The sequence below is a fragment of the Gavia stellata genome, chromosome 6 (assembly GCF_030936135.1).
Source record: "Gavia stellata isolate bGavSte3 chromosome 6, bGavSte3.hap2, whole genome shotgun sequence".
Lineage (NCBI taxonomy): Eukaryota > Metazoa > Chordata > Aves > Gaviiformes > Gaviidae > Gavia > Gavia stellata.
Genome location: NC_082599.1, coordinates 23,589,331 through 23,849,683, shown reverse-complemented (window position 1 = coordinate 23,849,683; position 260,353 = coordinate 23,589,331). Strand labels below are relative to the sequence as shown.

The 260,353-nt window shown below is 39.4% G+C and overlaps 2 protein-coding genes across 3 annotated transcripts; both read right to left on the bottom strand.

Moving 5' to 3' along the window:
* Positions 1 to 68,226: 68,226 nt before the first annotated feature.
* Positions 68,227 to 184,245, bottom strand: ITGA8 (integrin subunit alpha 8). The gene is made up of 30 exons (XM_059818393.1): positions 184,043 to 184,245; positions 183,597 to 183,721; positions 172,144 to 172,244; positions 169,303 to 169,426; positions 166,953 to 167,014; positions 165,887 to 165,932; positions 164,766 to 164,891; positions 163,587 to 163,631; positions 160,501 to 160,544; positions 159,525 to 159,581; positions 159,285 to 159,337; positions 153,402 to 153,607; positions 151,033 to 151,224; positions 136,649 to 136,694; positions 134,491 to 134,598; positions 127,775 to 127,830; positions 127,100 to 127,254; positions 125,830 to 125,967; positions 125,296 to 125,363; positions 124,167 to 124,314; positions 117,536 to 117,628; positions 111,993 to 112,072; positions 108,265 to 108,345; positions 103,347 to 103,452; positions 100,875 to 101,033; positions 94,858 to 94,983; positions 91,405 to 91,518; positions 78,571 to 78,672; positions 69,993 to 70,115; positions 68,227 to 68,759 (listed from the first exon to the last, which is right to left on the bottom strand). Exons 1-30 carry the CDS (start codon positions 184,243 to 184,245, stop codon positions 68,673 to 68,675), a joined length of 3,174 nt encoding a protein of 1,057 aa, XP_059674376.1. The 3' UTR covers positions 68,227 to 68,672.
* Positions 184,246 to 190,790: 6,545 nt separating this feature from the next.
* Positions 190,791 to 254,299, bottom strand: MINDY3 (MINDY lysine 48 deubiquitinase 3). Of its 2 annotated transcripts, none has more exons than XM_059818811.1 (15): positions 254,200 to 254,299; positions 244,957 to 245,036; positions 242,741 to 242,798; positions 242,105 to 242,278; positions 238,276 to 238,327; positions 236,229 to 236,343; positions 235,730 to 235,803; positions 235,194 to 235,273; positions 228,371 to 228,441; positions 227,093 to 227,173; positions 202,834 to 202,906; positions 201,932 to 202,004; positions 196,339 to 196,426; positions 193,048 to 193,119; positions 190,791 to 191,829 (listed from the first exon to the last, which is right to left on the bottom strand). In XM_059818811.1, the coding sequence occupies exons 1-15, from the start codon at positions 254,294 to 254,296 to the stop codon at positions 191,680 to 191,682; spliced, it is 1,338 nt and encodes a 445-aa protein (XP_059674794.1). In that variant the 5' UTR covers positions 254,297 to 254,299; the 3' UTR covers positions 190,791 to 191,679. The 2 variants fall into 2 exon arrangements, with proteins under 2 accessions (XP_059674794.1, XP_059674795.1); XM_059818812.1 differs by lacking the exon at positions 254,200 to 254,299 and adding an exon at positions 246,765 to 246,829.
* Between the last annotated feature and the right edge of the window lie 6,054 nt (positions 254,300 to 260,353).

Genomic DNA, 260,353 nt, shown 5'->3' with positions numbered 1-260,353 from the left:
CACCACAAAAGCCGATTAGACATGAAGAAAGGATAAAAGCTTTTCTGGAAGTGGTTATTCACAAATGCCTTATTTTCAAATTATGTGTAAGTTAATATCTAGATCTTGATATTACAATATCCCATCTAACAATAACATGGCAGAGGATGAAAAGAAAACCCATATTTTTTCATCCTATTCCCATAAATATTTTGATCAACTGAAGTGAGATGTGGATACCTGATCGTAAATAGGCTATGCAGATTATGAAAACACAAGCTATATATAATACCATACACTCCCTGCATTAGCCCTCTTTATTGCAGTCCAGATATACTTATAGACTATGCTGGGCACACAGGGCTTGCCTCCTTCCTGAATAAGCTAAATTTATATATACAATTATATGGCAGCATTCTCATAAATCCACCCATTCATGTCATGAAACTGAGCTATTCCTCCACATAGCTTCTTTTGAAATGATCTTTTCTCCCTTGCTTCAATGAGCACTGAAGTATCTAACACTGACATATTGGTAATGCCATTGATTCCTGGATAAACACTCCCTGTGACACATGGGATAGTTCCTGTCTTAGAGCTTGATTCAGATCCTCTTAAAACTTAAGCAAAATATCAGTTATACTCCAGTCACGTTTTCATGCCTTGTTTGCTGATACCCATTGGTTAGGCACCTTTAAAGAAAAAAAAGGTGCCAATTTACTGCAGCCTCAGTAAACACCACAGGAGATGTGTCGGTAAATAAGATTAATACAATAATATGACCTAAGTCAGGCTCTAGTGAGAACTCAGCTCCAACTCTGGTCATACATGAGCCAGCAGTGTGCCCTTGCAGCAAAGAAGGTGAATGGTATCCTTAGCTGCATTAGACAAAGTATTGCCCGCAGGTCAAGGAAGGCGATCCTTCCCCTCTACTCAGCACTGGTGAGGCCACACCTGGAGTGCTGTGTCCAGTCCTGGGCTCCCCAGTACGAAACAGACAGAGACATACTGGAGAGAGTCCAACGAAGGGTCATGAAGATGATGAAGGGAGTGGAGCATCTCTCCTATGAGTAAAGGCTGAGAGAGCTGGGGCTGTTCAGCCTGGAGAAGAGACGGCTCAGGGGGGATCTTATTAATGCATATACATACCTGAAAAGAGCCAGGCTCTTTTCGGTGGTGCCCAGTGACAGGACCAGAGGCAGTGGGCACAAGCGGAAACACAGGAGGTTCCCTCTGAACATCCGGAAATACTTTTTCACTGTGATGGTGACTGAGCACTGGCACAGGATACCCAAAGAGGTTGTGGAATCTCCATCCATGGAGATACTCAAAAGCCATCTGTACACAATCCTGGGCCACTGGCTCTAGGTGGCCCTGCTTGAGCAGGGGGGTTGGACCAAATGACCTGCCAACCTCAGCCCTTCTGTGATTTTGTGATTTCTATTCAGAAAGAATACTTGGGCCCTAGCACTTGAGGTGCAGTGGGAACTAGATGGCTAGACCTATTTCTACCCCAAGGCGGGAAAGGAAATTTTTCCTTTCTACAGCATTTCCTACTTGTCCAGTCCATGCTGAGGCTACATATTGTACATTTTCACTTTGCACAAACAATGTAAATTACATTTTAAATTGTACAAACAAACACATTTCCAAATAGTTCACCATTCCAGTCATGCATACTAATGTACTTACAACATGATTAGCTATTAATGAGGCTCTCTGTATCAATCATTAGTAGACAGACATGTTCAAAGAGTGCCTTGAAGAGTATATGGCTTACTTTGAGGTTAGGCTTATAGTTAAAATTTTCAATTTTCTATGATGAGTAGTTTCACAGACACTTTTGAATGGTTTGCTGAATATGCTTAAGCAAAAATTTAGACTAATTAGTTCTTTTCTATTCTCTCACAACTTCTAGTACAGGTTTTTTTTTGGTATTATTTCCATGTACTCTAATGTAAATTATGAAAGCAGTGCTCAGACAGCCAATCACAAATCTGTAATGGATTAGCAGTTAAATATTTTCTATATAGCAAGTGAATTCAGTGAACCAAGAGGTGCAAATATTTGTTATCTGCCCTTTCTGGTTAGTAGTACCTGTCTGCGCCTTTGAGAATGGCTTTGAAGTACTTTTATAATTTCTAGCAGAGTCCTTGTTTACCAGTGCACAGGTTACTTTACATATGGAAGATCACACAAAACTAAATAAAAAGAGAAAAGTGAATGTCAAGAGTACAAAGCCCTGAAGATTATTTTGCAATGCTCCTGGTAAGCTCAGCCAGCTACTGATTATGTGGTATTCAACATTTCACATGAAAACTATAAAAGCTATTTAGTCCTGGATCTTTCAAAGAGAAGAGCAAAGTTTTGTGGCCAGGACAACAATAACTTCCTATCCTTACCAGAAATCTAGCTGTGTTTGCTACCAGAATAGGGGTAGGCTGAAACTAAAAGAAAGATCTGTAAGCATTGCCTAAAGGTTGCAGAGGAGAGGCTAGTAGGGAAGCTTGAACTCAAAATGAGGGTTTTAGGAGGCTGGGCTCCAGCAGCTGAGAAAAGACTGGGACACAGCGGTAGATCTGAAGCTGGGGTGAAAGGATGACCGAGGAGTCAGTGATCTTTGGGACAGGGGAAGGAAGGATGAAGGAAAGGCTGTGTGGGGTCTGTGGAGCTTTTGGAAGCTATGGGAGATACCAGCATCTGTGAGTTTGTGCCTCTCACTCCAGCATGATCTGCTCAGAAGATGAGCAGATCCCTGCTGTCTTCCTTCCCAGATTCCTTCTCCCTCTTAGCAGAAAGAGCAGCCGCTGCTCCTGCCAAGGCAGATGACACATGAAGGTGAAGAGCAGGCTCAGGGCCAAGAGCAATAGAAGGGGAGAGCGGCACTAGGGAAGAAGCGAGAGAGTAGTGACTGCCACTACCAGCGGATGACAGACTCCCCTTCAAAGTGGCCATTGTCCCTCCCACCCCGGCCCTTCCCTTAGCAGGAACAGCAGCAAGTCTGGCCCTGTGTGTAGCTACAAAACCCAAAGTCCACTTCTGGGAGCAGTGAACTCTGCTTAACCCTGTTGGCAGGTGAGCTGTGAGGAAACATCTGTCCTTTACTGGGGTGAATGGCAGCTCCTGTAGATTGCTGCCCTAGGCAGCTGCCTACATCAAAACCTAGTTTTCTCTGTTGACACTGTTGGTGCAAAGCTGAGGCACAGTGTTTGTATTTCCCTGAAGACTGAAACAACTAGCTGAACTGACCCCAAGGACTCTAAGGAGTCTAGGGCAGAGGTTTTTTAAAAAAAAAAAATTTCCATATACTGCTGTTCAGCATTTCCCAGAGGGGAAAATGCAAGTTCAGAAATACTGTACAATAACCTATTACTTTTTTGAAGCAACCCATACTTCTGCTGGAAAAATATTTGGTGGAAGCATATGATGAAAAAGGCTTCCAGACATTAGTCTGCCAGTCCAATGTAGAAATGCCAGTCCTGGTACCTAGATATTTCCCAGTGATAATACATGTCTTGGCAAGCCAGGCGTGGGTACTTCAGTTTGCAGCCACTGAGTTAGGGCAGAATATATTCGAGTGTGCAGCAGCTGGAAGTCTTTTTGTAAAACATGGGGAGATGCTAAAATCCACACATGGGGATACAATTAAATCATTATTTTAGAAACTAAGAAGTTTTATAAGAGCAGAGGACAGGCTAGAGAGGCCATATAGCCTTGTGGACAGCTTGCTTACAACAAACAAGCAAGAACCCACTAGTGCTAGGCTGAAGGATTTCATTTTGTTGAAAGACAAAACATTAAGATAATCCAAAATTAGAATACTGACAAGCAAATCAAGGTCTCAGTATCTGACCACAGATGCTCTAAAACAGAACTGTAGTTATGACTCTTTTTAACCTCTGCCAGTTCCTGCTCCAGTTCTCATACAAACATAGTCTTGCTTAATGCTGAGAGGCTAAGCATGTCTTGGTCTTAAGATTGAGTTCTTGTATACCTGAAAATGTAGCACCATGTATAATGCACCAGATGCACACACACACACAGAGCTGTTTTCCTCACTGTTTACTGCATTAATTTCAGATTTTCAGTATCACTAATCCTAAATGTCCAATTAAAAACCAGATACTTCATCTCCTCCCATCCGCAAATGGGATTATTTTGCACATTTTGTGACTGGCAAGGTGGGTTTTTTTAACCTCTAGGGTAGTTATGTTTTTCAGCTTTTTCCTGCATTTCTGAAAGCTGAATTTAAAACAAACAACAAATATCTGAGAGTCCCACATGAGCCCCTGACTCTGACAGCTAAGTATTTAGTAAGAACAACAACATAACAAACTTCTCAATAACATAAGAAAAGGTGACAACATTCATACTAATGATTGTTATAAGGTTAACACAGACTATAATTAAGAGGAAGTTGTTACTCAGCTCAAAAATTCTTCTTTTCACTTTTCTGTTATTTATGGCTCCATTTAGCTGGAGGGATGACTCCATCATTCACATATGAGCTAGAAGAACTTAAAACTTTCACTGGAGAAGGCTTGACTTAAACTCTGCTGGACACTACTTGCATGATTGTCTGAACTGCCACAAAGCTCTTATGACACAATAAAAAACCAAACTATCTTTGTGCTCCATCAAAGGATGGCAAAAGCATGTGAGCAAATTAGAAGCTTTCTGAAGTGTCATTTTGGTGTAATGCCTTACTAAAACCACTGTCTTCCCTAAAGCTCTTAATGGCTTTTGACTAAATTTAAGAGCCTCCACTCTCTGTTTAATCGCCTTGATGAAATACACTCAAAGCAGTTTAGATCTGAGTTCCTCACCACTGAGTCATGCCATTGCTCTCAGTTGTCTCCCCCAGTGCCACCACAGCAGTACAGCTCTTCTGGAACTTGATGGAGATACAAACACCCATCCAGGCATAGGTCTGTTCGGGGAGTTTGTGAGTGCCTGTGCTTCCCTGTGCCTCCTGATGACAGTTCCTTCTGTTCTTTCCCTTTGAGTCAGCAAAAATAAAATGCAAGAGAGTCTTGCTTAATGGCCTGAGCTGTCATTAAGAAGTTCTGTACAGATCTTAGTCTTTTTGCAAAAAAAAAAAAAAAGAAACCACTTTATAAATCAATACAAAACTGGCAAACATTGTTCTCAGAAGCCATAATCTTAGCAAGATTTTAAAAACTGAATTTCACTAAAGTTCTCCAGTCTGTTGTGCCAGTCATCTTCTTCCTGTGGCTCCCCTTCCTCCCATCTCCCTGTTACCTCTGCTCTCAGATTTCCTCTCACCCAGGACACTTCACTTATTCTCATTTATTATTTAAATCGTCTCACCTATACTTCTAAACAGCACTTCCATTTTTTTTCTTTCTCTTTCTTCCCATCTATCTCATACATTTATCCCAGTTTATCTTTCTAAACTTTACTTTATCCTAAACATGTCTACTGCCACAGTCTTTTTCAAACAGTTTCACCTAATCTCGATTAGTACAGGTCCTTCCCCATCCACTCCCACCTTCCTACTTCAACCTCTTTCCTTCTTTAATCTAAATTGAGGAATGGTTGGTTTTGGCTGATCAGAATTCACCCCTTATATTTGTTTGATGTCAATATGCCTGCTGATTCAAACAGACAATGCTGCATCAGTTTGAGTCATTGTTTCTTCATAAGAACTACAGACTTACCATTTTTAAAGTTAAAGCTCAGTTTTTTTTCAAATGTAATTATGCAGTAGCTTAAAAGTAATTCACAGTTATTGGTAATTTAGAAAGACAGATATTGTAATCCTGGAACCTCTGTAAAGTATAACCTTCCAGGATCCATCTCAGCTTGACTTTTAAAATATTTCAGGTATTCATTTCACCATATTATGCCACCAGTCCTTAATGGAAATAATTTTTGGAATATTTTAATTTTATCTACCTAGTTAAAAACAAAATATTGAAGCAATTATTGATATAATTTTTCTCAAATGACTGGTCTGCTGCCTCTGATTGCCACACACATCCCATCACAGCTTAGTAATCTCTTAGACAGCTGCAGCTGTGCCAGCAAATGCAACTAGTTTCTTAGCTCCCAAGGGCCCAGTTTTGAATTAGCTAGTGCTAAACAATGTCCCTCCCATCATAATTAACATGATGCACATTGCAACATTATTTTTTTTTTCCTTCTGTCACTAAACTCAAGCTCATTATTAATGTCTTCAAGCTCACATAGAGTTTTCTACCAAGTTGTTTCATGTGACACATAAGTATTAAATTCTACAATATTAATATGTGGAAACTGCTTGTTTTTTCACACGTATTTATGCTTATAAATGGTTCTGATAGTTTACTTGCTATTATTCTGAGTCTTATGATTTCCAGAGCCTTCTTGTGCCTTTTCCTTGTCCTGCCATCTCCCATTATTTTGGAAGTAACCAAAAGCCAAACCCATCACCCTTAAGATTTTGCCATTCCCTGCAACCTTTATTCATGGAAGTAAAGATAGTCACAGTCATGCTGTTCTCAGGTTGCCCCTGAAGACCCCGAGTGCACCCGTTCTCTGTGCATAGCACAGAGGGAGGAAGCAATGGAAATGAGAGAGTACACGTGAAGCAAAGGGTCGAAGGTGCATCTGGCAGGGAAGGAAGGCAATGTCAGAAACTTTTTGGAGGAAGGAGACTAAAGGGCTGATAAGCGATATAAGTGTTTTTGTCAGCTAGGGACGAAGAGGTGACAGTGTTCTCTATGCCAGAGTTTAGGAGACAATTAACTTAGTCCCCACTTTAGTGAAAAGGAGATAGCAGCTCTTTCACTATGTATTTAAAATACAAATGATAGAATTGAAAATGAAGGGGGTTCACCTGAAGACTAAAAGATTAAAAGGCAATTCATTATTATACTTAAATACTCTTCCTTTTTTTGTGGTCCACTGCTTTTCTTTCCTGAGTGCACTGAGACTGAACATTTTATGTAATCTAGACTCAGCCAAGGAGTTAATTAACCATACTGGCAAATATTTACACATTTGTGCCAGGACTTTTCCAGGTCAGGTTTTGCATATCTTCCCTTGTATTTCCCTGTATACTTATTAGAAATGCACAGAACTCTATCTGCACTGTTCTCTCCTTTTCATTTTATCCCTGTATTTGCCCAGAGCATGCAGATATGGCTGAACAGTCTGTTCATTTGAACTGTGATACTTTTAACTGTAAGTTTGCATTATACTTGATATACAGTAGATCATATTGACTGAGACACTAATACAGAACCTGTCACTGACTGCTAATTAAACCTGACATCTGTGCTGTTGATTACAAATGTAGCAGAATTAAACATTTGCTGAACTTTTTATTAAATGACATTAAAAAGATAGGAGAGCGGTTATTGTCTCAGTTGCTATCTCAGAATCAGCTCTTCCCATTCCTTTGGAGGACTGTCTGTCTGAAACAGATGCTGCCACAGATTTCCAAGGGAGGGGAGCATGAATGAGAGAAGGAGCATCTGCAGGTGGTTTTGCCTGAATTACTCATCATCTGGAAAAGACAGAGCTTAAGTAGCGTGCAAGATAAACACAGTGAAATGTGAAATACTGAAATGATGGGCAGGACTCTGCTATTTGTCTCATGGGTGAATAAGACCAGGCATCATAATTCATCATAAATGTAACTGGCTGGGAGGGACTTGTTTCATGATTACTTAGGAAAACATTGAGGCTTCTCAAGAGACACAAGCCTCAGGAGATGAGGGCTGAAGTGTTGTGAAATTGCTTTTGCGTCTGGCATTCTGAACCCTTTGAAGGCTGATGTGGGCAGGACTGGCTTTAAGAGAGGCGAAGTGGATAGTTGCCTATCGGAGCAGACTCCTGGGAGAAACAAAATGCTGCTGTCACTGAAGCAGGGAACAACTGATTCTAGGAAAGGCAGCCAACTTCTTGCTTTCCCAGACCCTTCCCCTTAGCTCTGCTCACAGCCTCTGACTGATCTGTTGGTGTTTCCCACCATGCTGACACACCATGTGGCTGCTCTGGTTATGGATTACCCAGTTTAATCTTACACCAAACCTTGTGCTGCTTCCTGAGGAATATTCACAGCCCCTCACTGAGCACTCCTACACCCCATGCTGCTCCAGGAACAGTCCTCCAGCTGAACGTATGCCTTCTGTAAAGGAAAAAAAAAAGGTGTTATTATTAGCCCTTGTGTCCAACGCAGAGAAAACTACAGAAGGCAAGACAGTTTGTGGCCATACATTGGGAAGACAGGGTAGAGACTAATAAGAAATCTAAAAATCTGGTTTTTTTCGTCCGGAGGGAAGAACCTTATGGGACTGCTGAGCGTGGGATTGTGGAATGATGTCCATAGAGAAAAGCCAGGCTATCCCTGCAGTGCAGGGCTCAGGGACACAAGGACTACTCAGTTTCTCTTACAAGCCCTGTACACTGCAAAAGAACAATATGGGAGACAGGAACTGGGAAAATATATTGAGCTCACTCATTGACAGAGATGGTATGGCCATCAGAGTATAGAACCAGTGTGCCACAAAAACTGAGATGCAGGCTGTTTCTGCTTTCAACTGAGAACATTATGCCAACTAAAAGACATCCATTGCAACATGTTTTCCAGAGCATGATGAATGTAACTTTCCTGGGGAAACCCAGAAAATGAGTTGTGAACTCATTACATGTATCTTCTGATGCTGTGATTTTATCTAGCTTGAGAAAATGAAGATGAAAGTAAGTGGGTTTGGCCCAAGAAAAGTAGCTGGGCCCAAAACTGGATCACATACTTGCAGAGAGTGAAAGGTGCTCTGGGAGCCCTGTATTTGGCCTGGTTGTGGGGACATCATTTCAGCGTGAGAGTGACTCAGACTAGTCCCAAAAGCTATGCTGTCTAAATGTGCACTGAATTTGTCTGCCTCTGTTTCAGACTGGCTTAGCACATGCCAGCCTGCTTTTGAGCTTCAACCCTGGCTTTGAGTTGAAGGACTTCAGTATCCCTGACTGTCAGGCACAGTGTTCTCAGGAATGTTTAGACACACAATTCCTATTAAAATTAAGGACTCAGGGTGGTCATAACTGTATTGGGTTTGCGTGGCAGCGCTTTGGTAGCAGGGGGGGCTACAGGGGTGGCTTCTGCGAGAAGCTGCTAGAAGCTTCTCCTATGTCTGATAGAGCCAATGCCAGCTGACTCCAAGACGGATCTGCCACTGGCTAAGGCTGAGCTAATCAGCAACAGTGGTAGCGCCTCTGTGATAACATATTTAAGAAGGGCTGAAAAACCAGGAAGAGGCAGCCGGAGAAGAGAGGAGTGAGAATATGTGAGAGAAACAACCCTGCAGACCCCAAGGTCAGTGAAGAAGGAGGGGGAGGAGGTGCTCCAGGCGCCGGAGCAGAGATTCCCCTGCAGCCCGTGGTGAAGACCATGGTGAGGCAGGCTGTGCCCCTGCAGCCCATGGAGGTCCACGGTGGAGCAGATATCCACCTGCAGCCCGTGGAGGACCCCACGCTGGAGCAGGTGGATGCCTGAAGGAGGCTGTGATCCTGTGGGAAGCCCATGCTGGAGCAGGCTCCTGGCAGAACCTGTGGAGCCGTGGAGAGAGGAGCCCACGCTGGAGCAGGTTTGCTGGCAGGACTTGCGATCCCGAGGGGGGCCCACGCTGGAGCAGTCTGTTCCTGAAGGACTGCACCCCGTGGAACGGACCCATGCTGGAGCAGTTCGTGAAGAACTGCAGCCCGTGGGAAGAACCCACGTTGGAGAAGTTCGTGGAGAACTGTCTCCTGTGGGAGGGACCCCACGCTGGAGCAGGGGAAGAGTGTGAGGAGGAAGGAGCGGCAGAAACAACGTGTGATGAACTGACCGCAACCCCCATTCCCCGTCCCCCTGCGCCGCTCGGGGGGGGAAGAGGTTCAGGAGTGAAGTTGAGCCCGGGAAGAAGGGAGGGGTGGGGGGAAGGTGTTGTTTTTTTAAGATTTGGTTTTACTTCTCATTATCCTACTCTGATTTTGATTGGTAATAAATTAAACTAATTTCCCCAAGTTAAGTCTGTTTTGCCCATGATGGTAATTGGTGAGGGATCTCCCTATGTCCTTATCTCGACCTACGAGCCTTTTCTTCATATTTTCTCTCTCCTGTCCAGCTGAGGAAGGGGAGTGAGTGAGCAGCTGTGTGGTGATTAGTCCGGCTGGGCTTAAACCACGACAATAACCTACATAAACACTACTGAAATGTTGACTGTAGGAAACTGGAACTCTTCAAATGTTAGGCTTAACCATGTATGCATGCACGTGCATGTGGATACACACAAACTATTGAAAATGGCAATCAACCAACATGGAAGTTGTGCAATTCAAGCATGCTTTTCTCGTATTTCCCCTCCATGAAAAGCATTTGTTGATGTGTTTGCAATGTCACTGTGGAATACTGTCCTTTTTCAATCTTTATGTATGCATTGTTAATGTATACATCGATATATATCAAGACACATAAATACATATATGTATGCATACAACTATATCTGTGCATGCCACTGGTAGGCCTATATATATATACAAGAAAAGTATTAACTGAGTAAACGGCTTTCATTCCTTGTTCACTTTAAAGTCTGTGGAGTTAGTATGAGTAGAGTTTAAAAATGACTGTACTGTGTAAAGGCACAGAAACATTACGCATTCAGCAAAAACATCTTGACAAAACAAAAGCACATAGGTAAAATCTTACAGCTCATGTTCTTACTTCCCAGTCACTAAGGTGTGCTTCAGAATAGAGTCATGACATTATAGGCAAAGCAAGGCAGTGACTGGAGTCCAGGCTAATAAACCCCTGATGTGCTAATTACCATGAACTCCCTGCTATTGCTGTTAAGAAACATTAAATGGAGGGAAAGCACAAGAAGGAAAACAGAAGTGGAAAGGACCAGACAGACAAAGATGAAGTCTAGGGACTGGGAAAGTGGAGAAGGTGGCTGCAGGGAGTTCTGGCTACAAACAAGTAGGGAACAACGGATTCATATTCTGTAAGATGATCTAATGGTCCCAGCTAGCCTTAACCCTGATGGAGAGGCTTTGCTTAAGAACTATAAAAATCTTCATTTTTCATAAGCTATGAGTGTAATCTAGGAAGAGGGAGAATTTGTCTGGTCTGAGTTATGTGGTCTTTGTTCACATTGTATTCCTTACTGAATCTAGAGAACAATATGAGAGCCCTCCTGTGGCCAGCTGAACACCTGTAAATTCCCTCGGTTGCAGTCAAAGACAAGACAGCCCACTACGTAATGTGTCTGATTTCTTGTTCAATGGGAGTAAGTTGTTGTTATCACACTATTTATTGTGTCTACAGTGACAGAGGTGTGCGTGGCACTCTCAACAGTAAATCAAAGGTGACTGGTTTCAAACACCTAGTGTTTGAAACACAGCAAAGTGAAACACAGAGGGAACACCAGTACAGAACATAATGCCTTATTATCTATTGCTGTAAGTTGGCACAATTCCATCAACACAGACAAAAGAAGATAAGTGGATTGAAGAGGTAGCCATATGGAGCACTTCAGCAAAAGGTGGTGGACCTGAAGTGGAAAGGATGTCTCTGAGCACCAGTCTATGTCTTCATACACAATGCACAGATATTTACACCAGCACAGAATAGATGTGAAAATTTGTGCTCTGACTAGGTATTTTTGATAGATCCCTTTGCAGAGGTGTACAAACTACCCAGCAGGATTCTTGTTCATAGTCTCCCACTTCTACACAACTTTGACTCCACCAGGCTAATCCTCACTCACATCAATTTGGTTTAAAGCAGTGTCAGACCAAAAGGATTCAATAACATAAGAAAAGCTGAGAAATCTCACTTTCAATATCAGTAACCTTTCCAGTAAAAATTTTCCATTTGCAGAGGCACACAAAGATTCTACGCAGCCTCTTAAAAAAGGGAATAGCTGGTCTAAGTACATAGAGACCTTAGGTTAGAAAAAGAACAGCTGATATTATAAAGAATACAAACCAAAAGAATACAAACAAAAACCTTTTTAAGCTAAGAAATTTGACATCAGTTCATAACTATGAAAATGCCTTGCCATGAAAGAATTTTTAATATATACAGTCAAATTCAAGAAGACATACTGAGAAGCGACAGCTTAGCTCCTCCTAACAAATGTGCTCTGAGCTTAGCACGAAGAACCAAGTGTGTGTCCTTTGCAACGTAATGCATTACATTACTGAGCTCTTTAAATGGATGTAGATAGCTGAATACCTTGAAGAGCTGTCAAAGATAATTTACACAATATTTCTGATGATTTTCGTTAACATGGGTAAAAGTGCAGGAAGAGAAAGCAGTTTTTAATCCTTCCAGTGCAACACTCATCAGTGTTGCCTACCCTGCTGTCACCAGTTTTTCATGATTTGTAAGTCAAAGAAAAATGCTATTTGAATAACCTGTATCTGTAGTTTTTCCAGCAGTAGCTCAACATTATCCAAAAAACCAAAATAGCTGCTCCCTGAAATTTTTCAGTTTCATGATTCTTCTAGACTCTTGCATTTAGCTGTCCTTCCTCCCCTTTTCAGGCATATGCAACATGTAACAAACTCTGGCTCAGTACAAGAAGTTTAATGTGTGAATTAAAATCTCTGCAAATCCAAATCGGTCTGAGTGGGGGCCTCTGTTGGTAGTACAGTCAGTTGATCAGTAGATGGTAGTGGTGCACTGTCACCTGATGCAGTTGGCCAAGGACGGTACCTATCTGTTAAACCATTTTTATTTTAGAGCAGGCCAGTAACAGTCTTGGAGATGACTGGGTTTTTAATATATCACAACATTAAGAAATGAGAAATGCTAAAGATCTGCCTCTTTTGAATGATGGAAAAGTAGTATTTTCTTTTTATTTTTTTTTCCTATCATTCCAGGAAACTTCTAAAATTCCTTTTCCAACATCCTGTATTTTTATTCTGTGGGAAGAGAGTCCTTTAGCTTTTGCTGTTTTCACGTACTAATCAAAATGAAAGAAGCAAGGAGAAATATTAAAAAGAGTGGGAAGATACATAACGCAATCATCAAACTGCAGAAATCCTGCCAACGTGGTTATTTGCCACTTCCTCTCCCACATTGACTTTGTCACAGTGGCATCTATCTGGACGTGAAGAAAGGAGCAAAGGACCTGGTTTCAGTCTCCTCCTCCCAGGCAGGTAGGATGGAGAGGAGGAGCACTGAGAACATCCTTCACCTGTTTTATAGCAGCTGGTTCTTGTACGGGATTCTGGTGTGCCTTTATCTCAGAAGCTTGACCTGTTTTTACTGCTGCGGATATTTTAAAGGTTCCTCCTAGGGATATATACGGCATTATGCATCTGGAGCCAGTGTGTTTGTCATGATGATGGACTGTATTGATCTTGGGGCCTCTACTGAGAGTGGAAGAAGTGAGGTCTTGGACCAGCACCACAAAGGAGTGGATTAGAGATGCCTTTCTGAGCAGTACAGGCGCTGAAGCTTTGTAGCAGGACCTCTGATTGGAGCGACATAGTGAAAGCGCTATCTAAAATATTGTAGACTAGAGGCCAGCCACACAGCAGCAGCAGATGAGATTTCCAGTTATACATGTTTGCCACTCACTGGCCAAGCTGCAGATTTGCCTGTTGCTGCAATGGGAATCTGCAGCTTGTAGTTACAAGTGTATATATGATGGATGATTAGGATGTAGAAAGCATAGTTTAACAGTAGAGTATATTTGAATATTTCTAGGCTTTTGTATACTATTTTAAATGTAATGACTCCAGACTGGGCAGTGACAGGACCATACTAATACCTTTAATTTGGGGCTCACGTATGCTACCAAAAGCAATACTTTTTCAGGTCCTAGGTTGCACTGACTAAGAAGAGGGGGAGAGAGAGGGGCTGCCTAAATCACAGATTATGTGCATAAACAAGCAAAGCTAAAAGAGCAATTTCATTTGGGCTGTGCATAAAACCTATTATGGAGGCAAAACCAGGTGTAAGTCAAAGTTGAACTAGTAGTTGAGAACAGGGTGAGGAAGCTGATCCAAGCTGTTCCTTTTCCTCAATCATCTGGTGTCAGAAGAAGAATCTGGTGTCAGAAAAGAGAATTAAAGGGGGAAGTCCAGAGGACTTGGCTGAAAGCATCTTCCCACAGTATTTGTTCCTATTCAGTTTTGTCCTTGGTCCTATCTTCACTGAGAAACAGAACTGCATCGTGAAGGTGGATGAGTCTTCACCTCATCTCAAAAGCACTAGTAAAAGTTGGGCAGTGAAACAGAGAAAAATGTGCCTCACGGCTAGCAGGCCAGAAACAAGAAATGACCTTTCCAAATTTTCCCACCATGAGTCAGATTATTGTTTTTCCCCTTTCCTCCCTCCCTACTTCACTGTAATTTTTCTATTACCTAGAAAATACAAGAAATGCTTGTTTAAAGATGTAATATAAAGAGTAATTCCCATGCTGCCCCTTTTGGATTTGAAAGATGGTAAGAATTTATTACTCAGTAAGTTAAACTTGATACTATGACATTTCGGAGGGCAATGGCTATGTAAAGGCATCCTTATACTGTCTCTGGGGTGCCACTGCAAACAAAAACCACAATCCCCACAGGGTAATGATATCACCTTTATATGACTGAATACAGAAAATGGAAAAACATAAAAATAATCTTTTAGGAACAGTTTCTCCTTTATTAGGTCCTGGAAAAATGTGTATTGCTTCAAAAGGAAACAAAGCAGTGAAAGAGCGAGAAATTTACATAATTTTTCATGGTACCTTCAAATATTAAAAAGGGAATACAATAAAATACAAAGGAATTCAGCAACTCATCTCTGGTTTCCCAGAGGTAATTAATTTTGCACTATGAAGATGTCAGTGCAGAAACATTATCCGTGTCAGAAAAAAATCAAGTCTTAAGATAAAATTAATATCTTAAAGAAAAATCATATCACAGCTTGTACTGTAAGGCTTAGTCATTAGTAACATTATTTAATATAGCTTTTTCATCATGCAGTATAATTAAAATGATAAGTTAACCATAGTCACGACAGTTCTTCCATGATTAATGTATATTATTCATATAGTCTGGTGGTTTTCAACCTTAGAGTCATGAACTCTTGGTAAATTGGGCCTAGAACCTCCATATGGATTCACAAGGTTTTTCATGCAAATGGAAGTTCTAACCCTACAAAGACTGAAGAAAATTTACCTGTCTAAATTTAAATATCTCCAGTAACTGGATGGAGCAAATAGTCCTCTAAGGACTATGAAAGCCATGAATATTGCGGAAGGAGAATAAATATATATTTGATGTGTGTATATATATATTTGATGTAGTCTGAACGTTAGTTATCGCACCTATCCATTTAACATGAAATCTATTTTTCTTGGGCAGATGCATGACAAAGGATTCAGGGAGAAGGCACCACCTAAAGAAAAATATCATTGTCAAAGTTGCAATAAAAAAATACCAAGGTCCCTCTGTTCCTTACCGTATTATAAGGCACAGTACTGCACTCCCTGTTCCTGTAGATGATGCTTATCTTTAAAGAAAGGCAGACAACAAAAGCCAAAATTTGGTCTTTAACTTTGACTTGAATTTAGTAATTTATTTTGTGTCTTCTTGTATTTATATCTCCCTAACTGAAAATGTTTCAAAGAAAGCAACATGGAGTATTAAAGGTAAGTTTTGTACTTTCCATGACACGCTATGGGAACTTTCCTGTTGCCTGAAGAGCTAATGAATTTTTCAAGACAATACTTCAAAATGGCCACTCAGCTGATGATTACCACTTTCTGCTGCTGTTGATAGACTTACAAACAGTACTGGGAAGATTTCCAGTTCTGGTAAGGACTCTGCAAGGTTGCTCTCACCATTCTTTTGCCTTAGGCTACGCTCAGTCTCTATAGCCCACCCTCAGCCATCGGGACGGATTCACTCCCCAGGCAATCTGATTTCAATGCTTCACTGCCCTGCCTGTTCAGAAGCACTTTCTAACATCTAACCTAGATCTCCCTCAGTGACATATAAGCCTCTTACTTTTTGTCCTATCCAACATGAACATGGCAAACAGATTACTTCCTTCCTCTTTGCAGCAGCAACTTTTTACGTGTTTCAAGCTTATTGCTGTCTCCCCCCTCAGTCTTCTCTTCTTTTGGTTGTCAATCTTTCCAGGCACCTAATCATTCTTACTGCCCTCCTTTGGACCCCTTCCAGATCATCCACATTTTTCTCGAAGTAACTGGAGTTGCCAGACATCCCTTATAATGTGGGATTTCCCATGTTTAAGCCTCAAATCTCACATGGCTTATTAAAAACACATGATATATTGCCTGCTCTTGTACTTCCTCTTTATTTTAATAGGGGACATGGGTTTTGAGGTTGAAACACAGAAAAACCTGCAGCTGCTTTCCTGCCCCATTCTTCAGAGCTGCCTTTGGCAGCATAGAACCATGACTTGGATGTGGCTGTGACAGAAGTGAAAGCAGAGCATCCCTAAAGGATTTGGGGAGGCCTGAAGGGCAATGCACACCCTGAAACACCATGAAGGCATATCGGTGTTTTAAAACTTGGCACCCAGCAACTCTCATATGCTGACCCTCACCAGACTTAATCCTCCTGCCAAGGAGTCACCAACATAAGAGAAGAAATATTCCTACGTTTTGTAGGCAATGCTTTTGTTCATGCTGCTCAGGAGATGACATTTTAGGTCCATGACTTATGTTTGACTTGGGATTCTCTATGCTCTCTCCTCTGCAAAGTGCTTTCCAGGCAGTCATGCTCCATCCTGCATTTATCGGTCACTTATACCTGATTACCTAAGTACCTTGTCATTAATGAACTTCATCTTTTTCATATCAGAACACTTTTTTAATTTGTCAAGATCATTCTGACTTTTAGTCCTGCCCTCCATTACTCTTGCTGTTTCTCCCAGCCTGGTGTCATCTGTGAATTTAATAAGCCTACTCTCCTTTCAAGCATACAAATTATTAAAAAAACCCAACCTAGAACCAGATCTTGGACAGACCTTTGAACTGTATCTGATGTATCTTTAATTTCAACAGAGAAGCATCTGCTCTGTTATTTGGAGTATGTCAGGAGCAGAACAAACTCTCCTCCACAGACACCATTTCCATGGATACGATGTGACACAGAAGTATGAGTTTGCTTCTTCCACTTCCAGATGTATGGAATTACTGTGTTGCTTGTAGAAGCCAGTATCAGCTGTTGTCTCTGGAAAGAAAGACTGGAGAGGCAGCCTGAGTGTCCTCAGCCCTCTTCGCTGCAGCAGAAGCACTGTTTCATAGACATGAGTGCAGATCTAGCCAGAGCAGAAGATCAGATCAACCCAAAGGAAGAACTGTCTCCTTGCAGAGCTGAGAATGCCCTAGCGCTAAGACTGTCCTCTGCAAAATTTCTACTACAGCAAATAGGAATGGTTTGTCTGGGCATCCCTAGGCACCCTGATAATGCAAGAGAGAAATTATAATTGCCTTTTGCAGCCTGTAAGATCTGTGACATTCAACTACAGCAGTGTCCAACACTTCTGAAAATTTAAACTGTTTTTTTTTCTTACTGGCAGACCCCAACTGCATGAGAAGTATTTCCTTCGACATCATCAAAAGGCCTGGGATCTCTCACTTTATGAACAGTTTTAGCAGAATCTTTTAATAACTTTCTATGAATATGTATCAATCTTTCCAATCTGGGGCCTATCAGAGGAGTGGGACTTGGCATTTGGGAAAGATTTGAGCCTAACTCACCTGATTTTTTTTTCCTCCCCGTACTCAGACCGATGACATTTCAGTGTAAAAGGAGGCTTTGCAGCTGGTGCAGCTCTCCTTTCTATTGTTGTCAAGGAGACCTTGCAGGCAGCAGCAAATTCTGCCATTCCACAAGGTGAAAAAGATACTGGTTGTCCTTATCCAGTCTGGACGTCTTGACAGGACTAGGAATATACTTCTAGGTCATTCAGTCCCAATGCAAAGCTTCCGATGACCAAAGTGGGTGGAAGGGAGAGAAGAAAAGCAACCCAAACTAAGTTTTAAAGTTAATTTCACTCACTTAGGCTATTTCTAACTTATTTCTAACTTTTAAACCAATCGCCGTTATTTGCCAGACCATTAAAAAAAAAAAAAATCCTGTTGAAAAAGGAGAGGGTGGTTTATACCATCCACCAGCCAATAGTGAGAACAGAGGTGGCTGGAAAGATATGAAATGTATAGCCTGTGCTGATAGAACATGGGCTCTCAGGATTTATATGCATTCAGGGACCACTTACAGGACTGTTTTGTGCTTGTGTGGCCAGACACGGGAACATTATGGGGTAGTTTTTCTTTGCAATGATGCAAGGAGGTAATAATTCCCACATTTTTCTCTCAGTGTCAGAGGGAAGGTAGCTTGAAGAGCAGGAAGGTTGAGGATTGGGACCTCCAGTTTCTCTAAGGTGATATTAAAAGATTCTTTAACTCCAGACGCTTTGTATTACTAAGCTTCTTAAAGATTTATGACCTTTATGACAATCATTTTCCCCTGTGAAATTTCCCTTCTGCTTAAGTATTTACAGGAAGAAAAAGTTTTCCTTTTTTTTCCCTTCACGTCAGCAAAGCTTATCCATTTCTGAATGAAAGGGGGAGATTAGTGTTTCAGGAACATACCTTAACTTGCTTTAGAAGCATTTACTGGACTTCCCGCCGTGTCTCCTGTCCAGCTGGCTGGGCAGGCACTGCCCTGCCTGCCTTTGTGCATGGATCTTTGGCTTTATTTTGTGGGAAGGGATTGGGAAAAAAATCCACAAACAAGCTTTGAGATGCTTTACATCAGAAAATCCCACTTGGGATGTCATTGTTTTTGACTAAGGGAGGGAGCTTCACTTAACAGGATTAAGGAAATTTCCAGCTGCTTAGAGCCTCCTGTTCTCTGCCTCTCATTGACAGGCAAAAAAGTTTAACCATAGTAATTGTATCGCAGGATAATGCATCCAGTGGCTATTGACTCAGTGCCCAAGGGTAGCCTTACGGCTACCGCTGCCTGAGCTGTGCAGAAGGGAGACAGTTGCCCTCAGGGGTTTTTACCAAGATCTATTTCTCACCGATAGAATATTTATTTTGGTCCTTAGATGCACCTTGACATTTCCTTTAAATTAACAGCTCCTTTTTAATAAAATACTGTCCTGCTGCGGACATTTGTAAAAAAATGCAAATCATCTTATTTTGTTGAATATTAGCTTTTCACAGAAAACCACTTCAAACTAATTTCCTTTCCTACTTAGTGGCTGAGGGAACTGGGGTTGTTCAGCCTGGAGAAGAGGAGGCTGAGGGGAGACCTCATCGCTCTCTACAATTACCTGAAAGGAGGTTGCAGAGAGGTGGGTGTTGGTCTCTTCTCCCAAGTGACAAATGATAGGACATGAAGAAATGGCCTCAAGTTGCGCCAGGGGAGGTTCAGGTTGGATATTAGGAAAAATTTCTTTACTGAGAGAGTGGTGAAGCATTGGAACAGGCTGCCCAGGGAGGTGGTGGAGTCACCATCACTGGAGGTGTTCAAGGAACGTGTGGACGAGGCATTGTGGGACATGGTTTAATGGGCATGGTGGTGTTGGGTTGATAGTTGGACTTGATGATCTGACAGGTGAAAAGACCTGGAAAAGCAACCTTAGTGATTCTGTGATTCTGTGATTCTTTTAGTTTTGGAGTACATTTCACTGTGATAGTGATGGATCTGCATAATGGGATCACAAAACTATTTTGTTAGTACAATGTAAGCTGTAGAAAGACGGGGAAACACAGCAATCCAGCTTAAAAATAAAAAAAAAAAAACCCACACCACTGCACAAATTACTTACATTATGTTTTTGAGATTAGTACAGTATGTTCCAGCGAGTCAGGCATCTTTACCTTTTCACCCCACCCTCCAAGTTTATCTGCCTTCATAGTTTTGTTTTCCTGAAATATTTAGAGGGGGTATTAAAAAAGGGCTATTATGCTGCTTTGAGATTGAGAACTACATGATCAGTATGCTGTTATTACGCTTTTTCAACATAAGTAATCTATAGATGTACTGTTGGCATATATGTATTGTTGGTATAATTGTATCTGTCAGTAAGCTCATTGTTAAAAAAACAGCCCTATCCATAATGGTTTCTAAACTGGAACAGGTCATAGAGAAATGATGTACTATTTTAAAAAGCAGATCAGTACTTAGTTATCTGCCAATATATGTGTATTTATTTAAGGTTATTTGCTGTTTAACACTATCATTGGAGTTTTATGACAGGAAATTAAAGACATTCTGTGCCCAAAGGAGCTTGTGAAATGTTGCATCAAAAGAAAAAGATGCAAGTGTTCATTAGTATGCCATATTCTAGTTTGAGGCAGAGAAAATATGTATGTTGCTCTACATACTTAGAACTTTTCTACTTTATATTCTACTGTCCAAAATGTTTTACCTTTTCATTTGTCTATCAGAGACTGTAGTGCAGGCCTATCTAAATGACAGTCTGTTCTCATGGAGGAGTAGAACTGGTAAAGCCGATCCTCCACCAGGATGCTAAACACATGGCATGGGTGGGCACTGGGGTCCTCACCAGAGCAGCTCACCCTGTGTTTGAACCATCTCCACCATGGAGTCCTCTGTGCCCTCTCACCTCTCCTTCATTTATGTCCCTCTATATAAATACTCATGATTTCTGTGTATGTGTGTTTAATCTTTGATGTTTAATTCAATTTATGAAAAGATTAAAGAAATACAGTGTTTTTATTGAGTAGGTCAGATTTTTTTTTCTAGGTGGACTTGCAGAAAACTGGATAAATTGTGCTTTTACTTTACACATTTTTAGTGGAAACTTTTATATTTTCAAAGGAAACATAAAACTTTCACATAAACTGTTTTCAACGAAGTGAGGCATTTTCTTCTAGGTAAGTTTTCCATTTTTCCTAAAGAGTCCAAAATGTTTGTCTTAGAAAGATCAAGAAAGTTGAAATTAATATTCATCAATTTTGCTGCAAGACTTGCAGAAAGCCTCAGGGATTTTTATTAGGAGCTCTGGCACCTTGATTCCATCATTTTTACGTAAATGAAGCTCTTGTTAAATGTTAAGTAAGGTTAAATCATGCTCTGCAGAGATTGCTAAGCAGCTTGACTTAAAATTGCTCTCTCCTCTTAATGACCTGATTTTCTTATGAATTTATCATTTCACTACCTCTCCAGTTGCCATAGACCTTAAACTGCTTATTGAAATGAGCCAAAATTCCCAAATAAAACAAAAACTGCAGGAAAATAGAACAGTAACATGTGGAGAAAAGGTCCTGACAGGGTAGGTAGAAACAAAAATTTTGTGGTGTATTCTTTAGTGTGTCCCACTCACACATCATTCTTTGAGTTAACCAATGCCATATTAATAACAAGAAAAATTACCCAACCTCCATACATCTTAAAAAAGAAATATATAATATCATGTTATGTTTCATTAATTTCATTAATATGTTACATTTCACCACTGTCTCTTTACTGTTTGTTTCACCATTTTCTCTAGCTTTCACCCATAAGCCTGCTAGAGGGGCCACAGGGCTCCAAAGTACAGCTTGAATGCTGTATCAGTGAATGAATCACTGTTGGAGACTTAGAGACTTCATCTTCATGCTGGCCTGGTTCCTTGGTGCCTACATCACTTAAGCACATTTTTAATACAAGTATCTCCCAAATGTTTTGATACAAGACTTGGAAAAATCCCATTTTTGATCTCTCTGAAGCCCTCCACAGATTATATGCTTCCCAAAGGAGGAGTTTTGTCATTTACTTCTTGCTAAGGACTCTTGGCCAACAGGAAAATGTATATCTGAAAAACTTATATCTGAAAGACATGGTCAGGTTGACAATTTCATTAGACGTTGGACAATACCATATCCAAAATATTCAGTTTCCATGCTGCAGCAAGCTCATGCCCAGTCTCCCCAGAACATAAGGAGAGAAGAGATGCAGCAGTAGCCTTTCATGTAGAAATACATTTGGCAAATGTATAAGCCTGCTGCAGCATCCCTTGAGAAGCTAAACAAATTTAACTTGGGAAGTCTCACAGCTCCTTTAAGATGTTGTTTTCTCCCCTAAATACTATGTTGAAATTCTACTTTTAGCAAGTTTAAAAATGTAAGTTACATTACATTTTCAAAACTGAAAAAGAAATCTCTGTGAATAAATAAATCTGGAGAAGTATAGCTACAGGGCAACAGACACAGGCATTGAACCACTCAAAAGTTTCAAAAAATACAGTGTTTGAGCTTCATAAACCTAGCATCACCTGCAAGCCAGATTAGTAAGAGGGTATGCTCTCTGCCAAACTTGAGGGAAAGCTCATATTTTCAAGAGTTCATAACTCAGTTGTAAAATGTTAACAACTGTTTCCAGACTTCTCTTTGGTATACAAGATTCAGCCCAGAAATCCTCCCATTTCAATCAAGTATGGTTCAGGTTAAGGGCAAAAATACCTTTAAATATATTTGCGGTGTTTTCTTAATAACACTGAAGTTCTACCAGCCATAGAATACAAATAGTTATTTTTATTTGTACAAATTGACTAAGCAATGTTAATTATATGAGCACCCAGTTTTGTGTAATACTTTTCACCAGTAGATTTCAGGAAGTCAGATATCATACCCCATGTTAATTAGATGAACACCTAGTTATGTGTAGTACTTTTTACCAGCAGTTGTCAAGAAGTCAGGTTTGAGGCCCCTGATCTACAATCAAAGAAATGAAGAAACAAGTTAAAAGTGACATATAAGCTCATCTACTAGAACCAAGCTAGGAAAAAACCCCAAGGGATCTTTAGTCCCAGCTGGACCTGCTCAGCAGAAAGCAAGTTACATGTGCAGTTTAAAAGTATGACACACTGTCTACACACACAATCAGTGTATTACAGAGTCAGGTCTGTAACACAGCCTGCTCACTTACACAGGTCCAGTTGTGGGCATAGCTATGGGTTGCTCTGGCAGAGTGTGATCAACAGTCCTACGCAGACCCAGGGAGGGTTTCATTTGCCTGTCAGGGGAACTGAGCGTCTGTCATCCATGTGCTTTGGAGCATGCCATGGTGGTATTTTTCTTTAACAGTAACAGGAGATAATTATTATACAGTTACAGTATCCCAAGAAACAAGTATTAGACAGAGCTTTTGCAATTGTCCTAAATACCCAGACCTCTGGATATTAAATCTACAGTTTTTAGTGGTACAGAAATTCAGCTCCTGCTTGTCCTCCCTGAAAAACAAAGCAGGGGACAAAATCAACCAGTATTATCCTTCTGCTGAACACCTCTAATGGTAATAGCTTTGTAAAACTTTATTGTACAATATCTATTGAGTATAAGCACTGTGCACTTCATACAGCAATGTGTCATGTGTGAAATTGTCTTTTGTTGCAATTTGTATTTCTTAGCCTATGAATAACTTACAAAAAAAGAATTAAGTTCCTAAAAAGAGAAATAAATAGTAGTGGTCTGATTCCTTGCTGCAATATAAAGCTGAAACTTCAGTCTTCAGTCACCTTCATGAGCTTATTCATATCCCAGCTCAGGTGCGCCTGTGACAGTACCATAGGAACATCTATCTGTACAGAGCATACAACTATTACCCATTATGAAGACAGCACTGGAACAGAGATATAATTAATTACAGTGAATTTAGCACCATGAATTGAAGGACTTGACTCCCATTAGCAAAGAGGGGAGGGAAGCTCAGCAGGCAGATAACATCTTTTGCAGACAGGGATCATATAAATGCCTATTTCATACTTATTTAATCTTGCAAAAGCACTATTAGGAAAAAAAAAGTTGTTCCTGAAAAGCAGATGAGCTATTTGAAGGCATTCAGACACCCCCCTGTGGAGTCTGTGTTCAAGAGAGGCCTGAGCAGTCAGGATTGCCCATGATCCAAGCTGGCAGACCTGCTGGGACAGGTTGCAGCCCTGCGTCCCCATGGACAGATGCACAGCAGTGCTGCTGAGGGTGCCCGCCTCACCCCTTTGGCTGTGCGTCAGGTAAGGATGCATCAGCATCTGTGCTCTGCACCACAACCGGCATGCAGTGCACACAATGGTGGGTTGAAGGGTGCCAGGCAGGGCAAGGAAAGGGGTGCAGGACCACACAGGCACCCTGCCCAGGGTTTAAAACCTTCAGTAAGGCTCTGCAGTGAAAAACACTACAGCGTGTCATTATTGGCATGTTGCTATCCCCTGGAGATACCAGCAGCTACCAGAGTGGATATGCTTTTGTGAAGATACCTGAAAATGAGACCACTGTTTTTGGGGCCTACAGTGTTATAACATCGTCCTCTTAATTTCCCAAGTATGCAGCAAGACTAAGCAGAAAACAAGTTACTGGGAAAACAGCAATGGCTTTGAGATGGAAGTGTAATAAACAAAAATCAGAATAAAGTCCACCCTACCGTAACTAAAACCCCAACCATATGAAAATTCATCTGTGAAAAGATCTAAGAATTAATGTATGCACCGACCATCGACTGCTCCAGCTAGGTTGGAAGCTAGATGTTTAGGTTTAAACGCTGGGAATACAGCTAGAAAATATTACAAATGCAGTCTTTACCCAGGACTCTCTCTGAACCAAAGGCTGTATCAGAGAATGCAGAGCAGGAAATATTCTGCGGATGGAAAGGTCTGTTACATTCCTTAAAATATTGGCATCTAGTGCTGGAGCCTTTTTCCTCTAATAAGCTACAGGTGATGAGAACAGCACAGCCATGAGGCAGGTCCCCTGCTCCCTCTCTGCAACACTACTGTCAGGGAAGAACTGACAAATGTGTAACTGCTGAGTCTTTGGTCCAAGACTGAGTGATTGATACTGAGGATACTGGTAATGTCTGGAGTAGGCAGCAGTACTCTGGTTTCATATAGTAATTTCTTTCATAGCCTGCAGGGGAGAAAACTTTAGTTTAAATCTTACTGATAATATAAAATAGAAAAAAGCTATTGACTTTATTGATTTTTTTAGCATGCAATGTATTTTTACAAAAGATTTGGAAACTCTCCTTTACCTTCACAGATAGCTATATTTCTATAAATATAAAGAAAAAAAATTAGGTGCAAAATGTTTCAGTTAATTCCTCTCTGATACTATTAACTTTTTTTTACTTAAATCTGTAATGTAAACTGATGATAAGCACCATCAGCTGCAGAATTCTGCAATGTACTCTTTAGTTACTGGAAATACAGCAACAGTTCTCCAAATTATTGCAAGTCATATAAGTGTCCAGGTTAGCTGCTACCCCTGTGTGAAACTTGAGCACCGGGGATTTTGTCACAGGGTCTAAGTGTTTGTTAAAAATGACAGAAGGAAACAACACATGGAAAAAAAGGTGTAAGTTCAGAAAACTGAAATCTAAATCCAACACTTGATATTAGTCCGCTGAGACTTTAAAACCATTGCTTGATTTGGTAGTTTTCCCAGGATATATGTTAAAAGTCAGTATGAATGTGCACTAACAAAGCACACGTCTTGAAATACCTCTATGTCAGAGTCTCAGCTCTTACCCCAGGCAGTGCCAGGGTAAGCATATTAAACAGTTGTGGCTTTAGAGATGACACTGTCCTCCTGATCTTTCAGCCATGACCTCCTTGCACAACCAGAAGGACTGCCAGCAATACCAATGCCTGGCCTGGGAAGTGCATTGTCTAGACCAAAACTTCTAAAAACCAATGCTGGTGATTAGAGGGAAACAGCTTTCCCATGGTGGCATCCACGGAACCAGCTTTCACGCTTTTCTGTATCTTCAAAGGGCTAAACAATGATCAGTGTCTGACTCTACAACTATTTTCATGGATGTTTTGTAATTCCAAGAGACTGTCATATGGTGGTCATGGAAATGAGAAGTTGTATCTAAAAGCCTGTTTCTTTATGAAGCACTTAAAATCATGTCCTGTGCCCTATAGCTGCTTTCAAATACTTTCAGGTCAAGTAAAACACATGTAGCAAAACCAAACTGGGTATGCAGAATCACCTGTAGTTTCTTCAGCCAAGACCACCTCAGGGAAGCAAGAATAATAGTCTAGAAAACATTTAAGAGACTTTTTTCCAGCCAACATACACAAATCTACAGTTACTTTGTTCCCAGGGGCCAATTTTCCTGTACCACATCATTAACATTGTTGCTTAATTTGGCCTGGATTTTGGCATACATTTAACACTGCTTCCCTAATGTCACTGTTCATCTGAGGCTATTATAAAACATCACTTCTAGCTTGTTTCACACCCTGATTACATTCACATATTCTTCATAGCACAGTTTTCTACAACTATCCAGGAGCCACCATCCTGCTAAACTAGGCTGACAATCCAGTACAATCCTTCCCATCCTAATTGAATTTCTTTCTGCAGGGTTTCATCATCAGTTGTAGCCTTTGCAAATCTTATCTAACGCTGTCTCATCTCGGGAGTGTCCTAAAATCAGATTCATGCACATATAATCTAGGTTTTTTACTTGGCTTTGCTGCAATTTCTGTCCTGTAGCAGAGATAGCATTTGTACTTTTGACAGCTCTCAGAAGTTTGTACTTTGTTTGAAAGCCATGCATTTGCAGATGGATAAAAAGTATCTCAGTATTTTAATTATAGTGTTTGCAATGCTCCTTGTGGCAATGGCAGCAGTTAGTTTCATCTAATAATACTTTCCTATAACGACATGAAATTTTTATACCCATAGACCAACCTCTATTTATTTGAGTTAATTTCTGATAGCACCTCTGGCATACGTACTGTTAATGTGCAGTTTTTACCCTACTGCTGTAGGAGGTCTGTATTAATGCAGTTTATTGGAGGCTACTTCAGACAATCCGGGTTTGCCCTTACCATTGCTGGTGAATACCAACAATTTTGTCAAGAACCAGCACCAGATTTTTCACAGTTATTGTCATTTTGCCACTTTGTATCACCCTGCTTTTTTAACGGACCCACCTTGAGTTTAAATTTCAAATTCATTGGCAAAGCTACCTTCACGAGCTCGGTATTAGGACCTAAATGATTCAATTAATCAGGCAGCTAATACCAAGCAAGTGTCTAGGTAAGGGTGAATAGATGGGACTCCAGGGGGACAGCTGCGCAGGAAAGACTACAGCAGAGGCCACACTGGGCTGGAGAAAGAGCTTCTGGTTGTAGGCTGTCTGCAGCTCCCAGAGCCCCAGCTTTTTGTGCTTGTTGAAGAATCGCAGCTGCTGATACTTTCAATAATCCAGAAAAAGGAGCAGCTGCAAGAGAGGGAGGAAGGGAAAAGGACTGTGAAGGACCTCCTGACTTGACCCCACACTTCTGTAGTGTAAATTTTCCCTCCCTCTCCCTTGCCATACTTCACCCATAAAAAACTTGATTACTATGATTTCATGCAGGTGAAGTGAATTTCACTTTTAAGGCTTGAGAGTTGTTTCATTTTCAAACTCTAAGGTTTTACAGTGAGGGAGTGGGAAATGAGCTCCGAGAGATTACGGGTGTGACTTTACATGTGTGGGTTTTTTGGGCTCAGGAGGTTCAGGAGCTGGGTTTTTAACACTGCTGAAAGAACTTCAAACTGAGGATTGCAAACTGTCAGGTGAATGCCATAAAATGAAAAGCAATCTTTGCAGGAGGTGGTTTGTCTGTGTTAAATTCCACATCTGCCAGTTGCAATAGCATCCTTGTAAATCTAAAAAGTCAATGTTCATGTTATTTTGTGTTTAAATACAAAACATTAATTAAAAACATTTTTAAAGCCTGTTGTTTATTGATTCATGTCTTATGGAATAAGCTATGAATCATCAGCATATAGAGTGACTATAAAAGAGAAACTGTAATTTCTGACGTAGTTAAAATTTTTCCTGAGACCTTATTGCTTATCTAATATAGTTCAGTCATCTAATTATTACATTTCCAAAAGAATGTCTTGTTTCAATAACTGAGATCTTTACTGGATATTTCTTTTGCAAAGCAATTCAGAGCTTTCTGTTCTATTTTTCTCCCTACAACATACAACTGCATCGATTGGGCATATAATCAGACATATTCATGTTTTAGCAGATAAAAAACTTGGATTGCAGTTTTTTCTTCAAGAAATGAGTGATTCTTTTTATTATTTAAAATATGTTAAACATATTTTGTAGACAACTTCACAGCTGATTTAGAAAGGCCTATAAAAAACCTGTAGCCCTTCATGTAGCCCTTCATTATGCTTTGGTGACCCTGTGGGAGGCTGGGGAACAAGAAGACCTGGTTGGCCTCAAGACCATGGGCTACTGCGACCACAGGGCTGCTCAGACAGACCTTGCTCCCAGCTGGGCCAAAGTTCTGCCAAGTCTGTGAATTGCTCTTTGACATAGGAAGCCTACAAGCAGTATGAGAAGAGCTTGGTTTTGGTAGCTATTGTATGATCCAAGGCTAGACCAGGAGAGATGGATGTGTGGGGAATATTGATCCCTGACTGTGGAATTGGCTGGCGTGCTCCAACATGGGCTTCAGTTTTCCTTCTTGCAAAAAAAATGGTGTGTGGCAGGAAAAAGCGGACTGGTAGGACATATACCCATGGCTCACACTGCTAAGAGACTTACCAGTCTGGATGCAGGAACTTTTTCAAGTCTGATTCTTCAGATGTTGCATAAGGACTATAGAGCCCTGCTGTTCCTTCCAGATTCCTCATTTTCCCCTACATCAGCAAATTTCAATCAGTCCTTGAAAAAACATGCTGGAGACTTTCACCCCAAGCCCTCCCGGCTGCAGCTCACAAGGGACGGCTACTGCTCTCTGGCTTACCAATTCCTTATCTAGAGGGAAGCTGTCCTGAAAGCTCTCTGCGTAATAAAAACATGCCATCTCTCACACATCATAAAAATGAAATAGAGGGATGTCAGACAGCAAATATAAACACGCCCACAGACCTCCTGCCACTGTAAAATAATTTATGGGGTTGGAGCTAGACTGGCATACTGCCCCTGATAATGTTGCCACTGGCTTACCAGCACCTATAGTTTCCTTGCCTGTTTGCAGAACAATCCCAGCTCTAGTTCCAGTTCAATAAGTAACTTTATTTGGGCCCTGCTCTTAAGAAAGTCTCAGATGTGGCCAGCTCTCCCTCACTGAGTGGAAAACTGTGTTCAGCTGTATCAGAATAGCCATAGTTAACCACACTTTAAGCATTGTGGCTTTTTATAGAATAGCCCCAAAAGAAAAAGTCTAATTGCCACCACCTCATTTTTTCCCTCCTGGAATGTCTCACACAAATTACTGTGAAAGGTCTAGGCAACAAAAATCCTTCTTAGGCAAATAAGCCAAAACAGGACAACTAAAAATGGGCTACATACAAAATTTAACATACAACCCAATACTCTTCCACCCTAAAACCTGTAATTTTGTGAGATCATGTGTGAAACTACCAAAATTTCCATCTTTTCTCCTACAGGTGGCATGTAATAGTACAGTTTTCAGTGGGTGCCGCATTTTTTTTGCCATATGAGATCTTAATAACATTCTTATGGATCTCCCATTCACAAGAATTTTTGTGTTAAGAATGCTAATAATAGGTCCCTAAGAAAGTCAAGTCTATAGGAGAAAACCTGAATGGAAAGAGCAAAGAAGAGGGTCTTTCATTACCGTAAAAACTTCTTCTGAAGAACAGCTCTGAGTCCAAATGAGAAAGCCTCATGCAGTAAGTAGAGTGAGTTTGCATATATGGAGTCCTGTGAAAGATACAGCTAGATGCAGTGCCAAAGAAATGTCTATTATTTTCTACCAGACATGGAAAAATTGATGACAAAGAATAAAAGGGAGAAGAATGATACAGAAAGAAGGTGCTGGTGGCAGACTGGGCCACCAGCAGAATAATACTGGTATTGCAGTCAGGGATTCAAAGTCAAACAGCGGGATAACTACAAAGTATACCAAATGTTTATGCTGAATGTCTTCTCTGTTGTTTTTTGAGACCATCATTGCAATAGCCTTTTTACTCCCATACGGACACAAAATCCGTCAAAGGATGTGAGAGCAAAAGGTCAACAGAAAGCACTTTTATACTTGAGTGATAAGTGCTTTATGCTAAGACACAACTTGAAAGGTAGTTCTCATATATAGCATAACATTGGGCTTTTATGAACATAAATCTGATGGATACACAATGCAATGCTCATTACAAAATCTACATCACATGAATGGGCTGCTTTTACTTGAATGCTCTTTCCTAGCTGTGCATTTCTCTTTATTTCTCTATTAAAACAAAGTGTGTGGCTGCTCTGAGAAGCCATCCTGCTGAAATGAACTGCGGTGTGCATAATACCCACTGCTGTATCTTTGGACATTTTTCCAGCACTAGCAAGAGAATGCTAGAATATGAGTCTGAAAGGAATTTTGTTCCATTATAAACTCATAAACTTAGAAGGTAAATTGGTTCTTCACTGATTGAACTCGGTTGCAAAAATAGGGCTGGATCCAGTGTGCTTTGGACGGAGGGGGAAATGCTTTGGAAACACATCATTGCAGAGAGCAGTTGCTGCACCAGAACAGCCTAAAGTAGGAGGTGAGAGCCACACTATGTAAAGGATCTAGGGAGAGGGAAGGATTTTATAGAAATCATGGAAGTTACGACCAGCAATCTGGATCGAAATCATAAAGGAGCTAGCTTCTCAGTAAAATCTCCTGTAATTAAAATCACCTAAGTTCAAAAGGAAAAAAGAATGTCTTACTACATTACTGCTAGAATATTTCAGTGTAGTTACCTGAAAAAAGCAGGCTGAAATTTTGAAAGCCTCTGGTGCTAAATATAAAAGTCAGCTTGCAGTAAGCCAAGACCAGACTTTCTTGCTGATAATACAGTTAAACAAAGTAATACTTACTTGATTAAGTGTGGCCTGGAATTTTTTCTGTTTGCATCTCGAGTCACACAAAAATACACTGTAAGTTAAAAATCATAATAATTACAGTAATGGCTTTATTTATAAAAGCTGCCACTTCTTTTGCCAGGTCATTTGGAGTGTTCTGCAGCAAAATAAACATATGTTGACAATATAAACACACTAATATGAAAACAGCCTCTTAACATTTAAACAAGGGTCATTTGAGAAAAATGCAAAAAATAAAATAAAATAAAATAAAATAAAATAAAATAAAATAAAATAAAATAAACCATCAGAAAAAGAGAGAAGACAGAGGATAGAGGCAAAAAATGATAAATCATAGATCAAATGTGACATAACTAAAACATCTCTGATGCAGAATGCAAGGACAGCCAGAAATGCCCTCTAAGATGCTGTCTTATGACAATGTGTAAGAGAGAGGGAAAGCAGTTACTGGGGCCAATGCAGAAGCCATCCAGTGCTAAAACTCATCAGAAAGAAACACCACAGACACCTCCTTAGGGTGTTCCACCTCTGTCATTCTGAAAAGAAAGAAAAGAGAAAAGATGGATGTTTTCTCCCTTGCAAAGTAAGCCCTGGCACCCACTCCGCCCCCAGCCCGCTAGCCTGCTCTCCAGAGATGTGTCACTGCCACAGCACACGGAGAAGCAATCTTCACAGGACAAACCAGCCCCATCGATGCCCTATCTCCAAAAGAAAGAGGCGTCCTCAAGAAAGGCATCACCACCTGAAGGGGACTGTCATGTCCCTTAGCCCCATCCTACTCTCTGTTCCTTTCCCTGCCTTAACCTGTAAGCTGCAAAGCCGTAAAAGGGATAGTCTGATCCAGAAAATGTCTGATAAAAATTCAAGACTACAAGGGATTGGGACCAGGTGGCAACAGATCATAGTACCCTCAGCAGGTAGGAATTCTCCACAGCTCCTAAGGCTGCTGAGGTTCCTAAGACAAGGGTGAGCTACCAAACTGCTTAGCATTGTAAACTGCATGCAGAAAACCTCCCGTGACAGACAGCTCCCAGCATCATGGGTCTACCGCCAGTCATGATGGTGCACAGGACCTACCTCTGAACTATTCAAGAAACTGCCTGAAATTTCCAGCTTCAGATGTCAGAGTTAAAACAAGAAAAGAAAAAAACCCCACCCAAACCTAACATGTATTTTCTCCTCTTATATAATTCTTTGTTTTTTCCTCCATAACTTTAAGTCTTCAAAATTAACCACAGAAAGTTCCTGTCCAGGAATAAGCCCTAAGCTCTTTCATGACATTAAACACCCTCAGCATCTCTCATTCACCTTTCTTTAGAAGAGAAACAACCCCTATATGTTTTTTCAGTAGTTCTGTGAGGCCTCAGGCTCCCACCTCACAAAAATATTTAAGCACTTGCTTAACTTTAAGCATTTAAACTCAGATGGGCCCCAGAGCAGTAACACAAAAATGAGTGTGCAGAGTGAAATGTAACCCTTTGTGCAATATATAAAACCAATGTATTGTTTTGGTACACACTCTGGCAAAGAACAAATTTTTAAAAGAAAAGGAAAGAAAGACCAATATTTTGAAATTAAATTAAATGCAAATCTGAGCTTGATTCTTTGTTCAGACACACACATAAAACTCTAATGATGTGAATAAATGTCGTTAATGTGAATGTAACACTGAAATTAAGAGACTGAGTGGAGATCATTTAACTGCCTCAGAAGAGAAATTGAGCAAGTGCTTTCTGGCTTTGCTTGTCAATGTGAGCATTGACTAATCATGGGTATAAAGTTATCCTCATCATTGGTAATACCAAAGCACAACAGGGTGTTGAAAGACATGTCTGAGCTATGGATAGAAAAGCCTGATCAACAGTATTTTTATAGAAGCCGTTCGAGCTCTCATTAGAAGGAATGCCAGGTCCTGAGTGTACAGAGCCCTGTACTGAGTGCAGAGTTTCTGGCTTCAGAAATTCAACTCTTCATAAAAAGTTAGCAGCATTCTTTTCATTGGCAAGTACCTGAATGAAACCTTGGGTAGCCTGAGGATACTCAGAATAGTGTGCAGTGTCAGAGATATCATTGTACTTTTAAAAAGCCTTGCTAGTCTGGACACACAAATTAGGTTTTCTTCCATTTATACAATGCCTGAAAGATATGCTATTTAAATGTAACACAGTAAACTATCAATAAGGAGAATTCTTGGAACATTTGGTGCTCCATATTCTTGACCTTCCTCATGATAGTTCTGCTTCAAAATAATTTCTACATCTTAATCCCTCTCCCCCTCTTAGGATCACCTATTTGATCTCTCTACCCCTTCTATATAACTATGGTTGCCACATATGAAATTGAGAAATAGTGAATTATCACACAATCTGAGTGGGCTTTAGCGATGCATTAGTCCTGAGGGAGGGATGGGGGGACACAGCTATGGGGTTGTACAGCCTCCTCCCAGCTACATGCCAGCTTTATCTGTCCCTGGCTCACACTGTACCAGGAAAAGTACTCTCGGCTGTGGAGCTCCTGGTCACTGGAGCAATACGTGGCTTTGAACTGTTTAGTTTTAAATAAAAAGTCTCCTGAAGAACACTTCGGTGACTCCAAGAGATTGTCCTTTTCATGGTTTGACACAAATAGTGACATAGACTATAGAAGAGTCCCCTCATACAGAGACCCTAAAATCATGGGGCCAAATTTATTTTCAGTGTAGCTGTATTGGCACTAATGAAGTTACATCTGGGATGAATTTGGCCCTTAGCCTGTGAAAATGGAAACCTTATGAAAATCTATTGCTGAGTTAATGACAATGCTGAGCAGTAAGTAATTTTCCAGTAGGTTCCAATACACAGTGGTAATAAATTTCAATGAGGAAATTGTTTTCCTTCTTTATTGGCAGCCAGCCCTGTTTAATCAGACTGCTAGAAGGTGGGAAGTGTCCAGAAATCCTAGTTGCTCTTTGCTCCTCGAACACAGTATCTTTTAGGGCTACAAAATCTGACTGTGTGTGCACCTGTGATGCACCAGAACATCAGCCTCCCCTGACAGGTCTGCTTTGCACAGCAGCATCCTGCCTCTCCCTCTGCTGTTTCCAAAAGTTTGGGGTTGGTGGAGGAAGCAAAACTGATGTCCTGACAGAAGAGTGGAAAGGGATAGCTCCCTAATGCAGTATTACTTGAATGAGATATGGCTGGAGGACAACTCTCAGGAGAGAAGGGGAAAAGTCTGTAAGAAGAGAGTCCCACTGAAACATCGCCTCTGCCTGAGATGGCAAAGCCTGGCAGAAAACCTCACCTCAGCAAGCAGGACAGGTGGAAAAATGCCTGTTCCTGGTGCAGCTCTATTTTACCCCGCAGTCTTGAGAGCAACAACAAATGCAGAACTGGCTTTGCAGAAGGTCTGCATGGGGCACAGGTGTGTTCACTATGTATTCACCTCCAAATTCTCAGTTCTGGTTGGAAGGGGATGCGTTGCCATGTCAGGAGACTTTGCCACTGAAATTAATTTTGCTCTGACTGCAAGATACTAGGATTCATTGTGTTGCTGTAAAAAATAACAAGGGAAGAATAAAATACTTATTTTAAAAATGATTTAACATAATGATCCCAAATGTTCATGAAAACAGAATTTAAAAAAGAGAATGTAAAAAAATCCATAGAAAAAAGGTACTCTAATAGCCTTTGGTTTTTAATCTCTTTCCTACCACTGAAAACAGCGGCCTCTGTCTAGCATTTAACCTTTCTTGCACCTCCATAGAAACTTTAGCTGGAGCATAGAAAAGCTATAGTATGTGCTGTTGCTTCACACTAACCATACTCACATTATTATGATACAAATGAATATATCTGATTCACAGCAGTCATCATACCTATAAAGAACTCCAGTGGCAGCAATATCTCTAAAGATCTCAAACGATATAATAAATTCTAAACCATTCTAGCTTTCCTTAATCAGAGTGAACCTTTCCAGATGTTCTTTAGCCAAATCACTTAAGCAGTGCCCAGGTTTCTCTACAAACAATGTTCCATTTGCTAGTTTATAGTTTCCTGTCCTTTGCCCTCTTTAAAAGGTGGGATTCAAATCTGCTACTTCTTAATCTTCAGGAATCTCTTCCTGACCCTTGTGAACTTCTAGAAAATGTCAGTGAAAGGATTGCAGATGTCCCTCTCCTAAAAACTTATGGATTTACATTATTTGGACTTTAGGCTCTGCCTGCTTTTAGTGCATCTAGAATTTTTATAGCTGATGCTGCTGTTATCTCTAACACGTGGGCAGACTCTCACCCTCCCTTTCCTTTCTGCAGACAGCTACAAATGAGCTGTTTAACAAATGTGCTGTTTCCTATCACCCAATATCTATTCCTCACTATCATTTTTCATTGAGCCTATGATTATCCTTTGTCTGCTGTGTATATATAAGTTCATTTAACATTTATCACACTAACCACATATAAATTCCAGAACTGGACAGTTGTAAGAGATTATTTTATGTGGAACCAAAGTCATTTATCCGAATGATTTGCAGATGTGATCTCAGAGCTGCCTCCTAGCGCAGCGGGAGGAATGGTTACTGTGACCAACAGCTTTCCACTGTATGCTGGAGAGTGACCACTGTTTGCAGTATTAGAGTCAGCCTCGGCCTCAGCTCCTAAGTAGTACAATAAACAACTTATGTGAAGTGGGCAAAAGGATCTTTTGATGAAGTAAACAGGAACACCTAATTTTCAATCCCTTTAGGAAAAACAAAGGAACTAACTAAAGCTTATTCTTGGATGACTATACTCAAAAGTACATGGTGGGTTTGAGAAACTTCCATTGATGACTCCTCTGTCATTTCATGTTGTGGTTCTCCATAGGATTTCTGGAGCACTTTGGAAGATCTGGCAGTGCCCTAATTCCTCAATAACTGACTCCAAAGATGTCAGTGGGAATGGTGTTATTGTTTCTTTGCTTTTGAAAATACCTGATATATTTTACTTTCCTCAACAGCTTGCTGGAATTCTACAGCCTGGGTTTCTACACAAAATACAGTGTATTTTATATTTACTAGTACCTTTTTGTGTTTATTCTCAACATTTTGCCTGCTCCATAACTATAATAACCTGTGATGTACAATGAAAATGGAGAATGCAAAAAGTGATCAATAAGCCTACTGCCACTTAAGGTATTCCTTATGTTGCTTAACAAGTCACATATGCTGAAAGCTTGCTAAAATTTTGTCATTTTTTTTAAAGGTATCTTGAGATACAGTACATATATTTAGTAGATGCTATAGGAACTAATTTAAAAATCATGACCGACAAGCAAAATCATTTCAGCTCATTGTGACATCCCTCTTTGTAATAACCAGCCCAAAAGCATCCCCTGTAGTAGAACTACAATTCATTATTTTCAGGTAGGAATAAGCACCAAAACCCAACACCTTTGATTTAAATAAATTTAATGAATACGTATTTATTACTATATCTTAAGAAATGGATGTTAATTTGTGCAGTTACGAAGTAGAGATTGCCAGTATGAAATGGACCAATTGCTGCAGCTGGTGTACAGCTAAGCAGCAGGCACTAAGTAAATCATGGGGGTAATGCTATTCTCCTGAAATGACTGACATTTAGAAGGAGAATTTAGCCTTTAAATGTTCAGTAGGTGTAAGATGGGATGTCATCACACCTCTTCATTTTTCCAATTTTTTTCTGCACGGTTTTCCTTTGAGCTGCCCCTTGTAATAATTTTTTTGCATAATAATTACAGAAGTGTTACCATCTGCTAAGTGACCTGTTCTACAGACTAAGGGGAAGTTTATTTTACAGAGATTAAAACGTAGTAAAGTCAAGAGATTTTAAAAGAAGTTGTCCACAAGTTTCTCGTTATTTGATTTTCTGCAGCTCACCAAATTTTATATTCATGAAGTAAGCCATGACTTTTTTCTGTAGTAAAACAGAGAGGAAACTGGTCATAGCCAGTTTCAGATAAATGTATTTTCCACCAGAAATGCTCATCAGTGACTTTGCTTCAAGATAGCTATTTTTCCCTGACAAATGTCATGTTAAGTTTTCAACCTCTCAGAAACCCGCAGTTTATTTATAATGACAAACATGAACTGTGTTTTATAGCAAATACTTAAGAACGAGTATTTGATGTTATGGACTTGATGATCTTACAGGTCTTTTCCAACCATAGTGATTCTGTGATTCTTTGGATCAGCTGGACACCTGCTAGTTGCACTGCAGGGTCGGTGCACTATTATTTTCATTATTTAAAATTACTGTGATCGCCTCCAGAGATAGGAGGACAGACATGCAGGGGCGTTGAGAGCCTCTGACCCTTGCGTCCCCTCACGCTCGGCACTGAAGAACCGTGCGGGACCCGACAGGCCTCAGCCAGGAGAGGTTATGGTGGGTGTGGTGGCTCTGGTGCCACCGACCGACAGCGGTGGCAGCGGGGCCTCCCCAGGCGGGAGGGTGGCTGCAGGCGAGGCAGTCCTTAGGGTGATCTAAGCCAGAAAATTGCAAAGGTTCATTAAGTACCTCCACAGAACGACTACATTACGAAACTTACAATTCAAAGCAACTGCTCCCACTTCAGTACCCCACACGCAAGCGGCCTGTGAGCGCAGCCTGGGAGGCAGCAGGGATAAGACCGTTATTCCTCACAGAGGAAAAGCAGAGGCGGGAGTTCCGTCGAGGGGCCGCCGCGGCGCAGAGGGCGAGCCCCGGGACCGCCCGCCAGGCCGCGACAGCGCCGCGGCCGCTGGGGAGCGCTGCGCCACAGGCTACGACGCCTCCGCCGCCCGAGCGCCTGAGGGCGGGGAGGGCGCCACGCCCGGCCGCAGCCCCGTCCCGCCCCGAGGCCGCGGGAGGCGTTTGTTCGGCTGGGCTGGGGCTGTGCAGGGGAAAGCGCCCGGGGGCAGCAGCGCGGCTCCCTCCTCTCCCCTTTCACTGGGAGGAGACGGCCGTGTTCCCACGCAGCTTCCCCGAGTGCAGCCCTGGCTCTCGCCTCATCCCCTCCCCGGCGCCCTCAGGCGCTGCGTGCTCGGGGCCTCCTTGAGGGCCCGGGGCAGCCCCGCAGCCGCTGGCTGTCACCCGGTGGTTATGGACCTCTTTGTGGTTCCCCCACCCTTTGTGAACACCCGGCCTTTCCCCTTGAAGCCCCAGGCTGGAGGCATGCCCGTGGCCCGCCCAGGGACCCACGGGGTGCCAGCTGCGTGTGGCCTTGGCCGTGTCGCTGAGCGGCTCCCAAGGGCAGAGGGGCCACCAGCCGCGGAGGAGCCAGGGTGCCTCCGGCTCCCCCGCTGGCCCTGGGCCCGCCATGCTCTTCACCGGCCCACCCTGTGGGTGGGCACAGCGCAGGTCTGGTGGCAAAATGTAGGCGAGGGCGGGGGCCCCGGAGGTCACGACGGACAGCTCTTGGCCTCAGGGCAGGCGTCCATTTTGTTAGTTACGGTTTGAAGAAAAAAGCAAATTCTTTGGTCTCACTGAATCCATTTAAAAATTATTTTAACATCTGAGTTGGTTTTTTTCCCCTCTGCATTTTTATATAGTACTCCAAGCGTTTTGCATTTTTATTTCTACTCTCAAAGCAAACAGAAAAAGTGCTTTCTTCTGGTCTGTGTGTAAGCATAGGCACCCTGTAGATATAATTCTAAATATTTTTATTTATTTTTTTTTTACTTCAGCATCTTTCATCTGTGAAAACAAATACTTGACTATTATGACAGCTATTCTCAACTCTGCTGCTTGACTGCGATTACACAGCACTACCCGAAACATCCTTGAGCCAGTGAAGTGGCTCAGAAGTGCTGTTTACTGAGGCCCTGTTCCTCTTCCAGCTCCATCTCCACAGCTGATTAAAGCAAGTGTGGTATAAAATGGAGGTTGGGATTGTTTGTGCTACCACATCCTATTCATCCTGGCCAAACTGTATTTGGTCCAGAATTAGGGAATTCTGACTTTCTGGATACTATAGGCACCTCTGAGAGTGAGTTGAGAGACCCACCAGTCATGGGCAGCTGGCTACAGCTGTCAGCCTGACTTTCGGCCAAAGCTGTTGCCTAGCTTTCTATTTTAAAAGTAACATTTAAATTACTTACATAAACATTTAATGATTTTTTTCCTGAGACTTCTTGAAATATTGTAAGCAGGTAGAAATGAGACTATATGTTTGGTATTTCTAATCTTTAGACAGTTCTGCTGAGTCTTTATTTTCAGCGGTGCTGAAGAAGCACTGACTGGCACATCCTACCTGAGGCTGTGCTAACATCGTGGAAGACAATGTCACCCAAAGGGGGGACCTGTAAACTTCCTGTAATTGTGATTACCTATGTGTGGACTAAAATATATTTATTCATATTATGTATCTGCCTTGAATTACACTGTCAAGTGAGGACATACTAAATCAGAGAAAACATTTAGAAATACTAAGTTCTGTGATTCAGTTCTGATTTTTTTCATTCTTGCACACAGTCGTAGTATAAAATAGAGACTTGTGAGAGCTGTCCCTTGAAAGAAATCTGAAATGTCCTACAGCCACAGAAAGTTTTCTTTTCTACTTTTTTTACATCAGAACACCAAGTTATATTTGCTGTCTTTTTATGGGAAGACTGTACAGGTGACTGGAGAGTGAGTAGGACTAAGCCTTAAGAGGCAAGTCAAGAGAAGGTGAGTCAAAAGGCTAGCCTAGAAGAGAATAAATTTTTATTTAAAAATATTAAGACCTTTTTTCCTTTTCCTAACCTAATATTGGCATGCAATTAACCCCATGATGTGTGATGCTCATGTATTTGATGGCCTCTCAAAGAAGTTGTATCCATTTCCCACATTTGACTGGAGTCGTGGGGCCGTATAGTGAACCGTATGTTGAATAACAGGCCTATAAGAAGGACCAAGTACTGAGAGGCGGTGTACATTAGGTTTGGCACAGTGCCAAGCTAATGCGATGGTACAGCTTCCAGAAGGGAGCTGGCTCCTTTCCTGCCAGCTCAGAGTGCCAACAGAACAAATGCGTGTCTGCCTGCACCCATATGCCCTAAGTCCCTCCACTTTCCCAGAAGGTAAGAAAATGCATTATCACACAGAACACACAGATTGCCCTATGTGTCCTGTTTCACATTTGTGCAAATGATGCTGATTTCCATATATTGCTGATTCATCTTTAAAACAACAAATCTTCTTCAGAGTTTACTAGCTGAAGATAAGCTTCTAAAATAAACTGGCTTGCTGCTGATAATGCTAGAGTTCACTTGTAATTTCCTTCTCATGTAGAGTCTGGGGAACTGGTACTTCAGTTGGTTTGAGGAGGCTATTTAGGAACTGAGCAACAGTGCTATGACGATATGAAGCCATTTGTTTCTTTCATGCTGGGTGCTTGGGCAATGCAGCACATGGATTATGCCATCTTGTGCAATGAACAATCACATATTAATTTACACAGAAACAATCTGAACTGGAAATCCACTTCCCCACACTCCCATCTGAGAAACACAAATGATGCCCAACAGAACAGGATTTTGCCCTCCTGACTATACCAATAACAATCCCACATCCTCTAGAGTGTTCTTTCTTTGTGAAGTTATGGGATAAAGTTTTCCCACTAAAAATTGCTGCAGGAACATTCTCTGTTCATCAAAACATGAAACCAAGTGGCTGCTGCTTCTTGAAAAACATGGAGGCGGTATTGTGAACATTGCTCTAGTATTTACAGGAGAATGGAAAAAATAGCAGCCTTTTAGAGAGATTTAACTCAAATCCCCGTGTGCAGCAGCATTGCCTCCAGCTTAAAGCTGATGTAGTTTTTGATCCTAAGCCTTGCAATCTGAAACTATGCTGTGGTTCTGCAGTTGTGTTTGTTTTGGAAGATGCACAACAAATAACAAGAGGAAGGATATATGAGATATCACAGAGAGCTATAGGGAAAGGGGTTGCAGCTCCAAGGGGGGAGGGAGCTTTGTGCATGTGGCCTCTGAAAACCAAAAAAATGTCTGTAGATAATATTTGCTTTTTCTGCACTCCCTTGGGCAAACAAAAATAAAGGGCAGGGGGAAGTAATGTTTTTTTTTTAAGCTATAGCCTTTGGTTACTAAGGATCAGATACTGTTTTAATCAGTTGATCTACTGAGGAGGGGAGCAGAAAGTTTTAGCCTCAAACTCCTAGAGAAGGTTGTAGAGCAGACAGGAAATCTGCGCTGTAAATGGGAATTTGCTGTGAGCTGGTTGAAATGCTGAAGTTCTGTTCTGGGAAAAAAAAATCAGCCATCTGATTTGCATTCATCTCCTGTTGGAATGAAAAGTCAAAACTCATACTCCCCCATATACTAAGTATTCCCCGAAGTTGAATTTTGGGAATACCGAAGTGGACTTATCAGAATGTTTCATTTGAGTGAACTCAGAGCATTTTGTCTTGATAAAGTCAAAGGACTTCATTTCATCTTTTGATTTGGAAGCTCTTTGACACAGAAAATGATGGAAGCCTGTTCTCTGGAGGATGCGTTGCTCCCTGAAAAATCTCATAGATTGTTTTTTCAAGCAAGCTGAGGCAGAAGTTCATTGGAATCTAACACTGCAATGATGGTTAGCTTCATAGTAAGGCAAAAGCCACTAAAACATTCTAGTAAGGAGCAGTTTAAAAATTCTCAGTACCTGCAAGGGTACTGGAATGCATCTTTGCTCTGAAGTTCAGCGAAAAAGATAATCTCATGTACTTGTAACAGAGGTAGAAGAGGATAGCCCCTCCATCTTACATGCATCAGGCACTATGTGCAACCTGCCCAGTCTTTATTAGCTTAAGACAGAGGTGTATTAAAAACATTTTGACCAAGCCAAAATAAGTGGCCTGAGTATATTCAAATTTTCTTATGTCCTTGGGAAATTGAAAACGCAGTAAAGGCACTGCAAAATACTGAGAGTTCCTTGGCTTTTGCACAGATTTATGTTTTTACATGGCTGGTTGAATAGCCAGCTTATGAAGGTGAGAAAATGACTCGTCTTTACTGTGGTTTCTCCTGCTTCAGGAACTGGAGTACTCACAAAGATACCTTGGCAATCAATTATAACCTGATAATTGCACATTAGACTACTAATGGAGCTGGTAATGGCATTTTTTTATATATATATTTTGTGCTACGGTATAATGAAATCCATTGAAAAACTGCTGTAATTTTCAGTAACATTTTAAATGAGCATAATTAAGAAGATAAGGTCAAAAAAAGAGTTGTTAGTAACTGGGCAGTTAATTGTGACTGGTCATTAGTTTTCAGTTGTAACTAGCAGTTGTTATTCTGAGGTCAGCTTCCTTTAGAAAACGTCAGGACAGCCTTGCCAAGCAGCCAATAACCCAGGCTTTGGGGTGAAAATAGAAGTGTTACAAGAAATAATGATGGAAGCGTTACAAGTAGATTAAACATTCATCAGTGGGAACAAGGAAAGAAAGAGCAAGAGAAAATATTGTTGTTGGCCTCAAGGGAATTATAAAGGAAGCAAGCTAACAAACCTGTAAGCAAGGAAGAGCAGGATTCAGACTAAGAACAAGTGAAAACAGATATATTATGTTGGCCCAAGAAGTCCATCAGTTCTGGCTTTCATGAAAACAAAATCAGATGCAGATCCTAATATGCACTAATCATTAAAGATACGATTAAAAAAAAGTTATGTGACTAAAGGCAAGAGAAATTTCACAGGTGAGTGAGTAACGGAGAGCAGGACTATTGGCCACAGCTGACAAAAAGCAAAGTGCACAGAACAAGCAAAAATGAAGAGATGGGGACAATAGTGATTAACTGCAATTGAGCTCTTAATGGAAACAGATTAATTTCAGGTTCTACAAGAGAAAGACATGAAATGTGTACTCTATTATCTGATCTGATACTGAGGAGGAGGGCAGTTATTTTAAAGGAGATTCATATGGTTGATAAAGAGGAAGGAAATAAGGACAAGTTTAAATTAAGACATGGGAAACCAGGGAGGAACAAAACAACAAACACTGTCAAGGAGATGAACTAGATAACCTTACAGGTCTTCTCTATCTCATGCCTCTTTGACTCTTTGTGAAGACAGCAGGGTCTCAGTAGCAGATATTTAGGATATCATGTTAATAGCCAAATTCAGCAGACTTGTCCAGCTACAAAGAGTCTGCTTTTCTGCAACGTCTTTGTAATTTTAGAATAATGAAGTTACTAAAATGCAGCTCTGAGTTTCATCAGATCATATCTTTAAAATACTGGCAATGAGTAGAGGTGCAGCTTTTCTCTGTGGTGGTATCTGAGTTGTGAATTATTTTGGTGTTTTTTCAGCTGCTTTGTACTCTGCTGAGAATAACCAGGATATTCTCATAGAAGCCACCCCATTCACATGCTGGCATGCATCCAGCTTGCATTTGTGGGTCACGCTCCAGTAGTTTGCTGTAGCCTTATACTGGGCCATATCGTTGCACGCCATTTCATAGAATCATAGAATCATAGAATCATAGAATCTTATGCTGGGGGCCCTAGAGCTGAATGCAGTACTCCAGGTGGGGTCTCACAAGAGCGGAGTAGAGGGGGAGAATCACCTTCCTCGACCTGCTGGTCACACTTCTTTAGATGCAGCTCAGGATGTGACTGGCTTTCTGGGCTGCAAGTGCACATTGGTGGCTCATATTCAGTTTTTCATCCACCGATACCCACAAGTCCTTCTCCGCAGGGCTGCTCTCAATCTACTCATCATCCAGCCTGTATTTGTGCTTGGGATTGCCGTGACCCAGGTGCAGGACCTTGCACTTGGCCTTGTTGAACTTCATGAGGTTCACACAGGCTCTCTAGCCTGTCAAGGTCTCTCTGGATGGCATCCCTTCCCTCTAGAGTATCAACCGCACCACTCAGCTTGGTGTCATCTGCAAACTTGCTGAGGGTGCACTCGATCTCACTGTTCATGTCCCCAGCAAAGATGTTAAATAATACTGGTCCCAGTACGGACCCGTGAGGGACAACACTCATCACTGGCCTCCACCTGGACATTGAGGCATTGACTGAAAGTCTTTGAGTGCAATCATCCAGCCAATTCCTTACTCATTGAGTGATCCATCCGTCAAATCCATGTTTCTCCATTTTAGAGACAAGGATGTTGTGTGGGACAGTATCAAATGCTTTGCACAAGTTCAGGTAGATTTTAACTGGGCTGTCCTGGATGTCCCAGATCTCTGGGGAAAAAGAATGAGAAAATAGCAGTCTTTGCACCCGGACCCATGGAAATGTTGCAGAGAATTGCTAAAGGAACGGTCAGCCAGTCACAGGAATGCCATGCAGTGTTGAATTAAATCAAAGGGTGCTAAGATGATAAACCCATATTTCCAGTGGTGCCCCCAATGTTTTCTGTGTTTAGGTGAGTTTGACAGGATTTTTGCACTGGATACCAATATCTTGGATTTGATTCTTGCAGAAGAACTGGGTACTGTCTGGTACTGGACAGATGCATATGGGAAAACAGCTGAGAACTAGTGATGCTGGGTCTAGCCAGCCTGGTGGGGTGCTCCTCACCCCAGCCCTCACTGGCAGTCTTCTCTCTCTGAGGACACGCAAGCTGGAAGAACCACTGCATCAGACATAATTCTCTAGTCATCAGTCACAGAATTACAGGTTATAATACATGTCTGGTGCTCATCTAAGTCCTTTTTTTGGGCAGGTGCAAGGTAGCTGCTTTCTGAGCTCTCCTTCCCAGCTAAACAAGAATGACCACAACTGCAGAGGTGGTGGTAATGTACTTTCTAACAGTCCATCTGCCAGTCAGTTCCTTCCTAAGCACTTATTTTTTTCCTGCTTGCCCATACTATTCTTTTTTTATTTGCAGCCATGCTCTGACTGTTAAAAAAGACAAGCAGCTGCAGGGTGGTGTAACAGGCATGACTGCTGGAAAACATCTTCTCCAGAGCTGCACTTCACCCTCTATTTTCCTTCTCTCCTGGGCAACTCTCTCACTCATACCTAGCCCCTAACCCCTGCACAAGAACATTTGAGAATCCCCCTTCAGGGGTGGTAGATGGCCAGAAAGACTCTTAGCCAACTCTTTCTGGCCCTGGTATCTTTTGGGAGTCAAAGTCCCTTCTTCCTCCATCTCTGTCCTACATTATGGTCAGGCCATTTTAGCCTCCAAGAGTTACTGTGGTAGCAAAGGATTTGTGTGAGCAGAACCAGATGTCCAAAGCTTTTCCACTGGAACATCCCATGTAATTTCATTCAAGTCTGCTCTGCTCAAACAACATCTCTGTGTTCTAGGAAAATCATGGTACCTTTTCTTCATTTTTTTTGTCTTTTATTTTCACGCAAAGGCCAAGGTGCTTCAGTACAGTGGGAAATAATCACAGTCTTATTAAAATTCATGTCCAGCTCTGCACACGTGTGGATTAATCAATAGTAAAGAAAATGTTTGTTCTCTCTCATCTGCATTAGCACGAGCCAGAGCAATGGGTGATTCCATCTCCTGGGACACGGTCTCCCCCATTTAGAGGGGAGATCAGCTGTTACAAATAGATAGATTGCATCAAAGAGTTTCAACAGCCCATATAGCCCAACAGAAAGTGCAGCTACCAGATTGTCTGAAATCCACTGACATGCAGAAGTATGCAAAGTAAACCCTGCACTTCTTGGACTATGTTCTCAGAAAGCCATGCTCTTAGTGGTATAAGGTCTATGCTAGCACCAACATGTCTTGCACGGTGAAAGCATACATATGACATCAGTTGACATCAGCACTGCTGTGTGTTATTAATGATACAGCACCTGTAGTTACTGAAACCATCCACAGCAAGTCTCTCTAGTTCTACTAGCATCAACATCATCATCGGATGACCAAGTACCATAGATGTCTCTTAATGAAGGAAATCCAGGGAGTGGCTGACCACTGAAGGCCAACAGATCTGTAGTGACAGTTTCCCGGGGAAGCCTGTCCCTGTTTTGGTTTAAACAACAGACCTTGATGTTTTGGAAGTTGCTTTTTCTGAACCCTTTGGAGAGGGAGGTTCTGTACTAACAAACTCCAGACACTGACTCCAGACAGTGTTTACTAGTCATGAGAAAACTGAGCTTTCATTACTACTAGTGGCTTCTTCGTGGTGCATTGACATGCTGCTCAGTGTTTGTAAACTTCTCAGTCAGCTCCTCCTGGGTCTGTGAAAGATGCGGAGCTGCTACAGCTCCTCCAAGGCAGTGGGGTAGTTGACACCCACCTCCTCCAGTCTGTCCCTTGCTTGGGCAAATCTCAGTAGTAAACTAATTGGAAATGCCAAGATCAACTATCAGAGAATTTGTGAAAAGGGTGGAGGCTCAGGCTAATCAGGCTATCTGTTGCAGACAGTTTGTCCAGCTTTAACTGTATAAATAGTATGTACTCTGCTTCCTACCTCTGTGTGAGGGTGTGGGAGACAGTGTGTACAAACACAACTGGAAAAGCCCCTGATAGATACTGTCTTTTAATCAAGTATGTCCTAGAGAGGGAAAGAATAAACATTAGCAAACAATTCTGACTTTCCCCTAACCTTTGCAATGAAATCATCCTATAATTTACTGTTTGATTTTTTAAAATGACTTTTTATTGGATGACCAAGCTCATGTATGCATAAAAGAGTTCATCAGTCAAGAACATATATACACAACTCCTAAAGACTAGGGTCCTTTTTTTTTCCCCACAAAAAAAGGAGAGAGTAATGAAGAATGTGTTGAGAATGAGTTGGAATCCAGACACAAGTGGAAAAAACCTGTCCCTTTTGTGTTTTATGGCACTCCATTATCTTTTTAAAGTTATGTTTTTTTGTGTCAGCACTCAGCAGATTTAAGGTGAGATAAAGTGTCCATTCTTTTATCTTTTTTTTTTTCTTTTTCCCCATAGCATTTGGGATCTTAAAACCAAAAAACCCCTTATGATTTATCAGCCCTAATTGTCTTGCAGTGGAGTTTCAGAGAAGAGATCATTAGGACATCCAGACATAACACAGATGTTCCAGTGATGACACGTCAGCAGAAGGAGTGTATTTCTCTTTTGCCTCCTCCCTCTTTCTTATTCCTTATCTAATCTCATTCCCCTCAACACATTTGTCATTTATATCGGCGTGATGTTTTTTAGTGGGAGTGAAGGAGGAAGGGGAAGGAGCAGCTCTCGCAGCATGGTGGGGCTGTGCTGCCGGTGGTGGGGAGCACCGCTGGGCTGAGCTGGTGTTTCAGCTGCCAGGGCAGGGAGGTCTCAGAGGTGGGGTGGCCCGTGCGTCCCTGTGCACTTTGAAGTCAGCTCATTTACTGTGAGGTGTCCACTGCTGCACATGGCCATGGCATATCAGGACACAGAGTAGTGTGTATCAGGGTATTAGTAGGATTAGCAGGCATTAGAAGGACTGCCTTGGATACACAGGCAGCTAAGCCGCTGTGTTTGTGTGTCACACCTGAGAAAACCATCCCACCAACATTACCTGACTAAAACATCTCAACTGCTATCCTGACTTCATGCCCCAGTGATGAGGCCCTTTCCATGAGGCTGTGCATTTGCAGGCCACCTGGGTGAAAAAGGCGCACAACAATTAAGCTTCTGCAGCACACTTATTTAAGCAAAGTATTATTTATGAAGGTTTTCCTTTAAAAAATAAATGTCCTCTGGCCTGAGGGAAAGCAACAAATGCTCTAAATTATGTTCTCAATCCAGAATTAATCTTGATGACTGGACAAGGGAGTAAAGAAGTGATGGAACAAGAGCTTAATTTATAAAGAAGCAGTTTTCCTTCCAGCTGCCTGGCAGTCTATGTTGTGGAGCACAGAACCTAGGGCACCTCTGAGTCTGAAAAGGTAAAGAGTAAAGATTGCATTTATATCTATGTAGAATTTTAAAACATTTTGTTTATGGAAAACCCCTAAGGAACAGAAAAGATGAGAAGGATCCCAGATAACCATCTTGATAAGAAACATTTTCCAAAGAAAAACCAGTGGAAGCCCTGCCAAATCAGGATCCTTTGTGCATGGTTATACACAAAGTCCTTCCCTTTTTCCCCTCAAACCTGTGCTGCATGCAAGATTTATTTTATTCTTGTTGTGGCAAATAATTCCATGGCTGCTTTCTGTTTTAGGAGTACAGGCCAATCTGTTTAAATACAGTTGCACCCATTTTAAGTTTCAGTATATCTGCACGCATAGTTATAACTCTTAACACATTTACAACAGAAATGTCATACAGAGGGATCATATGTCCTGCTATATTTTGTGTCGTTCTAACATGAGGAAGCCAGAAATGGGGTAAGCTAGACTGCTCATCAGCTTGCAGATTCGGATTTCCCTTTCCTCCTTCATTAAGAAAGCTGTGAAAGACCTTGAGAAGAGCCGAAGAGCTCACAGCTGCTGCTCTCCCACCCCAGCCAGGATATCCACAAAGACACGATCCCCTTCCTCCTTCCCACACACCATCGCTCTCCATCTGCAGAGAAGAAGGGAGGTTTTGGTAGCAGCTCTGACTTAGTGATGGCAAAGGGATGCAATTTGGGCTTCAGTGCTCCTGAGTCGTTAATAGCTGAGATTTATTACCATTAAAATTAGTGCCTCCAAACTGGAATTCTCTTCTACAATTGACTAACAAGTCCAGAATTAACTTTTTATGGCACAGATGCTCCCATGCTTTTCCTGCTCTGTCTGCATATCACACTGCTTCCCTGAATTATGCTCCTCAGAACACACTCAGCATTGGTTTCAGAACAACGCATTTCCCATCTAAATTCATTTATTTAAAGCAGAAAAGACACCTACAAACCCAGGGCCCAGAGATGACTGATTTGGGCACAGGAACCCATAGTCTACCAGAGAAGGAAACAGGGTTGTCTTTGTCATTGGGACTGACTAAAACCATCCCTGGCAGCAATAGTACGCATTTTCTAAGTGTGTCTAAAACATTAATGATTTGTCCCTTCCTTGCTGGATGTCACCTCAGTAGGTCAAGAAAAGATCCTGCATTAACTGTTAGGGTTAAGTTAGTCCCTCAAAAGGAGGTTGCCATGAAACACTTCCATCTGGAGTAAGTCCTGTATTTTCCTGAGTAACCCTGTGTTCTACACGGCTAATTGCTCTGGCTTCTAAGCTTGCTCCTGAAGAGCTCATTATTGTGTTAATAGTACAGTGGAGGTAACAGATTTTTTTGCCAGTCAAGATGCATTGATGGGAAACCTGTTCTTGTCTACCTGTATCTTAAAAATGAGACTATAAATTTGTTTCATAAAAGCTGCAGCACTGACAGAAGGCAGACTTCTTTAAAACATTTGATATTGTAGGATACTTTGATTGCAAAGTAGCTTCAATCAGAATCAGCGTGGCCCACATTGAGTGGATTACCAATTAAAAAGACAATATGCGTCAAAATATAATTTGGAAGCAGGAGAACATTGGCAATGGAGTGTCATCACTGGGCAGGTATATTTCTAGGAGGAATGCAGTTTTGCTCCCATGTTATTTAATGTTTTATCAATAATCCCATAGGAAACATAAGCACTACTACAATATTAACATATATAAAATGTTGATACAACATATTGATACCAAACTCCCCGTCCAAAGGACAAGTGTAAGAAGATGTAGCAATTGTGTGCTGAGGTTAAACAAATTTGGACTGCAAATGAGACACAGACTTTCAATAGTGTGGACAGCTAAATAGCTGTCAAATCACCTGATCTGAATATGTGTCAGATGAATTTAACATAGTGTGTCATTAATTCCTGCGTAATTGGATGTTCAGGAGATGCAATAAGCACTCAAGCATGAAGAATGGCAAAATCTGAGGCACACTATAGTCTTTAGTTTCATGATGATGGACTGTCAGGCTAGTGCTTTCATAGCTGTCATGTTGGGACCAGTGGATTTGTTTCAAGAGTGAGCAAGATCTCAATGTCTCTGTCCTAGCTTTTCCATAGTGGTTTTCACCATTTTTAAACACAACTGCTCCTCCACATCCATTCTGGTGACACATATGACTACCAGGAATAGTTACTGGAGATGGTGCAGGAACAACTTTCTGACACCGGTATTGGAAGGCAGAAGCGAGCACACCTGTGGGAGGTGCATCCAGGTAGAGGAGCTCCTCTGCTTAGTGGCAGAGCTCTGGGAGGAGATAAGTACATTGAAGAGTATCAAGGAGTGCAAGAGGGAGATAGACCACTGGAATTGCACCCTACCTTCCCTGGGACAGACCCAACAGGCAGACAGGGCACGGGATGTGAAAGACTCCCTTTCCTCTCTCCACCCAGCAGAATGAGCTGACTTAAGGGATAGGGGACAATGGCAACAAGTTCCTGCCTGGCGCAGCAGGGGAGCCTCCTCTGTTACTACCCCACCTTCTCAGGTCCTCTTGCATAATAGGTACAAGGCTCTGCAAGGGGAACCAAACACCGACGAGGATGAGGGCTCACCTAGCTTGGAGGTGTCACCAAGGTTAAGCTGGCCTACGCCCTGCGTAAAAATGGCTTCCATAAAGAAAAAAAGAAGATGGGTCATTGTCATAGGGGACTCTCTCCTGAGGGGAACAGAAGGCCTGATATGCAGACTGGAACCCCTTCTTAGGGAAGTCTGCTGCCTCCTTGGGGCCCGTGTTAAAGACATGACAAGAAAACTTCCTACCCTGGTACAGCCCTCATGTTACTATCCATTATTGATTCTTCAGGTAGGCAGCAATGAAGTTGTGACAAGAAGCTTGAGGACGATCAAGAGAGACTTCAGGGCCTTGGGATGACTGGTTGGGGGATCGGGAGCACAAGTGGTGTTCTCCTCCATCCTTCCACTGGCAGGGAATGACGAGGGAAGAAACAGGAAGAGCCAGCTGATCAATACCTGGCTCCGAGACTGGTGTCACCGCCAGAATTTTGGGTTCTTTGATCATGGGTCGCTCTGTACAGCATCAGGCCTGCTGGTGACAGGCAGGGAACACCTGTCTGTGAGGGGGAGAGGGATCCTGGCACAGGAGTTAGCAGGCCTCATTGGAAGAGCTTTAAACTAGATTTGAAGGGGGAAAGGGATAAAACCAGGCTCGCTGAAGATAAGCCAGGGGGTGGCACACCAGTGTTTGAGGGGCGGTGTGCTGGCAAGGACCTTTGGACTGCTGTCTCAGCGGAGGTAGGGGATGGGGACCCATGCAGCAGCACAGACAGAGGAGTTGTTGGTGTGCTAGAAACCAGGGAAGTGCCTGAGGTTAGTCACATAGGAGTTAGGGCTTCTCCCTCCAAAAAGATGGCAGGTGGCATCTATACCAATGCACGCAGCATGGCTGACAAACAGGAGGAGCTGGAAGCCATTGTCCAGCAGGAAAACTATGATATAGTGACCATCATGGAAATGTGGTGGGATGACTCACACAACTGGAGTGCTCCACTGGATGGCTACAAACTCTTCAGAAGGGACAGACAAGGGAGGAGAGGCAGTGGGGTAGCCCTGTATGTCAAGGAATGTTTCGATTGTCTAGAGGTTAATGATGGTGGTGATAGGGTTGAGGGTTTGTGGGTAAGAATCAGGGGGAAGGCCAACAAGGCAGATATCATGGTGGGAATCTGTTATAGACCACCCAACCAGGATTAAGAGGCAGCTGAAATATTCTCTAAGCAACAGGGAGAAGTCTCACAATCGCTAGCCCTTGTTCTCATGGGGGACTTCGACTTATCAGATGTCTGCTGGAAATACAATACAGCAGGGAGGAAAAAGTCCAGAAGGTTCCTGGAGTGTGTGGAAGAGAACTTCCTGACACAGCTGGTGAGTGAGCCAACTAGGGAAGGTGCCCCACTGGACCTGTTGTTTGTGAACAGGGAAGGTCTTGTGGGGGATGTGACAGTGGGAAGCCATCTCAGGCACAGTGATCATGAAATGACAGAGTTTTCTATTCTCAGAGAAATAAGGAGGGGCGTCAGCAGAACTGCTACCTCAGACTTCCAGAGGGCTGACTTTGGCCTGTTTAAGGAGCCTGGTGGACAGAGTCCCTTGGGAGGCAGTCCTGAAAGGCAAAGGAGTCCAGGAAGGCTGGACACTCTTCAAGAAGGAAGTCTTAAAGGCACAGGAGCAGGCCATCCCCATGTGCCAGAAGACGAGCCAGCGGGGAAGAAGACCGGCCTGACTGAACAGAGATCTTTGGGTGGAACTCAGGAAAAAGAAGAGAGTCTATGACCTTTGGAAGAAGGGGCAGGCAACTCAGGAGGACTACAAGGATGTCATGAGGCTTTGCAGGGAGGAAATTGGAAGGGCCAAAGCCCAACAAGAACTTAACCTGGCAACAGCCATAAAAGACAACAAAAAATGTTTCTATAAATACATTAGCAACAAAAGGAGGGCTAAGGAGAATGTTCATCCTTTACTGGACGCGGGGGGAAATATAGTGACAAAGGCTGAGGAAAAGTCTGAGGTACTTAATTCCTTCTTTGCCTCAGTCTTTAATAGTAAGACCACTTGTTCTTGGGGTACCCAGCCCCCTGAGCTGGAAGATAGGGACAGGGAGCAGAATGAAGCCCCCACAATCCAAGGGGAAATGGTTAGTGACCTGCTACACCACTTAGACACCCACAAGTCTATGGGACCGGATGGGATCCGCCCAAGGGTACTGAGGGAGCTGGTGGAAGTGCTCACCAAGCCACTTCCCATCATCTACCAGCAGTCCTGGCTAACGGGGGAGGTCCCAGTGGACTGGAGGTGAGCAAATGTAATGCCCGTCTTCAAGAAGGGCTGGAAGGAGGATTTGGGGAACTACAGGCCTGTCAGCCTGACCTCAGTGCCAGGGAAGATTATGGAGCAGATCATGAGTGCCATCACGTGGCATGTACAGGACAGCCAGACAATCAAGCCCAGTCAGCATGGGTTTGTGAAAGGCAGGTCCTGCTTGACCAACCTGATCTCCTTCTATGACAAGGTGACCTGCTTAGTGGATGAGGGAAAGGCTGTGGATGTTGTCTACCTGGACTTTAGTAAAGCCTTTGACACCATTTCCCACAGCATTCTTCTGGAGAAAATGACTGCTCATGGCTTGGATGGGTGTACTCTTTGCTGGGTAAAAAGCTGACTGGACAACCAGGCCCAAAGGGTTGTGGTGAATGGAGTTAAATCGAGTTGGCAGCTGGTCACAAATGGTGTTCCCCAGGGCTCAGTACTGGGACCGGTCTTGTTTAATATCTTTATCAATGATCTGCATGAGGGGATTGAGTCCACCCTCAGTAAGTTTGCAGACAACACCAAGTTGGGTGGGTGTGTTGATCTGCTGGAGGGTAGGAAGGCTCTGCAGAGGGATCTGGACAGGCTGGATCCATGGGCCGAGGCCAATTGTATGAGGTTCAATAAAGCCAAGTGCCGAGTCCTGCACTTAGGTCACAATAACCCCATGCAGCGCTAGAGGCTTGGGGAAGAGTGGCTGGAAAGCTGCCTGGCAGAAAAGGACCTGGGGGTGTTGATTGACAGCCGGCTGAATATGAGCCAGCAGTGTGCCCAGGTGGCCAAGAAAGGCAATGGCATCCTGGCCTGTATCAGAAATGGTGTGGCCAGCAGGAGCAGGGAGGTGATCGTGCCCCTGTACTCAGTGCTGGTGAGGCCGCACCTCAAATCCTGTGTTCAGTTTTGGGCCCCTCACTACAAGAAGGACATTGAGGTGCTGGAGTGTGTCCAGAGAATGGCGACGAAGCTGGTGAGGGGTCTGGAGCACAAGTCTTATGAGGAGCGGTTGAGAAAGCTGGCGTTGTTTAGCCTGGAGAAGAGGAGGCTGAGGGGAGACCTTACTGCTCTCTACAATTACCTGAAAGGAGGTTGTAGCGAGAGGTGGGTGTTGGTCTCTTCTCCCAAGTGACAAGCAATAGGACAAGAGGAAATGACCTCAAGTTGTGCCAGGGGAGGTTTAGATTTGATATTAGGAAAAAATTCTTCATTGAAAGGGTTGTCAGGCATTGGAACAGGCTGCCCAGGGAGGTGGTTGAGTCACCATCCCTGGATGTGTTTAAAAGATGTGTGGATGAGGCGCTTAGGGACATGGTTTAGTGGTGGACATAGCAGTGTTAAGTTAATGGTTGGACCTGGTGATGTTTAAGGTCTTTTCCAACCTAAACGATTCTATGATTCTAAGTCAAGCACGCATGAGAATGTTTGAAAAGCCAGTTGCTAGATGCACTGCAGATGTTGGTTATTTGGAATACTGGTAGCTGTTCTGCTCACAATTATTTCCAAAAATACACTAAACACTGATGTGAATAGCAAATTCTTTTTTTAATCGATGCTTTCAATTTGGAATAGTTTTGTTCTATGTTAGACAATTTAGAAATGAAAGAAAAAGTGACTGCAAATAGAAGCTAGAATATCTCAGACAAAAAAGAAGATCCACAATGGGGAAAGGTAGTTTCCATTCTCCACTGAATGGCATTTTAAAAACCAAGTAGAGTTCAATATTTCTTCGTAGAACCTTGCCCTGATTCTGGCATGCTTGTGGGAATAGCAAAACAAATACAGTATGCAGGGTATTGTATATTACAAATACTCCAGGCATTATGAATGTAAAAAAAAAATATCTGTCACTGTAGATGTTATTGCCTCGTCGATTGTTTTTTTCTCTTCTCTGACTTTCATTATTCCAAAATTAGATTGTTTATAAACTAACAAACTTATAAACTGTGTGCAAAAAATTCAGAGATAATGGTTTTACACATACCACATTAAACTAAAATAACTTTGTGACTTTTGCTTAAATAAATATTAATGGCTTCAAATACTGACCCTTCTTTTCAGAAACTGAGTTGTTTTTAAGCGGTTAAGTATCTGGGCAAGTTTCTTCTTTTTAAAGAAGGATTTAAAAATAAAAACAGATGCAAATAAACACTTGAATGTCAGGATCAGAAATCAAGCTTTTGTTTAAAAAATATTTAATGACTCGCTTGAGAAGCGAGTAGTTTTGAACTGCATATCGTTCACCCTCACGAAACAAAAAAACCCCAACCCTTGAGAACTGTGGTCAGACAGATACCCTAGACATTCAAGAGATGCAGGCTGGATCCTCTGTATGTATATTTCCCCAGCCTTCACATCACTAATTTACGCCAAAGAAAAGTATTTTCCCTTTCTGTCTCTTCATCCCATATGCTCCTCCACATTCAAGGTTGAGCCTGAAGGTGGAAGATGTCACCCTCCAACATAATACCTGTAACAGGTGAATGAAGCTGTGAGGCTGATCTCCAAGTCACCGTCTATGCAAAGGGTCTTTTTCTCTGCCAAACATCCCTGATGCCGGCTGACTTCAGTGAGGTCTGCAAGTACTCAGCTTGTCAGAAATAACACCCCAAAAAGTAGCACAATTAGTTAATTATAACATTTGCTGCTACTGTTATGGCTGTGGCTTCTTATTATTAGCTTCAAGATAGGTAAAGTTTCTGATGCTGAGATGCTCCTGATGGTGTGCATGAGGCTGAGTGGGTACCACTGATGTAAAACACCACCCATGCTCTCAGCAGGGATGCTGTTGCAGTCCCCCACTGGAATTTGCACTGGGGCTGCGCTCTGTGAACAGCAGCATGTATCTGTACTTCCCAAGAAGAGGAGAAAAATGGCTGCGTGGAAGGAACTTCCGCATTACAGACATTCCAGTTGTTCCTTTGAGCCACAGCCATAACTCCGTCCAGATGTAACCCTTCACTTCTCCCTCTTTACAAGTTTATTTTCCTTGTAAGGAAGAAAAACATGGAAGAGATTTTTGGTGGGTGTAAACCAAACTGAGAAGTACTGAATGTAAAGAATGAAGAAGGCTTTATACAACATCTGACTACAGCCAGTGAGTTGAGTCACACACAGAAAGCCATGGAAGTGCTAAACCCTATCAGATGCCTCTGTCTAGGTGAAATTCATCTTCTTGCCTAACATTGCATGGGAGAGGAGTATGTGTGTGCTGGTGCATACACAGGAAAGGAAATCTTTGCCTCAATTTATGGCTTGAGCAAGGAGCTCTGTGGCCTCTCTAGCTCCTGCTGCAAACTCTGGGCCAGATCAAAATCTGAAAGTACTGCACACATCCTGCCTGGGAGGTCACAGCCAATATGTACATGCAAGCCTGTGGCAGGTCCACAGCTCTCATGCTTCTCTGCAGATGCTCTCTGGAGCTGGGACAAGGTATACAGTAAAAGCACTCAATTTTCACACTTCTTAAGTGTTCTTCTGGTATGAGTACAGTGATAATTTTGGATTTCAATTTAAGTTTTGGGCAGAGCACATGCTTTTCTAGTCTTTGTGTGCAGAAGAACAAGGCTTCCCACTTCCCATGGCTGGAGGGTCACTGCAGCTAAACCTCTGCCTGGGCCTGACAAAACAGGAAAACACGTTTAGCTCCCCAGTCTGGGAGCCCTATCTGACCCTGCGGCTAAGGGCAGTGGTGAGGGGACCACAATCGGGTGTGCTGTTTTTGCTGTTTTGGCCTTGTGGTGAGTAACAGCATCGTGGTAAAAGCTGAAGTGCTGATAGAGGTACACTGTCTTTTAACTGAAATCACCATCCCCTGCTCTCCACCTGGAGGAGCTGTGGATGGACCTGCCCAAGTGCTTTCACAGCTGTGCCCTTCCCCAGAGAACCAACTGAGCAGAGAGAGAAGTTGCAAAAAGGAAATGTAATCCTTTTTTTTTTTTTTTTTTAGATTTTAGTCTGCTGGATGGAGAAATCACATCAACAGTCTTAAAATACTTAAAATATTCAGATAGTGTTTTACCACTCCATTTTATAACACTGCTGATGTATTGTGCTGTGTAGTGAAAGAAAAACCTTGGGTTTATTTTCTCTGAACACAGGGGTAAAGCACAGCTTGTCAAGGGACCTTCAGGCAGATATCTAGCTTTTCCCAAGGTTGCAGGTAAGTCGATGAGCCTATCATATTTGTAAATTTAAAACCAAACCCCACTGAAATGAAGTAGCTGAACCAAGTAATTTCTGCTGCTGTCAACATTGGGCATCACCTACATGTCACCAAATGTGGCATCATACCATTGACTTTTTCTTTACCCAGAAGCCCTCCTGAGGCTGTCAGTTCGCAGAGTGCGCCTGATGTCCAGAGCTCACCTCTGTCCTTGGGCTGCTGCTGCTTCACCCTTTTGGTAAAATGGGCCCCAAAAGGAAGCTTTAGAAGATGTGGACACACTGAGTTTCATTCTCTCATCCAGGAATAATTACCACTAAGACAATAGCATAAGAACAGAAAACGTGAAAACCTTTACCCATCAATGACATTTTTGAGAAGGCCCAGGAATAGAAGGACATGGGAGTAAGTGAAGACCTTCTGCTGAGGTGTGATGGGCACTTGAATCGCCACTGCAAAACGTCTCAGTGTGGAGCTGGCTGTTTGGTAGGTGTGAGATACAGTAGTTCTCATCCAAGGACAGTCTGAACTACTGATTCGATAATTCACATTTGAAAGAAAAATCTGCATACACAGATGCAATAGGCAGGGATTATTCCATATTTTATGTCAACACATAGATATCCTACAGAGTATTGTTTTTCTTTCTTTCTCCCCTCCCCTTCTCTTTTTCTTTGGTCTGGTTTATGTTTAGATTCTTATTAAAAACATGTGAAAGTATCACAAACATGAATTTGGCTCCCAAAAGTTAGGTCCCTAAAACCATATGTAGGTATCTAGAGTGGCTGATTTTCAGAGATGGAGGCGCTCAGAGTGTGGCAGAGCAAGGTATTGATTTAGGTGCGTACCTACAAATACAGGTGCTTGTTTTGAGCAATCAAATTGGAAAAAATTTGGCCAGTATGTTCAGGGAAGAAGCATGAAAATGGTGAACTTCTGAGCATCTGAGAAGTTAAATGCTTAAATGGTTAGCAGAACATGTCAAGGCTGAAACTTTCCAAGACATTCACCGGGAATCTAAAACGAAATAGTTGGAATTCCAGGCTTCTTCAAGTTCATTTGTTATTGGCAAGGGACCACATTTAGACTGACTGTTAGCAAATCTAAGGCTGATTTAAGAGAAATTTAGACACCTTAGTTCAACAGAGCAATTTGTACCACAAACTAGTTGGGGCTTCCAGCCCATGTAGGTATCCAACCTTAACAGTGCTGCTTCTACTGTAGCTTTCTCTAGATGCTCACACTTTACTGCACATACTCAGAAGTGTATCAGCCTGAGCACTTCATTGTGAGAGTTTTTGCAACTGGTGCAGAATAACTTAAAGTCTGTGAGAGGCCCGAAGCCTGCTCATATTGTGCTGAACACTTGACAGGCTCAAGAAAGGACCAAAGGAGAAAGGGGCACTGCATGTATGACAGCTTCTTGGCTACTGCACTCAACCACAAAGCGGAGGAAGTGGATGCTAGACTTTATTCAACCTGTCAGGATCTGAGTAACTATTTATTTTTCAGGAGAAGAGCATAACCGGGTGATAGGCATGTCTGTGAGGAGACACACACTTCATCCCTGCCACGGCATCAGCACCTTTGGTGCAGAAAAGGATGCTGGACACCCCGGACCCTCAGGAGAACGAGCATCCTTCTGGCCCTCAGTGAGAGGGGACCAGCCTGGGGTAGGGAAAAGCCTATGCTTTGGGCCTGCTTGTGCATTATGTAATAAAAAAGATGCAAAATGCTCACTCTGATGAGCACACACCGTAACTTTCCAGTTCTAGAAGATCAGTCTGATCGGTGGACTGCAGCCAAACCCTCCCACTCCCTCTCCCTGCAGCTCTATGGTTCCACTGCACTGTGGGCTGCTGCGAACCTTCAGGAAACGCAGGGCTGAGACGAGCTACTAGGCACAGCCTCTGGCCACTCGCCTTCCCCATTCCCCACTGTGCACACCAGTGCTCTTCTGAAGACATGGGCTGGAGACAGCTCATCCCAGTGGCACCCAGTGCCTCAGCCCTCAGCGAGGCAGGAAAAAAAGCCCAAGTTGGCGCTTGCAGTTTCCTCCTTGGCAACAGACTCGAGTGTTGCTGGATGGGCTCAAGGGAGTTGCTGGAGAGCAAACCCACAGCTGTCGCTTCTACTGGCTGTATAAGGCATTGGAGTAACTAGGAGAGATGCTCTGGATTGCCTTGATGGGCCAGATGACTGCTATTTAGGTATTAAGATGCCCAATTTAGGCATCCAGAATAGGAAGTCTGCTTATGGCCCTAGTGTGCTATGACCGTTGCTTATTATGCTGTTCATAATCGTGTCATTGTTTCCGTATGCTTCCTGTTTTATTATATCCATCTGCTGCTCCATATTTTTTATATTTGAAGTGCAGGCTTTCTGTGCCACAAATTTGCTCTGTGCTTAGCACATACTACAGGCATGCCAACAGCCAAATTCTGCACTTCTCCCGCAGCCCCTGGTGGAAGCACTTAACAGTTAAATGAAACAGTTGAGACAGTAGATAGTTCAGAAAAATGCTTCATTTCCACTTTGAGCACCAACATTTGAGTTGTTTGCCTGCTGGTGCCTGCTATCTATGGTAGCAAAAATTCAGGACTTGGAGGGCAAATGAAGAGATTGATTCTCCTATCAGTCTTTTTAAGCTGTAGACATCATTGTTAGTATGCTGAGAAGAAAAGACAGTTTTCATGAAAGCGTTAGACGTCATCTTTACATCTGTGACACAAACCAGCTAAAACAAGGAAATACAACGTTAACGCACAGGCTCCACTGCCACCCTCTTCTACTCATGGTGGTTTCACAGAGGCTTTCAATGCCAATATGAAGTGTTCCTGCTAGGTTTAACAAAAGGCGATACCTGGGCCAAGATTTTCAAGTGTTACAATATTTCTGACTGTTCAGCTTCAGGCAGGTCTGATTCCTCAGAGAGCATCCAGGGATTCAATGCCCCAGTCACTTCACCTTCAACCACTACTTAACTGAGTCAACACCACAGCGTGGATGTTGCTCAGGGACTCACATTTTCCTTTCTCAAAATGGTCTTTGATGATCTCATTCATGGTTGTTTGTGTATCTGTACTCCCATTCTGGGCTGTGCATCCCTTCTGTTACAGAGACAAAAAAGGTAATACTCTGGTGTGCAGTAGAGCAAAGGCAAGGCTCTGCATTTCTAACTTGTTGCTGAAAAGCTCCAGAGTAATTTGTTGATAAGCTCTAGAAAGTACATGTAATTCCCAGATAATTCCATGTTCATAAGAAAAGCAAGCCTGATCCCTTTGGTATCCATGGATCCAAAGTTGAAGAGAAGTGTTTAATATTAATAGTTCTTCCCACCTGAATTGTTCTACACAACAGCTTGGAAAACTATTATTTGTATGACATTTCAGTAGTTTTATATGTGACTGGATTGATGATAATGGAATAAGCAGACTTTTTCAGCAGGCCTGAGATGAATAAATAGCGTAAATCACAGTACCCACAAGTACTTTCCTCATCAGTTTGGTTTTACTTTATTTCACCAGTTATAACTGGTGCCCCTGCTTTATTAAGCAGGAATAAGCAGCTAAAAAATAACCCTATATGGTTTCACGGGTCTGTGGGGAAAGAAAGTGAGCAGTCACATTCTTCTCCAATACAGGCACTTGAACTTGCAGTAACTGCTCCCAGGAGGCTGACGTTATTCAGCATGGATACAGCATTGTAAGTTTGCTCCAGCCTTAGAGAAATAGGAGAGGCTTGTCTTCCGCCTGAAGAGTTTAATATCTGCAAGGCATACCAGACAGTGTTCTACAGTGGCCCCACTGCAGATGAGGACATGAGGGACGTTTTGCCCAAAATTATATGAAGTTTGTGGCCAAGCCAACAAACAGACAGTGTTTGCTCAAGTTCAGCCCTGCACTGAAGCAGAAGCCCATCCCTTCCCTCCCATGTTGTCAGTGTACACTGGCAACAGCAGCTGCCCCAGAGGAAGCTGTAGGGCCTGGGGTGGTGGTGGGGAAGCTGTTAATAAAGCACCAGGGTACATATTACATGGGCAGCTTTGGAGATTGGGCCTGCCTTAGCAGCCAAGAGGAACAGGCAGAGCTCAGCAAGGGGGAGATCACAGGAGAGGTTGTTTTGAGGGGCAGTCTGTAAGGAACGGGCCGGGATATTCTGAGACAGGGAGGATGAGCCCAAAAAGAAAAACAGGGCAAGAGACATTACATGGAGCAACAAGAGAAGACCAGAGAGATGGTTTATCATCGAGAAGGCGTATGTGTGTGTGAAACAGCAGGATATGAGTGATTTGGGGGATGCCATCCCTGAAGTGCACTCAGGTATCTGTGATGACATAGCCATTGCAAGCCGCTCCTCATGAAACCACTCAGCAGCCCTGTGAGAACTACATGGTTGCTGTACCCTTTCTGACAGGACTGGGCTCTGCCCAAGCCTCCCTGGGGAGGTGGCAGGCTGTAGCCATGGGGTGAGACCAGCCTTTGGGAGATCTGTGGTGCCCCGCTGGGACCCCATCACATCACACGGCCAGGAAACAACTGGTGAACTCAGGAGTGGGGGGAGAGAGCTGGGGAGCTGCTGCTGCTGTGGTGTGGGGAGGCTGGAGGGATTTATGGCTGGAAGCACAGGCAAGGAGCTGTGAGGTGGCCTGGAAGGCCACCTGCCTGCAGGAAGGACCGAGGGCACATGGACCGAGCCAGAGGCAGAGAATGCAGGGAGGAAACAGGGAGACCAAGCACAGAGCCTCTGAGTCCTCCAGCAGCCAAGTAAGCAGCTCTCCATGCCAGGTCTGGGGCAATGCGGTGCACTGGAGCCAATCCACATCTTTCCAGGCACTGCTCCTCCTCGGTGGTGCTCACAACACTTGCTGCCACTTCCCCTTCTCCTGCAGACCTGCTTAGGATGTCCCTTTGAGGGACTAATTGAGAAGGTAGTAGTTAAAAGCCCACCAGCCCTTTCTGAGCGTGCTTGAAAAAGACAACTCACATTTTTTCCTCACACTTCATTCCCACTGTCCAGAAAAAACATTTCTGAGATAATAAAACCAGCTAAACATGATCTGCATAAGATCAGTATATGCTTGACACAGCATACCAACTGCAGTGATGACACTGAAAAGTCCATGTTTTTCAAGAAGATTTGCTCTTAAAGACATTGCAGTAAGTCAATGTATTAGAAACCTAATGGCTTTACACAGATGTCGTTTGCTTAAAATGGCTGGAGGGTCAAGTTCAAGCTTACTTTGTTCTACTAAATTACAGAACAAAGACTTGGCTGGTTCCTTAGTGAAATAATGTGTAATAGATACCATAGGACTGACTTTTTGTGTATATATGGGCATTAGAAAAGTGGGGTGGAGACTAAACATCCCTTCCTCTCAAAATCAAGCAGAATATATTCTCATCCATAATATGGGAATTACTGAAAAGTTGCAGACATGTTCATGAGACAGGAGATATCCTAGGCTTTTTAAACAAGAAACAGATGGAAAAGAGATGGCATTGATTCTCTGCGATCCAAACCAGTTGAGTGTGGAGGAGCCAGGGGAGCAGATAATATTAAACAAGCAGCACCCAGCAGAGCAGAGCAAGATGCTCCAGAAATCTTCAAGACAAATGGAATATATCTGAAGGACTGAGACCCGTTACGCTGTCAGGATTTTCCCCTCTTGTGAGGGTGGCTGTTTGTTGCAGAGCATGGAGCATTTGCAGTCAGCCACAGCTGTGGTTGGAGCAGCCCAACGGAGGGAAGCACATGGTCCTTCCCCCTCACTCTATGTTTCTGCCTCATCTATCTGTTAGTGAGTTTCCTGTTACATTAAACACCAATATCACTGTTATTAATGTCTAAGTCCTTCATTAGTACCATAATCTATTAAATATAGAATTAAAGAAATAGTAAACCTTAAAAATACCAAGCAAAACATTCATTACAGCCAAACTTAAACAGGATCACTATCATCTTCACTACATCAATTAACTTTGCAATTCCATTGCTGATTTAGTTGTGCCTCCTTCATCTGTTAGCAAAGAATTACTTCAGTTCAACTACTTAAAACTGTATATAAGGAGTGAAGCTATCTACATATATAGAGAAGCTTCTTAATGTATGTAACAACACTTGATAAATAAATTAAAAAAAATAAAAAATCCCACTTAAATCCCGCTTTACTTCTCAGGTCTTCTGGGTAAGCCAGGCATAGACAGAAAGTTTTCACAAAGATTTAGTTTTTACTGGTTCAAAAAAAATGTCTTCTATTACGTTTGGATAGCACAGTCTGTACTACTCCAGTAAAAGGTATCGTACAGCCTCAGCGAATGCTGAAACAGTCACTTTGAAACAGCAGTGAAGCCAGAAGCTTTTAGCAGATGCTGGAACAAATTCAAGTCTCATGTCTTTGCCACCTCCTTCCTTCTCTCTAAGTCAATGAAGTGAATACAGCCCTTCATTTAAGAATGAGAGGGATTCACAGATAACTCAATAGTCCTGTCACAGCTGCAGAGATATTTTTTCCTTTCGTTATCTAATTACTAGGGAAATGGTCTTCCTCAAACTTTGCATGAGCAATGAATCAGTTGGTCATTGTGAAAAAAAAATCACTGTAGTAGATCATTAGTCTTGTTATCTTCTGGGGTCACAACTTCTCATCTGCTATAGCTGAGCCTTATTTCCAATCCATCCATCTTACTAATCAACCTTCTTGTTGTTCCTGATCTACTCTGTGGTAACATCTGTGTGTTTAAAGGTTTGATTTCTCCTCTAGAGCCTCCTAGCCCTGCCCTCTAAGTAATTTATAATTAATGTAGTGTCCTGCAGCCTCATTAACTGCTTAATATTAAGTCGCTTTCCCCAGCCACCTTGCCTTTATGCTTGTACCCATTATGCTTGAAGGGCAGGGCTTCCATGCTGTCATGTTCTCCTCTAGAAAAATAAATCTTTCCTAATTTTAGGCACTGAGAAAATTCAGTCCTTGTCTTTCTCCACAGGAAAGGTTCTTTCTAGAGTACTGACTCAAATTATGAATGTCTCATTGTACTGCCTAGTTTAATGGTGCCATTTACCTATGCTCTGCCTGTTCTCATATACAGGGCATATAGCAGGGGATGCTGGATCTTTAAAAATAAAATCTTCTGGTTTTCACGTTAGTTGGCATGGGAGTGTTTGTTGTAACAAAACTGTAACAACCTTGGAAGTCTCAGCAGACACCCAAGATATCTCCTGATGCCTCTTCCATGCCTAAAAATGGAAAAGATAAGTCCAGATCTAAGCCTGGGTCTCCTGTGAGACTTCACTGTTAAGTTTAAATGTATTTTCTTTTTCAGCTTTTACTATGCTGACCTAACTTTTCCTAAATGCTATTAAAATATTCAAAAGTAACAAAAAAAATCAGTAAGGCTATTTGAAGAGCCAAGAGCTATCATATATACTTCAAAATGTAAAATTTCTACAAAGGATATGAGATTCACAGGAACTTTTCGCAACTTCAGAGATTATTTTCTGGTGCTGCTGGTCTAATGGGATAAATGGGTAGATTGCTTTTGCTGGGAAAATGTTAACCTTTATGACCAGGAGAGCATCAGAAGACAGATGTTGCTTGTGCTTTTGCCATACACTTGATTTTGTTGCCTTTTATTTTTCTTGCGCAGGTATAAAATGTGCCCTCCCTTCCCCAGCTTTGCTGTGAGGATTGCTTGGTATTTGGTCTTTAAGTGATGATAAAAGAGGGCGCACCCTGGCCCTCCTAGACAGGAGAAATGGGGAATCTAAGGTTGATGTTTTGTTAATATGACTCTGAATACGAATTTGGGTAAACTGCTGAAAAGTATGCTAGCCCCTGCAATGCACTGACCATTTCACATAGCATCCTGAATTCTGTTCTGCTGCTGTTATCCTGAGCTTGCTTCTGAAAAAGCAATACTGCCTGATGCAGTCCAGTTTTGGAAAGAGTTGCTGAAGTCTGCTTTACAAACCATTACTGAAACAAAGAACAATACACAACCAAATCAAACGTGGTGCATCAGTTAAGTAGAGCAACATGATGAAAACAAATGAAACCACCTGAAAAGTGAGTTGAACAATTACTTCCATTCTTCTTTTCTAAAAATCACTGTGTACAGTAGGGTAGCATCTTGAATAGTTAAGTGCTCCTCAAATACAACATACAGGCAAAACAAGAACAGTCCTTCAATATTAAAAGCATTCCTGCTGTGTCACATCATGGCGCCTGCATAAGCTAAATTCAAGACTTTTTACTGTCAAGAGGCACTAACATTACACTACATTTTAATATGGATCTTTGCCAACAATCATAAATAAAACACTCACTCATAAACAATTCCTAAAGGCAGTGTGTCAGATGGTATTTCATTAAAAAAAAGTTTGCTACAATGTAGTGAAATACCATAGGCCACAGCCAGCTGGGACTCTCTTTCCCCTGCATATCACTAGGTGTTTTGTGGGTTCCCAAAAGGCTTTTTAGTTAATGTAAGCCATGCCTACCAGAAGATCCTTCTTGCTAAGGGATGAAAAAATCACAGCTAAAAGGTAGAGAAAATCAGTGCCATTTTCAAGAGATGTCTAATGTGGGAAACCTGTAAAAGCTGTCAGGGCAAAAAAAGTTGGAGAAGACAGAAAAAATTGTAAATGAGTTACAGAACGGTGACAAGAAAAAATCCTTGTTAACAACCTGGTGGTTAAATGAAAATTGTATTATTTGCTAAATACCTTTAAAAATTAAATCCGTAAGTGACAACATATTCAAATGTACTGGTCCCCGTTATGTAAATTCTGAGGTTTTCATAAACCAGAAAATGTCGCTTGACACTTGTTACTCTTAAAAAGTCTGCTGCATGGATGAAATAACTGGACGGCCTTTCTCAAACTCGTCAAGAAGCATGTGAAATAAAAGATGAATGTCTCTGTTTACTAGACCACTGTGGTGGTCATAGCAATAAACAGTTTTAAAAGGCTTTAATATATAAAGTAACCTCCTGTTTTTTCCGCTCTCTGGACTGCTCCTGTATTCTCAGCAATTAGTAGCTCACCGCATACATATGGAAGCGTAAGGCTGAATTACTTTTACAGAAAGCTGCATTTAGTAACTCATTACAAGGCTGACATCACTGAAACAAAAGTTCAGTCATGTAGGGATGTGGCAGAGGTTATCGTGCAGCACATTACTAATATACTAGCAGGAAAGATTATGTTAACTGCCTGCTAGTGTCCTCATCCAGGATGCAATCTCCTCAGGGGATAAACACTCTTGGCAAGCACTGAAACCCAGAAATCTCCTTTGCAAAGCTGTTTGCAATTTACAGCCAAAGCTATCCACAAACGCTGGGACCCAAGACTACAGTCCTTGACAGCACACGGCTCCAGACATTTCCATGGGGGAAGTTTAATCTACAAAGATGTAGAAATACAAAACAAAGTTTTGCTCAAAGTAACTGTTTGTCAGATCATGTGCCTCTAATTTGGTTTCCAGTGACATTACACAGCTGCAGCCAATGGATTCCAGCCAGGCCCAGCAGTCACTGAGGTTCTTTTTGGTTTAAATTTAGTATCTGAACATGTTTTGTCCATCGTTAAAATGAAGAGTAATTGCTCAAAAGTGAACCATAGATGTTACAACTGCAAAGAACTTATTAGGTCACCTAGTCCCATCCTCAGAGCAATGCAGGATTGAAAACACATTGCAATAAATACTTAACAGAGCTGTGTTTGTTTTTGGGTTTTTTTCCTATTTTTTTTTTTATTGTAATCGTTAATCAGTATATTCAAAAGTTTAAAAAACAACCACAAATGCCAGTGTAAACATGCTTCAGGTATATAAGTAATATAAAGTATTGCACATACAAAAGTCCTATGTTCTGTATCTCCTTATGGTGCTATTTCATCAGCGTAAGAGTTGTGCTGATGATGTGACTGTAATGAGCTAGCTGATCTTATTTCACAAGCTGCTACACACAACAATTTGGTATTTACAAAAGCCAGAAGCTCACTGTCTTTTTCATGGGAGGATGATTTTGCCTGGCATGTATGGGATACAGAGGTGTGCAAATATGGGACAGGCTTGCTTTGTGGTGGTATTTATCAGCTGATCTCTCTAATCCACAAGGAGTCAGCTCAAACCCATTTGGGGGATGGGGTCTGTTAACAGTTTTCTGGGTGACCGGGAAGTGCTCAGGCCTCCCCATCCTCATTAAGTCTTATGGGCATCCTGCATCTGATAAGCTGAAGACTCCATAAAGGTAATTTTGCAAATTTGGCTTAGATATGAAGATGGAACACAACCTGCTCAGGTTTCCTAGCTCCTGCTTGGATTTCACAGGTCAGCCTGTGTGCAGGAAGTGGTAAAACTGTAAAATCTCCTGTCAGACTGACAGAAGTGACAATGTCTCATGGCTAGTCCTGTCCTGAAGTCTTAGGAAGCAGAAGGGCACTTACCTAAAAGGAGCCAAGCAGCATCAAAATGGATGAGGCCATTTGGTGATTAAGAAGCTGAGATGGATTGGAAAGAAAAGGAGCTCAGGAGAAGGAAAGTGTGGCATATATTTCAGAAAATGAACAATCCCTCCTGAAGTTTACACAATACAGCTAATTTCACACTCACTGGCAGCACTGGAAGACTCAAGCTTTCAGGCACAAGTTTGCACAGATCAGAGCTTAGAGCCCCTGCTGAGATAAGGACCATTTGCTGATAGAAGAGAAAGAATGAAGCCTCTCTTCTTCAGAAACCTCGATCCAGAAAAAAAAAAAATCCTAAATATGCATTTTTATTATTTACCTCAAAATATCTTTCCTTCTTTTTGTTCGTGCTTGTCTGGCTGGCATCCTATTTTTCTGCATAAATACAAATCCCGCCCACCATCCCTGCAAGACTTTGCCTAAGAAATAATTATATTCAGCCCTGAACTTTGCTGAAATCAACACTTTAAATATGCTGCCAGCTTGTAGTCTGAAAAAAAAAACAGGCAGATTTCTTTAGGTGAACGAAGTGTTAGTGTCTATGACACAAATTAAACAGAAGATACAATGGCAGTAGCCATTCCATTTTCAGAGGCCATTTCAAGGAAGCAACAGGGCAATGGCAAAGAAAATTTATCCTAGCCCAAAACCCTCAAGCCTTCTCAATATCACGAGTGTGGCTGTGATAATTTAAACCAGTGTTTCACAAATGACTCTGTCCTGTGTCAGCTGTACAGGTGTCAGCCATCAGTAATGCAATGAGAGGGTAACTCATCCCTTGCTCTATACTGTGCATGGATTTAGTTATCTGGGTGTGACACTGCCAGCTCTGGGTTGAAAGAGCTACAACATGTACTTGTTTATCATATGTCTTATCTTGTAAAATGTTGCATAAACCTTCTGCTTTGCAAAACACCTTGTAGCCAAGAAAGATGTGTTCTGTGTGTACAATGGGTTTACTTTTCTATTTACATGCAAGGTAAGTACATGATTTCTATTTTTTTTTCTTTCTTCTCTCAAAATCTAAGTTGATGATTATATCAGATACTTATCCTGAAAAGGTGGAAAAATAAATAAATGTGCCCCATCTATAAAGTTCTTCATAGACTACCTTTGTTTTTCGGAAGTACTTTCACAGTACTGATATATTGCTTGTCTCCCTGAGGCATAATTTCATAAAAGTTCTTATTAGGGAGGCATCAAAGGTATTCTGCATGATACAGTAGTGTTCAGAAGTTTTGTCCTGGTCCATCTTCTAGACAATACAGCAATGCAGGCGTTCTCTCCTTGGGAGATTTGGGCTTGTTCTGGAAGCATCTCAGTATACCACACGTGTTCAAAAGTATCTGCTAAAATGTAGACTGACTGGAATATGGGATAAACATTCTGTTCAGTGGTGAGTATGTTTGTAAGGCAGTGATAAAGCTCGTTTCTTTGGCAAGGATGGCCATCATGTGGCATGTTCTCAGAACACTGCATAGATCAGATTACGACACCATGTCACTTGCAGGTACAAAGGAAGACTGGTGGAAGGAATCCCTCATTTAATCCTCGTGTTTCTAGTCTCAGGCAGGATTCTGACTTGAACTGTCAGTCTCTTCCTCTATGCATCAGTAGTCTTGTTATTTGTCAGTTGTTCCCTGTCAGCCATGTCATCTTGAGGAGGTCTAGCTCTGTCAAAGAAGCCACACTGCAGAAAACAATCAACAGAAACAAAGGTAAGACAACCACAGGAGGACTCAGCTGCAGTTTGATTCTTCACTCAGTCAACCTGAAAGGTCAGGTAGAATCTATGGCAGGCTGGTAGGCTGTGAAGCTTTTTTGTTTCTATTCAAATTGTTCCCTATGAAAAATTAAAGTTTTAGGTGCAAGGCATTGAGTTCCAAAGTATAGCTTTAAAAATTCAAATGAAAGCTGTTTTTGCAGGAGATGTAAAGTTGGTCTGAATGCTGATACTGACTGACTCTAATGAGAAAACTGCTAATTTCAGTTCAGCAAGACACTCATTCAGAAAAGATATTTAGATTGACAGATAGTAATAATCACAGAGGTAGAATATGTGTTGGGAAATGTGCACAGGACAGTGTTCTGACCTAGACTAAAGATCACTAAAGATGAGATTCCTCTCACCTAACTTTAACTGCCTAAAAGTTACCCTTTTGGTCAAAAGGTTGAAAGTTATGTAGGCTTCACAAGAGGTCAAAGGAGAGTACCACCAAAAGGTAATTCCTCTTATCCTTCCATGTTTTAGATACAGCTTTTTGCTGTTGTTGTTAACTGACTAGGTGAATCTGGAAAGTTAGCATAGGCTGGACACCTAACCCACAACCTTTAGGCAGCTAAAGGAGATAAGCCATATCCTAACTTAAGAAATTATTTTTTTTTTTTTAATGGGATCTGAGAGGATGTCCAAAAGCTACATTGGCTCCCTGTAATATACCAGTTTCCAGTAAATAATTGTCTTAAAACTTGTGAAAGACCAACACAGAACTAGAGAACTTTAAAAACAGAAGGTATGACATACTAATATAAAAGGAAATCTTCTCAAAGCTGGGAGTGTTGTTACATTCTGACAAAAACTGGAAATTCCTGAAGTATTCGGAGAAAACAGAGTTAGAGTCACTTCTTTTTGAACCTAAACATCCTGAAAAAGAGGATCATAGGTCTTGGGAAACAGAGCCAAACTCTGTATGCCCATTTATAACCAGACTTTAATAATAAAGGAGGACTTTGAAAACAAGTTCCCTGCATAAAGGTCAGTGACACTAGCATGTCAGAAATGCCAAAACAAAAAAGACACGTGTATTTGCTCCAAACTGTAAAAGAACACAAAATTCCAGCCTCTCTTTTTCTTATCTGTTAGCATCTTCCAGTACCTTTCAGGGTTTTTTAAGGCAACAGTAACAGTAATAATGCAACATACCTTCCATAAAGCTAGGGTCAACATAGCTAGTACCAGTAGTCCCAGAAGTATTGCTAGTATTATAACCCATAAAGGGATTACAAAGGAGACATTTGGAGTGGACCAAATGACAGATGTTCTGATCTGAAATGAAAAGAATACATTAAATGAATAAAAATTAAACAAGTAAAGCAAATCTGACAGTAGACTAGAGCGTTTATAAGCATTCACTTCAATAGCATTTTGCAAATTAGAAATACACATTGCTTGGAATTCTCCCATGTTGGCTTCATTTACTGCAAGTCCCTTTCTACTTGTTCATGACAATTACTAGAAATGGGATTCGCACATATACAAAAGTCTTGTATCAGACATACAAATCATTTTCACTTAATACAGAGTAGCAAAAAATACCCTTCTGTGCAGATGCTTCAAGAAGATTCAAGGAGCAAAGTTCTACTCACATGTATGCTGGTACATCTTAGGCCAGTATAACTGACTTACACTGAATTACTCTGAAACAGTGATTTACTTCAGCCCAAACTCATAATTCAAACCACAATAGATACCAGCTACATTATTCTTACTTTAATTTCTGCTGACACACGAGTATACAGTTTTTTCTATGACTTGCGTTTCAGCTAAGCAGTCCAAAAATGAAACTCAAGCAGAGTGCATTGTCCTTGTGATAAAGCCTAATACACAGTATGATGTTACGCTCCTTAAAAGAAGCTGAGCATGCAGACTGTTACCTCAACGGGAAATAAGCATGAAACACTCTCTCTCATTGTCTGAGGCTCTGGAAAGCAGCAGGCGTGTATAACATGAGTTATCAAAGGTTTTAATTGACTTGGCAAACTTCTTTCTTTAGACCTTCATCTTGACAAAGAGTAATAATAACCCTTCAGTATTTCTCCTCCTGGGGCCATTCACATAAGTAACCTGTTCCTCACTCTCCCTTCCATACCTTGTACCAAATTTATTCTACGCTCTCAGACTCCGCTTGGAAGGCTTCTCGTCAATCTCATTGAATATTTGCTCTCTCCCTCCTGCTCCCCAGTGGGAAGGAATGAGTTTGAGATTTCCTTAGCTCCTCAGCCACAATTACGTCCCTTCAGTTTTAGTTTATTTTGTCAAACTTTCCTCTTTCTTGTTAGCCTAGGAAGTTATTTCTCTCTGGGGTTTTCTGTTGGACCTCTCTCATTTACTCCTAGTCTCCCTTAAACGGGGTAAGTGTGATAGATGGAAGTTATTTTCTTCATGACAAGATTAAAACAGTTTGCAAAGCAAACTGATTACACAAATTCTCAAATGATCTTCCTCTTCAGTGCTCAAGGTACAGCTAGGAAATCCACTCTTCTTAATAAGTTTCTTGGCTCTTGCCCAGTCCCTGATCTGCACTCATTGCAAATTCTCTTTCTACTTTTTTTTTTTGCTATTAACTCACTGGTCAATGCACCTGAAATTTAGCACAATGCTAATTTGTTCATTCATGGAACAGCATCCTAAATTTGAAGAATGGGCACAACTCTGTAGTCCAGTTCAAAATTAATTCAATTTCTGTGTCTCTCACTTTTCTCCTTGAAGATGGCAGATTTCAGCCTTCCTGCAACATCTAGCCCTTTCCTCTCTCACTCTTTCTCATGATCAGTGTACTTTCCTAAACTTGTCATTCTGCAAGCACCAGCAGATCTGTCTCCCAGGTACTGTCACGCTTAATTGGCAGACACTTTGAAATAGTCCTTTCCACTTTATCTGTGCAGCCAACTGTCCCCTACTCTGACACAGCGCTTAGGAAGATGGCAGTCTGGTGAGGTCTACTGATGCATATATTTTTTATAGTATCCCTCACTACTATGGGACACAGATCATAGATGAAATTAGGGGCAAACTTCCTATGTGGGATAACACTTGCCTTCTACCAAAGCTTACACTGAGGGTTACACAGAAAATTCCAAGACACTGCCCAGTCCTTCTGGGGTTAGCACTTTAACATTGACCTGTAACCTGAAGATTAAGTGCTTGCAGTGCTGGCCATACTATCATTGATCTAACAAACACATTCAGCTAATATATTTCTCTAGTGCAGCGGTAAATAGTTATTACTCTGAAAGACTTCAAAAAGGTAGCATATACAAAGAATAAATATGTTAGCCAATTAAAGCAAGAAAAAATTATTTCAAGGCAAACAGAATTAGTAGAAAACCCCATGAAATCCCACTCCTGTGTCCCAACAGATATCTTGCTGGTGTACTAAAGTGATGAGCTATGCTACTGCAGGGATAACATTCCCTCCCCCAGCCTCCTCTTTGGGTTGCTTCTTAACACTGCAGAACTTCATAGGCTCTCTGTATCACTAGATTCACCAAGAGCAGTGGTCATTTAGTAAGGACAAAATGTTTTTGAATGGCTCTCCTTGTGTCTCAGAGGGTACTGTATCTGACATCAAAATGGAAGGGCAGAGAAAATGAGATAAAGGTCATCTGAACTGTCTGCAGAGATTCCTCTCAGAGAAAAGCCAGTTAAGAAAAAAGATTAATGCAAGTAAAAGGCTTATCTGGCCAGTGAAATCAGAAGGGATGCAGATGTGATGGGCTGCATGAAGCCTGTAGCAAGCAATGAGCTCAGCTGTCCAAGAAAGAAAGCATCTGCCTTCTACTGCTTGAAAATCTTCATGATTTTCAAGGCAAGGCTTGAAGACCTCATCACATATAGCACAAGAGTTGGGAAATGCTGATGAAAATTCAACAGGCTGCAAGACAGCAAAAATTGAGATTGATTAAAAAACCTCAACTCATCCATACTGTGTGCTTCCTCTGCTGGCAAAGGCTGTGGTACCACAAGCAAGAAGTTATCGTTTTTCAAATTATTATTTGAAAAGGATCTGAAACTATCAACATACAGTGTATGTACCTTACTTAGGTAAGGTTTGAGCTTCACTACAGTTTCTGTTCTAACACTATCACTTGTCTGAGCATGTTGCTGTGGAGCTGGAGCAGTAAAGTGATAGATCACTTACTACATCCATCTTAAAAATATTTGTAAACAAAATCAAAAAGCAAATCCAAGCAGGGCTTTCTGTCCTCTCAAGTTTGACAAACTGACGGACTCCCTTTTACAGTAAGATCAAACCCAAGGGAAGACCCATTTGCTTGCAAAATCTGATTTAGCCATTTCTGGTATTGGTAGCTTGAGCCAAATTCCTAGGTGGCATAATGTGACTGAGATAAATGCAAGAGGAAATGGAGTCAGCAGCACTGCTCTGGGACAGACTGTACAACATCAGCAATCCAGAACAAAAGGACTCTGGCAAGCTGCTGGCCAGCTATGGATGGGTTGGTAGAGGGACAGTCTACTGAAATTGTACATCCTGAATATGGAAATTATCAGAGTGGGCAGGTACTTCTGTAGGAAGGATTTTTTGTTTAAAGATTTCTTAAGATAGTATGTGACTGAACCACCGCTGTCTCCTTGGGCACCAAGTCCACTTTCATCCAATCTAAGGCAACAATTTCAGCAACACAGGTGCTCTCAGACAGGGGTGAGCTAAGCTGCTGCCTGGTGTTGTCTAGGATCTGAATAGCTCATAGGGCTGCCTACTGATTGCACAGGAGCACAACTAGAGTCTTAACTAATGTGCTTCAGTTCATTGTTCAAAATTAGGTGGGGTCAATCCAGACCTCAAAGCATGTTTGAGATGCTGTGGAAATCAGTGGAAACAGTGTATTTCATTAGGGACGGTGGATTTCATTAGGCTTTGGATAAAGCTGATAGTAGTGTTTGCAACTACAAGTACTTATGTAAGTATTCCATGTCTTCTTTTATGCACCATTTCCTAGATGTTTGCTGCATTTGCGTGTTGTGTTTTCTTTCCTCTTAGACTTTGAAAACAATAGGACAACCTAGCACTTCTTGTGATACCTACAGAGCAGCTATCAGCATGGATCCAGATAAGGACATCTGGGTTTTCCTGAGGACACCCTGTAACCAGTTACGAGTGGTGTAGCAGTGCTCAGCCTTGCTTGTACCGCATGGGTTCATAATCCTCTCTCCCTTCCTCCTTCTGTCGTTCTGCCTTTGCAGAGAGTAGAGTGCAATTTACAGTGTAATTTCAGTAGCTCAGCTGGAGCATGACAAACATTGAGATAAAAACAAGGATCCATAATCTTACCTAAGTGCAGAGCATCATGCTTATAATCCTTGAATTATCAGCAACGAGTAAAACAGACAGCAGAAATTAGGTCTATCCTGTATCGAGCAGAATGCTGCTGTAAAACTACTGCATCTCTCTCCTCTTGTAGCAGGAGTGAGGCAATGGCTAATGAAATATTTGCCTGCTAAAGTCACCACCGCACCCACACTCTTTTCCCATGAATCCTTCTTTGTCTTAGGTTTTTGAAAGCAAGGGAAGGGTTGTGCTAAGTGCTTGGCATTTACTTCCTGAGCAGAGGATTATATGTAGTCATCAGTCTCACTCCTGTCTGTGTGCACTACCAGCAGAATGTAATGCCCCTGGGCTGCCTCCTTTTATACCCTGTACACAGACTTGCAGGGCTACTAATGCAATTCCTGGTGAACAGTTTGACACTGCAAGTCCTGAACACCCACAGAGTTGAGGCAGAAGCTGGAGGGGAAGAAAGAAACAAAGCAGTCCTTCAGTTTTGCCTGCCTCTTTTCACCATTTCCACAGAAGACTGTCCCTCCTCCACCCCATGTTGTCCACAATAGTTTTTTTTACATGTGATTCTGATTTCAGACAAGTTCGCATTATTCAGCTTGGTTTTCTGTTCTCCATGTGGTAGGTTTAGTACTGCAGGATCAGAGCCAGGGAACGTTTTGGGAGAGATTTATCTGTTTTCATCTAAGGTGGCCAATATGAAGAAGTGGAATTTTTACACAAGTGTTGCATGTTGGCACTGTACTTTAGATGCATGTTGGCTTTCCTCTCTGTTCAGGGCTAGAAGACTTTCTTATACTGAACACTGAAAACAGTGGTTGCTTCTCTGTCAGGCTGGTGAAAAGCACACCTCACAGACTTGAGAGAAGCCATCTGACTTTTGGCCTTTCACACTGCTGAACAGTCTCACACCTTTTGTATGTAAAGGGATGACAAGGAATGCCATCTGACTCAAGCACCAAGATGAGGACGAAGACAACTTGAGAGTAAACAGACAGAGCCTTTGTCTGCTATTGGAAATAAAATCCAAGCTCGTCTTAGCACAGACGCTGTCTGATAGTCTTAACTTCAGAATCACCATTGTTGTTCCATGAAATTCACTTGTTGCAAATTCTATAGTGGGGATTTTATTTTCCTTTTTTTTAATGATGTGTCACAGTTAAGCACAATGCAAGTAGAGAAAAAGTATTACATTTTTTGCCACTGATTTTTGTACAGTTTGGATTTTGTTCCTGATTTTGGTGCTATTCAATGTAGCTTCAAAATTGTCTTTGATTCCACTGGAAGGCAGCACAAAACCAGAGAGAAGCATGTGTGGTAAGCTGCCAGTTCATCGGCAGGACCTTGTGGATAGATGAGCATTAGATTTTACTGGTTCAAACATCCAGCATCAATGGTCAGAATGCAGTGCCTGCTAGTGAGATTCTCACAAAGCTATTTTTCCCCTCTTGTTCTTTAAAAGACACACTTAAAAAAAAAAATTAGCTTCTCCATTGTTTGATCTGCTACTTTAAGAAACAGTAGCTACATTATTATTCCAATGCTAACCCTTTTACTGCCCATGATGACCTTCCTCGAATCTTTACTCCTTTTGCTCACAGAGATTGAGAAACAGGAACTCTTTAGTACTCCTACAGGTTCCTATCCAACCTTTGCAGCATGATGTTCTTGTATGTTCTGAAAAAATGCTCAAAATAGAATGTAAAAGTTCCCTTGAGCTTGGAGTCATAATTAATATTGACATTTATGTTTACACTTTACAAATGTTCATGCAAATATATTTCATAAGCAACTTAAGCACGTTTAAAATCAAAGTACTCATCACCATGTAATAGCTAAAAAAGAGCTAAAAGCCTTAGTCTGAAATCAATTTTACTCAATGTAGGACACTGGTTAAACAGTTTATCCTAAAGACATCCCCTCTGAAGATCCCATCAAGCATTTAAGAAAAGCAATCATATTTTATTAAACTCCAAAACTGTCTCAAGAATCATAAATTAAAATGGAACAAATTACTGCTTATTCTAAGTCTGTAGTTTTTATAATAAAAAGTACTATTTCACCTTGCACATGAAATCATCAAGTAGGATAATACCTCTAAGAAAAAATGACAATTTTCTCTTGAATGATACAGCTGTTAGCAAGGAAATCCAACCACTTGTACAATATATAGTTGCAATTCCAAGCCTATGAAAATCAATAGAAATACTTTTATTGATTTCAGTGGATTTTGGTTTAAGCTCCACTAAGTTCCAAGTTAATTTCCTGTTTGATGTCATTTTCACTCTAATGTTTTACTATAAAAGATTTAGATTTTTTTACATCTACATAACCTTTCACACGTCTATGTATAATGAACCTCTGCTCAAGATATAGACCTATAGTCAATGATGATGGAAATAAAGACCTCAGTACTGAAAATATGCAAGCACATACATACGTGACTGTGTAGGTTACTGATGTGTACGGGATTATTTATACCATTGAAATTAAATATACATATCAGCCTGCAAAATTGGAACCCAGTGCTGTATGAGTTAAATGAAGGACATATGCTCTGTTCTTTTAGAATATATTCTCTTCACTATATAAACTTAAGGTATTAGCTGATTATTAAATATATACTTTTGACAATTAATTTTAAAATATTAAAATCCTTATTCCACTTCCACCCTTGCATTGTCTGAAAGAAAACCATAAACTTCCAAATAAATCTTTGGAAACTTTTAAAACACAACCAGTGATCTTTTTCAGAAGGAGCAAAAATATTAAGCATTGCCCAACTTCAAGCAAATATTTCTTCTTGCAAGTGGAACTTCAAAAGAACTTGTACATATAACACATCAAGCTGTAGAGCTGGCAAGTATCCACTGCCATGTCCAGATATGAAACGACATAAAAGCGCTATAATTTTTCAAGATTTTACAGTTGCCATTACAGGCATTTTGCTGTAAATCAACTGCAGCAAACAACAAGCATTATACTGGCTGGAGTAAGAGAATAAAATGCTTATCTGATCATTTGGTAGATCATCTGACACTTGTTGAGAACAGCAGGCTATCACCTGGGGTAAAGCACTTCAGTCCAGATGAAGGCACCACTATCAACAGAGTTCTGCACAACATGTGTTTCTGGTATGGAACACATGCTGCAAGAAAATAAAAAGAGCCTGAGTATATCTGTCAACTTGGAGCCTTTGAACCTTTCTGGATGAATACTGCATTAGTATCAAATCTCTCTGGTGAAATCACGGTTGTCCTGATGTTAGAGGTTGGAGTCACTGAGCATATAGGACCAAGATTTCACCTTGTGTCTTCCCAGAGCAAGTATCAATCAACCATTCAACCTGTGCTTGTTCAAAACAAAACTTTATAGCCTGTATTCTCTAAATTATATTCAGTGTAAGCTGTAAAGTGTTTTATCATGTTGGTTTTCCATATAAGAAAATATTCTGTCCCCTACTACTACATCTCAACAGACTGATGTGTGGTATTTGCACCAGGATTTAACTGGGAAAAGTTTCTACTGAGCTTACCTTTTAAAAGAAGAACTGTAAATGATAAATCTTTATAAAGATGAGAACAATAAGCCTTCAAATTCCATATTACTCTATACTAGAATCAAATTTTGCACTCATATTATACTTATTTCCATCAGTAAGTTTTAACCACGGTATTAGACATTGTAAGATGCAAATTCCTTTAAATTGCTCCCCAAACTCAATGCTTTAGCACCAGCAAACAATTCAACCAAATTTAGGCCTCCAAGATTAATTTTTCATATAATAATCCAAGGCCATACAAATCTCACTCTGCAAATAAGGCAAGTACTTTAGTATCTATCTATCACATCTGTAGGGATTACCAGGTAATTTCGTATCTTGCACCTGATGTACTGTGAAGTGGAAACCCGAGAGAGGCATGCAGACCTTTCTGAAAATCAGGGTATCAAAGAAGCTTAATACAGATGAGAGCGAAGTTGCCATAGGTAATCCAGAAGCTTGTGTGAGAGAACTGCTGAGTGGGAGAAGAGTGAGATCTCTAAGCCTGACAAAAACAAGATTTTGGATTTTGCACAAAAATTTCCTTCATATTTTTTTTACCCAAAACAACGTAATTAGACACTTGCTTTCACAGTTTTATTGTTTTCTTCTGGGTGAAAAACCCATCCTGATTGCAATAAAGTAGGCTGCACATTAATGCAGCAAAAAATTATTTAAAAATTGAGTTAGTATCATACATATATCAGCAACTTCCACAGAAAGCAATAAAGGTATTTCCTTTAGGTATTATTTCAGGAATTTACACTAGAAACACAGAAAAGACTGATCTCAATATTTTAATCTACAAAAACTTCCACAGCTGTGATCAGAATGACAAAATACATGTGCTTCTCACAAAGATATAATTTTCAGTTACTTACTGCTATGCTTCCCTCGGGGAGCTTTGCTGGTTGCACTTTATATGGCATGCTCTTAACTTCGAAAGACACATTGGAAGAAAGAGTATAGAGATCATTCTTTCTCTAAAATTACATAGAAAAAAAGAAATTATTAAAAACCATGTTTATACTTAAAAGCATTATGAGAAATAAGCAGAGAGAAAAAAAAAGAACAATCTTTCATTTTGGCACCAGCTGCTTACAGTCCAGTGTATTTGGAATGCCACTGTCACTTCCTAAATACTCTTCTGCAAAACTCTTTCTCCTTGGCTCTGCTTCTGGCACATTTAGGAGTTCTGCTCCATTGACAAGACTTGCTTCCTATGTAATTACTCACCATCTTTTCCTCCCTGCTAGGTGGTGTTTTTTTCTGGAATTTCCTGTTGCATCAAATTTCCCGGTGGAAAAGGACCTGGGGGTGCTGGTTGACAGCCGGCTGAAGATGAGCCAGCAGTGTGCCCAGGTGGCCAAGAAGGCCAACGGCATCCTGGCCTGTATCAGAAACAGTGTGGCCAGCAGGAGTAGGGAAGTGATCGTGCCCCTGTACTCGGCAGTGGTGAGGCCGCACCTCAAATCCTGTGTTCAGTTTTGGGCCCCTCACTACAAGAAGGACATTGAGGTGCTGGAGCGTGTCCAGAGAAGGGTGACGAAGCTGGTGAGGGGTCTGGAGCACAAGTCTTATGAGGAGCGGCTGAGGGAACTGGGGTTGTTCAGTCTGGTGAAGAGGAGGCTGAGGGGAGACCTCATCGCTCTCTACAATTACCTGAAAGGGGGTTGCAGAGAGGTGGGTGTTGGTCTCTTCTCCCAAGTGACTAGCGGCAGGACAAGAGGAAATGGCCTCAGGTTGTGCCAGGGGAGGTTTAGACTGGATATTAGGAAAAAATTCTCTACTGAGAGAGTGGTGAAGCATTGGAACAGGCTGCCCAGGGAGGTGGTGGAGTCACCATCAGTGGAGGTGTTAAAAAAACGTGTAGACGTGGCATTGCGGGACATGGTTTAGTGAGCATGGTGGTGTTGCGTTGATGGTGGGACTTGATGATCTTACAGGCATTTTCCAACCTTAATGATTCTGTGATTCTGTGATTCTGTAAAGGCATAAACCCTCTCTAAGAAATGCTTCTCCCCTTTTAGCTGTTTTGTGGAGCAAAGACTGAGGTAAGAAAATAATTTGGGCTACTGTTTTTTTCCTTCACTGATGGAGAAAGGTTTGTTTGTGAGTATGACCTGAAATAAGCATAACCTAAACCTGGGAGCCAGCATGGATGCGGTTGGATGACCATGGCCCAACTAAAGTTTTCACAGAACTGCTGGGGTTGGAAGGCATTTCTGGAGATCGTCTACTCCAATGACATGCTCAGAGCAGAGTCAACTAGAGCAGTATGCTCAGGACCATGTCCAGCTGGGTTTTGAATATCTCCAGGAATGGAGATCTCACAAAATCTAGGAGCAACCTATTCCAATGTTTGGCTACCCTCACAGTAAAAGGTTTTTTCTTATGTTTAAATGGAATTTCTTGTGTTTCAATTTGTGCTTCTTCTCTCTTGTCCTGTTACTGGATATCATTGAGAAGTGCCTGCCTCTGTCTTCTTTACACCCTCCTATCAGATGTTTATACACACCGATAAGATCCCGCCTGAGCCTTCTCTTCTCCAGACTGAACAGACCCAGCTCTCTCAGCCTCTCCTTGTATATCAGATGCTCCAAGCACTTAATCATCATTGCGGCCCTTGGCTGGACTTGCTCCAGTATGTCCTTGTCTCACTTGTCCCAGGGAGATCAGGACTGGACACCACTCCAGATCTGTCTCACCAGCACTCCAGATCTGTCTCACCAGTACTGCATAGAAAGGAAGAGTCACCTCCCTCGACCTGCTGGCAATGCTTTTCCTAATGCAGCCCAAGCGACTGTTGGCTTTTGGCTTTCTTTGCTGCAAGGGGACACACAGTGAGCTCATGTTCAACTTGGTGTCCACCAAGACCCCCAGGTCCTTTGCTAGAACACTGTCTTCCAGCTGTTTGGCCCCCAGCCTGTACTGGTGCATAGGGTTATTCCTCCTGTGGTACATAACTTTGCATTTCCCTTTGTCACACTTCATGAAATTCCTGCCAACCCACTTCTCCAGCCTGTTGAGGTCCCTCTGAAGGGCAGTACAACCATCTGGTGTATCAAACACTCCTTCCACTTTTCTATCATCTGTAAACTTGCTGAGAGTGTACTCTGTCGCATTATCCAAGTCATTAATGACGTTAAACAGTACTGGCCCCAGTATTGACCCCTGGGGTATGTGATTAGTCATGGACCTCCAGCTGGACTTCATGCTGCTGATCACAACACTTCAAGCCTGGCAGTTCAGTCTGCTTTGAATCCACCTCTCTGTCCACCTATCTTCATGCATTTTGACAGTGTCAAAAACCTTGCTAAAGTCAAGAAAAAAAAATGACTGCTCTCCCCTCATCCACCAAAATGAACCTCATTTATCTCATTGCAGGCGGCTATCAGGTTGGTCAAGCATGATTTTCCCCTTCGTAAATCCACACTGACAACTCCCAACCACTTTCTCATCCTTCAGATGTTTGCAAATGGCTTCCAGATTTTTTTTTATCCACCGCCTTCTCAGGGATGAGATGAGGCTGACTGGCATGTAGTTCTCTGGATCCTCCTTCCTGAAGATAGGTGAGACATTTGCTTTCTTCCAGTCCTCAGGAACTTCCCCCAGTCACCATGACCTTTCAAAGATAATTGAGAGTGGTCTTGCATTGACATTGGCCAGCTCCCTCAGCACTTGTAGGTGTATTCCATCAGGTCCTTTGGACTTTTGTATGTCCAATTTGGTTAAATGTTCCCCTAACCTCATATTCCTCCACTGAAGGTAAATGTTCATTGCTGCAGGTTTTCTCTCTAGTTGCAGAGTCCTCAGATTACTGTATGCAGATTTTACCAGTAAAGACCAAAGTGAAGGAGGCATTGACTAACTCAGCCTGTTCCATGTCCCATTCAGTAGAAGACCCATATTTTCCTTAGCCTTCCTTTTGCTGCTGATATATTTATAGAAGCTTCCTTAATGCCCTTTAAGTCCCTTGCTAGGCTCAGCTCCTGGTGGGCTTTTGCTTTCCTAATTCTGTTCCTGCATGCTTGGACAGTGTCTCTATATTCCCCATCCAGTCCCTGCCCTGGATCAACTGACTCTGCTTCTACCTCTTTTATGTTTCCTTTCTATGTTTGAATTTTACCAGGAGCTCCTTGTTCATCCATGCAGGCCTCCTGCCACCTTTGCTTTACTTCCTGCATGTCAGGGTGGACTGTTCTTGAGCTTAAAGGAGGTGATCCTGGAGAATCAACTAGTTCTCCTGGAACCCTCTTTTCTCCAGGATCATCTCCCATGGAGTTCTTCCAAGCAGATCCCTGAAAAGACTGAAGCCTGCTCTCCTGAGGTCCAGGGTTGTAGTTCTGGTATTTGCCTTGTCCATTCTGTCTTCTTTTTAAACAGCTAGTCTTCTCTTCAAATATGTGAGTGTTTACTGGTGACATGAAGCCAGCATATTTATTGCCTTCTGGAACTCATTTGGCTATGCCATAATTTTGTTCTTTTAAAATATTGAGAGCAGCCAAATGTTTATTATCAGAACATTTAACTTCTCCTTAGGGCTTATATTAGAAATGAGCAATATGAAGAAAACTGCCTCATGTGACTACACAGGGATAGTAAAATCAGCCCCTTAACACAGATGGCATCTAATGAAAGGGAACTACCTTTTCTATTAACAGTGTTTGAAATGAAAAGTTGGACCAATTTAATATTAGACTTGGCAAATAAGTATTTTTTATACACTTTCATGGTGCTAAACATCTATGAGATGTTCTTCAGAAAAATAATTTTTCCTTATCACACTAATGATTTTCCATTTTCAGATGCAAGCCATTCTTCATCTTTTATTCTACAGCACTAGACTTCTTACACAAAATCCCAGCGTGTTTCTGTAATTGTGCAATGATTTGCATTCAGAAAAAAGCCTGAAAAAAGCCTTATGTTTTCAATTCTAAGCAATTCATATTGAGCAGGATTCTGAATATCATTTATATGATTTATAAAAGTAATCTGTAATGGAGAGGGCAGGGTATATTATTAAAGAACTAGACATTAGACACACAGCCTGATGGCTAAGGTACAGTAAAGGCATTAACTCTCTTGAAACATCATATAAAGGAGGCACAGCACTCATGGAAAAATAAATCCTTTCACCTACTATACATGGCTTAATTCATTTTCAGCTTATATCAGCAATAAGAACATCAGGGGAGGGTACTTCCTGTGGATTAATGCTTGGCTGGGGTTAATAACCTTGGGTTGTGCCAACAGCTATCGACTCTCCTTGAGCCTTCATTAGGCTCCTGGCAATGCTGCACATCTCCATTGCTTTACAGGAATGGAGAATATAAAAGACTAGAGTATTTTCCTGCATTCACAGAATTATGCGTTTGTGGCAAAGGGCTTTAAAATAATGACTGCGGTCAGCATGAGCTGCAAACAGGATTTTTACTTGTACCAACACCTTGGAGATACAGGCAGCTGTGTCTCCTACAGCCTTGTTTATAATTCTCAAGTAATTTGTGAGAAACAGCATTTCTTTACCATATCATTTTTTTATATAGCATATGTTTAAATATTCAGTGTTTACTGGAAGCAGCAGGACCTGTGGTTTGCAATTCAAGCTGACTTCATTATGGCTCGGAGGAAGGGGAAGAAGGTGTTTGGTATTTATGAATGTCAATGCCTAATGACCAGCAGTAGGGATCCCAGCCCTAGCTACACTGGCCTTTTGAGGTTCCCCCTGTGGTAGAACAAGTAGACCCAGCTCTTGTGTGTTTTGCTGAGACAGTAGTTTGCCAATATGGTAGTAAGTAGGCAAAACATGGCCATCCCCTGTGTTGCTTGGGTGGTGGATCCCTGCTGGTGTATTTATTAAGGCTTCTGTCTCTCTACACACTTTTGTTTTACAAACAGATTTTTGAACTGAAGCCTTTGTTTTCTTTAACAGTTGCGAGACACAGAAGCATCCAGAAATGAAGGGAAGTCTTCCCAAAAAATGTTCAGTGCAGTGTTTCCCTAAGTACAATGGAGACAAACAGAAATAATGTGGGAAGTGCTGGAAAATCTTGGACAATTTGAAGGAGAGTTCTCCAGGCTCCAGTGGAATGCTGGTGGTTTCTGCAGGAAGCTCAGGCAAGTCTCCCCAAAGTGTCTTTAAGGCACATGGAGGCCTCTTAGTCAAAGAGCAGACTAAAATGCAGGGACGAATCTGGCCCACAGGGAGATAGACTGAGGATAGGAGGAACAAAACTTTTAGCAGCTTAAAGAAGCCTGACAGATCATTGTTATTCTGTAGGTTTGAAAAGTTTAACTACTGGAGAGACTCCCCAGAATGACTTTGTTCTACTGCCTCTATGGAGCATTGTTCAACTTCTCCGAAATACTTTTTTTCTGGTTAGATGCAGCCCAGTGAAGTCACCCTAACTGAAGGGCACGTACCTTCTCCATTGCAAGCTGCATGCTATGGTGGAATTTTCCACCCAAAACTTAACGCCTGTTGCATATAGAGTTCAGTGCTGTTATAACAATATTGGCCCTGCTTGATTAAAACTTGTTTCCCTTTGTGTCTGCTGGAGTCTGGCACATTTTAGAGACAAGAGGGTAAGCAATACGGTGTTACCTTTTAAATATATACTTTGGGAATTCATTAGCTTGCTTTCTTTGACCCATACCTCCAAAAACCTGAACTACTGCCAATAAATAGAGTAGCTTACATAAATGCTGAGAATAGAGGTCATACAACTATTTGTTCTTGGATTAATTTGTTAAAAAGATGTATATATGACTCTGTGCATGGTCAAAAAGTACTTGTGCTATTTGTAACAAGAAGGTATGTCCACCCAAATGTATATGTGACCAAAGACAACACAACTCCTCTGAAAATTCAACACATCCTAATCTCTATCACTAACTTCTTACACTTCACGTATTATACCTTTTACATTCATTTAAACAGACTATTTTAAATTGTAACAGAGGCAGATATTTTGTTGTGATTTCAGAACAATTTAATATACAGATTTTAATGGTTATCGATTTAAGATGTTTATTTCTTCATATACCTAACGTTACCTATACTTTAGCACATCTAGCAAGAGTCTCATGTTCTGCTCTTGTTAACATTTTGGCATTATTTTAAATAACAATGAATGAAAACAAAACTAGCCCACACCCAAAAAACCTCCAGCTAGTTCAGCCTAGTGCCAAGGTCTCTTTCTTTCTAGCTGTCATTCCACATAAACAATCAAATCCAGCATAATACAGTATTTTTGGCCACACACAGTTTTCTTTTTTACTTATTTTGTTTTTTTCAAATAACAACAGTTTTTTTGACGTAAAGGCAAATTTCTTTGACGACTTCCTCCTTTTGTTATTATATGTGGCTTGAAGGGCAGTGCATCAAATTTATGGCTTTTAATTCTCAGTCTGAATTAAAATAATCTACTTAAACTTCCATATATGGCTTACATATGGCAATTGGTGAGAGACCAAGATCTCTCTCTCACTAATTTTTCTGGTGCTTCCCTACTTCCATCCACAGATGGGGAATTTAGGCTGGCTGCAGATTTATGCTTTGAAAACACTAAGCAAGATTCCCTTCCCTGAGATGTTTTCTAGCGGGCACAGAAAAAGGTTCTGTGCTGAGGATAGAAACTATTGTTCCTTGGGGTCATATCCCACTTACAGATGGAATAGTTGCTCCCATAGGAAAGAGGAGAGAGAGAAAAGTGATTCAATAAAGGAGCCTCTACAAGAGCTAGATCTCTCACCTGTCTTGGACCACCTCCACCAGTTCACCTCTGCTCTGACTTCCAAGCCTCTGCAAACATACACGTGCTGCACAGAGGATGGTCTGTGTGTCCCCACTGCACTGGCTATCTGCATTCTGCCTCCAATGGCCTTCGTGCAGCTAAACTGAATTCCAGACCCAAAAGCATTACCTGGCCTAGAGGATTTCTACCACACCAAAGAGTCTCTGAGTTCACCAGTAGTAAAATATGGAGATTCTCAACAAATTTTCTCATCAAGGAAGTACAATTAGAGCATGTACTCTAACAGTGATGATAGCTCCAGGTGCCAGGCAATGAAGGCAAAGGGAGATGAGAGGACTGGGAGGACTTCCAGCTGATGGCGCAAAATAACAAGGTATTACATCAGGCTCTTTCTCATTTTCTATACCCTGCCAGACCTCTCTATTTCTTTTTATATCCTTGTAGAGGTGCAGCTTCAGCAGAAGGGAACACCATCATTCTATAAAGCAGGGACGTGGGGTTTCTCAAGCTGAGGAGGGAACTGAATTCATGTCTTCCAGTCATGAATTCTCTAATCACTAGACTGCCAGCTCTAGCTTCTGCCACTGAATATTGAATAAACAAAGTCCTCTTTCAGTCTTTCAACTAATGCTGTAGGTACCTCCTGAGTAATTTTTGGATTCTGCCTTCTGAAAGGGTGGAAATATTCCCGCTTAATCCTGATTGGGGTGCCTATCCTCCTGATGAGGGATAGCCCTCGTGCACCACCCTGATGGTTAGTGCAAGTCAATTTGTCTGAGGTACCTCATTGTCTCCATATGCTGTATAGGGAGACTAGGTATTTAGTTTCAGGTTTTGGATTCCAGTCTGGGACCAGGCACTTAAGATGTGGGTGTTGCAGCACTCATCACCTTTATTATGTCAAGCATATATTTCCATATTTAGGCATCTAAAACAAAACAGGAGCAGCGCATGTTCAGAAACACTGAAATAATAAGTATTTAACAGAGAAGCCAAAACATGGCTTTGTATACTAAGGCAGCACCTGATTACAGTGTGTCTGCCATGTTTCTGTTGCTTTTCAGCTTTCTCAGATTAAAACTAGATTTTTCTCCCTTCTAGCTATTAAAGTTCATGCAGTCAGGAGTGCCAAATTCAAGTATCTGGAACTGCCTAAATTCAAGAGAGAAACAATACAATTATATTCAATAAAATTAAAAGGTAAGATAAGAAAATAAACTTCAAACCTCTTGGGAACCTCGCACACCCTCTGCGGTTTTTTTACATTACTGCCTCCCCAAGCTCTCCCAAAAGGAGATTTTTACCATTGTGAGGAACTTTCAATACAGGCTGAAATAATAGTAAAGGATGAGCTGAGTTCCACTTCCCACAGCGCTATAAGTGTCCAAAGAGCTTGGAGCCTGGAAGGATGTCGCAGATCAGACACATGGTACAGATTCATCATTTAGAAATACATTTTCAAAACAGATGTTTTAATAGCCAACTCCTGAGTCTTACATTAAAAAGTACTCATCAGAGTTCAAAGAACGCTGGGCAAGATCCCCTTGGATCTCCCTCTGATGACTCAGAAATACCATGATTAGACAAATGGGGACATAATAGAGCCCTGACACAACACAACGTAACATAACCATGTAAGGTTGTTTCTCTTTTGCATGAATCGGGCTATTACTTGCTCGATCAGCAGGTCTGAATCCAAATGTCAGCTTTACTAGAGGGTTCATATTTACAGCCAGGCTTTGAAGTTAATCCAAAAAAGTCCGTGATTCTTCTTGGCCTTTGCACAATGTCTGTCTCTATCTTTGTTGGCTGGTTGGGAAATCTGGGCTGCTTTATTTACTCAAAATGTCTAATCGTTGCATGTCATTTAACTGTTATTTGTTATGGGAGTTTGGGTTTTAAGGTGACAGATTACAACTGTCAAGAGGCAAAGGGGTCAGCTGTTGTCAGTTAAACTAAGCGGAAGAGGAAGGAGTCACTCAATATATGACTGATCTTTTGTGGCAACAAAATATACAGGCTGATCCATATAACTTCAATGAGAAACCTCAATTATTTCATCCTAGCATTAATCAATCACTTTCAACCGATTCTTATCAGGTTTGCATTGGCATATCTATGAGAAGAAAATGCATAATGACACTGTGTTCTCAGCTTTAATAAACACAAACAATTTCTTCTGCAGATCATCATATTTTCATTTAGATTACAACACAGTTGAGGAATGTTGTATGTCACCATTATCCTGCTTTCTTTGGCATATGAAAATTTTGTACATGTGCAAAAGAGTTTGGGATGTTGCTGTAGAGACAGCAAGTTTTCCTCTAAGTTTCTTTACAAAACCTTGACTGTGGGGTTCAGTCTGGCCCTTGAACAGTCCTTCCTGGTTCAGAATCACCACGTCCTGATTATTTTGACTGTATTTTAATCCTCAGTTTGAATCTGCAGATTTCAGCCTAGCTAACAGCAACTGTTTTTTAGAGATACTTTAGTTTACTTCTGGAATAATCTTAGAAACTAGAAGTTTACAGGCTTACTAAGAGCAGATTATGTCCTTTTTAGGAAACTAATCATGCTCTGCAGTCTTTAATGGTGATGGCTGTATAACTGTTAATTTTAAAAGGGGCTGTGAAAAAGGGTCTTGTTTTGAGGCAAGTGGGAGGAAGGCAACCAGATCCTATCACAGTATTTGCTCATCCTTTTTTCTCAATATATAAGTTTGCATGTGAAGCAGGGGTTGTGTTACTTTGACAGCTTTTTGGATATAAATAGGAGGATGCAACAGTTCTCTGAGGACTACCTTTTTATACTTAGAAAAAAATCCTGTTGCTTTAAGTGGGGTTTTCTGAGCCTTTACAAGGCTTGTAAGTTACTATCTGAAGGAAACAGAAATGCTTCCTAAGGATACAGATAAAAGGTAAAATTACCACAGCCCATAAAAAGCCTTGTTTGAGAGCAAGGGTGTGTAAGGACAGTGGATTAAGCAAAATATGTACTTGTAGGATTGTTTGCCATGAGGTCTCTACACCCAGGGAGCCTATAAGATGCCTCATTCTTGCCCCTGTCTGCAGGTTGGTGTGAGGTTCCACCTCTGCCTTGAGCTCACTGAGTGAAGGGAGGTACAGGAAGAGCAAGCAGGATTTATTCAGGAGCAAGGAGGAGCTAAAGGGACTGCAGCACTGGCATTGCCTGGTGTGTTTGCACACACCTGTGTCCCAAGGCACATGTGTGACCCTTCTCCACCATCCAGATCAGGAGGGCAGAGAATCGTGTTTCAAATCAGCTGGATAAAGCATCCTCTGAAGAAGACAGGCTTACTAAGCCTTACTCTGTCTTGCCACTGGCTAAAGAGTTAGGCAACCAGCTTTGGCATCTAACTTTCAGATGACTAAAATTAGGTAAGAAGAGTCCCACTGCTCCTGCATTAAACATGCCACTGAATTTTATGCAGTTATCCTTCTGAACCTAAGTCAGGCTAACTAAACTTATATTCTAGAAAAAGATTCTGTCTTTATTAAGAGACACTAAGAAAAGGAGATTTCATGTCTTCTGTAGCTAGTCTGTTCCAACTGTTACACATCCTCTGTCACAACCAAAAACTCAGAGAAACACTCTCTGTTTCTCATTAAATTTGTTTAGCTTTAATCTCTTGTAGTTATTTCTTGTTACATAGTGAACTGGACTTAGAAAACACTTTTATGAGGCTAATTCCCACTGAAATAGCTGTAAATAGCCTAGAAAATTGGCATCTAAGTATTTGTGCAAGTGGTTTCATTTATGTGTTTGTTTTTTCACAATACCTTGGTTTTGGCCCTTACAGAGTTAATTAGATTTCACCAGCAGAATGATGAACAGAAAGACTTGATTAGATTTGGAATATGTCAGGTCCAGTTCCCAGTAAGGTAGCTAGCTAAGGGAGCTAAGCTTTATCTTTTGCTTGGTGAAAAAGATGGGGAAGGTTCACTGTGGTATTGCTTGGACACTGCAGTGGTCAAAATTACCACAGATTGTTCCAGCCAAGGATAATATCTCTGCCCCTCTGTCTGTCTCTATGTGTTAGAAGCAGTGAACTAGTGCAGTTAAGTTCTTAACTGAACCTAACAGGGCCTAGCCAGTGTGTGAAGGTCAAAGTGCCTCTTACTGGAATTAGAAAAAATTGGAATAAAATTCCCATCATATTTTCCAATACATATGTTTTTCCTATGAGTGCAGAGATGTTTACATACTGATATTTTCTGTGCAAAATTTTGTAAGATCTTTGCAAAAGCTTACACCAGAAGATGTCCATCCCAGTTACCCAGATTTGGAAGGACAGAGAGACATCCAAACTGTCAAGCTTTTGGGCTTAAATTTGAACCAGGGCCTGCCCTTTTTTCCCACTAGAAGGTGACTCACTGAGCAAACCTAAATGAAGTACCTCCAGTCTAGCCTTTCAAACACATTTGCTAAATATGCCTCCTCTTAAAAGCATTGCATTTGTGTTAAGGGAACTGAAGAGACCTTATGAAAGTTTCTTGGGATTGATTGTTAATAGAAAGAAAATGTACTGACAAATCAGGAATTAATTCACCTAGTATCTGAAAGGATATTTTTTATTACTGAGCTAGACAGAAATCACTTTCTCTCAAGCAAGGTTAGATAGTTCTATGCTCTTTTCATAATGGTGCTAATAGCTATTGCAGAAGAAACACAGAATGTGACCTTAAGTCCTCACAGATAGGTAGAAAAGACCTTTTAAGTCATCCTTTCGGGTAACCACTGCCATAGTCCAGTACACTAAGAGCCATGACCTCCAAAGTATGCACCCGTTGTGGATTTGGAGCCATGATGGTTAGCTATTGAACTGGCATTCAACTTGCTGTAAATACCGTCCCATCTGCTCTTTTGTTTCTCCAGGAAAGCAAGTTAAGTGAGGAAGAATTTCTTTTATCTACTTTCACATTTGAGGAAAGGAAGAAATTAACTTAAAAGGTGGGAGGAGCATAATTTAAAGCTCCTGTTGTAAGCTGAAGGTCCTCAATTCTTCTCTTGCTAGAGTAAGAGGTATTGTGGGGATAAATCATTCTTCTCCCACAGCTATAGGGACCAAAGGAAGGTTCTTGCATTCCAGGTAGAAAGACTGGGGAATTCTAAAGTCCTTGAAGAAGGAAGGTGATAATCAATTAGTTTGATCAAGATAGGATCTGCAGTTATTTCCTAGTAACAGCAAACTAAATTATAAATTTCTCAAGGTACTGCCCAGTGTTAAAGATATGACAACCACACAGTACTAGACACATAGCCAGCTGTGAGGTAACAGCTCACAGTGCAATCCCTCTGCCTTACACAGTGCAAATATACAATTCTGAGAGCAGATGAAGTTGGAAATGCAAGAATTTGCAAAGAGAAGTTCAATTTTTCCATGGTCTGTACCATCCCTTCTTTTTAGTGGTAAGTCACAGATTGTCACTACATGAGTGTTGTATGTCATATGAGCTTGATATATATTACTCTTCCCTAAATTAACAGAGAATGAATAACAATGAATTTTTAAGCTGGACACAGTGTACAACATCTACTGTTTGTAGCTGGAAACAGTGTACAACATCTACTCCAAGAAAAACCTTTCATCAGGAAAGACGTGATGAATGCAGAGCATATCATGGAGACCTAAGAGATTTGGGCAAGTCCAGGAAAGCAGAAACAAAACCAGGAAAGGTGTTTCAAAATAATCTTGGAATTTTCAGGTAAGATTCAGGACATGCATTTGAGAGGGAGTGAGAGTGAGAAAAAGAAAAGTAAGCAGCATGTATGTGACCTGAACAGGAACTAGTGAGATGTTATCTTCAAAGAAAGTGATAACAAAAAGGATATGAATTTGGCCCATTTAATTTCATCATTTATATTCTTAAATATCTGGTCAAATAAAAAATGCAGGGGTCTTTGTGTATAGAGAGAGATTTTTGTGTCCATTACCTCCAGGAATGTTTGGGCCCATAGCCGGGACCTGATTTTTAGCGCTGCACTCTTCCCTCTTTCCAGTTGTCCCACAGTGCAGGAAATTAGGATACACTTCACATTTGTACAGTTCTGTGTAGAAAATAAAGGGAAGTTATACCTATGTTTTAAAAATGTATATAATCACTTTCAAATGCTATAAATTAGCAAAACAAATCAGCTTTCCCTTAAAGCATTAAGTAGTCTGAAATCAGTAATCATCTCATCTAATATACATGAGATACCCCACGAGTCATTGTGAGACCTATAAACCAAGGGGGAGATTCTTTTTGCACCACCAATGAATATAAGCACCTACTTGTAGTAACGAAAATAAAAGTAATAATTTTCAACAATATCTAGTCTGAAGAACTCTTAAAATGTCCAGGTACTTATCAATCCTTTAAGGCATATGCTTTGTCTTTATCTATCAGTCATTTTGGGATTTCAACATGGTTTTTTTTCTGTTCTCTGTGCCTGAAGTCTTTATTTATGTTCCTAAATCTCTCCCCTTTTCTAACTCTCCTGGTTTTCTTACTCATATTTACATTATAGCAGCCAGAATGTTTGTTGAGATTCATTAGTTGCTCTACTTGAAACTTGTTGTCCATGAAATGTTCCTTATGAGCAGTGATTCTGGCTCATACACGGGGTTGAAGACAAAAAGCCAAGCAATGCAACTCAAAACTATATACGCTGTTGAAGTCTGCCAGAAGAATGTCACAAAAAAGGTTAAAAGCTGACTGGAAGCCACTGAAGGGAATGAGCAGAGTCTCATGGGGTAACCACAGAAATGATATGGTTGTTTGGGGTGTAGAAAGGAAGAAAGATCTCATAGAAAAATGATTAAAAGTGTGTATAAAAAAATTTATCGCTTTATATATACAAATGGGGTTTACCTGAAAAGTTTTGGTTTGATTCAGGAGGAAGGCTGAGGTTTTAATTTATTCATATTTTTATAATAAAGCAGAGAACCCTTCCCTTACAGATGCTTTATTAACATCATGACAGAAGGTCTTGTAACCTTGAAAGCAAAGCTAAGTTTTCACAAGTACATTCCCTCAGAAGAGTGAGAATGGCTGCAAGACCAAAGCCCATACTTCAGAAAATGAGATGATGATGTATGTAACAGACCTGAACGCGCCCTTAAGGAATCCTTTATCATTATAGACAGCTTTCCCCACAAATATCTGTCTTATTACAAGTTAAATAGAAGCTGTATGCTTAATCACTGTTTTCTAAATCTGCCTGAAAATGAAACTGTAAACCCTGGAACTTGCAACTGTAAACCTTTTTTTAAAATTAATATTTCAAAGTATCTGTTTATTTGGCTTTTCATATTTAAACATCCTCCAACCAGATTTATTTATCTTGCAGGAAGGAGGAGAGCTATCTTCATTAATCATAGTGGCTAAAACCACATATTAACAAAATAAATCATTAGTATGAAAAAAAGTCTACTTTTGGATGACACTTTAGGACCTGAACACATCTTTCTATTTTTCTTAGTAATGCATTTAGCCTGTAGTGATTTTCAGAACACTGTAACATTAGAACTAATGGAAGAGAAACCAAATGTTTAATACACAGTGTAAATACAAGAGGTTCTCAGAACATTTTTGTTCTCTGTGAAAATGCTTTGATGAAAATGAAATTAACTTAAATTTTCTGACAAAAAAATACAAATTTTGACATAGAATTACCTTTGGCTAATCAGTCATTTTCCAGAGCAACATTCGCTTCCCATGTATACTTCAAATGTGTCCAAAAAAAAGATTAATTTTTCTGGATCTGTAGTATGCAGTGCTGAAGGTACATACAATTGGGACACCTTTCTAACTGAACAAATGATGTATTGCTTTTCTATGTACATCCTGAAAAAGTCCTGCTATATATCCAGTGGTAAGCACTGTACCCAATCCTGTCCTAATTTGTGCTTATCAAAAGCAAATTGTACTAGAAGACTGCTCATCAGTGCCAATTTTATATTACTACGTACTCAGCTAAATACTATCTGTCTACATCAAGCAGCTGAAAAATCTCTGCTCCATATTTTAAGATGCAAACACAGTACATACTTAAGAACTTTGTTAACCACTTTCAGTTGCTGCAGTAATTTTTATGTTGGCAGCATATAAGACTAATCACTGAGAAAGATAACTGATAATTAAGGTATTACTGAAGAATGGATTAAGTGTTCCGTGGTATTGACTTGTACGTCTTTGAAAGCCCAGGCATTTTTCCTCCAGCCCCAGTGGAATCAGATTCTTCCCAGGGTATTAGGTTGATGAAAGAATTACATAGGAATCAACAGTGATTATTGTTTAAAATGGGTTCATCTGTGATTTTGTTCTTAGTAACATTATGGTATTCATTACTCTCAGATTCTATCTTCTTCCTGTTATGAAAATTGCCAAATTAACTTTCAGAAGCAGCATAATTTTTCTATTACTCCAGAATACTTAGGTCTGTGAGGTTGTTTTCTTCCTACCAAATTCTAGTGATGTCAAGGAATTCAAACATGAGCCTGCACTAACCACCTTAATAAGAGACTGGACAGCATGAAAGAAACTCTGCCCGAGGTTGATAAAAATAAATGGAAAGTACTGACTGCATGAATCCCACGACTGACCTCAAGGTCACCAAGTCTGAACACAGCCTCTAGGCAAGGGGAGCTGATACCTACAACGCTGGAGTACGCTAAGGATGGGACATTGAACGCAGGAATGGAAAAAGACCCGACCTTTTGAAAATATTGCCAAGTCCAAATACTCAGGTAAGAATGACTAATCAGAACTATTTTCCTAGGAGAGAGATCTTTGCTCTTGGCTCCAGCATTGTCTGGAATGTTAAAAATCCAGTGACCTGTCCCTCGTTTGCGGTACTGTAAAGGGAAAGAGTCTTACGTTTCCATGTGTAGATAAGTACTTACTGGGGGGAACAAATATGCTCCAAGGTATTTGTATGTCAGAACTGTTACTTTACATGAAAATATTAATTTTAAGTGTAAGCTACTCTTTACGAAAGAGACAGAATGATAGGAGTCAAGTTAACAAGAAGAGACCTACATTTCAAAAGTCAGAATCTGAAATTTAATTCGTGGAAGAGGGATCCATTCTCTAAATCTGTGCTGAAATTCCCTGTGATAAATGTACCATTGCATGACCACAGAACTTCGTCTGCAAACAGCCAGGAGTAAGACAGCCAGGAATTTGGCATGCATGATCTTTAATGTAAAAATCTGGCAAACAAAATTGCTAACCTGTGGCATGGTGATAGGTAATAAACAATATTCTAAACTGAAAGGTTAAAAATCACTTAGAACAAGATTTAAAAGTCTTTTTATTTGATTTAAATAATTTGCAGTCAAGCCAACAGCCACCTTGATATATTGCATGCATGGTCCCAGTTTATAGTTTTTAGATATCTCACCAATATTTTTGCAGAGTTTTTCCTGTGAGGTTCTGCCACTGTGACATCCCTTCTCCTGACGTAATGAGAAATTGTGGAATTATAGAAAAAAGCAGCAAGTTCAGGAGTGTCTTGTGGAATAGCAAACTGCAAAGAGAAAAAACATGAATGGTAATGACATACTCATACAATGATTCTAACAGATTTGTTCCCTTCTCAGAGGTCTTGAATTTTGGATTAACACTGTTTTTTCAATTTAACAGCAGAGCTATGAGAATATACTGTCTTCAACTAGGAGCATGATCAGTCATAGCACAGCAAGATACTGCCCAGTTATAGGAATTACAGTAGATAAGATTTTTTTTCTACTTGTTACTGGTGTCAATTTCATTGTTGTACTTAATTTTGTTAAGACTCTTGGGGCCAGATTCTGATCTCTATAACAGGATAAATTCAAAGTTGCTGCACTGAAATCTGGTCATTAGTTCAGATCAAAATCGGCCTGCTGAAATGTAATAACTTCACCAGCTTTAGAAAGTAAAAGAAAAAAAAAGGAAATCTGAATTCTAGCAACACAACTTTTGTTCATTATTTGTTACAGATTTCTTTTGGTAACAACTCAACTTTGTACAATGCACCAGTTTGTTAATTTCTAATCTCATATTAAAATGCATTCTCTTCAGCTTTATCTTCACAGATTTTTATTCTCTGATTAAAACCTATTTTTATTGTTGTTTTTAGTTTTTACACAGAGCATTTATGGCTTCTTTCAAGAAGCCTCAGAGAATGCCTGGGAACCCAATTGCTGCGGAGGGAAAGATAACTTCTAGTTTATGACAATCCAATCCTGTAAAATCGCAATAAAATATACATGGAAGTTTGTAACAAGATCTCAACAGGCATTCACCTAAACATAGACAAGACTATTCTTTAAGCGTCTCACATTATAAAAAGCTACATCAGATCCATCTTATCAGTTCTTTTAATCTCCACAAAATATCTTAAACAAATTCCTAAAGAAAACATTTGTAATTGTAAGAAATGTTGTAGCACTAAAGGGAAGAGAATAGCTATAAGCACACAAAACCTTCCACACACTAATGCTGTGTAGTACTAGATTTGGAAAATTTGCACCATTCATCTGATTAAAATTACGAGGCTAAAGAAGGAACTATTTTGACATTGTCTGAGATCTTCAGTCAAAAGCATCCCGCAAAGTGAAAGAAACTATAATTTATTAACTGTTGAAAACTCCTTAAGCAAAAATAATAATTTTTTTTCCTGTTGCTTAATTAGGTTAACATTGTCTTTTTGCAATAAGGGAACAGTTAGATAGCTAGTAAATCTCTCCCTTTCAATGTGATAACATGGGGAAATTCTCTTTCCAGGATTCTTTCACCAGCATATATAGGCTTCTTTAATGATGACAAATTAAAAGAACCACAATATAATAACATGTAATGACTGTCTGTGTGTAACTCCACCCAAAATGTTCTGGAAGAGGACTTTGTGTAAAAGGTGTTTTACAAGAGGTGTCAGTGACCATTCAAGAGCCAATGCATTGGATGGTATTATTTTGTCTCCAGACCAGGACTTACACACAGTAACAACGGCTCTGCAGCATGAGGAGACACTGCCTCTGGAGGAGTTTAGCTCCTGCCTGTCATGTCAGTGGATTCACCTTACACTTGTGGTGGATTTTAGCTGCTATTTCACTGCCCCCCCGACAGATGCCTCACTCATGCTACTACAGTGCTTGGCTATTGACAATATGCCATGTGTGTCACCCTGTATCGTCTACCATAGTCGGAAACCATTTCTTATACTTCTGGTATTTATAGCCACTGGCTCCATAAAACTATTTTTTGCCAGTAGTGTGGGGAAAAAACCAAACCAACTCATCAGGAATACTGGCTCGGTCCAAAGGTCCATCTAGCTGAGCCCTCTTCTCATCAACACTGTCTTTAAGCAGATGTGGAAGGAAGAGTAAGAACAGGGCATGCATACACAATGCGCTCTCCTTTCAGCTTCCAAATGTTTTCAGCTCAGGGACTTCCTGATCTGCATGAAGTTTTTATTCATTTATTAATCTTCACTGGACTTCTCTTTTGTGAATTTGTCCAGTTTCACCTTAAAACCATGTAAACTTTTAACCCTGACTACTTCCTTTGGCAACAAGTTCCCGACATATAATACCTGTTGCATGAACCACTACTTCCTTTTGCTTGTTTTGAATCTGGCTCTACAGGCTTCATTTGATGCTCCAATTCCTGTGAACACACTGCATTCCTACGCAGGAATAGGCAGAGAGCAGTCAATCCCCACCCACGCTCTGCCCGCCACTTCTGATCTTGCGGATCATATTTGCGCATAGTCGCCTCCTTTCTAGATTGAAGCATCCTAGTGTAATGAGTTCTTCTGCAAGGGAGTCTGTTCCATATATTTGATCAGTCCTTTTGCTCCTTTGTACACCTTTTGCAAGATTCATAACCTTATCATCCTTTCACGTCCCTCTTCGCCTTCAGAGAAAGATAAGCTACAGAAAAGGAGAAGTCCCTAAATAAGAGTCTTCCCATGCGTGCAGAGGTTTGATTTATCTTTGTGGAAGAAACAACAAAGCACAAAGGAAACCTTTCTACAAGAAAAGAAATTCAGCAATGGGGAGGAATATACTGTTTTGACTGAAACTGAACAATCTAAGTCATTTCAAAGGGGAAATGCCCAAGCACCCTAAGAGACCTATGTTCTGAAATCCAAGAAGAGCCAGGCATATACTGTCCTTAGCCTTATTCGGAAATTTGAGCCAGGCATCCTGCTGTTTATACAAAACCTGAAGGAAGCTGTCTCTGTATCCCCGTCCCATCTGAAGCAATAGATAAGCATTACATACTTGAAACCTGATTTGTGTATTCATGCTGTTCAGTGCTTTGAAAAACTGAAATAAGGAAAGGATGTTTAAATTCTTCCAATAATGATTGTGGATCTAAAGCCATATTTTGCTAAAACAGATGAACCATTATTTCATTATTACAGGAAGTTTTCACACAAGCCTCACAAGAATTTAGTCTTGTTTACGTAACATGTAATCATTATCAAGTAGGAGAAGGAAAAGCAAGCTCAAAAAAGTAAAAAAAAAAAAATATATTGCCCGAAAATGTCATTAAGAACTGTGGCACTATTCTACCCAGGAGCTCTGCCCACCTGCCAGTTATGCTCCCACCTCAGCTTCTTAATTGAAACTTGAAACAGACCACAGCAGCTAGGGAGGAGGGATGCTGAACTCCTTTTCATGTACTTGCAACCTAATCTGACCAGTGGCTTTGAGTTGATAGGCGTGCAAATAGAAATGCAGCAGCTCAGCTTCTTGCTCCTCATCACTTTGGAAAAGTAGGTAGAAATGGGGTGGAAAAGATTAATAGAAAAAATTCTCTGTTTCCAAACTTGCTGTGTTTTGGGTACAAAATAGAAACATTTTCTATCTTCAGTTCCCTATCCCTCATCTCCTTTTTCTTTTTCTAGAGAAACTAAATAAAAGGGTGGAATCCTAACCCTTCTCTGGCTTCCTGGGTGAAACAGAAAAATCTATACATAATGTATTTGGTATACATCAGTTTTCCTATGTTTTTGTAAGTATATATTGTAGTTCTGTCTCTTTAAGCTAAAGACTCGTCTTGTAGCTCCAGGGGTCATGAGCAATCCCCTGCACTAGAAAGATGTCTCCACTTTCATCCACTGTACTGAACTGAAACCCCTCCTGGTATGCCAAAGACGTATAGCACTGTTAGCATTTGGAATGCAGCTCTCCCCACAAGATGTTTAACAGGCTACTGGTTAAACTTGAGAAGTGTTGTTTACTCCAGAAGTGTCTGGAATCAGTTATGCTTAATAAATTGGATACCCAGGTTTTGATGGGATAATACGTAGAGCTGTGTTTTGCTAAACCTTCTGACTTTGAGCCAAACCAAGCTCTTTTGGGGGGATCTGCCATCACAAACATAGATCTTAAAACAGGCTTTTAGACACTGGCATATCAACACTTTACTGAGGAGGCCGCTACTAGGCTTCCCCTTGTTAGTGTTTCCTCAAGACTCTGAGATCTCCAGCTCTGATATAAAAGAAGAATCATGTCCATGGAAGGGGAAGCAATATGGACAGCAAACAATAGCTAGGAGTAACACTTATGAAAAAATTGATAGGGGAATTTTTTCCTTTCTGCTGGTATGAATAAAATAATTATAGAATAATTTCCAAGTAGAAAAACCAAAAACCTGTCATGTTGCTGACAAAGTTGTAACTTTTATGAGTTAATATTGATTAAACCATAAAATAATTGTAGACTATATGAACCCTTTAATCAAATGGCAATACATGAAAACTTCCATTTCTGGAGTACATTCCATGCAGAATTCCACCTGATAGTTTTGCTTTATAGGATATTCAAAGTATGTTCTTTGAAAAATTAAAATCATTAACACTTTAAGACAGGTAAAAAATAGATAGGCTTCTAAAATGACTCCCACTTTACAGATTATACTGTCTCATACTATGTTGAACTTAACCATAATATAAAATATAGCACATGATATAAAAAATATGTATCTTATGATACACTTGGTGTAAGGAAATAGCCCCTGGCAACAAAACATGCTTAGGACTGCCTGGCTAAGAAGCAGCTGTGCAGAAAAAGACCTGGCTTAAGCTGCACATGAGCCAGCAGTGTGCCCTGTCAGCAGTGAGGGCCAACAGAATCCTGGGCTGTACATTCAGGAATTGATTACTCCCCTCTGCTTAGCACTCATTAGACCACATGTAGATACAACATCCATTTTTGGAGCCTCAGCAGAAGACAGAGAACAATATACTGGAATGAGTTCAGTGGAAGGCCCCCAGGGATACTCAGGGCTGGAGCACTTGTCCTGCAGGGAGAGGCTGAGGGACCAATGCTTCTTCAGCCCAGAGATGAGAAAGCTTTGGGGGGGACCGAAGCTGTCGGAGGGAGAAGGTTATTGCAAAAATAGAGCCGGGCTTTTCACAGAGGTGCATGGTGGGATGATGACAGGCAACAGGCATAAGTTGAAACAAGAGAGGTTCAGACTGGATGTAGGGAAAAACCTTTCCCTGTAAGGACAATCAAGAAGCCCAGAGAGGTTTTGCAGTCTCTGTCCCTGGATGTTTTAAAGACCAGGTTGGATAAAGTCCTGAACTACCTAGTCTGATCTCACAGCTGACCCTGCTTGAGCAGGATGTTGGATCAGAGTACTCCCGAGGTCTCTTCCAACCTGAATTAGCTTATGATCCTAAAAAATCAAATCACCATACAAATTAGCTGTAAATTATTTGTATTGGAATAAAAACGTAAAATTGTGTTACACCCTGTAAAAATACTTAATGCTACAATACCTGGTGGCTGTCTGCTGTCTATTAAATAAACAGCTTTGAGAAGTTCATCTCTTTCAAATTAATGATATTGCATTATTGTGCTATAAAGGATTTTCCCCACTGCTAACAGGTTCAGATATAAAACCTTTTGATAAACAAACCAATGCTAGGTTGTATCACTCAACTGAAGAGCTATGTGCATCTCTTGACATAATAAAGGTTTACGTCACCTTTGGGAGTTCATCTGCTAAGCACTGCTGTACAGATGACTTTCTGAATTAATGTACTCCTTAGGACACAAGAATTTTCAGGGTCCCATGAGAACTGAAAAATTTTTTGTCATCTATTCAAAGCCATGTTAAAAATGACCCTGAAGGAAAACCCTGCAAATTTCCATTAAAAAATTATCTTGTATCTGGTGCTGCGATACTGAATCAAAATTTTTCTGTTAAGAGTACAGAAATCAAAAACTTACCATGCAACACAACTGTCACACTAGAAACATTATAGATTATCTATATCTTGTTTCTCACCCAGGAAAATTATCTCAGGGTCATCGTGAAAAATTCCCCAAAAGCTCCATCCCATTATGAAGTGCAGGCAGAAAAAAAAATCAAACAAAATGAAGACAGGGATGGAAATAAAAGGGCCTGACTTACCTTTATTTGCATTGTATTAATAGGAGAGCTCGTCTGACAATGCAATGGTCCATGTGTCTGGATATGAAGAATATAAAGAAGAAATTCTTCTCGACTGGACACAGGCCAACCGACATGGAGAACTGTATTGTTGATGGCACTTGGTCCTATATTGTGCACCTGTCAAACAAATATCATCAGTACTTTCCAAGGCAGTAAGTAACAACAGAAAACACAGCAACCACCACTTAGACATTCTAAAATTCTTAGTGTCCATAGCCTTGAAGTACTTTGGGAAAGATGTATAGATTTTTAATATCATTTTGTTGATGGAGAATCTGTGGCAGGTAGGGGAAAAAAACCTCTTCATGTTAGTCACAAAGCCAGTGGCAAATCTGGGAGAACAACCTTTTTTGTCTGAGTCTGTATTCAAGAAGTCCATCAGCTTTCCCATTTTTTCCTCCATATGAAAAAGCTGAAATTACCTAACAAAGGATAAAAAACCCAAACCAAAACACACTAGCAAAATACACTACACAAATGTATACAATGAACCTTAACAGAACATACTTGAAAATAGTAGCTGAAACTTCAGGACACAAAAGAATCACATTTCAGGGTGCAGGAATAGAAGGTATAGCAGAGCTTAAACTAGTTTTTGTGGTTAAAAGAACTCTATTTTCAACACTTCTCAGTTCAAATTTCTCCAAAAGAAAAAAAGGAACTAGTTTTCCGAAAGTAACATGCCAGGACATTGTTCTGTTCTGGAAAAATATGTAAAGATAGAAATAACAGAAATTTAAAAATCTGGGCTATTAAAATAGTTTTCTTATATCGGTTTACAATTTGAAAATATCTGATGACCCCAGGAAGTTTGGATATGTGTTAACACTGGGCATGAGAGTTAAGGAAGCAGAACACCATGGAGCTTTACTCAAAGTTTCTAGAGATGTGAGAACCTCCTTTTTTTAAATGCGTAGAATTTTTGTGACTGACTAGCTTTATTTAGAACTAAGTAAAACCGACTTTCAATCCTACATCTTCCTTAGTAAAGGGTTTTTGGGTGGGCGTTTGGCCTTTTTTATGCTTTGCTGATATCAATAAACCATGAAAGCAGTTTCTTTAATCACTGTAACTAATCACTGTAACTATTTTAATTCATTTGAAGACACATATATAGTTCCACAAACAGCCCAAATACTTGAGACAGGAAGATTTGTTAGAGATTTTTCAATTTAGAGAAATGTGTTAAGATGAGGAATTCACAAATAATATTTTGTATTTTACAGTCTGATTCATTATAGTTTAGTATTAGTTATGCAAATTGTAATCTTACACTGCTGATTAAGCTCAGTTGCTTATATTTTCTTGAGTGCTAGCTTGTGAATTATAACCATCTGTGAAGCACTCTGTTTTACCCCCTAGAATAAAGGTCATCCATCAGATTCCAAAGATGGCCTATATTCGATGTAGTTCACTCAATGCATTTTTTTCTAACCTGAACTCTTCTGTTTTAATTGATGAATCATCTGTAGAAAAAACCCAAGAACAATACAAGGTAGAAATATGTATACTTCAAACACCATGAGGGTGGTGAGGCACTGGAACAGGTTGCCTGGAGAAGTTGTGGATGCCCCAATCCTGGAAGTGTTCAAGGCCAGGTTGGACAGGGCTTTGAGCAACCTGGTCTAGTAGAAAGTGTCCCTGCCCATGGCAGGGGGGTTGGAACTAGAATACTTAGGTATTCAAGGAGCGTGTCGATGTGGCATTGTGGGATGTGGCTTGATGGGCATGGTGCTGTGTGGTGTGGGTGGGTTGTTTTGGTGTGGGTTGTGATGTATTTTGTGGTTTGTGGGTGGTTTTGGTTTGGGTTTTTTTGGGGGGGTTTGGGTTTTTTGTTTTTTTTTTTTTTTTTTATGGTTGGACTTGATGATCTTACAGGTCTTTTCCAACCTTAGTGATTCTGTGATGGATGATCTTTAAGGTCCCTTCCAACCCAAATCATTCTATTCTATGATTAAGAGTTATTTTCAACAGAACATTTTCTGAGCAATGAGGTAACAAGTTACATGTATGTCTACAGTTTTCTTTCAGTTAGCTAAATGTTAAAGGAAACATATGTTTTCCTGCGCACAACACTCACAGCTTTTAATGAGAAACCAGTCAAATAACTGAAAATATTTGGCATTGATTGTAATGAGCTTTTAAGCACTGTTTTTAATTCTTGTCAAACACCCAAAATGTTTATAGATCCCTTAAATGTCAAAGGCAGACTCCTAGCTTAAACCAGGAGTTTAACTTAAAAATATCTCCTCCACTAACATGAACAGATACTGGGGTTGTGAATTCCCAGATTAAACTTGGGTCATGTGCTAAAGTCAGAATATTTACATTTGTGGCTCTATCTAGTTGCAGATAAATACAATAAACCAAATTCATCAGGATTTCAATGGGAGCAGCATGAGGTCTTGTGCCAACATATATCATTTTTACCTCATAGATGTGTTCTACTAAAGGACCAAGTTCTTCTTCTTTTGTAGGTTCATCTTTGGGTTCCCAGTTGTGAAGTGGCAAAATAATTGTTGGGGGGTGAGACACTCTGCAATATATAAAACAGGTTAAAACAGTAACTGTTACCAGTGATCAGCCGCATTAATTTTAGAAAAAAATTAAGACCGCTATAGAAACCTGAGCCCTTAAAGGCATTTTATTTGGGCACATTCTTTAGAATTAGGTGAGGTGAACAATACAATGCTTCCATAAAGTACTAGCCAGTCTTTACAGACTACTGAGGGTGTGCATTTAGTTTCATACTACCCCTGATAAATGGGCCTTTCCGGACAAGGGAGTGACTCTTTCTTTTATTGGAGAAATGAATGCAGTCTGTCAGGCATTTACATCATTCTCACTGATAAGATATCTGAATACATTATCCACAAAACTAGATCAATGATATGTAAATAAATTTATTTTCTCATTTCCACCTAAAGCCTGTAGATGTTTAATGCTATGCATCTTCCTTCCCTGCATTACATATTTAGATATTTATTTAAGTGTTCTGACTGCAAATTCCTTATAACCTCTGTTATCATTCCTTTAAAAAACCTTGCAAAGTAGTCTGTCTCATTCTACAGGTGGCAAACTGAGGTACTGTGACTTCTATAAAGCCACAATGGAAATTGGTGTATCAAGAAACTGAATTCAGGATTAGAGCCTGAAACAGTGCTCCAGGCTTTCCATTTGCTTTGCAAACGAAGTGGCAGCTAAGGCATCCCCTGAAACACTGTTGCAACTTGCAACATGTAAATCAAACATAAATGAAGGAAACAGTGACTTAATATTTGACATCTTTCTTTCTGTCTATTTTATTTTTCCTTTCCTTCATTGTCTGACCTCAAGAAAGGACCAAGTAGTCTTCTGTTAACATTTCTATTTGAATCGCAAGCATTTTATTTCCCATAAAAGATGGAAGTTCCTTGGAGGGATCCCATTCAGACGCTAACTTTAATCTTACTCAGTTGTTGAGAAGTTGGGAAGTCAGATCCCAAGAATTTCTTTTAGCATGGTAGGTGAGTTCTGGCACAGACATCTGTCATCTGCTAGTACTGAAAGTAGCCCTTGGTGCTAAAATGGTAAGTATTACCCTTTCTTTATACAGGTCAACTCTCACTCAGTTCTGCTGGTTTCCAGAATCTTTAGCTTAAAGAAGAGCCATAAAATTTCAATGCTTGTTCTGCCAAAGCTGGAATTTTGCTGACAGAAAACTGTTAAAAAAGAATAGCTAATGAGTTTTTTTCAGACTGTAACATTTGACTAAAATAATGGACTTCTATTCACCGATGTTAATTCACTTTCCCTTGAGTCTAAACAGAGAAATCACCACTGCAGATTGCCCCTTGAAGAAGAGAACAGAAGACTGGATGTGTTTGTTGCAAATGCCGACATTTTTAAAATACTTTAGGAAGAGACAAACTGTTCTTGCTTCCAGCTCTTATGTCATATACAATGAATGAAATGTCTGATAGAAACTTTTCTACAGAATACAGCTTCTCAAAGCAGCAAGGGATCCCACAGAAGAACAGCTTAACACCATCCAGCTAAAGTACAACTCTTCATGAAATTTAGGGTATCCTGGAGTATCCTGCTGACTCTAAATACTTCCCCAGACTTCAAAAGACCAGCAGTTTGTACTAACAAGTATGCCAGAGGACAAATTTACAAGCCAAACCAAACAATAAAGGAAACGAAACATATTCATTAAAAAGTTGTTTCAGATGAGGTACTTAGCCTAACTTGTTATATTTCACAAATGGCCTTGTTTCCAGTAAGAATTATTAATTGTTGTTGGAGAATAGGAACTTTCCTGTGTTGTTACAAAAGCCAAGACACAGAGACCCTTAAGCTACCACAAAAAATTGCAAACCAGAAAGTGTATTTAGAGAAAAAGAAGCAGGCATGAGGTTTCAAAACCCAGTGTTTTCTATTACACTCCCTGTGCAGTGTTTTCCTGATACACAGAATTACAAAGTGTAAATGTAGACATTCAATCGTAAAGTATATAGGAACATTTATTTTAACAGATTTTACAGTTATTTTGAGGACTTCTGCTATTGACATGAAAGTAGCAAGATCAGGTCAAATTAAACAGAAATCCTCTCTTTTGACTATTTTATTTTGCATTTAACTGAGAATATTCTTAACATCTGAATGATTTATTAGATGAGGATTTTTCGCAGACTTTTAGGTGACAATAATCAGTCAAACAAGAGCACTGAAAAGTAAGATAAAGGAAGCATGTTCTACGGAAAATGCTTATGTGGGATATACAATAAGAATTCTCCCAGTCCAAATTACTTCCTTCCTGAACCCCTCATTCTTCTAGTGCTCTTTCAGCAGTGGGAAATAACAATTACAATTATAAAACTCTTAAATTTTTATAGGAAAAAAAGGTAAGCAGAATAATCAAATCTCAGTTAATCAGAGCAACTGCTTATTGAATGACCTATCGAAGGAGTTATCTTAAATTTCTTTTGAATAGGATATTGAAGAATATTTCTTCCTTTCTCACAAAAGCAGTATTTGCATGGGTCCACTGTGCAAGTATACATGCATGTATGCATACGCACAATTTGATAACTACTTACTTCTCCTCAGTAAATGTACAATGATTCCAGTCCCACTTCATGCAACTCTGTGCAGAGCAGTAGGGAAACCAATGCAAGATATTTTCCAGTCCAAATGTGGTCACAGTCTCTCTTTTATTTTTATCTAGGAAATTGTGAGCAAATAGTTCCCTTGGAGCTGTATGCTTTAGCATCTCTGAGTAATTAGCAAAATCTGTCAACAAAGCATTTGGGAATTTTCCTTTGTACATGCATGCTATAGCTAATCAGAAAACTAAAAGACTTAAGAGGAAAGGAATTGGAAGTCATTCAATTAAGTAATTCCTTTGTATTTAATGACCTGTTTCTTAGCACTGCAGGCAGCAATTCAAGTCACTTTTTCCACTTGTGGGCATGCTCTTTTTAAGAACTGAGGATGTTTTCGTCATTTTTTGGTGTCTATCTATTTAGCTGTTACAGAACTTTTCATTAAAAAGAACACGCTGTGGCACAGAAAGAACATGATGGAGGCAAAAAATTTCCAAAAAGTTTGCGAAGAATACAAAAAGTTTGTAAGATTTTTCTACGAAAGTGATGAGCAACCTCACTGAAGAAAACAGAATCCACAGCACTGGAAGCAGCCCTTACTGAGAAGTCTCGTTCATGTATGTATCCATAACCATTTAACTGATGCACTGAAACTCCAGCCAATCCTTAACCTGGGTGTCCACCCATGGCAACATCTAGCAGTTGCTGGCTCCCAACATTTTCTCACACACCTGCAGCCCACCAACTAACCCTTTTCATTCTTATTTCCTCAGCCTCTACTTCTCTTTCTGTGTGACCTTCATCCTCATTTTGTATTGTTCACCTCTCTTCCTATCCAGCTCATTTCCCTAGATCACCACTCTCATTTCTGTTCTTGTTAAACATGTAGTCTTTCAACTGCTCCTTTTCAGAAATATAAGCATTAACATATATCCACACAGTCTTTAAGTGTCAGTCCTGTTTTTTCCATCTAAGTCTAGCCTTAGGGTTAGTCGTCTTAACCTGGAAAACACTTACAAAATGTGATTAAAAAGACTTTAAAAATCTCTCCGATTTAGATTGAATATTAGAGCAGAAGAAATTATCTCTGTGATCACCAAAATGATTGGACTCTCTGCTGGCACTAGGTAGTCAAAATATTGTCTCAGAAGTGATAACAATAAATGGATTTTTATAAATCCATAAAAGCATAAATAAATGCATTTTTGTTTATTTACAGCTAAGGTAGCCCCTTGAGGTACATAATCTAAGAGACATCTACCCCTCTTGCATCAGCCAGGCCTCATGGCCTGACTGTAGGAGTGAAGCCGGGCTATCTACCTCCTGTTGTCCCCTTGCAGAGCTGAGAATGGTTAAGGTCCAGAGCTGTAGTTTGAGAAGAGGAGATGTAGGAAATCTGAGATCCCAGACAAAAAGCATTTTGGGCTTTAGAAGAACACCTTGCCAACTTCCTCCAGGATGCCAGGATGGAAGTCTAGTTCCAAGATTTTATAGGGTAGTCCGAGAGTCTTATCACCTAATTGCATTTTATAGTTTCCGAAACCAAGCTGTATGTGCAAATAGAGATAGAAATAATGATCTTTGAGCATATCCTGTGCTTGTTTAGTTTCGGTATCCCTTGTGTCAGTGGACAGGCACCTCCTTCAGACAGAAATGTAAGAATCCTACAGTAGTAGCTGCTTGACCTCTTGTCATAGCTCATTCCTTATTCATCCTTTCTCCAAAGGCCTCACTCTGCTCTCTATTAGTATATGCCTTGCCATAATGTGTTTCATCATTCCAGTCATAAAAGCAGCATATTCTGCTTTGGTATTCAGACTATGTATATAGTCTATATACCCACTGTATAGTCTGTATAACCACTGTGCCTAAGTGGTTGTACAAGCAGACCTACGCGTATGAACATGCATTTTGTACTAGTAACATCCATATACAATTTGAATGCCCAAATAAAATGTTGGATCTACCTGGTGTTACTACAATGTGGGGTTCTACAGTGTGCTGCATTTGCACAGACACTCAGTAAGTTTACTGGAGTCCATGAGGGCAGTCCTGCCCTACATGACCTGGTAAGTTCGTAGTAGCTCCATCCTGCAAGGCTTGCAGAGGTGAGACTCCCTGGGAATTCTCAGGTGTTCTTGGTGGATAAAGCATTTGGGATTATAATATGTCAAAAGATTCACTACATGGGATTATTACATGTGGAAAGATTCAATACAAAAAACAGTTATCATTATGAATTAAAATGGTTGAATACTTACCCTCTGATCTGTACTTGAGCCACAGCACTGATGTTGATATGGAGGTTAACTAAATTGCTGGTGGGATTAATCTTGTTAGAACTGGAAAAGATATGTACAAGGGTTAAAAAAGGTTATTTAGCAGAATTCGAGATTGTTACAGATACAGCACTGAATGCCACAAGGCCTACAATTAGGAAGCAATGCCATTGGACGTACTACAGCATGGGCTTGCTATTGCCACTCTTCAGTCTTGTAGGACACTGGTATTTAAGTTTGATATTATTTGAGCTCATCACGTAATCACATATTTAATAATATAATCAACTCAAGCTTCCTCTAAAGAATCCTATGTGTGAACATGATGACACAAATTTAATTAGCTCAGAATATAATGTAAATTTCCTTGTTCAATTTGGCTATCTCTATGGATAGCAGTATCTTAATAGAACACAAGGGTGTTTCATGTATTGGAGGAAGACAGGGTTAATTAACAAGATAGGCTTTGTTATAATAAAATTTGCTTTTATGACTCTCCAAACCTGTGACTTCTGCATGACAGAGTCTTTGAAGAACAAGAACTAAAATAAACTGTTTCTTTACCCTTCCTATGTTCTCCCCTCCCCTATCCAGAGAGTGTTTACCACTCTTAATCCCACTTAGCAGTGAAAACAGATCCCTATGTTTAAAGCCTAGTGTTCTCACTCATTTTATTGTCTTTTCTTATTGCAAATCCTTAATAGTAAAGGTAGTTTCTCTTACTTCAAAAGGCCATTCCTATGACTATAACCCATTCATGTAAAGAAAGGTTTGCAGGTTCAAATTCATGTAGATAGTGAAAATAAATAATTACAGACTTAGAATTTATTTAATTACGAGATAATGATACTAAGCTTGGAGGTTTTTTTTCAGGCAAGTGTGGAAGTACTTCCTTGCTTCATGGAGACTAAGTTTCAATTGCTGTCACAGTTTACTGCTATCACATCTGGGTAGCATCAGTCAAATGGAAACATTCAGAGGAGGCCAGCATTCCCAGCGACTGACTCCTGAGGAGTAAAGGGCAATACTGCTTTGATCCAGGCTTTCTGGTTACAGATTGCTAAAATTAGGAGCAGCTCTAATTTGTTTGTAAACTAATGCAGTTTCCCCTCAAACATCATTTGAACTTTTGATGTAATCCTCTATACCCATTGCTTTGAGTATAAAAGTACAAAAATTGCTTAAAGTATAAAAATGATTTTACCACTAATTTGTTAGAATCAGCTGCTCTCCAATTTGTATAATGGTACTACTTTCCATAGAGTTAAAAATACAGATTTTGATCGTATATATTTGGTATTCAAATCTTGTTTGTGCTTTATGGTATTTTGTAGAGAAGAAAATAGTTTAAATAAAAGTGCCAGGACATCTCCTTTTCTAAGGGGTATATAATTGCCTAGCAAAATCCACATCAGAAAAGGAATCAGATTTCAAGACACTACTCAGCCTCTTGCTTGTTTCCTATAAGTAATGAACTTCAGTCTTGCAAACCAAAATATTTATTTTCCACTTGATGTTTTGGAGCAAATTAAAGGTCTCTCTTTTGAATAACTCAGACCAGGACACAAATTCAGGCATGCTCTCCGCGTCCCTTTCCTTCCATTTAGGTAATTTCCTCTTTCTGCCTTATGAATTTCTGTTTCCTTTTTCTTTTAAGATTATTTTACCTGTTCACTAAGGACATTGAAATGCACAAACTGTAGTGCTGCTTGAGAAGGAATGTACAAAGCAGTGAGTTTTATCCATAGGGTACATTCCCTATGCAGGAAGCTTTACTTTTTCTTATTTTAAGTAGCTGGGTGCTCTTCAGCATTTTGACACCAGTTTGTGGAAACTGTCCTTTTTGGTAGCCCAGCAGATTTCCTCCCTTTACATTTTAGTGAGTCACACTCATGGAGGAAGCATGAGATGTTGCTATCTCCTGAAGTTCGGACTTATTCCTCAGTAAAGCCTTGTCACTTTTTCTACAAAAGTGACCTACCCTCAACTGTTATTACCTAGAAAGATCTAACTACCCAAAAAGCTCTGAACCTCCCTAATTTCATAGCATGAAAAAGGTAGTGACGAGAGCCTCTGATACTCATTTAAAACTGTATTGCTTGCATTAATGACCTGACAGTGAACAGTGGTATGGACAGCAGACCTACAAGCTAGATGTTGTATCTTGTATCTCTCTCTGGAGGAGCCCCTGCCCAGGTTTGCATGGTGTCCAGCTCACCAACTAGACCCCTGGGAGAGGGCTGAGGCCTGACCAGGCACCTCATTGTCTTCTGTGGCATTGCTGTGCCCTTCCTGAGTTTCTTCATGTCCTTTTCTTCAAGGGTTACATTCTGGAAACATGACTTAAACATTTTAAATGTCTCAGTTATTTACCATAGTGAACATGATCAAGGCCCTCATTAAAGGCCAGACATTAGCAATTAAGTCTCTGTGTGTGGGGCAGGGAGGGCCCCATCAAGAACTCTAGTGTATTTGATGAGGACAGATGGAGCAGAAGCCCTGCCACCCAGCCCGTCCTGTGCTTTTTTGTCCCTATGGAGGAAGTACTGTTCAGCATAAACCAGAAGATTCTCCAGCAGTAATATTTCAGCCCCACAACTGTGGAGGAAAATAATGGAAAAATGACAAAGGTTCGTTTGTGTCATGGTTTAACCACAGCTGGCAACTAAGCACTATGCAGCCGCTCGCTCACTTCCCCCCTGCCCCGGTGGGATGGGGGAGAGAATCAGAAGAGTAAAAGTGAGAAAGCTCGTGGGTTGAGATAAGAACAGTTTAATAAATGAAATAAAGTAATAATAACAACAACAACAATTGTAATGAAAAGGAAAATAACAAAAAAAGGAGAAATAAAACCCAAGATAGATAAGTGATGCAAATGAAAACAATTGCTCACCACGCTCTGACAAATGCCCAGCCTGTCCCCAAGCAGCGGTCTCCCAGCCATTTTTCCCCCTAGTTTATATGCTGAGCATGACATCATATGGTATAGAATACCCCTTTGGTCAGTTGGGGTCAGCTGTCCCGGCTGTGTCCCCTCCCAACTTCTTGTGCACCCCCAGTCTCCTCACTGGTGGGGTGGTGTGAGAAGCAGAAAAGGCCTTGACTCTGTGTAAGCACTGCTCAGCAGTAACTAAAACATCCTTGTTTCCAGCACAAACACTGTTCCCAGCACAAATCCAAAACACAGCCTCATAATAGCTATTACGAAGAAAATTAACTCTTCCCCAGCCAAAACCAGCACAACCTGCATCAAACTGAAACAGTTTTCTCTCTTCATGCCAGTAAATCTGTTAAGCAGATTTTAACTGCTCTCCTTCTATTTTCTAAATTGTCATGAATAAGTGGCATATCTTTTTTTTTGGGGTATGGTATGTTTTTAAATACAGAACTTTGTTACAAAGTGATCACTGTTCATTAATCCTGAAGTGGAGAACAAAGTGCAAATCTGTAGAAGATCCTTGGACCACTGAACAAAACCAGTTACCCTGAATTTTAACAAAATAAAATCCTCAGAATAACTCTAAGAGTGATTTTGCTAAAAGCTAACAAGGCTCCAACTCTACAAATCCTCCTGAAGAAAGCTACCATAGGAAAGCCCATGAAATATATACCAACACTGAAGAGTTAGAGTGACCTTCTTATATATTAAACTTCAGATATCAACAGGAATTCAGAACTTAAATAACCATACTCTTAATAAAACATCTAACCTTTTTATTTGCAGCTCAAAATTGATGCTGAAATCTGCATTTTCAAAATGCTGAACAGAAAATCGAATGCCTGCAGAGAACTGGGAAAAAACCAAAACAACAGGTTACTAAACATGGTTTGAACTTTCCATGTTGAAAAAGCAGTACTGTTCAACATTGCATTTCACAGACTTGTACAGGATACTGTTACTTTTTAAAATTAGTATGAAAGAATATAATTTAGTTGTTTTCAGGAAAAAATACCATCCTGCCTGTGTATGTCACCAGATGGAAAACTTGGCTGGACAGAGGAAAGATCAAGAGGAACAGAGAAGCATACTCCCAAGAACACAGCGGTGGGCCTTTCTTCATCCACACAGTCTTTGCTTTACTTTGCCAAGCCAAAAGAAAATAATAGCTGTCTGGCACCTCTCATCACTGCCTCCATCCATACATGCCTTTGTCCAGGTCTCCAGGGCTTCCTGCTCCTCCTGTTGTCTCTGTGACATATGAGCTGCATGCTTTAGGTGTTGCGGGGCTGACTGATCACCTGTTTTTCTTCTAGAGGCTAAATTAGCAGCAGCTTGATGTTTTAGTTTGATTTGGTTTGAGTTTTTTCATTGCAGCTTCTGGGAGCCATAGTTCAGTTAAGAGGAATACAACTTCAAAGCTGTATTTGCAGTTCAGTTTGCCACAACTTGCAGTGTGTGACCACAGAAGATAGAGGGTAAAACACACAGTTCCCAAAACTGAAGGAGATAAGAGCTTCCACTGGTGCTCCCTTATGTTTATGCAGACCTCGCTTCCTCCCTCTGATAATTTCCATTTGCTTTGCAAGAAGGGCACAGAGTAAAGCAGAACGAGTTAATTCAGAAGAGAGAATGGAATTGCAGGGCTGACTAAAAAAGGAATGTGCAATAGTATATGGTGGGGTTTCTGTAACCCTCTTGATGGACGTAGTTACAGTCCCAGTATGCAAGTAGCATCTGCCCTCCATGTTAAATTAATAAAATTGTACTGCAATGTTTAAATTATGTCTTTACTTGCCTCATTTCAACTGCATGTATTTTAAATCTGATAATTTTTGAAATGTGAATTTTGCATTAAGACTGATGGCAAAGTCTACAGCCTGTAATCTTGTACAACTTCTCACTCCCCGCTACCTCCCCTATTGCCTGATGGTAGAATTTCCTGCCAGAGAACTTGCACAATGTGCTTCTATTTTTTCAAAAAGGATGGTTACATACAGCCATATTCTCCATGTGGAGAAACAATCTTCCTGAGAATTTCATCAAAAGGCATTAGGAAATGAGGAAATGATTCCTTCATCTCTGCCAGTATCTGACTAGATTACGGGGTGGGGGCAGGGAAGAAAAAGAGTTGTCTGCTTGACATACTTTCCTTGACATACTTGGGGTAGCATTGTCAACAAGAGGACAGGACACAGTAATGTAGAGTTTTACGTTTGGGACCAACATCACTGAAGAGGAGGCATTTTCTCTGTCGATGTCATTTCAGATGTTTAAGCAATTCCTTTTTCCCAAGCATTATTTTTTAAAAATTTTCAGTCAATTCTTCCTTTCTCACTTGCGATGCTGCATCACTGAATCTTAATCCATCTCCAGAATGAGACCTACCTAACATGTTTCAATTACTATTTTGAGTTGTTCTATGCTGAAAGCAATATTATCATAAAAGAAATGGCAAGTTCAAATCTTTGAATCTGACCATTTTAATGTCATCGTTATAGCTAATCTCTCTTTTTGGAAGTAAAATGTTTAAGATGAAAAGATAATGCTCATTAAATTAAACAGAAGCTGAATAGCTGACTTGGAATAGAGACATAAGCTGTTTTTAAGACCACTTTTTTGAGATGATTTTAACAACTGTATTGATATTTCATCCACCTTTAAAAATATAACATGATTTTTTTAAACTCTGAGACAAAAATTTCCAAATATTGAATTCAGCATTTCTCTTACTGTTTTTACTAATCAGTCTATATAAATTTGTTTCCACTTATAGCAGAAAAAAGATTTGATGAACCGAAGATAAAATTTTCCTCAGAGCAGACATGAACTGCAGTTTTGATGATCTGTTATACTCCTGAGGCTTAATCCCTTATTTAATACTGAAACACACTCCTACTGTACAAGTCTAATAAGCTGCAGATGTTGCCTTTGTATGGTTGTATGACTTTGTTAATGTCAAGTAGCCCTTGACACTGCTACTAATAATGGGGCAAAGATGCTCACATGCCCTTGCTGAAAACCCACTGAGGCCAAAGGAGTTGAATTTGCTTAGCTTGTAACTTACCAATCACTCAACCTCCTTATTTTAGTAGGACATTCATTCTATCAGAATAGTTTAATTGTATTTAAAATTTTCCAAGTGAAGTTGCTTTCATTAAAATTGCATTATTTTCCATGTTAGTAACATAATTTATCTTTGAATTATGCGACATTTGTGCTATTACTGATAAGCTTTATTCTGTTATTATGTTTCACAGGATCTAGGAGTAGACTGGCAGACAGAGGGCTAGCTTTTTTTGAAATGTCTTACAGTGCATATGAAAGATAAAGCCTCTGTGCTCTTGAAGAATCAATTTGGTACATACCAAGAAATAGGAAAGATCTTCCAAGCCTCCCGGTCTTCTAACCTTATTTCTATTAATTTCTATTAACTTCCAAATTTTTCTACCAGAATTTTTAATAAAACCTAGATCTCACTTGCTAAGGCCGCTAAACAGGCATTAGGAAGCTTGTCAGTCTGATCCATTTTAGTGTCATAAATAAGTACTCTGAGCACTCTTTGCCAGTGAGATGGTATCACACACATTTAGCTTGCATTCTGGTGTGATTTTCCTTGCAATTGCTTTTTATCTTCTTTTTTATCTTTTAATCTTTTTTTAACCACAAAGATATTACTGAAAAGGCTAAGCAATTTTTGTGGCCAGTGAACAATTTTAAGGTCACAGATTTTCAAAAAGTCAGAGATATACCAATTTTGATGACAATAACACATTTTGAAGATGTGAAGTGTCAGACAACTCTGTAGCCCACTGCAGTAATACCCCATGGGTTATATCACAAAATCCTGACGTAGCCCTTATACTCAGAGGCTGATCTTAAAGAGTTCAAGAATTCTAGGATTTCAGGGTGCTGAAAAGTCATTACAGTGACTCAGTAGTTAAGAGTTTTAGGAATTTTTGATTTTGACCTAACCCTCCCTTCCCACTCCCTCACAACTTCCACAAAGAGTCCATTTCTGACCAAATATTTTGAGAATAACTGATCTCCTGCCAGAGCAGAATTGTTTTGCAAAATTGGAAATGGATCAGAGCAGCCTTTCGTGATTTATGCAATTTGTACAAAGGGCTGGTATTTCACTGTTGGAAATACATTTGCCATCATAAATACGTTTGGACTGAAAAAGCTCAAGTCCTTTCACCTTTACTAAGCTTCCAGAAAAGTTGGTTTCAAAGATAAAGGTAGGCTTTAAGCTTTCACTCACTATAATCAAACACTTTTACCATCTGGATTTGTAATGCTCTATCTTCATATGCCTTAATTTTCAAGGGTAGGATTCTTTTGTTATAAGCCAGAATACCCTTAAACACGTTATGAACCCTGCTGTTTTATTCTGCTACCTCTAAGTCTCTCTTTATAAAGTATTTTGCTTAGGAATATTTGGTAACAGTGCATTAATGGCAGCCCTAGAGCTGATTCTGAAGAAAAACAGGGTTAGTTGAGCTGTCAGAATTTATAAGGAGACAGGTTAGAGTAGTACTGCTTTAGTGGCCACCAAATAGCATTCCTGAAGTCTTGACACTTCCAGCATTTTGGGTCAAGGATGATGTGGAAACAGGGCTTCGGATTCAAACGGAGGAGTGTGATGGGCTGTAGTCTAATACCTCCACACTCAGACCTTTCCATTGCTTATGTTTATGACAATATGCAAACCACAACTGTTTGCTCCTAGCTTGATATACAATGTTAGCACCTCTTGTGTTTAGTCTTCCTTTTCTCTTCCAAACCCATGGGTTTTCATGCTTTCCTTCCCTGCCCCACTACACCCCAATCATCCACAAGATTCTTGTCCACTTTTTTCTGTATCTTAAGAACTTGCTTCTGTCATGAGACTAACCAGGAAACCACTAAGCAGATACCTAAATTTGCTGGTTTTCTGGTACAAGAAATTATCTGCCTTGACTTGGGATTTATCTAGTGCTTCGGCCCATCATTGCCTCCTATCATCCCATTGCAAAAACTCCGTTCCTCAGAAATGTTTTCAATTACTCTTACTTTTTAGGAGTTTCATTTAGTAGAATAAAACAAAAACTGTAAAACCTTTTAGCCCTCTTTTCTATACTCCTTGACTCCAGTATCTACCCAGTTGGCCTTCTTAATGCAGTCTATCCAGTCTGCCTTCCTAGAAAATGTTTCTAGTACCCCCTTCAGACTTCTAGTTCATAGTAGTTCTACAGAGAAGGATCCTCACCAGGCAGGTTCCTGCTCCCAGTGCATCCTTCACCTCGAGTTCATTTTTCAATGGTTTCCAGCTCCTTGTAATCCCACAGAGTCTACCTGGGACTGCTTGTAACCATGAAGGCAGTTAACTATGAGCACCTGGTCTCATGCTCATTTTCAAAAGCTCTATGACTGATCTGAAGCTAACTCTATGATCCAAACAAGCTTATCCTAGTCCCAGTCTCCTATCATATGACCCATTGGTTCTTTTATCGAGGGTCAGACAGGAACTGCTTCAAGATCATAAGAGGCCAGGAAAACATCCCTCTATAGAGAGTCTGAAGAGGGAAATATTGATCTTCCATAAGACTAAACCTTAATTTAGTTCCTGAGTTCAACACTTCTGGGATTGCCCTGAACTGTTTGTCATGAAACAGGAACAAGTGATGACAATTGTGGAATGGGTAGCACTTTTTTTATCTCCAAAACGACGTTTAATTGTTATCTGCTGTCCATCGCCAGTCATTATTCAGTTCCACTTTTGCCTAAAACCAATGCTACCAATGTTCCATCTAAGGTGTAGTATGATTTATGAATAGCTGTCTTAGGAAAATATTTAAAATGACATTAATAACTTGAAGGAAAACTTGATTCCAACCACTTTTTCATGGATATAAACCACAATACAAACTGTTAAGATGAGAATCAGGTTAAAGAAGCTGTCATTTACTATACATATCTAAAGTAGAGCAAATACTAAAAGGGAGAGATAAACAGATCACATTATGGACTGGGATTCTCTTCTCATTATGCTAGTGCAGCTTCTGTGACTTAAATTGAGTCACTCCCATTTTCTGTAGAGTAAGTGAAATAAAACACAGGCTCTAGCACCATTTATCTTTTAGAACAACAAACTGTTAGTTTTTCAGAAGCACAGTTCTGCCTCTTATTACACCAACAATTTCCTGTCCAAGTAAATAATTTGGTTTAGGTGCTGCTTATTGGGACACATTCTCCTAATTGAATAATTTTCCATTTGCTCCCCTTTAAATTCAATTAGATAAAAATCAGTAAATGCATCTGGTTTTCCCTTACGTTTGCACCAGCCACCATGGGGTTCCCAAGATCACAAACCACCATTCTAGTTTCATTTTCCATCTTGTAATCACAGCTCAATACACGCAGTGCCTGTAACAAAAGAACATAAATATGGAGGTCAGAGATCACAGTGAAATGTATCCAGTTGGGAAAGTGATGCCTTTTTGATTGTGACATTTCTTTTGATTTCAGACACCTGCTCAGTTCACTTATCAAAACATTTAATTGGTTATTGTCAAACAATGGGGGAAAACTGATGCCAGGGAAAAACAAACAGGAAAGTTTCCCAGTACCTTAAGAGCTATGATGAGATCACTCTATTTCTAGTTTTAACATACTGCTTTGTTGTTGTGAATCATCCCTATAGCCATAATGATTCAACAGAAAAAAAACAGTAGGCAAAACTGCGTGAAGAGAATAGGCTTCACACTAATTGCAATAGTTGTATTACCCATCACTACAAGTCTCTGTAGTGAAATTCTGGCATTGGCAAAGCTTTATTATGGGCCAAGTCTAGAACTTTATTTTCCAACCTATGGTAAAGTACTTAGTTTATGTTTTTACAGAAGTATTTAATGTTCTGTTACCTGTGTTTATAATTTAGCAACAAAGGACATAGATTTTCACATTATCAGAAATTAAGGGTTTTGTTGTTTATAGCAATAAGTAAAATTACCTGGTTTTCCAGCAACTATTCATTCAAAGCCCAGTTTGTACCTAACATTTCTCAGGCAGTTCTGTTTGACAGCTTTTAGGATACACTCATATAATTTCCTTCTAAAGCTCTTAATGTAAAATGTATCCTATGTTTTGGTTTTTTTGTTTAACCCTTTAGTCTTTATCACTAGTTGTTATCATCTGTAAACAAAACAGACTATATAAAAGCAGAAACAGCTATAGAATAGTAGAAGTTAGGAGATACAGAGTAAGACAAAGTAACAAAATGCTGGTTTTTTTCTGTTTTCCTCTCTGGCATATTCAATAAAAGAAAATACTTCCATATACATGCAGAAGTAAACCAGCTTTGTAAAAGCAGGATGCAGCTAGTTGTTGCTATAAGGCTCTCCCATTACTTCTTCTCTCATTTGTGATTCTCACAGATTAAGCAATACGTGCAAGGTCATGCTCTTTTTATAAAAAGACCTGTGAAATCTCCAGACCACTGACTACTAATTCATTCCTATCTGTAAAAGCCAGCATGGATGTGCTGACCTTATAATTTCCTGAGATTAAATGAAAAGATAGGGCGTGTCCTAAAAGGAGCCCATGTGAAGCATGCCCTCAGTACACACCTCACTGTGTACTGACACTTTTACAATTTGCCAGGAGGAAACAAAGTTTGTTACACAGCACGTCCAGTGCACTAATAGCCTTTCCAAGCCATCCTAGGGTTGGGAATGGGGGATTTTTACACTCTTTCCATCTGTTAATTAGAGGTAGGAAGCAACACATGGGAGAAGAAAGGGCGTTAACACAGCTGAAACCAAACTTGCCTGGAAAACTGTTCATTTTAGCTTGATGTGTGGGTTTACAGTTTTGATTTTGTTTTCGGGGGGGTGGGGTGTGAAATTGAGGACTAAAAGTTAGAAAATAAATATTCATCTATACTTGATATTTTGCAGTTTCTTTATTAATGCTGTATCACACACCAGTACAGAGTAAATCAGCCCTTATCACACATTTTTTTGTCCCTCAAAGGCTGAGTAAATAGAGGCATTTTGCAAGTAGGTTTTCTGGAATTTGGAGGCTATGCTCTTAGACTGAATATTACTAATGACACAGAATTTATATGACCAGCATTACAAAAGCTAATTTGTGCAGCCTAAAGATGTGATAAAGGGTCAGCTGTGGTAGAATTTCTTCAATACTGAGATTTATTGCTTTTGTTTTTTCACTGATCACCTTTTTGAGGTGGTTAAGTACAAAACAGGAAAATCAAAACCAGGCAGGAAGCAAGCAAGAGCAGGGACTTACACACCCAGTATTGTCAGTATCATTGACTTCATATGTAACTCAGCCAGATGGAGGGTTTTGCCACAAAACCCTTCTACCTGCCGCTGGTAGCAATTTATATTTTTATAGCAACACATGGTCTTTTTGGCAGTCTTCAGCAGAAGCAAAACCCCAACAATTAACACGTGTGCTCCCAAGGTGCATTTTAACTAGAAAATTATTGGATGCTTTAAGTAATCCAGGCAGCCTACAAACTTCAAACTCTTTCTGGTGGTCTTAGTGATGAATTACTAATTGATGCCAGAATAGTTAAACACAACAGGCTGCAGAGTAAAACACCTCCTCTCTTTCCTTGATCAACACTTTCCAATCTTAGTTTCTGAGGAAAAGTGGATGGATTCGGTACCAGGTGCTAGAACCTAGCTTCTCATCTAGCTGATGTATGAAGAACTAGTGTTTATCCTCACAAGGCTCAAATCACATCTCATCTAGCCAGCCACCATGTACTTATTCTAAGAATTTTCAGGTAAGACAAGAAGGATTCAGGTCTTTTTCCTATTTTAAGTGAGTGTAATGCTTTAATTCAGAAAGGCATGGGCGTAATGGCTCAGAGCTTATCCATTGCAATATAAATCTGGTTGTGATCTGCAACAACTCTGCAGTTCCCAGCCTGAGCAGAGACAGTTATGACAAAATACATAATGTTTTTGGTGTGGAACAAACACCTATTAGGGCTTTGTATTTGCCTGATTTACTTCTACTAATTACTCCATGTGAATTTCGGTTCCAGTCATTGCTATGAAGGCAGGATTGAGCTGTTCAATATGGGGAACTCTCTCACTGGGCAAAGGATTAGTGCGCACTATTCAGGCAATGGCTTGGGGTTCAAACACACAATCACGCTATTGTAGTGTAAGAATGTACCGTACAGCAGTATATACTGTTTCTGAACCTACTGCTGCCCATGGAAATGTGAGGTAATATAACAAGGTTATACTTTTTTCATTGCAGCTAATTCCAGTAACTCCAAACCTACTGCATATGGACAGTTATTACAAGCCAACAGGATTCCAGTAACTTGTAAAGCTGTGGTAACTTACTCATTTACCTGGTCTCTGGAGCTTCTAAATGTTTCTACAATACAACTAATGAATAACACATTTGATTTCATTGTAAATCATTGTATTTCATTAATCAGCTTTTGACTGAAGGAAGTATCAGTATGTGCAAGAATCAATGAAACTTCAAAATCATATCCTTGGCCTCATATCCTTTAAGATCACACACATTCACTTAGCTCCCCACTTGCATATGATCACATACATCTCTGCAAAATGCTACTCTTTTGATATGGTTACACAGTGTATGTACAATACACTACAGATTCAGGCCTGAGGTAACAAGATAATGACAACTGAGGCAGGTCAAACAGTGTATTCCACAAAGCTGAAGGGAAGAGGTAGAAGGCAAGTAAATTTTCAGTTAAGTTGTTGACTTTAACACTTTCCAAGTGTAATTTACGTCATATAGAATAACCCAATAAATTGTTCCAAAAAAATCAGGTTGGACAGGAAACACTTCAGGGACAAATTTGTTTCTCTATTAGGCAGACTAAATCCAGAGTAGCCCCATAAAAAAGGAGCCTAATATCATCTATGAGTTTAGTTACTTTGAAATGATGGTAGCATAATAAAATGATTTGATTCTAAAGATTTTTCTGTTCCATCAGAAATGTATTATTCACCTCATCACACTTCATTTGTTCTGCTCTCAGTCTACCTGTTTTGCTGTCTCTGAGGTGAATATTATCTCTGCCTTAATACAAGGAATTCTGCAGTTTGGAGAAAAACAGCTACACAGAGAACTGTAAAGCCTGATACATCGAAGAGTCAATGAAATCCTTAGATGCAGAACTTTAAGAGCATGATTGCAACAGGCTCTACCACAAATCCACCTGTCTGCTGAAATTACTCTGTATTAAATTAACTACATTTCAGGAGCAGTCACAGATGCCACATTGGCAAGGTGCAGCGCAAACACAAAAATAAGAAGTGAAAACCTGACTGCACTGAAATGGACAGCAAAATGTTAATTTTCATCTACGGTCCCTGCCTCAAAGTACCCACAGACCGAGAGACCTTTTTTCCATATACCTCAGTGTTTACTGCATACCAGTGTGATAATTTCTTCTGTGCTCTTGTCAAGCGGTTCAAATTGCCATATTTTTTTAAAGCCCTATAGGTTGAATTAATTGAGTCCCTCTTTAATTTATACTCATTTATACTATGACCCCTAAGAATTTGGTCATCCTGGTAACACATGAACCTCTGATACCTAGGATTCTGATCACTCTGGGGAAAAAAACTGAAGAAAACCTACTAATTCTTGTTTTGAGTTGTCAAATCAATTAATTTGTACATTTAGACGGAATTAATTAAATGAGAAAACAGAACAGGAAGGATAGAAAAGAATGTCTGAGTTTAAAAATGTGGTTTTCCATTCTAAATTTTCTTTTTCAATTACAAAGATTGTATATTCTTCTTTGTCATGTTCACAGCAATTTTAGGTGACATATGGCAGTACAGAAAAGCAACTGAATACATACAAGAGCCAACCCCCCCCAGCAGTTAAATGCCAGGAATTTTTAGCTTTGTGTTTTTGAAGAAAATTACAATATCAGTTTCTTTCCCAAAAGCACTTAGAAGTGAATTTTTCAGTTCATTTAATGGAACCATAATATCATGAAGACCATAGTTTTAAAAAACATATATTTACAGTTTAAAAACAACAGAAAGCATAAACTTGCTTTCAGTACCATATGTAATCCTTGTGAAAACTGTACCTGCAATGTGGAAGGGAAGACACTAAGAATGACACAGACAGTAGAACTAATGTTTTGATCCTTCTCAGAAAGAACATAATGACATCTCTTTGAATGGAGTCAGTATGAAAAGTAAGAGAATATGAAATAAATTATGTGTTGTAGTGAACTAAGTAAATGCAGGCAAAACAAAGGCAATTTTTCTATAAATCCAGAAGGACTCAGAATTGGACTTGTCAAAAAAGTATTTTATCTTCCACAAAATCTGAAGGAAGTTAAAAAGTTGCATTACGTTTCCTGGGCTTTTAAAAACTTATTTTCAAAAGAAAAAGAACATCAACACTCTTTCCCAACCCATTCTAGCTTCTTCTTATTCTTCCAAAGCACCAGAATCTCCCACCTCTTTTTTGCTTCCTTTCCCCATGAGTCTACCCTGCTGTCACTAAAAAATTCGATTTTTCCTAAAATAATGAAAAGCACTGAGTGATTTCTGTCCAGTCCAAATGATAGCTACGTGCTAATGCGTGCTGTGGGTTTTGGAATAAGTGCCTTCCCTGACATCCTTGGTAATGGCCAAAAGAACAGCCAAAGATTCCTAAAGAGCAACAAAGAAAAAATATAACCAGGTATAGTATATTAAAGAGAAATTAAGTTTTGTAGATCACAGTCTGAAAAAACAGAGGCTCTGCTAAGAGAACAAAAGAAATAGACAATAGAAAAAGGCTGGTGTCTTTACTTATTTGTTTTGTGTACAAAGAGATGCTTCTGAGAAGTGAGGTTGCAGAGAATTTCCATATTCTCATCTCTGGTGACATAATTAATTCTTCTCATTTTTTTCGAACTGGGTTAAAAACCCATTAATAAATACAGTGACAGGAGGAGAATAAGGAAATAACCTTGTAAGTTACTTTCAACTTCCTTAAAAACATTTGCCTTTAGAAAGGAAATTAACTTGCTTTATCCCACTCTCACCCTTGAGGCCCTTCTGAACATTCCAGGCACTGACAGAAAAAAGCAAGCTCGTGTTGCAACAGCTTGAGAGATTTATGTGCAGATGAGGCGATTCAGACTTGCTGTCCAACAGAGGATACATGAACACTCTGCTTGTTTGCAGGATAGTGTTTCGCCTTCGCTCTTAAAAAACAAACAGACCCAAAAAGGAAACACTGTATGTTCAGTACAGCTTAGCACGACTTCAGTCAACATTAGTCCTTCTGTGAACACTGGCACATTTTACATTACAAGCGCTTTTTTGGCCTATCCATAAGATAAAATAATTGACTACAAAGGAAATCAACTTTGTCAAGTTTATACTGCAGTTAATGTTCAACTATTCAGGATATCAGACACTGGGATACCCTTTATAATGGTAAAACACTGGTGTGCTGGGAGCATGAGACAGAGGTGTCCAAGTGTCTGGGGTTCAGCAGGGCTTGTTAACTCTGACTGAGAGCTGGTACCATGGGATCCAAGGTTGGAAGCACTCAGGGGATTCTGCACTATCACTCCCAGGTATCGGTAGGGTTTACTGGTTCAAAATCTGAATGATGTGAACATCTCTAACCCTAGGAGAAATGTGACAGTATTTGTGTGGTATTATAACCAAGTCAATAGCAAGGAGCTGGACCTGAGCTGGCTCTGAACAGAATGGTCCTGACCTTCCCAACTTCTGGTGACATGGCTTATCTTTAGCCTGGACTGTGTGAGCAAGGATAGCTGACGGTCGATGGTATCTCCCTTCCTAAAAGGCACCTCTCTACTTGCTGCTTTCAGCTGGTGTAGCCTATGTAGCTTAACCTTGCTTTCAGTTCTTCTGCTTTATTTATTATTGCTAACATTTTGATTTTCATTTACCTTGTTGTTGCGTTCAACCCCAGTGTAATCTGCTTCAGGTGGAATCTTTATATGTAGCTCAGCTTCATAGGCTCCTTCCCCATCATTCCTTGGATTTATTATGAGCATGACACAGTTTTCTTCTCCAATTATTAGCTGATCTTTGTCTCTATATAGAACATACTGCTTGTCAGGAGTTAAAACATGCACAGTTATGATTTATGTATGAATAAAGCAGAAGGACATTTTGCTCTCATAGCATCTGTTCTGGAAAATATTCTGTGAACACAGAATAAAACTTTTTCATAAAAAATTACCCCATGGAAAATTATGCCAGCACCTAGGCAGGAAAGAGGTCAAGAGAAAACACCACCATGGCCAATCGAAGTGGACTATCACAGAACTTGAATGTTACTTGCATAAAATTTCAGAGCCTGCCTACTTTCTAACCAGAGAGAAGTATGAGTGGAGGAACTACTTGCCACAGGGGTCCCATCAGCATTGTTTTCTGGAGGGCACAAAGGTAGTGAGATTTCAGTTTTCCCCTCACGCCCATTGTAAAATGAACAATGACAGAAGATCTCCTGAGACCTGCAATGGCACTGTGCCCTTTCCTTTCACAGCTAGGTACTGATTTTGATGGCACAAAATCAGATGACTGTCAGAGGTTCCCCACTTGTCCTGCTTGACATAATTCTCCCTCCATAGGAGGGATTGTTGCCATGTTTTGAAATTCTGAGATTCATTTACTTCACTGTATACTGAGTTCAGAAGAATTGTGTCCAAAGTTCAAAGTCACTGGCACACTGAAATAAACAAATTTAAAATCTCCTTTGAACAACAATTTGTATTATCTCTTGGAATTCAGAGAACTAGAATCACTCCTAACAAACACTTGCGAACTATATTTTCTATGATAAGTGCTAAACACCATGAATGTGTCTGACAAAGATACATTTTTTAACTGCATATTTCTCCATTGCTTGGTTTTCTAGATGAAATGGATGCATAAATTAAAATCTGGAAATCAGGTAAAAATAAGTAGATACAGCAAACAACAGAACTGTGTTTTACATATTTCTTTCTGTTAAAGCAGTTAGAAGTGTCTGGATTTAGTTATATACAGCATCATTTACTTTATTTAACTTACGGCATAGCAGAAAGCTGCAAGTCAGGAATGCACAAGTTGTCCTCTCCACAGTCAACCAGAATGTAAGCCTGTATTGTTGCAAAATTAAAAAATTATAATGCAGTTAATACATGCTTCAGTCCAAATCACTTCATTAAATATCACTAACCTAAATGTCTTAAATATCACTAGCACTGCCCTAGTGAATTAATCTCTTTCTCCTTCCTACAAGTTCCTTTCCATATGAGTAGTTGGAGACTATTAGACTGTCAACTACGTCCTTAGCAGAACAATATCATCTTTCAGGCCCTTTCCCACACTAACTTGGCTTACATGTTCTAGGATGCAATCAAAACTATGAACACAACAAAGTTTTGCAAATGCTTTAAAGGCCTGCCTGATTCAATATTTATATTCAATTTACATTTTGAATTAATGAAATCCTTGTTGTGTAATTTCTGGGCACGTTATTCTGTTTTAAGGAAGATGACACACACAGTATTTGTAAATGCTTTCACGTTTATATACAGAAAATGTGGCATGCAAAATTCATACCTGTTCTGTTACTGAGCTTTTCTGGTAATAGTTTAGTATTGGCTTCACAGTCAAGCTATCTTCAAAATTGGATTCATCCAAACTATAATTCAAGTTTATATTGATGGGAGATAATTTATCTCTAAATTCTGTTTCATCCTGTAAGGGACAATCACATAATAAAAACCAATTGTTTAATATAATTATTTCAGATTATTATGATATGGCAACAGATTCAGATTTTAGTCTTTATTGAAGGTAAAGACATGGTTCTTCAACAGCTGCTGGCCAAATTCTGGCTGTATGTAATGTCATTAGGAAAGCAAAGTGACTCACCAGTAACTGGAATGCCCAGAACACATTGCCTCCACAGCTCCACATCTGGAAGAAGCTGGCTGAGCTCAGTAGACTCAGAATTTTTTCAAAGCACTAGCCTGAAATGAAGCTGTTTGAAAAAAGACACACAGAACCAACTCCTATCAGCTACTGCCCTCCTTCCTTTCAGGATGGAGGGAGGGCATGTGTGGATTTGTGGAGGTAATACTGTTGGTTTGTTCCATAACCAAGAATTTATATGGATTAGCAATGGTAAAACCCTACCACCTTTATTGCCTGGATACTTCCTTACATACTGCTTGAGAGTCTTCCATTTCACCTCCCACTGCATTTCTAGGAGCAGCCTTAGAATCTGTTTCAATTGCCTGAGGTAATTCGAGCTGCAAGTGAGCAACCAATGACCCTTTCTCCTTCAGAACTTCAGTTCCACAGTTTTAATTTTTCTAAAAACATTTTAAAATATCCTAAAAATATTTTTAAAATAGATGAATTTTAGGCCAATATTGCTGCTGACACTCCTTTAAAATACCTGTTGAAACTGAATTGGCATGACATTTAACATGTTTACTTGATTATCCCACTGTGAATACTACAGGGAGAGCAATTGCATTTTTGTATCAGGAGATGCAGTATTTAATCAGAATTTCCAGAAAAGCACAAAATGAATGTATTTGTACACAGAGGAACTGTATACTCTTCTTCAAAGGAAGTCTTTCTTTATATGTACACTGACAAAAGATGAGCCAAGGACTTACATAGGAAATTTTGCCCAGGTAGAAGACTGTTCTGGACACCTAGATGAGGCCTTTCTTAGCTCACATTTCTGTCATTTTGGGACCTAAGAACAATGGAAATTGTTCTTCCTTTTCCAGTGGCTCCTTTTTCAATAATTATCTTTAAATGCCTGATACTACTGAAATGATGATGACAGTCCAAAATATTTTAAACAACTTACTCTGAGATAAACAAGAAAGTCCTGGCAATGGAGCTGTTTCTGTCTTTCTATCACAATGGAGAAGTAACGATGTGCCTGATGGTAATCAAAGAAGAGAGTCCTCTTAACAGCTCCTTTCTGTTTCAATGAATCTAATTGCAATTCACCTTTCAGCACTGAAGGATACAAGTAAATAAAATATTTATTTATTTAACATGGAAAGAAAAAATTGTAAAAAAATAATTATATATTATAGTTAATTACTCTAACAAAATCTTCCAAGTAAAACTAATCCATGCTTTAAGTGCCTGTCTGTTTAGCAGCACACTAGTTTTGGATCCAAAGTACGGAATACGTGTAATTTAAGCTTTCTAATTTCATTTACAGATCATATGTGTACAGGATTTCTGTCTCTTTCAATTTTTTAATTTTTTTTTTTCCCTAAACACAACATTCTCCAACAGAGTACATTCTTGGTTTTATTTGGAAAATGGCTTAAGCTGAATAAAAAATCCTTCAAGTGAATAATAAAAGCTTTGTGTTATATATATACATACATACATACATATATTTTTTTAACTGTACTTTCTTGCCTTAGGAGGATCTCATTCCTATTGTCTTTCAAGGTGTGAGAAAAAAATACATCTGAAATTGAGTGGGCCAGAGTAAATTATAGAAATATAAAACATTTCTTACCTATCTCATCTGAAATACTTTGACCTTCAAAGTCTGTGCAGACTCTTACAGTAAAGCTATATATATAAAAAAGAAGAAATAATTATTAGCAGAAAGAGAGCTGACCTGTGAATCAGCAGTTCCCAAGCCATACCTTTCAAGTTTTCCTTTCCTTTTCTTAAAAAGATGTTCACTGAGTTCTGTATTTAGCTACCTAAGATACTCCCTAACTAAGTGAGCAAGTTTCCTAGGCTCCACTAATAATCAAAGAAGACAGGGTCTGAATATCTTCCTGGGAAAGATGTGGAGAAGAGTCTCTGTTCCCACTAATTCTTGAGACAGCCTACAGAGATCACCCTTCTAATACTATCGGCAAAGTTGGTTTCCTTATGTTGAGCTTCAGCAAACCACCTTTGCATGAGGCTGTCTGTGGAATTCCTTTCTGGTTCATCACAGTCAAATAAGAAAAATCCTTGAGCATGTAGTCAACACCCAAGATGTTTTCTAGCAAATCAAAGCACACAGGGTGATTTCCATCGGCATTACTGTGAGACTTTCATGATTTCAAGAGGCTATAATTAATTCCAAACATACCAACTGAATTGTTCAATTTTTGTTGCACAAGACTAACCAGAATGTATTGTATTTAATTTGCTAAGTTTTGCAGAAGTTGGCAGCTACGTGGCCTAAATCAAAGCTTAGAGAAACTAGTTATTCATGTTCATTATTTAGTATGCTAATGCAACACATTCTACACAATGCAACACATTATAAACTATTTGGTTTTCATTTGCCTGTTCATAGTCTATAGCAAGCTTTTTTGAGCCTAGCAATATTCACATTACAATTATAACTGTAGTATATGAACATCACCTCAGCCATAATTAGATATTTCTCATAATAAACATTTATTTCCACTTTTCTGTAAGACAGGCAATAGATTTGCAGCTATACTCAACAACTGACAAGAGAAGCCTTTTATGGTTTTATTGGCTGATACCTTCTAACAAGACTTACTATAAAAATTAATTAAAAAACCCTAAAAATTATAAATGCTTATAGAAAAGTTTCACTTTGTAAGGAATCTATGCAAGTTATATAAATATTTAAATGAATCACATTTTAAAAAAGCTTTCACAAATTACTCTGGATGGCTAGGGGAACAGTCATAATGACACTTGTTGATGCTATTAGCAGGGCGTACTTCCCTGATGAGTGACAAAACAAGAAATCCGTCACTGGAAAGATGCTCTTGATGTTTGATTTCTGCTGTCACACTCCACAAGGACTTAGTTCTCCACACCATTATTCCCAGAGAAGTCCCGTATAATGTAACAAAATCACTCAGGTGAAAGATTTGGGACTTCCTAAAAACTGCAAGTGTCCCTGGTTACCAATCATTCTTACAGAATATTTTCATGGGTTCAGAAAATGCTTTGTTTTGTATATGGAAGACTCAGCTAAACATGGATTGTAGCTCAGCACTGGAAGATGTGAAATCAGCTTGGGTTAAATAAAAACATATTTGAATTAGCCATTGCTCTTAATCTCCTCACTACTGTTATCCTATAAACTAACTTATTCACGCAGGGAATTCAAAACCAGTAACATAACCTTTAAAATAACCTGTAATCACATTCTAATTGCATGTTTGCTTCCTCTGACAAATGTAATGAAACTGTGCCACATCTGGGATTCATGTAACTCTCATGACCTTATTAAACACTTTCCTCTTGGGCAAAAAATTCCCTTATGCCATTAAACTCCACTTAACTGTAGCCTCCAAATGACATTACGAGTGTTGATTAACATTCCACGCAGATATAGCAAATTCAGCCATATTCCTACTTCTTTACAATTATGAGTTAACAGATGAAGAACCAATTATTTCCTAATACAAAAGGATAAGAATAACAAAAATAAGAAAAACTTGTCTAATTGCATAAATGCAATTTAGACATCAGGCTTCACAGGCCAGTCTCGCATGTCATAGCGTAAGAGTGTGTTTTCTCAAATGTAAATTCATGAACTGCCATCATGCATAAACTTGGTGATCTTGTTTTGGAGGTCTCACATAATTTTTGAACTGTCATGTTTAAAAAAAGGTTAAGTTAAAAATCCAGCTTGATATACTTTACTTGTTAAACAGCACAATTTCAGTGTATGTTTAATTTACTGTAGTGAATAGAATAATTCAACATACACATTTGATAACCAAAGTCATGTTCTTAAGTATTACTGTAAGACCCAACATTTAATCCTTCCATTCCAGGCAGAGCATGTCAAAAAGGGAATGGCAGTGCAAAAACCCAAAAATTTGGAGTTTATTAGTCTCCCAGCCTCTGGCTATGCAAGAGGCAAGACTATGGATTTAGCAGAATTCTTCCACACATTTGTGATTTTATGGATATTTAGTTCAGAAATAGTTCTAAAGATATCACAGATTTTGATCACAAACCCAGAAAAATTGAGGTATGCTCATCACTTCGACAAGAAGATGTTGTGGTGATAGTAAGGGATACTTTAGCTGTGAGAAAAAGAAAAGCAGAGGAAAAAGTGGTTGGTGGTTGATGGTTGGACTTGATGATCTTACAGGTCTTTTCCAACCTTAGTGATTTTGTGATATTCTGTGAAAAGACAGACCACAAAAGAGGACAGGAGTTGAAAGGATTTATGAGACTTAAGATCTGACTCCTAGGCAGAGTAAGAAATATAATAGTTGAGCTTTCAAGCTGGCTTGTAGGAGCAATCAACCAAACAAGACAATTAACAATCAAAGGAAGAAAACTTCAGCAGATAAGAAACAACTGGGAAACAGTCCATCGCCCTAAAGCATATGAACTTTTATGTGCTATCAATCTTGCATCTCTGAAGAGATCCCCACACCACATTTATTCTGCAGTGTCTGTCATCACTATAAGCTTATGGTTTGAATAGTATTTGACTGTAGCTACAAAATAGAGGGAAAGCCTTAAAACTGAACACACTAGCTTTTCCTGGTAATCTTGGGGTAACAAAGCAGTCTGTCTGAAATAATTTTATGTTCTTCAGGTAGACAGAAATATTTTTAATATTATTAGAAGAAGCTTAAAAATATTCCTCTTACTTCAAAACTACTCATGGCATAGATGGGGGTAGTCACTTTAGAAGTCAAACCAAATTACCTAATTTTACTCAAAATGGTTAATCCTTAGAAAATCAAAAAATCAGTTACCCACAAATAATGTTTTCCAGACCGCAGTTTGTACCAGAAAGAATTTATTTTGGCCTGGCTATTCTAGTAGGTGAAAAAAATAGGAAACTTAGTTCAGGAAGTGAAAAGCAAGGAATTACCAGATCCTACCAGACATCACTTTTCATTGTTGACAAATTCTTTAGTGCACAGGATTGCACATGGAGAGGAATAATGGATAATGCCTTAGCAGAAAGGTACACACATTCTGTGTGAGGCTGATACACAACCTGCAAGGTCACCAACCTCTACAGAAGAACAGCAGAAGCTGTTATCGTCTACTGATGAATGACCTTTAAACAAATTGTTTCCTCTTTGAAGAATAATACATAAAAGCAAGTCAATATACTTCTTTTATGATACTCTAATACTTGTCCCGCTTTCAGATTTTGTTATGCCAAAGCCTAACCTAGTGACTCACAATGACCAACATGGAACTCTAAATGCTAAAGGCTTTCCATGGCTAGGCTACATCATGTGGCCAGGCTGTGGTAACACAAGGGCTGCTAGATAACTCAAATGACTGTCTTTTGGATGTCTTTAGGGCTACTAAAACTAATACCATCAAATTACCTAACTGCATTCCTGGCATAACAGCGGTCTGCAACACAGCAATGGGCTTCCTGGGTAGCAACTGTCACCACCTGCCTACTTCCCTCCCATCAGCCCCTGAGGTGTGAGGTATGCATCTTCTGACTCTTGGCCATATGACTTTGCAATCTGACTCATGGGGTCAGGCTGGCCAACAGTCTACAGCAAACCTCATGCAAATTCATCTGAAGAAAGTACAAAGGCCCTTAGGTCCATATCCATGGAGCACCAATCACACCCAGCTTCACATTAAGCCAACAGGAAAAGAAAATACTAGCAGTAGAAAGGAGCAAAATTAAAAAAATAGTCCAAAACTTATGCAGTAAGGTAGGGTCGAAACATTATTATTTTTGGATTTTAGATTTTTGGTAGGAATTTTGTATTCAGCTTTTTTTTTTAACTGTACGTAGAAATGTTTCATTTACTGAATCTAGCTGACACAAGATTATAAATATTTTGTTACTGTTTTAATAATAACACATTTGGAGAGAAAAGAATGAAAAAAAATTTTCAAACTATTTTTTGATAGTAGGAACTTGAGGATCAGAAATTTTAAGCAGTTTCCCTCTGGTTTAGTGGGACATCTCAGATTAGACATCCAAAACTGAAAAGCACTAACAAATAAAAAATATATTCCGCAAACTGACTTTTTATCATGATTGAACACTTCTGTGATACTTAATTTTTGGTAAATCAGGTAACTTCTCTGACCTCTTGCTCCTCTACCAAATGGAAGTAACAATATTTGCACACTACCTTAAGTTAGTGAGAGGTGGAGTAAATAAAATTTTGCAGATATAATTTAAGCATAAAGTAGCAACAAAGTAGCTAGTGGATAATCAGATCTCAAATGATAATAAAAATACCAATGCAGAGATAAATTAGGCCTCTTGATAGCTGGAACCCAGTCTTGGACTTAAATAATCATGTGGAAACAGCTTTTGAAAAATGTAAATGTTTTATTTATTTACACCCCTTTTTACAGAAATTAACCTGCATCTTTCACACCTTAAGAAAACCCCAGTCTTTTTGCATTTTCTTTAATAGCTTCAAAGTTGCAGAATTTGTTCCAAATTTGTTAGTTTTGCGACTCAGAAATAGCCACATTTTAAACATAGCAGAGAAAGAATTACATGTTTCTAGAAGTTCAGGACAATTTTCTTAGGACTGTGCACAAAACCTACTTTTTGTGCATGTTTCCGCTGTGCTTCAGCTTTCCAATTTATATCATGGCAAAATTAGTATTTTCCTAATATTTGAAAACATACAATAATCCACTTTATTCATACACACACAATTCCTGAAACTTTTCTGGTAGGAGGTTTCATTTAATTCTACTTTTTCAGTGTCAGTGGGTGGACATTTTATGCAAGTTGCACAGATGGCTAAGGGATACAGAAATCTATCTCATGGGACTGAGGAATTCTTTGCCTGTTGGAGTTTCCCTACTAATTGTTTCCATACGTACAATACAAGCTTATATCAACTAAGGAGACAAATTACGGTATGGAAAATAACAACTGCTCTTCAGTCATTTTGTAATATGAACTAAATCTTTAGGGAAGAGTATTTTAGAATAAAGCAGACAGAAATTAAATTATGCTCCTATTAAAACTCTTTTAGATATGAACCAAACATCTTCTGGCTTATTGTAACAAAAAAATGAAAAACCTACATGTTAAAGGAGCATACTTTGGTTTTTCTCTCTTTTTTTTTTACCAAGTTGTTCTAAAAACTCTTTTGCTGACTCTTATATCTGACATGATTTTTAAAACTCATCTCCTATTAAGAATGTCTCCAGTGTGGGGAATCCCTCTGACCACCTCTGGTTTAAAAACAGTGCAAAATTTCTGCAGTCATCTTATCTTCTGGAGTCCTCCTTTACACCTTGATATTCTTTTCATCCAGCCCACGTCCTGGCAGGCTTTCTGCCTCTAATGTGTTTAAATAAAATGATATGACTAGTTTTTATGTCTTAGAAATCTGTTCCTCACAGTCTTTCTGGCAGGACTTACTGGTATTTTATATTCAACTTGCATGCGTTTATGCTCTGTTTTGTTTTTATTTTCCTCCTTTGTTATGATTTCCACTTTAAACAGTATCTTATGTATTTGTAATAGCCTCTTTTATTAACTGTTCCTGGGGTCCTTTCTAAGTGACTTTTTTCCTAGTGCAGTAAACGTGCCTTTATGTGGTATTATGTGCGATTAGATAGACTCCAACTGTCCTGCAAGCATTTTATATTTGTAACTGAGCTTGTATTTTTTTAATTAGCTTCAAATTTTTGAATGTACTTTTTCTTTTCAAAGTTAAATGCTACTGTGGTGGAGGGTTTCTCTTTTAAAGATATATGCAACATTGTCCTGTATGACACACTAAAAAATGTTTTCCTCTGACCAATGACAGCCAGAAACATCTTGTGAAGTGCTCTCCAGATGGCCAGCCAGGTATCTTCGCTCTTTCACAAAGGACTGAGATGTCTCTTTCTCTAACAGAAAATGGTGGGCCCACCAGCTCTTTGCATCAATTTCACTGTTACATTTTCTCAACAAAAATGTATGTTTTGACAGATCAATGTTTCTGTGTTTTGCCTGTCTTAGCTGTTTCATGTTTCATTCATCCAAACTCTGCATATGAATTTACAGCTTCATCCTAGGAGACACTAAGCATCCTCCTATGCAGAAGGAGACTCAGTGTAACAAAGGACTCGACTTTTAGCCACTTCATTTTGAGAATCTGTGAAGTACTGGAAGATATCACAAAGACTCTGCGTTTTTTTGTTGCGCTCACAGCAAGTTCGAACATCTTTTTTTGGATTTTGAACATGTTCAACAAAAAGCTGCAACAAAAGTGAGGAATAGGAAGTTATTTGACAAAGAAGATAAGGACCTTTTTTGTCTAATCATGAACTTACCAGGCCACCAAAAGCTGAGAGCCAAGGAGCTGACAAGTTTTATTGTCTGGATTCACAATCGTGGGATTCAGAATGAGCTGAGCATTCACCGTCACAACAGGTCTGGCTCTGAGGGACAGAAATAAGGTTCACTGCATACAGAAGGAGCACATTAGTAACTAAGTTGCAGCAGAGAAAACACTTAACTAAGATGGCTACAAAGAAGCCAGAAATGTAGCTACTTGGGAGAAAACACTTTTATAATGCTTCTCCTACCCAAAAGAACTTTTTTTTTTTTGTCAGAAACTGTGATACCTCCTAGTATGACATTTTGAAAGTTCTTCACAAAAAAATCACAGGTTAATAGCATCACTGAAACTGTATCCTATAGCTAACAATAGGTGTGTCCTGGGACTGAGGCGCATCACACACATTTCATCACACTGGGTTTTCACAAAGGGACAGTCTGCCTTTTGGGATTTACAGCAGTCCTTCGGCCATTATTTTAAACTGTCGAATTTGTTTTATAGTGTCTCCGTTAACAGTGATATATTCAGACTTGCTATCTCTGGTTTAAGATTCTTAAAAAAATGAACACAATTTGGTTAAAGTAGAAGTTGATCTAGAATATCTTGAGGCAATAATAAAGTAAACTCTGTCTGACATTCTTGAGACAATTGACTTTGGAAACCAGGAATAATCATCACAAAATTCTACTGAGTATGTGAATATATAGTTGCGGTGATGGGAACTATCCCTCTGAAAAACAACCTGTTATTAAGTAATGAGAGAATCTGTAACTGAGAGCAACTTAGAAGGCCAATGAAAACAAGAAAGGGTCTGAATTCTGGGGTTTTTAAGACAGCAGTACTGTTTTACAGTAACTTACATAATTCTGGCAAAACCAGCTTATTACAAAATTACTTTCCTCATATTTTAATCCACAGCTGAGCTTTAATGATTACTTCTCTATATTACTTCAGCAATACATTAAAAAATAAAATCACTTTCTTCATTTTTGTGCAACAGGGAAAACCTTTTTTTCTAGCAAATTTCAGTTAATAAAAATCTGTTTCTCCAACATGACAAGTTGCATGTTTGATACAGTCTGGCCAGGAAACGGAAAAATTGAGGGCCTCCTGCTATTCACTTTCTTAAATTAAATAGAACACATTTTTTATTGCTATCTAAAATACACACTGGAACTAATTCTCCAATGTTTCACATCCTGTGCAGTCATTCATGCCACTGCAAAGTGATGCATTGCAAAATATTCGCATGATTCTTAAATGGGACAGTATGAAAATCAGGTCTACTCACTGCACCTACAGTGTTAGCTAAAATGAGCCAACATTCCTGTTTTACAAAATTCTTATGCTTTGACAAACGTTCAGTTGGGAAGCAAAACACGTCTTTTCCCAGTCAGGTACTGTTGGGAATACAGACAACAAGAAGATAGACAAATCAAGAAATAGGACCACATCGTTGCGGCAATGGATGGTGAATATTTAAATGCAAAGAACTGTCAGCATGGCTGGACTAAGAGGGCAGCATCAGATTTTTGTTTATCTATTCGGTAGTTTTAATTTATACCCTAATCAAACAGTGCATTTAGTGAAAATCCATAGTCAGCAACAACTCTGTGATTTGTAAAATGGGATCTTGTACATTTTTTCTAAACTGAAGCTAAAAGCAGCAGTCTTTATCTTCAATAAATAATTCACGTCTTAATGCACACAACCTCCGAAGAATCGGAGTCACTTGAAAATTTCTTACTAGTACCATTCCTCCAGGAAAGAAAATAATTTTCAGTGTTATGCTTTTTAAATTTCTCTCTGATAAGCTGTAGCAAGAACTCCTTGACTGTATAGGAACATGTGTGACATTGCTGTAAAGGTAGAAAAGATACCATTTTCTTGTATTATTTAAGATTAACTGAGGAGTCAAACATTCCAGAAGAAGTTTCTTGAGCTAAGACTAAGCATGGAAATTTTCATTGAAAATGGCAGGTTTTGAGCATGGGAAAAAAGCATTTGTTTCTCACAAGATGCTTAATTTATCATCTGTGATGAGCATCTTCTACACATTGCATCAGGAAAACACAGGAATGTGAAATTTGTTTATTGAAGATCTCTCACCAAAGCTGTAAAATAAAAAATCCATTGTATTTACCACATACCTGTAAACAACTGCTTTTCCAGCTCCAAATGCACCTACAATTAAATCTGGAAAAACAAAACAGCTTCAGAAGAACTATACAGAAGCCTCTCATACTTTTTTTTTCCTGAATTAGATTATTTGTATTTAAAATGCAGTAACATAAACCAAATGTGATAATTCCTTTCTCAGTAATTTTTTCAACACCGTACCTGGAAGAAAACATTTCACTTTGTTAGAGATGGGCTCATAAATGTCTTGGTTGTATCCAGTAAGTGCCGATCTATTTAACACAAGGTCACCCATGCCACAATCTCACTTCTCTCCAACTTGCATTAGAAGGGAAAAAGGATGCCATTAACCCCTACACATTTTATTCCAAACCATTAATTGCCCATTACACAAACAGATGCAAACCACTTTGTCATCACTCTCACACAGGTTATGTTGAAAATTTATGGTGTTCCTTCCTGACAATCCTTCCCATCCTGCTTTGTGTTTTAAGTAATTTGTTCATTAATTTAAATATTACATATTTACATACAAATTAAACATTGCATCTGTGTACATAAATACAACGCACAGGTGAGAGGATGGCTGATTTCATAGTTTCTAATGTTTTCAGCATGTGCTAAGGCTTACAATCTGTCTAAAGACATCTTTTTCCCCATCAATCACCATTTGGAGCAGATGGAGTCAACAACACAAGCGCTACACCGGGCCTTGGGCACATCTTTCTTACTGGACACCAGCCTGGCTTGGGAATCTGCAGGCCCAAATATTTCCTGTTTTTGCCTGGAGTCCCCACACAGGGCTCTCTGGAGAGATCCAGACTGGCTTGCTGAGCCACCTGGGCCTGCTGGAGAAAAGCTGGAGCCAAGCAGTGAGGAAAAAGGATCAGCTTTCCTGCTGCCTCTAGCTGGAGCACAGTTCAAGAAAAGGAAAGAGCTTTGTTTCATTTTCAAATCCCCAAGTGTCCATCTGGGCACCCCTTTCACTCCACTGGTGTTATCATACGATTTGATTTACACATGTCCAATTCAGTAGACCAAGTCTTACAACAGACCTTGCAGTGGTACAGACTGGCAACCTAAATTGATCTAAATGAGTTAATTAAACCAGTACTCGGGGTTGTAAACAAACTCTTACTTGCTGCTTCCATAGTTTGAGCACTGGTTTGCTCAAGGACCCCTGAAGTCATTGAGCATGATGCAAATACAAAGCTTTGATGCTAATTAGCTGGGTGGGTTTGGGTCAGGTCTGTCAGCGTGTTTTCCAGCACTCTGTCTGCCTTTCAGATGGTCAGGATTTCACAAGTTTAAACAAGTACTCCACACGGGCAACAGTGTGTCCTACAATGAATTCCATTGAATAATGTCCTAATAGGAGCAGGCATGGACAGTTTATGGGTCTGAACCCCTTTTTGTACAACATTTACATTTTTCTACTTCCATTGACCTCAGAGAAATATGCTTCAGGGTCAGGAACACTTTAAATAGCAGAAGAAAAAGAGTGTTGTTTCTATCTCCTTTTTGGGACATTTATGACTCCCTTTCATTAGCAGCTTTTAAAGACAACTTGCACACAGTACCAAAACCTAAAGAAATTTTCTTCTTAAATAAACAACTGATTGAGACATAGCCATCACCATAAAGGCTATACAACGCACATGGCAGAACTTTCCCTGGCAGCTCCCTGACAGCAGCACCAATGCTAAATCATGTTTTGGGTTTTGTGTTTGGGTTTTTTGGGTTTGTTTTTCTTTTTTTAAAGGAAAAAGAAACATTCTGTTATGAACAGAACTCGGCATCCCCACTTTAATATTAAAGGGGATTTTTTACATCTGCTTAATAGTTAAATCCTGGTTTCTTTCGGACAGACCCAGCATATTTGAAGACAGAGGGTAATGGGTCTAGAGGAGCAATGGTAGGCCCCAGCCACCAAAAGACTGGTTTTCCATGAGCAGTCTTTCTGCATTGCCACCTCAGCCAGGTTTGGAGTCACAGCAAAAAAGATGAGGAGATTCAGTCATAGCACCATCACAAAGGCCCTATTTGAGCATATTCTAAGGGCAGCCAGGACTGTGCTCATTCTCCTCTCATTTGGAAGGTCTTACTTTTTCCCTGACATGTCCTTTATTCCCTGGTCTAAGCCATGCCTATTCTTGACCCAAAGAGCCTGAATGAGTGAAACTACTCAGTAGGAAAAGTAGATTTAAGAATGAATATGCAAGCAATAAAACATACCTAATAGTGACATCTATGATCTAATATAAGGACCAAGTCACTATATATTCAAGCAGAGTATTCACTGAAAGATCCATTAGGGATTTTGCTTTGTTTCTACTTATTCTGTTACAGAGCAGTAGTTTTACTCTTCTTTCCTTCATTGCCTTGGGGGTGCAACTCCTATATCCATCATTGGAAAAAACATTTTTGACATTGAAACAAATCCATGAGATTTGAATACACATCAAATCAGAGCACTTTTATAAACAGAATTTATTGTGTGTTGTGCAGAAGAAAAGTTACTAATAATTTCTATGAAAAAATGCATGAGATGTCTAAATTATCTGAAGTTTGGCAACCTTCCCCTCCTAAAAATACACAGAAGTTGTCTTTACTCATTGTTAATGCTGCACACGCAATGTCACGGATGCAAAGGTCACTAGCTGAAAAATAAGGGTTTAACAAACAATTTGGAATTACATAGCAAAAAAAGTCAGCTTAACTACTTACAACCCTTCCAAACAGAGCCTGAAGAAAAGTGTATGAAAACTTTTGCTCCTTTGTATTTGTGAGAGGTGTTTTTCAAGCCCAGATTAAAATGTGTATAAATGAAGAGAGAAAGAAAGAGAGAGAAGTATCAGAATCACAGAATCTCCTTCACTTCTCCTTTTCTCATATTTCATGTTTTCAGGAGGATGAGGGACCTCATACAGTTAAGTAAATGACCACTTTGCCTATGTCATCTCATCGCGAAGATCCTTTATCAGCTGCTACCCTTCAGAGAAGCAGAGGTCTGTAAGGAGGGGCTGGTGGCAGCAGCCGTGCGCTTCTGCCTCATTGCCGTTGTGGAATAAATGAGCTGTGGGGTCACTATCACACTGCAAAAACTAAGAAAACAAGCATGGAGTGACTCCGAAGGAATTTTCAACTTGCATTTCAACACAGCTTGAGGGTTGTATGTACTTAAATCCTAGCTGGTGGAGTTCACAGAACTTAATCCTGAAACAAGTGTCTTTGGCATATACTTAACTGAAGTCAAGGGGCACTGTGCAAAGTTAAACAATACTAATGCCTATTTCAAATTTTACTTTGCTCTGAAGGGAAGCATTGCAAGATGTTGTCTGGTGAAGAAAATCCATTTTCTGAGGTAAAATTGTCACAAAACATTAAGGAAAAAGCATTCACAGATGGCACTGAAAGGCACACCGGATTTTGTAAGCTGCTCTGTTTACCTGCATATTCTGCCAGGTGGCTGTGCCAGACCTGAAACACCATGTGATAAAGGGCAGAAACTTGCCATGATGCTGACTAAGCCTTCAACCAACTGGAGGAAGCAGGACGGTCAATGAAGTCCTACCTCCAGTCTCAACAACACATATTCATTTATTAACTTGAGGAAATTCTTTGATCCCCTGGTATTTTTAAAGGACACCTCCATCCCCTGTGAGAGATGCAGCCCCAGGTAGTCTGAGCAGGGAGGAACATGCGGCGTGCTCAGCACCCCACACTTGGTTGGAGTCTGTCCAGCAGTACAAAGAGAAATTGCTGAGGCATGGTATCTCATCTCGCTTCATGGGGGACAGTGGCCAAGAAAGACAGCCAATGAAGGACTACAAAATTAGCATATGCTTCACTTATGAGAAACCCAAAAATGAAACGATGGATAGCTGAGTTACCGCCCCACTGCAACTCTACCAGGATACAGGCATGGAAGTGTTCACTTTGTGGACTCACAATGATTTGCTCACACCTTTAAACATCACTTTGTTTAGTCTATCAGTTTAATTGCATATATAAATAGGAACTGGAAAACAATTAAAATCCTGTCTGAGTACAGGTGCTAATGGAAATTTCATAAAAGAGAGTGAGAAAACTGCATAACTGGAAACGCTGTTAAAAAAAAATCTTTGTGAGCCTTTTTGTTTTTTATTTCCCTCAGTGGATCAGGTGCCAAAATGACCCATGATCAGATTTCTATTTGTTTGCTAGGATTTCAGAGAGCACTATACTCCCAAATCTCAGTAGGAAACATCCAGGATAAAATTTCCTTTAAATGGCCATTACTTCAGGCTTGACTTTAATAAAGGACACAGGATTGTTCAGTTCAGCCAACTTTACTCAAGAATTTTAGTTAAATACCACAAACAACCATCACCCAAAACAAAGTCACTCTTTTCCAAACCTACCATTCTCAACTGCCTTGATCCTTCTCTGTTTTTCAACCATTGTGGTAGCAGGTCTGTTAAGGATAACACCTAAGGCCAACTCATTTCAATGCTCCCCTTTTGTCTGAATTAGTCCCTTTCATAATACAATGTTATTATTTACTTCATTATACTACAAACAAATCCAAAAGAGGGCAGTTAATGTTCTATCACTTCAGTAAATCCCTTCTTACTGGAATTAATTGCTTTATTCTTACATTCCATTGGGCACAATATTGTGATTTCATTAAATATCTCAAAGAATTTTAGAAAAGCATACCTGTAAATTACATAGATAATAATTTGCCATAAAATTAACATATTTGTAGGATATTCTTGGCTACATTTTTGATTGATTATTCATGTGAAAACATAATTAGCTGGTAGAAACAATTCAGCTTTTCTGCATTTGCTGGCAGAACCGACATCCTTGTTCTGGCTCCCACGCTCAGCAGTCCTCTCTTACCAGAGCAGATGCAGCTTCTCATTGATTTAATTTGTTTGTCTCCCACAAATCTCCTGGACCAACTTCATAGCTTAATAATCACTAGATTATGATTTGTGATATTGTTGGCACAATGCCTATTGTTCTCAAAAAAATTATGAATGCTGAAGAACCCTTGCCTCTCAGAAAGAAACGTGAGGGTTTTCTTCCTGCTGTTTGAGTTAATGTACTTAGCAGATGGAGCTGTTAAATACTCCTATTTTAATAAGACTAGACTGGATTACTGAAGTTCTGAAGAAATTGTGTCGATTATCACACTTATTTCCTTCTTAAAATGTTTCTGGAGTCATTTGTTTATATTAACTACATGCTATTCTTAAGATAATAGAACTGAGTCCAAAATAACAAGGCGTGAAGATGCCTTTATACATTTCCCTGTGCTGACAAAGGCTTGACTAAAAAGAATAACCAGAAGAACAGGCCAACAGCTGTGTTTGTATCTGTCACCGAAGATGAAGCTTCAGTAGCACTGACTCCAGGGTGACTCTCTAAGATAATAAGGAAGACTTACACAAGCATCTAAACAGGCAGAGAGCAGAAACAATACTGCATAATTTATTTGAGCAATTAACTAATTAACTAATCAACAGTCTTTAAACAGTGAATTAATCTAGAGCACTGCTCTGAATCCACCCACACTGTTAAAAGAAACTGGTTAAATCATCCTGGTTCACAAACACATTTGAAGAAACTGTAGTCTGCTGGAGGATACGCCACAGGAAGAAAGCAAGCTTAACAAGTTGAGTAAGTTATTAATTACAAACTATTTGCTCAGCTATAATCAACCATCAAGTGACTGAGCATATGCTGAAATGTGAGGGTAGAAACCTTACAGCCTCCAAATGCCTGAGCCCTGCACAGATAGATGAACCAGCTGGAAGTGCGGCACTGTCACCTCCAAGCTCAATGGGGACCAGCTTTGAACGGATGCCCAGAAGCCAAAAGAAACGAATTTCTTTCCCATTAAATAGATTTATGGATTTCTTTCATTCCTATGAAAATTGAACTATGCTAATAGAAAACGACAAATAAAATGATAAATAAAATAAACTACAATTCTAAATACATGCCTAAGCTGAGGCTTCATTCCCTGCTCCAGGCCTCGATGACACAAATAAAGCTCAGGATGGAGCAAAGGGACCCTAAAAGCCCCAGATTTACTGGGGAGTGGAGTGAAAGCTGTGTTTAAAGTTATTATGTTGCTCAGATGTTCCAGCATAGAAGCCAGCGAGGAAGGTTGTGCTGAAGCAGGGATTTCAGAATGTGTTAAGGCAAACCTTGAAGAGCTGCTATGACAGAGAATCCCATGGCTATATAAACTGTGTTATGGGCCTTGCCAGTATGGCCTCAGGTACAGCACGATTCTGCTTTGCCATGTCCTAACTTTGGCACTGAAAAGTGCAGCACAGAATCTCACACATAATTCCTTCCAACTGCCACTGTATTTGCACTTAAACTAATGAAAAAAGCTTATCTTTTATACTTTTTTACTCCATTCACTGCTCCCCGCCTTTATTTCTTTTAATCTCCTTTATTTTTTTTACATGACTGTCAGTCCAGAGTAACGGCATTAAGTCAGTATTTACTATAGCAGCATAAGTGAGATCAGATCCTCTCCTTTGAATATGACCTTAGAACATGAGTTGTCAGAAAACTGTGAAATGTATTGTCTGCTGAAAGATGTTACAATTATGTCAGTGTTAGTAAAATAGTGCCAGAGAATGTGCCTGTGTCCTCTACCTGCACTGTCTGCAGTGGTATCATTAGAATGACCCTAAAGCAGTTGGCCCATGCCAGTTATTAGTCTCCAAAAGAGAGCATGCAGCAACCCTGTTTAGGCAAGGAAGTGAGTTTGATAGTATGGACAAGGACTGCTCAGTGACAGTTCAGAACCGAAGAACAGCATATTTATAGTGTAGATGTAGCTTAAGAGGACTAATTGGTCTTTTCCTTCAAATACTGGCTACATACTGTATACTGGAGAGATACTGAGTATCTCAGGTAAGTATGGTACAAAGCTCGCCAGTGTCATGCTTGGAAAACTGAGAAAGCTGCACATTGTTTGTTCCCCTGAATAGTCACATCAAAAAGCACAGAGCTGTCTTGGTACATTCAATCTATCTGACTGACATACTTAATCTGCCTTCCTCTTACTGCTTCCCTCTCACTAGCTTTATCCAACTATAAAGTTTGGTCAGGTTCTGCCTAACTCTTACATGACTACAGAGAAAGGAGCATCCATCCACTTATTACCACCATCACCACTGTTTGGTATTGCAATTCTTCTGCTAGGTGAAGAACAGCACTCTGTTTGGTGCTGAAGGTGATGAACACCAACACAGAGAGACGACAACTGCATGTTTTTAGAGTGACACAGCTGTTAGGATGATCAGCACAGTTTTCTGGCTCTGCTCCCTCCCAGGGAGGGACCTCGTTAGGTCATGCAGGGAGGGAATTAGGAAGGCGAAAGCCCAGCTAGAGGTCAACCTGGCCACGGTCGTGAGGGACAACAAAAAAAGCTTCTATAAATACATTAACAACAAAAAGAGGGCCAAGGAGGATCTCCATCCTCTACTGGATGCGGCGGGGAACATTGTCACGAAGGATGAGGAAAAGGCTGAGGTACTTAATGCCTTCTTTGCCTCAGTCTTTAACAGCCACACTGGGTATCCTCAGGGTATCCGTCCCCCTGAGCTGGATGACAGGGATGGAGGGCAAAATAAACTCCCCATGATCCAGGAGGAAGCAGTTAACGACCTGCTATGCCACCTGGACACTCATAAGTCTATGGGGCCTGATGGCATCCACCCAAGGGTGCTGAGGGAGCTGGCAGAGGAGCTTGCCAAGCCGCTCTCCATCATTTATCAACAGTCCTGGTTAACAGGGGAGGTCCCGGATGACTGGAGGCTTGCCAACGTGACGCTCATCTACAAGAAGGGTCGGAAGGAGGATCCGGGGAACTACAGGCCTGTCAGCCTGACCTCGGTGCCGGGGAAGGTTATGGAGAGGCTCATCTTGAGGGCGCTCACGGGACACGTGCAGGATACCCAAGGGATCAGGCCAAACCAGCACGGGTTCATGAAAGGCAGGTCCTGCTTGACCAACCTGATCTCCTTCTATGACCAGGTGACCCGCCTAGTGGATGAGGGGAAGGCTGTTGATGTTGTCTACCTGGACTTCAGCAAAGCCTTTGACACTGTTCCCCACAGTATTCTCCTAGAGAAGCTGGCGGCCCGTGGTTTAGACAGGTACACTCTTCGCTGGGTAAAAAAACTGGCTGGATGGCCGAGCCCAGAGAGTTGTGGTGAATGGGGTGAAATCCAGCTGGAGGCCGGTCACAAGCGGAGCCCCCCAGGGCTCAGTTTTGGGACCGGTCTTGTTTAATGTCTTCATTGATGATCTGGATGAGGGGATAGAGTGCTCCCTCAGCAAGTTTGCAGACGACACCAAGTTGGGAGGGAGTGTTGATCTGCTTGAGGGTAGGAAGGCTCTGCAGAGGGATCTGGACAGGCTGGATCGATGGGCTGAGACCAACCGGATGAAGTTCAATAAGGCCAAGTGCCGGGTTCTGCACTTGGGCCACAACAACCCCAGGCAACGCTACAGGCTTGGGGATGAGTGGCTGGAAAGTTCCCCTGCAGAAAAGGACCTGGGGGTGTTGATCGACACCCGGCTGAATATGAGCCAGCAGTGTGCCCAGGTGGCCAAGAAGGCCAACGGCATCCTGGCTTGTATCAGAAATGGTGTGGCCAGCAGGAGCAGGGAGGTGATCATGCCTCTGTACTCGGCTCTGGTGAGGCCACACCTCGAATACTGTGTTCAGTTTTGGGCCCCTCACTACAAGAAGGCCATTGAGGTGCTGGAGCGTGTCCAGAGAAGGGCGACGAAGCTGGTGAGGGGTCTGGAACACAAGTCTTATGAGGAGCGGCTGAGGGAACTGGGGTTGTTTAGCCTGGAGAAGAGGAGGCTGAGGGGAGACCTTATCGCTCTCTACAACTACCTGAAAGGGGGTTGCAGAGAGGTGGGTGTTGGTCTCTTCTCCCAAGTGACGAGTGACAGGACTAGAGGAAATGGCCTCAAGTTGCGACAGGGGAGGTTCAGGCTAGACATTAGGAAAAAGTTCTTTACCGAGAGAGTGGTGAAACATTGGAATAGGCTGCCCAGGGAGGTGGTAGAGTCACCCTCCCTGGAGGTATTCAAGGAGCGTGTGGATGTGGCATTGTGGGATGTAGCTTGATGGACATGGTGCTGTGTGGTGTTGGGTGGGTTGTGGCTTGTTATTGTTGTTGTGTGGCGTGGGGTTTGTGTTTTTTTTTTTTTTGTTTTTTTTTTTTTTTGTGGGTTTTTTGGTGTTGTGTTTGGTTTTTTTGCTTTTTTGTTTTTTTTTTTTTTTTTTCCAGGTTGGACTCGATGATCTTACAGGTCTTTTCCAACCGTACTGATTCTGTGATTCTGTGATTCTGTGATTCTGTGATTCTGTGAGGGTTGAAAGTTTCCCACTACCTCCGAGCCTGCAAAGCAGAGACTACTATATTACCACCCCTGTCTGTGTTGATAAAGGAAAAGTTCTGGGCACATAACGTCTGGAGTGTCTGCAAGTATGATACAATTTACAGATGTCCTTCCCTGGAAAGCTGTGGAGATGTAAACCAAGGGTTGTGCTTAATAAAAAACCCTAAATCTTCCCTGCTGAAAGGTTAGAAAAATCTAAAGGTCTGTTACTGTTACAGTGATAACATCTATCCCAGAGCAGCTGAAGACAGTTAGTCGTTACACTGACAGGACTGTTAAGGAGAAGGACAAGCAGCCCTGTCTGCATTCTGACCCTCCTAGAGAAAGTTTCATTTTTTGGTACAGTGTTGACTAGGTAGCCATTCAGCTGTCTGTATCCTGTGCTTTGTGCAGTGAGTGGCTACACAAGTAAAATTAAAGTAAAGCCAGGGCATGAGCTTGAGCACTGTGTTGGTACTGTCCAGATTTTTATATTGTTAGCACAGACTCTGGTCTGATTTTAGTGTGTGCAAGTTAGTACTCTCCCAGATAGCGGCCAGGAATGGTCTGGGGAACAGCCTGGGCCAAGGACCTTTCCCAAAAGGCAGTTTGGATATGGCCATCCTGTTTCAGTGGGTAGGAGGGTTTCATCTGATGATGGTGAGCTGTGCTATGCCACGTAGCCTGAAGGCCAGACCACAGTTCCTGGCTCCCTTTATTTTCTTGCACAAACATAATCACTGGTACAAATGAAAAAGATCTGGGATTATTGTTTTGTCAAGTACTAATTCTGATTTTCTTCTCAGTAGGGAAGATACAGCTTTTTTTATGTCAGATAAGTTTGAAACCCAGGTCAATGGTAAAATCTTTACTAGAAGCAACTTAGCCAGACATAAGTCAAAATTTACACACTGCTCTTTACATAAAAATGTATGAAGAAGAGGCAGCAGTGATGACAAGACTGAACCATCATCTGGTACAGCAGTGATGACAAGACTGAACCATCATCTGGTACAGCAGGACCATTTCCTTCTGCACAAGGAACAATTAAGTAAATTAGGGTTCCTTCCACAGGATTGCTAAAACATATGGAGGACCGAGGGAATATGGCAGAGGTCTGTAAAATAAGAGTGGACTAAAGAATTGTTTACTGTCTCTTCAGTGTAAGAACTAGGGCACATCCAAAGAAACTGTCCAGTGGAATATTCAAGACTTGAATGGGATGCAGTGAAAAGAATTATTTCTTCACAAAACATGCAATTAGGCTGAGGGGGCCCCTGACACAGGTTGCTGTGGGTGCCAAAAGTTCACACAAGTTCTACAACTGATTGGTCAAATTCATGGAAGAAAAGTCTGTCAAGGGCTACTAAATTTGAAGATGCCCCCTCTGACTCAGGGACACCTTGCTCCTCCAGTTAGTTACAGCTGAGTGAATATTCTGTGAAATATCACAACTGTACAATTTCCTGGATATCTGTTGTTGGCCACCGCTGGAGACATGCTATGGTGCTAGACAGATCTTTCATCTATATCAGTACAGCTGTATTAAGTTCTTCCCTGCCTGCTCTGCTACTCCACCATTAAATCTGTCCGTGATCAGTTTTCTCCCATATCTATTTATGCAACTGGGGTCCTGGGGGACAAGAGGGTCTTCCTCTGCCTTTCCTAGATAAGACCAGGAAGCAGGTGGTGGTATCTCTTCCTCTGCTGGCCAGGAGTTGCAGAAAGAGGAGGAAGGAAAAACCACTCCTCCATCACCACAGGAAAGCTGGGTGATTTGAACAGCACTGGGTATTAGGCAGCCTTTGTCTGCTCCCTATTTCCTTCTCTGTTCCTGAGCTTATACTGGCAGTTCGATGAAGAGAGAAATCTATCACTTCCTGTACCAAATGGCTGCTCTTTCCCAGAAGGCTAACAGGTAGATCTCAGCCTGAATTGAACTCCCAACCAAGAGAGGATTTAACCTTTGTCCAATAGGAGAAAAATTTGACTGTGATTCACCCTCACTTTTTAGGAACTGTATTCCCCAACTTGTAACTCAGTCTCTGAGAGCACTGGTTCCTGGGCTCAATACAGTGAGCCCAGGATGAAGCTCAGTGGTCTGTGATAAGAAGCCACATGAGCAGGTGGTATCTGCTGGTCTCCAGATCTGTGACGTGCTCCAAGAACATTAATACATAGTCTGATTTAAAGAAGGTGGTCACTAAAACTCTAGCTAACTCTAAAAGCTCTGAAAATGCTACACGCTGCGTTAAAAACAAAATGGCAGAGTAATTCCCATCTCTCAGCCTCCCATTTCTTAGCAGGGATATGCCTGCTTCATGAACAATGTCAGGCACAAGGACTTGAGTAAACCGTATAAGCACAGCTATAGTTATATAAGTCCTCACAAACTGGTGTCAGTCCTGAACTTCTTGCAAGCGTGATCCCTTTTTGAGCTCATTTGTCCTCAAACAACACTTGAACTCTAGCCATGGAAGGGCTAATTGCTTGGAGAATCTCACCTTAGACTGTGGCCATACATGGTTATACCTGCAGCCAGACATTACAGCTGGCTCTCACTTCCCCATCTATGGGAACTGAAATTCTAAGAGTGATGAGTCAGCATAATTTGGGTTTATTACTTTTTCTTTTTATAAAATGGTTGATTTTATAATATAGACATCAAAAAGCTTACATGAAAATTTTTGAGAATTTTTTCTAATCTTTCACAACCCTTTCACAACGACCAATAGTTTGGGAAGCACTGAATTAAAGGCTAGTTTCTTAGACCTTCTATAGTCAGCAAATACTCTGCCTCTCAGCTGACATCAAAATAAAACTTCCTTCCTATTCCTTCCAAGTTCAGTCCCTTGTTTCTTCCTTGTACAAGGGCTGCCCTTCAGCATTTCCGTCAGGACGTGAAGAAGAAAAGCTCTTTGACACAAGAAGGATTACTTACTTCATTGCCTAGTGTGTTTGTCCTCGACTTGCATTTCCCCATATTATTTCCTTTCTTTTTTTTCCTTTTTCCCATAGGAAGGCATCTATTTTTGTGCTAATACGGTGCCATGGTAGTGCTATTTTTACAGCTCTGTTTTGGTGCTTCAAGTCTTTGTGAATTAAGGAAGAAGTGGTTGACTGACAGTAAAGGGTTTTTTTCCTGTCTTTTTCTGACAGACTCTCACCAATAATCTGGACTGCTCATCCAGATATTCAACTGGGGGATGGAGGGAAAAGCTAGTTACAGTAAATGCAGGGGTTTTTTTTGCTAAAGTAAGTAATTCACGTAATAAACCCAAACCATCTAACACATAGTGAGCTGATATCACCATGTGAAATTCTGCAAGTAGGATGCATAGTGGAGCCAACAACGACAAGTAGAATCGCTCTGAGAAATCTCACAACTGAATTGACTATAGCAGTTCCTCAGTACACACTTAGAAAGGTCAAGACCCATCACCCAAACTTTTCAGAAAATAGCTTAAAAGATGCTCCACATAAAGTATGCTAATACAGTAGTTGGACTCTACCCTTCTTTCTTCCCCATGTGACTCAAAGAAGACCTGAAAGAATCTCTCCCTTCCCTCTCTCTATCTTTTCAATCTTAGAAATGTCAGGAATGCAATATCCTGTTTTCTTTGGTTTTGCTGGGGGGCCTTGTGGGTGCTTTAGGAAATGTTTAAATGCTGAAACTTTAATAAAGAGCTCCATTGTCCAAAAGAACCTCATTAGTCATGGACAATGAAAGAATATTAATAGCAACATCAACAATATGCTAACAAAAATTCAGAACAGTGTTTAAAAGCCCTTTCTTTTCTCAAATGCTAAAGATCCTCTCACTTCAGTCTTGTGATAGCCTCACTTTATTACTCTGCAGTCAGCTCTTCTGTTTGTAAAACCTTAATTTCTGTTGTAAACACCCCCTACCAGAAACTCTCTTCCACTTTTGAAAAAAGACACCTCTTTCAAGGGTTTTACAATCCATCACAAAAAGATAAAAGAGATCCCATTTTTGTCCCTTTGGAAATCACAATTTTCACTTTTGAAACAATACAACTTTTAAGAACACTAGCCTTGAAATAACCCAGGCTAACTAAAGTGATTTCATAGTAAGTTAGGGAAGGAAAGACTATTAGCACTTTACCGTGGATGAAACTTTCACAATAACAAAATATGTTGTTTTACCGCACACCCTTGCTAAGGCTTCTGAATTGTGATGAAAAGAAACAGAACAGATTTGCTTCTAGAGGAGAGAGAGAGTAAATACAAGCACATTTAAAATAGCTCCAACATTCAGACTACTTATGATGCTACGAACATGCCTCTTAAAAAAATAAATACCTCCCAAGTGAAACTCAACTAATGCTACAAACATGATAAATCTGAATGCATGTCAGGTAAACTAATAAGGAAGAAACAAAGACAACCTAAAAAGGAAGAGTCCATATAGCAGAATGAAAACATAAAAGGGGTGAAAAGGCCCAAACAAAATACATGCCTTTAAGCAATGTCTTTGCATTCTCTCTGCTTTTTTGTAATGCAATCGAAACCATTAAGAACCTATCCATCCCTCAGTGTCTCTTCAGACAGCAAAAACCAACTCAGCAACACAACCAAGTCAATCCCTTCTTCTACAACACAACATGTTTTTAATTAAGAAAGAATGCCGGGGTGAAGGAGACCTTACAAGTTCAATAATCTGAGAGCATTCAGTTTTTGGAAGTGGGGGGAAAGGGTTAAGCTTTTTATTGTAAACTTCACATGTTTTATGTTAATGTAACTATTTAAGCCCTTTCTTGTCTTTCTGAACATGTCTTTTGAAAGGAAAGGGAATATTTGTTTTGTCTGATTTTAACTCTCAGGAAAGCAAGCTAGAACTATCCAAAAATGTCTATTCTTTACTCTGACCTCTGCCTTCCAAAAGGAGCAGTTTAGGCATGATACATTTTCCAGAGAATGAAAGTATGAAATTCCCTTTCTAACAGAAAAATCTTACCTGGGTAATCATTCTTGTCTACATCTGAGTCTCCTCTTAGAGTGAAGCCAAATCCTGAAGGCATGGACTGTGAGGCCCACGCTCCATTGAGAACCTGGGAAGGGTTAGTATTTAATCCATTACTGTATCCATTGTAAATGAGCACTTTCCCTCTTCTGTCTTCTCCTGCAAATGGTGCACCAATAGCAATGTCTGCAGTGCAATAAAAGAATAAAAAGAATGGGCACAATTAAAATAAAGCAAAAATTAAGTCCCTGCAGTAAAACAGACATAAATGGCTTCTGCTACATACATGCCAGAACTTCAACATTCTGTATTTCTGTATGGATTCTAGCTTTAAGGCAAATACACAAAAAAGTTTGTAGTTTCTTTTCTGTGTCAAACTTTTATGACAAAAGCTTACAAAATAATCTTGTGAAGGTGTTATTGCATTATACTAAATAGCCAGTCCACACTGGATTCCTCTACCATATTTCCAGGGCATTTAATAAGCTTTAATAAACCAAGATCTAATGAATGCCTGCTTCTACTTCCATATTTTTAAACAGACACAAATTTTGCTTTATTTCTTCTATCACCTAATCAATAAGGAACAGCTGTTAGATAAAATTAATTTTCTTTTTCCAGACAAAATATTCAACATAGACAAAAAAACCCCACCCCTCCTTAAACATCCAGTGCTTTAGTATGCGAAAGACAACAATGGAATATAATGTTTTCATCTATATGAAGCCAACATCTTATTGAGAAATGGGAATAGTACCGAGTCAGGAATTTAACAGAAGGCTTTGGGCATTATGCAATTAAGCACTGCAATCCTTAAAAAATGAGGTGCAATACCCAAGAAGTGGAACTCACAATGCTTTTCGTAGTTCCCACCCATGGGATGTGGAGAGAATCATGTGTCTAGATTGAGATTCAACATCCGCATCAGCTAAGCTAGCGAACAGGAAGCACTAGAGGAGGATATGTTTCTACAGCTCTCATTTTTAGGTTCTGATCTAGGAGCTGGTGCTGGACTCCTTTATTAAACTTGACTTCAGCACCTGGAATTTCTACCTTCACTCTAAAGGCAGGAGTGCACCAAAACTCTGTGACTGGCATCTTCAGTTATGAAACAGAAGACTTTGGCTCCAGATCCATCTTAGCCTTCTCTATACAGTGAGAGAGAAAAGCAGGAATGTCTCCTTCCTGCCTTACCAGGATGCTGGAGAGCAAGGATACAAACCTTCCCTGGCCAGAGAAGTTGAGGGCATCTGCTATTGCTCACAGGTAGAAAACAGGAAGTCTCCACCATGGGATCCAGCTGGGCTGAACTCCATGGTGGGATTCCAGGTCAACCCAGTGAGGGTATTCTCAGCAGTCACAATCCAGTGGCTTCTAACCCCAGGATGGTATTCAGATTTTGTGCACCCTAAACCCCAATACAATTCTATGGCTCCTGACATGACTTAACCCTTGCACAGGAGCCACACACTGGTGACATTGCCTTAGAGTCTAGTGGCTAGAGCACCATGAAAAACAGCTCTCATGTTGAGGAGGAGCTAAGTCCATTAATTTTTCCTTAGTGGGCCAACTATCTTTAAGGCTACTGTGCAAAAGACCTTCTCCAGGAAAAAGCCCTTGGGGTTTTAGATGCAGAGATGCCTGCTTTGCAGATCCCTAACATCCTGGAAATAAGAAGCAAGGAAATGCATGCAGGGAAAACCAGGGTGTTACTGACCAACTCTGTGTGCTCAAGGCATCCAGGCTATCTCAGATAATTAAGCAAGTTAATTTACTTGGACTGTTTTCTTGAATTTAGGCTCCCAGTTAACTTACATAAATGTTTTGGTGTGTGCGCGCTATAGGCATTTGAAAAAGGTCCCATTATGCACCTGTTTCTTTCAGTGCCTAAGTACCAATGGAAGCCTGATTCCAAGATAGTACACGTGTACTTGTCCAATTCTTTCATTGTGGGCAAAATGCTCCATTTACTAAGCCTCATTCAATTCTCAAACTCATCCAAGTATTTGAGGAGAGAAGGAGAACTCTGCTTTTAAACAAATGCAACATCTTAACTAAGTATTTAAATGTAATTATAGTCATAAACCAACAGATAATATTTTTATTCAAATGAACATGCTAATATTTAGTAAAAAATAGCACCATAGTCAATATGACTGTCCTCCCATAGGTAAGCTTTTCATGGTTTTGGCCCTCAATATCAGTTTCATTAGGATTAGTGTAAATTCTCATCACTTTCAAAGGCAGTTACATGTTAAAAAGCCTTTTTCAGGCACTGCACAAACACTCCATATTCACTGCTTAGCCACTTTTAGTTACAATGTTATACAGAGGTATGTATTACTACATTACATATAAATTACCATTATATCCATCTTGATTGAGATCTCCAAGGTGCGTGATTGCACTGCCAAATCTACCGAACACTTCAGTGCCTGTCAGAATTTGCGCATCTCGGAAGAGGAAAGCACTTTCTTGCAGGTATAGATAAACTTGCCCAACTTCTTTAGGCTTGCTTTCAAATTCTCGTTCCATAAAAAGAGGGGCGCCAACTAAGATATCATCTAAACTGGAACAGTCAGACAAAAAACAGTGTCATTGAGAGATTGAGTGTAATCAACACAGTTCATGCATTTGTTAAACAGGAAGCTGATAATTATTATAGAGTCATAGACTAACTGAGGTAAGAAGGCACTCCTGGAGTTCTTCTAGTCCAAACACTTGGACAAAGCATGGTCAGCTAGGGAAGGCTGCCCAGGGCCATGCCCAGTCCAGTTTTGAATATCTCCATGGATGGAAAGACCACAACCTCTCTGGGCAACTGTTTCCAGTGCTTGATCACCCTCACAGCAAAAACATTTCTTCCTAGGTTTAAATGGAATTTCTGGCACTTCACTTTATGCCCACAATAGACACTGAAAAGCTGTACTTTGCAGTAAATGATCCACAAGTCAGGAATTTAACTTAGAGGGGATTCCTGTTACTAGAACAAATTCTGTAGAACTATCCTGCTAACAGTGCTAGTGAGAGACAAATTTTACTATAGAATCTAGCTTTTAAAAATTATACATCAGTAAGTGAACAACAGAACAAAAATTGTCACTTTCCAGCAGATTTTTGAACTAATATGCATGAAACATGGGCAGAGCATCAAGAGAATGCCTCATCACTAATTCAAATAGAAGCTGGGAGACAAAGACAAAGCTTTATTTCTGAAAACACTTCTGTTGAATATTAGGTACATAAGTAGTTGCAATGCTCACATAATTTGCTGTACTAAGTATTAAAGAGAAAGTACATAATAAAATCACAAAAATATGAAGCTTAGAGGGAGAAGTCCTTCTGTTCATTTTGTGAATCCAAGAAGAATCAGTAAAAGAAGACAGATTAATCAAAGATATTTTGCATGTTGTTCTAAATGAGGGTGTTTCAAAACATCTTACCAACATTTATTTAGCTGGGAAAAAAGACCCTTTACTGGACAGTAAAGAAAAAAATCAAGCAAGATTGATAGACATGTAACAAGCAGAAATATTCTTAATAGATTATTCTGAGATATGAAATTATAGTATCAGATTAATTTATGAAGGTTGCTCAAGCCCGTATAAACAAATAGGATAATTCCCATTTTATTCAGTGGACATCAGTCATACGTATTAAGGAACTCTGTTACTGCAAATAACTAGTACTACTTGATCCCAGAATTTTTAATTTGGAAAACATATTCTTTTGCTCTAACATGAAACTTTGTTCAAACTTGTTAAAACTTGTAGAAAACTTTCTACTCTCAATTCATCATATTCCCAATAGTGTTGTTTTCACAAAGGCTTTATTCATTAGTAAACCAATTAGTAAAATTGCACTACATTGTTTTTCCCAATCCTGACAGAAAAAACACCATATGATTGGGGAGTAGCTCAGCTAGTACTTTACTATAGATATATACTATGGTTCTAAGATACATACCATAGAATTTAGTACAGAAAATCTCATCTAGAAGTCTTTTAATCACATCGTAGAACTTCAATATTCTATAAGTTGTGACAAAGTACTTATAGAAATGTTATTTTTCTATTAAGTGATATAGTATGTTTCCATAAAGGAAACTGTAATTCAAAATGTCAGGTCACTTTAGTACACTTGTTGTATTCTTTATACATCAGATTTTACTCCATGGCATGAATAACTAAAAAAGGAAGGAAGCAGATGTTGACTTGACATCAAAGGTGGGATTTTCCTTTGACACTAAACATCAAAAGTCCTCCTCTACTAATGGAAGATGTTCGTGGTTGGGACAGAATGTCAGCTGAAACGATTGCCATGAAACAATAGCAATAACAAAAACAGATCATGAATGCTCTTTTTTTTACAAGTTATTTTACGTATGTCATGTAATAAAAGCATTACACAGTAGCACTATCATAAATTATTATTTTATTACATCGCAGTCCAGATATTCACAGTAAGACTGGGAACCCATGGTGTTATGTGGTGTATAAACAATGAAGTAAAAGATGAGCTTGGCTCCAATGAATATTTTACAAATGAAGGATTGTAAGACTAAAGGAAGTGGTTTTTTTAGAGGTGGTAAGGAACCAAAAGATTCAGAGCCAGGAAGCGCCCAGTACACTGATGTAATTTAAGTAGATACCTAGACACCTTTAAAACTTTGGTCCATAGAACAATAGCCACAGTGCCTAAAATGGTGAAAAGAGAGAGGCAGACTATCTGTCATCTGCAATGGCCTAAAATTCTCTCAGCTGGAGTCTGTTGTGCAGGCATCACAGCATCTCAGCAGGAAGTCCACAGTGCTGGGTTATTTTTCTATAAAAATTTCTACTTTGTTAAAATAAATGACAATGATTGTATAAAATGCATGAATAGTCCAGCAAACAGGGACCAGAATCTAGTAGCTAAGGTGGCTCATCTTCTGATGTGCGGAGGGAAAGGTGGGAGGAAGGCAGTCATCTAAACTGCACTGACCCATCTCTAAACTGGTTACGGGCAGCAGAGCTACCTGGAACACCCACTGCACTTAGTTTGCCTTCCCTCCAACTCTTGGCATGTCCCACCTACACCAAAGCCTTCCATTCCTCACCCTCTTGATTTTCCCCCTTCTCTGTCACTGCTGAGCTCTGTAGGTCAAGGCAGGCCGTTTCTGCAAGTCCTCTGTAAGAAGGATTTCTCCCTCAGGCAATTCTAGGGTTTTTGGGTTTGGGTTCTTTTTTTGCACTGTCACAGCAGTCTACTATAGTCAGAGTGGAAGGATTCTTCAGCTACCCTGCTCTCTCTTATCCTCATTTACTTATTCCTGGTTTCTCTCCAAGTGGGTACTAAGCAAGCAATTGCTGCTTGACATGCTTTATAGTCAGTTTTACCTTCCAGCTCCTACAGTTTAAGTATTTAGACATCAAGCAGTCAAGGGGGATCACTTATTGGGTTGTAAGCATCTATGTGATTAGAATTACACATTTTTGTTGGTGAAGGATATTTCAATTGGCTTTTAAATTGTAAGAGTTTATATTTACAAAATAAAATGGCCTCCAGTTGTGCCAGGGGACGTTTAGGCTGGATATTAGGAAAAATTTCTTTACTGAGAGAGTAGTGAAGCATTGGAACAGGCTGCCCAGGGAAGTGGTGGAGTCACCATCACTGGAGGTGGTCAAGGAATGTGTGGACGTGGCATTGCAGGACACAGTTTAGTGGGCATGGTGGTGTTGGGTTGATGGTTGGACTTGATGATCTTACAGGTCTTTTCCAACCTTAATGATTCTGTGATTCTGTGAAAATTGGAGTTCTGAGCCAAATTCAAGTTGATGTGATCCCTTTTAAAAGGCCAGAAGAGCAAGGCAAAAGCAAAAGCTCCTGGACAGTAATATTAAACGGTAAAGTGCAGTTCAGTTTGCAGTGGTGTTTTGAACTGGTTCATTAGATTTATTTCATTACTACACTAAGATATTGCAGTTAACATAAATTATGTATTTATTTTTGTTCCAGCACAGAAAGGTAACTAGCCAATATTGCTTCCCTTCTGATAAAAGAAATCTTTAAAAAGCACAAGCTGACCACCTGCTGAGACTGTATGCAGTTTCTCTGTATCCTGCCGAGTAATAAAAAGCAGGAGTTTGGGAAATGTCAAGAGGTCAAAGTATAACTGGGACTCTTTGATATAGGCCAAATTAAAGAACAGTAAACAGTTTATTCCACTATTTTTATTGGACTGTTTCAGTCTAAATTGAAAGTACTCTCTTTTTTCCTCTTTACTAGGAATGTAGTCTGTGAGTTGATGGCAAAGCTTGATTTGTTAAGTTTCATTGTGGATTTCTCATTATTAGCAGTAGGCAACTAAATGGTAGTTCAAACAATATCCTCAATTTCCCTGTTCTGCCTACAATCCTGACTTGTTGCAGATAAAACTGCAAGAGTGACCCTGGAACACCTGCAGAACTGCTGGAGCAGAAGGTCTACAGAGCTTTTTTCCTAGGATGATCCTAATCTTTGAGCCGTCTTCAGTCTTATTACAGCAAAGCATCATTCCTATTAACCTTTTCAGCATATAAATTAATCAGGTTTCTTGTACTGATAAGGCCATCACTACTTCCTTCATCTTTAGCTACAGAAAAAGCCCAAGTGAATTTGAAGTGGTCACTTCCCTTTTGCATTTTTTTTTCTCTCTCTGTTTTACTCTCCCTTTCAGATAAATATTTCTATCGACTGTATGAGCAAACCAGCAAAGACAGACTACATATCTAATCAGACATGTTTATCAAGTAGAGCTTTTTGTATTTTGTTTTCTGTGGGATGTTTGGATCTCAGAGACAGTCATTAGATTTCTTTTAAGATATAGACTGGGAGACCACACAGGCCTCAACAGCAGTTTGATTACATTATTGACATAAACTGTGGTCTTAGAGGTACACAGAAAATATGAGACCTGCCAAGTAACCCTATGGTTCACAGGAAATAACCTGCACAGGAAACAGTTTGGTTCAGTGAGAAGTTAAATAGCAAGTTCCCCGAAAGTCTAATGAGTATCTGTTGTAACTTAGATCAATGTTTCTCCACTCTTTCACATTAGGAATGCATTACGGTAGTACTAAATTAATCCTGACTTTGTATATCATAAAAATAGGAATTTTCAAAAGCTATGGTACTATGACAAAATTTGACCTCAGAAACTTGGAAAGATTTGAGTACTATGAAGCCACGACAGAAACTGTTGAAGCTTCTTTTTTTTGTTTGTTTGGGTTTTTTTGTTCTGTTTTGCAACTGCAGTAACACTTTATCACCTTGTTACTTTTCTCTTTTCTTGTATCCCTCACTCTTTAAAGGGTCACTAGTCACTGACGGGAAGCAATGATTTAGCCCAGAAAAGTCATTTAATGTACTATGTTTAAGCACCTAACAAGAAATAATCACAAAAAAAGAATATGAAGTAGACACATCTGAGACATTTTGCAATAGGCAAGAGTATGCCACAGCTCTAAATACAATCCTGGCTCACCTTTGTGCAGAATTCCAAGGCTCTGAGCTTCAGGGATCTTTATCTCCTTGCTAGAAAGCTAGTATCAATATTCACTTACTAAAGCCCTGATCTTGTAAAACATTTAATTAGACTTTACATGAGTTGAAAGTTAGCAAGCGTTTTGTTCAACAGGGCCTGAAATACCCTAGTGTCTTAGGCACGACCATGGGAGCTGAGCAGCATTCTCCCTCAGACAAGTACAATGCCTGTCACAACAGCTATGGGCCATAGACACTTCTTGGTCCTCTGGAGGATGAAAATGGATGGCCAACCAGCAGGTGCTGGAATGAGGAGCTGATGATATTGGAAAGCTTTTAAAATTGAGAAGTGAAGCTATGGATGGTCTACATGTGAGAAGACTTACCTGCTTTCAGAATGGGAACTTTTGACTTTGACCTATCTCTTCCCAGCAGTAGGTAGCGCTGCTTATTCACTGTTCTTCTACCTGGATCTGTTTCCTAAGACTTTGGACATTCCTGCTCTGCCACACTGCTTTGAATAAATATTCAGGAGGATAAACTCACCCAAACTAGGCCTGCAAATACTTGTGCCACTGTGATTGCACAAAGATAAGCCTACGTGAACAATTAAAATTAGAAAAGCAGAAAAGCCAAGAGAAGCATTTTGAGGTATGAAGCACCTGACAACCTGTGTTTATTAATAAATATCAGGCATTGCTTCTAGGAATGTTCAGTGGAGCTGAATATATTTGGTAACCTACCCATCATTGTTAACATCAGATACTGCAACAGTGTACCCAAAATAAGACGCCATCTGGAAATAAAAAACAACAGATAGGCTTTCATGTCAGATATCAATTTTTAAAATTTTTTTACTGATAATCCTCTTTGTTTCTATGCTCATTAATTCTAACAAATATTTTATATATTCTTGAAACTATGTTAATGAAACTATATCCTCTAGAGATACAATATTTCATCAAATAGTTGCTTGACATTACCTGTTCACCAGTGAAGTTCTGGATAAAGGTCAAGTCTGAAGAATTAAGAATTGAGACCTGGTAACAGAAAAAGATGGAAAGTTTCAAGTACACATGGAGATGCTACAGTGTAATGTCACTGCAAACCAATTTGACACACTGAAGGATGGTCCAAGTGGCCAAGAAAAAACAACAATTCTTTCATTTCACCGCAGTTTTCTTGTATGATCTTGAAAAATCACTAAGATTTTATGAGTCTCCGATGCCCCGTGAATTAAATGGGGAAAAGACTATTCTCCTTCCTTACTGGACACTGTGAACAGCATCAGATCGCAGACTATCAGCTAATCAGTGACTATATTAGTACGCATGAAAACATGAACTTAAAACATAAAGAAATCATACATACATACAAATATATATACACACACACATACACGTTTCCTCTGAAAAATGGTATGAATAAGTTCCAGAGACACAAGGAGTTTTGGGTCCACAAAACTAGAGAATGTGTCTGTGGCTGGGATCTCTATTTCTCAATCAGGTTAGTTCTGAAACTTTTCTTTTTCCTATGAGCTATCTGTACCCAACAGGTGCTCTTAGAGCACTGAAAATAAAGGCTGGGTATGAATAACCTGAACTTAGACTTCTCTCCACTGTGGACACAGCATTGCACATGAAATGTCCTAACCTGTGGGTAAACTTAGGTCTGATAACACTCAGCAGGTATAGGGATACTAGTCATACTCAAAGCGTTCTTGTAATTGTCTATTGAAAATAAACTTCAGAAAGGACTAAGTGCTTAATATTCAAAGCCCAAACCAGTAAGGCATTTCAACCCAGCCAGGTAAGCCTGAGGGTGAAAGTCAGTGGCAGTTTTCTCTGATTAGATAGTTTAGGATCAAAGAGACAGAAAATATAATGCAAACTTTAATCTTCCAAATGGTCTAACTGCATTCTCACTATAAAAAGGATAAAATGTGGGTCTAGTACATACATAGCCAAAGTTCTGTGCTCCCCTCGGGACTCCAGCAACCAGCTCTGAAAAGATAAATGATCAACAGTGAACTGGTTATGCTACCTGAGTGGTGCATGCAACATGCATCCCATGCCACTTAAATTCTTCCTTGACATATAACCCTTAGGATTTTGGTTTGTTATCTGTATCAGAAACACCTGCAAATCACTTCAAGACATTAATTCATAAGATTTTAACATTCATTCAGTGCATCTAGTTCCATGAAATATTACATCTTAATTGTTGAATACACTCATCCAGAGATCTCCTTCTGGCTAGCATTACTTAGCATAGCACAGTATAATAAAGCTCTTAGTACAATTCAGCTTGTTACCTGACAGCTGTGGATTGATGGAACCAGAATTAGTTGTGGCATCACACACTAGAGTACAGAAGCTAAACACAACTGTCCTTACAAATACCCCTTTTCTTTCTGGCTGCGCAACAGTTTGTCTCATCTGTTATTTGGCTTGATGCCATGAAAGTGTCCAACAAAGTTCTGTGCAGGCTATCTAAAAGCATTACAAGGAAATTTTTGTGAGTGGCATTGGGGGAATCTATTGAACAAGAACATGAGACATTGACCTAGCTGCCTTCTAGGATGTAATTCTGCTCAATGGTGAAATCTTAAACAATTAGTGGAAAAAATGGAAAAAAAAGAAGAAAAGAGCAAAGTCACAGCCTGCAGTCTTACTGTCTAAACATTCCCACATTAGGATATCCAGATCAGAAGACAGCAGCAGGAACTTCAGATACCAGAGCACCTCAGATACCTGCTTGTATTGGCCTAGCATTCCTCTGTTCCGCTCTGGATTTATATAACACCTGTGGTTGAATGCGTTTGGTCAAGGGGAGATGGAAGTAGTAATGAAAGATTGAGCAGGACACAGGACAATTCCCGGGTCAGCCAACACTGCAATTCTTTGTGCCAATCATTCACGTGACTTACTGATTCAAGAATCATCCATCATAAAAATATGAGTATGCATTTAAAAAAACCCCTATATATATATATATATAGGTAGCTGCAGCCTTCCTTTACCAGGGACACATCTTTTTTTTCCCACGTTATAGCATCCGGCTCAAAATTATTATTATTTTTTTTAACCCATAGTGGCACAGGAAAGGAAACTCTAACTTCATAGGGATTAAGCAGCAGCAGTTCTGGGTAGCTGGGTTCATTTCTAAAAATGTACTATGTCTCTATTGGCTTTGTGAGTCTGGACCATGGAGCTGTTCACTCCCTCAAGAAAGCTACCCCTTAAGCAATACTTTCTGACAGACTGTCAGCCTTACACAAGGAACATAGCTCTTAAGGTATGAAACACCAGGGATCATAGATATTTTCAGCTAACTGTATGTTCTGAAATTCTGTACAATTTCAGAACACCTGAAAATAGCTAAATCATGGACAAATTTCTATTTGTAACTGATTATTTTTAACATACTCTACCAAACAGACAGCTGTGACAGGAGCTTTTCTTCTACACTGGATTCAACTTGCAAAGACACAGAAAAACTAGTGTTCAATTTCTAACATACCTGCAAAACTTACTTTACAACTTAAAAATCAGACGACGTTCAGCTTGTTTTTAGTTCTCTTGCCACAGCACTTTGTGCTATGAGTTCAGCACATCAACTAAGTGAGGTTTAAGTCATGTTGGTATTTAGTTAAAGCCTCAGTGGTGTTCCAGGTTCTACTGCTGCTAAACCTAGCCCTGCAGAATGGATTGCTCTGACTTTGTTCTTAGAGTATTACAGAACTGTGTTACTGGAGCTGCCACCTTCCAGGGCAGTTTTCCCTAGCCATGTGAAACTAATAAATGTCCTGTGTCACCTTTTGCCAGAGGGAAAAACTTGAACCTCAGTGTTTGAGCTGAATTCTAAGTTATGTAATGACATTCTGCACATTTAAAAAAATATTTATCCTATAATTTTGATCAAAACCTGTTCCTCAGTGCATGTTGCTCTACTTTATCAAATCATGAATGTAGAGTCAAAGGTGGTATTTTACAGATCATGAAACATTTCAGGTGAACAGTGATGATGTTTTTAAGCAATGCTATTAAGTCTGTGAGATGTCTGGTTCTTTGTAGATGACAGTTGCTGTCTAAATGCAAATTATTCTAAATATGTCCTGTATCAAACCTACTTGATCCAAGAACCTTTACAAAGTCTCAGGCATGATTCTATATTCAGACATTTATATTCATGTTCATTCAGCTTTTCCTAATCAGGGGACTAAATGAACACCTCATCTTCCTGTAGAATGTTTTCTCTCCCTCTAAGCCTAGGTTTTAATAAAAGGAATTAAATTCTTCTGTCTCCTGCTGTTAAATATAAGGCTCAGGGTAGGAGCAAGAGCACAGGGAACTTGTTCTTATTGCATTACGCCCGTGCAGGAAAATACAATGTATGAAAAGGGTCCGCTAATGAACTGCCCCAGGTACCCCATCCTTAAAGCACATGAACTGGAAACTTCTATATAGCCAAGAGCTGCTTTCACCAACAAGACCTAGCATGCCAGTGTAGACACACCTTTGTCCAGAAGCAGCTGAATGTTATCTCCTAGTCTGGGCTGTGAAGTTCATGTGGCAGTCAGAAGTGTACTTTCAGCATACACAGACATTTCCAAGCCACTTTGCATCTGGCCAGCCAGATGCTGAGGTCCAGTAGCCTCTGTGCAGGTGAGTAACTTGAGTATGGACCGAAAGACTGTACAGGACTACACTGTTGATCCACTTGTTACTACTGGTCACCAAACTGGCTAAATTAAGTGAGCCTGGATGGCTCCACCTACCATGCTGTCACAGCTCTAACTGCTGAACAGATGCATAGGCATGATACCATAACAATTGATTCAGGCTTTACCATTACTTAAATTCTACTCTGTTATGCTATACCTTCTAAGGAAATATTTGCCTCTGAGAATGTTGGATACAGATAGCTTAAGTCTCACCAGTGTTTCAAATGTATAAAAGGTATGTTCCTGCATAGAGACCCAAAACAAGGAATTTAATAGGTGCACAGCCATATGGTTTCCATTCAAGTATATAGCTTCTTACCTTGTTCAGAATCCCCAGTAAATTCCCCAGCAGCCACTGAGTATCCTGTTTAAAGATAAATTACAAGCAAAACACTTGATAAACCATTTCTTTCAAAAAATATGGAAGGACAATCAGATTTGTCTGTTCATCTAATCATCAGAATGCAAATTTTCTAACATTAGTATACTAAAACTGTGTGGAAAAAAGGAAAAATGTTTATCACATTATTATGACTCAATTAATTGTAGGTCTGAATTTATAATAAATATATCCCTTTTCTCCAAAAATTAGCTTCTAAATCATTAATACTTAATAATTTATCTGAAAAAACTGCAGGTACTATGGTGGTTTGCCCTAACAGCCCTTGACACAATTTAGGTCTTCATTACTGTACTGTAAAGCGTGAGTATCCTGTTTTAGCTCTATATGGAAGACAGATTTCCAAAGATGCAGTGAAGTACCTCCTGGAGCTTTAGTAAACCTGTGAGATAATTGCCGTTGACAGAGTAAAGACTTTTGGATTGTATCACGGACCGTAATTTCAAATCTATGGGCAGAGATGAAAGGATGCATCTTTGCCTTCAAATTCCACTGCATCTTTTCTATAATTATGTGAAGAAAAACCTGTCTTACATGCAGAGACATGTGAATATCATGCAAATTCTTAGAGATCAGTACTAATAAAAGGTACATAAAGGGCCTTTTTTCTATTTATTACATAGTATCTTCAAACTGACTTTTGTTATTGCTTACTTGAATTGTATCTTTTAAATATCAGTGAGAATAAAATGGATATTGGTGCAGTACTGTACAAAACACTGTAGAACTGAATTTTCTTTTATCTATTAAAAATTGAAATAGTTTTTAATTACTTTGAACTCAATCCATCATCTTGGAATAAAGAAAGATATAAATGGGAAAATTTTGTATTTCTGCTTAATTAAAGATCATATAATGAGAACCCTAACAAGCCATTTAAGATTCCAACCTTCAAACCCTGTTGCTGTGCGTTATTTTAAGAATGTTCATAATCCCATTGAAGTAACTAGCAAACTATTGATTTGTGGTTGTGCTTAAGGCAAAACATGTTTAAATCCTCTCACAACTGGGACATTAGTAATTTAGGGCTTGTTTTCACATTTATATAAGACCCACGCTTGTAGGCCATACTGCTAACTGACATAGAGCTTAGCTTACCCATGTAATTGTCATCATATGAGGGTGGTGCCACTCCTGTTTGCTTCTCTCGTGCCAGTTTCCTCAGAATATCCTTGAAGGAATAATTTGCAATGATATCCGCAATACTTGCAGTGATTACCTGACCTGGATTCAAACAACTTCATAAATGAAAGGGACATAAAACAGAGCCAGTTTCTACAAAATAGGGCTAGCAGAACATCAGAACAGAGCTGAATGGATAATATAGCACAAATGCAAAGAGTAGACATCTTCTCTCAATCTTTCTCCATTATTAGCCTGAAAGTCTCAAGGGTCCACATAAATCTATAGAACAAGGCATTGAGACTCTGTTGAACCATCAGAAACATCTCCAGACCCATTTCAAGGTGCTGATTCAAACTAAAGTCAAGCATTTTCAGGCTCAGCTACCTTTTGATGCTGTAGAGTACAAATGTAGTAGACCAATGGAAGCAATTTCTCAATGGAGAATTCAAAGCTATGAATTCCCTAACATCATAATCAACTAGATCTTCCTCCTTTAATAGCAATGCAAAAATACACATCAATGAGGCTGACAATGGGCAAGTTGGTAGGCAGAGTCTGGGAATCAACTATATCATACATGTCAAAACAGGTTAAAGCAAAAATACCCTTTTAACCCTTTACTAAAACCACTTCAGGTTTCATCTACATGAGAAACTCCATCTCGGAAACTACAGTGATGCCACAAATGAACTAAAAATGTATGCAGAAAGCAATAAAAGGTTGTGTTCAGAAACAAATAGTGACAAAAACTTTGAAAATATTACATTTGATGTACAAATATTAGCTATTTTTAAAATTGCAGTATTTCTAGGGAAAAAGTCAGCTTATTAATTAAATGACAAATGTGCTAAAATGCCAACATAAAAACAGTTATTTCTGTTTGTTTCACTTCCTATACAACCTACATCCTGAATTTTCCCTGACTTATTTTTATGCTCAGTTGCTTGTTAAGCAATTCTTCTGATCTATATTTGTTGAAAGTAAGACCGGAGACTGGTTATCTTAAACTGAGAAAACAAGGGAAATATAGAACATTTTCCACAATACTTCCTGCTTCACTTCTTAGATCAAGTTTACCAGCCAGATGAACATACCTTGCCAATAAAAACTACCAGGCCCGCCTACTATCAGGTCTCCATTCTACAAAAAGCAGAATTGAATAAAATTACACAACAAAAGAACAGAACAAAATTAAGCATGCATGGGAGAAACAATTTAAATGACAAAAGAATATCAGAATCATGATAAAGGAGAATAACCCTGTTCAAGGAAAGGAAGTAGGTGCATGGATGTGCAGGGAAATCCACAGTTAAATAAAGTTAAGATCACCCTATGCATCTTCACTTGAAAGAAAGCCACAATTTTATTAGCACTAACATAGCATTCTAAAAATTGCGGATTATTTGGAACAAAACAAAGTCAGCATAAAAGAGGGTTTTCACATTCAATGAAGCAACAGTAACGCTCTATAGAGAGATATACTTTTGTCTGCCCTACAATGAGGTCTTTACTCCTCAGCTACTAATAATGTGAATAACAATGTAGCTGCAGAACACTGAAAACAATGGCATTGATCAAAGTTATGTGAGGTGCTGGTGCTGTAACAATGGCACAGATAATAACAATAGCTGCAAGGTTTATTCTCTGGCCCACGATATTGTTTTTGGACCCTCTTGGCATATAAGGACAACGAGCTATTTCCTTTAAGTACTTTCACTTTCACCTCCACAAAAGAACAGTGTTACTCAACGACTAATCTGCCTCCAAAAGCATCCTTATACAAGCTATTTTAACTTTTAAAAACTAGCTGGTGCCTGCCCATTATTTCCTGAAAGTCAGGTCTCTGGAAAGCATCTTAAGTGGGACACATTGAGATAGAAGCACATACAATTTTTTGCCTAATTACCTATTAAGATAGACTGAGCAGAGTCTGATTGGAGTGCTGCAAAGAGATAAACAGGTGGTGATTGCAGTATTTAATTTATTAATGAAACCAGAAAGTTCAAAGCTTGCCAAGGAGCAAAGAACTTGCAACAATGTCACGGAACTTCCCATATGCGACAGCATGGGGATAAACTCTTCATCACTGAGACAGTGCTTGAACACTAGGGATATATCAGAATTACATTTGGTCAAAGTATTTCAGAAGCAGAATCTCACCTTGTAAAAATCTAAGCTGAAACCCGCTTGACAAAAGCCTTGTCCTTCAGGATCTGCATTGCCTGCAATTATGAAGGTAGAAGCATTTTATTAATTTCACAGTGCATGTGGAAGACAGCTTATGCACACCTGGAGCTGTAAGGCTGTAAATGCAAAAGTACCAAAATATGTGAAAATATGTGTATTGTTTTTTAGAAGAGGCAGAGAAAATCAAGACCTTCTACAAGACGCCTTGTAAAGATTTTGAAAAATAGGACTAGTTACTTGGGACTTTGTCCTCTCACTGCCAAGGAAGTCACCCTTGCAACAACTACCAGGGATTCAGTTTGAATTTGGCTGGAGATACAAAGTAAACAACTTAACAAGAAATCCTAGAATGGTCACCACAGTCTGCTCTGCCATAAACACAAAAATAAGTGTTTACTAAGGCATTCTCAAAAAATGTTGACATAGTGGATGGGTCAGCATGGGTCAATGTTCAGACAACATCCTGGTTGTCTGTACTATGGCAAGGGAAGGGGGCATACGTCCTTCACAAGGGCCAGCCCTTTAATTGATGCACATTTGCTCAATGAGAACTGAAATGTAATATAATTTTGGATGCACATCTGTACAAGCAAAAACATCCTTCCTGCTTCTGTCCATTTTTATTTCTAGTCTCCAGATCCTTATATAATTGTACGAAGTGTATTGGCATGCATTTTAGGGCTTTCCTATGAGTGCTGGAGTGCTGGAATTCTGCAAGATTGGGAAACCGAGAGCAGGAATGGCCACTGGAACTCTCTCTTCGAATGGCACAAGCCTTTGGCAAAGCCCCGGTGAGACATCAGAAGTGCATGAAGCAGATCTTACGGTCACCATTTCTTACAGATTCAGCTTCTTTCTGTACCTGTCCATCCAGGGACAAGGATTAGGCTTTAAAAGAAAGACTTAGCACAACTCAGTTTAGAGCTATACTACAATATGAGAAAAGGAAAGCCACAGAGTAACACTGAATGTACATGCAAACAATTCATGTTGCTATAGGTGTGCAGATTTTCTGGTAGACCATGAAAAGCTTTATTGGGCTACGTTATCGAACACATCTGTCAGATGTCAGGAAAATCCAGCTACATGATATGATGCTATCTCTAGATCTTCACAAGAAAGAGACCTTTTAATTATGTGAAGTAAGTGTCTACTTTTTCTGTAAAATGCCTGTTACTTTCTTGGCAAAATAATCCATAAGATACTTGAAGGTAGGAGCACAGTTTGCAGTGGAGGAACAGCTAAAAGGTGTGGTTTTAAATTAGCCCATGTGTACATGGCAAGAATGCTAGCTGCAATAGCAGGGTCTCTGTACAAGGGGTATCGTGACAAGGAACTACATTCAGACTTCTCGTGTTATTGACTAGCACATACAACTTGAAACAGCTACCTATCTCAGCTAAACTGAACAACATCATAGCTTTGCTGTGAGCGTTTCCCCTGGAAAGGATAGGTAAGCCCATCATATTTGCTATCTTACACACACTAACTGTAGAAAAGTAACTGAAAAAACAATTCTCTGATCTGTCAGTGCAGAAACTGCTGTGCACTCAGCCCAGTCCAAAGCTCAGTAAAGTCACTGGATAATTCACATTGATTTCAATAACTTGGAGCACTGAGGTAATGAGAGTATTAATAATCATCATAAACACTTAGACATAGGATGCTGAAAAGGATGAACAACTGATTTAATCTAATGCGTGGCATTTTATGCAGACTTCTAGATAACTGAACTTGGTTCTAAATATACGTGCACTGTTTCTCCCTATTCCCCAAGAAGTAAGGCCCAGAGATTGCTGCCACATCCTCAGAATAGCACAGAGAAGAGTGTGGAACAGCAGTGCTAACGTGCATGGCTTTCTTCCATGCTGGAAGTCCTTCATAAACGAGCTATTGTGGGTGATATTGGCATGAACAGTGATACAGGCTTGTGTGTTTCTGTGCAGGGTCTGGTCTTCAGATGGTGATCCTGTGATGAGAGATTTATACTCAGCATGAGCATGAGTAATTGGTTTAAAATGCTGTCTGGTTCTTATCTAGATCTGTTTGCTACATTTTAAAGCCATTTAAATTGAACCAATTATATCTTATCACTATAACTGTAAAAGCTTAATTTACTGAATTTCTCCTCTTTTGATTACGCAATAAAGCATCCAATTGCAGGTGTGTAATTTAATGTCAATTTTTCTTTAAACCCTCATCCAATGCAATAATGTCATACAGTAATCTTCATTCAACCAAGACTGTGTGAAGACTGAAAGGATGAAAACATTGAGTGCAATATCAATTCCTCCAACATAAGTTTGTTCCTATTAATACTTACTGTTGCGACAAGGTGAATATTCAGCATAGGCACTGAAGTTCTGAATTGCTACATAGCAGGTGCCAACGGGGTCCTTCTCAGGGCTATCTTTAAGGGTTCTCCAATGATATAAGGGAGCACAAGCCTATCAAAACAGAAATGATGTCACACATACCTTTCATACACTCATGCATCTGGCAAATGTAGTTTTTAACAGTGTACAAGGATTCTCTCTGGTACTGTATCATTCATGTAGCAATGATCATAACACATTGACAGAAGAAAATACAGGACCACTGCTTCTTATAATTTCATTATAACCTGAAAAGCATAGTCTGATCTTTCACTTATAGTCCTTAGCAGGTGAAATCTGTCAGGGACTACAGCTCACATTTAATCATGTGTTACAAATACCCTCTAAGCCTGCTTCACAAGTAATATGTTTGCTCTGTTACTGCTCACTGCACAGGACTTGATCCCATAGTTTAAGATGTAGATCACACACATGTGGCTGAAAACATTCCTACTTCTGGCCTGATATGTCTTAAGATAAAGGCCATTGCAGTAGAACTGCTATGATTCTACTCAGCAGAAGATTTGTCAGGGTGTTGTGTCATATCGTCTATCACAATCATCAGTTTGTCTGCATTCTTATAAACCCCTGGTTCAAATCTTTGGAAAGATGATACACCTAGAACTCATTCAACAGTCTCTCAGTGAACAGGTTTTTGCTAAATAAATTTTGGCTAGTGAACTAATATTTAATCTTCTGTGTTACGGTAGTGGTGTTACAAAAATGACAGTGTAAGGATAAAAGATATACAAGTTGTGTGGAGAGGGAGATTATCTTTTTTGAAAGCAATGCAAATAATTGGAAAAATAGAAAAGATAAGCTGTCAGGTATGCAAGTCATTCTTCAGCGGTTCCTGTTCCCTAAAACTTCAGTTGGCTGGGGGGGAGAAGACACTACCTCTCCCTACAACCTTGCCTCTGTAAGACACAAACAAAACCTCCATTCATGTCCTACCTTGTCTCACTTTTCCAATCAGAAACCTATCTACCTCTGGCAAGGCATTGTTATTATTCACATTACTGTATAAGCCTTAGTTCTGCAATCAGTTCCAGCTGGATGAACCACTGTGCTACTCAGAGCTTACCAGGAAAGTCAGAGCTTCTGGAATGTTGGTTTAAGGAACAGGGACCCTTAACATACTCCTGCCTAGAAGACCTTACAGATTAAAACATATCAGAGAGCAAAACTAGAGCGCAGCAAAGAGGAATACATGTCCTGTGAGAGTGATTTTAGGTACATTTGACATCAAGCAAAATGGATTGAAACAAGAATTATATATAGTCATAAACATTAACATAATGCAGTTTACTATCAGTCACATTTGTAGTTTAAAAGAAAGTTTCTGACAGCTTGATTACATTTTCTTTTTCTCTCCCTTCAGTCTATAAAGCTTAAAAGACAAAGTTTTCTAGCTTCACTGTTCAAGTTTTTGACCAAAAAGTGTTGACTATATCCTTGTTTCAGAAAGCCCGAAAAGAGTTATCATCAGAAGCAAAACAAAGTTTCATCAGTACAGACACAGCATATCAGTTGGTGATGAGGTTTTCTGCTCATTTGATTAAGATTCAGCAAATGGTGGTAAAGAACAATTCTATATCAGTTTGTGAACTGTTGTTTAGTAGAGTACCTAAAATGAAAAATGTTCAACTGTTTTTAGAATTTTTACATTGACAATTCAGAAAAGTGACATAATATTTATTCTTACAAATACTTTATTTGCGTAATTAACTTTTAAATAGAAAGTGCATGTACATGAGTGATACATGAAGGCACTGAATAAGAAGTTTGAAAACTGTGATAACACTGACACAAGTGACAAAATTAACAGTATATGCTAACTCTGTAACAGAATAGGGTGATGTTTTATTCATTACCTGTTTCATGTCGAAATCCTTCTCTAGGTTAACCATAAGGCTTGCTATTTAAAGTAAAGCATTTCCTTTAGATAGTTCTTCTATTATGACTACTTCTTAAGTAATAATTGGAAGTTTTAAGCAAATCCCAAGACACAAATTATTGCTTTGCAATTGTAAAAACTAATAAAACTAATGAGCAAACTAATTATTCTTATCACAACTATTTCAGTGACATTTTCAATGTAAGGCTTAGCACATAAATTGTAAATATAAAATGTCTGTGTATAAGCAGCATCACCACTACTTTACTAAGCAATAAAAGTACTTGCCCCCTGCTGGGGTCCTCTATCAATATAGGTAAAACTTTCCACGAAACTGGAAAACAGACATCACACTTAAACAGCAGTCTTGATTTGGATCTTTTTTATCATTACTTTTTTGCAGCTGTTTTACCATGACTATGACACAGCTGTTCAAAACAATGTAAATGGGACAAAAGGGGTCAGTGCTTTCTCTTACTAATTGATCTTCAGCACAGGTTCTTGGCTGCCATTCTGCATTTAACATTCCAAACAGGGTTTCATAATACAAAACCTTTTATAGCATATAGCTATCAATTACTGTGTATCTCTAAAATATGTCCATTATCTGTTTAAAAAAAATCACCATTCACTTCCATAATAACATGGCATTCTGCTATTTTCACTTGGCAGCGGGATCATTTTCACTTGATAGCGGGATCATTTTCACTTGATCAGTTCAACCTGATTTTATAGACTGCTTTTATTTTCTGAGTTATATACATCATCTGTTTTATAATTCATGCATAATCATACAGTTGTTTCTATAATCTACACATAGAGAGCTATTAAAGTTATATATTTGGGAAAAATAAACATTATCTCCAAATGAATACCAAATGCATAGACTTACCACAACTTTTTCTTTATAAGCTTTGACTGTTGCCCCAAACCACTGATTTGTCTTAAACTCAATAGGTTCCCTGGTGCCATTGACTTTAATTTTCCTGTTGTCTGACAAAGAAAGAAGCAGTATGTTGACAGCTTATTTTAAAAAGTATTACCCTGTGAATTACAGATACAAGTGAACAGACTAATGGATATATTACATTGCATCCACTGTCATCGTCCTACCAGCTGAATAGGAAATGGACATTCTAGTATAATTTAAGCTTTTCACTGGTCAGTGGAAAACAGCTTAAATTCACGTGTGAAAATTCAAAATAACTACACTTAAACTTCAGAAAAAAAATACAAAGGACTGGAATAAGAAACCCTGTGTTTCCCTCTGCCAAAAAAAAACTTGTTTACCTGGAATTTATGATGAAGAATGAACAAGAATCTAAAAAAATAGGTGAAAATCCCTAAAAAGTTTTCTCATATGTGGTAGAAACTTCCCATGTAAAAAGCATGTTCTGTAATTAGTTTTTGTCAAACAAATGACATTTCTCAGCATGCTTATTCAAAGGCCAACACTACAGACAGTAAAAGACTTAGTTTTTAACAGAATTACATGTGTACACACTGTCACAAGAGACAGCTTCTTAATGTTGCTTTATATATACTCTTGCAGATGTCAGCATAAGAGAAGCCATCTGGGCAAAGACTCGGGCCAATTATAAGGCATTTCAGGTTTTAATAAAAAGCAGACATCCCTTCCTTTCACCCTCAGTTCTCTAAAGTAAACTGATTTCCCATATGTTCATGAGCCATGCTCTTCCCTTACCAGTCATTCCTAATGAACTTCTCAATTTATACATAAGCAGGGCATTACTCCTTCCCCCTTGTATCTGCATTCCCTTATGTTTGTTTCTGGTTCCTATCAGGAGAGATTTCACAAGAATCCATCCTTTTTAGTCACTCTAAGTGAAAATAAAACCATATACTGTGTACTTTGGAATGGAGAAAAAAAATGTAATGGCAGATTATACTGTACGGATTTACATACATTTTTTTAAAAACGAGGAAAAATGCAGCTAGTATAATTGTCACTTCTAAAAAGACAACACTTCATGGGATTTGCCCGACAGGAATAGAGGAGATGATACCGGAATGGTTTTCTAGGATGTTGGATCACCAGTTACTTCAGCTCGTGGTAACCTCATAAATGTTACGGATATAAACTGAATTAAAAAGAAAAATGCATTATATCTGGAGAACAAGGGTACTCTATCTCTGTGTTTTTTCTAATAAACATGAAGGGAAGTTGAATGAGAATGAGTCTGTGAAAGTTTGAAAGTCTCTGAGGAAACATCTTCCTTCATACAAATATTTGTTTCTGTGATGCACCAATTAGAGGAGCTAGAATGGAAATCCATGCTTAGAAAGATATAAGAGATAAATTTCAGGGATATTTAGATCTTAAAAATTCAGCAAGAATAATTTAAAATCTCTCTAAAAATATTAATTTTAAAAATACATTTTATTTAAGTTAGGCCTAAACTTTAAGAATGTGGAAAACAGCGACTTCAACACACTGTATTGCAGGAGCTGCCAGCTTCTACCTAGCTGTTGGCAATATCACTTTTGATTATTTTTTCCAGTGAAGTCAGGCCCTTTCAAACTTTAAAGGTTTCTTTTTTCTTTTTTTAATGCTCCAGCAGATCTGAACATGATCAATGTCCACAGATGACGTCTTGATAGAAACAAAGCTTTTGAAGCTTGAAAATCAGCCATGGTCAGCTTATAGCAGCCAATCCTAGGCTGGCTCTGAGAATACTCACGACCAGTATTCTATCTTAAAAAGAGATTACATTTTCAATCAAGACAGCATACTTTTCTACTGGCAAAGTATACTAAAATTTGAAAATAAGTTACATTTTAAAACTAGGACAACTGTTTGCAGGATTTATAAAAACCATAGCTGAATTTACCAGTAAATCTGCAGGAACTGTACACACACCACTCTACCCCCACCCCACTTAGTGGCATATGGTATAGTATGAATCCTTAATCATGTGGCATGGGATTTTCATTATAAAATAATTAGTAAAGTATCACAGACACACAAATTAATAAATAGTTTTTTTCCCTAGAAAAATCTCTTTTGACAGAAATCCTCTAATCACCTTTGTTCAGGATCCTTGCTGGAGCTATGGAGTCATATTCCCAGTTTCTGAGGTTGTGCCTTAAAATACAGTTTAATCTTTTGTATATAACAACCAATCAGTATTTCAGATGGCTGTGAACCAGCTACTGCTTTCCCTATAACTTTGTAAAAACGAAGCTATATACACAACTAACTTGTCTGAATACACATGGACTGTCATTACTGTGCTCTGTATTCAATTAGACAACAAGGCTCTGAATGAAGCCACTGCAAATGTCCACTTCTGAGCTAGTCATCCACTTATAACTGAGGACATGATCTAAGGCATTGTTCTTCCCCTCCTAAAGCAAACATCTAAGAAGGTCAGAAGAACATGGCCTTAAAGTACTTAAATTTTTTTTGTACCAGCTGTAGATAGCCACGGATGATCAGCTTAGACTAGACTCAGATGAAAACTATTCGTTTACTCAGATAAATCCCCATCCATTTAAAAAAAAAAAAAGTTGTTATTTCTGTCTTTGGTACATCCCTCAAAACTGTGTTATCTAAGCGTTTCAAAAAATAACTTGTCTGTATCCTGACAACACCTGTATATGACAGGAAAATATCTCTCCTTGTGTTATTTATGGGGATCTGAGGCCCACAGGCTATGTCTGTACTGTACCTTACCCAGAAGCTAAGCTATATTTCTGTGAGCAGCAAAAACTTGGCTTGAATTCAGGTGGCATTCAAATGTCATCTTCTCTTCTGGAACAGAATGCCTGGCCCCTGTTAGGAAGGAGTTCAGCCTATCTTGTACCACGATACGTGACACTAGTGCAAGGATAGCTAGAATACAAGGCAGCAACTGGGCTGGGCACACAACGCCTAAGCCTGTCCACAGAGTGGTCCAGGGAGTGCCTGAGTAGCAGCTGGATTGCTTCAGAGCCAGCCCAGGAGCTGTTCCAGATGGTCAACAGTCTGGATGACTCACAAATTTGGCTTGAAACTCAGCCCTGGAGTCACTCTTAATTGTACCGCCTAAGACCGTATTGCAGGCTAAGGCCCAGAAACCAGGAGTATGCAAAGAGCAGAGAGATGTGTAAGTATAAATTTAGGTGCAAAGACAGCCTTAAACTGCATTTCAGCAACCCAAAAGCATCTCATTTTCTACTGCAGGAGCCGAGACTCCTATACATTGGTACTGCCCTACAATCCAGCTTCAGAAGCAGCTCTGGAGATGGTGAAACATGATTCTCAAAATCAGTGTTCCTTCACCCAGTCTTTTAGACTTGAGGTACCTAGGAGCTACCAAAGGGAAAAAGGCCCCTTAAATGGCCAAAGCAGTAGCTGGACAGTAGAAAAATTTGAATTCAGACAGTAAAAAGCAAACATATGTAAGAACAACAGTGCAGAGATTCATTTTCAGGAAATAAAGCCTGAACCTGGAGCAAGTGTTAATGCAAATCCATCATTTGCACACATTAGACTAAATTTGGCACTGTCTACGGGGATTGGTCTTCTCTCAGTCACTGAGTCAGCACATTATAAACTGTTTAACAGGCATGAATCAAACATTACTCTTACAAATATTTCTTTGTTGTAGTAATCAGGATCTGCATAAGAAACAGATGTATTTGCAAACACTGATAGTGGCTCATCGTGGTTCATTCAGCCCTTGAAAAATAGAAGTAAAAAATGCAGCATCTATTATAATTTGAAAATACTCAAATTAACAAAAGCAAATAAAAATATTTTAATCAAACTTAATGCAGGAACACAATGCTTCTAATCAAAGCAACAAATCCAGCTATGTAATACACCTACAACACTTTCAGGTTAAGTTCTCACCCTTCAGGAACTTCGAAAAGTATTATCTTTACTCTCCCTGTGTGTTTGCATGTAAGTACTGAATAAATGCAGATGGCCGTTAACCAGGCATCTGCAGCAGGCTGTTACATTCTGCCCTCTAATCTGTACCTACTCAGACTACATCCAGGATGGCAAATCCCTTTCAAATACCTGTTTTGATATATGTGTGTGTGTGTGTATGCATCTATGCACATCCATATATAAAAATAAATATAGATAATATATAATGTAATATATATATTTCATAACTTTATACATAATTATTGATACACAAAGTAGAGGTGAATAATCAGCTCAACCTATCCATATTTATATAAAATGGGAATACAAACACAGAAAAACAACATACATTTATATTTATATAAATATATACAGGTCAAGGAAAGTGAATATCCCCTTCACATGCAGACATGCAGCAAAAGGAAAAGAGGCAACAGACACAAGTTGCAGCAAGGGAATTTCTGATTAGATATAAAGAAAATACCCTCACAGTAAGGGTGATTAAGCACTGGAACAGATTCTCCAGAGAGGCTATGGCATCTCCATCCTTGGGTAGTTTCAGAACTTAGCTACACAAAGCTCTGAGCAACCTAATTTAACTTTGAAATCAGCCCTGCTGCATCATTAGGGTCCTGGCTTACAGGAGGGCAGAGAGAGAAGGAAGGGTTCGTACTGTCATACATGGTCCCATGTTCTAGAAGTGAGGGAAGAGAGGGGATCTTGTCAACCTTATCACCATGGCAGAGTGGTATCTTTTTGGTATCACTACCATAAAAGATTCCAATGATACCACCCATTACTAAGCAAAGGCAAGTCAGTAACATTCACAGGGTCATTGATATTAAACCCTCAACAGACAGACAGAACACAAATGCAAAGCTAAAGACTATGATCTAAGGAACCAAGCCAAACAACTGCTTTCAACATTAATGCTGGGGAAAAAACAGACTCCATAGTGTTTAGAGACAGTAAGGATATGCAAAACCCTTGCATGATGAGAAGAGTTGCTTCTATTTTTAGATTTATCTGATTCTGCAAACATCTATTGAATTTCTGGTTTTTATTGTGCCTTAGATGCTATTCATATGAGTTATTTTAATTTAATAGATCATATCTAGACAGCTTTATTTGGACTTTCATTCCATGAATCAAGAAATGAAGAATCATCAAACCCAATAGGATTTTTTCCCTAAGTACAATCTGATCAAAAACAAATTAAGACCTCAGGGCTTGAACTAACATAGCTAAGGGTATTTTTTCCCCTCTTTAGATAAGGCTGAGACTTATAAAAGAAACGCATGAGGGTCTATTATAAATCAGAATCCTACAAGTGAACCATGAGGCTCCAGATAAGGTCTTACTGGCATAGTGGACAGAAATGTGTCAACATTTAAAAGTACAACAAAGTTCTCCTTCAGCACTTTCTCTTGACATGCAAATTCTGTTTTATAACAGGATTCTAAGTTTTCCCTAGAATCTTACCATCTTTACAGCTAATGATTTTTTCAGGTAACTAAATCTTTTGAGCCCCACCATACATCCTTTCCTTATACAGTACCTGGGTTCTGTTACAATCAGGTCAACTACTGGCCAGATTAGCTCATGTTTTTTATCAACTGCACGCTTGGCCAGAACTGATCTACATCCCCCTCCCCTGTTTCTCTTCAGAGACTGTTCAAATTTTCTCCAGCTAGTTTAGAAAAATACAACCTATTTTACTAAAACTGGTAAATTTAACTGACAACAAAGACAACACTCCAGTGAGTTCTAGAAACTTAGGGGAAGTGATATCTAAAATTCTGCCTTTTGGACCTAATTTAAAACATAAAAGCCTGTTGCAGTCTGTTAAGTATTACAATTAAAAGTGACCATTATAATGAGTTTCTGAAATATGAACTATTAGCTCTTTACCAGATTTCAAATGCAATACTGCACTTCAGGGAGCATTTAAGTTTGCTTCTGGCTGCAAGATGCTTTGAGTGGTTCAGGAGTTCCCCAGTTAATCAAGCGGGGAGAAAGTTTTCTTCATATTGCTCTCCTGCTACCTCTCCTGGCAGCTGAATGGAAGAGCACCCCGCCTAAACACAAGGACTTGGTAATTCTACCTCGATGCTAAAGCAGAAATAGTCATTACGAAATGAGGTTTACAATGAAGAAACTGGAAAGGAGAAGTTAGCTTTGTGTAGATAAGGGAGGAAAGACAGATCACAGCTCTTTAATATAATGTCAACGCTTGTTCCCCTGTCCTCTCATTGAGTTTCAAAGGGGTTAAAAAAAAAAAAGTGTAGAGGTTGGACTAGATGATCTTTAAAGGTCCCTTTCAACCCAAACCGCTCTATGATTCTATGAAAGAGTATCACAGCCTTACACTGCAATGCAACAGGACAGATTTACAGAGCAGGGAAACAAGGAAGAAGAGTCTCTGCCCTTCAGCCCGTATCTCCTGGAGTAAGGGGATACTAAAAGCCCTTCCATTATACTTTATCTCAGTTCCCTGCTGCAATGAAGCAGATTAAAGCACCAGTTGTGTTCTCAGAAGCAGTGCTTTCAGCTTCTTCCCAGAGTCTTGGCCTCAGTGCCCAGGTTTAGGGAGCTTTAAAGAACTGCAAACATGGGACTGCAGAGTCAGTGCTGTATCAGCAGCAGGAAACACGCAGAGTTCCTGCTAAAGCCCCTTCTTGGCTGGAGGCCGTATCACTGGCCAGACCATATGGGAATGTCCAGTTACATGACTTGCTTATGGATGGGTCGGCTCAAATCCTACAGCATGCCAAAATTTCATCCTCCTTCCCTCCTCTGCCTCCCTGTCCCTTGTCAGGAATAATATTTCATCAGTAGGGTTAATTATTGATGTTAGTTTGCAAGTAAAGCAACTAATTGTTTTGGAAATCTCTGGATTAACTACTATGAAGAACAGAGATACGTGATCTGAGAAATTAGTGACAATCTGGGAGAATTGCCTGTAGAACAATTTCTGTTAGGTGGTATGACTTTTAGGAATGGGCCACAGATACTTCTGCACTTCTATTAACTCTAACTAAGCCATCTTCTCAGCAGAGTAGTATAGCCCACACACATTTCCACATTAAAGCAGCTGCTCGTAGCCCTCAAACCAGCTTGGGCATCCTAACATTTGCACAGTGCCACAAAGATGATTTCAGAAGTAGTCTGGGTTTTGAGTATCAGTGCTAGTAGTAAGAAACCCAGTCTGTGTTTGACAGCTAGAACATGGGACTCAGAAGTAATGGCACATTTTTTTAAAATGTTCTCATATCTTTCACTGGGAATTGAGTGAATACTGAGTGTTCCTGATGGGTATACATTAGTAACCAATGCAATGTCTACTCCCTCATGTGATCTTAGTTTCTGAGAAAAAAGAAGCAAGAGAACTTCACAAACCATAAGGATTTATCTTTTGTCATTTAAAGCTTACATGACACAAAGAGTAGAGTTTAGTCCTGAGTGTCACAGCCTGTGTGGTGGTGGGGAGGTTAGCTGCACCTTGCCAGTGACTCTGGGTGCAACCCTTACAGTGTCAGATCTCTGATCCACTGGGGAACATCACAGTTGTCTTACACCAGTGTCAGGATGTCACGTCCAGTTAAGCTTAGCATTTGTATTCTCCCTTCAGGACTATGGCATCGAGGATATAGAATAACTTTCTTTAAACTAAAACTTCAGTTATTTTAAAAACAGAAAGATACTATTCACAGAGAAAAACAAAGCTCTTCAACAAAACAGCCTTTACAGGATCAAAGACCATCCTATCTCAGTACTTACCATCACAATACTAACCTAAGCAAGTCTAAGTTTTTCACTAAGGCGTCTATCACTTAGTTGGTTCCCTCAAATCACTTTCTGAACAAGTGCCCCCTCTATCTAAGGCAATGTATACTTTACAAACTCAACACATTTTTTTTTCCTTCCTTCACTTCCCTGACTCATGAGAGTGTTCTAGTTCATCATTGCCTCTTAACAAGCCTTAAATGCTTGTGGAGAGAGATTTTGTTCCTTTTTAGTTTGTTATACTTTACAGACCCATAACAAGGCATATCTATCCATTCATTCAGTAAACATCTCAATATCTGTAAAATACAGGATAACTATAAATTAGTATAAAGCAGCTCCACACTTGTAACACCATGATATTCAAAAATGTACAGAATCTTGACTGAAGCCATCACAGAATACTAGTCAATGTCCTCACGGTTTTCATTTAGTAGGACCAAGACATTAACAGTGTTAATATAAAAACCATAAAAGCCTTTGCAAATGAAGGAACCCTTCTTGAAATTAGGTCTATTGTTCTTGTGGAAAGGGTGAAAATAATCTGTACAGTTATATATGAGTCTTACCAATTAGGTGCCCACTTACGCACTTACTTCTGGCACTAAAAGTCCAAATAACATCCAAGTGCACTGTATGTTCCCTCCTTAACAGCAGAACATAACTTGCATTGAATGCAACATACCTGAGCCCTCAGAAATGGAAGACATGAGCCCTCATCCTCAAACGTCATTTAAGCCAGTGGTTTTCAACCACTTGGACTTGTGGATCTCTTGAATTTTTATGTTATAGTGGAAATTACACAGTTTCTGTGACCTGCAGCAATTTCACATATCTAACTTGGGATATAGTATATGTGAATCTGCTTTTCTTTTACAAATTCTTTAGAATCTAGAAGTCGTCCATTGAACTCTCATTGCTGAAAAATACTGATTTAGTAAATTCTTTATCTATTTTTTGGGTCACACTGCCTTTTAAGTGTTACATTATACTCCCCCTTTCTTCCTAGTTCCACTCAATTTTTACTTCTGATCTTAATTAAAAGCCTTTTCAATTATTCAGCAGCATTGTTTCTTTTATTGCGCTTAGTGAATCTAACTGAAAGAGCTGATATTACTCGGTTAGAGTCAAGAAAAAAATACTTTAAAAAGGAAGCTTTGTATAAAAATGCATCAAAATGAAATCTTCCAGCTCTGAAGCAGCCTCTATAGTTTTTCTGTTTTGTTTCAGAAAACATTCCCAAAGGTTTCCAAGACTTTTAAAAATCTCCTATGAGGCATGAAGCATTAATCTTTAAAATTAAAGCTGCTAGAGATGAATTTCCAGTCTTCTAACAATTACTGGGTGTTTCTGTCTTGGGAGAAAGGATAATCTTGTGGTTAAGGAACAGCAGGAAAAAGAAAAAATCCCGAGTCAGTTACTAGCATTATCATCAACTTCCTGTATGATCTTTGACAACCCAGACTGACTTTTTTCTGTTTATCAGAATAAATATAAAAATGGGAGTATAAATATAAAATGGGAATAGCAGCATTTCTGAGTGATGTTGCAGGGAGAAGGCATAGTGAGTACAAGGTGCCTGTACAAGAAAGATCCACAAGCTGAAAATACCCCTCATATTTCCTAAGGACTATCTAAGTCCCACTAGGCATACAATGGCCAAAGGCTTCAAAAGGAACTGTGTGTCACACACTATTTGAAATACTATCATCTAGGATAGAGCTCATGTGAACTGCTCTATTTGGGGGAATAGTGGAAAAGATGGAAAACTCACTCCTGTAAGTAGTGTATTTTGGAGAGAAAAAAATGGCATGAAATACACATCCATACTTCAGCAAAAAGAGCCATCTAAGGCATACTGGAGATAGCCTTTATGTTGCTGGCAATGAAGAATGGGTGTTGGTATAAGCTATGCAAACCTTCCCCAGGTCCCTCTCTATGAGGCCAGCTAGCAGCTGCTGAACTGTGAGAAATTACACCTTTACTGCCCTTGGTACTGGAACTAGACAGCTAATGATAACACTGCTAAACCTGCCTATACTGCAGTCCCTCCTACAAGTACAGTGCATTTATAGCTACACAATGGGCTCTCTCTGGCTTAACTGCAGTTGTCTGCAGGTCAGGCATCTATCCAGAAGACACAACCAACCACCTCAGGTAAACTGAATGAATCACACTTTGGAGATTCCAAGCTGAATGGTTGTGTGATACAGTCCAAAGCCTTGTTGATATACTTACTCATCAGCCTGTGTTTGTGCCCTTATTTGAAACATAGCATCTGCAAAAGGGCATCTCTGCCAAGAGTATGGAGCTGTCCTGAGTCTCTTTAGTCAACTTTTCTGGAGTTTCGCACAGGAAAGCCAGATGTCCTTCTAGGTTTCATCACTAGCTTTTAATTCATTTTTCAAAACGCCCCTTTAAAATGTGATGGAATTTTCATTTGGTCTGTAAGTTTTCTATTTAAACCTGAAATTAATTTGTATAGATAATACATTCCACTTCTGTTAGATGAACTATCTAATCATAAGATGGAAATACAAGAATATTTCCTAACCTGGTTTTATTTTAAAGATGTACACTCGGGGCATATTACAATAAAAATATTGTATGAATACCATCTATGCCTGTACATGCACATTCATATATAACCATATGCCATACATAGTATTACATGCCCAAGTAGCCACATACGCATACACACACAGGAACTATCTCTTACTGTTTTGAAGAATGCCCAGCATGATGGGAGAATCATCCTGAGTAGAGTTCCTAGACACTAACACAGTAATAGGCTGTGTGGGTGGATGGACCTGGAAGGGGTAAAGAACTGCACTGCTTACTTGTTACATTTAAGTAAGCTCTTCTAGTTTAATTTGTGCTCTCAGAAAAAAACTGAATTGTATTATGTTCGCATTTAAATAAACCACAAATGTTAAGATTAAATATAACCTAGAGAATCATAACTTTTGCTTAATGATTAAACTGTCAAAGTCTGCCTAAATAAAGCCAATCAGTTTTAAAGTCCCTGAAAACACTAGGCTTAAATTATTTTCAAGAGCTATAAAGAGACAACAGAAAACATAAACAGCCTGAATTGTCTAAAACGTGTGTTCCCTCTAATTAAATAAGAAACATCTGTCTTGGGATTTTGGAAGTGGATATCCACATTGTGCCTAAATCTAGCTTCCAATAGTCTGAAATAAAATTCTTGCTTTCTAAAACGAATTAAATAAGCATGCTACATGAGGTACTTCATCCATCTGAACGGATGGAAAACCCCTCGCTGAAAATAACATGAAAGACTAGCAATTCTGTGATTTCCAGGATTCAGAGAAATGTGTGAGACATGGGGTTTGGGGTTTTGCCTTCTGAGCACTCAAAAAAAGTATTTTCAAAATGAGGAATCTGCTACAAACACCTTTCATTAAAGCATTAAGATGAACTACGCACAGATCCTGGAGGTCATACTCCTGTTATTTCTCTGGGGACCATTAAACCTTCCCTGCAAGCACACACGTATACAGACTCCCAGGAGCGGGATTTCTCCAGCGAACTGCAGATACTCAGATCAGAGTGACACAACTACAGCGAGCGCGGAAGAAACTTATGCCGAAGGGGGACCTGAGCACAGCAGGGCAACACACACAACGCTACGCTACGAGATTCAGCGATTTACTTACTGGTATTATCAAAGGGTATCTGCCTGCACTGGGTGGCGGGCCAGGCGCAGTAGTACACCGCTCCTCCTTCCACTATGTCTGGCTGCGTGGTGTTGGCTTTGGGAGCTCCCACCAGGACACTGACTCTGCGAAACACAGCGGCAAGTCACCGGGGCGAGCAGGACCGACGGGCACGGCGGCCCAGGGACTGTCACCCCAGCGACGGGCCCGAGGGCGGCGGGCGGGACGCCGCCGTTTTCCCACCGCCTTCCCCAACGTCCCCCCCAAGCCCGCCGGCGCCCCCCAGCCCCGGCCAGGCAGGAGGCGCGGCCCGGCGGCGCTCGCTCGCGCACAGCCCGGACCCCGCCGCCGCCCGGGGCGAGGGGCGCCGCGCTGAGGGGAGCGGTCCGCCCAGCCCGCCCGGCGGCGGCGGCGGCGGCGGCGGCGGCGGCGGCGGCGGCACTCACGTGCTGGGGTCGGGGATGTAGAAGTCCACCGAGTACCCGAAGTAGCTGCCCGGGGGCCCGCTGTACACCGTCAGCTTCTCCTCGTCCAGGTTGAAGGCCACCAGCGCCGGCGCCCAGAGCAGCGCTGACAGGAGGAGCAGCGGGCACGGCCGCTGCCGGCGGCGGGCGCGGCCGGCCCCGCGCCCGCGGCTGAGGCGCAGCATCCTCGCCCCCTCCGCGGCAGGCTCCCGCTGGCAAAGCGGAGCGGAGCGCAGCTACGCGGCGGCCGTGCAGTGCCGCGGCAGTCTGGCTGCCGCCCTGCGCTGCCGGCAGGGCGGGGGGCTGGCGGGGGAGGCTCGGCCCCACTCACCCCGCCGCCGCGGGGCGAGCCGCGCGCGGCCGCCCCCTGGCGGCCCGCGGCCGGCGCCCGCGGAAGGCTGCGCTGCGCGGCCCGGCGCCCCGCGGCTGTCTGCGGCTCCCGGGGAGGTGCGGAGCCCCCGTAAGGCCCCGCCGGAGGGAGGTGCGGAGCCCCCGTAAGGACCTGTCGGAGCGCGGTGGCTGGGCGGGGACCCTCCTCCTCTGCGAGGCAGCATTTGAGCCCCAGGGACCCTCGCGCCACCGGCCTGTGCGCGGGCCCCGCTGCCGCTGGGCAGGGCGAGGCGCTGGTGGTCGGTCTGGGGCCGCCTCACCCGCGCCTCCCTCGCTGAGGGAGAAGCCTCGCTGAGGCAGAAGCGGTCCCGCCGCCACCGGCGGAGGTGTCGGCGCCTCGGCCCAGCTCCGCACGACGCCTCCGGCGTCGTCTGCGAGGGAGGACGGTGCTCACAGGGCTGTGGCTGCGATGTGGCCGTCGGGGACCCGGAGCGGCCTTTGTCCGCCAGCGCAGGCAGCGATGCTGCGGCCGGGGCCCGGACCCGGGCAAGGTTTCTCCATCCTGGCTGAACACCGTGCTTGGCGTGGTTTGCTGCACTAACCAGGCTGTATCTGGGGAAACCAATTTGTCTCACTGAGAAAGTCCACTGGTGAAGCGGGGAGAAGTGCATGCCAAGTAGGACACCCCCTTAGCTCTGCCCAGCAGAGTTACCCAACGGCTACGTTTGGACAGTCATGTTCACGAGGGAAAATGGTGGAGTTGAGGTTGGTGATTTCTACTTGAATTTCTCTCGACTTCCATCATTTTCAGGAGTTTGAACTGAAGAGTCTGAAACTTGAAAATGCATTTTAGGAAACTAAAGTGCATTGAAAAAAAATAGACCTTCATCAGACTGCTGTGTGTCTGCCAGCATGGCTATTATTTTAAAAAAAAAAACACAAAACAAGCAAAACCCCCTTCTAACCACAGGAAAGATGTAAACCCAGCCACACAGTTCAGAACACATTAGGAAATGCATTCCTCTGCAAGTTTCTCTGTTAGTGCTTGCCTGGCTACATAAAGTTTTAATATGCTGAAGGAGGCATCTTAAACTTAGGGAAGCATTGCTAGGAATAGCAATTGCTATGTGCCTTTACCACAGCTTCATGCAGGAGCACGTGTCATGCTTTTCTTCCCGCTGAAATGACCAATACTACCTTATTGCGTGTGCCATTGAATGGTGCTTATTGAAAGCTCCTCTTATAATTTCTTCAGAAAAGTAATTAAAAACAGAGGGATCTGGACAGGCTGGATTGATGGGCTGAGGCCAATTGTATGAGGTTCAACAAGGCCAAGTGTCGGATCCTGCACTTGCGTCACAACAACCCCATGCATCACTACAGGCTTGGGAACAAGTGGCTGGAAAGCTGCCTGGCGGAAAAGGACCTGGGGATGGTTGGACTTGATGATCTTACAGGTCTTTTCCAACCTTAGTGATTCTGTGATTCTGTGATTCTGTGATGTTGGTCAACAGCCGGCTGAATATGAGCCAGCAGTGTGCCCAGGTAGCCAAGAAGGCGAACAGCATCCTGGCCTGTATCAGAAACAGTGTGGCCAGCAGGAGTAGGGAGGTGATCGTGCCCCTGTACTCGGCATTGGTGAGGCCGCACCTCGCATACTGTGTTCAGTTTTGGGCCCCTCACTACAAGAAGGACATTGAGGTGCTGAGGTGCATCCAGAGAAGGGCGACGAAGCTGGTGAGGGGTCTGGAGCACAAGTCTTACGAGGAGCGTCTGAGGGAAGTGGGGTTGTTTAGCCTGGAGAAAAGGAGGCTCAGAGGAGACCTTATTGCTCACTACGACTACCTGAAAGGAAGTTGTAGCAAGAGGTGGGTGTTGGTCTCTTCTCCCAAGTGACAAGCGATAGAACAAGAAGAAATGGCCTCAAGTTGTGCCAGAGGAGATTTAGATTGGATATTAGGAAAAATCTCTTCACTGAGAAGATTATCAAGCACTGGAACAGGCTGCCCAGGGAAGTGGTTGAGTCACCATCCCTGGAGGTATTTAAAAGATGTGTAGACCTGCGCTTAGGGCTATGGTTTAGTGGTGGACTTGGCAGTGTTAGGTTAACAGTTGAACTTGATGATCTTAAAGGTTTCTTCCAATCCAAACGATTCTATCGTTCTGTGCTTCTATGTTTTGCCCCTGCAAGTCCCACAATAGTGTTCTAGCTGTTTTTGTTAAGAATATATAAAAACTGACTCTGCCTGAAATGTTCCATTCCCCTACAAAGCTAAATGGGGCATCACACACACATCTTGAGTGGACAGTATTCTTATTTTTATTTTTTCTGGCCAACTCAAAGGTAGGAAGAAAAGGAGAACCACTTTATTTTCTATCTAATCAACTCTTGTTAGGAGGAAAAAAGGATTGTTTTCAGCATTTATAATACAGATGTGTCCAAAACAATATCAGAGAAAGATCAGAAGAATAGAGAACACATTTATAAACATGCTACAGTAGAGCATACCTATAAAAGCAGCTGAGAGTAGTTTTTTTTGTTCTGAGGTTCTGTTTTCTTTTGTGTTTGTTTTATTTTAAGTGCTTTATGGCAGGATTATTCAGATAAGACTGACATTCCTGTTCACGAGAATAGAACAGTATGTTTATTTCCAGCATTAACTGTGTGACCCTTAGCTGTCCCCACAGGCTTGTAATGCTCCTTAAATCTGCTCACTTTACAATTGTACCGACTTTACTCTTGCTATTAGAATGAAACATCACCATTGACATTATTTTTATATTTTACATTGAACAAGTATCTCTTAGACATCTAAGCACCAGTAATAAATTCAGAAGTACTTCAATGACTTGTAGGGTTAATGCTGATTCTTAAAAGTCATTCAGTTTTAAGGCAACTGAAGGCATTTGAAAGTTGTGTTGCTTTATACTAAATAATAATAATGCCTTGTTCTTATTTAGCACAACAGTTCCAGTGCTGAGCATTGTAAGTAAAGTTGCTGGGGCTCGGAGAACTGCTCAGATGGCACACCAGACTTGTGGCACTCAGGGAGTGCAAAGGCAGCACATTCTGGTGCTGTATCCATCTTGTACAGATCTATCCAAAACAGAGTTAAAATTCAGTAATTAGCACAGTTGGAGATAGCTGAGTGTTCACAGAAATGAAAAGCAGCAGGGGCATAGCAAGAACATAGGCAGTTCTCAATGTGCTCCCCTTGTACCCGTCTTTCAGTTTGAAACATATGACACCTAACCTGGTTGCTTTGAACTAAATTTAAAAAGGGAAAAAAGTGCTTCAAATGGCTATCAGTGCTAAAACCTGTACGAAGAGCAGGGCAGAATGAAAAGAAGGAAATCTCTTTCAGGATCCTCTTACCCCCAAGGTTTTAACATACAGCAGTCCCCCTCTCCTTATCCTTTTCCTTTTTTTTTCAAATAAAGAAGAGAGAGATGAGTGTAGGATATTCCAAATCAATTCAAAGAGATAAACTAAAAGAACAATCTTTTCATTTTTTAAAGGATTTGCAATGTTTCCCTAAATAACCAGGACCTGTTCTGATCACTGGAAGCTTATTCCAGATCTTGCTTTCCTCAGACTTTAGACTGAACATTGTGATCTGCACTGCTCAAGAGATAAGCAGCTGCCCCAGTTGTTGGCAGACTGAAGTTTGGTCTTTAGCACACCCGTGGCCCAATACATTAAGTGCTTTGAATACTGAATTAAGAAGTCTTAATAGGCTCTAGAACCTGACATGGAGCCAGGATGGAGAGCTTTTATAAGAACATTTAGCCAAGAGTCCAAAAGTCATTATCTACAGAATAACCTGGAAGGTCAGATGTGGGATCAAATAATTTATACAGAAAAATACAAAATTCATGGTGTGGATTTCTACAGCTTATATTATGCGCAGTTGGTGAGGTTAATATATCATTATGGTCTTTCCAATCTTAAAAACAGATCAGCCAAAGCTACTAAGGAAAGTTTTGTCAAAGCAAAACTTAAATATTAGTATTTCTTATAAGACTTTATTATGAAAGCTTTAATCTTTCTTCTGCTATTATTTAGAAATCTACCTACTAGCAGAGGAAGGGTAAGTATTTCAAAGAATCATATGGGATTTTAACATACATCTTCTCAAAATTAATGACAATTTTACTGTTAAATCTTTTCAAAACATGGCAGTACAGAAGCCTAAGTGTTCAATTTCTGTAGGGAAGCTTACCTTTTCTCTCAGCTGTTTCCTAGTTTTGTTTCCATAGGCAGTGGACTAGAAAAAGGTTGTTTAACAGATTCAAGCTATGATTCGGTGCAAGCTCTATTGTGAGATACTCTAGCACAAGCCAAGACAGACACAAGAATCCAGAAGGAGCAAGAAAAGTGAATTGTCACCTTCCAAGATGTCAGTGCAAGTCTGCCTAAAGACATTTATCTTAAATGTGCAAAACAAGCTAAAGCAAGCACCTATCAAGCCTGAGCATTTTAGGAAAAGTAAAGTTTCAGACTTGCCAGGCAGTCCAGATTAAAGCAGATTCTCTTAATTAATTATCTGTATACTTTTGAGTAGCAATACCACTGTTGTGCAAGTCTTTTAACATCAGGCCCACACAACAGGCCAGAATACTTGTATTCTAAGTAAAGTGGGTCGGATAAGATGAATTAAGGAATCTTTCAAATTATTGTCATCTACAAAGGAATTATTTTTTCAGAAAAAGAAATCTCAAAAAGAGGTAAGAATCACTGCTGTCAGTTCTGCAATAAGGAATGTTCATGGTAATTTCATGGTTTTTAAACAAGTCCTTATTTAACTTGTTTGGTAGCTGGGGTGGGACAGGGCTGCAGCAGTGGCCTCTGTGAGAGGTCGTCACCAGGAGCTGTCCCCAAGTTGCACAGAGCCAGTTCCAGCTGGCTCCATGATGGATCCACTGCTGGCCAAAGCTGAGCCTGTCAGCAAAGCTGGTGGTGTCTCTGTGATAACATATTTAAGAAAGGGTAAAAAATGCTGTGTTGTGGCTGGGAGAGAGGAGTGAGAATATATGAGAGAAACAACTCTGCAGACACCAAGAGTACTGAAGAAGGAGCAGGAAGAGGTGCTCCAGGCGCCGGAGCAGAGATTCCCCTGCAGCCCGTGGTGAAGACCATGGTGAGGCAGGCTGTTCCCCTGCAGCCCATGGAGGTCCACGGTGGAGCAGATATCCACCTGCAGCCCGTGGAGGACCCCATGCCGGAGCAGGTGGCTGTGCCGTGAAGCCCATGGAGACCCCATCCCAGAGCAGGCTCCTGGCAGGAGCTGTGGCCTATGGAGAGGAGCCCATGCTGGAGCAGGTTTGCTGGCAGGACTTGTGACCCTGTGGGGGACCCATGCTGAAGCTGTCCATTCCTGAAGGACTGCACCCCAGGGAGAGCACCCACACTGGAGCAGTTTGTGAGACTGTAGCCCGTGGGAAGGACTCACACTGGAGCAGTTCATGGAGGACTGTATCCTGTGGGTGGGACCCCAAACTGGAGCAGGCGAATAGTGTGAGGAGGAAGGAGTGGCAGAGATGAAGTGTTACAAACTGACCACAACCCCCATTTCCCATTCCCTTGCCCTGCTCAGTGGGGAGGAGGTAGAGGAGCTGGGATTGAAGTTGAGCCTGGGAAGAAGGGGAGTGGGGGAGAAGGTGGTTTTAGTTTTGTTTTTGTTTCTCACTATCTCTATTTTTAACGGGCAATAAATTAAATTTAGAGTCTGTTTTGCACTGTGACGATAATTGGTGAGCGATTTCCTGTCCTTATCTTGATGAGATAAGGAGCTTTTTAATCTATTTTCTCCCCCTGTCTTGCTGAGGAGAGGCAGTGAGAGAGCGGCTGGCTGGGCACCTGGCAGCCAACCAGGGCCAACCCACTACAGAACTATACTGTTCACCCATTTCCAGATGTAAATCTAACAGATATATTGTACAGTCTTGCAGAGGACATATCTGCAAAGTGTCACGCAAAGGATGTTCTCTTTCTACCACTACTACATGCTTTGCAGTGCAAATTCTCCAACAAGGGTTTCTCTCCCACACTACATACCTCATTTTCAACCAAGTAAGTTTGTTTTCCTCCATGATGATCATTCTAGAGTCATATTGTTATTTACACATGAATATAAATTTTTTAAAAGTAAGTAATTCTGAATGTGAAATTCAGCCCTGCCGGCAATAGCATAGGCTCTGCAATCACAGTTAAGATGCGACAGATTATCTTTTGGTTTTTTTTCCTGAGATGTGTTCAACTCAAAACCTGAGATGTCTAAACCCACGGACCCTTTTCATCATCTTAGAGAGGCAGTAAAACAAGTTCAATTAAAACCAAACTTAAAACAATACATCACGATTCAAGGAAAAGATTTTATTTTAGGGCTAAGAAGTTGATAATAAATAAAGGAATATAATAATGTAACAACAGATGTTCTCATGCACTTAACACATACAATAACGCTGGCTTACACTGCTGTTTGGACAAATTGAGAAGAGGTATTTGGCAATATTATAAGTTTGAATAGGTTAGAGATCATAGAACAAGAAATTCTTGCTGATGTTTTTACATTTCTTTTATACAAATTCAAATAAATATTAATACATCTGTTTTTCCTCAGATTTTGTGTTCACTTTTAACATGCCCGATAACTAAGCCACAGTAATATACAACTGCCAAGAAAGAGTATTTATGAATTATACTTATTAATATTCCTAAAAATGTATCATATTTATGTCACATTGTGCAAGCTCTTTAGGTAAAATTAGATTTTAGGAAAAATTGCAGAAAATTTAAACTCATTAAAACATATCCAGTGCAAAGGCCAGTTTAGTCCACACATTATGGGTACTGTAATGTAAGCCAATAAAATTTAAATAATAAAACATGCCTATATGATTCAGAGGAAGCTGAATATGTTTCATGTTTTAAAGATCTGACATCTGATATGCAGATTCTGCAATATCAGACATTTTTCAAATCTTCATGAGATGGCAAAATAATGTTAAGACTTTACAAGTAGGCTTTTTTTTTTTTTTTGGATAATTCACATTAACAGTACTACAGTGGCCAAAAAAGACGAACTATTATAATAGAAATCAATCTGATTAAAAAATTAAATATTCCAATTAACACTGAAAAAGTGTTTGTAATCATTATTTACAATTCATCAGTGATACCAGTGTATAACTCCACACAGTCAAAGTATACCGCTTTCCAAGCAAATACCAATTCTTGTATCCCCATTCAAGCATTCGATAGTACTATGTTGTTTATGCGTAACATATCAGTTTAAAGAAGGAGATCGATCTGTGCTCCAGAGTAGTTCTATATATGGCCATTTGGTTTGCAAGCAGCGTTTTACAGGAGTGTCGTCGGTCTGCAGCACTGGTTCTTCAAAACCCATAACAACTGCTGTGCCTTCTACATACATGACCTGTCAAAATAAATCCAATTATGTCAGCTTACGTTTGTTTAAAAACTCTAATATGAGATGATTATTTTCACGAGGTTAGGAGAGGATTTGTTATGACACATTTTTTTTTTTACTACAAAAATAAAATCCAAGAAGTTTTATATACTTTTTTTTTAAAGAAGAAATGAGGTATGGAATCGAAAAAACCTTTCCTCTTAGACTCAAGTGCCTGAAAATCCTGATCAGGCCATATTAATTTGACTGTTTACTTCAATAGACACTAAAGGCCAAAACTGGGAAAAAAATAATCTAGGAAATGCAATGCAAAAATTCTGTGACAACAGATCTTCTCCTACTGTTGCAGTTGCAAAGTTTGATATTGTTATTTTTACAAGGACAGAGTTCCTTAGACTTAACTTTATGGAACTGATTTTCCATAACATGGAACTTCTGTTGCAAATCAGCTCTACTCATAAAACAGTATTTAAAATGCTCTAAGTAGAGTCCTTTGAAAACAAAAATTTGTTTAAATTTTCTTGATTATGTGTATATGTTCAATAGTAAATATAAATGCATCTTTGAATGCTTTTGCCTACATTTTGGGTTATGAAACTGCTGGAGATTTCACAGGGGTAATTTTAAAGACTTAACTCCAAGCTATTCCGAAGACTGAGTATATATACATTTTCTTGAAGAGTCTTCTTACTTGAAGTTATTTTTGTTCCCTATGTCTTTTATTGCCTTATACTCTTCCACCCTAAATGCTAATTCAGGAACTAACTTAGAAGCAGTCATGGTGTGTCATGCATATCCCTTTTTCCAAGAAAGCTGAAAATGAAACAGGTCATTTTTGTCCCCCATTAAGTGGTTCCAAAAAAAAAAGGGTTGCTTATAGAAGTTGCAGTTTGTCTGTGTTACATCTCCATTGTCCTTTACAGTTCAGATCCCACTTCCCATGGATAAGCATGAGAAGTGCTCTATTCAAAATGCATAGCTTAGGAGATGTGGTCTAGCCAACCGATCCAGTATACTAGCTAAAATACGGTCAGAAGCACAAAGCAGCTTCCAACTCCAAATGTATAATTTTGGAAGAAAATTATCAAAATAATAGTTTTGTTAGAAGTCTGTTTCAGGTTAAAGTATTTTGCCTGTAACTATCATCAGTTTTACAATTTAACACAGGGAGTCAGTTCTGCATACTAATTGTTATTAAGGCTAGATTTGTTTCTTAAATCTTACCTTTTCATTATAGTTAGATTGCTTCAGTCCATTGTAATGGTAAACAGTGAACGACTCTGAAACCCTGGAGTCCTAGTAGAAAGAAGTCACTTAATTTCATGTAACATATACATTGTGCCTCGACAGTCTTTCTTACAAGTAGACAGATGCATTTAAACAGGGTAACTCAAGAAAAATGTAAAAAAGTAGAATTTCTTTTAGGTGGCATCATCTTGAAGATTTTGTTCATTTTACCTTTCTCATCAGAAATAATAAAAAGATGTCAGTAAATTAATGGGTAATGTCCCCAAGAGCAAGTCATGATTTTCTGTGTTCATCTGGACACTTTAAGCTACAACTTCAGCACTGAGCATGTAGAAACTGTCCTAATTTTTCAAGTCAGACACCTTATGTAGTAGCCACATTCGCGTGTATTTATGTTTGGATGCTACTAAGTTAGATATTTACTAAGGACCAGATCCAATCTCCAACCCTCCATTTGAGAGCTAAAAAGTTATTTATGCCCATGCCTGCCTAACTGTAAACTAACTGTGAAGGCACCTGTTCAGCTGAGGTGTAACAGCAGATGTACTGCCATTGACAACCTTTACCACTCTAGGTGTTTAAATGCTTTAGTCCTAAAAGGACTGAAAAGCTTTTCAGGTGTAATGTCGTCTCTTTTTATGCCTACTGGATCAGGCCCCGGAACAAACGCTTATCCCTTTTTTAAGTACCTGGAGGTAAAGGCTGGAATGAGAAAAAATCTGCTCAGGTTACAGTACATCCATCAGATTACAAAAAGCCCTCATTCATTTTCCTCCTCTTAAATGATTCAAAAACCTTATCTCTGTATGGGTCACTGCAACCCAGGCTATTCAGTGGAGGGAGGGTGGTGAAAAGGAAGGTAAGTGGTAACTCTACTCATAGAAGTTGCTTCACAGAGGTGAATAAAATCAAGCTTTGCTGGGAAGGAAAGAGGACACTTAATCTTTTCCCTGAGGAAGGTATGCTCACCCTGAAGGAAAATAAGTGCAGCTTTCCAGTTCCTGTCCCATGGATGTTCAGAATTTTGTGCAGTAATTGTTTCCCAACAAAAGGGCCACTGGGGAATTCAGGAATCCTCCTCTCCAGGTGACTGCCCTAAGCACTGAAGAGTCAGGCTTGCTCTCTCAGGCTGAATGATCTTTGAGTATTTTTCTTCTAAGCCAACAGCTTTGAAAAGGAAAGCTGAGATCCCTTCCTGCTTTTGAGGTGGAGTTTAGTACTTTCTAGGAGAGTAAGAATGGGGGTTTGAATATTCTCAGCAAATAAGGAATTGAATCTGGATCTCCTGACCACTAGGTAAGTGTTCGAATATTGTATAAAGAGGAACATCAACAATTCCAACCATCACTGGCATCTGCTATTTCCTCACAGTATTTTAAAGACAGACATTCATCTTCATTTCTGCAGAATTTCACTTTCAGAAAGAATTCTGAATGAGATGTCAATATGGGGAAGGGTTCCTTCTCTCTGATCCACAGAGCACAGACAGATTGGACAACATACCTGTGTCTTCAGCATTCATTCAGCAACTGATACTGGCAAGTCCCTGTCCAAAATGTGTTGATTGTTCAGACTGTACGCTTAAGGCAGTAACACTTCACGTGTTTTGTACTGGAACCAGCAAAGGTTCAACAGCACAGACAAACTGAGTGCTGGGGAATCACGTGTAGCAGGGAATTAGTACTGACGGACAGGCATTGACCTGGGGGCTCCAACTTTACAGCAGGTAAAGAGTTCCTCCACCAACGCTCTAGGTAACTAAGGTGGGGATCTGCCCATGATTCCACTATGCTCCTTTCTTCAGCTGCCCTTCTTCAGTCAGTGATGCCCTTGAGGAATAGGCAACAGAGGCAGCAGCCCATATGATGACTCTTTTCTCCTCCAGCTACCTATGGCCTGCAGTACTGGACAGTTTAGGCACAGCCAATTATGGAGGATGTACTTTGGCTTTCTGAACTTCATTCCAAGCATCTAGGGCCTAAAATTAAGCAGTGGAGTCTTCCAGATTTGCAAGTGTAATATAATTGTAAGAAATAAGATTAAATTATATTCGATTGTAAAGATATTTCCACTTCTGGATATACAAATGAAAGGAAGAAGAAACAGTTGGCAAATACACAATGCAGCTGTAATTCTGTAAATCCAGAGAAAATGAACACTCTAACTCCTTCTTTTTCCTCTAGATGATAATTCATCTCTTAATGATGTATTCAGTCCCTACCATCTTTGGCAGTGCAGTTCTAGTGTCTTCTGAATGACCAGATTGTTTCATAGTACAGAATACTACACCCAAACAGTGCTGCACAACCCTTAACAGAAAGAGTCTTGCTGAAGGCATTTTAAAAATATTAGTTTCATATTTCCTTGGTTGTAAAAATTAAGCCATATAGTTTCAATGACATGTTAAGCCACAAAAGCCTCCAAAGAAGTACTCCTCTCAGCCTTTCTCTTGCCTCACCAGCCTATCTTTCTGTCCCTGGAGAAACCCTCTCTCTTCTGCCAATAGAAGCATGGCCATGGAACAAGCCTCCATAAATCTGCAAAGAGAGCTCTCATCCGGACCGGCTCCCTGTTCTGGTTTACCACGTATCTGTACAAAGAGGTTCTTGATGGCAGGAGAGAGGCAGCATGAGGGCAGGAAAACGTGACCCAGGGCAAAGGGAGAAGAGGACAGCAGTGCCAGGTTAACACATGTTTCTCAGTGGTGGTGCTGTCTTAACGAATATAGAGAACAGATTGACAGTTTAAAATAATTTTCTATAACCCTGGCAGATACTGACTTCCACATACGCTAAACATAACTCTATCATGACTTTCTGTTAAACTGTCAAAAATTTTACATTATTAAAGATATACATAAAAATAGTTTTAAATATGTTTGTAACCTTTTCCCATTTGCCAGCAATTACAGCAGACATTTGTAATATTGATAAAAACAGTATGGTCATTTATTCTCAGAAAAACTGAACTCAGATGAACCTTCTGAGTAGGGAACTAGTTCAATTCAATATGCAAAATGATTATATATTTCCTGTCGCTACAATGGAGTTTCCTTCCAATGTAAAGCTGACAAAATCATGGACACCTTATGCAAAACGGAAGTCTACAGTTTGTTGTGTATGAGAAGTTATCTGCTGGTCAGCTGTGTCAAATGAATGCAATACTTAATATTAAAAATAGCTCTGTGATATTGATGGAAGTGTTTAACGAATCTCAAAGCCAAGCAGGATAGATAATGCTCTGCAGCAATAAAGCTATATTGATTACCTGCTCAGGGAAAAATTCTTGCAGAAAGGGACCCAGTAATATGATGCCCAGTCCTTCTGGGTCTAATTTGGTCTTCATGAGGTTTACACTATGACAAAAACATTGAATATAAAAGTATGAGTAAGACATTTTTATTCTTACATGACTAAGTTATGCTGTGCTACCACAGTACTGGCTGCCAAGTATAGCAATACTATTCTATTTTTAATCGTGACAACTGCACCAGAATGGCATGCAAGTTGCCAAAACACAGTTATTTTTAAAGAAAAGTAATCTGTTATTTTAAATTAAATAAGTGATAATTCTGAAGGACCACCATATTTGGTAAAATAATTTGAAACCCATATAATCTAAAACCAGGTTTATGGCCCAAAAGGCGTTTTGCTGTCTTGTAAGCATTCTTGAACTTAGATACACAAAACCAGTCATCTTTTAAATACAGCTCTGTAACTGCCAAACAACCTGTTTTTAAATGGAGATTTGAAAAGCCTCCAAGATTCTCTAAGTACACTGAAATAAAATTAACAGATACATTTCTTATTTACATCACATCCTTGATATCAAAGAAGGCAAAATCTATAAATAATGAAAATATTAACAATACTAATCTGAAAGCTTTACTGCATGAATATGGTATAATTTCAGGTCACTACAAATGAACATCAATTATAACTTTATATTTCCATTTAAGCAATATATTTCTACAGGCATCAGATCACTTAAACATTTATTTGCATCTACCTATTCTTTTGCCTAAGTTACAAGTTGTACCGTACACAAGAATGTCCTCACTGGATCAAACCAACAGACCGTCTTGCCCAGTATCCTGTTTCTGACATTGGTCAGTAGTGGATGCTTACGATAGAGTACAACAGGGCAAACATACAGTGATATCCTTAGTTTACCCTCCCCATTTCCAGCAGTCTGCTGCTCAAAGACATCTTCAGTGAGAGGCAGTATCTAAAACACAAAGATACATATTTTTTCTTTCCATGCATGTGCCTAATTGGCTTTGAACCCATATACACTTGTGGCATTTAATAAACTCCACTCACAAAATTAAAATTAAACCATGGATTCTGGGAATAAGTATCTCCTGTTTTGAACCTGCCACCTGATAATTCAGTTTGACGACACTGCATTTTTGTACTGTGAGACACAATTAACAATCATTCCCTATTTATTGTGAAACTGCTGATTTTGGAGACCTTTCTTACATGCCAATGGTTGTCTCTGTTTTCCAGGTCGAACAGTCCTAACCTAGTTCTTCCTTGTACTAATGCCATTCTGTACCTTCGATTAGCCTTGTTGTCTTCCTGATACCTTTCTACAATGCTCTTTTTTAAGAGGGAGTGAAACAAGTCTCTTGGAGCACAAGTCTTAGGAGGAGCAGCTGAGGGAACTGGGGTTGTTCAGTCTGGAGAAGAGGAGGCTGAGGGGAGACCTCATCGCTCTCTACAATTACCTGAAAGGAGGTTGCAGAGAGGTGGGTGTTGGCCTCTTCTCCCAAGTGACTAGCGGCAGGGCAAGAGGAAATAGCCTCAAGTTGCACCAGGGAAGGTTCAGGCTGGATATTAGGAAAAAATTCTTTACTGAGAGAGTGGTGAAACACTGGAACAGGCTGCCCAGGGAAGTGGTGGAGTCACCATCACTGGAGGTGTTCAAGGAACGTGTGGACAAGGCATTGTGGGACATGGTTTAGTGGGCACGGTGGTGTTGGGTTGATGGTTGGACTTGATGATCTTACAGGTCTTTTCCAACCTTAGTGATTCTGTGATTCTGTGAACATGCATTTGTACAATGGCATAATTCCTAGAAATCCCACTCCATGTGGGAGCATCAGTTTAAATCTAAGATCTGTTTCCTGAATGGTAATATCTAGTTCACAGCCCAACAATGTGTATGTCAAATCAGGATTGTTTCATCCCATGTACAACCAATCTACATTTACTGTATTGAGATTTCTCTCTTACCCTATCTTCCAGTAACTTCTGCTGCTCTTCCACACCATTTTTTAGTATCTCAAATACTTTTGTATCAGTTGCAAACTATCATATTAATCCCTACCTTCAAATTCTCACCGGTGCCATGACAAACTTCACAGACGTAACACAAATTCCTGTCAAATTTCTCTAATGATCACCCTCCATTAAGAAAAAAAATGACATTTTTATCCTTTCACCAGTTATTTCTCTACAAGAAAACCTTCCTTCTTATCCCATGTTTACATATGAAACATTTACATGTGAATTTTCCCCAGACTGGCCTTCAAATCTTTTTCTAAGTACTGTTGTCCATTTGTCACCTTCTCATTCTAGTACTGTCTGGTTACCAGGACAGTTTACAGTGGTATGTAACCTAAAATAGTGCAGCAATTTCATTCTGATGTGTCTTCAGAATTTTGGGGTTTTTACTTATCTTGACACTTCAGACTCTTAGTTACTCTGACCACCCATAAAAAGGCATCGGTGTGGAAACCTCCCTGTAATCCTTCCCAGTGAAGATGAGAACTAATCCCTATTGTCTGTCTTCTGCAGTGAATATGAAGAGGTATTCACTACACTTTTGTTACTGACTTTGAATACTTTTTAATATTAGGGATCACCTATCAGAACTATAGACCTCTTGCAAGTCTCCTGGTTCTGATGGGCTTAAAAAAATACTATTAGGTTTTATTTTATAACTTTGCAGATTAGTCATCAGAAGATTTTACCTTTGCTTTGTTTTGCATTTACATTTAACTTTCCACAAATGTAGATTCTTCCCTTTTTTTTTCCATGTAGGCACTACATTTTCCTTTCAGAAAACACAGTCTTAGCTTCTCGTAGCTGCCTCTTTTACCACTTAGGCTTTTAAACACCTAGGTCTCTTTTGTTGGGGACTGCGAGCAGAAGATGTCTTTCTAAGCTCTTTTTGATTATTGTTGCATATAAGCATTTTATCCTTTTGGCTACCACTGCTGTGTCTTCATTTTTAAGTTGTTAGCTTTCTTGGTCCTAACATAGTGCTAGTAGTAAATTATTTGGCTTCTTTTTGTTTCTGCCTCAATACACACAGAATATGTTATGCAATTCTTCAGAGAGTGGATCTGTTAAGGCCCTTGGAAGAGGAATTTTAAAATCCATAAAATTGAATGTGATATCCTATATACTATGTCAATTTAATATCTAAAAAAAAAATAAATTTCACTACTCAAGTGAAACTACAACTGAGGATTTGCAAGATACTGGACTTTAATCCTTCTGTTGTTCATTCTTACTGCTCTCAAAGTACAAAATTTAAGATATTTCAGTAGCTGTCTGAAACCTGCTCAAATTCTTGAAATGCTGTAACAGAGTTCTAAAAACATTGTGTTGGTAAACAGAACCAAGGCAGATTTAAGTAAAGATAATTTTGACAATGGACTTAAAATTATGTAATAAAATTAAATCAAGCTATATACTTACTAATGAAATACAAGAACTGTTTAGAAATGCAGAGCCATACTAGGTTTTTAAGTATGGGTAGTGTACAAAATTAAATCAATTAAGCAGGAGGGGAGATTTAATAAAAATTGATTACTGTATGTTTCAACTGAGGCTTTTTCATTCAGCAAATAGATAATGCCATTCAATGTTACTGATATCACAGCCTAGCTACCAGAGCACGTGTGTGTATGTGCTTCAGTCACTTCAGTGCAAAGTCGAGCAACTTAACTGAAGAGGTTATGAAGGTTGGGGTGATGATACTGATGGCCTTTGTACTGTTATGGCTGAGATGTGTGTGGGGATAAAAGCTGCCAGCACTGGTCAAATAGACAGATAGGGTAAAATGTTTTAAACCAGCTAAACCTAGATTGACAGATGTACTCCAATCAGTGCCCTAAAGAGTATCAGATGGTTTTTAGAAACAAACAGACAAAACAAACAAGAGAGCTTGGTTCTCAGATGTATTTACTAAAAGACTAGAAAATTTTACTAAAATGACATGCACTGGCATTCAGTACTGGAATGGCTAATCCACCTTGTTAATTCACATCTGCTCTACAAAGTTTTCCCCTCTGTAATTCTTAAACTCTAAGCAGTTCTGACCGTGATTCATCTTGAGATTCTGAGAAGCTTAAAGCCTTGGATTAGATGATCACAAAGAATTTCCATTTAGTTCTTGAACTAAAAAATGTAAATAGTGCACTTAGAAGCAACGCCTTTAATTTTACTTAAAAACAAACAAACAAACAAACAGACAAAGAAACAACAACCAGAAAAGCCTGCATGGAATTTGAAATGTGTTATTTATACTTCTGTTCCGCATTAAGTAGGCAGGACATCTAGAACCAAAACAGAGTAGGTCCTCAAGACAGTAATATTAGACAACATTTTTATTTAAGAATAGATATTTCAAGACTGAATATTCCATGGTTTGATCATGGCTTTTCAATACAGCAGGCCTTCTGACTGGCTCTTCCTACATCAATTTATATTCGTTGTGCTACACACAATAAAATAGGCCAGGGCTACGCCACAAACACCCTGAAGGCCAAACAGCCAAATGGAAAAACTGCTGAATGCAGAAAGAGGATTTCTGCAGATTTATTGAGGCAGCAGAACAAAAAGGCCAAAAGAAAGCTTCTCAGATGTATTAAACTAAAGTTTTTTTCTTTTTTTCCCTTTAAAAAAAAACTTTAAAAAAGCCTTTTTGTCTTGTATTTTCTTTCGTTTTAGTTTCCAGGGTGTCTTTTGAATTCAATTTTCACTCCTATTCTCCACAGAGAATGGCTCAGTAAACTTTGTTGTACTTTGTAACATTTGAAAGGACGGAAAACGGCAACAATCAAATTTCAGGTGGCTGTGGTAAGTAAACGTGCAGTCTCCGCAGACGTTCTACAGGAACAACTGATTTAGACCCCAATAAACTAGACCATATGCTTACAAAAGAGCAGAACCATCTTTTGGAGATGTGAAAAACTTAAAGCGCATAGCTCTCCTTTCTGGGTTAAGCATTTAGTGGCAAAACATGGTAAGCTTTGACACCACAGGTTAACTGCTGCCACTGAATATTAGTGTTGTCTGTCCACATAAGATCTAAAATAAATTACCATTTTCATTTGAGAGTTTTATCTCTAATCCTAGGAATCAAGGTGCCATTTCTGGAAACAAATGACAATTATAAACACTACATGGTACTGAGTGTTGGTGGAAACAAAAGTGCAACTGAAACAGTTCCAGCTTCAAACTCTGTAGATAGATTCAGTGGTAATCCAATGCTAATCTGCCTCTGAGTACCTTGGTTGTTTGGCTCTTTTGTCACATAGTTTCACCCTCGTTAACATACAGAAATATCTTCATGACTATCTCCTCAATATATAGTAATGCAGTAGGTCTGAAGGTTTTTTTGAGTTCTAGTTATCACTACCAAAGTTAGAGACAGCTTAATTTGAATTCCTCCCATTTAATTTAAAGCTGACTTAAACACTTCAGAATAACATTCTGTGCCCAGAATGCAAGCTAGGAAAAAATCTAGAAAAAACCCATTGCTATGTGGTTAATTGAATCCAGAAAAAAAAAAATGGTGGTTAATTGATACTTCTGTAGTATTTAAATATTATTATACTTACTATTCAGGATCTGAGACAAGGTCCAGAGCCTTCATTACATCTTCTAGCAGAGTGTCAGGTATAAAACCATTATCTGAAGAAGTAGCAAAGCTTCTCATTAGGAAAAGAAACAAAATGCGTTCCAGGAGTACAAATTTTATTCAAAAATAGAAATACTACTTATCTTTATCTCTAAAATTTGCAAACAAATGGTGGGGTTCTAGAAGGAACATAATTTTCAAATGCTTCTCTCCCACTTTAAAAAAAATGATGAGTGCAATACAGAAACTGCGGGTTTGATATCCATTTGATACCACAGGAGAATAACTGTGCATTTTTTCCCTTTTGATTAGTTAAAATAATACCTGGATGTTAGACATCCTGTTTTCCAAAACATAAGAAAATTTTCAGTGTGTGCCACACACATTCAAGAACAAAATTTCATAAAGAATGCAATCATAGTGGATCAGCTATTTTATGAAAATGTAATATAAGAGAAACCAATTTATATTTAAGCTTTATGTTAATTACAAACACCATTACAAGGTTAAAAAGCTCATACTCTAAGAACTCTACTTCCTACTGCACAATGTTGTACTTAACTTCCCTTACTACAGAATTCTCAGAAAATTTCTTCATGTCACTTGTAAATTGACTACTGTATTGAAAATTTCTTATCTTAAGTACTTAAGTATTTCATTCCTCTCTTAATCAGCTCAGGTGTAAACAGCATATTACCCTGGCATGGAAAGCACAATGGATTTGAAAGTGCAATATTTGGAACAAATTTTAGAAAATAAAGGTCCTGTTTTTGAAGAGATACCCTACACAATCCAATATTCACTACTATTTGGAATTTGTCTCTACCGAATGAGTACATTTCGATTATAAAATCTTATGTCAGCAAGAAGTACAGCCCTTACCCTCAGGGTCATATGTCTGGAAAACCCTTCTAGCTTGTTCTGAAGGTGCTTCAGGAGCAACAAGGGCCATATCCTTAGGGGGAAAAAAAAAAGAAAAAAAAAAGAAGAAAACTTTCAGAATATATTTAATTCAGATACAGATTACTAAGGAAATATTTAGTCATAAGATACAGGTTTGGACCTTAAATTAATGAAAATTTAAATAAAAAAGAAAAATTACATTAATTTGGCCATATTGCTGATAGTGACGTAAAACGATCAAGAAATATGTTAAAGATTACTCCACAAACTTCTACACAAATTTTATGTGAGTCTTTTCACACAGATGTTGTGGCACAAAAGCTACTTGGAGACTACATGTATTATGCGGAGATTTAGATTTATAGTATCGTTTTTTACATCTGAAAACACATATACATGTACCACTGAAATTTAGTTAGTGTACTACGCATACATTGAAACATAGAAAAACTATTTAGATAGAAAGCTGTGAGAGAATGTTTTGAAGTCCATTTCACAGATGGCAGAACACAAATTTGTTGTCTGCGTGAAAAAGTATGATTTCAATAGTAGCTACTGTAATGCTTTTATTTATCTGTGACTTTTAAAATCTCAAATACAATCATGCTTTCCAAAACATATGCAGAGAGGCACATGTCCGTCTCCTATTGTAAAACCAGCATAAACCATATCCCTCTAGTTTTATGCCAAAAACATTATTATAAAAAACCTGAAATTGATAAGTAGTTATTCATGAGAAATGAAAGGTGGTATAAAGGGTAAGAAACACACCTATTCAAGACACCATTTATTTTAAAAAGATACAAAGACTTGATGTTCAAATAGAACATGGAACTCCAAAATAGAGCTCCAAAAACTGCTTGCTAGGAGTACTTAAATCCTGCATTGCCTCTTGCAAATTTATGATCACCTATGTTGTTTTTCACATAGAAAGAAAAATGAAAAACTTGCTCAGAAGTAAACACTGCATTTCACAATAACCCCTCTATAGTTTTTCTTCCTGTCAAAGTGAAAATGTAACGTTACCTGCTACGCTATGAACAGTAAACGCAAACCCCCCAAAATAACAGCATTGACATTACTCCGAATAACATTAAACCCTGGGCAACATACTTTTGTTCATATTGTATTAAGTAAATTGATTTGTTACAAATCAAAAAGTTACCTTAAACTGTTTCATAAAGTATACATAATCTTTTTATTCCCAGTTCATTTCAACTTTGCTTTCTGAAGATGACTTAGATTTTCTTGAAAGAGAAAATCATGTTAACGTCCCCTCATCATACCTACATGTGCCAACAGTGAACTTTGGTCTGAACTGTACAACTCTGTATTACTTCATTTGAAGGAAGGCACAGAAAAGAAATCAGAAATTGTAGAATTAAAAGATGCATAGTGACCTACTGTTCTTTTACCACATTAAGAAAACTGCTTCAGGAAAAGAACAGAAACAAATCATACATTTGACCAGAATTCTACTCTTAACCAGTTTCTCTTAATAGCTGACTCCAAACCAGTCAAGAATTTTACGTATACACCTAATGGCATGCAGGATATACTTAAAAATTTTCCTGAATGAAAGTCTACTGCCTAGGACACACAAACAGGGATAACATGGAACACAACATACACTTAAAAATAACAGGCAACAGTTTTACTTTGAACACATCAATGATACAGCTATTACTGGCATAAGGTGCATACAGCAGGGGTTACAGTGCTCCCCTCATTTCCATGTACAGAAATTGTATTTCAGAATTGTATTATACAGAATTGTATTTCAGAATTGTATTATACAGAATTGTATTAGACAAAAAGTTGGGAGGAGACATCTGCCCTGTCTTCCAAGGCTCTAGATCACCAACACATTATACTTTCACTCCTAAGGGCTACTCCAATGCCACTTGAGCACAACGCTAACATCTACATTACTAAGCGATGCAGTGCATGGAAGGAAGGCTTGGGGTTCAATTTGCTGTGATGTATTAAGGGATATCCACATCACATCTTTACTGGCAATGAAGTTTGTGCCAAATGTCAGTCCTAGAAGCACACTATGCAGAAGCAGATCCAGCTGTTGTAAGCCCTTGTGTCCACACTGCAGGCGAGGTATTCTGAAAGGCCTCCCAGCATGCAACTTCAAGTGTTGGCTCCACCAGGAGAGAAACAGCTTTCAGCACATAATTGCATGCAGCAGGATTCCAAGTATAGACACAACACAAATTTGCACCAGGAAGAAGCTCTCCAACATGCTAAATCACTAATGTAGATGGATCTGATGAATCATGTCTGCTGGAATTCTCCTAGTTCCTGAGACACAATAGACTTATCAGGACTAAATTACTTCTGGCTCCAGCCTACTGCCTCTCTTGCAGCACAAGTGCCACCTTTCACTGTGACTGGACTGCAGAACCCATCTTTAGGTCAGAAGCAGGCCTGCCTGCAGATAAAGTAGAACTCCATGCTTCCCATACTACGTGACTTCTCCAATCACCCTGTACCCAAGTACTCCAAGTGAGAAAGCGTACAGAAGAAACTAATTTGGGAGAAGTCCCTTTGTCCTTCTAGTCTCTCCTAGTGAGAACAACTTGTAAATTGCTTTCTTAATATACCGGAAATATAAAACTTAGATTTTTATATTAATTCAGTATCATAATAATGAAATTTAAGGATCCATAAATATGACTAATTTGGAACAAAACCACTATTTAATGAAAAATATTCCAGTGTTTTTATAAATTAATGATATCTAGAACACTTACAGAAAATCAATACTTTGTGTATCTTCATGTTTATGTATGTTCTAAACTTTTTTTGAAGTACTTTGCAGATAAAGAGACCATACTGTTTTAATAACATCTACAGCTCAACACAATTAGTTTAATGATGCCAAACAATGTATGAAGATGTGCAGTTGTTGAGTATATACACTATTATAATGGGTAACACTTACGTGATTATATGAGGTAATGCAATCATCAGGCACAGTCAACATGGGTTCACAAAGGAAAAGTCCTGTTTAACTGATTTTATATACTTCTATGATAAGGTCACCTGCCTAGTGGATGAAGGGAAGGTGGTGGATGTAGTTTTTCTGGATTTTAGTAAAGCTTTTGATACTGTCCCTTACATCATCCTTCTGGACAAGTTGTCCAGCTGTGGGATGAGTGGGTTTACAGTGCACTGGGTGAACTGGCTGACGGGCAGAGCTCAAAGGGTTGTGGTGAATGGGGCTACATCTGGCTGGTCACCAGCGGTGTTCCTCAGGGCTCATTTCTAGGTCCAGTTCTGTTCAACATATTTATCAACAATCTGGATGCAGGAGTTGCATTCACCATTAGCAAGTTTGCTGATGATACCAAACTGGGAGGTGCTGTTGACTCTGTTGAGGGACAGGAGGCCTTGCAGAAGGATCTAGATAGATTGGATCATTGGGCTATGATTAGTGGGATGAAGTTTAACAAGTTGAAATGCTGGAGCTTGTCTAGTTTGGAGAAAAGGAGGCTAAGGGGCGACCTCATTGCTCTCTACAGCTTCCTGAGGAGGGGAAGTGGAGAGGGAAGTGCTGAGCTCTTCTCCCTGGTATCCAGTGATAGGACGCTGCACCAGGGGAGGTGCAGGCCGGACATTAGGAAGCATGTCGTTACTGAGAGGGTGGTCAAACACTGGAACAGGCTTCCTAGAGAGGTGGTCAATGCCCCAAGCCTGTCAGTGTTTAAGAGGCATTTGGACAATGCCCTTGATAACATGCTTTAGCTTGGTCAGTCCAGAATTGGTCAGACAGTTGGACTAGATGATTGTTGTAGGTCCCTTCCACCTGAAATAGTCTAGTCTATTCTATACATACACGCTAAAATTTGATAATATGTGACCAACTCTTAAATAACTTGGAATACTCCAGAATCGGAAAAGTTTCATTTTTGGGGGTGAGTATTACAAAACTTATTAAGAAGGAGTAGATTTCACTATCAGTGAATTACAGTACACTATTGCAATTAGTTCTCAGTTTAAAATATATGATGCCTTAGTATACTGAGCTTATTAACAACAAAATGTCAGTTTAAAATAGATGATGCCATAGTATATAGAGCTTATTAACAACAAAATTACCAGTGATTTCTATTTTCAGGATTTAACTCTAAAGAGGGGATATTTTTATGGTAGGTTCTTATTAAGGAATTAGCAGTTCCTGGACGCAGTGTAACACAGGAGAACTCTTAAAATTTCCATGGTTTGGAAGGATATCACCAAAGTAACTTCCAACTGCACAGACATACTATTTCAAATGCAAACTACAAAGTTCTACTTTGGTTTACGAGTATGCAGTTCTTTCCATAAAATCTTAAAGTAATCCAAGAAGAAAGACTATCATTTGCGTTGTCCTCCCTCCCGCCCAATTATCTTGTTAATATAGTACTTTTCACAGTTTCATGTGACGCAAAACAGATTTTAAAAAATAAGTCTCCTGCAACTACCAATAATTTTTTTTTGATAGTCCAATTGCAAATAGTGTGTATTTCTGTTGGCATTTTAATTTTCTAGATCCTTAGTTATTTCAGTGCATGTGTATGTGGGAAGAACTTAGAGAATAAGTTACTGAATGCATTACTCAACGCTGAAAATTCTCAATGTCTTTGAACTGAACTTTTAAATATGGTAAAGCCTCCCAATTACTACATGTTAATGCTTTTTATTCATTAAATGTGATTTACTGATGCTCTAAGGAAGTCATTTCAGGAAGAAACTTAGAAAAGTTACCTGCCTTGGAGGGATGACTAAAAAAAAACCCCCTCATATCTTCAAAATAATTCTAACCTTTCACTGAGACTGTTATCCTACACATAGTTCAAAATACAAGATTTTAATCCTGTATATTTAAATTCCATGCACCCCCTAACTTAGCATGTCATTCATTTCCAGTATCCAGAGAACTTTAAAAGTTCAACTAGTCCATATATTTGCATAAAGAAAAAAACCCCTAACATACTCCCTTCAGGCAGCAAAGCTGAGAACGTGACAAACAACTAACAAAAATGTACTTCAGCTGCCCAAGCTGATATTTCAATGTATGTGCCAAAATATATCCCCCACCCCAGCCTTATGAATTGTATTTTGATATATCTCATGCACTGAAAGTTCCATATACGGGAATCCCATCAACAGTTAACTATAATAATTATTTCCAATACTAAGTACAACATGTCCCAAAAATCATGTTTCACTTGTTGGCTCTTGTGATACACAAACAAGTCATTTTATATTACTTTGAAAAGTTATTCTCATCAGTAGTACCAGTTATTTTAAGGTCCCATGTTTACCCTCAGAGGCAAAAAATACTCTTCATAAATTTTAATGAAAACATTCCAGAAGTTGTCATTCTACAAATCAAAAGCAGAACATAATGGCTAAGCTACACTGACATCCTGGCTACGAATTTTTACAAAGATCCTGCCCTGAAAGACCTGTTGCCCTTGAAAATGAAATCTGTTCACATATGGACTGCTTTACAGTTCTACACTACCACTGTTGAGTGATACATGGAAGAATTACGTATTGCAGTACTAACTTTCTTCTTAAAAATTTGCCTAAAGACAATATAGAAACATTGATGATTTATCAATGATTTAACTTGCTATAATTTAATCAGATCTGGAAGAATGAAGCTTATTTAATCCAGTCTTGTATTACAGAGAAAAGTGTGTATTTTTCAGTGGTATAATCAGTGGCTTTCAAGACAGCAACTTCTCCAAAATGGTTTCCTAAGAAAACAAGATTGATGTGATCTCTGAAACCGATTCCCATCTCTCTAGCCAACTTCTGAATTCCATCGCCGAATTTCAATTTTATTTAACAGAGGGAATGGAGTTTCACGACTGATTGTTAAAATGGGAAGTCAGGCAGGGAGAGAATGTACAGGTTTGCGTGCCCACCGAGGGAAAGCAGAACCCTGCTGTGAATCGCTGCGTTCGGCAATAGGTAGACAACCATTCAAACACCACAGGCAGAAGCCCAGACTTGTGACTGCATGCCTGGCTGTTTCTGGGTGGACCAGTGCAGGAGACAAGTGGTATGTTACTATAGCAGGTATTGGCGTGTATGGGAGAGGGAGAAAGAGAGGTGCAAGACAGAGATGGAAAGAGTAAAAAAAAATTTAAGAAAGGGTCTAGGAGACAAGCTGCTAGAAGACAGGCTTCAGATGGTCTGCTCTTATGTAACATGCTTTGACTTAGAAGCGCTTCCATATGTAGTTTTAAATTAACACGACTTGAAGTAGTTGGACTGTTTCACTAACTACGCAGGGGAGCAACCTTAGATTTCTTCAAAGAACATTGCTTTATTGAGATTCACATCAGTCTTTCCCATTCAGAGATGGCAAAACATTTGGTGAAGGTACAGAAAATTCTGACAAATGCTGGTGAGTGAGGTGGCAGAAAGAAACCAGAAATCCAAAAATCATTTGGTAAAAGCATAGGTCCAATAAAAAGTAGAATAATGGGCTGACTCAGTATAGACTTTCACTTACCTCTTTACTCAGCTGAAGTGGATATTCGAAAAAAATTGCAGTTGATGTGGAAGGAACAGATTGCCGGGCAAACTAAGATGAAATTTTGATCCACCTAGGAGAGTGGAAAAGAGTCTACACATTCCTATCATTTATGCTGGAAAGGAACAGAAGTCCTCATCCAATGACAGCCATCCACAATCCAGTGTTGTGGAGATTTTTGAGTCTGGAGGGATCAGGTAGTTTAATCACAGGTCCTGGTCCAGATGTAATGGTGGGGACTCTGGTCAACTTACTGAGGTCCTGATAAGAAAACTGCCCAACCATGTCAAAAGCACTGGGGTCCCGTTCTGTTTTACTCTGAGTGGGACTCAAAGGACAAGTTAAACTGGGTGAAATACAACATCTGTCTCTTCAGCTACGCATGCCATCAGAAACACAACTAAGAAAGAAGTGGCAGTTTTTAACAGTATGGGAAGTAAAAAGATAAAACTCATCTATCCTAATACTGTGAGACTACCCAAGCAACACCTGATGCATGGTGTAGAGGCAAGAATGTCATTCACTTAATCTCACTGTGGAGCTGGTTCAAAGAGAAATTTGACTTTAAATGCCAGTAAGGTTTTTTTGGAGATTATCTTCTGAAAGAGAAAAGACACTTCATACAACCCTACTGAAGTACTATGTAACTGTATCATTGTTATTTGGATGCATAGGTCTTTCACACATGACCAGAATGCATTTCAAACTGGATAGTGCTCTAAAATAAGAATGTGAAGCTTCAGTTCCTCCTGTGGCTATAATCCATTTGCAACAAATCTCCAGATCCACAAGAGCCACATCCAAAGTCAATATCCGGGAGGACAGAGAAGGTTTCTTCTTCAAACGGTGAAGGGATCCTGCTACCAAAGCCAGAACTGATTAAATGCTCTTTACAGCCTAAGAAATAAGAACCCACATAACTGAGGGAGAATAGACTGAATGCAGCTTTATTTGAAGGCAAGGACCAGAAGTGTCATATGTAGCAGCACATAGACAAATAAGCTTATGCATCCTAAAGGAGTCAGATACCATTTTACTTGCAGAGACTGGCAAGGAAGTGAACCAAAGAATAAAATTTAACATAGACTGGCATCAGTTCACAAACAGGAAAGCTATCGTAACTACAGAAGTAAAAATAGGTTCAAAGTCTTGCAGTGATATAAAATTCAGTTCTTGATTCTCATTGAGATTGAGAAGACTAAACAGAACCTGGGCATTGCTTGAAATTAAATAACAGCTTTCTTGTAGGTCTTCCTAGGAGCTAATTATCAAATCAAGGAAAGAGGGAGAGTCCTTAAGATCTGAAACGGGAGGCTGTTATTACCATCATACAAAGAATTGAACAGGTATGGAAAGGCCATAGATCTTGTTTCCTCTTAGGCACGGCTGAATAGATGTTGAGATCACTGAGGTATGCAGTTACTGGTTCTAAAAATACCGACCAACATAGCATCTACTGTCAATTTAAGCACGCTGTTGTGAAGGGTCCCTGAAAAGGGCCACAGTTGGAGAATTACGCTGTGGCAACAAAGCCAATCAAATCCTAGAGCCCTCACCCGTAAAGTCCATACAAAAGCATTGGATGTTATTTGACATAAATGTAGTTTGAAAGACTACCAGTCTGGCTCTGAACAGAGACATGGCCAATGAAGACTAGTTCAAGACTCCCATTTGTGTTCAGGGACATGATCCGCACCAATAGTTTGGAAGTGCTGCTGCCCACAGTTGTTGCAGTGATGGAAGTATCCTCTACAGACTGCTTACAAATCTTTTCTTGTGCTGGCTGGTGGAATATGAGATTGCTCTGCAGCATATTATCTTCTATGAGATGAGGCATTAAAAAATGTCAAACACCTGGAGAATACCTACAGAATACTTGAAGGAGTAAAAGATTTTCCTGCTTGAGAGCTGTATATGGAGGAACTGAAGGAAAGGTCCTTGACTTAGCTGTCCCTATACAAGAGCTCTGCAGCCATGACTGTTTCCACTTCAGAATGGCAGGTGTCAAAAGATCATATACTTTATCCTCCTCAACCTTGAAGAGGGGCTTTGGGACTATCTGGGATTCAGAAAAAGCCAAGAGAAAATCCTTTCCTTGAACAAGAGAGGGAAAAGACACAAAAGGAAGCATGCCATCCTCAAGGTAGCAGAGTTCTTACCATGGGTCAGAAAATAAAATACAGACCTTGTAATTCAGACTGGCGAAAGGTGACACAGTTTATCTGAAAGTGTTCATCAAGGGGCAGAGGTGGTAGTGGAGGAGAAACATTCATGGTAAGCAATTTGTTTCAACAAGTTGGTTGAAAGGAAGCAAACTGGCTCTAGTTGCACTTTGCCTTGTGAATAAGAGTGAAAGGATTGCATTTACTCTACAGTACCTGCAGTACCTTGCTGGTACTGCAAATGGAAGAGAGTTCTCAATAGGGCAGAATGAAAAGCTACATATGGACAACTACTTCAAATCCTTTTTCACCTTCACTCATACTACCCAGACAGAAAAGGGAGCCTACTTGATCCAAGGGTGGGGCGAGGCTGTATAAGAAAAGCAGCACAAACCAAAGAGCAAGAATTAATAACAGAGAAATCTACAGTGAGCACACTGTCAGCCTATCCATCTGGAAGGCAGGGCTTTTAACATGCACTCAACTAAGTTATGGAAACCACATATGCTCCATTCCTGTGGGAGAGGATGGTTTAATGAGACAGCCAACAAAAAAGCCACAGCATTGCAGTTTTTCAAAAATAAGAGAAACTCAAACTACAGTGAATATATGTTTAACAGTTACATTGCCACAGATGTTGGTGTTTTAGTTCAAAGCATTACAAGAAGGCAACAATTCACTTATTGACACGTAAAAACATAAGAGCTTTTTCACTGTGTTCCCTGCTTTGAAGGACAGATTACAAGAGATTACTGTAAAACAATAAAGATTAGGTAGATAGTCTTTTTTTTATTCACAGTTACTAACTTGTTTTGCTCATCATCACAGAACAAAGTCTGTTTTTTGAAAGCAAAAATACATTACTGGAATCACAGACGAGGAGTCAGCAAATTTGAGTTTACTGGAATTCTTATCTAATTACTAAATTACATATTATTCTCCAGTCACAAGTTTAATCCGAAAAGGCAGCTGTTCAAATAACCTGTTGTCTGCCATATTTCTTCACTATGAGGCACTGGAACAGGTTGCCCAGAGAAGCTGTGGGTGTCCCAACCCTGGAAGTGTTCAAGACCAAGTTGGACAGGGCTTTGAGCAGCCTGGTCTAGTGGAAGGTATCCCTGCCCATGGCAGGGCGTTGGAACTAGATGATCTTTAAGGTCCCTTCCAATCCAAACCATTCTATCATTCTATGATATTCGGATATCTTTTCTTTTTTGGAGGACAGAATACACTGCTATACAAACACCAAACTTTATTCTTAAGAGGAACCAAACTGGAAGTGGGCAAGTTCCATGGTTTATGACTTCCAAAAACTTCACAATATAATTCACTCAAGATGAATGGTAGCTTCTATTATCATGCTACTTTTTTTCTACTTAAAAAAATACTATTGCTATATCTAATACTATTTCAGCCTATAGACATGAAAAGTTTATTATACCACCCGTGGTGAGCATTAACATATTAACTGTTTGGCAATTACAATAAGGGGGTGGGAAATGAACAAGTATGACAGAAACATTTGATAGCAGAGTTCAAAGCCAGTGAAGACGTACTGCAGAAATTCAGATCTTCCTAAATACAATTCTCACAGTACTGAAAGCTGCACTGAATGCTGGAAACCAGCTTCAAGTATTCAGTTTCCCACTTAAACTATATAATTATCTCTTGGGATGACGAAAACCCTCTGGTTTGCTTCAATCCAGAATGATGAAATGTTTTTGAAAATGGACCAGATTAATTATTTTATAACTCAAATATGACAAAAATGTTTCTAAAGGACAATTATGAGCCTGGTTAATGATTTGTGCTGGTTTTGGCTGGGATGGGGTTAACTTTCTTCATAGCAGCTAGTATGGGGCTGTGTTTTGGATTGTATGGGGCTGTGTTTTGGATTTGGGCTGGAAACAATGTTGATAAAGCAGGAATGTTTTAGTTACTGCTGAGCAGGGCTCACACAGCACCAAGGCCTTTTCTGCTTCTCACACCACCCCACCAGTGAGTGGGCTGGGGGTGCACGGGAAGTTGGGAGGGGACACAGCCGGGACAGCTGACCCCAACTGACCAAAGGGATATTCCATACCATGTGACATCATGCTCAGTATATAAAGCCGGGGGAGGAAGAAGGAAGGTGGGGACTTTTGGAGTAATGGCGTTTGTCTTCCCGAGCAACCGCTACGTGTGATAGAGCCCTGCTTTCCTGCAGATAGCTGAACACCTGCCTGCCGACGGGAAGTGGTGAATGAATTCCTTCTTTCGCTTTGCTTCTCCACGCGGTGTTTTTTGCTCTACCTATTAAACTGTCTTTATTTCAGCCCACGAGTTTTCTCACTTTTACTCTTCTGATTCTCTCCCTGACCCCACCTGGGGGGAGTGAGTGAGTGGCTGTGTGGTGCTTAGTTGCCAGCTGGGCTTAAACCACGACATGATTCTAACAGTAATATCTTACGGCTTTATGAAGTAATGAGCTCTATGAACTAATTAAGAAAACAATATATTGATAATGCCATATAGTCCACTGTTACTTTGTACTGTTAAGTAGTATTTTAGGGAATATTTATATGCACATGTATTGATACATGTATGGAGAAAATACTAAATATTCACAAACTTTACATATTTTCACATATTATAGAAACAGTATCATCTTTTATGTTCATATTTAAATTTGGTATTTCAGGTAGCTAATTCCAGTAGTAGCAAAATAGAGCAATTAGCTTCTATGAAAACCAGTATGTTTATTCCTTTAATTAATACAAAACCTGTGATATTTTTCTCCTTAAAGCTGTATTATACAGTAAAGCCCATCTCACACACACCAATTACATTTATTTTCTTAACTATGCAGAGGCAGTCACTGAAATTTTTTTCTAAGTACATCCACACTGTCTCAGTATTTCCATACCAACGTGTCCTTAACTTTTTAAAGTCCTAGATTGACAACTTTAGCACCCCTCTGTAACACAAAACAGTTATTTTTAAAGTGCATATATAAATGTATATGCATATAAAGATTCCCTAAACTATCAATTGGTAGACCAAAATGGCATTGGACTCCCTATAATACAAATTAAAATGAGAAAATACATTGATGTATTTCATACGCTTCTTAGGTAAAACAAACCAACACTGGAAAAAATGCACTTAAATACTGAAATGAGGTTACTTCAATTTTAGAAAAAAACAAATATATTTTTCAGATAGCTAATAAATGCGACTTCTAAGGGTTTACATAAGGGTGAAATAAAGACAGAAAATTAAGGTAATGTCTTAAATATTACTAAATGTGCTTCACCTCTGCTAGGAAGAATTAAAAGCTTCCTCCACCATAGACAGTCCCCTCCCCTCCCTTTTTTTGTATTTTTTTCCTCCTTTCTCATTTAGACTTTCAATTCATTCATTCACATATCCTAACCTGCAAGTAGAGCTGCCTTATCACAAGAGGTCAAAGATGTTATTCTGTACACAACAAAGTTCCTATCAGTATGAAAGGAGACAAAAAAGGAATTAAAAACTCATTTTTGAATGCTTCTCAAAAAGTGGTTAGAAATGGATTTCTAAGGGTATTTGTGATTGTACTTGTAAAGGACGAACTCAGACACTGTATACGGATTCACTCTAATGTTCCCAGGAATTCAACAGCTGTCACATGCATTAAGGTTCTGTGGATCAAACAACAGCTAAAACCCAAAGTGATTTCAACCAGGTTCCTGACATTTATAAAATTACCTAAAGTCTCCTGGAAACATACAGATTCTCCACACAAGTTCAGTCTGTCATGTCACACGTTAATTAGGCAGTTGGGGAGTTTTGCAAAAAGCAGAGTTTGGCATAAAGTCTCAGAACAAGACTACAACCATTACTATTTTAAAGAATATTTTTATTATTGAAGCATATGTTGTCATGTTGGCAGCCTTGTTTAGTGTTTCCAGTTCCCTGCATCTATCCCAGTAGGGTTTGGGAACATGGGAATAAAGCAGACTGAATAGAAAATTAAAAAAAGTAATCTTCTACTTCCCAAGGATACATAGTGCCCTGCTCAGAAAGAACATCTGGTCTTCAGACATTTTGGGGAAAAAAAACGCAGAGAGAACGAAAATGACCACAAAATAATCTCCTTGTTGTTTAGCGTAAGAAAACTTCACTTTAAAACACCTCTAATGGGCATTCAATAACTGTATTTAAAAATATTTCATAAGCTCTGTAAGATATTTATGACTTGAGGACATCTTTTTCAGGAAGAAAAATTCTAAGGGGAAAAAAGAATCTGAGGAATCAATCTAGAACATGTATTTATAACAGGCAAGCACAGATTAAGAGCCATTCATACGGATTCGTTTTCTCAAAGAGAAGACATGATGGGCATACCACCAGTTCATACGCTAATTCTGGAACTGCCATTCGGTCACGTAGTGAATACTAGATTTCCAATTCTAAGTCTCACTAAAAATGGATAAAATAATATTCCCAATATCATTATCTGGTAAACAATTTCTGCAATTAGGCTGTAATTAGAAGATAAGGTAAACTAAAAAGGAAAATGGCTTGTAGAGCAAACAATGGATGGCATGAGCCTGGCACTATCACAGTTTATGTTTTCTACCTATTACCTCATAAAAGGATACATGGAATATAGGGAAAAGTTGTTCATTCTACTTACCGGTCATGTATCTTCATTATGATACTAGAAGCATATTAAATTCCCTATTTTGGGAGACAATGTGTTAGATTTTGGGACTTGTAAAAAAAATTCTGTGTGGAAATGACTCAATAAAATTTCCCTTTTAAAATTCCATTTCTGGAATGATTCCATGAAGATAACCCCTTACTATGAATATACTATTTGCTGTCCTAAATTGGTTTATTTACTGCCATGCATTGGTTTAGAAACTTTGACAATCATGCATATTTATTTGTTGAAAAAGCATGGAAAACTAAATTCAGCTTTTTTCCTCCTCCATGTGCTGAGGCTGCATCTTATGACTAGAACTGAATCTTTTACCTCTGCCTTATCTTTTTCATAAATACAGTCATGCCAAAGCCTGATGTGAACACTGAAGCATACCATTGCATTGATATACTTTCTGAAAAGGAGTATTCTACTGCATGATACTCACACCCTTCTTTTCATTCTTCACTAGATACCAGATTAACTATTAAGAAAGCTAATATTTTCTTCCTAGTTGTTTGCATACTGTTCAATGAATTATAAACCAGCAGGAAATGACAGCGCACTAAATTTATCGAAGTCAAAGCTTTTGGGCTAAGACTTTAGAAGGTCTTTAAGGGAATAAAAGAGAAGTCTATGCCTCTCCCGTCCCTCTACTCACAAATACTGAATGAACTACAAATTGATTAGGGTGTAATTATACCTGCTCCACTATCAAGAGTGCTCAAATAAAAAGGATAGTTTTATTATTTTGGGGAAATTTGAAAAATATCCAAATACATGCAGAAACCTAAAGTGTAAAATCTTTTTGAACACTAAAAAGCCAAGGTATAAACATCCAAATGAGAAAAGGGCTTTTGAAGCAGAGTTGTATTTTTCAGGCCAAGATCTACTGTGGGCTAACCATTAACACATACACAACTTGGAAGCCATCAGACACCAGGATTCTAAGTTGTGCTGTATAATATTCAGCAGCGATGACCCAACAGAAGGAAGGAGTCTGTAAATCAATTCTGCAAAGAAATATATATAAACAATACCAAATTTCAGAACATTACTAGCAGACTGGAATAGCTGCAAACATAGCATGTGCCAAATGCAGAATCAAGACAGCAACTGGTAAACGTCAATGCATCAGGTGAGGTAGATGTGCTTTGTGACCAGCAGAAAAAAATAAAGTAATGCAACATATGAGAGCAAATTATATTAAAAAAGGTGTGTTTAAGAAAACTCCAGGTCAGTACACACTTGATGGCTGTATCCCAATGCATTGCTATCTGAGCAATAGCATAAACAATACTTCACTATTTAATATAGCTGAAAATGGAATTAAAGTGGTAATTGTGGCAGAATTGAGTAGGACATGTACCTGGAAAAGCCAGGGCACCTGACTAGTGGAAGAAGCAAATGATGAAGGAAAAAGTCATCAGCATTTTGTTTTTCATTTGATTTGGAATTAGGAATAACAATTTTTTATGCAACACATTTCCGTAAATATAGATTTGATTGATATTTAAAACCTGCAATACTATTAAAAACTCTATCAATTTATTAATCATATTTTAATAATGAGCCAGAATGCCTATTCTTCTAAAGTTGAAAAACACAGTATCTACCCATCATGTAATGACTCAGACCCAGTATCTTTGCTATTGTATCAAATATAGCTGGAACCAACATTGGTTGCACACCTAAAAGGGATACAGAATGATACAATGATGTTCTCAGCCCTTGTTTCTATGCGGTATGTTGACGCTCAGAATTTACTTGATACTGTGACTTACAAATCATATAATTGCATTTAGCAATGTCTTTGACGCATTTACTATTTGCAAGCCACTCTCCATACACTACCAAAAAGAAAGAAAAAACTAAAATGTGTTTCTTTAAAAATCAGCCTTTTATTTGACAGGCTAACATACATACAAACTAGATGTTGCTCATACCCTTCTTCCTGAAACAGGAGGCTATAAATCCTTCTAGATGCTAATAGGTACTTTTACGGGGTAGGACCCAATCCATCCCATCACCTTCCAGTACCCAATTTCAGTTTACATATGAAAGTTGTCATTCTAATATGAGGAAAAGGAAAAAATACTCCTCAGGACTGCTCTGCCTATAAATGGACAGTAAATGAGCCACCATTTCTGTACTGCTTTGTGCATTTTTCACAACAGGTGCTAAATGCATTTACCACTACAATCTAGTCCGCTAAAAATATAGCTAACTAGCTTTCCAAAATAATGTATCATTTAAGTTGTAGTCAAAATACTGTTTCATGGAGATGACTGCACATCAGTTTCAAATACGTTCCCATAGCCTACTGCTAATCTTTAAAAATCAGACAAAAGTTTGTTTCTTAACCAACTGAAATGCAAACTCAGCAAACAGAAAGTAAACAGAGCATAGGCTTTGAAGGGAACTAGGAAGCTGGAAAAGTGAATAAATAGTTGACTACTAGAATGACTTTTCTTCCTAATTGTATTTAAAATAGACTTGAAATGATTTAGGAATACAATTTTTCTAAAAATGGTTAATGTGATACTCACAGTCATTACTTAAGCATATTTTCTTTGTAAGTTTTCCAATTCAGAAGTGCTCGTACAATATATTAAATTGAGAGCTTAGCTGTTAATGGGAAATTCCTTCAGTTTTCATTTGTGGATCTAGAAAAGGTTCTCTTCATTGAACCGGCTTGCTTTCCTTCCTGCTGTCATGCCTCCTTCCTTCATTTCAAAGGGCATCTCATGCAACAAGTGGTAGTGCTTTATTTTGAATTTTTAGATCTAAATTTTATTGGATCAAAAGTTCCTATTGGAACTGCTAGAACCACTCCTCCCACCCCATTTTACAAGTTTTCATCTAGGCTTGGAAACAGCGTACAAGGAGTCAGTACAAAGTCATTCTCTCATCTACCTCAGCACAAAAACAGTATCAAAACAGGTAACATTTCAGGAGAAAGAATTCAGTGACACAAAAATTGGAACAACTCAAACAAACACATGAAAAGCAGTATCATCTAAGCAGCCCTACTCTCAACTACTTCATATTTAAAAACTGAACCTCCCCCTCTGAAAGAAAACAGATGGATGAGAAGTCTTTTCTCAAAAGGAAGTAATTTGCTTATTTGCTTAGGGGCATATACAATTACATTTCATGGTCTGTATAAGCCAGCCATGAACAATATCCTTAAATGATCATTGTGAAAGCTGTACATAATGCGATGAATGTTAAAAATTTTCTAAAACTTTAGAGAACATACAGATAGGACTAAATGGCTGAAATTAGTCAGAGGATTGGGGTAAATACAGTGAATACAATTCTTTTAGGACGGTAAATCCCAAATAATTGGTTAGATTAACATTCAGAGTCTTACATCTCTCAGTTTAATGACCTCTACATTACAATTTCTATGTCTCAACTCTAAAAACAAATAATACAAAACCTCATGACTGAGTTACCTTTTACCTTTTTATGATCTGAGCAGTAAGTCCTCACAATTGCTACTCATTATTATGGGATGCACAGCACTTCTGATGACCAATGCAAGCATTACAGGATCTTGACCTAATTCCTAAGTGTTCTCACTTCAGAGTTTTTGCCACAATTTGTCAAAATGCCTACCACTGCCCAAAGATTCATTTATCCAGTGTTCAAAGACATCAATTTCTTTACCACCCCACCTCAGAAACTAGAAGACCATCAGAATGCTCTTTAATACTTTTCACATGCATTTCCCTCAACATATATGGGTATATTATTGTACTCCAGTCTTGATAAAAGTCAAGCATCTGACCTTAGATTCCATAGTTATGGCTTTCTCTTCCTAGCTCCACATTTTTAGTTATTATATTAGGCTAAAAAAATAAAATATGTATAGCTGGATCTCCATTTCAAGGCCACTTTATAATTGTGTGACAGGGACTCAGATCACACTCCATCCTGCTAATAATACCTGAAAGACCCAAAAATCCTCAATAATCAGAGTCCTACCTGACTCTGCAAGATGGAGTGATGATCCCGTATCACCAACCCTAAAATCAAAAAATCCAAGTCAGGCCCACTAAAATTCTGAAAACTTCAGTACAGTCTCTTGATTCTCTTTGATTTAGGATGTAATAACGTATGTTGTAATCACAGTCTTTCCGATCTACTGCATTAGAATACAATTTGGCCTCTGTAACATCTATTACTGGATTTCTCATGGCACCATGATCTAAGTCCTAACCTTCTAGCTCTGCAGATCAGCCTCACCTGCCTAGCACAGACATGTACACCTCAATCTTCCCACTCAACCTTTCTGTTGTCCTCTGCATATCTCTGCTCTTCTTGGAAGTCTAGAGTTCTCCAAGACACTTTGTAGGCCTGAAAGGATGTCAAAGAGGTGGCAAAACCAGAATTAGTTCTTTATCTCTTGGATTGGAGAGGGCATACTTGGCTTCTTCACAAACTTTTCTTCTTTCCCAAACCTTGTGCAAGACATGAAAAAGAACGTCCTGTAGAAAGTTGGTATAGCCACTCTGAGGAGCTTTGGTTTCTCCACTATTTAACATTTCTTTTAGTACAGTTGAAGTACAGACCATCAAAAACTAAGAGAAGACAGAGAGATATGATTTTTCCTTGCAGCTATCACAGTTGGCTGCTCATTCCAACAATGTGGGAAATGGGAAAATAAAAGGAGACAGAAATGTTTCTCCTGAGTGAAGCCAAAAATTGCATTGATGGCCAAAGTTTCTCATGAAAGCTACCTCCACTTAAAAGGCAAAACTAGATTTCTAATGAAAAAAAATGAGAAATAGAAATACAGAGACTTCATAAATGACAGTGCTCCAGATTTGTTATCTTTGGAGAATATAAAGCCACCATGACTTTGGGTAAATGGATGTCATGAACTTGTTTCATTAAAAAAAAAAAAGCCACCATACACTATTGCATCACATACAAAGTCTATTTTACTACAATGACAAGTTTAGACAAAATCTAGAAGTTACTTGGATAAATGCTGGTGTGAAAATCACCTATATGAATGAAAAAAGCACAAGTTTCCCCATAGAAAACCTCCCAAACAAACAATAAACAAAGAAACTGCCCAGAAGTGCCTGTTCATAGAGAGAAACACACATCTGTAGCAGGAACAAATTCATTCGACAGTAAAATTTGAGTAGACCCACAAAGAGCAGAATAAGGTTTCACAGTTATGCTCTGTGATCTTGCAAAGCTAGAATAGGGTAGATGCCTTACAGAAGTATTTTATTTTGAGGTGCCCTCTGCCAACTATGAGACCATTATTCTAAAGAGACTTGGCCTTTCCTCTAGGAAACTTATTTGGATAACCCTTATGAACTACTGCGTTATTCAGAACAATTTAAATTCATTTAGCAATAGCATTTACACTACGAAGCTTAAACCAACCAGTAGAGAACTTCAATTCTCTTTGGAGGCCCACAGATCCCACAGAGAACACCCTGCTCTAACATTCATTTTAAAAAGGGGTCTCTTCCTGCAGAAAGGAGCTCTTAAATTAACAGCTAATAGAAATATTTGAAGAGTCACTGCTGATTTAGTCAGGTCAGAGCTATTGTCAAGAAAAGAGCAGCATTTGTCTCCCTGCTCTTAATCAACACACAGAAAAATTAAACCCTACTTTAGCCCAGAAGTTATTTCTGCAGTTGCCTCACACACCTATATTCTTTCTACTAGATATCCAGACTGTCTCAACCAGAACCAATTCCACTTATTCATGGAAATTAAACACTCTGAAACCACACGGTCTGTAACCATTTCCTGAAGTGGAATTCTTCAAAATCTGATTTTGATTTCTTTTCTGATGAAGAAAGATTTTTTCAAAATCTCATTACCTGCATTCACTGGTCATGGGAGCAAAAAACAAAAGGAAGGGTGCAGATATTTTTCAGTACCTTCCCAAAGTAGAAGAGTTCCTAAGTTAAAGGGTAAGTGTAATTTATTTGGATATACATAGGTTACTTTTGCAGAGACCAGAGTTACTAACACATACTAGTAATCGTTGAATTTTTACACATGCACCTTATTTTCTTTCATGGCCATTGACATTCCCTGTTGGTGTTCTGAGATTAAATGCTGTACCCAGTAACACTCCCCGTTAGCCCAGTTCTGGTAAACACCACTGACCCAAATTCAGGATCTCCTATAGCAGTGTCAGTGTTTGCCCAGGTGTTCCTCTGTTGAACTTTGATCAAAAAGGTTGTTTAGGAAGAGAAGTGAATGTTCTTTCTTCTGAGAGACATTACTATCAAGGATGCTGAATAAAGGCCCTGAGAATATGTAGAACAGGTTACAGTGATCAAAGTTAGAAAAATAAAAAAAACTAATCCAAAACTGTAAGTACAGTCCCAACACAGCAAAACAGGCACACATTCCTTGAAAAGCAGAAATTTGTAACTTGTTCAGATGTCTCAGCCAGGAGTTTCCTCTATTTATCTGATTCTTCAAGTCTAGAAATGCTACAGTGCTGTAACTGAAAAGGGATAACTGATTCTGTTGTGGCCTGTGTGCTCCAAGACCTGGGAACAGACTAAGGGAATTTTTGAAAAACTTACACAGCTCTAAAGTGTCCCCACAGACAGTTTCAATCACCTGAAGTCACCAGACAGACACTCATTCCATACTGTCTTTTCACTTTCAAAGAGTCTGAATTAAAATTTCCAGACCATGTGAGTTTGCATGTCAGCAGACAGTATTTAGAAAGCCGCTATTAACCTGCTGCTGTTCTTCCTATTGTTTGCACTGAAACATTTTCTTGTTACATTTCACGTAACATTTCAACCTATTGGTATTTTTCTACATAGTGTCTGACCACACTCTGACATTCCTAAAAGTTCTGAATAGTCTCAGCTTGTCATAACTTCCTATGTTATGAGTATCATAAAAATAACCAAGAACTGACCATACAGCATTTGATCCAGAGCATCACAGCCTTATTCTTACATTAAGTAATTCAGAGCTGCCCCACTTCTCACTCTCTTTTTTCCCTAATGAAAAAAAGACTGTAACTTTAAAGTTGATTTTTAGAGGACATTTACAATACTGTCTATTCACATTAGCACAATGTGACAGAGCACGCAGGGATACTCAGTGTGTCAGATGAAAGCTTCCTTGTTTATTTTTGTTGGCCTGAGGCCATTTGAAAGTTTTCTAATTCACTGAAAGGAAGTGAGGCCAGGGAGAGGCAGAAATGATGGCTGCTTGGATTTAGTCGCCTATGAAGAACCTACATACTCACTTTTTCAGGGAAAATCTACTTCATTGCAAACGTAGAGTCCATGACCACTAAGAGTAATAGCCACTCTTATTTTTTCAGTAAATGTTAAATTTGGATTGCTAAGCATCAACCAACTTTCTGGCCTTATACACACACAGTTATAATTGAGAGAAAGAAAATATGCTGGTATTAATTACAGTTCCCTGCTAACATTTGTCCCCCCCTCCAACTATTCCCACAAGTCTTCTCAGCTCTATTATGATACACGTAAGAGTTCTGAAGAACTAACTATTTAGGTAATACAAATGTTCGTATGTCCTTTCCAACTTCATTACATACTCATCTGCAGAACAAGCTGTAGTATTTTTGTTCAATACAGTCTACCTTAGAAATTAAAATATGGAAGATGTGAGGTGAAGCTTCATTTCAGATGTTTCCAGATTCTACTTTCTTTCATCTAGAAAGAACATTTCCACTGAAGTAGGTGATAGTCGATCAGTGTTTCCATGTTTTATATAGACTACCCACCCCATTTTGACTTCTTGTGTCTGCATGGTTGCCTCCAAAATACCTAACTGTAAATAATTATTTGGCTGGCAACAGGTCAGCTAAATCCCAGGAAGAAAAACTACTGATATTTGATATTCTCATCAATAAAATGTGCTTCAATCAAAATTTCTGTTTTAAGGAAGAAATTGTTTCTTAAGTAATTTCTTTCTACTTCCAATTCGTTGTAGTAAAATGAGGCTAATAATACTTCTGTACATACCAAATGAGTTTTGACAATCAAGATGCAGAGATGAAGACCGTGCAGATAGAATAAAATCTCTATTATTTTAGTAATGGGGGAAACTGCTGACCCACTGGTAGACTTCCGTTAAAACTAGGAATTGACTCAGGTGTCACTGTTTAAGGCTATTTCATGCAGCAGCAGTTACAAGAGAACTTAAGCCCAATTACATGCTTTAGTTAATTATTTTTATTTTCACTTTAAGCTATAAGTGTGATCTTCAGCCCAAAGATTCAGTGCTGCATTTTGCTTATTCATTAAAATTCACTGAAAATGTAGAAAGTTTTAGAATGGCAGCTATGGACAGATTTATTTATTTATTTTACAAAGTGTGACTGAAAAACATTTCTCTGGAAGTCATAATTACAGCAGAATGGTCCACAATTAGACTAATGCAAATATATTCTGGCAAACAGCAATAGATGCCTATAGTATTTAATTCAAAATGTGCTGAGATAGAAAAGCAAGGTGGATGATCTTCCATTCCACAGTTAAGAGGATAATGTTTATTGCTGTACTCCACATCAAATGTAAAAATCTGAGTGAGGCACCTGAGTACTAAAGAACAGCAAGCAACTTTCTTTGAGTAGGGTGGTATGCAGAATTTGAGTAAAACCTTTTGCTTGTTGAACCTCCGTGTTCAAGAAAAGTCCCCGAGATAGCAATGAAGATTCTGTCCCGTTCCATAATTTCCCCCCACTACTTGTTCATAGTGACAGTATCCTAGGAAGATTGCTTTTTTCTAGGTTTCTAGGCCCAATTACTCAGTTAATGACAAAAGTGACTACTATTGTGCTTAATAATTGCCTAATGTTCTTCTATTTAAACATAAGGGTTTAGCCTCCTGTAAATCATATGCAGCTTCAAAGACTTAAAACTGTATTTGTTTTTTTCAAACTTAAACTGCACTGCTTTTGGGTCCACAGTCCAGTTTCCTTTTTCCATTCTGAAGATTTCTTTCTCATACAACCAAACTCACCATCAAGCTAGAAGTCACATTCTGAGTATCAAGCACCATGCAGACAACTACACACACTATTTTAACAACTTGCTGACTAACCATTAGCAATGAATTCAAGTTCCTTCCTGTAGCTTTTGGCATGTAGCTTCAACTGATAAAGTAATGGATTGCCGACACAATTAATATTTCCACTGTAGCTGACATCTCTGGTCCACCTGAAATGCTCACCAACCTTTATTTTAAAAAGGGTGAGGTCAGATGTGCAAAGCACATATTCAAGGACTCTTGGAACTTTAACACACCTTCAGCTCCTACTTCTTTTCATCAAAAAAATTTCAAGGAAATTCTTTGCCAAGACTATGTGGCTTCCTTTTCCTGCTTTTTAGTTCCTAAGATATTAATCACAAGCTGAAGCTTTCCACAGGCTAAGTGGAGTTCAGTGAAGAAAGAGGAACCAAGTAGTATTGGAAGCACCTGATGTTGATGCCCAGTTACTTTAAACCCAGCAAACAGCCCTCAACATCCTAAAAGAAAGCACATTAGAAATGGATTTCTACCTGGAAATGGCCACTGTAGACACAAAACATTAGAAGGTGTAATAGCATTCTGTACAGGTACACTTGAATTGTACAACAGAGTGATTATGCCTATTTGCATCAGACTGCTATCTACAGGACAAGGTACTGACTTCATTGGTCTAATTCAGAAAAATTGTGGATAAAATTTCAAAATCAAAAAACTTTACTAGGAAAGACTGTTTGGGGGTACAGTAAGGCAGAAAACAAACATTTAAAGGAGGGTAAGGATTTTTCTATTACCATGGAGTAGGGAAGAAAGAGCATTTATCAGACACAAGGAATTCAGGGAAGTTCTAGTATAGCATTTGCATCAGAATCTGAAAAAAAATATTCAATGTGCAACACAGACTAATTAATTTAAAGGATTTTTTAATTTAAGTTTAAAGGTAAATAAATACTGCTACACATAAATTTCCAATGTATTGGGGGGGTTGTTTGTTTGTTTTTATAATAAAAATCTTAGGGTTTGTGCCCTCTTTTTAAAGATCAGGCTGAAGTTTTCCTTACGGAAATTCAACAGCTCAAGAAATTATGGCTTTAACTTTGTCATATGTTCTAGTACTTATTTTCAAAATTTATACCTAAAATATTTATTTGCAAGATATTAAGTACAGTAAAGTCCATTTCTAATAAGCATTAATAACTACACTAGTAAGTACCATTTAAAGTTTCAATAAATATTTTTAATGAGAAACAAGTGTTCTACAGAAATAAAACAAATGTAACGAAAACAACTTGCCATCTTCAACTAAAGAAATAGAAATCATCTCAGAAAATTTGGTCTAAGGTTTTAAACTGAGAACTCATCTCAAAGGCATTTTATGTTTCACAGCTTACAGTACATATCTGACAGAATAAATATAAGGAATTATCATAACAGTCCTGATACCTATTTTTAATCTAGAACAAAAAACTATGGTTATAGATTAAAAATTGTGGAAGTACTGTCAGAGAGATTAAACTACTAACAGGCACCTACACGTAACTATTTCCTTTTAATATCTCTCTTGCACTATAGAAATTTAAGACAGTACTTTCTCAATTATGGTGTTCTAAAGCTTACCCTTCCCCCAGCCCAATATATTAAGCTAGAACGAAAAGACTTCACTAAAATTTATGAGATATCATTAAGCCATTTGAGCAACTCTGCCTTCAAGGGAAGGCTTAATTAAAGGGTTTGGTGACTACATTTTTACATTAAAGCCACATGAAAATCACATTGTAGCAAGATCTGAACTTTGAATTTATGTGGTGTTTATCTGCCTGAGGTTATCAAAAATCACATCTAACATACCTTAGCAAAAAAGACTGTGAGGTGTGTTTCACTGCCAAGTATCCAAATGGGAAATTTTGGAGATTTCAAATAGGAGCCAACCTAAAAAGGCACAACAAAATCAGAAACACAAAGCAAACCCAGAAAACTCATCTAGTTAGTGATTAAGTTAATAACAATTCAGTTAGTGAAGTCCCAACTGCTCTGAAAACTAATATAAAACGTTCCAAAAAAATGACAAAACAGTGTAAAATACTTAGATTCTAATTTTGATCACTGATTCCTGTTTGACTGGGAAAACAACATTGCTTATGATAGTTAACTGAAATAAGATACCAGTGAGAAAGTGGTATCAATAATATCCCTTATTCCAACTTCGGAGACATGCTTCAAATACTGCACACGAGTAAGTACTCCTATGTTTAACACTATATTCGGATGCTAAATGAGGCAGAAGTCTACTTGACTTATTAGCTGGTTTTGGATGAATCAATTCAGAATTGACATTTATTTAATAAATGAAGGGACAGTTAGATACAGTCAATATACCAACGTTCTGCAAACTACATAATCCTCTTTAACCCTAAGTTAAGTTAAAGAAATTCAACAGAGATTGAAAAAGAAGCAAAGAATAACCAAAAGCCTTTTGAAATTAAGAGTATTAATGCTGTTTCGAAAGCAGTATTTGTAAAGCACAAAATCTCTCAAATAAAAACCTTAAATCAAGAAATTCTGTGTCACAACAGGAAGAAACAATATGGACGACGTTGCACTTCAGTTACTTTCAGATGTTCACAGATAAATACATAAAGTAACTTTTAGGTCTTGAATATATTATATTCAGAATATATTTACTTAATGGTAGTTTTACCATTTTTACTTATGGCTATTTATTTTAAATGGAAGACAGTGATAGCATAAAAAGAAAACAATAAAACTGCAATATTCACAGTAGCAAGCCACTTTGGGACTTCACAGTTTTAGAACCATCTACATAACCTGCATCAAGCAATATTTTAGTAAAAACATAAGCTTCTAACTAGCTATTCTAAACTGGTACAATTAAATTCTAATTTAAATAGCATCAAAGAACATTTACTCAATAAGATGCATTTAATAATCTTATTATACATCTGTTTTAATACAGTATTATGCTCAGTTTTAACTTGAAGTTGAACATACTTCGAAAGTTCTTTAATATCTCCAACTGTACACAGTGAAGGTTTTAGTAATACTGTCAAAGAAGCCCACAACATCTTAATGAAAGAAAAATTTTAAATTATGCAGAAAACAGCTTACCTTACAATATCTTAGAGATTCCATCAATGTCAAAAAGCCTACTGTTGCCTGTTTATGTATACCAAGAAGTTCTGTTCAAAACAAAACACAAAATTGATTCAGGAAAAATCTGCAAAGCCTCTTTTAAGCCATTCTTCTTACTTTCAAAATTGGTCAAGTAACAACAATTTTTAAAGCCATATAGTTTTAGCAACTATGGCAAATCATCAAGGTATAGTCAAAAAACTACAAAGGTTTAATAATTTCCCTCTCTATCAAGTAAGAAGAGCCAAATGGATAGTTTTAAAAGTTTACTGTTGATAGCCTCCTTTCAAAAGTTGTTGGATTTATTAGGAGATGAAGTATTTGTAATTTAAACCAAAATTATCCTCAGAAAAATTTAAGAAAAACAGCTATCTTGAAGGGGAAAAAAACTTATATCTGCATATATGTAGTTTTCTTTCCTTCCCCCCCCCCCCCTTTTTTTTCCTGGCTATATTTATCTTAATCATTTCACATTCTGAATAATAAAACATAATTTGCAAATAATATTTTTTTAGTAGGAAAGAAAGCACTCACTCAATTTGATTTTCTGTACTGACTTCCACTTAATGTATGATACATCTCTAAAACACACACAGCTGTCAGGAATAGCTGAATTATTTATGTACTACTGATTGGAAGAGCACTTACACAGCCTTATTTGAGGTGCTCTAATAAAGAATGAGAAAGTACTTCAAAATTCAAGCTTAGAAACTAGTTACAATCATAAGGATTTGAAGAAGCTCTGGGCTTCCTTATACGTCATCTTAACAGCACAAGTACTGTCTACTTGAAAAAAGCTCTGCTAGGTCCCCAAACACTGTCTAAACAAAGAGCAGCACATACCTGATCCTGCAAATACACATGGGAACATACACCACGATCATTTTAACAAGATCTGTATTTCCTTTTTTCAGAGAACATTGACTTTCGTATTTGAAAGTTCCTTCTAAAACACCAGTTTCCAACTATATTTTTTTAAGATTGATCATTTGTGTGCAACAGCATAAAATTATGCCGTCTTTATCCATGGGCTAGAGCCTCAGGCCCATTAGCAACTGAAAGAAACTGTTCTACATTTAAAAGATTCCTGGACTTCCAGAAATCAATTCTGCATTTCACTGCAACTCACAGTGCTAGGCATGCTATGCCATGCTTCCTTCACCAACTTCAAGTTTACCTCACTGAATTTTGCAACAGTGCAGTACAGTTATTATAGTAATGGTTTAACTTTTTCCTCTACTGTTAAGCAAAAAAAAAAAAAATCCCCAACTTCAAAAAGCAAAACCCAAAAAACTTAGAAACACTAGCTTGTTCACTACCTTTGTGGCCTGGAAGTACAACTGCTTTCTTAGAGTTGTCAGCTATACATATTAAAAGGCTCTCTTTGCATTGCAGAATTCTTTGATCTGAAACGGTGCTTTCAAGGATTATCTTGAAACTTGCTTGGAATTAAAACATTTGGGGGTGTATAGATAATAATTTGCAGAAACCCATTACCTCACTGACTTATAGCTGTGTTGCTGTAAATTGTCATACGCTGAGACAATTCATCCTTTCTCTGAGCCAAGAGCAAGAGAGCTAGTCCAATTAAAAAACTAGTGAAGGATCCTTCAAACTAAGGAATAGCTATTGTTCAGAAATAGCACACTTGTATGTGCAATGAATGGAAACGGATAGCAGAAGTAAGCAAGAGTACACTAAAGAAATCATTTTAACATATCACATGTATTTCTTAAAAATCATTAACAAAAATCAATGAAAAGTTCAGTCTGCTAAACAAAGGCTTCAGATTTAGGAGCTGATGACTGGAACAGAACAGCAAAGTCACATATAAATAATATTTAATATTCAGAAAATTTTTCAGAAAAAAAATTAGATTATTAAGTATTTTGTTCCCCTGACAGACAACTAGATGAGAACTCTGACTGATAACTAGAGAAAGCTGGGATCCTGGCTACGATAGTAGCTGCAGAGTGTGAATATCCTGAATAGCTAATAGTCAAGCTACACAGATTGTGTATCTGAAAGTTATTAGGTTAACTTTAGCCTGTAGTCACTGGTCTACCCATGCCGCCTTCAGAATTAGTCAACAGAGAAGACAGACACAAAGCAAAAATCACTCTCAGATGACTTACATCTTGTCTAACAGGAAACAAAGCGAGACTGGCTAACCTAAATCAAAGTTCAACCCTGTGAATATCCTCACCCCACAGACAGAAAAAACACCCTGGAAGAGATCTGATAACACCAAAGATCATCTAAGAAAATGAATATGTATGCCTCTTGTCAGAAGGTTACTTTCTCCTTTTTTTAAAGTACTTTTGAAAAGTACTCAAATTTCTACAAAGGGAGAAAACCGGAGCCTTTAAAAAAACCTCAGGCCCAGACTAATGATGGTTTTAAAATGTAACGCTATTGTCCCCAGCCGTATCAGAATACCGCCACCTAGTGACAACATGAAACACCACAAATTCTTGGCACTAATTAGAAAAAGCAACTACAGCATTATCTGTATTCATCTTAAATTGCTGCACTTCATGTACGAATGACAGTCTTTAAAAGAGGAGAAAAAAAAAATCTACCTTCCCATATCTTCCTACTGTGGATAACTGTGGTTAGAGAAGAGATTATAATAAGAAGAAAGGTTTAAAGGGGATTATGTAGATAGTTAAAGAAGAGGGATCATTTCACTGGTATTTGTACCAGTTGTGGCCAAGAACAACTCCAGTTAATAACTCCTGCCCTATTTGGAAAACGCTGTAAGAGTCAGAGCTCTGACCAGAATCTGCAGACTGGTAATTCCTCAAGTTTGTAATTCAGTATGTTCTTTGTCACTGATAAAATTACTGACAGTAAGTTTAAAATGGCTTTAAAATAATTTAAAAGATTTACTTATTAATTAAAATTTGCTTATCTAAACAGTTGAACAAGAGGTAAAGTGGCTTTACATATCTTCTGAATAAAAATGTAAGGCAAGTGCCATTCTGAAAATTCAATTTAGTACATATGTTTACTTATGATTATAGCATCACCTATCTAGCATTTTTCCTGTTCCTGCATTGCAGCTGAAACGTTTCACTGTTGCTTCATTGCTGCCCCTGCAAATACTCCACGAACCACATCACATCCATTGTTTCCTGCAGTTCTTTAGCACCATCTTTTCCGCATGCCCAGGGATACCTTTCCTGCCCCCCAGTTCCAGAAGTTCACCTACTGATTACACTTAATCACAGAAGTACCTGAAATCTCTTTCTGTTATGTTTATGCATGGAAAAATCAAGCAGCACCAGCAATCAGCTCTGTACAATACCAATGTCAAACCTTCCAACCCAACGACACCAAGCTGTGTGGTGCAGTTGACACGCTGGAAGGAAGGGATGCCATCCAGAGGGACCTTGACAGGATTGAGAGGCGGGCCCATGCAAACCTCATGAAGTTCAACAACGCCAAGTGCAAGGTCCTGCACATGGGTTGGGGCAATCCCAAGCACAAATACAGGTTGGGTGGAGAATGGATTGAGAACAGCCCTGAGGAGAAGGACTTTGGGGTGTTGGTTGACAAAAAGCTCAACATGAGCCAGCAGTGTGCGCTTGCAGCCCAGAAAGCCAACCATATCCTGGGCTGCAAGAAGTGTGACCAGCAGGTTGAGGGAGGTGATTCTCCCCCTCTACTCTGCTCTCGTGAGACCCCACCTGTAGTACTGCATCCAGCTCTGGGGCCCCCAATATAAGAAGGACATGGACCTGTTGGAGCGAGTCCAGAGGAGTGCCACAAAGATGACTGGAGGGCTGGAGCACCTCTCCTATGAGGACAGGCTGAGAGAGTTGGCGTTGGTCAGCCTGGAGAAGAGAAGGCTCCGGGGAGCCTTATAGCAGCCTTCCAGTACCTGAAGGGGGCCTCCAAGAAAGCTGGAGAGGGGTCTTTTACAAGGACATGTAGTGATAGGACAAGGGGTAATGGCTTTAAGCTGAAAGAGGGTAGATCTAGACTAGACCTGAGGAAGAAATTCTTCACCATGAGGGTGGTGAGGCACTGGAACAGGTTGCCCAGAGAAGTTGTGGATGCCCCAACCCTGGAAGTGTTCAAGGCCAAGTTGGACAAGGCTTTGAGCAGCATGGTCTAGTGGAAGGTGTCCCTGCCCATGGCAGGGGGGGTTGGAACTAGATCATCTTTAAGGTCCCTTCCAACCCAAACCATTCTATGATTCTATGAACTTGTAGTCGCTTGACCAGAGGAATTTAAGGCAAGTGACCAGTAACCAAACCAGAAAAACATACATTAAGCCAACTTCAGAAAATAGTCAGCAAGCATATTCAGTTCTTGTTATTCTGACACCTGCAACATTTCTATATGAGCAACTCATAGCATTGCCAGAAAGGAAGCTGAAGCCTACAGCCAAAGAGGTTCAAAATACAGGAGAAATGATTGAAAGAGAAAAGAAAAGATGACAAAAAGGATTGATAGATAAAGGAAATATGACAATGTATCCAAAGTTCAGTCTTGCCTAAGAAGCTGTGAACTGTTCTTTGTCTTTTTTGATAGACTACACAAATCACTTTGTAATTGATACTGATTATAGACTGAAGAAAGTGAATAAGCTAGTTTTGACTGTAATTATCCCAAGGACTTGAAGAAAATGGAAGGCTCCCAACAGTAGTTAAGTCCAATTACTCGACTGGTGAAAAACTAACAGGACACATAATACCAGATTCTTAAGATGTACTGAAGATTATTTTCTGCTCCTCCTCTCCCCCCCAAAAAAGACAGATGTTTCTATGGGAGTTCTGGTTCTGGATTTTTAGGGCAGAATTGATTGAGAACCTAAATGTGGAATATTACTGTGTGAAAAGAGAGTTCAGTATTCTCAGAAAAGAATAAAATTTCAGCTTGGATAACTAATGAATAAGGTCTACCAGAAAGATAATCTGAAAGACAAATGAGGGAATGAACTGCAAGATTTCAAAAAAAGATATATTAAATTGCAGAACAACAAATTATCCCAATGTAAAGGGAAGTTGCAAGAACAATTCAGATTGATCATAATCTAACAATACAGATTGATAAATCATAATCTAAAAATCAGAAAGAGAAAATTAAAATACTGAAGAGAACATATGGATAAAACCAGGAAGACTGCAAAAAATTTCAGTTAGAAAGGGGGGAAATAAATGACAACAATATTCTATACTTCAGCATGAATCAGTGTAGGAATTGACTCATAACACAAAAGAAAATGATACAAAGAAAATACAAGTATTCAAAGCCATCTTTGCTTTAATTTACAAAAAGGTAAATTACGTCATATACTCAAGAAGATTAACAATGAGATAATGGTGTCATCTGTAAAAAAAGAATAAAATTGGCTAAAAAACCTGTAAATAAGACAGATATGTTCAAGCTTGCAGATCCTAATGAAATTCATTATATAACACTTAAGTAGCTAGACAAAATAAGTCTCTGAACCATTAATTATTACCTTACATATCAAAGATAAAGGAGGTGTCAGGAGACTAGGAAAGGGAAAACAGGGTACTTACTCTAACAAAAACAACAAAAAAGCTAAAGGAAAAACCCAGGCGAAAGGATGATTTTAACCTCCAAAGGGTCTTGAAACAAATTAGTAATCAATTTGCATGCACTAGGAAGGACAGAAAAAAAAAAAAAGCTGCCAGTATAGGCTCATCAATAATAGACTACAATAATCCAATCATCTACACACCCTGGTAAGAAGTCTAAACATGGGTGAGAAGTGTTAGATAAAATATTCAAATAACATTCTGGTAAGTCTGATGCTGAAGTACAGCCTGTATGGAATCATAATCAAATGGAAGTCTAAAAAGTCTCAAAGGAAATCATTGTCAAACCAGTGCATTTCGATTAAGGTCTTGCATGGATTTGCCTTGAACCTCAGTTCAAGTCAGTACTTTCAGTGATGACTTAGATGATGGAAAATCCTTTTAAAAAAACATCCTGATGAACCTGAGACAGACTTTGTAGCAGTGGCAGAGAGGATGTGAACACTTTCAGAATCCAAAATGTTCCTGCTTTCAGATCATATTCTCTGTTTGTAAGATGAAATGCAAAAAAAACACAAAAGCCCCCTAATCTTCTTGGTGGCCCTCCACTGAACTCGCTCCACTATGTCAATGTCTTTTCTGTACTGGGGAGCCCAAAACTGGACACAGCACTCCAGAGGCAGTCCTACAAGTGCCAGATAGAGGGGAAAAAAACATCACTTCCCTACACTTGCTGGCTATCCTCCTCCTAATGTAGCCCAAGATGCAGCTGGCCTTCTTTGCCAGAAGGGCATACTGATGATTCATGTGCAACTCACTGCCCACAAGGACCTCAGGTCCTTATCTACAAGTCTGTTTCCTAGCCAGGCAGTGCTGCCCTGTGCTGTTCCATGTGCTTATTCCATCCCAGATGCAGGACTTCGGTGAATTTAATGAGGTTCCTGTCAATCCATTTCTCAAGCCTCATGTGGCTGCTCTGAATAGTGGCCCTGTCTCCAGTGTATTGACCAACCTTCCCTATTTGTAGAGACTGCACTCCCTTTCATCATTCAGGTCATCAGGTACCTTATAATTTCAACCTGTAGCTGGCAATTCTGTATTCACTGATACTAACACCAGAGATTCCGTACAAGTATGTTTTATTTCCGTTCAAGGTCTGCTTAAATCTAAGGACAGTAAACAAAGAGACTATCAAAACAGAAACAGAGCATATTGCACATCTGTAGGTCATCATCTCATAGTACGTAAAAATTATGAACAAGCATAAACTAGAATCAACTTACTCATTCCTGAACATTCTCTGTCTCCATCCCACACATTAGAAACAGCATGCCCCGTCAACAGGAGGTTAATCAAACTTTGACTATGTGACAGAAAGAAATAGACTATTAAAAGGGACATACGATTTATTTCTGAAAAAAATTGTTATGTCTAACAAACGAAAAAATTATTGTATTACCCAAACAGCTAAGCAGACATTCTTTAACTATATTCCTTTAATTAGCATGTATTTGTAGTTCAGCAACGCTAACGTGATCTCTTTCAACCAGCAACTTGATATAAAAATGTAGCCCTGAATTTGAGAATTATTCCTCTGAAAATTCAGCAATAACATAAGCATTTCCTCAGATCTGATGCACTAAACGGAGTAAGCAGTGAAAAGGTACACTATGTTAAGTGTTGCTTTTAGCTATTATAAAGTTATAATTGAATCTTTGTTGTAATGCCAATAGTTTCTAAACGAATGATCAGTTACTGAAACATAAAAATTAGCCCACTAATCTATTTTAAGTGGTAGCAACCATATTTTCCAGCTTACCTTCCATGACCGTAAACAGGATCTATCAATGGCTCAGTTGCATCTTCAATTTCATTTTTTATGTTTTCAATACCCTGCAGAAAAATTACAAACATTTTTGCTCTCTTAAGGAATGAATTGCAACATTTACAATAACAGAATGCAATAGTAAAACATTAGGAGGCTGATGTTCTTACATGAATTGATACCTGAACACACTTCTTTCTCTTGATAAGAGATGTTAGGGATATATAAGGAAGGATATTTCCAAAAACTGTAATTCTCCCAGATCCAAAAACAAAAAGAGAAAACAAAAAAAGACTGAGCTTTTCAAGTTTTTATGCTGGAAATGTACTGCAACATGAATGAAGATACCATTCCAGCCATTTATCTAGATTTGAGTTAGTTTATCAGTTTAGTGTTCACCCTTTACAGAAAAAGGGTTACATGATCAAACTTTCTCTTAACAAAGAAACAAAACAAAAACACACACACACAAAATATCTAACAACCCACAAACCTTTGTCAGTATTACAGAATACAGAAAGAGCAATACTCCAAATCTGTTTGTCCACACTGAATATTGATCCCAAACTGCATCCTTCAGTTCAGGGAAGCTTTTGAATGCTTGTTTGCTAGAGACAAAAAAAAAAACAGAAAAGGAGAATGTATTTAGATGAAGCATTAGAATAGCGTCACAAAGCACAAACAAGAGCTACTAATACCTAACATGAAAACATCCAAGTATAAGCTGAGTAAATCTGGAGTTACATACAGAATGACACAGCAGCTGTTCTGAAGTTACTATAACTGCCACAGAGTCATTAGTATTTACCCATCAGAAAAAGATAAATAATTCTGGAGGAATGTGCAAAAATGAACACAGTTTTTATATGCAAACACTAGCCATAAAATTACATACACTTGTGAAAGTGCTGGGTGGCTTGACCCAGTAATTCTACAAAACGCTGTTACTAAAATTATGAATAGACTGTATGTCACTAAAATAACGTTTGCATTATATAGTGTTCTGAAAGACATTCAGTCCATAAACAGTGGGGAAGAAAACCCTTCCACTTAACCAGGTAAGACTATCTTTCAGGCTTTCGAAGTAATTATTAGATTTCCCATGAGAATTTGATTTCACTAGACTCTAGCTTTGGAAAAAGCAAAATGTTCAAAACCATGAGTGGTACATTAACATCCGGGAAACTATCTGGTTGTATAACAGGGTTGCTGCCTGGATGATAAGGTAACACCAGGTGATCCCATGTTTAAAAAGAAAAAAAGTAAAATAAAAACAGAGGAAAGGAAGAGATCCATCAATATTCCAGTGAAGTAATACACTTTCTATTTCTTGGAATATTTAAAGCTAAATACTGTTTTTCAGAACACAAACATTATTTTTTATTGAGTAATTCAAACTCAATCACACTCTGCTTATCTTACACAAACTTAGGTATATTATTTTCTTTTTGATTTCTTGCACTTTGAGTAAGTCTTGTTTAAAAAAGAAACAAGCATCTGCAAAAATATATCCATAGATGGGTTTACTCTGGCTAACACTTGAGATTTTTAAACTACCTTTCATTATCAATAAAGTATATAAGGTATACAAGGTATGCAAGGCAAAGTCAGTTCTGAAATCCATCACTCAGCTCACTCTAAAGCCGTATGCCAGAGCATTCATTTCCAGTGAGAAAGACTGAGAAAAACTGAGGTGGGTACCACAAGTCCAAAGATCGAGGGGGTGAGTGGGAGGGAGGGGGAGGGCAGGAAATTAGTGTTTTGATCGGATAAGGTTACAAAAATTTTATATTCTCCTCTTTCTTCTTTCCTCATATGACAATGGGTTTAAAGAACAAACTATAATTACTGCTGATACAATAAGCAGTAGTTATTTCAGTTCTAATTAGCAACATTTTCCATCTCAAGTGGGTTTTGAAATTCTGTTGTTATTTATTTACTCTTTGGGGATCTATTTGTACGGCGATTACAACTGTTCACTATGAGAATAAAAGGCTTTACCTTTAAAGATAAACTCACTAGAACTGTAAGCTCTAGTGTAAGTAAGAGAACAGTGTTTAAAGTATGAAACAAAAATCACTCTTGTATATGAAACATCGTTATAAATGTTTCTTACGTTGTTTCAAATCAGGAAAAATACTAGATGACAATTTTTTTTCAGTACATATATCACAAGTATTTCAGATAGAATCACCTGTGAAGACTGTGTAGAAAAAATTGAGGATTAATATCTTTAACTTAAATGTGAATCTTAATCAGCTGTGTTCATATACTTGAAATGCACAAGTTAATTGGCCAATTTTGCACATTCCATCGCTCCAGTTTTATTTTAATGCCTAATGCTTATGCTCAAAATAATATTCCATTTTAAATGATAAAATGCGAAGAAAAACCACCAAAACCCCCAAACCAAAACTTGAAATCAAAGCTTAACCTGATGTGTAACACACAAGAAGTTCCTCAACATACCCCTTTCAGGGCTGTGAATATTAGTGTAACTTCAAAATATTGTATTTTAAATGTTCCAACATATTACTTACTGAATTAATGCATGAAATCGCTCAAAGCCAAGCTCTTCGACAGCCAAGGCAGCTATACACAAGAGACACTTTTCAGCACTACACATGGCAAAAAAATGACACAAGATACACACAGCAAGCTAGTATACTTTCAAGCTTTGATTATATTTTTAATCTTTAATTCTCCCTTGACATTTAAATTTTTTAACTGATTAGTATAAACTAATTTACCGCAACATTAAGATTCCACCATACAAATTAGTGAGAACATTTCTATTTGGACTAATCAATTTACTAAAGGCACAAAGCCACTGGAGCGTGTAGACTTGAAAATATTTGTCAAATACTAAGCTGTTGATTTTGTACAAAACGTGGCTGTCACAAGTCATCAAGCATATGCATACTATAGATATAATTTTGCAGGTCAACAAGAATTATTACTTCCTAGAAAAGCAAGCATGATTATTTGGACCATTTCATCAATGTAGGTAAGCTGTATTTTTTCTTCAAATACACATTTCTGTTACTGAAATTTTGCGGGTTTTTTTCCCTTTTAATGCTTATTTATTACAAACAAATTAGTAGAATTATTCTACACAGTGTTACACATCCTGTTTTTAAATAAATTCTCACTGGTTTAATAATGGATAAACAGCCTTTCAAATAAGTATCGCATCCAAGACAGAAAAAAAATACAGCATTAGTGTCTTCCCAAGTTCAACACAGGCTTTATACCTTTGTTCCCCTCACAATATTTCCAAACCAAGGAGATTAAATGAACTTTTAAAATCAAATTTTGTTTTACCAACAGCAAGTTATACTTGCCAGTTGTGTAATTATCAAATTCCATAGGCATTCAAATATTAAGACTGTAGCAGTCTTTAGTGCCCTCTATCTCCATAAGGACTTTATCTTCCTGCCAGTAGAATAATATACAAAACAGACAGATCCACTTACTGGTAAAGGCCACTTAATGCTGAATATTTAAATAATGTCTGATCATCTAGCTACTGAATTTGACTGCATACAATTCAATAAAGACCTGAAGCCATTAGGGCTAATACTACTAATCAGTTCTTCCCACAAGAATTCCAGAAAGGGCTTTTTATGCCCTTTCTGACTGTATTTTGAAAGATGTGCTTGATTTGACTACGTGCAAATGCAACTGATTCTCCAGCAATAGAATACTTTCACCTTCTACTTCAGAAATAAGGCAGAAGTAGCCTTAAGTCTTAGGTTTTGTCTTTTGAAAAACTACAAGGAATTGCTAAAATTAGGCTACCAAGAGCAAAACTAGACTTAAGAAAATGCATTTTTAAGACATTTTAAAAAAATATGAAACAATGACTCTAAATCGCAGAAGATGCCACAGGAACTAACCCTGCTCCAAGAACATATGTTTTTGTAAGCAGAAAGTTAAGAGGGACTAAATAATATAAAGCAACCTTTGAACCTGGGAACTTGCACTACTACAGCCAACGCATGGCCAACAACAAGTCACCGGTATACACCACAAAAGCAGGTGAAAAATGCTATTGCATTCAGTAAGTGCTCGAATCCACCTTTTGTTCACACAGCAGGATGACAGGCAATTTCATTCTGTTACTACAGAACAGAGTGAAACAATAAGAGAACTACTATTTGAAACAAAGGGAAAGAAGTAGAAAGCCTAAAGATAACTGTAGCTATACATAACCCAAACAAGGCTAAATAAAGACAGTGCTTAGTGGAGAGGAAAAGAACTAAGAACAATAGAACATGAGCTGTATGAGAAATACAATTGTATAGAAACTCTTTAAAATGATACTCTATCATGCTGTGTCTAATCATATTTCATGGTTTTCTTATAAATCTATTCCCATATTCAATTCCCAAATAGCAGTAGCCTGCCATGTGGAATTGTGTCTGTAATACTCCCGTGCACATAACTCATGTCTTAAGTCCTACCAACTATGACAATGCCTGTTTCTATTTTTATTGATGACAGCAACCAAGCAAGAAATAAATTTATTCCTTTGCACTAGCAGTAACAGAACTCTACATTATTAACAATAGCTTCTTCTCCACATCTTTGTCCCAAGCCTAACCACGCAAGAAGCTGGTCCATAGTTAAATAGCAGGACAGAAAAGAAAAAATCCTTAACAAACATATCTTAAATCAGGAAGTGTATTGCATTATACATATAAGGTAAATTACTGTTTGAACTGTAGAGTACATACAAAAGGTACATTCAGTGTCTAGCAGGGAATGTAGAATATGAACAACGAAAGCGATTAACATTGCTCTTGACTAAAGCAGACTGTTCATGGCAAATGTATCCTGCTCTTCCTAAGCACATTCCATGGTATTAAGGACAAGTCAGGCAGAACTTGTAGACTTGCACAGAAATATGAAAAATGTAGATATGTAATAGAATGGATTAATTCATTAAGTGTCAGTGTTGAGAATAATTATTAATAGAGTGTGGGTTTAAAAAGACTTTCTGCTGTACATTTTCTAAAGTTAAAAGTTCTTTAGAATAAGGCAATTATTAATAAACAGGACAGTAAAAGCCTATTGATAACTAGGTTCTGCTTAACTACTTCTTTGAAGGAAACTTTATAATATGAGCAAGAGCTTCAGAGACAACTGGAAAATCAAAACAGATTAGGAATTTCAGAGTTACAACTGCCTTATTATTATCTTGCAAAGGAAAACTTTTTTTTTAAAACAGAAAAGTTGTAGATACAACTTTCTTTATAATAATTTTCTTAACAAAAAAACCCCAAAAATGCTCACTTTGGAACTCATGCGGTGACCTTCTGTTCTTTCAATTAAGTAACATTTTAATTAGTATTGTTTAAGTCTTCTAAAGCACATGGAGCATTTGATAGAAGCAGATGAAGATGACTTGTAACACAAAGAGCTCCAGCACTACTAATTGCTATAGCTAGCTGCACATGTATAAATCTACTTGTACAATTCTTACTTTGTAGTTATGCCACAAACTGCTGAATAACATATTCCTTCCATCAAAAGATGGCACCTTTATAAGTATGTTCTCATGTGAAGAGTTTTTCATACTTCTTAAGGGACACATTCGGAACAAAAACTAAAAGAAAAAGAAGCTTATCTTTTAACACATTAGGTATCTCCTATTAAAAGATTAATAAATAAACATCTCAATGATCATGTGTGCACAGATAAATTTTCCGTGTCACTGGCTCCACAGCAGTTAGATATGACTGGATGCCGTATCAGTGCAACAGATGATGTTCACCAGATCCTTGGTGTCAGTAACTAATGAAGGAATCAAGACATTTGCAAAAAGCAGGTAACCAAAAAATTCTAACCTACAAAAAAATTCTGTTAATCTACTAGAAGGTGATTTGATTAAGCTGTTTGGTACTGCATAGAATCAAACAAAGGGAAAAAGGCTACTTCTCCATAACAAGGGATCCAGAATATTTTAGAACAGATAAAGCTTTGCAGAATTTCCTACAGAAGCTCTTCTGAAATAAAGCAAAACGTGACAAGTTGAAATATTCCTCCAGTGTTAGAAAGCATGTAGATTTTTCCAAATTAAAGACACATCAGGTCCCAATAAATTACAAAATAAAATTGAAAAGGTTACGGAAATTGCTCAAATTCAAGACAAACATGTATGTTAGAACTCCAGTGATAGATAGCACGTTCCTTTCAACAAAAAGGATCAATGCCTCTAATTACAACAGACAAAAATCCTTCCATTACTAATGGAATCACAAAGGCAAAAACCCCATCTGTGTAATAATAAAAAGTACTGGCCCCTCAAAAACAACGTTATACTTCACTAAGTGATGAGTAATTTAATACAGAAATACATCTTACAAGGTTGTTCCTCTTGACGACTAGATTCTGCAGGACTTTCAGAAATACTAGCAGTTTCTTCAGTTGTTTTTCCTCTTATCCACATAGCCAGAGAGTACGACTCAGAATTATCAGAGCAAGCCATTTCCAAAATATCACATAATGTATGACAGAGAAGGTTCTTCTGCTCCTCTTCTGAAAGATCAGAAACCTAGATAAGTTCAATTGCTGCTAATCAGTATCTTATATAATCTACTAGCATCTCTTTTATACATTAATGCTATCTAAATAATTGAGTTTATTACTTTTATCTTATCAATTATTAATGTTAATAGCTGTTCAACTATACTGGATCAAAGAATTATAAAGCTGTCTTTAGAAAAATGTGGTTTAATACGATTTCTAATCCATTCCCTTTCCTAATAATAGATTTCAATCAAATATTTGTAAAACACAGAAGTACTATGTACAGGCATAAGCCTCAGAAATGGGAGTTTACAGACATGTAGTATACATACTGTATGTCTCATAAAATGGCATGAGAGCACACTTAAACAAAAACAAAGTGTAAAATATTCTAAATTATTTGTACTAGGACATGCTTTACAAATAATAAAAATGGAAAAAATAAAGAGAAAAAAAAAGAGGTCTCAGTACCTGGACAGTCTCTCCAAGTAGACTTTTCGCCGGTAAAAAGCCTCTTCAAAAGGAATGCCTTTGTTATCAAAGCATAAAATAATATTAATATATAAGACAATACCAACTTTTACATTATGTCACAAGCTCTATACCAAAGCATTTCTGTATGTTATCAGAAGGGTTTCAAGCTGCTCATCGTTCAGTAAGAGACCCTGAGACTGCACTGTTTACTGATTTTTCCCATTCAAACTAACTGCAAAGGTGGCCTCATACCTACGTTCAACATTACTGAGTTTGAACCTCAGACACGCTTCAAATACACAGACTGCATATTTACATAAACATCTCCAGACTCACAAGACTGCAGTAATGGAGGCACAAATATTTTGCAATATAACTGATGAGTAGTACAAGACAAGTCCAGTCACTCAGACAAACGTTTAGTACTTGAAAAGCCCACCTATTTTAACCATTGCAGTCATAATTCACAGAACACATTAAAGAAAACCTATGCATGTCCATATCCCTGCTTTGTTTTCCATCAACACTAATGGTGCAATTAAAAAAAAAAAAAATATGCTCTAAGTTACAGAAAAGGAACAATGAAAGAACGAACTTTGGGAAGCAGACTCTTGATCTAATTACTCTATGAGATGCTGTTTCAGGTATTTGTAGCACCCTAAAAATAGCTGCTTCAATTTTCACTTCTTCCCTGACAGACTCACCCTGCTCTCCCATCACAGATCTTCCGCACACCTTTTTTAGTAATTCACAGCAGCACTAGGCACTGCAAGATCTGTTTGATCCCTTCCTCCTTCCCTAGCTGGAACTCAGCTCACTTTTAAACATGCTTTAAATACTTAACTTCAAGAAAGTTGAACTACATATAAATCTGGAAAAACACTGTCTATAAGAACATTTGATATGGTAAAGACTTGGCACTGCCTTTAAGGAGCTGGCTGGTCCTATTCTTTACTCTTGCCACTCCCTCCAAATAAAACCTTGTAATTCTAACATCAGAGACCAGACACTCTACATCTGGTTTTAAGACCACAGAACTAGGCAAAGCCACATTACAGAGTGCAATTCATAACAAAATATTTTTCTATTGATTGTTTACAACCTAAACAAGTGGTGCTCCTTCCTGTGGTATGAGTCTTTTGGTGGGCCCAGCATTTAGAGTGTCTTGAAGTAATCATAACAGAGATTTTAGGACTTTTACATTACACACACCAGAGACACAAACAATTCGATGATGTCAGTTTTCTGACTCGGATACCTTCCAGTTCATGATCAGATTAACTCTGCTACATGACTTTAATATGTCCCCTATCAGTGGACAAGGCCTCAACTCAGACCTAGACATACCCGCAGAATTTGATCTGTGTGTAAGAGGAGTCAAGAGCAGGTTACCAGAAAAAGGAATCTGGCCCATGACTCAATGTCTGCCTGTCTCTACAGGGTGCTCCTAAGAGAATGAAGAGCAGTCACAGATTAGACAAACTGCTCTAGCAGAATGGATCCAGCCTACAAGTCATATATGTACACAGCAGTTCAGAATTGCCCCAGAAACAGCATTTCAAAGTGTGTGCACATAGTCTACAAGATACAATGGAGTAAGAAAACAAAAAAAAAATCACAGTCACGGTTGGTTGAGTTTATCTGAAGCACAAATAAAATCCTAAGCACGTATCCTGAATAAAATATATTCACCTGACATACTTCAATTATTCTGCTAAGTAGGACTTTGAAAGTATAACATTTCTCCTTTTCTTACACAGCAAACCTTGTTAGGTTTGAAAATCGATTACTTCAAATATTTCTAATACAGTTTGCTAAAGCAGCTGTTGTGACACAGGTATTACTCTTCTTAAGGACAGGGAATTTGAGAGATAAGAAAGGATTAGGATTACATTTATATCTGATCTTTTACTTCTCCCCTTTATCCTGTATTCCCCACTTTAAAGTTACCTCTGCTTGGAATCAACCTGCTGTACTTCCTCAAACAAATCCACTTCTGCAAAATTATAGTTCAAAATCAGCCCATGTCTGCCTTTTTACTGAGTTTTTTGTCTCCTCCACACTATAATTATGAAATCAAAGCACAACTGATCTGCAATGTTCTAATATTTATTTTAGTTTCACATATATAGAGAAAAGAACAAATTTTGGGCTTACTAATTTTAACCCATTCCTATATTATTATATATAGGATGCATTTATATGCATCTTACCTGTACAGGTGCAATCACTGCACAAGGGCCACCTTCAAATTGCTCTAATGCAGTTGATTCAGATTCACTAAAGACAAATCCTGTCGAATGAAAAAAGACTATATTTAGTGAAATATGTAAACAAGCACCTGTTTATGTATACTCCTTCCCTAACAAATGACACCTGATTTATTCACCTTTAAAGATTAGATAAGTTTTCAAGATTTTTTTCCCCTGATAATGCAACAGAACGTGGTTAGACTATCTGAAGAAAAAAAGTCATGAATACAGGTGAGAGCACAGAAATGAATTATTTATCTCAGCAATGAAATCATGACCACAAAGGGCCAACAACAAAGGGTCAACGGTTTTAAACAAAAGGATTTTTAACAGTAAAACTGTCACTAGAGCACATGTGGCTGGATACTTAAACCATAGGTTTTATTTTATTATGGTTTATTTCTTATAAATCAATTAAAATTTGTTTGTAACTGATAATATTTTGTCACACATATGTAAAAAAAAAAATCATCTTTGGACCTTCACTGAACATGTGTAATACATTTCTATTCCCTATGAAGGGTATAGCATGCCTCCCACTGATCTCATTTTTGGCCTATCAGTGCTTCCTATTAAGACTGAAATATGCTGAGTAACTCAAATATTCACTTATAACCACTGAAGCGAGCCTCTTAATGGTGTTCTTTCACAGAAAATACACTATATTTACCGAGATGCAAGATTTCCCACTCCGTCTTTAATGTATTTGTATTTCAGAATTATCTTACAGCCACATAATAGAGCAAACGCTGGAGCAATTACTGCAAAATTGTTTACCACCTTGCCCTTAAACTTGTCTTCAAGATATGGTGATTCATAGCTTGCATTTCTCATAGATAAATGCATATACGTGGACAATTACCTTGATGAAGCTGACACACAGCAACTTACTCACAGTGAGTGATATTTTGCATTATTCTTTTAAGTGCTGGTAAGATTGTGCTGAAGTGACTCTAGTTCAATGTAATCTAGAAACCATGCAACTGCAGTCAGCAACTAACCAGCAAGCACAAACAAGCGGGTGCAGGGAGAAAGGGGATACACATGCATATTTTCGCAGCAGTGTCAGTCTCAGTGGAAAGAATATTCAATGCTTCTTTCCCACAATTTCTCCTTTTCCCAGTTCTGTATCATTACATGCCGCCATATCAAAAGCATCCCTAATCCCTGCATGTGAGTTTGAATTGGGGAAATGCATCCCTCCAGTGCAGACTTCCACACTACTGCATGACAGGTGCATCATCCCAAGCAGCACAAGAGAGGACTACCGCATGTTTTGTAGGCTGTATTTCATCACAGAAATTATAGTTGTTTAACAACAATGTGAAAATTTTTTTAAGATGGATCAATGTAGCCATAGTTCTTAAAAAAACGTGGTTTCCCCTGTATCTGACAGAAGGCTCCAGGTTTTTCTTTTTTAACTGAATGTGCAAATATGCATTATAAAGATGTATTTTATACCCAAAACCCAGATGCATGTCAAGCCTACGTACTTAGATCCGGCATCACCTCATGTAGCAATGAAGCTCCATTAATCCATACTTCAACCAAAGTTTGCACTAGTGTCATTTCACTCCCCTGTTAACATGCCCTAATAAGAAATATCACAAGTCCTTTAAACTTTCTGAATTAGTTTGTGCACGCTTATGATATTAAAAGGTAAGTCTTCCTCTACTTTGAAGCGTTACTGCATGCCATCAAAGCACACTGCAACAATAGGGTTTTTTCAGTTGTTTTAATGATTTAGCCACTGCAGAAAAACAACATACTTGGATGTGGTACCATTAAAACACACTTAAGAAATCTTGAATTTGTTTCACATTCTTCAGGCTTCTCATAGAAAGCATGAACTGTCTCAGCTTAACCCTGCCCTATTTTTCAAAATTGCTTCCTAAAAATAAAGAAAATCGAGTGTGATCCACCAGAGAGAATACAAATTTGAGATAGACAATGCAAAATTGATATTACACAGAATTTGACAGAATACAACCACAGGGAAAAAACACATATAATACCTAAAGGAACACTTAATTTCTTTTTACCTAAATGCTGCTTAATGCTTAATAAACATCAAGATTCTAAAAGTTGTTAAGCAAAAAAATGGGCTTCAGGGATTTTGGTCTTGCTCTCTTTTTTAAAACTTCTACAAAATCTGAAGTCAGCTCAGGTAAAATTTCAGAAAGCAGCACTCTGAAGTCCAGCTGGGTTCAAGTCTACCTCAGCCTGTAATTGCACCTACTTACCTTTTTTGCCCTCCACAATAATCACGTCTTGGGCAATCTCTATTATAAACACCCATAACCCCACACTCTTCCTTATGATTCGTAGGAATGGCCTGGCCACCCTTCAAGCTACCAACTACGACTAGCATCTCTGATCCAGACTAATTTCTACTTACTCTCACTCTTAACCACTCATATCTATCATACAGCTCTTTTCACTCAAGATAAAATTTCAAGAGCAAAATAGATGCAATGCAGCCAAAATAATCTTTTTTTTATTAATCTGCCTGTCTTTTAACCATGAGTATAATTATCATCATTTACCTATAAGAAACATAAAATAGTATAATTTCATACATCTTTCTTGACATTTATAACCCTAGTAAATGTTCCATTGACCCCATTTTTTCAACATCACTACTTCTCTACTGCTTTAACCTTTCTGTCTGGGGGGGGGGTGGGAACAGGGGGAAGTCGATCTAGATTACTGTTGGTAATCAGTGTATTGCCCAATATTCTGAGTTATGGTGACTATGATATTCCCAAATCTGTCTTTATACCCTTTGTTTATTATTAATCACACAAAACAAAGTTTTATTCTCCTTATTTCCCCAAAACTTAGCATTTACCAAGGCCCATGTTTCTTTTCTTATACCTATAACCTATACCTAGCTCTTCTACACAGAGTTTGCCAAAATGAATGTATGACTTAGTTACCTACTCTTGTCTTTCATCTAATACTCCACATCATGGTCCAAAGCACTACAAAAACCATTCATTCTTCTGTTACGACCACCCCATTATTTTCCTGCATCTTTTAATAATTTGCCTATTTCTAAAAAAAAATTTTTTTTTACACCCAAAACACTCTAGACATTAGTAACACGGTCATTTTACAAAGGATGCTGTACACCTTCAGTGTTTTCACTCTGTGGAAGAACCAATTCTAGCTGAATGAAAGAGATGAGGGGAGTAGCCAAAGAGCATGCAACATTAACCACATTAGAAAAAAACCCCTTGCTCTATTTCTGATCCAATCTAACTACCAAGATGCTACGCTATTCATCTTTTTTTGTTCTGTTCTCTGCTGAGCCGGCCTCTCACCTTCTCTTTTGGGATACAAGACCTGCCTGACAGAAACACTAGAATAATCCATTAAAGTTTACAACACATCTTAATGTTTCATCCTTTCTCTAGAACTGGGTGTACAATGAATATGAGCCAGCAGTGTGCCCAGGTGGCCAAGAAGGCCAACGGCATCCTGGCCTGTATCAGAAACAGTGTGGCCAGCAGGAGTAGGGAGGTGATCGTGCCCCTGTACTCGGCGCTGGTGAGGCCGCACCTCGAATCCCTTGTTCAGTTTTGGGCCCCTCACTACAAGAAGGATACTGAGCTGCTGGAGTGTGTCCAGAGAAGGGCGATGAAGCTGGTGAGGGGTCTGGAGCACAAGAAGTCTTGTGAGGAGCGGCTGAGGGAACTGGGGTTGTTCAGCCTGGAGAAGAGGAGGCTGAGGGGAGACCTTATTGCTCTCTACAATTACCTGAAAGGGGGTTGCAGAGAGATGGATGTTGGTCTCTTCTCCCAAGTGAGAAGTGATAGGACAAGAGGAAATGGCCTCAAGTTGCACCAGGGGAGGTTCAGGCTGGATATTAGGAAAAATTTCTTTCCTGAGAGAGTGGTGAAACACTGGAATAAGCTGCCCAGGGAAGTGGTGGAGTCACCATCCCTGGAAGTGTTCAAGGAACGTGTGGACGAGGCATTGCGGGACATGGTTTAGTGAGCATGGTGGTGTTGGGTTGATAGTTGGACTTGATGATCTTACAGGTCTTTTCCAACCTTCACGATTCTGTGATTCTATGATAGACACTTTTTGCGCATGGCTTTGAGTTTTCAAAGTGTATTTTTATAGTAAAATGAAACTTCTGAAATTTTCTGTGGGGAAAAAAAACCCAAACAAAAGAACATTTTCCCACACACAAAAAGAAAGAAGCGTTTACTACAGCAATACCGCAACAAAATTTCACTTAATGGGTTGTGGATAAAGAGCCAGGAAGTCCTGCAGGTGTTTGAGGAAAGTATCCAAATTACCTGGTAGGCTACCATTACATTGGGCAACAAGCTGCCAGAAAACAAGGTAAGATTCCAACACATCTGCCTTTTTTCACACCTTTGTAAAAACAAAACAGCTCTGTGAAACTTCTGAATTTTGACTGAAACTTCTGAATCTGTACACTGGTAAGAGCCTTTTATGTGAGTACTCCTCAAGACCTTTTATTTTCTTTAAGCTTGTCAGCTTTATCCACTGTAAAGAATGGACTCACTAGCACCATATCCTTTCTTAAAGAAAGGACAATGTCCTTTCAGATATTCCTTTTTGGGCCCAGGCAGCAGCAAAGAGTTTTAGGGTTCACTAATTATTTAGATAATTGTGTTACAGGGCATTTCAAATGCTTACTGCTCTATGTGTATTCCAACTACATTAGCCACCATGCCCATTAGCCAGAAAATACAATCTTAACAACTTAACTTAGATATTCACACCCCATTTTTTTACAGTGAACGGTATCTTACATTCTCCTTCCAGTTTAACAGTGCTGAAAGAGCTGTTACTTACACATAATGACACAGACAGTCCCTCAAAAAACTGTATTTCTGCCCCAAAGCCTAACTTTTTATTCAGCAAGCTTCACAAGAGGTTTTGCGTTCTTCAGAATGAATGAATTATTTTAAGACAACTCTGTATTATGGAAGTGTATGAAATAAACATTTAAATCTCATATACAATAGAAAGGGATTTGACAGTCTGTCTAAAACAGCAAGATGTGGTCTTTTGTCTGTAAAGAGAGTATCACTACCCCAAAACGAATATGCCACTCCAAGGGAGGAAAGAAGTAAAAAGTCTACCAGTATAAAATTGAGAACAGAAATTCTTCTCTAGAGAAGGCTTTTAAGTAGCTCTTCTCAGCAGCATGTTCCTGCTGTTTTTCCAAAAGCTACTGTAGTCTCACATTTAATAGTAGTATGGCTTGTGTTAGCAAGAAAGACGCCTTCCTACTGGCAGAATTAGCAACATGTACTTAAACTGAAGCAACATCATCTACTTAAACTGAAGCTCTAAGGCAGTAGTCATCAGTACTCTTTTGTTTGAAGACCTCGATATTTTTTCCACATGATGTGCAAATTCCTGGCAGCAGGTTTAGCTTCTAACTTCTTTCTTAATTTTTACAGATGCCTGAAAAGCAGTCCACAGCCCATCACCTGAAGACCACTCACCAAGGTTTACTTTGCTAAGTGTGACTGGCATCAGTAAAGCAGAAGCTTCAAAGCAGTTCCACCAAAAGATTTGAAGAGGCAATACTTACGGCAGACAAGCAGCAACAACTAGGTTTGGCCGAAATGGGCCAATAGGTGTAACTTCCTCCAGCTGTTTGCACAATCCACACTTGTCTATACCCTTACTGTAAATATTAAATTAAAAATGTTTTTCTTTTCTTCCTGATTAACTGTTTGCACTGAGTAATATGGAACTCAAAGAGATGGAAAGCAGACAAATGCAAATATTCCATAAATCATAGTCATCAAAACATTAAAAAAAAATTACATAGATACCAATGACTATTTCTCTCCCATCACCCAAATTAATTAAAAATTATTAAACCAAACTCAGCGGAACACTTTTCAAATTGCTTCTTCTATTTAAGACTTTGAAGAGTGGCAAGTGTATTCTTTTTGCTCAAAATGTATCTGCTTGTCTGGCAAAAATACAATTTCCTAGTAACCCTGACTTGATTGTGGTCTAACAATATTCCAGCTCCAATGACTTAAAAACGATACTACTGGATCGTATTACATCCTCAACCAAGGATGTAATGAAAGCCAATCTGGTGACATTTAAATGTACTAGACCAGAAACAGAGTTCTAGACATGTAAAAAAAGGAAACCTGGAAAGAATAGGGGAGAAAGAAAGGAAAGTTGTCAATGTCTCAACCTGGAAGAATATCCAGATAAAACAGACTTTTTTACATTGTACGTTATACATATATATGACAAGTGTAGTATTAATACCTTCACACTACGCTTTTGAAGTTAAATAATAGTTGTTTTGAAAAGACTGTCCCATATTGCTCTTTCCAAAGACCAGTGAGAAAACAGTTTAGGGAATTCTGAAAGGCTCAAACTTGCCAGACGTTCATTGTTGTGTACACCTGATGCCGCATGCCTTAGGGCTGATCTGAAGAGCAGCTTTAAGAATGGAATTTGTCTCATGGATCAATGAAGAAAATCACACCTAACATGTGTATGTTTCTTTAGGGTACAGTCCTCCTCCTAACTCCTTCCCAAGTCAACATAACTATGCCAGGAAACACCGAAGTGCAGATCAAGCTTTTGCACTACATTCCTCTGTGTCCACTTTGAGGATTCTAGTAAATGGGATTCACAAGGGTCAAACTGCAAATTCTGCTGCAATTATAAAGAAAAAAAAATCCATGAAAAAACAACACCAAAAAAACCCCAACTGCAACAACAGCTTTGCAGCCATGCCTTTGTTAACTCAGGAATCAAAACAATATATTTAAAGTTGCCAGTGCAGCAAACAGAGGGAATTACTGTCACTAACTTCAAACAGCATATCCACATTAGCTAGGTCAGTTCTGTTAACTGCCCCCAGATCAGTCTGTCTTCAGTTTTGACCAAACAAATATGATGGCTAGTGAGTTTGATGCATGACTCGGATTCCCGGAACATTGCTATCTTTACTGAGAAACTGACTGGTTTGAGTCTTACATTCCTCAACACCCTCCCTACTCTTTTCTTTCTAAATGTAAATTATAGTTCTCAACTTCCAAAGGGTTTGAGAAAGGATCAGACAACATTCCGAAAGTATCTGAAATAAATACCAGTGGTGGCACTACACTCTAAAAAAAAACCCAAACCATAAAAAAACCTGAACACCAAACTAGTTGTTTAAGCAAGCTTCATTTATACTTCTTTGATACTTTCTGCACATATAATGTGAAACAAGGGTCTATCTTTTAAACTTTGAAGTCTTTGGAAATAATAAAGCTTGATTTTTATGTTTGGTGTTTTTTTTTAAATCTTGATGAGTCAGTGTTGACAAGACTCCTTCTGCAGTAGGTAAATGGTGCAGAACTTTTTCAGCAACATAGAAACTGAAAGTTGCATAAATGCATTATGCTGCTACACAACGTAAGTGACTGAGACTGACTATTTTCATTCCCAGCAGAACTCCAAACTACACACTAACTTATTGTCAAGTGTTTTTACTACACAAAATTGATTATATTAAAGAGGATATGGAGAAGGAAAAAGACATACTACACAGTATAGTTACAGGACTTCCCCTAAAGACAGATAGGATATAATAGCTCCTTTCCAGGAACCACCAAGAACACGAGAGGCCTTTTCCATTAATCTTTCACAGGATCACAAGTGTGGGGGCATTACAACATATATTTCAATAAATTTCGGAACTGCTAAAATTTCATATACAAACAAAATATCTTGAAAATGTCAATTTCATTAACCTAACATTGCCAGTTAAAGAAGTAATTAAGCTTTTTAACACCAATTCTTTAGCAAAAACCTGTAGTGAAACAGCAACACTCTACTTAAGAGACATTTAGGAAAGTAATTTCAGTAAAAATAATCAATTCATTAGGAAAAGTAATAGCTTTACTAGGCCTGTTTAAATTCTAGAACTTAGAAGGAATTTAGCATTTTTCCCCAAAATATTTCTCACTGAATTATCTGAACAGAGATTAACCTAAGGAAAAAGACATGAGAGTCTGGTAATGCACTGTGTCCTGTGACAGGGGAGAAGCTGTGGAGCTCCCAAATCAACATCACACATGCATCTACTGAAACTACGCAAATGACAAAACTCATGTTAAAAAAAGAAAAGCAAGGAACAGAGAACACTGAGAACATCCTTTTGTTTCAGCCAACCTTACCCTGAGACCTGAATGCATTAATTTTTTTTTTAAAAATCTATAAATTCCACTATGATTTGTGAACTTTCTCCAGGAATTAGAGGTGGTTTTATTACAATCTTCATAACCATTACTAGAATTCTTCAACGCTCATAGTAAGTTATAGAGAAGGCTATTATTCCTTTTCTTCAGCCAGGACAGGGACACAGACTGATACCTTGTATGTAATTTTTCTCAGTACTACACCTTGCAATTGTAGTTTTGAAAGAATACCAGAAAGTCTCCATCAAAAAGAGACGATGTGTAGGTTGCATAATTTAAATATGGAAAAAACATCTTACAAATACCCCAGGTTCCATGGTTACTGTTGCTGTATCTCTTGCCACATCCTAAAGATGGTATACACCTGCTTCAATCGCCAAAGAACCAGCTTACAAAAAAATTTGGGGGTCTCTGTCCCAAGCCTGTCCCTGCTTTTGAGAAGTCTATTTGTGACTCCCATGTTCTTTGCAAAAAAAAAAAGGCAACTTATATTCATGTTTGCACGAGCTATGTAAAATAATGGTGCAAGATGCCGTTGAGATACATCTAAGAAATACATTCCCTTCCCTACTCTTTTAAGTTTCTGTCAAGATTTGTGGTAGAAGACGACGAAGCTGCAAAAAATACTATTTAGCAAGTGAAACTGCTGCATCATTTTTCCCGTGGGCCACACGCTGAGCTGCCGGTAGCACAGGAACACGAACGCAACCAACTACCGGTGTCCCCGTCCACAGACGCGCGGAGGGGCCCCTGCCCCACAGAGCGGCGCCCCCCTCCCCTCACAGACACACGGACACGGACAGACAGGCGCCGCGGAGCCCCGCGGGGGCGGCGGGGAGAGCTGTGGGCGTGTCCGGGCAGGTGGGCCGAGGACGGCGGGGCGGGCCGAGGGCCGAGGAAGGAGCCCCGGGGAAAGAGGCCGGGCAGGCACCGAGGCGGGGGAAGGGCCGGGCGGGGAGCGGAGCCGGGGCACGGCGCACGCAGGTACCTTGCGCCCAGCGGCAGAAGATGGTGTCGGCCAGCCCGCGGGGCCCGGCCTTCTTGCCCCACACCAGGTGGACAAGCTCCTGGCCCGCCTCGGACATGACGGGGCGGTGGCGGCCCTGGGGCCGGGCGGGCGAGGAGTCTCCAGGCGGCGGAGGCGGCTGTAGCAGCCGCTGCCCCTGCGCATGGGAGGGGCCGGGCCGGGCCGGGCCGGACCGCGCCGGGCGGGCGGGAGGGCGGGGCCGGGCGGGGCGCTCGCGCGGAGGGCGGGGCGTCGCCGGGCGCCTCGCGGAGCTGCGCATGCTTGATGGCCTCTTTTCCGCCTCCCCAGCAGGCCCTGGTGCTTCCGTGGGCGCAGCAAGCAGGGCGGTGGGGAGCTTGGCTCGCATCTCCTCCCTTCGGCTCGGCGGTTTGGCGGGCGGCGCACGCGCTGTTCCGTAGCTGCGCGCCGACCGTTGCTCCCCGAGGAGACGTTGGCTGAGGGCAGAGCGGCGGCTGGCAGGGAGTGAGGAGCGCCGTGCCGGTTCGCCCCGCGCCCCGCCCCGCCCCGCCCCACCGCCCCGCCGTAGCGCTAGGCCGGGTGGTACTGAGGCCGCAGCCTGGCGGTAAGGGTTGCCGCGCAGGGCACGGCCGCTGGCCTCACAGTGCGTGCGTGTGTGTTTGGGGGGGTCGGCTTAGATGGGCGTAGCAGTGAACCCAAACGGTAGCCCGCACTGTCAGCCACCCGGTTGTGAGGCCGATACCTTCGGCTGGCAGCAGCTCCCCTTAGCCTTCCCTCGCCCTCTGGGGTTTGGCCCTGCCGCTGCTTGCACTGCCGGTTTGGGTTCTGCTCAGTACGGGCTGCCCTAGACGCTTTCTTAAAAGTTGAGCAGAACGGAGTGGCATTGGTGAGGAGATAGTGGTGTTAGAGGAGGTGGCCTTTTAAGTCTTAGTGTGAAGCAGACAGTAATCAGTGTAAAGACTGCAAAATCTTGCATATGGGCTGGATATACCAGGAGATGTCAGGAATTCAGAATCATACCAGTATAAGTAGAGAGCTTCCTTTATATATTTGTTGTATAGTGTCTTGTGCAAGTGCTAACCTAGCATATAGGTAAAATGTAGTGCTTGCATATATACATGAAGTATTTGTACTTTTTTTAGAAACAGCGCTCTCACCTGGCAGTACCTTTGTTCATGCAATAGTTTGAAATAAAGCTAGCCATATGATTTTCTTAAACTATTTAGGAGTGGTATTAGATGGACATCCCATGAACTGGAAAAGATGCAGATTTGGAAAATAAATTTAGTTTATCTAATTCAGTAATGATTATTTTTTCTAGTAGAGATTCTAGAAATAGAGACTGGGTATTTTTATAAAAGGTAATTGGAATGGGAATTCTTCATGGAGGTTTTGTGGTCAGTGTTGTGCACAAGTTTAACATAGACTTTATTAAACAAAATTCTTCAGAAGGGTGGTAACAATTACCACTGACAAAACTGGATTAAGGATGTTCTCTTAGAAAAAAGCATTTCAATCTAAAAGTTTTCTGGGTGAAACTGTATTGCTTATGCCCCTTGGAATTCTTTAAGTGGAGTACAGGTGGAATTGAGCTGTAATATTGTGCCCGCCCACTTCATCATACAGTTACTACTTTTATGGAGATTGAGCACATATTGAAACTGTTACATGTGCAATCATTCTGAATTTAGTATGAAAATAACCAATATCAGGGTGTTTGTAAGCTTTCTGACATGTCATACCACAAGTTGATCAGAAGATGGTGTGGTTGTACTTCTCATTTTTAAGCATTTTCAAACACGTGCACAATTAAGCATTTTCTGAATAATTACTGACAAGCCATCAATTTTCTTCAGGATTAATAAACAGAATGGATTCTGGATTTGCATAAGTAATGCTTATAATGGATGCTTTTTGATTTTTAGCATAGAGGAAGAATAACTAAACAAGTGGAAAGAATTTAATTAGAATTAAAGGCATCATAACAACAAAACCATGTTCTATATATACCATAATAGAGGCCGTCATGTTCTTTAGTTTTTGTGTGTTTTGAATCAATTGTGCAGTAAAATGCAAATTTTCTTGTAGTACTTTTGAGTTTAATACTGGGTATAGCAGGCTCGAAATTGTAAACATCACATGAGCAGGAGGAAAATATCAAGGTATATATATTTTAAAGTGTATTGAATGCATTTGAAATATCTCAGAGAAGTATATATATCAAAATGGTGTGATGGTGCAAGCTTAAGTCAGGTAGCTCAACAAAGTTCAGACTGTCCATTGATAGGCAGGCTTTACGAAGAGAAGGAAAGAACTGCAAGTTTTAGCCCATCTCTTCAAGCTGCTGGCCTTGTTCTGAGGAAGCAAACTTATGTTGTCATGGATGCTGGGCGTACAACCCAAAAAATTGAATTCGGCAAACAAATGGAGAATTGAGGGGAGAAGGCATCGTAGAACAAGGATGCTGAGCCTATAACTGGATGATGGATGTTGCTGTGTGGAGTTGGATGGCACCACCCAGAGGCACCAAAAGGCTGGAAAAGCTCCTCTTCCACTTCCCTCTCTGGTGCATTGGATCATCATTTGTGTGTTGTGGAAAGGAAGTTAATTGGAGTGAGAGTGCCCTTTGATTTCATGGGTGCAAACAGGTATTCACACTGAAACAGGTGTCAGGAAAAGCTCAGTCACAACTGTGGGAGTTGTGAGCCAGAAGTGTTGCACTTTAATGTGCTTTAAATAAGTGCAACAGGTTTACTTTCTTACAATGGAGTGGAAGAATGCTTATCAGCTGCACATTTGTGATTATAGACCACAGGTGAACTAGCAGCTAATATTCCTGTAAAGTCACAATATCAAATTAAATTGAATCTATATTTCTAACCTGAGTTAGAATGACAAATAGCCCCATTTTGATGTAGTAGCAGTTTTGTTATGTAGCAGTGAGGTTTTAGGCTTATGCCCTTGTGTTTTGTAAAAATGATTGCACTTTTAATATGTCTCACCAGCTACTGACTGTTGTATGCCTCTGATATTGCTAATTTGCTCCATATAATTTGAACATGGATGCAAGAAAACATGTCTTCAGAGTTACTATACTGACAAAAGTGAAGACAGTAATGAGAGACACAAGATGTAGAGCAATTTGACCCATCTTGATTTGGTTGGCATACAGCGCATGGAGTTCAATATAGACAAATAAAAACTAATGAATCTGGGAACAAGGGAGTGGTTTTGGGCATGTGTGCCAACCGGAACAATCTGCCATGTGCTGATTAGGAAAAGCATTAGGAAATTATTTTGGAAATACCGCTGAAATCATTAGCCTCGCTAATACAGATGGTAAAAGGCAAACAGCATAGTCAGCTGTAGGAAACAACACTGAATACGAGTGAACGAGACTGTGGATGTCATCAGTTACGACTTTTGATCTCTCACCCATCATCTTTTAAGTTTTGGGCATTCATAAGCTAGTGATACGTTGCATATGCATACCGAAGAATTCGACTGGAAGATATGTATGTGAACTTATGTAGGTAGTTGGGTTGCAGTTAGTGAGGAGGAAACTAAAAAAGGGGGATTAGGAGAAAAGCATACCAGGAAACTGGTATTTTGGAATTAGGAATGTACTGGCACTTCTGTTTTTTTCAGGTTGTTGGGTTTTCTCACTAAGGGAGAAACTGAGAGCTCAGTCAGGTCTAATATCAGGTTGACCTATGTTATATGAAGGTAAACTATGTATTGTGTTTCAGAAACAGAATATATGTGGATTGGAGTCTGAACTCTGAATGAAGACTGTGCAAATCAGCACACTAATAATGGAAGTAGTATTTTCTAAAATTATGAAACAGTGGTATTTAAATCTTGTTTCTGTGGACTCTGGGATGTATGAACTGTACTATAAAGGCAGAATTTCATGGAAGATAAATAAAAGCAGACTTCTCTGCATATTGGGTCTTTACCTCCTTAAAAATGTTTAGAGGTATGCAAATCAAGAGAGGTTGAAACTTTCTGCTCTACAGCATTGCTTAGATATATTCTGAGTAGTATGCACAGATTTGCACTACTTTTTCAAATAGTTTCTATTAAATGCATGTGTTTTTCCTTTTTTTTTTTAAAGGTTGGACTGCCATCATGTGGTTGGTTTGGTGACTTAATGTGCACTTTTAAAAATATCCGGAGGTTTTCTTTCTTCCCTTTCAAATAATATGCACCATTCACTTATTTTTTTCTTTGTGAAGTGCTGTTAATTCCCTCTGCAGGCTGGTTTGGCAGTTTTGTTTTTTTAGGAAAATATGTCAATGACCATGCTCTCCCTTCTAATCTGTAATCCAAAGTCACTTGGTTTAGCTTGATTCTGTTAATTTCAGTATGTAACATCTTAGAACAGTTCTGCACTACACAGAAGGAGAAGGTAAAGAATATAAGCGTATACTCTATCTGTGTGCAGCCCCTTTTGGTTTACTTAATATATTTTTTTTAAGGATTAAGAGTATTCATGAAAGTTTTTGGATTAATTGAGAGTTTATGGGTTTAGTGCTATGAACTGTTACAGACATTGTACATTTTTGCCAGACAAATATCAATAAAGTTCATCCACACTGAGATAGCTTTGTCTTAATTGTCTTTAAAAATGCATTGTCTGGCTTGGGTGGTAGGAAAAACAAGTATATTAATAAATGCCAAGCTACTTAGCGCATACAGCTCCAAAGGGAAGCACAGTGGTGTTGTATAACTAAATTGCTCTGACATTAGTGAGGAGCTGTAATTGAGGATTACAATTAAAGTTTTCTACAGTCCCCTTTTCTGTTTACTCCCTTCTTTTAATTACCTCAACACCTGCCTTGCCCCCCAACAAAACAAAAATCACACTATCAGGTCTGTATAGAAAAAGTGTTAGTAAGAAGTTGAAGTGTTGTGGTGGGCTAGAAAAGGCCATTGAACCAAATAGCAAGTGTTTAGTTAGTTGTCTGTCTGTTGTTTGGATACCTAGTATCCTACTGATGTGATTGTATCTGGACTCTGTTTATAGTGCAACATGAAGTGTTATGTGCCTGTTTGCTTTTGGGGTGATTTCTGAGGAAGAATTTTGATACAAAAATCCTGCTCAAAATTCCATTTGTGTACACATTTGCGTCTGGGGAATAATTAATGTCGCCAGTTTACAAAATGCTGCCTACTCCCTCTCTTGCAGCAGAGGTAAGCTCCGGACTGTGGGTAAGCAGCAAGAATGGGTGGCATTAATTCTTCCAACTTCTTGGATAAAAGGTAGAGATAATTATAGTAACAGTGATGACAAAGTGGTGGGGGAGTGAGACCCTTATCCCTGTTTTTTGCTTAGGTCAGCCAGTGAGACTATACATGGAAGAGACAAGAACACAATGTCGTGCTTGTCTGCTCAGTGTCCTCATCCTGAATTGGGGTAGTCCTGCAAGGTCTGTTGCCTGGCAAAGGAAAAAGCTCCACAATCCAGGGAATGGACAGAGTAAGTTGCTTTCTGCCAGCAGGAAGATGAGGAGGGAAATTGAGGCACAAAAGTGAAATTCTTCAGGTGCCAAGGGACATACTATGGCCCTGAGACTTGAATGGTTCATTTTTTCTCTCCTTAGGTCTCCCTATTTTGAGAAGAGGGTAGAACTTCCTATATTTTGACCTGTGCGTCAGCACCAGGTTCTTTGGGAAGGTAGGCTCCAAGGCTAGGAAACAGAAAGTTCTGATGTCTCTTGTTTTGTCTTTTTAAATGATGAGTTAGTGCTAGATTTGAAAAAGTTCTTAGAGGACTGACTCCTACTGAAATTATGGAAAAAAGAAAATGGGCAATTTCTTGGTAGATATTTGCCCTCAGAATCTGTTGATGAGCGAAAACGAGTTACTGATTATCCTGAGCATGTTAATGTTTGGGGTTGACATCCTTCTGGAGTGGGAAGGATTTGCTGGAGAATTGCAACTTTCTGTGATAGCCAATATAGCAAGTTAAAGGAGTTCTTTCTTCCATATATATAGTATCTTAATAGTATAGACAATATTAATTTTAGGTAAGTTGTTTAAAACTGCTGGAGCTACAACTCCATCATTTGCAGAAACACTGATCAGTGAATATCCCTATATTCATACCACAAGCTACATCAGAACAAAATGATTCTACTTACTGTTGCATTTC

Excerpts from the sequence above, each read along its gene's own strand:
- ITGA8 (XM_059818393.1), bottom strand. The coding sequence starts at position 184,245 with ATGCTGCGCCTCAGCCGCGGGCGCGGGGCCGGCCGCGCCCGCCGCCGG. Across the intron at positions 165,933-166,952 it reads TCAGCTTAGATTTTTACAAG|AATGGAGACCTGATAGTAGG; the intron begins GTGAGATTCTGC and ends TGCTTTTTGTAG. Across the intron at positions 78,673-91,404 it reads GGGCCCAAACATTCCTGGAG|AGAAAGAATGATCTCTATAC; the intron begins GTAATGGACACA and ends ATGTAATTTTAG.
- MINDY3 (XM_059818811.1), bottom strand. The coding sequence starts at position 254,296 with ATGTCCGAGGCGGGCCAGGAGCTTGTCCACCTGGTGTGGGGCAAGAAG. Across the intron at positions 245,037-254,199 it reads CTTCTGCCGCTGGGCGCAAG|GATTTGTCTTTAGTGAATCT; the intron begins GTACCTGCGTGC and ends TTCATTCGACAG. Across the intron at positions 191,830-193,047 it reads AATCTAACTATAATGAAAAG|GTCATGTATGTAGAAGGCAC; the intron begins GTAAGATTTAAG and ends TTATTTTGACAG.